The 243,793-nt window shown below is 31.8% G+C and overlaps 7 protein-coding genes, 5 long non-coding RNA genes and 1 other non-coding gene across 14 annotated transcripts; 8 read left to right on the top strand and 5 right to left on the bottom strand.

The window, feature by feature from the left end:
- The first annotated feature begins 41,237 nt into the window (after positions 1–41,237).
- Positions 41,238–42,264, top strand: LOC139907350 (uncharacterized). Its single transcript, XR_011783896.1, has 3 exons — positions 41,238–41,375; positions 41,428–41,567; positions 41,631–42,264. It is a non-coding gene; the product is annotated as an uncharacterized lncRNA (long non-coding RNA).
- An 8,353-nt stretch (positions 42,265–50,617) lies between these two features.
- LOC121130549 (uncharacterized) lies at positions 50,618–51,852 on the bottom strand. Its single transcript, XR_011783900.1, has 3 exons — positions 51,649–51,852; positions 51,426–51,535; positions 50,618–51,375 (listed from the first exon to the last, which is right to left on the bottom strand). It is a non-coding gene; the product is annotated as an uncharacterized protein (transcript).
- A 248-nt stretch (positions 51,853–52,100) lies between these two features.
- LOC139907340 (uncharacterized) lies at positions 52,101–53,702 on the bottom strand. Its single transcript, XR_011783884.1, has 2 exons — positions 53,570–53,702; positions 52,101–53,504 (listed from the first exon to the last, which is right to left on the bottom strand). It is a non-coding gene; the product is annotated as an uncharacterized lncRNA (long non-coding RNA).
- Positions 53,703–61,059: 7,357 nt separating this feature from the next.
- Positions 61,060–68,011, top strand: LOC121130121 (dnaJ homolog subfamily C member 2). Its single transcript, XM_040725836.2, has 7 exons — positions 61,060–61,236; positions 61,288–61,853; positions 62,673–62,952; positions 63,016–63,316; positions 63,378–63,563; positions 66,621–66,823; positions 67,205–68,011. Exons 1-7 carry the CDS (start codon positions 61,183–61,185, stop codon positions 67,478–67,480), a joined length of 1,866 nt encoding a protein of 621 aa, XP_040581770.1. The 5' UTR covers positions 61,060–61,182; the 3' UTR covers positions 67,481–68,011.
- Positions 68,012–135,184: 67,173 nt separating this feature from the next.
- On the top strand, positions 135,185–216,246 carry LOC121130056 (uncharacterized). Its single transcript, XM_040725752.2, has 27 exons — positions 135,185–135,455; positions 140,365–140,538; positions 153,985–154,124; positions 156,291–156,434; positions 164,068–164,189; positions 170,242–170,270; positions 180,830–180,870; positions 184,166–184,244; positions 184,308–184,450; positions 186,797–187,007; positions 199,330–199,545; positions 199,615–199,758; positions 201,117–201,266; positions 201,322–201,474; positions 201,537–201,653; positions 201,713–201,864; positions 201,920–202,316; positions 203,111–203,323; positions 203,391–203,547; positions 208,674–208,911; positions 210,731–210,857; positions 211,666–211,799; positions 212,662–212,751; positions 212,837–213,123; positions 213,185–213,285; positions 214,064–214,184; positions 215,658–216,246. Exons 1-27 carry the CDS (start codon positions 135,237–135,239, stop codon positions 215,810–215,812), a joined length of 4,254 nt encoding a protein of 1,417 aa, XP_040581686.2. The 5' UTR covers positions 135,185–135,236; the 3' UTR covers positions 215,813–216,246.
- On the top strand, positions 190,673–194,561 carry LOC121130057 (angiogenic factor with G patch and FHA domains 1). Its single transcript, XM_071893760.1, has 3 exons — positions 190,673–191,050; positions 192,974–193,212; positions 193,344–194,561. Exons 1-3 carry the CDS (start codon positions 190,728–190,730, stop codon positions 194,294–194,296), a joined length of 1,515 nt encoding a protein of 504 aa, XP_071749861.1. The 5' UTR covers positions 190,673–190,727; the 3' UTR covers positions 194,297–194,561.
- Positions 206,655–207,741, bottom strand: LOC121130058 (uncharacterized). Its single transcript, XM_040725754.2, has 4 exons — positions 207,600–207,741; positions 207,293–207,538; positions 206,961–207,233; positions 206,655–206,901 (listed from the first exon to the last, which is right to left on the bottom strand). Exons 1-4 carry the CDS (start codon positions 207,606–207,608, stop codon positions 206,683–206,685), a joined length of 747 nt encoding a protein of 248 aa, XP_040581688.1. The 5' UTR covers positions 207,609–207,741; the 3' UTR covers positions 206,655–206,682.
- LOC139907370 (uncharacterized) lies at positions 210,264–219,164 on the bottom strand. Its single transcript, XR_011783924.1, has 2 exons — positions 219,032–219,164; positions 210,264–210,477 (listed from the first exon to the last, which is right to left on the bottom strand). It is a non-coding gene; the product is annotated as an uncharacterized lncRNA (long non-coding RNA).
- On the top strand, positions 219,066–222,437 carry LOC121130444 (uncharacterized). Its single transcript, XR_011783925.1, has 2 exons — positions 219,066–219,434; positions 219,520–222,437. It is a non-coding gene; the product is annotated as an uncharacterized lncRNA (long non-coding RNA).
- A 2,726-nt stretch (positions 222,438–225,163) lies between these two features.
- Positions 225,164–225,845, top strand: LOC121130195 (uncharacterized). Its single transcript, XR_005868620.2, has 2 exons — positions 225,164–225,480; positions 225,543–225,845. It is a non-coding gene; the product is annotated as an uncharacterized lncRNA (long non-coding RNA).
- A 4,322-nt stretch (positions 225,846–230,167) lies between these two features.
- On the top strand, positions 230,168–233,810 carry Gem2 (Gemin 2). The gene is made up of 2 exons (XM_040725778.2): positions 230,168–230,404; positions 230,481–233,810. Exons 1-2 carry the CDS (start codon positions 230,236–230,238, stop codon positions 231,071–231,073), a joined length of 762 nt encoding a protein of 253 aa, XP_040581712.1. The 5' UTR covers positions 230,168–230,235; the 3' UTR covers positions 231,074–233,810.
- Positions 233,811–234,413: 603 nt separating this feature from the next.
- LOC121130074 (pleckstrin homology domain-containing family A member 8) lies at positions 234,414–236,753 on the top strand. 2 transcript variants are annotated; one of them, XM_040725777.2, is made up of 7 exons: positions 234,414–234,633; positions 234,709–234,878; positions 234,949–235,167; positions 235,238–235,360; positions 235,422–235,686; positions 235,757–236,079; positions 236,263–236,753. In XM_040725777.2, the coding sequence occupies exons 1-7, from the start codon at positions 234,591–234,593 to the stop codon at positions 236,488–236,490; spliced, it is 1,371 nt and encodes a 456-aa protein (XP_040581711.1). In that variant the 5' UTR covers positions 234,414–234,590; the 3' UTR covers positions 236,491–236,753. The 2 variants fall into 2 exon arrangements, with proteins under 2 accessions (XP_040581711.1, XP_040581710.1); XM_040725776.2 differs by having other exon boundaries at positions 234,451–234,633; positions 235,422–235,698.
- Positions 236,655–238,016, bottom strand: LOC121130244 (transmembrane protein 53). The gene is made up of 2 exons (XM_071893789.1): positions 237,527–238,016; positions 236,655–237,289 (listed from the first exon to the last, which is right to left on the bottom strand). The coding sequence occupies exons 1-2, from the start codon at positions 237,908–237,910 to the stop codon at positions 236,777–236,779; spliced, it is 897 nt and encodes a 298-aa protein (XP_071749890.1). The 5' UTR covers positions 237,911–238,016; the 3' UTR covers positions 236,655–236,776.
- Between the last annotated feature and the right edge of the window lie 5,777 nt (positions 238,017–243,793).

Raw genomic sequence — 243,793 nt, forward strand, 5'->3', positions numbered from 1 at the left:
TAGAATTAGGGATGGAAATCGAAGTAACCCTAGCAAATGTCCTTATTTTTATCCTTTTCTCCTTCCTCTCTTGTCATAGCAGATAGTATAGCCGCTGATGTAATTAAACGTAATGAGCAGTATTCTTTCTCTCCTCTAAAACATTCTTCAAATTGTTAGGGTCACCATTTTGATTTTCAGTTTGTTTGTTTTTTACAAGTTTGTTCCTCACTGGATTTTCACGTTTCAACATTACATTTGATAAAACAGGGAAAAAGCAAATTATTGAGCTCATCTTATTCTCTGTAAATTATTGAATACCTTTTGCGCAAATTTTTTGTCTAACATACTAAAAAAAAAACACACATTATTAATATTAAGTTCAATTTTTTTAATCGTAGATTTATTTATTTGGGACAATAAAATACCATTTTTTCAAACTAAAATGGCCTGAGACGCCTCAAACTAACTTAATATATATATATTTTTTTAGTTTCAGATAAAAATAGTGCTATTCACGAATGTCAGGGTAGCCCTAATCCCTATTTTCCCCTGGCTCCTATATATATAGGTTTGAGATTTTCTCCAATGGTACTCGTTTTTTTGTTTTTTTTCAAGAGTTATAATTATACGAGAGGTTTTGTGAGGACTTTTATCTAAGAAAGTCATCTGCTAATAACTCACGGGCTACTTTTATTCAATAGTTGAGTCCTCAGCTCTAATAATTACCTCAATACGACCCAAAATCCCTTGCAGGGATTGACTATATAGTAGTCTGACTTGAGCTTCGTCCACTCCTTTTTGATGGATGTCACACCCTCTCCAACCCTAGATAGAGTAGTACAAGGGGTTTGCGTCTGGAAAAAAAGACGTGTTGATGTTCCAAAAGTTTGGAGAGTTGTCATTCAGGAAGTCCCGGGGCTTAACGGCACGATGATATAGAGCTCCGTCCGAGTGAAAACAAATTTTTGCTGAACTTTTCTTTACATTAAAGTAGCAGTTTCTTATCCAGAAGTTCAAAATAGGCCTCTCCTTCCTCTACACACAAATGGGAGGGCAGACTTCCCCTATGCTGCCCACAACGCCCAAGACCATGGTGGCGATTAAAAAGTTCCTGGCACGATAAACAGTGGCAGTGCTACGCCCAAGCTTCTTGGTTATCGTCATGGGGGACATGGCGAATGAGATAAGCTTTAAAACTTCACTCTATTTGATTTGTTCTCTATTTAACTCAGTCGAAACTTTATATAAGAAATCTTATATCACAAAACCTATCTTTCACCGAGTTTGAAGACAATCAACGAATAAATTTTTCAATTTATTCAAATTTGAATTAAATTTACTACTAGATAAGATCAACCTTGTATGTCATGTATAAGTTATATATATATAATATTATACATATTATTACTATGTGCTAGACAAATGTTTATCAACAGGTGAGCCATGACTCAAAAGTTGTATAGGTAGCCGTCAAGAGCTTACCAAATATATATGTAGATATAATATTCTATTATACCACTGTATTGAATATTTGAAGGAGTCAAATTAATAAAAGATTTGTACGGATATTATTGTAAAAAAATAGCTCATCGCTCAGATATATTATATCAAATGATTGTATTACAACTAATTTGGATTCTTGAAGGGTCTAAGTATTTGGATTTTGTTTTTAAGCTCTTGATAAAAAATTTATGATGTCATTTTCACATCCAAAATTATATATATGCAGGTTAACACCTCTATTTAAAAACCACTGAGATTTTTTTTTTTAAATGGATTTTTTTTTAAACAAATTAATCGATTATAATAAAATCTAGTGATGGGAAGATTTTAAAAAAAAAAAAAAAAAACCAACGTCGATTATATTCATGAGCAGCTTGCTTTTTGGATTATTTTTTCGCGAAATAATATCGAAATATTAAAAAAATTCAAATATAAAGAGTAAAAACTTTATACTGTCAATAGTTTTAAAAAAAAAAAAAAGCCCTTTATAAGTTTTCAACATATCAGATCAGTCTTGCATAAACTAAAACTTTCGGTCCTTGATGAAGTCATGCAGTATGCTTTCTTTTCTTTTTTTAATCAGTTATAGTACTAATATTCTGAAGGACCGGTCCCAAGAACTAATGGGACCCGCCCTAAGACTGACACAACATTACATAAAAGTCCAAAAACTATAAAAAGATTAATCCCTAATGACAGTACTCAAATATATTTATTTTTTTATCAATTCTATCACTCACAGGCCGAAAGGCCAACAGTCTTAAGGACCGCAGGTGGCGTCTTCAAGTTTATATTTTGGGAGGGCTATTTTTTATTTTTTTTATTTTATAAATAAAAAAATTACCCCTTTTTAAAAAAAAAAATAATTCTTTCACAACTGTAATTTATCATAAATATTCCTTCATTTGGGGGCTACAGACCCTCGGAACCCTCTGAACTAATCCCAAGGACTATAGCATCAGTCATAAAACTGGACTGTTACGAATAAATATGTACTGATAAAACACTAAAGATCTTTGTGGTAAAAGGGGGCTTAGTCATGCAGGAGGTAGGAGCCCTAGAACCATCTACGACCTACGATCATCTCTTCTTCTACATAGCTTATATAATTTTTGGCCTGCGTACAACTACTAATCTTTTTTTCCTCTTCCTTTTCTAATTTATTGACACATTTCGATTCAAATCGACTCAAGTAGACGGAGTACTAATGTTTTTTTTTTAAGCTTTCATATAGGCATACAGATATTCTTGTTAAAAAAAACTAAAGAAGTTTGCAATAAAGGAATACAAAAAATCCTTTGTAAATGAACCTAATGTTGTTGAAATTTTCTTTCATACCCACAGACACAGGTACATTTAGACTACCACTCTTTTCTCCTCCCTCGATCTGTCGAAATCTAATTGATGAATGAAGACTTTTTTTTTTTTTTATGATGAGTAGAGTAATGTATCATACTTAGTACATAGTACACCATAGATATATCAAATTGAAAATCGCGAAAAGGGAAAAGCTTTGAAATTATAATGATATGATATATATATATACATATCTGTATTATGAATGTGGGGTCTATGTATATACAGTACTACTTTGAGATACGAGTTTTTCCTCAACATATGAGTTTTTTGAGTAATAGAGAACTGAATGAGGAGGTAAAACTTGCAGTAGGATGACTAAACTCAAATGGGCACTCGGTAGAGTGCAAAAACTCAGCCTAAAATCAAATGGGATTATCCCTCTTAATTTGTTCCAAAGTTGTGTTTTTTTACGTTTACTATTATCTTGACCTGGGGCTTGACTTCTCACAATTTAATGTCCTCTTACTTTGGGATATATTAACTTCACTTCAAGATAGTTCAAAACTGATCAGTAACTTTTCCCATAATCCTAGTGACTAAAAAACAAACTAACGGACAAACAGGTACAAAAAACTAAACCTTTGCTGAACTTCGTTGGCGGAGGGAATTAGGAAAAACGTGATTTTTATGGAATAAAGAAAAGATAACCCAAAACTAATTTGCATTATGTTTAGATACAATATTTATCTATATTTATTATTCAATAGATCCTCCTTAGCAAACAATAACAGTATATACAAACAGGCGAACCGTTTGACAGCACTTGACGGTAAAGGTCGTGTCTATGGCGCACCACGCAGTCATGATAACAGCTTTGAGCGATTCCAAATTTTGATGAGAGTTGTGAAAGACATTCTTCTACAAGACCCACATAACTACGATATCCAGAGGGCTTAGATATGGGATGGAGGAGGGCATGGGTACAGGCAAGAAGTCATCCATGTTGATACTGCAAAATTTTTGGTTCTTCTTGGCTCTATGTGATTGTAATAGGCTCGTAGGTAGTCCGGATGGAGAAGACAACAGTCTATGCAGACTGATCCGGAGGAGATTGCATATGCGATCCCTTTTGGGTTGTTGATTCGGCGTTATTACACTTAGAGACATGGTGGAATAAGAATAAAATAAACCCGCAACAAAGTTGAAGGAAGGTTATATTTTTGCCTTTGTTTCAAAATCTTTCCTTGTCACCAGGATTACATTAAAAGTTACAGATCAATTTGATCAAACTTGGTACGAAGATTATATGTATATGGTCACAATAAGAGATCATTAAATTTTGAGATTATGATCATGGTCAGAGTAATACAAATCATTATTTAAAAATGCATAATCGACCATAACTTTAGAACATATTTAGGTAGAGAGCTCCAATTGGGGTGGCCATTATGTAGGTTTAATAAAGACGCTAGTTTATTTTTATTTCAGCTGTCGTTTGGTTCAATAATAAAACCTTGCAATTAATACTGTAGGTTTTTGGGTCCCCATACTAGTTGGATCCTGGACAAAAATTTGTAATGTGATATATTGCTTTGACTTGGGAGCTCCGACCCTGAAGGAATTAAACTCGTATGTCAAGGCATTACTGTACTTATGGAATATACTGTGTTTTATGAAAAGAGAATGAATGAAAAATGAAATAATAAATATGGGTGGGGGGGGGAGGGATTATGACGGATCTGCTCATGTCATTCCACACTCACTTTTACCCCCTCTTTAAAATAAAAAAAAACTTCTTTTTTTTTCCCTTAAAAGAAATGATATATTACCTTTAATTCATTATTACTCCTCAGAAGAAACAGAAAAAGAAATGAAATGCAATGCCTTTGACATTCCGTATCAGCTCTGTCCAAAATTTTGCAATAATAAGCTTTTCTACTGCACTATATTTGTGTTATTTGAAGAGCGTTAAAAAAGCACTATCATCAAAATTTAAGGTACCTCATATTATGGCTGTATTTGATAGCTATGCAGTAAATATTTTTCGTCTTGCCAAAATAATAATTTGGGGAAATTTTCAAGAAAATTTTTCAGTTTGTCTGTAAGCAAATATATAATTCGATCTAATTATATCCCTTACAAAAAATGTTACATCTAAAATTGTTCAAAAAAGTAAAGTTATATGTCGAATTTGTCATTCAGAAAAACAAAATTTTGTTAAAAAGCCCAACACAAAAAAATACCCCTCCCAAGCACCCTTGATGATGACGTCATCATTATATAATTAGGCGTTCAGCCCACAAAATACCAAGTGGTTCATTCAAATCCAAACTCTTTGAATTTTAAACTTCAACAAGACATATTTTATTAATTAACTATAGAATTTCAACAAAATTAATACTATAAATAGATGTGTATCTGAGCTCTCTTTATCATTAATGTAGCAGCCCTTAGCGACAATGATGGCTTGGTACCCAGTATGGATGTAGTCATATGTCGTGGTGTTCTAGTACTTGTTGAAGGTGGCTTTTAGGGCTTCGGTGCTTTCACAGCCCTGTATGAAACCACGATATCTCTTGCATGGTCCCTCATGAACTTGAGGGGATTTGCTTGGTCTGTTTTCTTTAACTCCTTCGGATCCAGTTTGTCCATACCGACAGAGCCCTTCTTCCTCGCAATTTTTTTGTTTTGTTACTAATTATTTATGCTTTAATATATGGGATAATACCTATTCATGTACCAACTACAAAAAATATATACCACTCGTCCAATGACATATATTTTACAACTATAAGTATATCCAAATGTGCCCCATTTTAATAAAGAAATTGATACCCTGTTTTGCATGCCGGGAAAACTGCCCTAGTGAAAATAGCCATGGAGGAAAATTGCTTAAAAAGAAAGGATTAATATTGTTTATGACAAATATCTAAGCATATTTGTTTGTTCCATCCCTCAAGGGAGTACCTTCAAGTTTGACTATAACAAGGCTGACTATAAAATACAAGAATCAACGGTTGATGAATGATAAGTTAGTCATATTGACGTTTCTTTACTACTTTTTTTTCTTCTCATAGCTATGTAAATAAGCTGATTGAAAAAGGACGGTGAAGTTCGAACGGATTTTATAAAAAGACGGCGAATATGTCATGCAGTAAAATTTCTTCAGGTCAAAAATAACTGACGCCCAAAATGTAGACGGCAAAATTACCGACGGTGATAATATTACCTAGAACAAATCCTGACAATTAAAAGAATTTTTAAGAGGATAGCAGCTTAGCTGTTCTTATGTTTCATTAAATCAGCTGCTAGCAGTTGTGAGATAAGGAAATAAACATAAATTATGGAAATAGATTTCAAATTTTGCGAAAAAAATCAAAAATAGCCGAATTTTTTTTCAAAAATTTTAAAAGTTAACATTCAAATATTAAATTTTTTGTAGAAACATCTCAAAAATCTATTACTACTCACAGAAAATTAAATTATTGTTAAAAAAAATTAAAAATCCAATTTTTTGTAGAAAAATTTCAAAAAATCATAGCTATTCACAAAAAATTAAATTTTTTGGAAAAAAAAATCAAAAATCCATATCTATTCACAAAAAAATGTTAAATAATAATTTTTCGGGGAAAAATTTCAAAGTGTTTACAAAAAATTAACATTCCGATGTTTCATTTTTTGAAGAAAAATTTCAGAAACCCATAGCTATTCACTAAAAATTAAAAAGTTTTGTAAACAAATTTTAAATCAAATTTTTTGGGGAAAAAAATTTGGAAAATCAAATTAAATTTCAAATGTTAATTTTTTTTTTCACAACATTTAAATATTAAATGTTTAGTAAAAAACTAAATTTCCTCTAGCCCACCCCCTGCCCCTGGATGTATTGCTCCTAAAATTTTGAAACCCATCCGGTCCTGTTCTACATCTTAAGGACATATTCAACTTGACCATAAAAGTCCATCCATACAACAATCTTTGTTATATGACGTATCTAGCAATGATATACGGAGTAAATACTCTAATGTCGATCCTCAACTCTACTCCGAGTCCAAAAATGACTTACACTCATAACTGCCCAACAAATCCCTTGTAATTACTCTTCGTTTTTTACGACCTAATGATTAGTTTATGCTTATTTTTCTCACTTGAAGAAGAAAATAACATTAATAAGAGCTTTAAAAAATAAAAAAAAACACCTATTCATGTACCAACTACAAAAAATATAGCACTCGTCCAATGACATATATTTTGCAGCTAAAAGTATATCCAAACGTGACTCCTTTTAACAAAGAAATTGATACCCTATTTTGCATGCTGGTGAAAATAGCCATGGAGGAAAATTGCTTAAAAAGAAAGGATTAACATTGTTTATGACAAATATCTAAGCATATTTGTTTGTTCCATCCCTCAAGGGAGTACCTTCAACTTTGAGTAATGTTATTACAATAGAGGAGGTGGAGGAATAAATAGCTTAGGGCCTCTTAAAATATTGTGAATACCTTACTGCCATTGGATTGGCACGGGGGTTGTGTGGGCTTGCTCAAAACCGACGCAAATTCATGCAAATCATCAAAGGAATCCCTCTAATACAAAAGAATAAAAAAATAGTTCCAATCCTTTGTGTTGAGGGGTTTATTCGGGGCATCCCCTGGCTCCGTACAAAAACCTACCAATTCATCCAATATTCATCCAGTATTTCAGCATATCTTAAGAGGCCCTAAGTTATTTATTCCCCTCTCCCCTCCTTACCAATCCCCTGGATCCATTTCTTAGAAGATTGGATTGAATTTAAAAAATTGCCAGGAAATTGTATTGCAATAATATTACTCAAACTTGAAGGTGCACCCTTGGGAAATAGAGCAAACAAGTATGTTTAGTTATTTGTAGTTTGAACAAAATATGGGCAATTTTGCTCCATTGCATTTTTCTCCAGGGGCAATCTTCCACGGAGAGTTTTCTAAGTACCCCTATTTTGATATGCCTATTTAAAGCAGGGAGTAAACAATAGAAAATGATTAGCTACACCACAGCCTTGATATGATTGTATTCAACTGAAATACATAAACAAAGGAAAATAACGAACTTTTATGCGCCCTTACCTCTCACACCTGGTAGACTCTACATCCCAAAACGAAAACAATACAATATATATATACATAGAAACTTATGTATATATGAGATACAAACATAAAATATTATAATAATAATAATTTAAAGATCCTTTGACGATTTTTTTTGTCTATTATATATTTTTTAAGAGCAACCTGTTTGTAGTCTGCGTCAACATATGCTCCTTTTTCCAAAAGGCAATAAAACAAACTATTTGAATGACAAAAGTTTGGTTTTTGTTTCATGATGACAGTACATATTTAAAGTTTTATTTTACAGAGTTTTAAAAATCATAACAGATATAATCTTTTCTCATTGGGGATTAAACCCAACTTGAATATTTTAATACCTTGTGATTTTTTTTTTTCATTTCTTCAACAAAAAGATATAGTATGTAATTAACAACATATTTTGATCAATAATAATTGTGGGGGATTAATTGTTAGATAATTAGATATTTTTGACTCTGCAAAGGTACAAATATATAATACGTAACACAAAGTAAGTTATAATTGTCCCACTTGAAATTGAGTGCCTAACGTCTAAGTATTGTTTAGTTGTGGGCATTTTTGCATTCTTTTGTCTAATAAAAAGTTGATAAAGACAATATGGCTTAGAAACAATGGATTGTCGAACTAAAAAATCACAAAGAAAAATAAAAAGGTAATTGTTTAAATTAATTCCTTTGTTTCAAAAAAGTTTTAGCGGGAAAAATGAAATTTTTACTCGTGTTAAACAATTCATCTGTTTTTTTTTTGTTTTTTTTCCTATTTCTACAGGTGAGTTTTATGTTGTAGTTATATTACCCCTTATTTAATAGTTTTATTTCATAATAAGAAAAAAATCAACTCCTCTCCATGACGTTACCCAACATCTGCTGGACCCTTCATAATCAGATCCGAAAAGAATATTTAATGTATACACTACCTATACATTAGGGTAAGACTGATACCCATCAAATTGATACAGTTTGAGGGATAAAAAATGATTTTTTTATATAACATTGTGTGTGCACCTAATCAACAAATCCCCAATATTTTTGAAAAATTGACCAAAAACTATAAAAATGGCATGTTTGGTTTTTTTTTTAAATCTGTCTAATGGGTCATGTGCATTGTTTGCTTATATTAATTTGTTAACAAAACGATCGATAGTGAACCCAAGGTGTTGCTTGAATAATAATGCTGTTTATTAAGTCAATTAAAAAGTTCTGAGCTTTTTTCGCAAGATGTTTTTAGTAAAATATATCTCAGGATTAGTAAATTGCATCAAAAAAAGCTTGACACCTGCTTAAAGTTTAAGCTTAGACTTTAAAAAATTGCAGTTTTGTGTTTGCTAAAGCCAGTTGTGTATTATGCAACGTTCCAAAATGTGAGTCAAAATAAATATATATAATTCGATACATTTTTCAGTATCATAACGACCAAGATGAAAAAGCGGTGCAGGCGGCCAAAAAAAATTGTCGTGTTTATGGACCCAAAGGGTATCAAATGCAATAGCAAAGTGTTTGTTCCAACAATTTCGTTCTGGTAATATGGAAATCAAAAATGACAATACAATAATGGAAATCGTCGAGTTGGACCGGCATGTGATCACTATTTCCTTCCCTAGGAACTGAAGTTTAGCCAGATAACCGTTTTGAACCATCTAAACCGGATAATGCTCACTATGTGAATAATATTGTCAAAATAAAGCGAAAAACGCTCAGAATTTTTTACTTCACCTATTAATATATCGTTGAACCAGAGTGGAAATGGTTTGACTTTTGGAATAGAATAAAAAAACACACACACTTATACCAAACAAACAAAAATTCTTTAAAATACCAAGTCTCAACACTAATATTTATATATCTTCAAAACTAATAGAGAGGAGGAAGCATGGGAAGAGCTGTATAAAATATGTCTTAGATTTCTCGATCCTTTTTTTCTGGTTGGTAATCTGGGAATGTTTTTTATTTTTTGTTTTGTTTTTTCTCCAATGCCGTTGTCATTATTATTTAATTTTTGAAGACAAAATATCTACATATAACGTAATAACTACATAGTGTTCTGAAATTTAAAAGACGGAACGTAACACTGAGGGTTTGCTCCTTGGGAGTTATGAATGATAGTTCGTGTTGGACTCGGAGTAAAATTAATTCCAGCTTATGTGTTAGGATTTGTGTCTTTCGAATGAGTGATAAAAATAGTTTCTAACCGTAGAGTTTTTATCTAAATTATATATCGTAGAAGAAATACTAATGGCCGCATTAAAAAACCTAAGAAAGTCGTTTTATAGTTTTTTAATCACTTTTTGTCAAAATTTCCTTGGCTTTGTGCTCAAGGTAAGCATTAATATATTTTAATGGAATGGCGCAAATGTGTTTATTCGGTCACTACGACAGTGTCAAAAAAAGTTAAGTTTGTTGGGACAAAGTAGGGGATCACATTCACACTATGTAATACAGCTTATCCCCGTGAATCAAACCTTGGAAAGGTTTCATTGAAATGCTAAATAATGATTTTCCCCATCATTTCAATTGGTAGAGAAATCAAAACAAACAATTCTTGTGAAACAAATTTTGATATCGTCATATGAAATTGTGTGTTCGTGCTACTTGACGCGAGAATGAGTTATGATTAGATCTTCTGCATCGTCCCCTACTCCAAGAGTCGCATTACTAGGATTAAAAAGCAGAAGAGCGAAAAAACGAGAGCCTTGAGAGGAAGCCTGAAAACAATGGTGGAAACGGAAAAAGAACAGTACTTTTGAGTTTCCAAAAAGCTTCAAGATCGGTATGAACGTGTATCTGGAGTCCATGAAGGCAGGTGGTTTCCCCTGGTTGTAGAACAACTATCCCAAGGGAAATTATATTTTCCAACAAGACTTACTCTTGGTCATAACGATAAAAAATCTAAAGTAGTGTGAACACAACTTGACGAATTTCTAGACCTGACGAATGTGGTTTCCGTCTTCACAAGACTGCAGCTCTTTTAACTATGGGATCTGGGGGCTATCATGAAGCCGTCCTGCCCACTTACCATGTGGATGCTCAAATGGCTTCCATGGAGAAGGAGCGGGCTGAATACCTAGAAGGAGACATGCAATGCCGTCAGATCATTTGATTGAGGCCATGGTAGATGCCAAGCGTAGCCACTTTGAGGTTTAATTGTTTATATATAAAAGGGTCTTATTAAAACTTGTAATTTTTGAAAATCTTGAGGAGTCTAAGCTTGGGAAAAATTAATCACGATTCGAAAAGAAAAACTATATAAATATAAAGGGCTCAAAGATGACATCAGCGTCATCTTTGGATGTCTCTGGAACCAAATATCGTCGTCAAATCTATTTATTTATTATTTCCTGTATAATAAACAGACAAAAAATACCCTGATTCAGTCTAATTTAGAAACAACGCCGCAAGAACTATACTCCGAGACTCAGGAGATTCAGTTCTTCACAGAGGAGGAACGGAGATGCGTCATAGTTATGTTTCTCATTAATATTCAATGACACATGAGGAACCGTTACATCTGTATAACACTGGGCTGACGATATGTTACATCCAGGAAACCAGGGAGAAACTACAGGATTCGAAGAACCGCCAGAGGTCAATTTCGAGTTTGATGAGATCACAGGAGAACTCAGAGATGTGGAGTTCATCGAGAAGGTACGCACTGCTCCCCAAAGAGGTCCTTAGTCTCAATTGGAAAGGAACTTCAGTGATAAGACGTTTATGGCATGTGTTAACAAGGATCTCAAATGTGAGTCTTACAACATACAAGATGCCTCCCTCCCGCCAACAGCCCCGATCTTAATCCAAGGGATCTCGTCATCAGGACCTTCTTCCGCTTCAAAGGCCATGATCGACGCTAAGGGCTATTATAACGAGTAAGCCTCAAGACACATGAATTGGTTTTAAAATTGAAATAAATGTATTAGAAATTAGGGCTGTTATCTTGTTTTTTCGTAAATACATACGACTGATGGCTCAGTTTTCATCTTCGAGTCCTATATATTCATACCCATACCGTATATAAAAAATAAACTCTGTTGTAAATGTCAAATTATAGAGATACGTTCTCTCTGCCCCCCCCCTCCATTTAAACCATCGCAGCGACCAAAATATGAGGAAGAGATAATTTCATTACTAATTTTTTAATTGAAAAATACGTACAGACATTTAACTTACTATCAGCCTCGTTCCATAACAATAACCATAATTGTAAAAATATGTAGAATGTATTGTACATATAAGATTATGTTGAGTTTTTTTTTTTTTTAAGAAATAATTATTTGTCCTGTATACATCTGTGTTTTGCCAAGATATTTAATTAGAAGAAAAAATATAATTTTCAACTCGTTTGAAACTGTTTTTTTTTTCTTCTTATAATTTTCATTAGAGGGTTGAACATTTACTGTCTGGTACTAGTTTTGCGAATAATAATCAATGATTATGTATTCAATATACAGTGATAACTCGGGATACTCACAGTCTTGATAATTAGGGGAGAGGACGCCGCTGAAAAGTAGTAGGACCCAGGATAATTTTCAAAAATAATGTGGTTTAAAAAAAATTAAATTGTATCCTTAAAAAGATAGAAAATTAGTTCTTTACAAATAAAAAAGGATTCATATTTTCATTTAAAGAAAATCATTTATTTAAAGAAAATCATTTATTTTACTCATTTATTTATAAAAAAAGGATCTGAATTTTAATTTCCAAGAACTCATTTATTTACTTAATAAAAAAAGGATCTGAATTTTAATTTCTAAGAACTCATTTATTAACAAAATAAAAAAGGATCTGAATTTTCATTTCTAATAAATCAGTTCTTTTTTTCATTTTTAATAAATCAGTTCTTTACTAAGTAAAAAATTATCCGAATTTAAAAAATATCTTTTTAAAAATCCTACCTGATTTGACTAAACTGCATATCTTTTAAAAATTGTAATTTGCATTTGTGAATGAACCTGCACATATTTCTATGAGTAAGCTCCTTATAATATCCTCACTGGTTACTTGACCATATTTATAGAGCTTTTAGATTAGAGGTATTGTGACTTAACTTGGACAAACGAGCATGCAAGCACTGATTTGCAACAGAATTGGAACTAAAATATAGTGTAGACTATTTGTATTTGGTTGGGTCTTTTATCTACAGGGCCTTGACTTGGATTGGAAACATGATAGCTCAGACTGGATTTGGACTCAAAACAAGGGCTTGGGCATTATTGGGACTCGGAACATGTGCATATGAATACGGCTTGGCGGATTTGTGGTCGAATATCGACGAAAACAAAGGTCAGAAATCATTCTTATCTAAATCTCAATACATGATTAAGGAGAATGCTATTGGCCTCAAATCTGCCTATTCCCTCTTTTAAATTGTCGCCAGTACCTTTGATAATGAATGTGATTGCAGGAAGCAAACAATCATCAATTATATGAAACGTAATCGTAAATACTTTGAAGAGAAATTTATGACGTCAAAAAAAACATATATAAACAGCTTCGTTCACTTAGTCCTCAAATATAAGAGCCAGAACCGACATAGTCAAACAGATACCAGATCCGAGACGGAAATATATTGCGTATTGGTCTCAGTTCCTGTGCTTTTGTTCCTATACAGAATATAAAATATTTATATAAATGTATTATAAAAAATAAATTAGCTCTATTAAAAGCTTTTATACAAAACTCTGAGATTTTTTTTTTTTTTACAATTGCAGTGCTTTCCAATGCGTTTTTAGATCGCCAGGGGGATGAAGTTGTATATGAGCCTTAAATAGCTAAAGGCTTCTTATTGATGTGGAAAAGGGGTGTTATGCACCAGAAGGTGTAAATAAAAGAGGGAAGGGTTGGAGTAGATTATTGATACAGGTACGCTATGTTTTCAGGGTCCTATAATATGATATCTATAATATATCTTAAGCCAGGATTTCCTAAACTTTACTATATCAAGACCCTTCTACAATTATACATTTTTAGGAGAAGTCCTCTTCTTACGATCTATGTATATGTATAGACTTAAAGGAATCCTCAATTATCCAAGTTTCTGCCCCCCCCCCACCTAGCTTCTCCTCACAGCCCCACTTTGAAAACCATTGTCTAAGCAACCTTAGTTTTCAAGGCCTATCCTGGAACTTAGGAGAGTAATCCCTCTGCGTATAAATTGCTGCAACTCTGTTTATATCCAATATCATTTCCTGGGCTCGAATTATCTAGCAACGTCAGTAGACAAGGATACCCAACAACATCCTCCAAGTCAAGCACCTTGTAAAGAACAACCCCCCGATTGAGCGTTTGAGAGGTCTCAACTGAGCTTTCCCTTCCCTCCACAGTTTTTAGAATCCTAACTGATGATCTCCGCATCAAGACCTCCTCAGTGTCGTGTTTTCTCATTCTCTATCTCAGGCTAATAAAGATGAGGGAGTGATGAGGGAGTTCTTAAACCAAAGAAAGGTGGAAATCATCAAACAGAGCCCCTACAACCCGGATCTCAATCTCTGTGACCGATTTATCTTCTGTAAGATGAAGCACCTGCTCTGGAATGACGGTTTTGATAGCCATAAAGACCTCACACGCGGTGTTCAGTGAGTGATGAACTTAGTGAACAAAGAGGAGCTCTCCAAGCAGCTGTGGAAGTTGGAGAACCATTGCCACGACATTATCCAAGATGGAGGAAACTATGTGACATGATTCTTTCATTTTTTTTTTTTTTAATTTTGATTGTAATGTCTTGTCTTACTGGGGCAGTTTCAATCATTTCGTAACAACCAATTTTTATATATATTTGATGTTCCGGGTATGATCCCATGGGTTCGGGAATTAATAGAATACATCTCTAATATATAAATATGTATAATTTTCCTTGCAGGTTAAGGAATAAACTCGGCTATATTACACTCATATTCCATTCTTATTTACATAATTGAGATGAATTATATATTAATATTAAGATGGAGATCACGTACTTTAATTTCTTATTATCTTTTTTAGGGGGGGGGGAGAGATATTTTTCCATCATCCTTACAACAGCGATGAAAATTATAATTACATGTACCCACTATGTTTGTGGGCACATGTAGAAGCATATGTAATTACACTTGTACACATATAAATTATTATTTAGAGGTTATGATGAGGAATTAATTCCTCACGATTCGTCATCTTCTCTCCAAATGAATTGTATATGATAAGAGGTAATATTATGTAAAATGACTGCGTAAGAAACACATCAAACATATCTTGGAGAGTAGGAAAAATACCTACGTCTGGCTTTCATCAAATTTAAGAATAAGTTTTTGAAGAATTAGGATAGGAGTAAATTATTATCGTAGTTTGTTACGAGCGGAAAAACGCCAAAACTTACGGACCGATTTGGGTAAAACTTTGTATAAAGATTTACCAATGTGTGAACAATAAAAGCTTATCAAATTGTGAGTGGTGAGGGGCACTCTTAAAAACGTGCAATTGACCATAACTTTGGAAAAAATTGAGATACTTAACTTACAACTAGAATGTGATCTCAAAATCTAATTTAGCTATGTATGGTTTTTTTATCTATTGTATTACTTTGATTTGATCTCTCAAAATTTAATTGCTTCTTAGTGTGATCATATGTCATCTTTGCACCATTTTTGATCAAAAGTAATCAGTAACTTTTGTCATAATCCTGGTGGTGACTAAGAAAAAACCAGAGGCAAAAACATAATCATCGTTATCAGGGGTAATTAGTGTCATTTTGTAGTTGAAATAAAGGGTGCTCGGACATACAGTGGAATGACCGTGAAGCGGACAATTTTTATGAGAACATTTTGAAACAAAAATGGAATAACGGAAATGCAAAAACAAAGTAAAAAAAAAAATTTGAGGTCATGAATTTTCGTGATGCTAATTGAAATGTTTGATTTTTTTTTAAAACTACCTTTAAAAATTAGAAAAGGAAAAATAGTTGTTGCGTGTCCTCTCTTTCTGTTTTTTTTTTTCCCTTATTCGTGTTATAAACTTCTTCCTCCGAAGTAAGCATTACTGCTTATAAATAGAAAGTAATTTAAGTGTAATAACAGTATTTACCAGCGTACTAATGCTATTTTATATGTAGAAGGTTATCTTCTCCTCCCCTCCCCCAAAAAAAAAATATATATAACAGACAGCTGATATTAATAGGAGTCTTAATTCAGGAGTACCATATCTCTCGCTCCAGAGTTCAGCTTCATGTGGTTGTTGTTGTTGTTTCTTGTTTTTTTCATACAAAGAAATCAACTCTAGTTAAAGGTATGGACTTCCATGACTCTCTTTTTTTGGAATTACTAATTTTCTTTTCCTTAGCAACTAACTTCCTTTCCAATGGCATTCAATTATATTCAAACCCATATTGAGCCTTTGTGTGTGCTTATAAAAAAACGAGGAGTAACCCATAGGATTTGTTGGGAAGATATCCTTGTAAGTCCTTGTTGGACTCAGAGCGTAATTAGGATTTGACATGGGAGTAATTCTTGCTAATGTTCTTCCTTATTTCCTTCTTGCCTACGTCAGAGTTGATTGTAGCTGATCTGAAAAAAACTTCATGATAGCTAAGCCTCTCTCCTTGCCTACTTGTCTTTGAAGTCAATTTAGTTATGCCTCATTCTCAAGGAACCCCCGGGATGCAAACCTACGCATATTCACTTCAAGGCAATATATTTTTTTAATCTTTTTTTCCAATTGTTAAGGACTGATATGATATGATCTTAAAAAATTTGTTGGAAAAATAATGAAATTATTCACAATCTAAGTCTCATTATATAATGAGTTTGAACCCATTGACAAAACAGATAAATATTATTAGTAGAAAAAGATAATTATGCAAACAATACAATGATTCGAATACAAAAAGTGATAATCACTTATTAATTAGTTATCATTTGACATGACGGATTGTTCATTTAAGAAAAGACTCATGGATTGATGAACAAATATAAGCTCATATTTCCATCATTAAAAAATTCAAAGGGAACATCGGCCTCAACCAAAAATAACATCCTTTATTTCTGCATAAATAAATAAATTTGGTTTATACGTTGTCGGAATAAAATGGCTTTAAGGGGAAATGTCTTAAGGTACCTTTGCGCAGCGCCCTGCGTATTAAGATATAAAATCTCAATCCTAACGGATTTTAGTACTTGAGAGCTCTGACATAATTTGTATACATGCGTTTGCTTCAAAAGCTTTTCTAAGCTCGACAAATCCACTCTAGGTAGTATATACGAATAGAGATATCAAACCAACAAATGTTGTCGAATAAAAAAAAAACTATAAATAAGCACTTGTGTAGATATAGTATCCCAAAATCCATATGTTTCTGAGGTGATAATAGATATACGTGATAGGTTAGTCCCTTGTACATGCCATGTCTATGATTTATGGTCATAAGGGTCTAACTAAAAGAAGAGATCTCCCCTCATCTCAAAAATGAAGGAAAAGGAACACACGGTGAATAGTGGATACTCAATTTATAAGTGAAATAATGTATCTCTTCCCCTAATACTCTAAATTAATGTTCGAGGGAATTAAATACATAAAGGATAAACACGGATAAAGAGGACTTTCAAGGCCTACAGCAAAATGTAATTTCCCCAATTTTGATCATAATCAAAAGTCAAGACAGTGAATAATGTCCAGTTATTTTACTAATAGGGATTATATCCAGCATTGTCTGGTGTTATTAGCCCTGGACAAACATTAGAGTGGCACAAGATATTTAAGTTAAATTTTTTCTTTGATATGACGTGATAACCCTTGGCTTACATTGGTCTAAAAGCCTGCCGGCTATCCTTCATTTTTACTAACAGTATTTTTACAGATTTATACAGTAATCCATAAAATGCGTAGAAGTAAAATAAACGTGGTGGAAATCCTAAGAATTTCAAAAATGTTTGAGAGAAGAGCTGATATAATGAAATGACGTTTCATTATATCAGTTGCAAGCAACCCTGAGAATTACTCCGATGATGATCCTCAATACTACCCCGACTCCAACCATCAACAATCATCCAAGTCATTTAAGCTGGAGGGGATGAAGCACCCCTCCCCCCCCAGCTTACCCAAATTAAGGAATTTTTGCTAGAAAATTTTATACTTGAAATTTCTTTCCAAAAAAATTAAATTTTCTATCAAACAGCTGTGGATTTTTGAATTTATTTTCCAAAAAAATTAAATTTTTTCAGAATAGCAATGGATTTTGAAACCTTTTTTCACAAATAAATTAATTTTTGTGAAGAGCTGTGGAGATTTGAAATTGTTTTCACAAAAAATTTAATGTTTTTGGGAAAAAATTGAAAAACATGATTGCAAGGTCAAATTATGAAATCATTAAGCTTCACACAAATATAGCCAACGCTGCTTCTAATGAATTTTGCTTTTTTTCATGCGTGTTGTGATTGTATTTTTAATAGGATATTTATTTACTAATTTGTCAGATGGTTTTTTTTTTAATTATTATTATTATGTATTCTAGGTGAGGTAGTTGTTGTCGTTGTTGGGTTTTTTCTTTCTTTTTTTCGCCTCCATTCTTTCGTTTTCTTTTTTAAGATTGTTTTGTTTCAAAAGAAAAAAAAAATTTACTATAGTTAAAAACAATGTCAATTGGTGAATGTTTGCATACTTAATCTTCAGACTCAACACATCAATATTTTAATATAGTCTGGATATAACTTATAAATATTATGATTTTAGTGGCAATGATGCTTATTACTATGAATGCATATTTATGATAACATTTTGAAAAATAAAAGTTTTTATGAAGATTAAAAAAAAAAAAAAAAAACTATGGATTTTTGAATTTATTTTCCAATTTATATTTAATTTTTTGACAATAGCTATGGATTTTTGAAATTTCTATCAAAAAAGAAATAATTTTTTTATGAACAGCGGTGGAGATTTGAAATTTTTGTGCATCAGCGGGATTTTTTTTTTAAATTTACAAAAAATTAAATATTTGATTTTTTTATTTACAAAAGCTTTAATAAGATTTTTTTATCAAAAAATTAAATTTTCTGATTTTTTTTCAAAAAATTCCAAAAAAACAAACATCCCTCCCCCCCCCAAAAAAAAAAAATCTATATAATTTTGTGACCGCCCATGTACACTAATAACCCATGGGCAAGCCCTTATTCTCCGTCTTTCATGGGGGCACACTATGTCATCAAGAATAAAATAATAATGTAACCTGAGCTAAAAGTATGGAAAAAAAAAGGAAAAATAGTTTTTGCGGGTTTTCTTTTTCTTCATTGTTCATTATTTGTCCAATCGTTCTTGCGATAACATCCCCATTTCATATAGAATCTATAGTTCCTTTAATTCCTTCTTTTTTTTAAATTCCCAAAATAGTTATTTATCCATACTTTTTGCTCACCCTTAATTATTATTTTATTATTGATGACAATTTTCAATTTCAAATCTCCTCAGATGTTCACAAAAAATCAATTTTTTGTGAAAGAAATTTCCAAAATCCATAGCTATTGTCAAAAAATTAAATAGGAATATATAGAAAGACAGACAAACCTTGCTTTAACAAATTCCATCATCCTGTTTTTGCCTCTATTTATTAGTCACCAGGATTACAGCAAACTTTACTGATAGATTTTGCTCAAACTTGTTATGAAATTTGTTTACATATGGTACCAGTAAGAGGCCATAAAATTTTGAGAGTTCAAGGTCAAAGGGCAAGGTAATACAAAACGTAAAAAATACATAATCCACCTTTACTTTGGTACAAATTGAGAAACATAGCTTTAGAATTGTTTTAGTCCATTTTAGTTGTACCAGTTGTACATCAAATATTAAGTTTATGGTCTATATAGAAAATAATAAAATTTTTGAAAATAATTTAAGAAATTAAAAATTAAAAATTTTTATTAAAATTTCAAATAACAAAGAACGAACTAGTTTGGGGATAAAACCATTAATTCAGATTATATATGTGAAATCTTTTTTTCAAAAACCCATAAATATTCCAGAAAATTAATAGTTTCTTCCATAAAGTTTGAAAAATTAAATTTGTAGGAAAAAAAATTTAAAAATTAAATTTTAATTAGTACTTTTTTTTTAAATTATTAATTTTTTTGCCAAAAAATTAAATATCCAATATTAAGTTTGTGATGTAAAAAATTAAAAATCCAAAACTATATACAGAAAATTAAACATTTTTGAAAATAATTTTAAAAATTATAAGATTAATCAAATTATTCTGAATTAAATGTTCAAATACTAATTTTTTTCGGGAAAAAAATCCAAAATCCACACCTTTTAACAAAAAAATTTATAAATAAAATTTCAAATATAAAATGGTTACACCTATTTGACCATGAAAAAAGTTCATCTTGCCTCACAAAAAAAAAATCTAGTAAGAAGTGAACATTCCTTAAGTTGGGGGCTACAGCCCCTCCAGCTCACCCCTTAGGGACGTTCCGGATTGTGTATCATACAAAAAACTCGCAGAACGAAGATTTACTGTTTAAATATGCAACGAATGGTTCATTGAGACAAGGAATACAATATTATTTAGTTTTTTTTTGGTATTATATGTGTGAAAATTAATTCATTTTCAAAATTCATGAAAGTTGCTCTCCAAAATAAACAACTCGAAGAATCCTATTTTTGTTTTTTATCATTCCAAAGGAGTAAAATAATAAGAAGAAGAGAGATTAAAAAAAAAAAAGAGACCCTCTTTTTCTTCATCTTAAACGTTGAGACGAAATATCCTCCTTGTTCAAAATGTCCCTTCTGAATTTTTATATGATGTGCTCACCAAAGAGATGAAGAGAAGAACCTTTCTTAAATATAAATTAAAAGCTCTGTTAAACAAAGACGAGGAAGGAGAAGTAATTATAAATCGTAATTTAAAAAAGTTTTTTTTTTTTTTAAAAAAAAAAACATTTTCCACCCCCTCTTATTTGAAATGAATAGAGAAATGAATCCCCCTAAAAAGGATCTCATTTAAACTCCCACTCAAATACATATGTACATTAGGGTGAGCCTAATATTCCGCCTCATTTATAAATGATACACAGAGAAGTCCCTTAGTGGAAATGATGCGCCCCAGGTGGTGGAAGGCCTGGCACGCACTGCATATCTAGTCATATGTCATGGTGTCTCAATACTGACTGGTCTTGAAGGCCTCGGTTTTAGGAATAAGGACACTACAGGCCTTTCTTCGACATGTTCCGAAAAGGTGTCGTCCAATCAGGTTAGCATGAGGGCTCTAAAGGTGTCAAAAAAGAGTTTTCCAATGGAGGAGATGGGTTTCTTTCATTACTTGTCTCAAAAGTGACCTCTCCACCTTCAGAAGGCTCTTTCCATCCACTTTTATGATAGTTCTCTGGGCAGTCTAGAATGAAACTCCTAATGGACTTGAGAGGATGCGTTTGGACTGTTTTCTTTAACTCCTCCGGACCCAGTAAGCCTTTTTGATAGATCCCTTCTAAGATTGGACTTACTGACGACGTATATGGTGGTCCTGGAGAGACAACGGATATGGTGGTCACGGAGACGCCCAACTACGTTGGAATGCACGAATAGAAATGTGTCCATCACATTCAAATGTCATTTTGTTTTGTAACTAATTATTCATAGTTTGGGTAAGTATGTCGAGTAATTTAAATCGGTAGTATTTTGGGAATGTTAACAAAAAGAAACGAAAAAGTGATATGGTAACCCTGACAATTTGTAGAATGTTTTGGTAGAGAGCAGCTTTGCTGTTATGAGGTTTTATTAGATCAGCTACGATCACCTGTGACAAAGGGTAGAAGGAAAATAATAAAAATGCTACCGATTAACATCACTATTCATAAACATATATGGCCAGATATTTTATTAATATTGTTATAGGGTGTTAGGGGGTCTTTAACTCTTTTTTTTCTAACTTTGATTTTGGAGGTGTATGTATTTGATGCTAATCAGTAGCAAGAAACCGAAAATCAACATGGTAGCAAGGACAATTTGAAAAATCTTTTGGAGAAAAGCAACTTAGCTCTTATGACATTTTATTACATAAGCAACAATCAGCTGTAACAAGTGGGAGAAGGAAATAAAGAAGAACCTTTTCAAGAGGGACTCACATGTCAATCCTCAATTCTACAAGGACTTTCAATTTTAACTCTGCAACAAATAATCAAAGTTACGCTGCGTCTTTTATGTGCACACACAAATCTTCAAACCCCTTTGTATGGTATCCCAAGGTTTTTTTCTTTGGAGTATGTTTGGATGTTTATAATTAGAGATGCTAATGGATAGGATTTTTGGGCATGTTATAAAAAAAGAAAACGAAAATCAACATGGTAATCCTGATAATTTGAAGAATGCATTGAAAGGGAACAGTGTATCTTTTGATGACGTTTATTAGATCAGCCAAAAGTAGCTGTCACGAGAGTCAGTAGGAAAAGGAAGTGAAAAACTTGGTAAAACATCCGTGTGTACTCATAAAGACAGAGAGTAATCTTGAGGATTTGTGGTGGAGTTATAATTGTAAGTCATTGTTGAACTTAAAGTAGAATTGGGGACGGATATTGGAGTCCTTCTTGCCCATATCCTTGTTTATTTCCTTCCCCCACCCCTCCTCTTTGCATCAGCTGCTTGTAGCTAATATAATGAAACGTCATGACAAGTAAGCCTGCTTCAAAATATTCTACAAATTATCAGGGTTAACATGGCAAAAATGCTCACGATTATAATCACGAGTGATGTCCAAATAATTCATAAAAATAGAGCTGAATATGCAAATAAAAATTAATCAAAGCAGAATGCCTTCCCGTAAAGTTATATGTTTGTCATGAAAAGAAAAATGGATGCACTGATTATGTATAGTCAAAAAATGGATTGTAAGCACCTAAATTGCTTTGGGAGGAAGATGGATAGGAAGGTAAGAGACCGAACTCACTGGCTTTGTACATTGTAAACTAATTAATAGTCTCTCTTCTTTTTTACTTCATACAAGTACACAGTATTTTATGATAAGATTTAAAAAAATTCCTATTCAAACTATCTATTCGAAAATTTCAAGTCACAGATATAGACTCTCACATTAATGTCTTAAATATATATATATATATATATACTTTTTACAAAAATTGATTGGATGTGTGCTCAAACTAAAAATTAAATCCAATCACACTACACACTACCAAAAAAGGCTAAGCCTTATTCCTCAAAACATAGGAATTTGCTAGGACTCTCCTTACCCTAATGTACATAGTAAATTTAGTTAGAGTAATTATAATTATAATACTCAAATCAAATGCTTTAATTATACCCTCATCTGTAACCGTATTCAAATGATATTTGTATGTAAGAATTTGCTAGGATCAGCCTCACCCTAATGTACATTGTAAATTTTAGTTAGAGTAATGATAATTATAATACTCAAATCAAATGCTTTAATTGTACCCACATCTGTAACCATATTCAAATAATATTTGCATATAAAAACAGTTCATTGACGGATTTTAAATGAAATAAAAAAATTGAGAGTTCATTAAGGAAATAAAGGAACTAGTCAAGGGATGGGATGATGAGGCTCAGGGTACTTGTAAGAGACAAAAGAAGTAGAGCATTGACAGCTGTCAAAATTGGTCCATACCGTTTCTGGACTATGAAATGCAAAAAAAGTGTATTAAGTAAGATATATATTAAAAATAGAATGTGCACTAGGTAATGGACAAACTTCCGCTTTTGGTCATTTTCCTAAATTGGATTCGCCCCGATATGTAGATGTGGGCAGAAGATTTACAGAAGCTTTGCTTTACCTGTAAATTATTTACGCAGAAAAATAATTCTTCTATTTCGGGAGGGAAAAATAATACTTGAAGTGAAAATGAGTAGTGGGCCGTATTTACGCATTAAGCTGACTGCAATGTGGCCCGTATGCCACAGGATGGACATCCCTACTCTAGACTTCGTTTCACACTCCTCCTTATTTCTCTTGGGCGTCTGGGATTCCTCTTATCGTCAAGACAAAACACCAACATAGAATTACAACAATTACATTTATAATTCTACAACAAATCAAAATTGAAAAATTATTTTTTTTTTTTTAAATATTTTAAAAATTTAATTTCAATTTCAAAAATTTTATTTCATACTTCAAATTTTTTCAAAAAATTTGAAATATGATTGATTTATTTTTATTTTTTTATAAGCCCACAGCTATTCACAAAAGATTTAATTTCAAATGCTGAATTTTTTGCAAAAAGTTTCAAATATTAAATTTTCTTGTGAAGAATCCCTAATTTTGGGAGTCTTACAGCCCCTCCATCTCACCTCCTGCGGACACCCCTGCTCATTGTTACTTTTTGTGTTTCCCCCACTAGTGATTACTATATACATATATGTATTCTCTTCAAGAATAAAACAATTATGATAAGAGCTTTGAAAAATAAAACACCCATGCAGATAGAAACTACAAAAAGCCGGTACCTTTTTCACATATAAATATATTGTGTGACTGATCCCCACTTCTCGTCTCGTACATTCATTCGGATATCCTTCAAGATATTGTAGGAGATACTCCGTCGTTGATAATCTTGTATTGTATTTCATCTATGACACCCATCCACTTTGTAATAGGTTTTTCGAGGAGAAATCCGGATAAAATAGTTATTTTCTTCAACACAAACTAAGCTTGAAGTCAAATGAATTACAAATTAGATAAAACATTATACACTTTGGTTATACGAATATAAAATATATGTACGCTCATTTTGAACTGAATAAAAATAACAACCGTATCTAATTTAGAAATATCTCATAACCATAATCTTAAGCATGATTATTATTTTTCAACGTAAAATTTGAAATTTCTCATAAGATACTTTCAAAAGGAAAGCGGAAAAATCTCATATATGATACTGTATCTACGAAAAGTTTTGGCATGGTTTTAGATAACTACGGGCAAGTGAATATGCATGAATTGTTAACACGTTGTTATACATGTATATTATATATTGCAGCCTATCCTTCAAAAAGGTAAAAAATCAGTTGGTAGATGGTTTTAATTATTCAGATTTTATTCGTACAGTAGTATGAAAAGGTTGGCATCATAGAAAATGCTAATTATAGTTGAACCCATCAACCTTCAGAATATTGATAAGGGGCAAAGAAGCAGAAAAATAAAGAGTTTGCCACAAAACATAATAATATTTTATGTTTGTGATATAATGACGTGATAAAAAATATTTTTTAATTAAAGAGACGTAGAATTATCTACTTTAAATTAGAAAGAGTCATTGGTTACGTTCTCACATATCGAAGTAAATAAACAATTATTATTTTATATTATAGATAATAAAAACACTTCAAATATGTTTCTAACATATCATTCATAGATGGGGCTCTATCATTAAAGGCCTACAAAGGATCTCAATTCTATCTTGTTGGATGGGATCAGACAAAATTCCTATTAAAAAACTTGATTCAAGACTCTAATTTTCTTATCCTATCCCGTATTTTTTCTACTATGGAACTAAAAAACCATATACATATATGTATATGGGGGAAAAAGCATCCATCTCAAGGCTAGATGTGATCTTTAATTCATCGTGTTTTAAAAGAAAAGTGTGAGTATTTTAGCTCATCCCTAAACTTTGATAAATATATTATTAAACTGAATCTATTTTTTGGAGCATGATATACTCATAGACTTGAAATTTTGATGTTAGAACATTCTAAGGACTTTTCCCACTTCTGTGGAATTCTATCTAGCTTTCGACTCAAGGAGTACCATTAGTTTTCATGTAGCATAAATTATTTAGACTCATAATATTTGCATATCTACCAGGGTCCTATGGTTTTGACTTAAATATTATCCTGTAATACCTGAAGAAATGATCTAATGTAATCCGAATTTATCCTCTCTTCCAGGATTATAAGAGATAATAATTTTCTGATTTTATCTCTGATAAATATTGTAATAATAACGGAGTTATCATAAATCAAAGTGTTTCGCCCACAGATTTGAAATCATTCCTATTGAATTTACAAAAATTATAATTTAAAATTTGTAGTTTTTCAATATATGTATGTATATATCCCCATTGTATACTTTCTCAATTATAAGTTAGCTTTCCGAGTTCAATTCATAATTAATTTTTGTCTTTCATTGATTATTACACTAGCGAGTAGATATGCATACTTTTTTTCTCCACTCCTTAATCTGAGTACTTTCGAGAACCACCAATATATTTTTATTTTCTTTATGTATTCAATATAGGAACAAAAGCACAAGAACCGAGACGGATTAGCAATATATTGCAGTCTCTGTTCGACTTTGTAGGGTTCAACTACTAGTGGTTCAAGAACCGGAACCACCAGATCAATAAGGGCACAACCTTGCACATTATAAAGTTCCAATGCACAAAGTTATATTACACTCTACATCATAATAAATGGGTAATATTAATAGATAAAAATAAAATGACAGCATCAATCTTTGGGGAGTTGTTAATAAGAGGATCAATGACGGATTTTAGGCCATTCTTTCTGGTTCCTTTTGAGTGGAGAGGTTGTCAGATACAATAAAAGTTATGACGATGCCAGAGCAAAAGTAAACAAACAAGTATGAGTTGCTGATGCTTAGAGGAGAAGATTGTTCATTGAAAATAGGCGGGAATTATTTTTTTTAAAAATAATAGTAATTTTAACACTTTAATGAATAAATTATTCCATTAACATGTAAAAAAAAAAACGAAGCCTTGGTTATTTACTCACGTTGCATGTCATTTTTAGACCTTATCTTTTAATTAATCAAACAAACAATGAGAGGAGTCTAGAAGGAATGCGAGTCCTTCCTATTAGGATCATCATAGCATCATAACTAGAGGTGTATAAAATATGTCCTAGAATGTGAGAGCCATTTTTTTAGTTGCAATCTAAAATGGATTCTTTATTTCTAAAACTCTTTGAATTATTATATAATTTTTGAGAAGGGAACCTCTGAGCAGAGAGTATTGGCTAGTTTTTTGTGCTCATGAAAGACGGCGAGTAAACATGAGCCTTTGTTTGGGTGTGATAAGCATATGTCCTTGTTATACTTGGAGTAGAATTGAGGATTGATAATTCCAGTATATATATCCTTAGCCGGAGTGAGATTTGGTATTAATTCCTTCCTTTCCCGGCTGCTTAGAGTTGATCTCATAAAAAATCATGATGGATAAGCTGCTCTACATACTCCCAAACAACTTTCAAATTGTCAGGATTACCATAAGTGTTGGTGTGGGTCCTTGTATAAAACTGAAGAATCCAGTCCTGTTCTTAGTTCAGCCTTCAATATCAAGCTTAAAACAAATAAAGTTCGATCCAAGATGATGTGACCCAAACTTATTTCTTATATTTTTTAATCATTTTTAATACTCCGAGTCCAAATGGTCAATCCTTTCACGTACATTTCAAAGGACCCTCGTAGATAATGAACCCTGACTCACACAACCTATCTTTCACGGAGTTCAAAGACAATGGACAAATAAATTTCCGATTAATTAAAATTGAAATTCAGTCCCTAGATAAGATTATCCCTGTTCTAAATATAAACAACAGCGAACCAAAAGAAAACAAAAATAGGAAGTTCATTACTTAATGTTAATTTAGTTTATGTGTATTTCATTTTTTTCTTTCTATTTTTGAAGACTCATTCCTATAACATCTTTACATTTTTTTTATCCCTCATAATTTCTTATCCTATGCATTTATAATTACTATTTCCTGTATATCTTATCCATCTGTGTGTGTGTGTTTTCTTTTTTACTTCCTCATTTCAGAAAATGAAGAAATATATATATATTATGTACAAACAACAAATTAGAACTTTCTTTACTTTTTTTTTTTTTTTTTTTTTTTGTAATTAGAAAAGGATGGAAGAACTACGAAGGAAATGAAAAAAGAAAGAATTCAAGTGTAGTGTATAGAGTCATGTATAATTTATGAACAAGAACTACGCATATTATTCCACGTGGTTTCCTAAGTGAATGTACCGAGTGGTCCATTAAAATCTGAATACTTTGAATTTTAAACTTCAAAAAAATATAATTTATCAATTAACAATAGACTTTTAAACAAAATTAATGCTATAAAATAGATGTGTGTCTAAGCTCTCTTCATCATTAATGTAATAATCCCTTAGCCTCAGTTAGAATATCCAGGTGGCCTACGTCCTCTATCATAGAGAGAGCCAATGCGGGCTGACATTGCTAGGTTTTGTAGGATCTTGGAGAGGATTCAGCTAGGGGGGTTAGTTATGTTTGTATGAAGATTGAGTACGTTACGTTTAGTTTAGCTAGCTCAAGGGTTTGAATGACCTAGTGTGTCTATAAATAAAGCCAGAAGTTTCTATAAAAATGTATTATAGGGAGAACTATAATGAATAAAAGAGCCTCTTTGTTTGGATGTCGAACACTGCAGGCCTTCCCTTCGATATGCATCCAAAAGATGTAGTTAATGGGGTTGGCATCATGACTGTAGGGTAGCCAAAAGAGTTTAAAGAATCCTTCAAAAGTGTCTTGCAACGGAGGAAATGGATTTCTTTCATCGCTGGTATCAATCGAGTTCCAGTTTGGTAGAAGGGAGTCCACATTGACCAGGTCTAGAAATTCGCTAAGTTGATGCCAATGATAAATATTTATTTGTTCATCAATATTTAAGCTGTCCCTTCCAAAGTAATCTCCTTCAGATATAATAGACTTGTGCCAACGCTTATTCCAATCCTTGGAGCACTTCTCCTAAGCACTTTTCGTCACATTATTTATCTCTTCAATCGTTGCAAATCTCCGTCCTTTCATAGGTTTCTTCAATTTTGAGAACAAGAAAAAGTCACATGGGGTCAAATACTTTGAATATGTTGGCTGAGGCATGATTGTAGTCTTGTTTTTGGCCCAAAAATGCAACGATTCTATTCGTACAAATTAATCAGTTTCGGAGCAAACTTCATGACACTCGTCTTATTCCCAAAACGTTAGAAAAAAAACTATGGAACGAGCCAACGGATATGTCAACATCCTCATCAACTTACTTCAAGTTTTCATCATTTGTTGACGTGTTTGGGCGTCCAGAGCGAGGCTCGTTATTGGCATCTTTGCAGCCATTTTGGAAGAGTGTGTAACATATGTAAACATTTTTTTTATTTTACTCTACTCAGAACAGTTTTACCGTATGGTAGGTTCAACATTTCAAGTGTTTTGAAGCACTCAATTTCATTTTGTCTCCCAAAATCGTATTTACTGAAAATACCTCAAATATATCTATTTACATGATGTAGTTTCAAAGGGAGATAGAGGGGGAGGGGGGTGCAATCTGAAATTACACTTTAAAAAAGAAATAGGAAGTGAGGGACCTTTCAAGGATCAACCCCCTTTCATTATTTTGTTGTTCTTGTCGTGTTTCTTCCTTTCTTAAATCCATTATCTGTAGGTATCTCGGTTACCTACCTTCCATTTATTTAAAAAGTCATTATGTTAAAAAGAAGGAAAGAAAAAAAGAAGGATCTGAAGACTCCCAATTAAAGTGAATATTATATGATCATGTGTCTCTCATGTTATTATTCTGAGAGATGTATTTGACCTAAATTGATCCACCTTAACCTGAAAGAGAATCCATCCCTTCTCCTCCTCCAATCATGTAACATTAATGAAGAAGAATTGATGGACAAGTACTCTATAAATATTTTAGTACTTACTTTTCTTGGGCTTTTCTTTTTTTCCTTTTTTTTTTATATATGTACTGATTAGTGTTGAGACTCGGTCCAAGACCGAAATTTGCGTTCGGCTCGGTCTTTTTTTTTGTTTTGTTTTTTTTTTTAAATGTCCCTTTTTAACACAAAAATTATTTAATTTGTTGTCTGCTTCGAATTGATACGTAAAGGCTATTTCATAGTTTATTCTTTTGAATCAATAAATTAAGTAGTAAGCCCTTCTTAGAGAGGGGTTTCTTATAAGAGGACGAGGAGAAGGCGGGAGCGAGACAAAGGGTTAGTGATGAAAATCTCGTGTATAATAGACATGTTAAAAAAAGAAACTGAAAATTAACATGGTAGCCCTCATAATTTGAAGAATGTTTTGGAGGAGAGAAAGAATAAGGATTTTGACGTTTGATTAGATCAGCTAAACCCAGCTGATACAAGTGAGGAAGGAGAAAAGGATATAAACAGGGATATTTTCTAGAATTACACCGATTGGGGATTGCCCATTTCTACTCTGAGTCCAAAAAGGACTTATAATTATAACTCTGCAACCTATCCTCAGGGTCTTTTATGAACACAAGGGAATGTTTAATCAAGTTTTGAATTTAAATTAATCTATTTAGGAAAGGATGTTCACTACCCGGGAATTAAATCATAATGATAACTGCTAAGGAATAGAAAATTCATTCTTCAAACGGGCCCACCTAAAAAGTTCACAGGATTTACAAAAACAAAATAAGTTAAAAGGATCTAAAGAAGAGTGTCATTTTTCATCATTTTTGAGCTTAAAATGGAAATATATCGAGTTCAGAATAGCATCAATAAAAATACTTTTTAATACTAAGAAACTTTTGTTACATAAGTTTTATTGTTCTAACTTTTAATTTGAGGATTGTTTTAAGGGGGATAAATGACTCTGAACGATAATACTATAATTCCAGATATTTCAGAATTCAGATGACTGAGAGAAAAACTGAGATTATTTTTGGATTTTGCACGCATAGATAAATTCGATTATTGTCTCCAATTCATTTGTACAAAATCCCCCCTCCCCCCTCAAATGGTTCCCTTCTGTTATATATATACCAAGTATTTCCTAGATAAGTAAGAAGCCCTGGAAGACATTAGTGAATGATCCCACAATGAAACAAATATTCCCATTTCTACTAATGGTTGCATTTAAACAACCAGGAAATATCAAAGGTAAATTCTTTAATTCCAAAGTTTCGGAACCTTCAAGTAATAGACCTACCAGGTCAAATGTGGGGCTTAAAATGTGCTTAAAGGACAATTACAATTGCTGCTTATTTCTGGATATGAAGAAAGAAGATTTTTTGGCTTGAATTCATTTGTACAAAATGAGTGTTCCCTGTGTAATCTATATTATTTTTTTTATTTTTTTTTGCTTATATACAAACGGCCACATAATATTAAATACAATTGCACCATGCCACACTCCCCAGCAGAAACACACCCCCATTCAAATCTTATACAAATTTGTGTTTCAACATACATACATATTATGATATTAGTAGGTAAAACATTTGATGATGATTGACATATACAAAAAAGGGGTATTTTTAATTACATAATAGTCTAACTTCAAGTGAAATAATTCTTATTGACAAAACAATTGCCTTTGTGATAAAGACATTTCCTTCGAGTAGGGGAGGAATTATTATTTAATTTTTATGAATCGATATAATTAGAGGAATCCCCTAATGAAGGAAATGGCGAGAGAGTGTGTGCAAGGAATTATTATATTTAGGAATGGACATAATTATATGGCAGATGTTTTAAAGCCAGGAAAATGAATCTCCATTTCCTGGTTTTAAACCTATATATTTGTACATACATACAGTGGCGACGACAGGGGGGTACCCTCCAGCCCAAATTAAGGAATTTTAATTTAATTTTCGAAATTTATTTTAATTTTCTGTGAATTTTGTATTAATTTTTGAAATTTTTCTCCAAAAAATTTTATATATTCAATTTTTTTTCCAAAAAATGTAATCCTTTGTGAACAGCTATGCATTTTTGAAATTCATTCTGAAAAACTGTGGATTTGTAAAAAAAAATTCCAAAAAATTTAATTTTTTGAGAAAAGCTACAGATTTTGAAATTTTTGTGAAATTTTTTTGATTCTTTGAGCATAGCTGTTTGTCTAATTTTTTAAACAAATTCAATTTGTCAAATTTTTTTGAAAAAAAAACTCCAAAAAAATAAGCCCCGCCAAATGGACTCCCTGACATACTAATTGTGACGGAAAATTTTGCCTCGAACATTTTTCCCATTGGTAATTTTCCCTCGTGGAGATTTTGCATCATGATATATTCGCCGCCTTTTTTATATAATCGGTTAGTACCATCGTTGTGCCCAGTTCAGGTTCAGTGATTCTAGCTACATCTATCAATTTGCATGAAATTTGCATGAATATGATACATTAGTTATTATTTTAATGTTGAAACATATCAAACATAATACACACAAAAAATTGGATAAATAGAGGAACACATTTTTAATTTAGATGTGCTTTTCATATCGATCTTCATTCATTAAAGACAGAAATACTTCCATGTTCTCTAAGAATTAGGAAAAAAGAAGGGATTCGAGATACTTTATCCTCAACAGGAGATACTCAAATTCCAATATCTACGGGAATTTTTAGTAAAAGAAAACCAAACCAACCTAACCCTCAAAAAAGTAGAGTCGACTCATTTTTCGGGTGGGGAATCTTATCAATCCATATATAGCAATTGAATAGATTCAAGAATTGAAACTATGAAGGGATCCATTCACAGAGAGCTTGGAATTTAAACATTTCAAGTATAGGATTATTTATAACGGTGTCGTTATAAAATATTGAAATCGTAAATATAAGATAATTTCGTTGTATGTTTGCATGTACAGTCCCATAAAATATAGGATCACTCAAGAAATAAAAAACCGAACAAAAGTCTTAAAGATGCATATTTTTTTTAATAGGTTTTTTTTAATATATAAAATATGGAATAAATTTCTATGATATTCCTTATCACTAAGAATGATGAATCACTAAGAATGATGAATAACTTATTAAAGCCTAAACAAAAATACATTTTTTAACTTTTTTAGTGAAAATCAAAACTATGACGAGCATATAGGTATAGAGTAGCCATTCATTCGATATAATGACCGTTGGCATCAATAATGGCCTCAATACGGCCTCTGAACTGGATGCAGGATCTTCTGACCATCTCATTGTCCATGTTGCCGAATACCTTCTTGATGGAGTCCATCAGGCTGGTCTTGGTGCTATGGGGATGTCTGTTGGTATGTCTCTCGACATAGCCCCAGACAAAATAGTCCAAAGGATTAAGGTCGAGAGAGTTAGGAGGCCACAAATCCTTGGTTACAACGTCATAATAGTTCTCAGTCAACCACTGCATGGAGATTTTGGACACATGGCAGGGTGCTGAGTCCTGTCGCCACACCCATTGTTTTATCATGGTAGCCCAGATCCCTCGCCATGGCCTTCATGGACCTGGTAGGGTCATCATCAACTATCTTCTTCACCTTGTCGACAAAGTCGGTGCCCCTGACCTTTCTGTCGGCGCCCTCCTCCTTGGGTGCCCTCTTTATGGTGGGATCAGCATCCCAGGTGTTCTCTAGCTTCTTACGGATACGCTGAACAGTCCTGTAAATTCACTCCTAAGGTTGAAGAAATCGTTGAATTGGAGATTTCACCTCCATTATTAACCAATGCATTGACTACGGCGGACCTCGAAAGCTCCTCGTTCCACTTATAGCTCTTTATCTCCTCATATGAGGATGGCATGATGCTAACTGAACTACGTATCGTCAGCTGACGAGAATAGCTTTCCTATTTGGTAACCGGTTTTTTATTTGATAATGTCGTCTAAAGTTATCAAGGTTTAAAGTAGGTGACAATCTGATCCCCGCTCCCTGTATACAAAAACAGAATAGACCTATGCAATACTCGTGTTAGACTTGCAGTAATTTATAAAGCTACAGTAAGTCCTTTAGTTGCAGAAAAGGCGATTATGGAGGACAAGGGTTGGCTTGGTAAACTTTTGTTTAAAAACTACATCAAAGTAATAAAAAGATCAAAATCTCATCTGGGATGGGGGGGGCTATACCCCATTTATCAATTATCTTCAACGAATATACAGTAAAATTTTTGTAGACATGTTGGGAATCCCTTTCAGGAACGGAGAAGGACAATTCCTGAAACCAGAATATATAAAAGACTTATGATGGGAACCAATCTTACCAACGATGTAACCACGGCACTGGCTCAACTGTGGGATGTGGTTCAACGAGTTATCAGGACTAATGATCCTGTCTTTAATGACGACTCAACAGTAGATATTGTTCAGAAAAATCCGATTATGAAGTTTTTCTTTAGGAAATTAAAGGATCCATCTATTTTGAAGGAACATACTATCAGCAAGGGAATTTTAGATAGGCACGATATTACCTCCTCGAGTCTATTCAATGACGCCAAATTAAAGTTTCCTCTATAGAGGACATTAGGTCTCTATTTTATGCCATACCTTTGGCATTTGAAAATGGCATTGCCTAATTTTGTAGGTGAGACTGATTTTACTATGTGATCACATAGGAGACGATTGAGGCTCCCTGAAAACTGGCAGAGCAGAATTAAGTCATCTTTGAGAGGAATTAATGACGTAAAAAAAGTTCACAGTCCAATTATAGATTTCCGCTAATTGTATTTTTTTCTCGAGCCCATGTAAGGACTGTGGTAAAATATTCAATGACACAGTCAATGCGTTTGTAGATTTCCCGTCTTTAACTATTCTAAAGCAATTTGTCAAATTAAATGAAAAAGGTTTGATGGGTAAAGACGAAAAGTTTGAGAAAGCGATTGTGGACATTCACGAAGGACAAAAGGAGCTTCATCCGAAACCAAAGCAATTGACTGTGCTCTGCTAAACTCAAAAGCTCTTATTGCGAAAAGGACGATTGTTGTGGAAGAAGTGAGATGCATAATTTTGGCCGTCTCTGGTAGATACATATATGGCCTTATTGCTGAAAATTCCAAACATAAGAACGGATAAATGATATATATAGCATTAGGAGTGATCAAGTTTATTCCATCTATGGCCTCCAACAAGGGAAGAGTTTTTAACAGAATAATCAAGAATTTTAGGAAAAGCTAATCATAGTTTCCTTTTTTGATCGTTTTAATTTTATGTATTCCATTTAATTTGGAGATTTTATTTCATTTTAATGAATTGGATCTCCAGTTATAGATAGTAGATGAGGTTCAACTCCGAGCACTAAATTAAAATTATAATGTTTTTTTAATATATATTTGTACGTAATTGCCCTGACATTTATTATTGTTATATTTATATAATCGTTTTTGTTTATATATACATACTAATATGAAGGAACCGAATTAAAAAATATCCCTCAAGGCAATTATTGTTTATTACAAACGTAGTTACATATTCAAATGTCATTGTATCATCGAAAGAAATACACATAAAAATTCGCTGAAAGAGCTTATAAGTCACTTATTATAGTTATCATAACTCTGCTTGATACATTAGAAGTATGGATTCACAGTCCTGGATAAACAACTTTCAAAATTCGAGTCCTTTAGGTAACATAATAATGCAGCCTGTTTAGTTCTCTTTGGACAAGAAATGAGGTGTAAGGAGAGACGTAGATCATCGTTCTATTGCAATTTCAGATTGTTCCAACTCTACTACTGAGCTTTACAGTTTTCCTGGATCCTCCAAAGACTCGACCTTTGATTACCTCACGAATCCTCTCAGTGGGTTGTCCCCCCATAGACAACTACCTCTTCTTCTAACACATCCTGGATCATAACAAAGTGGAAATCACTGTTTTTGCCTAGTATTATGCTAATGTTTGTCCGTCAATCCAAGAGTATTGTAGAATATAAATAATCCATCATGTTTAAGTATATTATAATTGATAACCGAGAATTAAGTGATTAGCATTTCTTTCATAAGCTGTTGTGTTTGTTTATTTTTTTCTATCGTAATATATATTATATTGGTGATAGTTATTATTATATCAGTTTAAAAGAATCTTACCATTTTTTTCTCAGACTTTGTTTCCCCGTACCATTTTTTTCCTGACATCCCCAAAAATATATCATAAGCATACACTTGGTTGTTTTATACGTCTACATGCTAATTTCAGATGGATCTATTTGACCGTTTTAGATTCCATGTGTGATAACATATAATACAAATTTATTTTTGACTTAATGTATAACAATAAAAATTTACAAATTTATTTTTGACTTAATATATAATAATAAAAATTTACAAATTTATTTTTGACTTAATGTATAACAATAAAAAATTTCAAGTCCTCCATAAAGAGACTAGCTACGCCACTGATGTCCAAAATACTACCAATTATCAATTATAGTATAGCAAGATTAATCAGCAACGATTTTCAGTTCTCACTGATGCGGAGTAGGAAATGTTTTTTTCTATAATAAAACGTAATTACAGCATAACTCTCTCCGCCTAAACATTCCTCAAAATATCAGGCTTATCATTTTGATTTTCGGTTTATTTTTTTATTTTTTAAACCGGCGTTTAGTATTATTTTTTGTGTATCACTGCCTATACACCACCCCTACACCCTCATAGTTAGGGTTGCCAACCGTCCATTGAAAAATTAAATCGTCCCGAATTTAGAAAAAAAACCAAAAACACCCGAACGGTATTGATCTGAAACTGGAACCAATGTGATACCGTGAGTTTTAAAAAATGGCCAGTATATGCCACTGACCATTGAATTTGAGGCACAAATATGTGTACAACTTTTATCAGGATGGATGTTCTGCTTTCTTGTATATTAATATATAGCGTTTTATTTAAGGAAGACAAGGCATCTGTTTAAAAAAAAAAGATTCTTATTTTATTAAGTTCATTTTGTTTATTATCAAAGAGAATTGCTGGACAATCATTTGTTTTCCATGTGTTCATGTCACTCAAAAATATGTAGCCAATTGCATTTCAGGATTAAATAGTTAAAAAATTACCTTGAAAAACATTTTTAAAACTTCCCGAACCTATCCTTGAGGTGTCCTTTATTTATTTTTTATTTTTCACTACTCATTGGCCTTCCAGATAAGTATATAATAAATAACTGAAGACCAAAGGTTAATAGAAATAAAAGGTTAGACTATCACTAGATTTTTTGATTTTGATGTATCGTACCGACTGCTGGACAAGACAGGCAGATTGCTTTAGTGAATATTTCTTTGGCAATATAATTATTTTTTCGTGCAACTTAATATTTTAACTTTCAGCACCGTCTCCTTTATTTAATTTACTATTTGAGACATTAGTAGTTTTAATATAATCGCATAATTAATTGTTTAATTTACCAGATCCATTCTAAAGGTAAATGTTGTATTGTTAATATATGTTTTATTTTTAAATAATAAACAGATACAAATTTAAAAGTTATATTATGATAGTTTAATATCAAAATTATTGAAACTTTATCATGGATTCATCAATTATCTTTGTTATACATATATTATCAAAATATCCTAAATTTAGAAAGATTTTCTTCTCTTATTTTTTTACTTTCTAAAAAATTGATTTACGTCAACATTAGTCATTGGTGAGATCATTAGGATTTTTGTTAGAAGAAGTCATTTCATCATGAACACCATTGTTTATATGTCCAACTTTTTGCAGAAATAGAAGATTAGAATATTACAATTTGTTGCCAAAGTTTTATTTCTACTCTGTTTCAAGATTCAAGCCTCCATTTAGGGCATAATTTACCCTTCTTCTAATTGGCTGTTGTCAGCATGTGTCTGCCTCACCAAATCCTATAATGTAAGCATAACCCAGATTGCATCATATACATAGTTTTACTTACAAAAAGAAAGCCGAATGAAAGTAGTTTTTTGCAAGCGGGATTTCTCCCCATAAACATCATCAAAGAACCACGAACGCTGTTGCATAATCTAAATAGAATTCGAATTTTATACATATTTATTTCATATCAGTTTAAAAATGGAACAATTTTTGCATAAAAAAACAACCGCTCAAAGTGAGCAATTTTTTGAGGGATTGAGCAAACACTCACAAATCTTAGGTCTACTAATGACATTATTTTAATGCGGATCAATCTTTCTTTTGCAAGTATAATGTAAAATAAAAATAATGAATGAGACTTCAGATGAGTTTTGAAAAACTAGAGTCTAGACTAGAGTACTGCCCGTTCATGACGTCATATTATTTAAAAAAATCTTAAGCTATTATTATTACTCTAAAAGATCCATAAGGTTTTAACATCCGCACTAGGTAATTTTCTCTTAAATTATTTTAACTCAGCACATTTTACCTTAAAACATTTCGCCTTGGGACAATTTTGCACCAAGGATTTTGTCAATATTGAAATTTGTTGTTCCCTTGGAGTTTCTTAAATCAAAATAGGCAATATTTATAACATTTAAATAACTTAAATGTTATTTTTCTCTTGGAAATATGATAGCTTCATACCTCCAAAATGTCCATGTATACACTAACAAAATCTTACTATGTAAAGAATTGTAATTAGATATTTAGAATAAAATAGGTAATAAAATTAGTATAATAAGAAATACAAAAATTAATAAACACGGCAACAATTCGAATAGAAATATTGCTAATCACTTATCCGTTAGTACTTAGCATTAGACATGATGGAATATACATACTAGAAAAGACTCATGAATTGAGGAACAATGCATATATGAGGTAATATTTAAATTCCAAGATTAACAACGTATAAAATTTTTTTTTTTTTTAATTTATTAAGGGAAAATAGTTTAAGGAAAAATTACCGGAAACCGAGAACCCGTCCAGGGTGCGGAAGGGAAATTTGTCAGCTCAGTAAAACAATTTTTTTGTGTCATCTTTTTTAACCAGGAATAACTCATTTACAAGTCTTCTAAATTCGCAAGAAACATACATTTAAAATGCTATATTCCAATGTTTATCAAATTTTGGTAAAGTAATATTTCTAATTATTCATCAAATGTAGAATAATTGAATGATTTTCCTTATCAGGGGCGTCCGAAGGATTATATTTTGGGTCTTTAATATTAAAAAAATATATATCATTAGGAAAAGTGATAAATTTAGTGCATTCCATAAGACGAATAAGGAAAGATAATTACACTCCTCCATCGTCAGATGTAGGTGTGGATTTGAAACACCAGCCAAACTTAGAGTTACAAACTTAGGAGAATCAATTTTACTGTTTGATTCTGGATCAATGGATGAAAATATAATAATTATTTATTGAACTAAAAAGAGTGTAGAAATAATGAGCAGATACCCTCATTGATTTGTAAATTTAACTTTTAAAATTAGTCCTATTATATTTATCAATTATTAACGATAAACATAATTGTCATAAATACAGTAATTCCATGTATATATGCACTTCTTTCAAACAAAAGTCGTGAGACATACAGTAGATTTTAGGATGGATTAATGGGGAACACATATGGAGTTACATTTAATCCCATCAGTGTATTAGCTGATTTTGAAGTAAACACTATATCTACAACTAAGGATGATTTACCTTTGACTAAAGTTGTTGGATGTTTTTTTCCTTTGGGTCAGTCGTTCTGGGGGCAAGTTCAAGAGTCAGGGCTACGACAAATTTATGTCGAAAACGAGGATAAACTAACTAAAATAAAGAGTTTTATTGCGTTACCTTTCCTACCTCCTGATATAATTATAAATACTTTTGAGATCCTGACAAAGACATTTCCTGAGGATCTCAGAGTCATTGCCGATTATTTTGAAGATAATTAAATCGGTTGATATATGGGAAGAACAAGAATAGAGCCAAGATATTGACCAGGTTTATGGAATATGAATAAAAGAACGGAAGAAGGTTTACCTTGAACAAATAACTCCTTAAAGTCTTTGCATATGGCTTTCCAGTCTTCCATGCTGAGCCAGAACCCTTCTCTTTGGAAGCTTCTCTATACCATCATAAAGAAAATTGGCTTATAAGAAGTTGTCTTACAACAAATTATTTGTTAGGATCAGTTCCTTTGACCCCCCACTAAAAAAAATATATTTATAAAGATAAATGATAAACTAAATGATTTAATTCAAAATATAAATAATATACTTATTCTTGATTTTTTATATAAATATTAATAAATATTTAATTTTAAAATTGATTTTGTTCCAACTTATTTTGATATATAATACCACAAAAACAAAGAAACCAAACCCTAGTTGATATAAAATTCAACAGGAATGTGTCAAACTGAAGCAACTATGTTGGTAAGTGTGAGTATCATCGGGCCCAGCACTTCTACTGTACAACCTGTGGGCTGGGGTGTATTTTGGGATGCTAGAAAGTTACCCTGATGTTCAGGGAAGCGGCAGCGGATAAATTCAACTTACTTCAAGGTCCAGAGGTTCATCGTTACAACATGTAGGGCAAAGTGAATTATAGCATGTTGGAAGGGTTCCTTGGTGCTTAGAAACGCGACAGCTGTGGATTTTAAACTTCCTCAGGGCCCAGCGCTTCAACTGTGCAACCTGTGGCCGGGCTGTATTTTGGGATGTTAAAAGGGTACCTTGATGCTTAGAGAAGTGGTGCCGAATAAATTCAAATTACCTCAGGGCCCAGCAGTTCACCTATACAACTTGTGGGTTAGGGTGTATTATAGATTGGAAGAGTTACTTGGTGTTTTGAAACGCGGCTGCGGTGGAGTTTAAACTGCCTCGGGGCCCATCACTTCAACTGTACAACCTGTGGGCTGCGTTTATTTTGGGATATTAGAGGGTACCTTGATGTTCGGGGAAGTGGGACCAGATAGACTTGACTTACCTCGGGGTCCATCAGTTCTTCCACACAACCTATAGGCCAGGGTGTATTATAGATTAGAAGGGGTCCATCCAGGCACGTTTCTTCATCATGTAATAGTTTTATCGTCCGAATAAAATAGAAATTGCAACGAAATTGTTCACGATGATATTGTCTTACAACGAAATTACTCAAAATGATATTGCTTCACGATGATATTACCCGTGACGTTTTTGTCTCACAATAATAATTAAGGGTGATAATTTTGGTAAGAATAGAAAAGCGTGCGAGGAGAAGAGAAGAAATACTTATGGCATCATTGATTAAATAATATACATCTTCTTCTATCAATCAAGAACGTTACCATTCCCGCCTTTATTATTCAATATTAAAATAATATTAGATGCTGAAAGTCGATAGAGAACTAAATAAAATTCCTAAAATAACGTATCCTTCTGTCTGGATTTCTGGAAATGGAGGCCCAGAAATTTGGAAAATACTTACCGGATGAGAAACAGATGGCTTGTCGGATTTATCGATATAAATGTGCCTTTAGTCCCCTGTTTAGAATAACACGCCACTCATTATCCTCATCTCATATCAAGAGCATGGATATTCATCTAAAAAATCAAGTTTATGATGAATACATATAGTCAAACTTTAACTCTGATCTCACAAAGATGCAGATTGTATGTAATATAACCTTATCCATGGCTAATCATCTATGTTCAAAATATTTATGGAAAAATACTCGGGTAAACCTATCCCTTCCCGAGGAACCATTATGAAATTAATGGAGGATGTTGGTACTGATGTCATTTATAGAAATACATATAAAAATGTTTTGAGTCATCCACACCAAATGACGGTCAAGTTACCAGTAAAAAGTATAAAATATTTACTAATTTCGAAATGGAGCTCTGAATTTTGTACTATCTAACAGTAAGTATTCAATTTTTTTTAAATCTAACCATAAAATAGAATTCTATTTTAGATAAACATATCAAGAATTATGATACACAACTCATTGAATAGCAAAAACAACTGCTTAAATGGTCACAACAACGGGGGTAATAGCTTTGGATGGTTCACAACTAGTTTGTCTGAGACTAGTTTCTTCACTTAAAGACTTGGGTATGATCATTAGGTTTTCCAATATTACATAGTCAATAAATATTACTTTTTTTATCACATAAGGCTTAGCTATGGTTGATAGGCTCCAAGAAATGGTGTTCAGAAAACTCATAAAAGGCAAAAACAACTGCTTAAATGGTCACAACAACGAGGGTAGTTACATTGGGTGTAGCATTAAAATTAGCAATTGTGTATATCCTTCATGATAATAGTATGTTGTTATATAAGCATAAATAACGGGGAAAATATCTTTTTGATGCTCTAAATAAGGAGTAATATCGCCAGACATTACTACATAATTAGCTTTTGCTCTAAATCTTTAAGATGGATTTATTTGTAACATGTTTTTATTAGTATATTTATTGTCTAATTTTATGATTTTGACATTTACTTTATTATTAATAATTAGTTAGATTTCATGGGTAGAGATATATCTATCCTGTGCACAATTGTATATAGCAACTTCCACATGAAGAAGAGGGGTGATTATCTTTTTGATTAAACTCCACGTCTCGCTTGTGTTTTGCAACCTAAAGTTATGACATATTTAACTGGATTCCGATGTCAGAACAAGAAAATATTATTTGGATCAATCTATTATTTCAATATTCTGTATTTATAATTTATTGTTATTAGTTATATGATTCCAATTGCTTAATTTTGTATATTTAACATAAATGTATGATGGTATATTTTTTAGTATGTAGATTATATTTCATTAAAACATTCTCTTTTAAACTTAAAACTTCAAATATATTTCTAAATACTCTACTTTGTCGTTTCATTAGCTATTATTCTGAGAATAAGGTTAATAATGAATTACAATTTCATGGAGTGTGACGTTTTCAAATCTACTGTAACGGATAAAAAACGTCGAAGTCAATTATACGTAGTATATCTTCATTAAACATTTTGTTAATAAATACTTTCGTTATACCCTCAAAAATCATAATAAAGCAGGCAGATGAGAATCACATCAGTATTTTAAACAATGATACCATATGTCTTCCCCCCTTCTCCTTGCACGCGTTTTTCTCTACAATATTATTAACTTTACACAACGATATTACCCAAACTTTTTTGTCCGCAACCTTTTAACACAATCATTTTACAGTGAACCAAAAATATTATCTAATCTGGTTAAGAATATTCTGTAACTAATCATGGACTACTTAACAACTGGATATACACAAGTCACTCAACCTCATTATTAGAACTCTTAAAATAAATTATATAAATAATTCATATATTAAATAACAATTGTAGAAGAGAAGAATTAATTCTTGTTTAAAAGTAATTAATTATGAATGTGGAGATAGGGACTTATCCGATCGTCCATTGAAAACCCTCATTTGTGATTGAAGTAATCAATCATGATTTGCGGATCGTCTGATGGGAGATTTTATCGGGAATTTTAATTTTATGGTTGTGAAACTTTTAAGAGTCCTTCTCAAGCTATGATCAAATATGATTCAATTCTGTCGAAGAAATAGCGATTTTTTTTATACAAGATTTCCTTTTATTCCTTTCAGATCTAACTTTTAATTGCAGATTGCCTTTATTAGTGAGAATCTCTTATTTAACCCCGTTGGAGCAATATATTTTTTGAAGGAATATCCATAATATAGTTATGAGAGGGTCAGATCCTTCGTAGTTCATCATATTTTCCTTGTATTGTAGAAGAACCTCTCTTGATGAACCTGTTTTCATCTATAGATGACTTCACAAAAAATTAATTCTTGTCTCACCTCTTGTGTTTGGATTTGATCTCCCTTTTTAATTCAGGAAAAGTGTTGAAAATCGTTATTACCACCACTATTCAAACTCAAGACACGGCACATAATGATCTTGGTATACTTCCGGATATTTATGTATTACATTATATTTTGATATGAATGCTAAGAATCTTCTATTGGTATAAATCATGATTACATTTATCTGTAGATGCAGAGTAATTCACCTATAAAGTAACAAATAAACTTAGTTGCTTGTTCAGTTTCTATAATTATTATTTTTATTTGAAAATCCTATCATGTATTGCTCGGAAATAAAGCATATTTTTTTTATAAGAAATTGATTGAGCTAGATCGGAGAGGGCTTGATTAGAGCTGTTTATTCTAATAATTGCATCAGGTTCGGTAACGTCTTCATTCTTAGTCATCAAAACAACGAGTAAATTTAAAATTTTGCTAGATGTATTTATTCACTTTGCAACACCCAATGACTTATTTTATTGATTAAAATCTTATTTGCAGGATTCCACATTCGATATTTTAAATATCTTTGAATAATTAGACTAAATCCAATAACCGGACAACCTAAAATGAATTAAAACTAATTATTAATCATTAACTAAATAAAAATATAGTTATTAAATCAAAATAATAATGAACTATCTTCTCAAAGAGAGAGTTAACATTTCATTAATTTCGTGTGTTGTGTAAAATACCTTCATTTGATTTTGTTATGTACAGAAATTAAACTTCATCTTCCATTCAATCTATTTTTATTTTTGTAGGTACACAATTGATATCTAATTTTTACGCGTCTCCACATTATACAGGTCCTTTGTTTAATTATCATTTTTGTTTTTAAGCATAACGATGGTTAGCACTTTTTCTTAAGATGTGTTCTTTAAGCTCTTTATTTTTTCCTTAAGTTTCCATTTCAAAATCTTCATGTTTAAAATGAAGAGAAACACATCTAGTGTGGCAACTAGGAATCACACAATTTGAATGCATATTTCACGTATAGGAAGAATAATCTATTTCTATGAAAAAATAGTATTTATCTATAAGTAATTGAAGATAAAAGAATAAGTTAATATAACTCATTGAATCAAAACCGAAATACTTTTAATAGAGAGGTTGCGTGATTTTAAACGCGAATAGTTTAACCAGATGTTTAGTAATCCATTCTCTAATAAGAATCCTTATTATTATCTTAAATTGCAGGGCACAACCAGCAAGGGCCTGCGGACGGAGGCATTATCTAGGCAGATTTTCACTTTTTCTATTTTGAGCCCATTATAACATTGAATGTTGCATAGCTTGGCTTTCTCAAAGGCCACTATTTACATTGATTTTTATGCAACGTGTACAATTAGGCTGCCCCGTCTACTCAGAATTTTTAGAGTTTAAGGAATTTTTGCTTTTTACTTGAAAATTTAAAATATAAATTTTTTTTTTTTGCATTGTATTAATTTTTTTTGGCAACAGCCGTGATCTTTTAAAACTATTTCCAAAAAATTAAATTTTTTCAAAAAAAATAAGGATTTTTGAAATTTATTTCCAAAAAAATTTATATTTGAAATTTTTTTCACAACAAATTAATTTTTTGTGAATAACTGCGGATCTTTGAAATTTTTTAGAAAAAATTTAATTTTTTCTGAATGGCTAAAGATTTTTGATTTTTTTTCCAAAAAATTTAATATTTGCAATTTAATTTCTGAAATTAATTTCCAAAAATTTAATTTTTCCCAAACAGCTTCATGTTTTTGAAATATTTTTCCCAAAAATTACACTTTTTATAAAAGCTCTGGATTTTTGAATTTTTTTGGATAAAAAAATAATTTTGTCTGAATAACTGCGTATAATTGAAATTTTTTTACGAATTTTTAATATTTTAAGGGTAATCATGATTTTACTAATCCTCATCCCCCCCCAAAAAAAAAAAAAAAAAATGTATATATATAAAATAAAATATATTAAAATTCGATACCATTATAAGATGTGAAGCTTCATAGAGTGGCTTTCTCACAGGCAACCCTATGTAGTAGTTCGTTGATTTTTGTGCAACGTGTAATATTAGGCTGCTCCGTCAACTTGGAATTTTTTTAGTTTAAAGAATTTTTGCTTTTTCCTTAAAAATTTAATATTTGAAAGTTTTTTTCAAAAAATTTAAAATTTGTGTTAACAGTTTTGGATCTTTGAAATTTTTTAAGAAAGAAAAACTATGGATTTTTGAAATATTTTTTCCAAAAAATTAATTTTTTGTAAATAAATGAGAATATTTGATATTTTTTGCAAAAAAATTAATATCCGAAATTTTTTCCTAAAAATGTACTACTTGAAATGTTTTTCCAAAAATTGAATATTTGTAATTTTTTGTGAATAGTTTTGGATTTTTGAATTCTTTTGTAAACAGTCGTGGATTTTTAAATATTTTATTTTTTGAGTGGATTCATGATTTTATCAAGCCCCTCCCACAACAAAAAAAAAATATATATATATTACATTTCGAGCCCAATATAAGACGTGAAGCTTCATAGAGTGGCTTTCTCTCAGGCGACCCTATGTACTAGTTCGTTTATTTTCGTGCAACGTGTACTATTAGGCTGCTCCATCTACTCTGAAATTTTTCGAGTTTAAGGAATTTTTGCTTTATTATTAAAAATTTAATAATTGAAATTTTTTTCGAAAAATTAATTTTTTGTAAAGAACTGTTGTTCTTTGTAATTTATTAAGAAAGAAAAGCTATGGATTTTTGAAAATAATTATGAGAGAAGAACTATGGGTTTTTGAAATTTTTTTCCAAAAAATTTAATATTTGAAATGTTTATTTTATTATTTGTAAATAACTATAGATTTTTGATTTTTGATTTTTTTTTTTCAAAAAATTTAATATTTGCAATTTAATTTTTGATATTTATTTCCAAAAAATAAAAAATAAACTGTATATTTTTGAAATTAAATTTGTCTGAGAAATAAATAAAGTTAATTTTTTTGGCAAAAAATTTAAGTTTTTCTAAATAACTGTGTATTTTGAAAAAAAAGTTCCAAAACAATTCAATTTTTTTAAAAACTCAGCATTCGAAATTTTTTTATTATATATTTGAGTTTAAAAAAAAATTGTAATTTTGTATGAATAACTGCGTATATTTGAAATTTTGTTCCAAAAAAAAATTAATATTTTAAACTTTGTACCAAAAAATTTAACATTTAAAATTTTTTAAGAATAGCTATGGATTTTCGAAGTTTTTTGAGTATAACAATGAGTTTTTCAATTTTTTTTTCAAACAAATTCCAAATATTAAGCCTCCCCCCACCCCCTCAAAAAAAAAAATATATATATTATATTTCCAACCTATTATAACATCTGAAGCTTCATAGATTGGCTTTCTCAAAGCCAATCTATGTAGTAATACGTTGATTTTTGTACAACGTGTCCACTCAGAATTTTGAGAGTTTGAGAAATTTTTGCTTTTTACTAGAAAATTTAATATTTGAAATTTGAAGACTGCAGAGTGGCTGACAGCCTTCTCCATAGCAAAGTCAAACATGAGCATCTAGGGATTGGCTTGAATAGCATCGTTTACCTCATTTGAGTCCTTTTTTCGCCCAACAACTCTTGGGCTTTGTGGTGGCCATATAGTTGTCATTATGAAGGCACTTTTGGACTCGAAGTACAGTAGCTCACGATGCTCTAGTAGCGTTGATGAAATCCGCGATGGGGACTCCGGTGTACAGTAGTGAAGCTACCTCAATCCTCTTCCGCTCATCAGACATGGTCGTTGACTTGATTAAAAAAAAGTTTTACGTTTAAAACTTAAAGTTTAGTAATTTCATGGTCTTTATTTTTTGTTTTATATTAAGCAGAAGGGTTCATAATTAATTTCTTAATTTCCTGGATAATGCGAGACAAACCTACTTATAATCATTTAGAAAATAGTTTTGAGCTGTTTTCATAATTTGATCCAGATGTACGACCTAAAGATGACCTTGCAGGGTATTTTGTATAGGTAAGTTTTATAGCATATGAAAACGTTTATGCCTTCATGTATTATGTACAGGATGGAAACTAAAAAAAATAAAAAGTTCATACAGTTCTAAATTCTGATTTTAGAAACTCTGATACTTCATAGTATCTATGAAATACTGAGCTAAGAATGACATCAGAGAGGGACACAAAAATGAAGTCCTTCATGGAATTCGGAATCTAAATTCGAACATCTCTTGAGATGGATGATCAAGTTAGAAGTATCTTCCTTCAATTGCCTCAATCTTTCTTTTATGATACATGACGTCATGATATTGGCATGGATATCAGGAAAAAATATGATTATAATGTTGACTATTTCTTGGTAGACTCCCATAAGAAATGAGATCGCTAAAGATGGTTTAAAATCCTTGGATTTTCATATTTTTTTAATATATCTTTATTGAAATTATACTTTAGATATTTTTCTAATAATAAGCTGTGACATTCTTACTCACTATGTATTATGAATAAGTTAAAAGGTTCTAAAGAAGAGTGTTGTTTTTCATCATTTTTCAGCCTAAAAATGGAAATATATCGAGTTTCTGAACGAGATACAGAATCAATAAAATACTTTTTAATCACAAAATACACTTTTACATATGTTTTATTAATTTTACTTTTAATTTGGGGATTGTTTTTAAGTGTCAAAATGACTCTGATCGATAATAGTCCCGAATTACTATAATCTCCGATATTTCCTTGAATTCATTTGTACAAAATGAGTGTTCCCCTTTGGTTATTACAAATATATTTTTAGTAGCACTGATGCAAACCCAAATTTGACTTAGCTAAGGAGAAGGCTGTCAGCCCCTCTGCAGTATCCAAAGCCATCAAGAATGAGGGTAGAACCTCTCTATGAGCTCGAGAACGGCCTCTCCACACAGAAGCTCACCTGAAAAAATATTTTACAAAGCACCAAATCAATTATGAACTCTTCTGCTTAATATAAAACAAAAAATAATGCCCGTATAAATTTTAACCTTGTAAATAACAAAGTGATGGGGAAAAAATCGATCTGGCACCGGGTCTCAACAATAATTATAACTAAGTAAGAATAACGAATGAGGAATCGATCCCACAGAACAAATTTTCTCTTTATTGAATTTTAAAAAGCCTTCGAGATTTCTTCAAAGAAGAGGGTGAGAGCCAATAATTAGATTGAAGAAGTAAAGTTCATAATATCCTGAGTGTTGTGTAATTTCTTCATAACATCCATTCTCTCTTATAGAATCTTATTGAAGTCTTTTTTGATGCAGAAGCGTAGATCAAATGAAAAATAATAAAAAACAAAAGCATACGCAGAGTCCTTTGTTTTCATTTCTTAATAATTTATTAGATCCTTCTATATATATGTATATATTTGTTTGGTTGTTATTTTAGCTCATGTTTTTTTTAGAAGCAATACTCAAGAGACTTCCTCAAAATACAAACAGAGGAATCTGGATATTATTTAGTCATAATTAATGCTTCCTACTTCTCTTCATAGAGATTTATTCTTCTTTGTGTTCTCATAATATCACATCGTTACTTTTATTAACTCTCCCAACCTCCCCTCCCCCAAAAGAGAAAAATGCCCCTAAATCATTTGATAATAGCAGGGGTATCCGCAAGTGGTCAGCTGGAGGAGCTGTAGTCCCTTCAAATAAAGTCTAACGGTCTAAAATTCATAGCTATATAATTTATGAATCATTATCAGAAATAACCATAATCTTTCAAATATAAATATTAATTAAAACTGTATTACAGTATAACATCACTAAAAGTAGACCAGAATATATTCGGTCATCAATTTTATTATAATGTATAAAATCATTATTCCAGATATTTCCAAAGTTACAAATAAAATTTATTCTGACTTTAGTCAATAAATTAAAATTTTAATAACTAAAGCAATATAGCATGAAATATACACTACACATCTCCCATTGGGGAGAGATAATACAAATACTGAACCATCAAATTCTCCATTAGGCTGCATTGTTATCTCCATTACTAAATTTAAATATTCAATGAAAAGATAACACTAATAATGTCAATTAATTGAACTCAGAGAGCTAAGTTTATGTTTCACTTGTAATTTAATTTAAGATTGATAATACATGAAATGATATAATTTAAAAAAAGTTAAATTCAATAGTCCTAGTTACAAATGTTAGGTCATATCCCTTTGATAGATTATAGCTTATAGGAATTCCATTATTCTTAGAAATTTCTTTAAAGGTAAAAATAATATATCATAAGCCAAAGGTTCAGACAACTATATACATGAGATCTTTGTAATTTGGAGTACGGATTATTTTTTGTCAAAAACATAGGATCCTGGAAGAAACGTTAATAACTAATCCTCAGAAGCAAAAGCCAGTAGCCATAAGAAACATATCTAAACAACTTGGAAACAAATTTTGAACAAAATAACAGATACTCTCTGTGCAAGGCACAGCCATATTATATTAATTTAAAAAAAAAATGGCTTGCTACAAATTTAATTGACGAATTAGAACAATTTGGGTGAAATTCGGGATTTTTTGCAGTTCAATTCAACTCAGATCTAACAAGACTTGTTGATAATCTCCCATTATGTTCAGCTGTATCAATTATTATAGCTACGTTACTTTTTAGCAGGATATTTAGATAATAATTCACTCTAATTTGCACACTCTACGAAGGGATATTAAAATATTTATATAGTATAAATTGTAGAGCATTATGCAAGGAATAGTAAACTAACATCATCTCAATTTTAAGGAGAGTAATCGTATGTTGTTTTCTTATAATTGCCTCACATATATTCTCCATTTTTTTTAATAATCCGGATCACCTGATATACATTTCCGGAAAATAAAACGGCCTGGAATCTTTACATATGTTCAATCAGTTTTTAAAGTGAATTAGCTCTTTTAAAAAAACATTAACTTATTCAATCATAGTCCCTACATTCAAGGGAGTAAGTATATTTTATATAAAGTAGGTAAGTTAATAGGAGTCCACAATTTTAAAGATTAGAAGCGAAGTATCAACTTTATTTTATAAAAATGTATCCTTTGATTTCAGAGATGCCAATATGTTAAATACTTATTCCATAGGAACCGAGTTATTTGAATTTTTCAACAGATTCTTCTTCACTGTTTATTGAGTTATAAGTAATCATTCATATTTTTATTGAATTTTCTATTCTGTATTTGTGGATAAAAGATAATTTTATTATTCTGTTGCTCCAATTTGGACAGGGGTTCTAAGTATACAGTATGCCCCATTATCTATGATCGCTAGTAACAAAAAAGACTGAAATTTATATATATATCTATTTTTTTATATTTTCATATTAGAATCATGTATGTATAAAAATCTTTGATCATCTTGGAAAAGTTGGAACTTCTTTCTCTACTTATCAAAAGTCTTTACATGCATCTGCAAGTTTCCAATTTATGTAAAAGAACTAGAGCAGTTGCTATATTAGAATTGTTTATATCCTCTCATGAACACCTTCAATATGTCTCTTCAAGCTTCCTGATTGTGTAAAAGAATTAGAGCAGTAAATGCATTGGAATTTTTTTATCTTCTCATGAACACCTTCAATATGCCTAATCAAGCTTGCAGAGCGTGTAAAAGAACTAAAGCACTGACTGCATTGGTATTTTTTTATCATTTCATGAACACTTTCAAAATGCCTTTTCAAGTCTCCAGATTGTGTAAAAGAACTTGAGCAGTAACTACATGTGTATTTTTTTATCTTCTCATGAACACCTTCAATATGCCTCTTCAAGTGTCCATGGTTTGTAAAAGAACTTGAGCAGTTACTACATTGAAATTTTTTTATCTCCTCATGAATACCTTTAATATGAGTCTTCAAGTGTTTAGGTTTTGTAAGAGAACTAGTGGAGTAAGTAAATTGAAAGTCTTTTATCTTCTTATCAACACCTTCAATATGTCTCTTCAAGTTTGCAGATTGTCTGGATGAAGTATGGACATCTCTATTGTTAGTTAAACGAGAACTCCTTCTTTGGCCATCGCTACTCGGATTCCTTGTTTTCCTATCTTTATTCTTGACCTATTTAGAGATTTACGACTAAAGGACATATAAAATTTTACATCATTTACTTGATTTCGTGATTTTAAGCCTAGCTCGGTCATATTTTGATTGTTTTCCATCTGAAAGGGTTTGAAATTGGATAGACTTCGCTCTGGCCTCTTTGTTTCTTTTGAATATACTATGGAGCAATAGAAGTTAATATAAACTGGAGTATATTTTTGTCTGTGATTAGTGTCAATGGAAAAACTATATTTAATTGACAAATATAAATTATATCATTAATTATTATACCCAGGTAGGTTACAAAACATCAAAAATAACTGAATCAGGGACTTTAAATAGGTTCTTGAGATGTATATTGACTGTAGAATTTTGCTGAAATCCAAATGATTGTTATGTGTTGGATAAGTACTGAGTTATTCCTTATTATTGACTGCACTTTTTCTTAGACAAAAATTGAAATTTTGTATCCTATTTGCGTCAATAAATGACGTCACTATCTATTATGTATTTTATATTTATAAATATATTTACTATACTTGGGATATTATAATGAAGGGAGATGAAGCATGGAGATTGAAATAACACAACCTCGTTTTTGCTGAGGAGGGAATCCTTTAATAAATAAATATTTGATATTTGGCATGATTTGGAGACAAGGCAAGGAACAAAGTGAAGTATCCTGATATACTTGGAGATTATGTTCGTAAAACAAGCATAGGACTTCAATAAAACAACAATTATAATGTAGAAAACAATTTATTATCATTACAAAAACAAATGAAAACCAATAATAATACATTCAAGACTCCAGTTTAAATAATAATATGCATATGATTTTTATTTAAACCCCTCACAGAAAAAAAATTGGTCAAGTAAAAATAATATTTCACCATGAATACAGAAATGAAATGCACATTTACTTACATCAATATTATCAAATACTTTTATAATATAAAATACAATCATTTTTGGACAATTAATTCAAGATAGATTTGGCAGTTTATTCACTTTTCTATTTGCTCCAGGGGAATTATGTCTCTTGCGTTTCCTACTTTCTTGATTATTAACAAAAGAACCATGGCTTTTAAATTTCAAATAAGACGTTTCTAAGCTATTAATTCAATTAATCTAAAAATCATCGTATAATTTTACTACGCCCGTAGCACTTAAAACAAGGTCCATTGTATCTATTAGTCTTCCTCTGTCCTTATTGATGGTAAAGAGAGCAAAATTCGCAAATGTTAACTTATTGGTATAAGAGATATTAGAAGAAATCAATTTCTCAATTGTCGTAATCATCTCTTTTGGTTCCACATTATAGTCTTTCTCCCTTTCAAATAAGCTGTAACGTTAAAAATCGAACCAACAATCTTAACTTTATTTGGCCTCACAATATACAGAAGCTTTAACACTGGAAGCTTCTTATGATATAGATAACGATAAAAAGTAAGCTTTTGCACTTAAAAAAATCTAAATTGGATGTATGACAAATTGTTGAGTTGATTAGAGGAGTGAAACGCGTCTATTAGTTCATCCCATAATTCCAATGATTTACTGTGTCTGACTTCAGAAGATGCCCAATTCGTATTTCCCTTTTAGCAAGATTAAGGAGTATGTTTTGTGTACAAATATTGATGGAACTACATATATATATTTTAGTTTGCTTCTTTTTATTAGTCTATGACATGTAAAACGAAGGGATTTGTTATCCAATAGCTTGTCTTTTAAGTCCTTATTCAAAAATATAATGAGTCTACACTTGAATGATAGTAGTTGTCTAATCCTTTCTACAGATATATTTAACCCATAGCTTCTAAATATTTCAGAGTGTCGTTTCGACTCCTTCAGCTTACGATACATCAATAATCCGAGTAGGGAAAACGTCATTATACTGCAAGTCCACTGCAAATATCAAGTATTGTCCTAGTCCTTGAATATTCTCAACGAATCCTCAGATTTAATTCAAGCTCATTCCAAGTCCATAAGTCTAATATGGGGTCACTAGTGTGAACGCTTTTCCTGAGTTTGCAATGTACTAGCTTTGAAGTCCAAGTCAAGTCTCGAGTCTTTGATTGTGAGTCGTCTCCAATATATGGACTCAAGTCCACGTTCCCACCTCCGGCGGCAATAATTGACCATTGCATCTTAAATTATACATTATTAGTATAATAAAAATTAATAAATCCTAAATGTATAATTGAAAACTCACCTTCTCTTTGGAGGGATATTCAAATAAGGAAAAATCAATGAACAAATTAATTTCTTATTTCCCCACAGCAATTTAAGAGTATGGGGCGTACTCTTTATTAGATCCCAGTCTATACTCGGCAACATTTGTTTATGTTTATTTTACTATTTATATTCCAACGCAACCTTTCATTAAATTAAAATATTATAATTCAAATTATAAATGAATAAGTATATATTTATATTTAACATAAATATAAAATACAGTGGGTAATAACAATTTCAAGTAGTTACATTTAATTTTTTTATATTTTCATGCACATCTTCAATATGCCTCTTCAATTTTTCAGATTTTGTAGATGAAGTAAGATCATCTCCATATTTAGTCAAGCGAGAACTCTTTCTTCTTTCACCAATAAACGGATCTTTATTTCTTCGTTTCCTATTTTTATTATTGACCTATGTAGAGACTTAAGAATAAAGGACATATAATGTTTTTAATCATTTACTTGAATTCATGATTTAAAGCCTAGCTCGATTAACTTTTAGTTGTTTCTACGAATATTTTCTTCTCGAAATTGTTCGTAACTGCTCAGACTTTCTTCTTGCCTCATTTTATCTTTTGAATTTAGTAGTTAGCAACTAAAGTTAGATAGAAAAGACAAAGGGATTGACACTCTGACATACTAGAGTAGGAGTATATTAAATTTTTTAGCCTGCGGGGTACAATGAACAGTTCCATTAACATCCAGATTAACAATAGTTCAAATGTACAACCTCATTAGGGGGTTAAATCATGAAAAACTAGATAGATGAATGAGCGGAAATTTTATAATTCAACGAAACCTCAAAACTCACCTTTTTCTATTTATAATCAACTCTTTAGTTGTCATGAATAATGACTAATGCATTGAATAATAAAATAAATAAATAGTTGTATTTAAATTTTTAAACATATATAAATCATACCAACCACAATTAAAATATACACGATGATATTACCACAGTCATTTTGTCTTACAACTTTTTTACTGCAATCATTTTACCGGAGACCATCTAATTTAATTTCCTTAATACCATGATAAAAAATTGAGTTTTACTAGGATATTTATACGATGAATTTAGGGATCTATTATATTGAATGAGTATGCACATGATGTTATAATAAATGTCTGAGAAGGTCTTTATGGATAACTCCTTAAATGCGGGGAAATAGAGTCATGCATATCCAAAATAAATAAGTTAATTATATCTAATTTTTATATATGTGTTTCAAAATTACAAAGTCAAATAAAATCATCCCAAATCTTTTCAAGTAATATAAACGGCATATTCGTAATTGAAAGTTTCAAAATACTGACTTCGATGCATATCATAAATATCTCGTATTTTATGAGATATACTAAACCTTCATAGGTTTCATCAGTTTAAAATATTAGTTTAATATACACATTTTTTAAATTTTAAATGTATATTAAACTAATATTTTAAACTGATGAATATCCCCTTCAAAAATTAACTTCAACTTGAAATCGTGTTTGTACAAGATTATGTAGTAACTCTCATTCAAATAATATTAAATCCTCCATTGACCTTTGAATAATAATTTCATTAATTCATAACGACAGTTATGTAGTTATATGTTAGTTGCGGAACAGAAAGGGATAGAAAACTTCATACAGACTGTATTGATTAATCATATCCCCAATTCCTCAGTTTACTAAGATCAAAATAATGCAATTTTTAGTAATTACATTTAATTGAGGCGGGATTGAATAATGATTAATATGATTCCCCATTAATTTTGCATTAATAATGTAATTAATTACATTTGGTGTCGAAATAGAAAAAATCGCAAACATTAGTCCGACTATATCGATTTTGTTCCCATCGATTTCCTATATCCCCAGTCATGAGATTAAATGGATCGAAATAATATAATTTTTAGTAATTGAATACATCTAATTCCCATGGAGTAATAATTACAGATGATGAGTTATTAGCTCACGGAGTAGGATTGGAACACAGAAAATATGTTTAAATATCTATGATTTAGAGTTTCAAATTTTAAAATACCTGGAGACTTGGAGCCGGGATCTCCAATATTATAAATCCAACCTCAAAAACTATTCAAATCATACTCTAGAAATTAAAATTAAATGTTCAGTCCTTAAAATAATAAATCAGCATAAATAATTTGATTAAAAACACACACATCTAATATTCAATTATTCTTAATTTATAGATTGTAATAATATTTTGTGATCTTGGCCCTGAATCCAAAAATTTGAATTTTGCAACTCCGAATCCATTTTACTAATTGTGCAAATATACTGACTTTATGAATTAATCACATTAGTATTGAAAAATCAATCGAAGAATAACATTTCATAATAATTAGTTATTTGTACTAACACGAAAAAAAGTTAGTATTTTATTTTTGAAGGACAAATTCATGAGTTTAAATAATTAATTCAATAATTTAGAGTACAAAAATAATATTTCAGCCTAAATACATAAATGAAATGCACATTTACTTTCTACAAAATATAAATACAATTATAATATTAAATGAAGAGTTTTTGGATTTGGACCAATATAATGAATTCAAGATACATTTAACAGTATTTATTCTATACGTCTTCACTCTTTTAATTGCTCCAGGATCAATATATCTCTTGCGTTGTCTATTTTCTTGCGCATTAACACAGGGACTTTTATCTATGAAATTAGTCGTTTTCTAAGCTATTTAATTAAATCAATTTAGAAATCATCGTATAATTTTACTACGCACGTAGCACTTAAAACAAGGTCCATTGTATCTATTAGTCTTCCTTTGTCCTTATTGATGGTAAAGAGAGCAAAATTCGCAAATGTTAACTTATTGGTATAAGAGATATTAGAAGAAATCAATTTCTCAATTGTCGTAATCATCTCTTTTGGTTCCACATTATAGTCTTTCTCCCTTTCAAATAAGCTGTAACGTTATAAATAGCATCAACAATCTTAACTTTATTTGGGCTCACAATATACAGAAGCTTTAATACTGGAAGCTTCTTATGATATAGATAACGATAAAAAGTAAGCTTTTGCTCTAAAAAAAATCTCAATTGGATATTTGACAAATTATTGATTGATTGGAGGAGTGAAACGCGCTTATTAGTTCATTCCATAATTCCAATGATTTACTGTGTCTGACTTCAGAAGATGCCCAATTCGTATGTCCCCTTTAGCAAGCTTAAGGAGTTTGTTTTGGGTACAAATATTGATGGAACTACAGATATGTTTTTTAGTTTGCTTCTTTTTATTAGTCTATGATATGTAAAACGAAGGGATTTGTTATCCAATAGCTTGTCGTTAAAGTCCTTATTCAAAAATATAATGAGGCTACACTTGAATGATAGTAGTTGTCAAATCCTTTCTGTAAAAAAATATCTTCAAGTCAAGCAAATGTGTTTTTTAGTAATAAGGAAAAGAAAGGCCCCAAAAATGGACAGAAAAAGACATTCAAGGATCATTCATTCAAGATCATCAATTATTGAATGTCTTCTTCCATCCATTTTTTGGGTATTGTCTTAACCTAATTACTAAGAAGCACATTTGCTTGACTTGAAGATATCTTTTTACACAAATTTAATTTCAAAGTTTTAAATACTTAGCTCTTTGATGTATCCATGGCCAATTTTATCTTTTCAAAGAAAATCATTCTTTTTTTAAGCCTACTAATTGTCAAAAGCATTTTTTCTTTCTTTTCATTTCTCCAATTATTATATCCATCAATATCTGTTGGAAGTGATATAGCTTTATATAATTTTTCTTCCTTTAAAACATGCAAATAGTGTTGCATAGTAATAGTATCCGTTTCCTCTTCACCATGTTCATTATTGTGTTCGATATCATTAACAAGATAATGAAGCATCTTTTTGATATTTCGTGCTGCAAGATTAGAAAAATATTTATCTCATCTAAATACAGTAAAAAAATTCAATCCATCGAAAAAAGTGAAATACTTTTTAATTTTTATACAAGGTTTTATATTTTACTGTGACTTATATTGATGTCAGTCAATGTAAAAATGTAATTAATGTATATAAGAATTTTGTTGAATACCTTAAATCATATATTAAAGTATAAATAAAACTCCAATCATTGATTTCTCATGACTTTTCATTTCTTTCGTGCATTGTTCCAGAAAAACCCACCTTCTTTTCTAAACACCTTGATACCGTCTATAACGTGTTTACGACTGATATTTGACTTCTATTACCCTTTTAATAGGCACGCCATAAACTATGATTGGTTTTGTATTTTGTTTACATTTTCAATACTATTTGATTGTGTTCCAGAAGCTGTTTTAAAATTTCGGATCCACCGTTTGAGGGTTGTTACACTAGGAACCGGAAGTAGACCACTGGATTGGATGTAACGGTAGGCTTTTGAGGAAAGAGACTTTAGTTTAAGTCCCTTAACAATATCCTCCTCATTCCATTTTCCAAACGTCTTCCCATTCATAATGAGTTTGCATTGAGATTTAGTAAACCTCTTAGTTTTTTCAAGTTCTCCTTTCATCGCTTCCTTAAAATTAGATTTGGATTTTAATGATCTATTTTCCGATTGGAGGATTTTCACTTTTTCGTGTAGATGTGCATTTTGTTTCCTTAGTGAGTCGAGTTCTTGAATGAGTGGATCTTTTCTGGTATTAGTAGCCCTAGTAACTTTTATAACGAGGGATCCACATGCTTGAGTAGATGCATTAACCTTTTCTACCATAGGTTTTTGAGTTAATTTTACAATGGTTTGGGATGATTTGTCTAATGTATCCAAATATATTTGATTAGAATCTTCTTCAAAATGGTGCACAATCTTAATTCTTTTCTTTTTCCTTGGAGCTTGCTCAAATCCTTCTCCGGGTATGAGACCTCTGGAAGGGATAGCATCTTCTTTCAATTTTCTTTTTAAAGGTAGTCCCAGCAATTCACCTTTTAAATCTCTTTTATAATCATTTTCCTCAAAATGATTCTCACAAATTCGAGGGTATTTTCCTAAGGGGTCCTTTCGATGACAAGCACATTCCCACTTTTTCCTCCTTGAGGGATCCTTTGGAAAATGATGATAAATTATGTTATTAGGAGAATCACAAATGGCAACAGCACAACTGACAGCTTCATTGCGCGGATACATTATACTTTTTCCGAATGGCGAATATCGTATCGTAATACTAATAATATGTTTATTGTAAAATGTAAATAAAGAATACTATCCTACTCCAAGGACACCAAACTTCTCTCTCTTGGCCCATAAAGTAGTCCGAGTTCTTAATTTTGGCCTTTTGTGAATTTGCGTTTGGTACCTTTTCTATTATCTATGAAGTCAAAATCCGACTGTCTTGAACACAAATCGGTGCGATACATCAAATTAAAAATTCTAGTAGGCTCGATTACATGATTATTAATTATCTAACCCAGGGATTATCAACCTGCTTTGAGTGATGACTGATGATGTACCACTTCTAGAATATTTTTTCAACCATTTACCCCAAAACACTATACTTTGTAACTGAATATAAATTAATTTTTTTAATGAGAAACTTTTGCTTCACTAAGGAAGATCCTTAGTTCAGTCTTCTTGGTAGGTTCGCAACTTCTGTAATCAGGCTCTTCCCGAGGCACATCATGTACATTTAAGAATCCAAGACATGTATTTACTGCTACTGTTAAATTTAAAATAATCATAAATTTAATAACTCTTTATATAAAATATCTTGTATTTATGTACAATTGTCAAATGAATTAATACACTTCGATCATAAAATTCATAAATTTCGTTGAGTTCCCATTTATAAATAATAAATATGCCAACTAAAGTTGTACACAATCTAATTATTTCCTTTAATTTTTTATATTACTTTCATATAAATTGTACAATTTCATTTATCATGTAACTATTATAATTGTTCACATAACATAAGATTGATTAATCTCTTATTGATTTAAAAAAATGGAGAGCTGTTTTGTTTATAATAGAAATATTCAGAAGTTGATGATTGAATCCCATTCATATTTAATTTATCCATTGGGTTCTAAAGTTCAAATAGTTTTTATAAGATTATTCAATAATGTTGTTTAAGTATTCATGTATAAATAAGTATTAATACTATGGAATTGACGCTAATCCGTCTCTGTTAAGTATTATATTTAATAAGCAATTATAAACTATAATAATAATTGACAAACGACCTACAAAGGAGAAAATAAGTATTTGATAGCTTGTCAATTTTGTTAGTTTGCCCACTGACAAAGAAAAAAAACATTTTGGGAGTGTTTCTCTGGGAAGGGGAGACGAAAACTTAACCACATCGAAGGAGGATGGACCATCCTCGGGGAAATCTTGGGCAACAACCTCCTTACATTAGGTCAGGGGACTGAAAATGGATATTCTAGCACGGTAATAACCCAACACTTACGCCCATAGGAACAAAGGAATGACTAAAAAAGAAGCATATTAAGGTCAGGGAGTGGTCTGTCCAGTCTTCGGACCTCAATCTCATCGAAAATCTTTAGAAGTGGGCAAAATTACAAAACCAGCAAGAGATCAAATATTTACTATTAATTTATATTAGGGTTGTCAATTCTCTAAAAAATAATTAAGGGACAACTGATTGGTAGGTTCGAGACGGGGGATTTTTTTCTCAAAATACAGTGATTACGACTCTAACAGAAACCTGTCTTGCTTACATAAAACTGTATACGTTAATATAAAACAAAAGATAGGAAGTAGAACATCCATCCTGAAATAGTGCATCTATAGAACATCTGTTGAAAAATTGTAAGCATACTCATGCTTCAAATTGATTTTCCAATGGCATTTAACTGCCCATCTTTTTAAAAATCATAGTATCACAGAACAAACTGTGTTCCATTTCAGCTCAATATGGGACGGGTGTTTTTTTTCTAAAAACCGGACGACTCCGTTTTTCAAGGGAGGTTGGAAACCCTCATTTATATTCAATCATAGACTTTTAATAACGGAGTTTTTCTTAGCTGTTATGAGTCAAAATGATTCTCATTGAAAGTAATATTCTATTTATTTTAAACTTTTTCTGCCAAAATTTTATGAACTAACAATAAATTATGAATTATTATCACACAAATAAAATAGTCAATACTACTTCTTGAATATTAGGGAGTGTAAATTATGCAGCTTAGGAAAAAGTTGAATCCAAGAACCCCATACCCCTACAAAAAAAAATGTTATTCTGCGGATCTATTTCCGTATTTTAAAACTTTTATTACGAAAAGTCATAAATACATAATATCCATGTAATTTTAATAGATCCAAATTAGTTGGGTATTAGAATGACATGGCATTTCAAAACGAAGGAATAACAACTTGCATAAAAAGTATGTACATATGTTATGTAGTGAAAAATTACAATGGGGGGTTTCTCCTTTTCATGGCTGTTCTTGAAGCAGCAGACAAATAGAAATACGGAGGGCGGGACGAAAAAATAACTTCTTTGTGAGTCACTCAACCTCTTCCTATTAATCTTTGTTTATTTTATTTGAATAATATTTTAGCCGTTGTCGTAGCAGGTCCTCGTGGTTCTTAGATTTATCCATCAAAAGAGCTAACACCATGGTTTCCGCGGATGTTAGAACACTTCCAGCGAGTTTTTTAACGACAATTGAGGTAATAAAGTCATTCATATTTAGCCGACTGTTAACCACGTTGTCTCTTTAGGTCGAACCCGTTGGCCGTTGGTTTTTATCGCAATGGGATCGTATTCACTCTACGCGAGGACTCTCAAAAGATTTTCACGAATCCTCATCTGAGTCAGAGTCCGAAGAAGAAGAAACGGAGATTGAGTTTGAGGACGACATCGAGTATCTTCGAAGTCTGGATCCAAAGGAATGCAAAGATCAAGATCACTACAAGGTCCTGGGCTTAGCCTCCCTCCGATACAAATCCACTGATGATCAAATTAAAAGGGCATATCGAGCCAAAGTCCTACGACATCATCCGGACAAACGCCGTGCCGCAGGAGAAGAAATACGGGAAAATGACGATTACTTTACTTGTATTACCAAAGCCTTTGACATTCTGGGTCTTCCCAATAAGCGAAGAGCCTTTGATTCCGTTGATCCAGAGTTTGATGATACGGTTCCGGATTGGAATCCCAAAAGGAATAAGCCTGAAGACTTTTTCAAGGTGTTTACTTCGGCTTTTGAATTAAATTCTCGGTGGTCAACATCCAAAAAGATACCTCCGATTGGGGATGATGACTGTTCACGGGAAAAGGTGGATAAGTAAGTATGGTTTATGGTCCTGTAATGGACAGGGATGAGGGCCAAGTACATTGGTACTTAGTATTCATGAAATACGTGTACTGTAATTTGAGGGCCAAATAGTAAACCTAATACTTGTACTTCCCTTACATTAAAAATGTACTTGGCTCCATCCCTGGTAATGAATACATTTACTATATTTAGGGAGAGTAAATTGTCGAAATGCTCTTGAGTATAGGAGCAGTATTTCATGTTTAACAGACTTGTTAGGAAAATATTTCAGATTGACCATAAAAATTCAAAGCTATATCTAGTATTTTTTAGTCTTCAGAGACTGAAAGAAATAATAATTGTATAGAAAATATTGATTCCATACATAAATTAAAATCATCCTTAAATAATAGATCTCTAATAGTAATTAATAATAAAAAAAACTAATAATAGTTAATTCAACAAAGGATTTTTCTTATATATTCTCCCCTCCCACCTAGATTTTATTATGTCAATTTGTCTCATTTATGTAAAATTAGGTCCCTCTCCACCTTTGAGAAGCTGATATTTGAGTGATACCCAATCTTTTCATATCTTTTAATATTTTGTAGCATATAAAATACATATGCTTTAGCAAATTAGTTATTCATATAATCTTCGTGGAGCCTTAGATGATGCACCGCTGGCACCAAAGGCTTCCATCATCCACGATTGGGAACCATTTGTCTTTATATTGCATAAATCTTTATCGGAGGCTTTCAACTATTGGAAATACATTATACATGTTAATTTAAATCCCAAACATTATTTTCCGGATATTGATTTGTTAATTTTAAAATCCCTTTGCAGATTTTACAAGTTCTGGTATGAGTTTGACTCATGGCGGGAATTTTCCTACTTGGACGAGGAGGACAAAGAAAGAGGATCTGATAGAGAAGAACGTCGTTGGATCGAAAAAAACAATAAAGTCCAACGGGCTGAAAAGAAGAAAGAAGAAATGAAACGTATTCGTAAATTGGTAGACAATGCATATAATAATGATCCTAGACTCCTAAGATTTCGTGAGCAAGACAAGGCGGAGAAATTAGCTAAGAAAAAGGCGAAGCATGATGCTATTAAAGCTCGAAAGGTTTGATAAACTCTATAGTTGTTACTAGTTAACATGGAGCTCTATAATCACACTGAATTTTAGGATGAAGAAGAACGTATAAGACGGGAGCATGAGGAAAAAGAGCGGGTCGAACAGGAACGGATTGAAGCAGAGGCAAAGGCCAAAGCGGATGCAGCTAAAAAAGAAAAAGAGACTCTTAAAAAAGCTTTAAAGAAAGAGAGAAAAACACTTCGTAATTTCTGCAAGGAAAATAAGTTTTATGCTGGGGAGGATGAAAATTTAAGACTTTATCATATGGAGGAATTGGAAAAATTATGTGAAATGCTGTCTCTGAATGAAATTGAAGGTCTTAACGTTGCATTAGAGTCAGAGGGAACGGATAGTAAGTATTTGGGGATGTCTGACCCCCCTTGTGGAACATTAAATAATAATATCATTTTTAGGTTTAGGTAAAGTATTTAGGAATAAAGTTCTTAAAATGAACAATAAATTAGAGAAAGAAACAATCGAAATGGTTGAAAATGCTTCGTCAAAGAATACGAGTGGGGAGTATTCAACAGGAACTGGTCCAGAATGGTCCTCTGATGAATTAGCTTTAATAATCAAGGCCGTTAACTTATTTCCAGCGGGTATGACTATTTATTAATTCTTATGTTTATAAAATCATTATTAAAAGTGGGGAAATTGATTTTTTCCCCCCAAAAAATAAATAAATGTATATATACGGGAGGACCCCAGTAATGGCGTTTTTGAGAACGAGAAAAATTCGCGTTCTACGTGAACTTTTTTACTACGAAAATCCGTAAAAGAGGAGAAACTATTTTTCAAAATCAACTTTTTACTTTTTATTCTTAGTATGTCAAGGACAATTAAAACATATTAAATTTTTTGAGATAATCTATGCAGAGAAGATATTGTAAAATGTATAATATTGATCCGTTATTTACATGATTTTTAATCTGGTCATGTCAATACTGTAAAATTTAAATATTTAATACTTACCCAATTCAGGAGCTTTTTTAACTGCAAGTTTGTATAAAAACATGATTAAACTAGTATAATTTGAAATTAGGAATTTGTCCTTCAATAATAAAGTGTCATAAGGTTTATTTAAAATTATGCAGTAAGTTTCATTCAAATAATATGAAATATTATATCCTTAATTGATCTCTGAATAATAATGTAATTAATTCAAAATGATGATTTATATGTTAGTTGCCGAACATAAATGGATAGAAAACTTCATACAGACTGTATTGATTAATCATATCCCCAATTCCTCAGTTTACAAAGCTCAAAATAATGCAATTTTAAGTAATTTCATTTAATTGAGCTTGGAGTTATTAAAGCCTCATGTATTTACACACAAGGTTAGATGGATTTGGAATTAGAATAAGTTTTATTCAAATAATATTAAATATTCACCCATTTATTTTGCATTAATAATGTAATTAATTCATTTGGGTGAACAAGATTCTTATATTTTGTGCCAATTGGAAACATCCTGTATCAATTTTCCATATCCCCATTCCTGATATTAAAAGGATCAAAATTATGTGATTTTTAGTAACGAGGTACATCTAATTCCCATTAAGTAATAATTATGGCTGCTTGAGTAAGCCAGGAGTTGGCCGAGTGACAAGTTTTACTCACGGAGTCGATTTAGAAAACAGATAATACATCTATTTATCTATGATTAGGAGTAAAAAATTATTTATAATAGCTGCAGATTCCAAGCTAGGATCTCTAAATATTATAAATCCAACATCAAAAAACTATTTGAATCATACTCTAGAAATTAAATTTAAATTATCAGTCCTTAAAATAATAAATCAACATAAACAGTTTCAATAAAACTACACATATCTAAAAACAAACTAATCTTAATTTAAGGTTTGAAAAATTATTTTGTGATTTTAGCTCTGAATCCAACCATTAACATTATACGACTCCAAATCCATTGGACCCATTTTGCAACTGCATTCGTCTCTACCGACTTTATGAATTAATCACATTAGTATACAAAGATCAATCGCAGAATAATATTTCATATTACTTAATTATTTGAATGAAACTTAAGTTGATACTTAATATTTGATTGAAGTATTCATCAGTATAAATAATTAGTTATATAATATTTTGAAGATTTACGTTATAATGCCCTTTAATATAAATCCACTTTGATTTTGAATTGTATACATTTAGTCAATCCATCATTTTCGCTCAAAAACAATTTTTTAGGATTTCAAATATTATCCCAAAATGGAAGATTTGCCTAAAATACCACGTGATTTTAATATTAAATTTCAATTACGACAAATATTTTTCCCATATAATTGTACAAAGTTAATATGAGTTCACCAAATATAATGTTTTTCACCACAACAGGTTGCGTGATTGGAGCTTTTGCTCCTCCTGTGAGTATTAGAACTCATTGACTTGTTTTTTGATCAAAATAAATATCATTTGAAAGTTAAAGTTCAGAACTTTAAAACCAATATACTAAATATCCTCGAAAATTGGCTTTAAAGATCTTTGCGGGATTTGCTGAAGCATGGTGCATTAAAGATTTAGTTTTTTTTCTATTTTGATGGGAAATACTAATGGATAAGACGGGTGCTGTAACACACTATAAGGTTCAAATGCCCACAGTTTTATTATCTATAAATGAATAATTTTAATAGATCAAAATGACATAATATCTTCAATGTATAGTTGCTAATTAAAATGACTAGTGATGCCATAGAATGCCTTATGACGAATTAATTTTAACTTGTACATCTTTTTCACAACTTATATATAGAAAGGTGTATAAAATATGTCTTAGAAATGGGGAGCAGTTTCTGTATTCGAAGTAGAATTGAGGATCACTATCGGAGTAATTCCTGCTTATGTCATTTTCTAGATACAGAGTGAGATTTGCATTTAATCCCTTCATCACATAGATGATAACAGCTAAGTTTTTGGAGCGTTAAGCCGTTCTCCTTCCAAATATTCTTCAAATTGTTAGAATGAACCACGTTGATTTTCGGTCTATTTTATGATTACATACCGGTAGGACATATATAAAACATATTAATCAATTCATATAGTCGAACTGCAACGTGGAGTTCTTGCAATATATTAATATATATATTTATATATATATTATTATGAATTGATTTAAAAATAATCAAAAATTAAGAGCATGTTAAGCTTAATTCAGATTTACATTTTATTAAAATATGATGATTAATATCAAATTAAGCAACTCTAATTACTTTAATTTTATTGAGGTCACATCTCCATATGAACCATATTATTGTTCAGATAGCAGATTTTAAATTCTGATATTCCTTTCCGTACTTTTAGAAAATAAATACATTACTAAGAGGTGTGGATATTATCTTTTATATAAGATAACTTTTCCTAGATTTTTTATACAGTATACTCTGTATGTTTGCTTTTAAAAATTCTAATAGTCAATATATATATATATATAACTTAATGCAACATTTAACAAATTTTTAAATGTCATAGCGTATTTTTATCTCAGAAATTGATACAAACCTTCAAAAATGTATGGAATGAATATCATAATCAAATGTGCCTATATTTATTTGTTGAGTATTTTTGACTTTTGAAAAATTGTTTAAAATTTTTGTGTTGAATATTGACTATGGCTAACTTTTAATACTTTTGTATAGGTACGAATCAAAGGTGGGAAGTCATAGCAAGTTATATCAACCAGCATACCCAAACACCTGAAATAGAAAGGAAAGCTAAAGAGACTTTAGTCAAGGCAAAGGAATTGCAACAAGGAAACTTTCATATGAGTACTTTGAAGGAAGAAGTGAACAAAAAGGCCTACGAGAATCTTGAGAAGCAAAAGAAACAAAGGGATGTCAAAGTAAGTAACTTTATTGACCCCCATAATCATTAATGTCCCTAAGATACGGTGGAGTTATTTCCATGCATATATATATGTTTTAAGACTCTCAGTTCTAGGAACTAATATATTAGTATTGTTCGTAGAAATGATGGAATTTGCATTTAAATAATCTTGGAATTAGGGTTTTGTCAGTTCTTATTTATTCGGTCCAGTCCGAAGGACCAGTCCTTCGGACTGTCTGTACTAGACCTGATTTAAAAAAGAAGAAATAAAGCTGAGGGACGATATTAAGGACCAAATTTTATTAGTTTTAGTACTGATGCAGGACTGAAGTGGATGGGACTATTTTTTGTATGATTTATTAACTTAATAACTGATTTTATGTTCATTTGACTCAAGGTTGATGATTACGAAGCATCCACTCGAATGGACTCTGCTGCCGAAGTTCAAGGAATCAACGTAAATCCTTGGTCACAGGAGGAACAAGCTCTTTTTGAACAAGCCCTCAAAACACATCCCTCATCCCTTGGATCAGTTCGTTGGGAAAGAATATCGGAAACTTTGCCAAGTAGGAGTAAAAAGGATTGCATGAGACGCTATAAAGAATTAGCCGAAATCGTCAGAGCTAAAAAAGCTGCTCAAGCTGCTGCTGCTGCCGGCAAAAAGGCTAGATGAGAGATCCGTCAATATGGAAATCACCACACCACGCTTAAACAAAATAATTAACGTCTCAAAGAACTTGTTATTATAATTTAAAGTGTGTTTTAATGATCAAATGTCATTAAGCGACATACATTTAGACGATATGTTAATATTGACTCCATGTTTGAAACTACGGGAGGATTGAAGAATATATTGGGATAATATCTTATAAATCTCTCGTGTTGATATGATTTTTTATTGGACATGTTTGTTTTTCATATTGTTCTATTCCATATTAGACCAATTATAATTATTACTTAATTAATAATATAAACTGATACTCTAAATTACTAAATTATCATAATTGATTTTCAATTGAAGACTTTTATCCTATCTCAATATTTAATGTAATGCAAGTTCGTCCATCGATCATTTATAACCAATCATATTATTCTATTGTTCCTTTACTTTGAATTTATTCCTCCTGTGTCATAATTATGTAATTTTTTGAGTCCGTGCCTACCCTGGAAAGGTAATGTCGAATAATTACAACATTCAAAACTATATTGCTCTATGAATTACTGATAACAACAACTCACTCAAATATACATAATAAAGGTGTTCTCTCATTCATATCTGAAATCCTTGGACGTTTAGTTTTGTTGAAGCTTGAGGCGATCAAAGGTTGGGGTTAAATATATAGAACTGCTCAGATTTGCAGGGTAAGATACATTTCACTGTTTTAAATTTTAGGTTAAGTAAAAAGCTCTGAGCATTTTTCGCTAGTTGTCTTTAGTGAGCTGTATCTCACGATTCATGCATTACATTACTATAAGTATGCTTAAAAGTTAAATGTACTCTTTAAAAAAAGTGGATTCACAGTTTTGTGGAGCCAGTTGTGTATTATAGGGCGTTACAAAATTGATGTAAAAAAAGCAAACATTCGATTCACTCTTTAGTATAACAACGACCACCAAGATAACAAGGCGGAGCAGGCTGCCCAAATAAAGTGCTGTAAATGCACAGACCTAGCACATAATCAAATACTATAGCAAAGCGGTGCTTCCAATCATTCCGTTCTGCTAATATGGACGTTGAAAATGTCCACAAAGTAATAATGAAAATTGTCGAGTTGGATCGGCATGTGAGCACTTATTCCATTGCCCAGGAACTGAAATTAGCCAAAAAACTTTTTGGAACCATCTAAATTGGATAGTCCGTACTACATGGACGTCTGGAGGAGGAGGAATGTAGTAATTTTTGATTCTTACTAGAAAATGTAATATTTGAAATTTAATTACATTCTCAATTTTTTTTCCAAAAACCAAGCCCCTCAAAATACGTACGCCCTTTTATTTTTGAAATAAAAGTGAAAAACGCTCAGAACTTTTTACTCAACATATTATGTGCATACTCGTTTGCATTTTATTAATTTCTGAATCGCATTAATTTCCGAGGAAATAGTGATGTCTTTTTCCCAACTCTACATTTCTATATCCATATATAGACATTGGATTTGAAATCTTTTGAGGGAATAGTCAAGGATAAATAGAGGCCAGTTTGTTTTTCAACAAATTTCGATTTTGGCTGATTCGGAAAACTGGGATTTGGTAAGGAAATGCCCTTATGCAAAATTTCATTTTCCTACGTTGTCATCCTAATGTAGCATATATCTACCTAACAAAGTTTGAAAGGAGACAAAAGTTATTTACTTTGTCAATAAAGATAGAAATATAACATTAATCCTTATTTTAAGTTAATTAATAATGATAGACCAGGGGCTGTAGACCCCCTCAATTAATTAATATTTGATTTCTTTCAAATACATATATTAAATTTATCTTTTAGAGAATAGCTATCGGAGTTAGAAATTTTTTCCCAAAAATTTTTTATTCCAAAAAATTTAATTTTTATAGAATAGTTATCGATTTTTGAAAATTTTCCTCAGAAAATCTAATATTTTAAATTTTTTCCTAAATAAATTAATTTTTAGGAATAGCTGTGGATTTTTGGATGTTATTAGAAAAATAATCCAAAAATCTCATCTAAAAAAAATATGTGCGCCATCAGCGGATAATCAAATTTTTCTAACTTTGGCCACTTCTTAGGCCCAATAAGACTATACGAGGAAAAACAACTTTGAAAATACTTTATAGGTTTATGCCTATCAAAACTATTCTAAGCAAAATAACTAAATATTTCCTCTTAGTATTTATATTCACTATTATTTTTATATTTACTCGTAATCGAAATTCGAAAAAAGTATATAATCAAACCACTCCAGCAATGACGGCTTATCACTTGCACTGTGAAACATCAACATTCCCAATTAATTTCTTATATATACACTTTTGTTCATTTATATATTTATATAATGCATTAGGTATAATAAGGTATTTGCAATTTCGACCTTTATTTGCATTATTTCCGCCATTTTTAGGTAAAAAATAATCAGTTATTAGAGTAAAGGAAGGATTGAGTTCGAGTAAATTGACCATACACAAGTTAGTGGAGCCCTCAGTGCTCATTAAGGAGCACGGTGGCATCTGAATGAGGACTTATGTGCATAACACAAAGTCTTTGCTATGCAACTTTAGCGCTAAAGCCAACAGGAAGTGTGTCCTAGAACAGAGAGATAGATAGAGTACGAGGCACAAAAAGAATGTAGATTTGAACAACTAGGAGACACAGCTAGGCCAAAGGTGCTCCTCGTTATCCCCTCCAACGATGGCAGGGATGGCGTCTTCAATACTCACCTAGTGAATGCCTTCGTCTCTGCTTACATCCCTCTTGTCAAGATCAACCAAAGGAAGTTCAAAAACTAATTGGAGAAGTACTCCAAGAAGACAATGCCTTGCTGTACTAGATCATAATTCAATGGAACAAGGACCTGATTGATTGATAAATTTGAATCATATATGTATTTGTTTTGTACCAAAATACATCCTATTTTACCAGATTTATTTGTATTTTGGATTTTTCTGCATTTTTATTCAAATTTGTGGGATGAGTTAAAATACCCAAGGATTTGAGCACTAATTTAAAATCTTTATTTGATTTAATAGACTTATATATTGACCCCTTTCAAATAAAATCCATCAATTTCTCATTCTTTTATAATGACAATCAATTTAGGCTACTTTGAGTACAATTTGGGGCACAACCAAAGAGTTAATAAGAATTATTGATGACAGAAATGAAGGATCATCTTTTGTCAACGAATATAAATGTAATCCCCACTCAACTTTGAATCGTCCACATATATAAAATTAAATAAATAATGAGTGTGACTTTATGTGAACTTTTGCAACAAGTGTGTGCCCCTGAAGCCCAGCACATCATATTAAAATAAAAAGAGGGAGATACTCATACATATGTATCTACATTTTTAAAGCAAAGTCTATCAACACTTGATAACTCCGACCAATGCAGGCTACTCTCTCTACTACACTCATATTCACAAGCTCTGACTTTACTGGATTTGTTTGCCATGTCGGATAACACATCAGTTTTTATCGTTCTCACAAAACATACATGCACGACCCTGCAGTATTTCATTAAAAGGATTACATTTTTATTTCTTATATCAAAAATGCGACCATGATATACATCAGAGATCACTATATATATTGCATCCTTTATATACACTACATGCTACATGCGCAGACCACCAATATTTCATTAGTACAAATACATTTTTTATTTCTTAGATCAAAAATATGTACGTGAGATACATCAGGGAGCACTAGTTACATTGCAACCTGCATAAATACTTGATGCGACATTTAAAACGAGGGTGAGATCTACATTGTTATGTCTGAGATCAAAAATGTCTTTGTTTGGTTCAAAGATTCATAGCTACATTCTCCTGGTATTAGGCCTGTGATACTAATACGAAAGCATTCCGACAAATCCCAATGATGTTTAAAAAAAAAAATTAAATAAATAATGAATACCATCGAAATTTCAATAATATAATGGGTTCGAACAAATTTGTATACAAGTATTACCCTTTTGCTCTCTCAATAATCCCCTCGGATCAGGATGATCATATCAGGTTATAGATAATCAAATCAAATTACAGTAAAATGATATAAAAAAGCTCAAAGTTTTTATACCTTATTACTTTTATAAAATAAAGCGATTTTTCATCCAGTGTAGTTTTACCCGCGGTAAACTTTCTTCATGCCAAATTTTCACAATAAAAGTAATCCCAGGTCAAACTTTCCCAAGGCAAGTTTCCAAAACGTGACCTTTCGTAGATACCTTCAAATGATGTTAAAATATTTGACAATTTCATTATTTTCCCCCTTGGATATTATCAAAATAGTGAATTTTAATGTGGTGTGAGCAAAATAATTAAAAAGTTGATACTTCCAGATAACGCGTCATACTTGGCCTTGTTCATATAATTGAAAGAAATAAAAACTACGGCGAATGGTATTTACATAGGCAGTAATTTCTAATGCTGCTTAACAGCAAAAATGTCACAAAATCGAAATAGTAGAATTTAAAGCCCTGATTCCAAATATGGTCATAGTTTTTCTAAATCATCCTGAGGGCCTTCAGAAAAAAGCTATAAAGTTTTTTTTAAATTTTTGGCTATTTTTAAGGTTGAAAGCTTTTTTACCCCCTTGTTGTTGAAGATATGGATAAATAATATTAATATATTTCAAAGCTTTGTACTGATCAATTCCAAAGCTATTTTTAAAATGTATTTAGTATCTTTAAACTTGAGTTATCTTTTTTTAAAGTTGAAAAAAGGTTGTGCCTTTTTCTCAGAATCTCATAGCTCCAAAAAGAATAAATCCAGAAACTGTAAAAATATTTCATTTGATAGCTGAAAGTCTGAACTACAAGTTAACAAAGCCTTCATAAAAACTCTCTATATCTTTGTAATATTTCAAGGAGACAGCTCATTTTTGAATTTATCTTGTAAGATCAATTTAATTAACTATTAAAGGGTCATATAGGAAGAAAAGAAGAGAAAGAAAGTCTAGGAAAAAACATTTTGTCGCATAAGTTCAAATAATTAAAGAATAATTAAAAAAAATTTGTCTCATTTTTAATAGTAATACTTATTTAAGGGATTACTATTAACTTCTCTTGTAGGTTGAATAGTTGAGTTTCTCATTTATGTCTGGTTTTTTTTTTTCAAAACAATAGTTAAAGAATATTACCTAGATAAGAAAACTTGATGTAGTGCTCCTAAAATACAGCAAATACGGCCGGAGAGGAAGAGACCGGAGAAAGAGTTTTCACTAATGACTACTTCATTGGGGGTACAATCATACACTATCTAAATATATTTCTAAGGGGCTAAAAGGTAAAATAGAATAATAAAGATTAATACAAGTAAAATTATAGGTAAAAGGTACATTTATGATTCAAAAGATTCCCTACGTCAACTTTATAAAAATAAGAGTGGTACATATCAGTTCATAGGGTATTATTGACAGGACATAGAGAAAATTTTACCTAAATTTAAGTATTCAAAGGTTCATGTGTTCTCCAAAAATATTAATTTTTACTTTAAATTGTCATTTGGATCGAAATAAACAATGATTCTGTGCATTTCATCGTAAAGGATATTAATGATATATCTATTTTCTGTATCATAAAGTTATTCAAACTATGTTTCTTCGCTAAAAACTTATTTTTAGAGGTTCCACATTTTGAAAAATCTGCTAAATAGACAAGATACTCAAATCAGTTTTTGAGTTCTTACGCTCAGAAATCATATTATTAAGAAGAATATCAATATGAATTTGTATGTTTCTGGAACTATGCAAATATTCTTTCGATCGTAATGAAACGTTGCAGAGCATGGCTTATTATACCTAGGAACAACTCTTAAAAACCAACAGTTATTAACAAATTAAATATATAATAAAATTTATTACAATTCAACTATATAGTAATGATTAATTAATTAGTATTTTTACTTTCTTGATGAATATATTATATTTATGATTCAGTATTCTAGGGCCCTAGTATGACGCGCCATCTCTTGGATTATTTTGAATCACGTTGTTTACATCTCAAATCCTATCGGAACAAAAAAAAAGGACCACATTTTGGGTTGAATCTAGATTTTAAAGACAAGATGAACAAGCTATGGTTTTTTAAATGATGGATTCCTAACCTTGCACGCCCACACCCACGATGGAGTAAAAAAAAGTAAATTAATGAAGAGAACCCCAAAGAATGTGTTTATAAAGGTGAATTTTCGCCTTATAATGATTCGTTTTATATCGACAAATAATAGCTAATTAGTTTTGAAGTACTTTGTAGAATAACAATTCATTCATTCATAAAGTTTATGTTTACAACAAATAAGAAGCAAATGAAAATAAGCTCTCTATTTCTGAAATAAACAGTCATAAATTAATTCTAGCGTTTGTGTCCATATATCCTCGTGAAGGAAAGCAAAATTACGTAGACCTATAAAAGCCGGATGTATTTAAACCAAACATCAGTAGTGCAGAGTTGGTCTTCGAATCAGTTGCAGAATTACTAATTCATCATCAACATGTCGAAAAAGCTTTACTTTGCGTTCTTCATTGGTCTTCTTCTCTCCATGACTATGGGTGAGTACTCTACTTTAGAGAGCCACAAACAGATGGGTCCAATGGAGAGACTGAGGAGTCTCTTGAAATTGGAGGACAGAATAATGAATAAAGGAAGTGAAATGGTGCTCTGTGGACATAACTTGTTCCATACTTGGAGGGTGGCATGCTCATCAATCCGTTCAAAAAGGTCTGTAGACGGCTTTTCAGGAAAGATTATGATTGCTATAAATGGTTTCCGAAGCGGCATGAAAAAAAGGGCAGGGCTCACGGATCAATGTTGTTCCCAGCCTTGCTCTTTGAAGACCCTTCTTAGCTTTTGCTAAGGAACTAACTCCCACTGATATACACAAATGAATACTATTAGAAAATTAAATGTTAATCTTAAGGCCTCATCAAAATATCATACTTTAGTTCTCTTTCAACAATGTATTGTACTGTATAAAAGTGTTTATAATTTCTTTGATGTTATTTAATAAATGTATTACACTTATTTATTCAAATGAATAGATTAAATAATTCAAGCTATATGTATTACTTCCTCATCAGAAAATACCAGGTCTTCACCAAAATTAAAGTACTAAATGTTTTTTTGTTTTGAGCATAAAAAATGTCCTACACTTATTTATCAAAATGCATGCAAATAAAGAGTGTGAACAGAATGCCTCATGCAGTTTTTTTTATTTACTCACGACTCAATATTTACTTGTCAGCTGTTGATTTCTTATATTATTCTTACTGATGTAAAATGAGATTTTTCGTTTGGACATCATTAACTCAAAGTACTGCGAGTTGAAAAAAAAAAGAAGAACAAAATTAGCAATATGTGTTCTTACAATTTTGGTATTCCGATAATCGCGAATTATTTCTTAGTCAACTAATTAGCTGAGATTATTAGTGGAATAACAAATTGTTCAAATGATTGATGGCAATTGGTGACAATTTTTTTTGAAAACGGGGTTTTGAAAGAAATGAATTAAAATCCTTTTTTTATTAGGAAATAAAATGTAGGCCCTTTGTATGTATAACATAAATTAGAATTTTATTTCAATCATGATGTAATTTTTGGACAACAATATATATATATATATATACTAGCAAGGAAAGAGACGGAAATCACATTAAAAATGGTCAAATTAATTGAGAAAATTACAAAATTATTCAGAAAATACATTTATATACTAACAATTATAATATGAATGTTTCGTTGTTGTGAAAAAAAATCCTTATATTTCTATATCAATTCGGTTAAGTAAGGTAATCCACAAAGTATCATCATAAATCAACGTAATCTTAGTAGTATTAATATGAATTAAAAAAATAATAATATTATATTATAAACTTCAAATAACAAAGCAACATATCTACATCAAAAAATTGTCTAGATGAGAAGCTCATTTTTTATTTACTTCAAAAAATTTCCAAATCGAAATTTCCGAAGAAAATTGGTAAAAAACTTTTGTACTAATTTTTCAAAAAAAGTTGTTAATATATCATTTATTGGAATTGTAAAGAGGAACAACAACCTATCCATGTTTTATCTTACTTGCAAAAAAAAAAAGAAGTTTTTTATACAAATATTGCAAAAATTATCTAATAAAATATTCTGAAAATTGAAAATTGTATAATTAGATTTTAAAAATTTATGTTCAAAATGTATTGTTTTGTGGCATTTCTTAAAAAGAAATAAATCAAAATTGATGTTTGATGAAAAAATGAGAAAAAATAGAGAAAAAAAAATTGAAAAATTGTTCAGTAAATAACAGATATTTTAGTTATAAACCAATTTTTATGAGTCAAATTTATATGCAAACGAATTTTCAAGTAAATTTCGACAAACTTGACTTTATTTACGAATCCAATACATCATTTGAAGTTCATTTTTTTGCACCTGAAAAAAAAAATTGAAAAATCAATTATTTTTGAAAAAAATTTCAAAAATTAAATTTCAAATATTAAATTTTTGGAAATTTTTTTCAAAAATTCATAGTTATTCACTGAAATTTACATTTTTGTAATTTTTACAAAAAATCTATAGCTATTACTAGAAAATTACATTTTTTGGAAAAAAAAAGGACTCCCTACTCAGGATAGAAGTGTGTGGATCAGGACTTGATCAGATACATATGAGCTTCAACACATTGAATCCAAACGATTGATTTATTTTCATTATCTATTGAATAACAATCAACAATCATTGATTGATTCACTACCTGGCCTCTATTCTTTAAACACTTTCTCTTTTCAATTTAATTATTGGACGGTTGAAATCTTGTTCTAATAGCGGTTCGAGCCAACTGTTGAAGCATCCTTATAATGTAATAAATCAATTATTCATAAATCAATACAACTTGTGGCAATTGAATAAACATTTTATTTCTGAATAATGGTGTAATATAAACGGGATTCATAGTTACATAGTATTGTAACTAGGCTGCAAAGTATGTGAATAAAATGCTCGACTCCAACTCCCGTTTCTCGAATATCACCAACTTCAAACTACTTTTCTAATAAGATACATTTTTTATCTTATATAAGTACTATTGAGTCTAGAGCCTGTAAATATAGATCTAATTTATAGTTTTATGTAGTTACTTGTTATATGCGAGGTTGTGCCCAGTTCAGGTTAAGTGGTTCTATCGGCCTGGGTCTCAGTACAGGCTCAATTTGGTAACAGGCACTTAAAAGAAGAGGCTTCACTTGAAAATTTTGGCCTAGGACATCATATTATAATATATAAATTATTGCTTAAGACAATGGTTTTCAAAATGTGGGCCGTGATGGGAGGCTATGGAGGTGGGGGTTGCCGGAAGATGAAGAATTGGATTGCTTTCAGTCTACACATAATAGTACATATGTTTCGTATAAAGGGGTCTCAGCTAATAATGTATAAGTCGATTGGTATAGTAAAGTTTTGGGAAATCCTGGCTCGGTAAATGTTATAGGGGCCCAACAATCTTACTAGAGGACCTGGATCCATAATCTACCTCACCTCTGCCCTATCTTAAATATACCGTGTCGTGCCTAAGACCACACTTTTCCAGATCCATGAGAAGTCCTTAGCTATTTGGAACTCAATTAAAACTGTATCCTCCTGACGACGGTAAAAAATCATTTGAAAACGCTTCAATTGCACAGAAAAAACCAAAAAAAAAAACTTCAAAAAATTAACATTGTGATTAAGACTAATTTATTTTTAATAATGTATATTGTATTTCCTTTATGTATGTATTCTATATAGGAACAAAAAAACACAAGAACCTAGACCGATAGGCAACATATCGCGGTTCGGCTTTGTCCATTCGGTTCTAGCGGTTCAAGAGCACATTTGAAATTTGCAAAGCAAACTTATAGATTAGTTTACTTTTCATAAATTAATAGTACTCAATCCCTATAATTTATAACCATTTAGAAAAAAAATAAAAACTTTACGAACGCTCAATGTCAGCCTTAGATTATAAATAAGATTTAATTACATAAATTAAAATAATTTTTTTAGCCAAAGTCAGTACAAAAATTCCAACCCCGACTCTGCAGCCCTGAGTGCAGCATGAAAATTCATCTAATGAATTTATTATTTTTGTGGCAAAAGTATCAAGGAACCAAAAATATCATTTAACGTATTTCATCTCCACCTCATTAAGAATATTAATCGGCAACAATGACAAAACTATTTAGTTGACAAAAATAAAATAATATGGCGTCACATTTGTTTAATTTTTTTCCCACATTAATAATCGGCTTCCAAGTAGAAAAATGATACTCAACTCTGAGGGTGTAATGAAAAGTTAACGAATCTACATATCCCATTTAGTTTCCACTGAAATGATAATATATTTACTTGCAGTCACAGAGTTAAAATAATATAAAGTAGCACCTTTACATACGAGTTTAATTCGTTAAATAAGTCAAAGCAATTAATCCTAAAATAAATAACTTAAAACATAAGCTTAAAGTGGTTGTCGCGATCCATCATATAAGACCAGCTCATATCTTTTACAAATATGTACGCTGTGGCACTCTATCATTGATTCTACCCTTTTTCATAACTAGTGTTCATTGCTGCAGACTAAAGATTTAAATTTTTTTCTTTGCATCTTCACTATGCCGAATTGGAAATAGAAATCCCTTTGTCATCTTTATTTATTTTCTTTTTTTTTTAAAAAGGATGCGAGCTTGCAAACCATTGTATAATTTTTTTTGCTTCTAGACTCCTAATTCTCTCCTAAAGGCGCTGATGATGCCATGAATCACTCTATATCTAAATATGCAACCTCCTTGAATTAACCTTTATCATTGAGCCAATTAGAGGAATTCTGTGAAAAATTGCGTACGTCATGAAGAAAAAGGATAAAAGGACGTCATCTAAGTTATTAAAGTATCTCAAATATATGTATTTAAAAATCTAAGCATTGCAGCTAAAAGTTTTATCGTACCCAAAGAAATATTCAATGCTCAACTGACACATTTTTCTAGTTCTGGCATAGATTGTAATTCGGTATGAGGAGTAGCCCTATCAATCCTTAAGACTGGGGATCATGTGATTTTAGTGACGTCATTAAAGATCAAGGTATATCAGTTTTTATGACTGATCCGCATGACTGAACTTGACCTAACTGCCACTGAATTAGATGGGACTGCAATTGATTACAATTAACTTATTAACAATTGATAAACTATCTTACTATAAAGCTCATGTAAAAAGGTTTTCCAATATGAAGTGTTATTTTGATTAGTTAATTTTTTTTTTGTGATAAAGGATTGCATGTTTATTTTAATGTAAATGTATGCTATTAATCATGGAAAACAATACAAAGACCTAGATGGAATTATCTACGGGAATTTTTAATAAATAACTTTGTAACTTTTTGAAAAATCTTGATCATTTGTGGATGATGGTTAAATTATTCTACCAAAATAGGATTTTCTTTGATTGACTATTATGCTGTTTGGGTTAATCGAAGTCTCGAATTATAGGAAAAAAGAAACTGTTACAATTATTCTGAATTAGAGATACAAAAATGCTTCAACTCTAAAATATTCGTTTTGTTTTTTCCTCGAAATTGATTTGATGAAGTGAAAAAACGTTTTATAAGGCTTATTAAGTAAAAAGGATTTTAAGAAAAAATAAGGACTTATTAGTTATTAGTAGGGATGTTCAAATAGTCCATAAAAAGGGAGCTGAATATGCAAATAAATATTTTAATAAAAAACTTAAAAATGCAGATAAATCTGGGAAAATATAAATAATTAAAATTTCTCAATCAACCATTATACCCTCTTTGCTTATTTTCTCAATTCTCCATTGTCTTGGTCATGATGGTGCAGCTAGGCCTAGTTTTTTTTTTTTTTTGTAGATACAACTTTAACTTGATACAGAAGAATTATAATAAATTAACAATTATAGAGCAAGAATAAAAAATTTCTAATTAGTTTAAAAAAAATAAATAATGATTTAATGGATTTTAAACTTCAGGTGTGATTTATTTTAACTTTCTCATATACAATGTGTACTTGTAAATATAATACTTTTATTGATTGATTGTTTTTGGGAAATGTCCTCAGGAAATGTTTTATGAGGATCTCAAGGATATTGATAATTCTATCAAGTGGTAGGAAAGCCCATGAGAGATGACTCATTATTTTAGTTTATATATCCTCATTTTGAGTATATTGAATTAAAAAAGTAAAAAAAGTATAAATGAAAAAAAAAGTGTAAATCCACCATTGGTCTTGCACTTTTCATTTACGTTCGCTGAATGGGTGGAAAAAATTACAGAGTGTACGGGTCCATAGGAAAAAAGTGCTGGATGTCTTGGCCACAAAATATCCTCACTTTTGGAGTCCGTATTTTGCCCTGCAAAAACAAAGTATCACTCGTTATTCGAGACCCTAAAGAAGTCCATTAACCGTAAAATGTCAAAGCTGAATTCTCACTGAGTCGCCTTGGCAAAGCTGTGCGGCTGAAATTATATAGAGAGGCAAATTTCATTATGAAATATTGAATGTGATTAAATTTAGCTTCTAAATAATATGACATTTATAAGCCTTTAAAGATTTTCTCAATTTATTTGATTTGATTCCTTAAATATGGCGGAATAGAGTTTTGAAAATGAAAAATAAATACTTAAATAGGTTAATTATGTCTCATTTGTAATGTATTCGATTTCAACATTGAAGTATCCCAAATCTTATAGATATAAATTGTGATTAATCAGAATCGGAGAATTGGGAGTTTTTTAAGGAATCAAATCAGGATTGTTTGATTTGCAATTCCAATTCTTATTTATTACTGGTATTTAACTATTTATTACTTTTCTAAGATATGAAAAAATAACTCCTTTCCAAAATAAGGAACCTTTGCTTTTTACTTGAAAATTTAATAATTTTTCAAGTTTTTATTTTTGGAAAAATTTACTTTTTGAATTTTTTTTCCAAATAATTTAACTTTCTGTTAACAAATATTTTTTTTTTCCAAAATATTAATATTTCATTTATTTTTTAAATTTTGTATTAAAAATTTCATAATTATAAAGCAAGTATAATTTTTGAATTTTTTCCCAAATAATTTAATTTTATTTGGATAAATAATATTTAATATATTTCAAATATTTGATTTCTATTTTAAATTTGATATAATGAATTTAATCTTTTTTGAAAATAGCTGAGGATTTATGTAAATTTTTTCCAACAAGTATAATTTTTGAATTTTTTTTCCAAATTATTTAATTTTCTGTGAATAAATATTTATTTTTGAATTTTTTTCCAAATAATTTAATTTTCTGTTAATAAATATTTATTTTTGGAATTTTTTTTTCAAAAAAATTAAAATTTCATTAGAAATTTGATCTTTTTTTGAAAATAGTTGAAAATTTCTGGATTTTTTTCCAAAAAATGTATTATTTGAAATTTTTTCCAAAAAATGTATTATTTGAAATTTGTTTCCAAAAAATGTATTAATTTTTGAATTTTTTTTTCCGAAATAATTTAATATATAAATATTTATTTTTGAATTTTTTTCCAAAAAATTATATTTGATTTCTATTTTAAATTTTATATTATAAATTTAATCTTTTTTGAAAATAGCTCAGGATTTATGTAAACTTTTTTTCCAAAAAGTATAATTTTTGATTTTTTCCCCCAAAAAAAATCATTTAATTTTATGTGAATAAATATTTTTTTTGAATTTTTTTCCAAAAAAATGAATACTTAATTTTTATTTGAAATTTAATCTTTTTTTTAAAATAGCTCTGTATTTGTGGAATTTTTATCCAAAAATTTGTTATTTGAATTTTTTTTCAAAAAGTATAATTTTTGAAATTTTTTTCAAAATAATTTAGTTTTCTGTGAATAAATATTTATTTTTCAATTTTTTTTCCAAAAATTTTGAAAAATTTTATATTTGAAATTTAATCTTTTTTCGGAAATAGCCCAGGATTTATGGGATTTTTTTTCAAAACATTTATTATTTGAAATTTGTTTCTAAAAAGTTTTATTCTTTTAAATTTTTTTCCAAATAATTTTAATTTTCTGCGAATAAATATTTATTTTTGAATTTTTTTTCCAAAATTATCAATTTTTGATTTAAAAAAAAATTTTATATTAGAAATTTAATCATTTTTTTAAGTGTCTGAGGATTTGTGGAATTTTTTTCTAAAATATATTTAAATATTACAAATACATTTTTAGCAAAGTTTTGTTGCTTTTAGTTCTGTTAGTTTCCGCGACACAAATAGCCTCCACACCCTTCACGTAGGAGTTGTTGATCTTAAACGCAAAAAAATCTATATATACTTACGTATTCTGTCACTTGTCGATTTTTCTACTTTTTCCGGATTATTTATGCTCTGAACGTTGATCGATTGACTATAAATTAATTCTTTTTAACCAGTGAACAACTATGGCACAATGAAAATTCCCTAATATATTGGAATAATTTGTTAATCTCAAACTGATTTTGGTTCCTTTTGTCTTTTAAAATCTTTAGATGAAGGGTTGCATCATAATGTCGTGTGGAGTTTATATGATATTAAATCAGATAATTTATTCATAGTTTTTTATAGTTAAAAACTGATAAAATAAATTTGGGTTTTTAAATTTTAGTGAGTGTTTTTACATAACAAAAAAAAAGGGAATAGAATAATACAATTTTTGAGGCATATGTGGATACGTAGTTATACATATAAAAATCGATCTGTCTATGCTGTTAGTATTTGGTTACATTCTCCCATATCGAAGTAAATAAACAATTATTATTTTATATTATAGATAATAAAAACACTTCAAATATGTTTCCAAAATATCGTTCATAGATGGAGCTCTATCATTAAAGGCCTACAAAGGATCTCAATTCTATCTTGTTGGATGGGATCAGACAAAATTCATATTAAAAAACTTGATTCAAGACTCTAATTTTCTTATCCTATCCCGTATTTTTTCCACTATGGAACTAAAAAACCATATATATGTAAGCGGGGGAAAAAGCATCCATCTCAAGGCTAGATGTGATCTTTAATTCATCGTGTTTTAAAAGAAAAGTGTGAGTATTTTAGCTCATCCCTAAACTTTGTTAAAATATATTATTAAACTGAATCTATTTTTTGGAGCATGATATACTCATGCTTAAAATTAAAGAAATGGAAAAAGCATTCTAGACTTGATTTTACTTCTGTCTAAAACTCTGTTAATAGGTCGTCATATGAACTGTTTGATATACAATTGATAGACACTAACAGGGTCTCATGTATTAAACACTTAGAGAGTAAGTTCCATTTCTGTCCATAAATTCAAATGCCTCTGTGACAACATTTTCTTGAGATATAAACTTTGACTTTTCTCACTCCTAATTTTTTCAGTCATAATTATCGTTTAAAATACTATTGAGCTTTGCAAAGATGCTAGCGTAGACCATTCATAGAAAACTAGTCCTTATAAAGTACAAATAACATAATTTTAATATGCCTTTTGATTTAAAACATAATTTTAAAAGAAGATCATTGATAGCAAGAAGAAGAAGAACGTGACCCTGGCTGGTAAAAAATAAATAAATGGAGTGATCAGATCCGTTAAAGGGAACATTACAAACTTTATTGTACATCTCAAACTATTATTCTCAGCTATCGATTTATTCTACCACCAATTACGCCTCTTATTATTGATATGAATTTTCATTGGTTGAACTATAAGTGGGTCTTAATGACTGTCAACAATTATTGGGAAAATATTACGTATTATTGGCTTACTATTATTACAAACTGATTATTAGTGACATTTTTTCTACCTTTTTTTTTTTTGTAGGAAAGTTAGAGAGATACAATTTAAATAACATGTTGTATACAGAATTATGTTATAGGCTTTTTAGACATAGAAAGGGAGGGGGGCTGGGGATTGTTGATACGAAAATTCGGTATATAAATCAGTCTGTAGAAGTAATTTTCAGGCGTGAATTTATTTTTGCAATGTGAAAAAGTAAATACAACAGTTTGCTCCTATTTTATACAATAGTTGACGGTGTAGTTTAGCTATAACATCATTTTTGTGTTCTCAATCCCCCCCCCCCCACAACATTGATTGGGCAAGTTGAGATATTAGACATTTGCGATGAATAATTATAGAAAATAACATTGATTATTGGGCAAAATGAAACAAAATTTGATTTAACAGAATCTATAAATATATTATTTGATTAGTGAACGACAGTCACATTTCCTGCTATTTGACTAATTAATCTAACTTTATATAACTTTAGGATATACAAGGTAAATCAAGTAGATCCGGACTAGATTTAACTGCATCCTGATCAATAATAGAAGAAAGTAGAGGTTTGATATTTTATTTACAAGTTCTGATAATACAAAAGAAAGAAATCATTGAATGTGTATGTGAGTTGGAAAATATTACCATTCGGGATAACTTTCTACAACTCCATTGCCTTAATAATAACTCATTCTTGAAAGATCTCTCTTCCCCCTGCGTAGATTATCGAACTTGCATATTCCTCTGGTACCATGGTCTCTAAAATTTGAGTTTAGAATGATTGAAACGTAGTAAAGCTTTGGACCTTTCTCCTTCGTGAGATATAATAATGTTGGTGTCTTTGAGGGGTATTAATGATGGGGAAACGTTTACATCACAGTTTCAGATATCTACTTGCATTTTACAACTCTTACTACCGTGCAAAGACTAGTAACCTAGTACTAGTATCATTTGCAAAGGCTCTTTTTCTGTTTGGTATTCCTACTCACCAGTCACATCGTTCAGAAGAGGGGAAACCCCATCAGTGCTGTTTTTGGAAATTGCAATTATTTCATAGCTCAACGTGTTACGTGGGTAAAATGAATGATGAGATGGATCTGAGAGGTATTTTAATTTATGATACTGCTAGATATGCAGCTTTTCTTTAAAGATTCAACAGCTACAAGGTACTTTCTGGAACTACAGTTTTTACAGAATTTACCCTCCTTAAGACCCATCCTCAATATGTACCAAAGAAGCCCTTAAGAACATCACCGACTGACAAGTTGGGATTTAAAAAAAAATATTTTGTCTCACTATAAGGGTTTTTAATAATCATTTTATATTTTATAATTGTTAGGTACTCCGTTCTCTGATTTCTGTGTTTTTTACATTTGTTAGATCTGTAAGATTTTAGAGGTCTAAAGAGAAAATTACTTTTAAACTATAATGTTTATTTTTGTTTAATTCTAAACACAAATTTTCTTTGATCCCTTTTACAAATGTGTTCCTATTTTAATTTGTTAAGTGTGTGTTGCATGTGTGAATAAATAGAGATCTAGTTGAAGAAAAATAAATAACCGAGTTAAATGCTTTCCTTATTATTCTGGATTCTGTGGTTAAAAATGATCAGGATTTACCCCTGAAATACCCAGTAGAACGATTACAAAAATGAACATGGGGCAATACTCGACATGGGAGGCTTTGTGTACATACCTGGAGAGAAGAGCAATAAACTACCCTGTAAAGAAAAGCATAAGCGTTATAAAAAATTACTTGCAATCATCATCAGAAAAATGGATAAAGTATAGAATACTATCAGGTACTCTGTAAGTAAGATCAAAGTTTTTTTGGATATTTTATAGAGATAAAAGAATATGTGGCTTTTGTTGAAGCCAGGACGAGACAACCGATCCTTTTCGAATGGAACATGAGACTCTCCTTCCAAGTTATAATTCCATTGGCAAACTTTTAGAAGAACATTTTGATTTTTATAACATGAAGAAGGATGATTTTTTTGCCTTTTACTCCGGAAAAAAGAAGGAGGAGATTATTCATGGAATTATTACAAAGGCTCAACATATCTTCTACGGAAAACGTGCTTCCTCGGACTATGATATCTCTGGTGTTTTATCCTTCTTGAAACTTCAGCTTCGTGTTTTTAAAAACGGATAGTCCTTTTATAAACAAAGTCTACATTTCAGTGGGTTTTTTCTTCAAATGTTTGTCTTTATCCTTGCGTGATATATTGATTTTTGTTTTCATCGATGTCTTTGATTAAATTTTAGTGGTGTTAATTTTCGTTTTTTTATAGTCATACTATTAAATTGAATTATAGATACACCTTCTTGGCCAAGAAAAAAAAAATCCACATTGCTTAGAGTATTGAGTCAGTAGTTATTATTGTCAAGTATCATATCTTATAAATATAAGATTTCTTGTATTTGTTAAGCTGTAGAACCTTCATATAAGCTCCATAAAACCCCTAAAAATATCCATTGAGCATCTTTTTTCTCAAGTGCAATTCTATACTATATGACTAATCATAGAGTTCCCCTTGATTATATGAATAATTCAATACGTATGTGTATACAACGAAAGGAATAACGTTGAGATATACGTTCATTCTGACGTAAATACTTATATTGAAGGAGCGATGCAGCGGTATATATTGAAAGGATCTTATACACATATTGTAATCCTACTCAAAAAAGAAAAACAAAGGTACAGCTTTTCAACTAAAATTACCTTTCTTTTTACCATCCTCCCCGATGTTTTGTTCCGTTTCTCTTACAGTTTGGGACTTTGATGGAAAAGTATGGAAAATTACCTCCTTCTATAACCCGTGGTAGAATTGAACTCATACTTAAGAAAGGAGACGACACTTAGTTTGGTCATTGGAGTCTATAACAGTTTTGAACAAAACATATAGAATCCTAGTAGAAGTAATAATATCCAAACAAATTGAGCCTATCCTCAACCAACAGATAGGTAACCATCAAAAAAGATTTCTAAGAAATAGGGAAATAACTGACATACCTAGAAGTATTAAAGCATGTGTTGATTCTTTGAAGGAGAATAAAAACTCCTGGTTAATCATTGCGGTGGATTTCCACAAGGCATTTAATTCTATTAAACACAGTCATTTACTTTGGGATGTTAAAAAGCTATTCCGCAAGCGTTTTTTCAATCCTATAAGAGCCTTGCTGTATAATGGATCATCTACAATCCTGATCGATTGTTGTGTAGGCGAGCCTATTCTTCTCAAAAGGAGATGGATGCAAGGATGCCAGGTAGCACTTTTGTTATTTATTGCCGCAATGGAAGAATTTTGTAGATCTCTTCTAAAGAGATATAGGGTTTTTGGAATTTACTTAGACAATTTTAAACATTTACTTGACATCTAGGCAAATGATGTCACATTATTTGTCGAAGCCAACACAGAACCGCAGCTAGTTGAAAGAATTGAAGTATTCTAAAGTCTTTTGAAAAATATTCCCACAGGTCCGGCTTGATAATTAATAAAAGTAAACTGCTGTTCTCCCAGCAGGGATTTGGAAGCCACACTCTTTGACTACACTTTTAGATTGTAATGTCAAAAATAAGTTTGAAATTGTAGGCATAGAATGCTAAAGCCACTGTGAAACATACAGAAATTGGACAGCACTGTGTAATTTGCTATGTATAAAAAGTAATAGAATGAAGGAAATACAATCTCCTGACTAGAGTTGAATTGTATGGTGTAAAGCACATTCTCTGCCTCTTTTAGCTGAGATGGTAATTAATGAAGAAAATTCGTGGCTGAACACCTATTTTTATTCAAGGTACCTCCCTTCTCTCAAAAGGGCAAAAATTTATAGGATGTGGGCTAACTCAACTATCTTCTATTATCCCCAAGATATACCAGAAGAATTTTATTGACATAATGAGAAATCCCCCCTTGGAATCGAGAGTTACTGTATCAGGTACTCCTCTATACATACTTCTGATGATGGGTACTATTTTATCAAAAGGATCAGTAGAGAAAATCTCATTTTTAATGGGGCCTGCTCATCTTGTTATATAAAATGGAACGCCAGCGTATGAGCCGAACACTACCATAGATATAATTCATCAAAACGTAGCAAATAAACATTTTTTCAACAATTCAGAGGATTCGAACTGCCTAGAAGGTATGGGTTTTTTTTTCTAATCTATTTTAACTCTTCATGACCTTCCAAAATACCCGGATTCGATATTTGTGAATGGTAAATTTTGTTTTCCACTTTTTAGGTATGCTAAGAACCCCACTCCTCCAACACCGTGGCATTCGAAAATGTTATATTCGAGAGATTTTAAGAGTAATGTTATTGTTATAATTCTATAAATTTTTAGATCTTCCGAAATGGTTGGAATAAAAAATAGAGAGGTCCTTACTTCAGAATTTTCCTTTACTAAGGATTTTATAATAACCTGGGTAATACCTTCTCCTTCCTTCCCCCTTCAAGGGTTTCACTGTTAGCAGAGTCTTTCTTTGAAAGCTCCTCAGTGACGCCAGTAGAGTACACACACAGACATCCTTGGCTTTGAAAAAAAAAAAAGTACTGTATTTATAACGAACAAAAATTTGCTGCACAGTTCCAAATCTCGACTGGCCTTATTTTTATAATACTCCATGTAAAGACTGTGGAAAAACTTTTAATTCCTCCATTCACGCTTTCGTAGATTGTCCAAGTATTCGAATTCTAAAAGTATTTATTTCCTTAAATGTAAAGGGGCTAGATGACCAAAAATCAAAATTCACAAAAGCACTGGTTTTGTTTTGGGCTTTCAAAACGAAAGGGATCTGGAGGAAAGACGAAGGTGTTGGAATTAATTTTATTAAACTCCAAAGATTTATTGCCAGCAAAATTACAAATTATGGACCCTTAGCTGCCGAAGAGATAAGAGCTGCTATCATCTCAGCTATGGCAAGGCATGCTGCCTCCCGTTTGAGGGTTCTTGAGACCTCTGGATCTGCATGGAAATATAGAGGCAATGTTATTATGTATTACCCCTCGATGTCTGCAAAATATTTAGACTCATTAAAGTGGATTGTAAGATCTTACAAAGCTTTTAAAAATAAATAGTCTCTTACTATGGAGACTGTTTGTACTTTTAATGGGCTAAACTGGATGATATTGCACAAAACCTCACAAATACATGCTGCAAATAATGAGTCGTTTTCATAAATCGTTCGACATACTTGAACTAAGGAAAAATTGAATTTAATTGCAATCATAAGAGGTTGTCAAATTCAAATACACCTATACGAGCGAAAAAATAAGCGGGGGCGCGATCATTGCTGTAAAAAACGAGTGAGAGCAGGACCACGCTCATGAAATTAGAAAATTGAGCGGAATACGCTCAGGGTTTCTTGAGCGGTCTATTGCTCTCCTGAAAAAAGGTAAAACTCTATTCAGATTAATTTGTGAAAACGAGCAAATTTAATTTGAATACAAGTTTTCTAATGCCGACATATTTTGGGAGTATTTTTTGGAGAGAAAAAAATTAATGATACACCATTGGTGTGTTTTAAGAATAATTTTTTTTTGATATATTTTTGAACTTTTTTTATTTTGATGTTTAAGATCAAAGGGTGTATGTCGAGACGAACTGCATTAGTGTCTATCATTCAAACAGCGACGTCTGCAAAGCCACAGTCAACCAGCAGTGGGACGCAGAAGACTACAGCCGCAGCAGTTGCCTAGCCTTCCATCTCCGTCTATAAGCCATCTTTACCGCGAAGTGTGGCTACGTTAAGAGAGATCAGATACACATCTATTGATAGTATTAACATTCTTAAATTCAATTGTTAATTAATATATTATATCTTGTTGAAGTTTAAAATGAAAAGTGTTGAGATTTCTAATGAAGCACTCGGTACTGTAGCAGTCAATTACGTGGCATATTGGTTTCGTGGATTCTGTTCAATTAATGTTTGATGTCAAGAACACACTCTGGTTGGGCAATTATCGAAAATAAATGTTGATAAAATAATGGAAATTTTCGAGTTTGAATGTCAGTTAAGCACTGAATTGATTGCCAACATTTGCCAAATTTTTATGGGAACTATCAAGGAACGGTTGTCAGGTGATAGGAAAATTTCATAGTTCCACAATGTTATTTCTAGGTGACACATCTTGTTGCAAGTTTGAAAAAAGGCAAACCTGCTTTCCTTAGTCAATAAAGATTAAAATAAAGTATTATTTTTTATTTTGAATATATTTCTTATTAATCATTATTTTTATTGGTTATTTCTATGACATAAAATAATTAATTCGCAGTCAATTTTAAGTTATCTGGAGAATTGATCTTGTTTTTACGCAGGGTCGTTTATAGAATTAAAAAAAAGTATAAGAAAAAGTGGTTTTCATTGGGGCTGTGGAGTTCGCACATAAAATATTCGACTCTGACTCCAACAATATTTTGCAATAATATATATTTTAGAGCCTATATAAGTACTATTGAGTATAGAGACTATCAATATAGAATTAATTTATAGCTATTGGTAGTTATTAGTTATATTTAGTAAATAATTGTCGTAGATATGAAGGAAATATTTGGTATATGTATAATATAAGATATTTAACAGGATGAACAACATAAAATATAATAATTTTGTAGCCAGAATCGGAGTCTCCTGCTCTACCCAAAAAAGGTACCAACTTCAACTCCGTCCATCTGATTTTAAAAATACTCGGGACAGCTGATACGAAATAATAGGATCATATTACATATCAATGATCAATAGACTTAGAATTTTGGAGCGATTTTTTTTGGACAAAAAGGAGTCAAAATAGAGTCCTAAAATTTTGGAAAAATTAGCACTCAAAATATTAAAATTGAGCCATTTGTATTTAAGGAAAAATACAGTTTTATAAGGATAGTTTAAAATAATAAGTGCTGTTATATATATATTCCTAATTTAATGATCCATTTGGCGCAAAAGCACTTATCGTTTATTGGAAGGTTCAAGAGGGATTATTCAACAATCGATTTTTCACCAAGTTTCTCCTTCCTCTAATTGGCTGTTGTTGGAATCAAGTTTACTCAAATATCCAATCATTAATTATGATCCTAATTTCATCATATGCATACATATTTTTACTTCCAAAAAGAAAGCAAAAATGAAGGAGGTTCTTTCCAGTTGGATTTTCCCTCGAAAAATATCCTTTAAAGCTGTTTTGTATACTAACTAGAACCAAAATATTATCTATTTATTTCATATCAGATTAGAAAATGAGCAATTTTCACACAAAAAACCACAAAATGAGCAGTTTGGCCCAAAAAGGTCAAAGTGGACATTTTTTTAGGGATGGAGGGATCACTCACAAATCCTAAGTCTAGTCATCAATCCGAGACTTGAAGTTGCTCAAAGTTGGTTAATCAAAGAATGTTATATACTATTTCTTTATTGTATAATGCAGTGGTTCTCAAATAGGGGTACGCACACCCCTTGGGGTACTTGAGATTTTGAAATAATATTTTATAAGTGATACATAAACTCAGAGGCGTCCGCAGGGGGTGGAATAGCCCCTCCAAATTAAGGGATTTTTGATTTTTGCTAGAAAATTTAATATCTAAATTTTTTTTTTTTTCAAAAATTTAATATTTGAAATTTAGTTTAATTTTCTGTGAATAGCTATAGATTTTCAATTTTTTTTTCTTCAAATACTTTGGTTAAATAGATATTTTACAAGTGGTACAACACTAAAAAAAGGTTCAGAATCCCTGGTAATACGTAACCCTTATTGTGAACATAAACAAAAGAGGCGCTAAAATTAGTTGGAAGTTGAATAATTCTTCTCAACTATTAAATGACTATTATAAAATTGTTGAGAATTGCTCCCAGTTTAACGATAATTAATTCGACGAATTAATGTTCAGAAGACTGATTAGGGAAAAATCCTCAAAACAAATCGATAGTTGACAACAAAACACCATCTTTTTTTTTTTTTTGTTAGAGAAGTAAGCCCGTGTTACATAATAATAACTAGAGTTCGTTTGTCCGGATTTTCCTTGGACCTTAAGAAATTTAAATTAATTAAGAATTCGTCTCCTTAATATTAAATAAAGATCGTCAATTTTTAAGAATGATTCTTGCAGCATGTTGGTGTTGTTATGTATCATTGTACCTTTTTTATACGGAGATAGAGTAGATTTACTCGTATTTGCTCGGCGTTGCCCCGGACATGAAGAAATTAAAATAATTTCTGAAATCTTTTGCTTTTTTTTTAATGGAGATCATAAGGTTTTAGAGAAGAAAAAAATCGTTCGCTCATTTTTCATATTATTGTCTAAAATCCTTTGTTCTATTCTTTCTTCATCACTAAATATCCTCATCTCCTTTAAAAAAGTTTACAAAGATAACATTTTGTTTTATATGAAATAGTCAAATAGTTTGTCAAAAATTAGTTTTTTCGAAAAATGCTATTGATTTTGCCCATCATGGCTTTGAAGACAAAAAATTGTTAGGAGAACCGGTTCTGTATCCTTAATATGCTACATATAAATTTTCACCAAAATCCATTGATTGGTCTTGCTGTAATTCCTGAACAAAAACACCCACAAAGACATCTATATTTATATACCTACCTATATAGATTTTCATAGTTGAGAAGAATTGGCTAATTCCCAAATGATTTCGGGTATTTTTCTGTTTCATTCTTGGAGGAAAGGTTCTGAGATAAATTAATGATAAATGCGTCTTAAATGACTTTTCCTTGCTTAACCAACTTTGATCATTATTTGTTTGAAGGATTGTTAATTTATGTCATAAAATTATATCATGGATATTCTTGTTTGACAAAAGAGTATGCATGGTGCAGGAGAATGGTTGCATTTATCTCTCAAGAGATTGAAATGAAAGGTAGGATATATTATGTGGTCCTTAAATTTCATTGCTCTTGAATAAATTATTGCATCATGTCTCCATATTGTTGAATTCATTCCTTTCATTTATTTAATCATGAAACACCCTGAGCGACTCAAGTTTCATATTTGCATTAATGTGATACCCGGGTGGTCCATTGAAATCTGAACACTTAACAAATTCAATAAGTAATGAAGGTTGAGAGATTTAAATTAATTCCTATTTCCATATATTAAAGCATAAACAATTAGTTACAAAACAAAAGAAGCCTGAACCTCTCGACACTTGAACATGATCTCCGAATTACCATTCGAGGACTCCAAGTAGCTGGGCGTCTCCAGGACCACCGTCAACACCGTCATAAAGTCCAAAACGTTGGAGAGGAAGAAGGGCTCTATCAAAAAGGATAAACAGGATCCAGATTAGTTAAAGAAAACATCCCAAGCCAATCCCTTCGATGCAGAAGATCTCAGAGTTTCATAGCAGACTGTCTATCAAAAAATGAGTTTTGACGAGCCTTGTGAGGGTGGATAGACCACTTTTGAGACCAGCTATGAAAGAAACACATCTCCTTCGTTGCGAGACTCTTTTGAATGAGGATTTTGAGTTCTTTTGAACTCTTCTTTGGCACTTTTGGCTCCCTATATCACTGATGTTAACCCACTTGATTTCAGCTTTTGAGTGCATGTCGAGAGGAAGGACTGAAGGGTCTGTCATTCAAACACCGAGGCCCTCAAAGCCACTGTCAGCCAGTTTTGGAACGCCATGACAGAGGACTACATCTGCAGCAGGAGCCAGGCCTTCCGCTGTTGCCTAGAAGCAATAATCTTAATATTGGCTACATTAATGATAAAATGAGCTTTGTACGTACATATATATTTATTGTATTAATTTTGCTGAAATTATATCATGAATTAATAAATTATATGTTGTTGAAGTTTAAAATTCAAGTGTTCAGATTTAAATGGTATATTAAAAGGCCTAGAAGATTATAATGTAGTTTAACAGATGAGTTTTAGTGGAGGAAAACAAATTTCAAGTCTTTTGTTGAAATAAAATCTTTTAAAGATATTATTTAATATTTTTTTGTTTTGTTTTGCTCACATCTTTAGAAAGCCCTAAGTTGAAGAGCTTCCTACCCCCTAGTGTGGGAGGATGAACCCCCACTACTGTAGTTAAGGGCACGGGCATGGTCTTGGTCTCGATTTCCAGACCAAATTAACATCAAGGGAGAAGCAAAAAAATAAAAAATAAAAAATGTTAAATCATACTTTACATTTAAAAACTAGAATGGGCACTCGGTTGACCACAAAACCTCCGCTTCAAATCAAATTGAGTTATGTATCTCAATTTGTAGCAAAGTTATGGTCGTTATGTATTTTTTACGTTATGTTTTTGGTTGACCTTATTTAAGACAATAATTAATGACCTCTTACTGTAACTATATGTAATCTTTGTACCAAGTTGGATCTCAATCGAAGAGTAACTTTTGGCGTAATCCTGATGACTAACAAACAAACAGAGGCAAAAACGAAAACTCTGTTGAACTTTGCTACAGAGTTAAATATGGATGGTGAATTTAGATGAGTTATTGCGGGTACTCTGACAATAATTTATGTAATCAGATCAGCTTATATCAGCTGGGACAAAAGTGGAGGGGGTGAAGGATATTGACAAGAATTATTCCGATGACGATTCCCAATTCTACACTCGTTCAGGAGTTAAAATAATTAAAAACATTATTTTTAAATGGTCTTGACATTTCAAACATTAGATATTCTAAAGCAGGGCTACCACTTACTACATACATATATCATGCATGTACACACAACTTATTTCAAATAACTTTGTAGATTATAATATTACAAACTTCAACAATTATTTCTTTCAATATAAAGCGTTTCTTGTTTTGGGGTGAGATAAATTAAATTTATTTTCAAATTAAGTAATTTTTGTATTTATCAGAAAATTTAATTTTTGAAATCAAATTTTTTTTTTCAATTTTTTTATCGAAAAATCTAGTTTTTCGACTTTTGTTCCAAGAAATTTAAGTCTCTGTGAATAACTATGGATTTTTGCCTTTTTTCTAGGCCCATTACTAGTATGTATGGACCTTCTACTGCAAGGCTACTCAACTGACAACTTGCGGTGAGAATCAGAGCTTCTGAGTGTTATAGTTGTACCCCAGGTCACAGGAAACATAAAAATTGTTTAATAACACAAAGGCCTTGATGGCAGTCTTACGATGCACAGTTTTTTAGTCACCTTTGCATACATTTGAACGTGTCTAAATGAACTCTTTCTTATACATGGAATTCTAGCTGCCATTAGAAAATCCCCATTTTTCTGAGGTTAAGAGAAATCCTTGGACTCAATACACCCCACAAATGATAATCATAGTGTTTTAGGTTGGAGCTGTTTGAGGGGCCCAAAAATGGTGGATATTTAACTAGAGCAATATCAAAGTCCTCTTAGATTTGTGGGCAGGACCTGAGTCCTACAGGAATTTGTATTAACTCCCTCAAACAATCTGATTCTTCAATGGGATCAAGGTGTTGTTATGAACGTTACAGTAGACCTCAGAGCTTACTTTCTCTCCTGAGTTAAAAATGTAATGGGGACATGACATATTGATTACTGCTGATCACATCCAGGCCAGGAGTGTCTACAGGATAATATAAATAAATATATATACACATATTTTTTTTTGGAAAATTAAATTTTTTTGGAAAACATTTTCAAATTTTAAATTTTTTGGAATTTTAAAAATTCACTGCTGTTCACAAAATATTTCAAATATTAAACTTTTTGAAAAAAATTTAACAGAAAATAATTTAACAGCTATTCACAGAAAACTATATATTTTTGGAAAATAATTTCAAATATAAATTTTTCTACAAGTACTAAGCAAAAATTCCTTAATTTGTGGAGGGTGTTGCAACACCTCCAGCTCATTCCCTATGGACAACCCTGCAGGCGCTTAATATAGGCCAGAATGTTTGTTCTCATGATTGGCTAGTCATTAGAGATGTCAGCTAAGATCCACCGATCATTCCTCCCGTTGTTAGTTGTATCCAATGTAAAGAGATATACATAACTGAAAAACGCTGGATAAATCCTCCTGTGTATTTCTAAAATGACAAGTGTACCGATGCATATTTAATATTTTATTTTTGAAATTTTTTGTGACCAGCTGTGAATTTTTAAATTTTTTTTCTTCAAAACATTTAATTTTGGACGTTTATTTGCAAGAAATTGATTTCTGAATTTTTTTCCCAAAACATATAATATTGGAAGTTTATTTACAAATAATTAATTTTTAAACTTTTTTCCAAAAAAATTTAATAGCTAAAATTTTAATTTTTTAACTTTTTTCCAAAAATTAAATTTTCTGAGAATAATTCTTCAAAAATTTAATGTTTAAAATTTAATTTTGGAATTTTTTTTACAATTTATTTTTTTTACAACAGCATAGGATTTTTGAATTTGTTTTTTCCAAAAAATTTACGTTTTTTCGATTTTTTTTTTATTTTTGTATGAATAATTGTTGATTTTTAATTTTTTTCAAAAAATTTAATATTTGAAATTTTTTTACAAATTTTTATTTTATTTTCAGTGAGAGTCTATGGATTATTGAATTTAAAAAAAATTATATATAATCATGTGGACGCCCCTTTAGACATTAGAGGTTAAATATGTTAGTGTCACATTTAATCATAAAAAAGTTGGCTATGGATTTGTGTTGATTTGATTATATCACATTATATTTGATTTATCAACATAAAAATAATCTTTAAAAAATATCAAGAAAATTACAATTTTTTTTTTTACTTCCTATATACATACTTGCAAATACATTATTTCATAGAGATTTTTGAGTAAATTATATACATATTAGTCATATTTTTTGTCCCAATATGGCACATTTCAACCATAAAATCTGCCTGTTTTTTATTTTATTTTATTTGAAATTGACGATAATACGTGGGAGAGTACAAAATTAATCCGTACAAACAATTTTGAGAAAAATCATTTAAGCTTGCTTTTGTGTTAGTGGGCCACGTATATCAGATAAGATATGTATTACGAATATTGCATAATCGATTTTGGATCAAAAATCTACATATTTGGTGCATCAACATAAAATCATTTGGGGAAAAAGTGTGTTTTTATGAACTATGTTTCTTAGGCGTTGGTGTTATAAAGGTGGGAATGCAGGGTGTCCACAGGGCGAAGGCTGGAGGGCATGTAGCCCCTCCCCCAATCAAGGAAATTTTGATTCTTACTAGAAAATTTAATAAAAATTTTCAATTTTTTTTCCAAAAAATTGTATTGTCTTAAAAAACTTTGGTTTTTTCAAATTTTTCTAGGAAATGATTGAAATTTATTTTCAAAAAATTTTATATTTGTAACTTTTTTTGTCATTATCCCTGGATTTTTGAAATAATTTTTTTAGTATATTTTTCGAAAAATTTTAATTTTTTGAGAAATTTTTTTTCCAAAAAAGTAATTGATTGTTAATAGCTATGTATTTTTGAAATTTTATTCCGAAAAAATTAATATTTTGTTAATGGTTAAAGTTTTTCAATAATAATTAATTAATTTTTAATAATTCATATCCAAAGAATAAAAATTTTATTTTCAGGGAAATTGTAACTTTTCAATTTTTTTGCGAAAAATTCCAAAAAACCATAGCCATTAAGAAACAATTACTTTTTTTGGAAAAAAATTTCAAAAATACATAGCTTTTCTCAAAAAATTAAAATTAAATATATATATATGATCCTGCGCCCCCCTCCCTGGAATTTATACTAATAAAGTTTTGTGGACAGTATTGTGCTTGACCAGATCAGTTGTGAATTATTGTGTGTCGAGCACGATTCTTCTTAAAGGAAGAAATTATCCATATTTTACATTTTTACAAATAAAAAGGGGAAAAACGTGTCGTAAGTAACCAGAAATTATTTTGTTGTATACAGGGATTTTTTTTTTTCGTTCGTGTTACACAACAGTCGTTTGAGAGATTGTTTTGCCCAATCAACTCTACCCTCAACAACTCGACCGTTTGAAACTGGCAATCGAACAAAAGCGGCCAGTATTGATGAATAGGAGACAATACCACATCATCAAGACAGAGATAGGGCGCACGAATCTCTAATGTCACGCGCCAGAAGCTCTGGGATGGGAAGTTCTTATGCATCCAGCACACAGTCCAGACCCAGCAGAAAGTGACTACCATCTGTTCCAGTCTATGGCCAACGCATAAGTGGGTACAAATTTGGACTCAATGGATGCCTTTGAATATATGTTGTCGAGTTTTTTGGCAATAGGTATAAGGGCTTCTAAAACAGGGTTACAGGGGTTTTGTGGAGTCCGAGTCGGCAAATTTGTACCGACTCCGACGACAAAAACTATTATAATTTATGTTAACAAAGCTTATTTATTAATCTAAGCCTTATATTGAATATTTGTAAAGTTATTTTCATTTATTTGTTTATAAATTATAGGTATTAAGTACTATTAATTTATGAAACTTATTTCGTCAACTAGTTTATAAGTTTACTTTACAAACTTCAAACGTGCTCTACAGGGTGCGTGGTCAAAATCTGTCGCTTCAAAAAACAACAACTACAAGCTTATTTTATAATATTTATTGATAAAAAAAACCCGAATATCTTTATTAGGATATAAAGCAGCTATCTATTCAATGTGGCCACCGTCTGCGGCCAAACCCGCTCAATGCGGCTACGAAACCTAGAACAGGCATTGTGGATCCGCGCTGCTTCTATCTCACTGAATTTCTCCTTGATGCAGGTGATGAGAGACTGCTTGGTGTTATGGGAGGAGCGGTTGGTCATTTTCTCCACGTAGGATCAAAAAAAATAGTCCAACGGGTTCAAATCCGGTGATGAGGGAGGCCAAGAGGAGAAGGGTACGAACGCAAAAGAAGACAAAAATCAGAGAAGAACCAGAGCATGTTCGGCGACTTTGGGTTCTTCAAGATGTTCAGCAGCCTACAGCTTTTGAGCAGCCGCAATCCTTGAGTCTTTTCAGTCAGAAGTTGGACTGTCTGCCACCTGTAGGACTTGCACCTGAAGTCCTCCTTCACACAAGCCCTCATGATCAACTCGGCCACGGCCATGGCTTTCAGGGAACGCTGGGAGTCCTCGTCGATTATGTCCCTGACCTTATTAATGAAGGTGACTTCCCAGACAATCCTGGCTTGTCAACAACGTCCATCGGGTCCGATGACTCCTCCAGCTGCTTACTGAGACTTCTGACCGTTCTAACTGCCATAGACAGAAGGCCAGAGATGTCATCATTGCTTAATTTCATGTGATCACTAAACATAATCTGAATAGCAGCGCATCTACGATCTCTCTCATTGAACATAATGCCTTTTCTTGGGCACTTAAAATGATGCTATCGCTACAAGTGGTAAACAATAACTGAAGCCTATGACCCGGGAAAAATTTTAACATTAAAAACAGACGGATCAGATATTAACTGAGGGAGTAATGTCGTCTTTAAAATGCGACAGATTTTGTCCACGTCCCCTGTATAGTCCATGCAATCACCTTTCCCAAACACTTCTAAAGTTTAAATAATTATATTGGTTAGATCCTAGAGACTAGCCATACTAGTTCATTAATTAGTCTCATTAATAGTTAATGTCATCAGAGTAAAGGGTAACGTTGTTCTGAGAGGTTGAGTGTATTATTGTTCCTCGGTTGCGAGTGCATAAATTATATTCAGAAACTTATGAATGTATTAGCAAAAGATAGATTTTTATCCATTCTTGTTCATTTAGTAAAATATCTTACATTCAAATACTTATTTCTTATTATATATAGCTATTAACTACCGTTAGCTATAAATTAAATCTATATTCAAAGTATATAGACTCAATAGTACTTGTATTGGCTATAAAACATATTATTCATCAATAATAATGTGTGTTGGAGTCGAAGTCGGTCATTACACGTTCTGACTCCGAAGCCCTGTTATCCTTCATTGAAAGAACTTTTTGGTCAACCTCTTATGATGAAATAGATGAAAGTTGTACATTTTTAGTAAACAGTAAGGATCCATTTATTCGTGGATCCCATTTTGATACATAAATACACTCAAGGAGTTTATCATTTACCTTTATCTTAATTATATAATCAATATCTAATTCTTTTCATATGTGGATGTATGTTTACTACTTAAGTACGATTTATGGCATTGACAAAGGATTAAGGAAAATAACATATTGAAAGCAATTGATGATAATAACTCGAATGTTATAACGTTATGTAATCCAGTAGTCATTCATAGAAAAATCATTCTACTCTTGATTTTGTGTTAAGGGGCCATATTTGTTCATAATAGATAAAAACTTAGTCAGGGATGAGGGATTTGTTCAGCCCTTTCTCTCATGAATAAAAATATGTAGGTGAAATATAGAACTTTCTATTACTTTTGGGGAATTTTTTGAGCATAAGCAAAATACTCAAAAAAATAAATAAATAATCTTATTATTATTTTTTTTTAATTAACACAATATTGGAATGCAAATATAACACTATTAATATACAAAGTTTTAGTTCAAAATGTATTAATTACTAATTAAGAATCCTACCAACAATTTCATTTAATAAAACACAATTTTTTATATTATCCTACTAATAAATAGCTTACATACAATTTCACAGACATAATTATATAAAGGTTATTGAAACTGAAGGGATTGACAGACTCGTGAAACAGGTTTAACTCCGTTATTACCGATGCTAAAATGCATGAATATTTATATCTAAACACATCTGATAATTCATGCAGGTCATCTTTTTTTTTAATAATAGAGACTATTTTCTGAAGTGGAGCTCCTGAGCAACGTTGTGAGAGAAAGGGTTCATTGTATATACAGGCTTGACCCTCAATACTTAAAAAAAAAACACTTCTACAAGAGCTTTTATAACTCATTTAATTTTTTTAGATATCACAGCAAAAAAAAATTAAAAATTGTGTAAATTATAGATGAATATTCACCAAAGTTAGTTTAATTTAATATATATATATTTGTTTTTTGGTTAAACTTTATTTAACAGAGAAAAGAGAGTAAATAGATGCAAGACAATTCCTCAGTTTCTTGAAGTCTGGTACTCCTCCCAACATTATTTTTAGGGCTCCTAATTTTTTTTTCTATTGAAACTATATTCAACCTCTCAAAATGATGGGACTTTGCTCACAAAAATAAATTTGATTCGCCCACAATGATACTTAGTCTGATATATTCAATATAATACAAACTAAGCCTAATTTCCTTAGCTTTTCTAAAAGCAACTTTTAGCATTTATCAAGTCCGAATTTGAATCTAATGGATATTATAATCTCTTCCATTCTGGAGGTGACGGTTTGGAAGGAGTCTGAACCTATATTGGATGTACTGAAAGCTTCTCTAATTATGGATTGGACCAACGTCCAAATGAAGTTTCTCTTTCATACTGTGATGTCTTACATACTGGACTCAAGGCTGTAATTTCTAATAAAGGCGGCCATTTAATTTTAATTTTTTTTTTGTCATCTATCATTATGATACTTTTTAGTATTTATACAAAATTTTTGCTATTCATTTATAGAAATAAAACACTTATATGCAATTATTCTTTTTCCATTATTTAAGCTCTACGCTCATGCAACATCTTTTGAAAGAATAGGAGAGAAAAGTCTTTTCTAATGCAAAGACCTTTACTGTTGACCCTGTCTTCAACAGGCAGAATGATCGAGTAGTGACATTTGGGGATGTAAAAGGAGCGGGGATCCAATTGTCGCCAAAATATTTTTCTACAAAAAACAACACAAAATATACATTTTTTAACTTGGATATATTGAAAATATAAACTATGACGAGCATATAGGTATAAAGTAGCCATTTATTCGATATAATCACCGTTGGCATCAATAACGGCCTCAATACGGCCTCTGAACCGGCCCCAGGCTCTTCTGCCCATCTCATTGTCCATGTTGCCGAATACCTCCTTGATGGAGTCCATCAGGCTGGCCTTGGGGATGTGGCTATGTTTCTCGACATAGCCCCAGACAAAATAGTCCATAGGATTAAGGTCTGTAAAGTTAGGAGGCCACAACTCCTTGGGTACAACGTCATAACAGTTCTCGGTTAACCCCTGCATGGAGATTTTGGACACATGGGAGGGTGCTGAGTCCTGTCGCCACACCCATTGTTTTATCAAGGCCTGATCTCCAGCCTTCATGGACCTGGTAGGGTCATCCTCAACTATCTTCTTCACCTTGTCGACAAAGTCGGTGCCCCTGACCTTTCTGTCGGCCCCCTCCTCCTTGGGTGCCCTCTTTATGGTGGCATCAACATCCCAGGTGTTCTCTAGCTTCTTACGGATACGCTGAACAGTCCGTTAAATTCACTCCTAAGGTTGAAGCAATCGTTGAATTGGAGATTTCACCTCCATTATTAACCAATGCCATGACTACGGCGGACCTCGAAAGCTCCTCGTTCCACTAATAGCTCTTTATCTCCTCATATGATGACGGCATGATGTTAACTGAACTACGTATCGTCAGCTGACGAGAATAGCTTTCCTATTTGGTAACCGTTTTTTCATTTGATAATGTCGTCTTCAAGTTATCAAGATTTAAATTTGGCAACAATTTGATCCCCGCACCCTGTAGGAGAGGAGAACCTATATGTCTCTAAACATCAAAGACCCTACTTCAGTGATGGTGTTAGTCCTCTTTGGATCCAAAAGGAAGGCCACGAACACCGTGTGGTTCCCTTTAGGATAAAGGATGATGAGTACGTCAAAAGGTGTCCCATGGATCAAATCCCTCGTTGGCAATTCTTAACAAGGTGCAGTAACTGCCCACACTGTAAAGAAAACTCAAGAGTGGCCCCAGGACATAATGACTTATGACCTCAGCAAAGCCCAGACCCCTCAAACCCCTAGACTATTCATACTAGACATACGTGGAGTCTACGTGTTGCAGGAAACACCGCACCCGCACTCTGAATACCTCTGTAAAAAAGGTATGGCTATCCAGAGGGTATGCAACAGTTTCCACCACTTCCTGGAGCTTATTTTCAATTCGGTGGGCGGATATATTTACTAAAACATGTTCTTTGGGTTTCAATTAACAGTTAAAAACTTGTTTCTTAATTCACCCAGGATCCTGCCATGGAATTGATTCCTTTGTGTGGTTAAATGGGTAAATAATAAGGGTTGGATTCAAATCAGGTTACAACAAATATAGGCGAGTATTCTTCTTTTAGAGGGGGATGTTAACATCCCAGAACTTACTAAAATATGAACAAAGAATAAAAAAAGAGCACGGGCTATAACCGGTTTTCCTTTTCTACTCTCTAAACTTTGTTTTTTCATTACAAACATGTTACCTCCAGTCATTACTCATGATAAACGTTTCTTCATGCAAATAACAACATCCCTTTTTCCTCTATCATTGAGAGATCCTTCATCATATCTACCTTACAGTGTTCTAAATTCATTTGTTTATATTAAGTAATAAATGAACTCTCTCCCCCGATTGGTTGTTGGTTTGTCGCATGATGATTAGAACTAAGTATACATCATATCTTATACATTTGTCGTGGTGGCGGGGAAATACATAAATTATTACTTTACATATATATGATACAATATTATGCTTCTCTTGGGGTATGATGATACTGCGATGTATGTATTTGAGAGTATATAGGTGCGTATCAACATAAAAACAATCTATAACAAAAATCAAGAAACAAAATGAAAATCCCAATTTATTTTTTACTTTATATATTTTCGTGGTTTTGCGGATGAATTAAGAATAATATTTATAGCATGTTAATCATGACGTCCAGATGAGTACATCTTATTTTTTGGGAGGAGGCATGGTTTTTTTGATTTAAAGCCAAAAAATCCAAAGAATAATACTGCTTGAATAAAAAGTTCAAAAAACCAAAGCTATACATAAAAATTTGAAAAATTAAATTGTAGATCAAGTTGAAAAGTTATTCAGAGAAAATTGATTTTCTTGGAAATCAATTCGAATTGACAATTTTTTGAGAAATATTATGATTATTCATAAAAAGTTCTAATATTATATTTTTGAGATAGAAAATTTCAAAATTAAAGTTTTTGGAAAAAAATTTCAAATTTTATATTTTTAGGAAAAGTTTTTCACAAATCAATTGTAATTCACAGAGAATTAAATTTTTTGGAAAAGTTTTTCAAAAATCAATAGTAACTGACAGAAAATTAAATTTTTTGGGAATATTTTTCAAAAAACCATAGATATTCACAGATAATTAATTTTTTGAAAAAGTTTTTCAAAAAACCATAGCTATTCACAGAAAATTATTTTTTTTGGAAAAAAATTTTGAACAAGAATTCTATGGAATTTTTTTTTCAAAAATCAATAGTAACTAACAGAAAATTAAATTTTTGGGAAATATTCTTCAAAAAACCATAGATATTCAGAGAAGATTAACTTTTTTAAAAGTTTTTCAAAAAACTATAGTTATTCATAGAAAAATTTTTTTTTTGGAAAAAGTTTTTAAAAAAACCATAGTTATTGACAGAAAGTTAAATTTTTGGGAAAAAAACTTCAAATTATAAAAAATTTCCCGAAAAAATCCAAATAAAAAAATTTCTTCGATAAAAATTTAAAAAAATTTCATTATTGAATTATGTCCTCTCCTACATAAGGCCTTTTTTATAATAAAATAAAAAAAAATACATATGGTATTTTGTTCTAGCGAGTTAAGATGGAAAGATTATCAAAATCTCAGCAAGTATTAATGTTTTTTGTTTTTTTTACAAAGTATAGAGCGTTTTTATTAGAGGCTGAATGTTAAGATTTCTTCTATATATAGCGGACAAATTCCAATTAAATCTTCATGTGTAACTTCATCAAATGTCTTTATGAATAAAAAAGGCTAAACACTTGAATACTACTTTATGACAATGATAAAGAGTGGTATTTGAATAGAATCAATATATTTGTATCGATTAGGGAACAAACCAAGTAGGATAATCTAATTATTTCCAATGAATTAGTTAATTTTTATCTACAATCTGGAAACATAATTTTATAACAATGTAAAAAAACATATTTTAAATACATTTTAGGCTCATATATTTAATAAAACTAGGAACATAAAATGATAAAATTTGTATAAACAGTCTGATATAAGTTATTTTATGTGTTGATCTCCCATTTTCACATACTATTTTCCTTACTATTAAAAAAAAATTATTTTTGTAGCAATAAAAAATGTCAATGTCGATGGGATTCATTAATAAATTTAAATAATAACATTTTGCTATCAGTGGTGTCCACAGGATTATATTTTTTGGGTAAGATGGGGGGAGGCTTGATTTTGTTATTTTATTTTTTTTCTTAAATCCACAGTTGTTTACAAAAAAAAACCATTTTTTTGGAAAAAAATTAAAATAATAAATTTTGTGGTAAAAGCAAAAATTCCTTATTTGAGGGAGGGGGAGCTCTTTTGTTCCATAACTTAGAAAAGAAATAAATCAATAAATCAAATAAATATATGATAATGAATATATCCAAAATTTACAACTATTCACCAAAAATTAATTTTTTTGCAAAAAAAAAAAATCCAAAATCCATAGCTGTTACAAAGAATTAAACATTTTGGAATTTTGTTTTTAAATTCCAGAGTTGTTCAGAAAAAATATGCATTTTTTGGAAAAATATTAAAATAATAAATTTTTTTAGTAAGACGCAAAAATTTCTTGTTTCGGTAAAGGGAAAGCTTTTTTTTTATAACTTTGAAAATAAATGAAAATTTAATTTCAAAATCCACAACTATTCACAAAAAATTATTTTTTTTGCAAAAAAAAATCCAAAATCCGCAACGGTTGCAAAAAAAAAATCTAAAATCCGCAACTGTTGCAAAAAGAAACCCAAAACTCACAGGAATGAAACATTTTTGAATTTTTTTTCTTAAACCATCAGTTTTCATAAAAAATAACAATTTTTTTGGGAAAAATTTCAAATAATAAATTTTCTAGTAAGAACGTAAGGAACGTAAACTTTCTTGATGGGGAGAGAACTATTTTTTCATAACAAATAATAAATAGTTAAATACCAGTAATAATTTAGAATCGGAATAGCAAATTAAGCATTATTTTCCCAAGCCGGTACTGAATCCAGAAAAAAACCCCATTTTCCGAATTCGATTAATCGTTCCATCCCTAGTTTATACTCCCAAGTGGTCCACATCAACAATGCTGACATAAGATGAAAACTTTTAATTTAAAAAATAATAATAGTATAATATAATCACGCAACTTCTGTCATAAATTAATTTAAATTTATAATCAATATTAAACTGTTTTTGCAAAGGATTTCTCTAAAAAAAAATTATTTAAAAAATAATCACCAAAAATCCCGTGGCTATTAAAAGCTTATCAAAAAATGCCCTAAATTTTGATCCTTATTATTTACAGATTCAATTTAGTAATGATTAATTAATATTCATGGACGGTACAAAAAAAACATACCTTTATTTATAAAAAAAAAAAAACCAACGATTTGAATATTAAGTAGGAATATTGGATTACCAAAAATGATATTAAAAAAATCATGGAGAATCATGTATTAATTTTGCAATGAGGTATACCTATTTGCAATGTGCATACACCAATTTTTAGACAAGAATCTCTTGTATCTTAGGCCATTTTGTCGCTAGACTGCCCTGTTTTTCAGTTTATATTTTTCTTCCACTGCAGAAAAACAATGGATCATACGATAAAGCGTTGGAAATATGTTTACTATAAACGCTTTTCCGACATTATTGCGTTTCGCCAGTTTAGTCCTGAGTTGTCGAGTATGAAAAGGAAAAAAATCATTATTATATTTTACATTTTTACTAACTGAAAGGGAAAAACGCGTGGAGAGTGACCAAGAAAAATTACAATGTATAAGGGACCGAAACTTTTTCGGTTCGTGTTGTATCACAGTAGTTTGAGCGATCCTCCCCCCCCCAATCAAATTCTGCCCTCTAATGTGAACAACTTGATGTTTGAGCTATCGATCGAACAGTATCGGCCATCATTGTTGAATAGGAGACATCATAAAGACAACACTAGGCCGCACACATCTACGATGACGCTCCAGAAGCTTCGGGAGCTCGAATGGGAAGTTCTTATGGATCCACCCTATAGTGCGTACCTGGCCACCAAGTGACTATCATCTGTTCCTTTCTATGGCAACACGCTTGAAGGTACAAATTTGACCACAATAGAGACCTGTGAAAGTTGGTTGTCTGAGTTTTTTTGTCAATAGTGACAAGGGCTTCAACGAAAAGGGGATACTTGGCTTAAATTGGATGATTGTAACACCCCTTATAAAACATTCATATAAAGCGAAACATACAAAATTACCCCTCTTCCCTAAACTATTATAAGGCTATGAATAAAAATATATATTTGTTATATATCTTAGTGATTCGTTTATCAGTTAATAACAACCCATGCTTGAGTGATTAAAGGCGCCAAGATGCGTTCATTGATTAGCGGTTTCTCTGTTTCATCAGCTATAATCATAGATAAAAATAGTCATTTAATTAGCATTGAGTATTTTCCTAGTGTAAATTTAAATCAAAAAAATAATGATCAAATGTTGATCTAATTGAAAATTGTTGTTAAAATGAATGTTTCTACTTGTAAATAATTAGAAAAGTAGAAAGTAATTTTATTGCAATTTCTTGGGGAATTTTGTTTAATATAAGAAACACTTGATCTTATTTATATATTTATAAACAACACATGGAAAAAATAATTACTTTTCAAGTAGCAAATATAATTTCTACTTGTTTTTTTGACTTTATATGAAATTTTCTTCGACTTGTATAATGTAAAAAACCATTTTATAAAGGGTGATTTTTTGGATTTTTTATTTAATTTATGAAGTTAGCAACCTGATGAGTGAATTTTCTTTTCCTAAGTTGCTATCATTAAAGGACACAAGGAAAAAAGCTCACATCATAAAATCTACTACAACAACAAAAATATAAGGGGAAAAAATAATGTCTAAATCTATACCGACTCATGATTCAAGATTTAAAATTTTTGTAAATTAAAAGTTAATACTTTGTTTTACTATCTTTATTAAATAATTCAATTTTTCTAAATAAATATAAAGTTAAAAAAGACCTGAATTTACTTATTAAATATTAAGGGAATTTGACAGTATAAAATTAAATAATACTTTTAGGACATAATACACTTAAATAATTAATTAAAATTAAATGTAGGTAATAATCAAGACATGGGTTGCATAATTTCATGCGTACTTCCACTTTTTTTGTTTAAGTTCAACGGGAGCTTTCGTTGTTTTCAATTGGAACGTTTGATGGCATTGATCTACAACTTCCTTCGATTGATGTCTTTTGGAAAATTTATCATTTTCTTGGGAAATCAGCTAGGATAACTTTTTAGTCGCAGTTATGATTAAAATACCCTGCACTACATCTTACCATTATGAAAAATATATATTGCAAATTAATAAGGTTTGCCTAATTATCATAAATAGTTATATGAAGCTTATAAAATAGTACATAAATTGCCTACAATAACTTTTAAAATAGACCTGATTGGAGCTGACAATTTTAAGCCAATCACCAAAGAGAAGAAAAAAATATGTACTTCTTCTACTAATGGTCCACTAAATCGGGTTGATTTTCAACTTTTTTCGAATTTCGATTACGGATAGGGTGGAAAAGTTGCCTTGGGATATCAAAATAAGGTGTACGAATTTTATTGCTCTACGATTTCATCGTCAGGTCGTACATTTTGTTCAATGTTTTTGAAGAAATGATAGTTTTTCCTTATTCAGGCTATATTTTATAACAAAACATATATCAGATTTTTTCAATATATAAATGTTAGATGTTAGACCAGTCTACATATAGTATTTTCTAAACTTTTCCATGAAATGATACAAAGGGAAATTCATATCAATTTTTTGATGACTCGTGTATAACGCGCACCTATTTTAGTGCATTTCAAATAATAATTTAAATATATATATCTATATATATATATTAAAAGTTAATTTCATTACACTCACTCGTGAAATTAGAATAGAAGGATAGCAAAATATATAATTGTGGTAAATATCTATTTAATGACGTGCACCTAATTTGTAATTTATTTCAAATAAATATGAGTTCTTATCACATCATATCTTCAATGCCCTAAAGCAAAAACCCATTATTCTCTTGTCATTTCCTATCCACACAAATATTTTTTAAATTGTCTGAGTAACTATTTTTATTAAATTAAAAATACTCAAAATACTAGCGATTAGTATCAATATTAATCACAGTAATATTAATTACGTTATCGATCGGCTAAAATGAGTCATTATGGATGACTCACGATTAAAAAAACCCGATAAATATTATAACAAACCATTTATAGTCATCAATGGTTTTACGTCATTCAGCCAGGCTCTCATGTTTTTAAAGTAGTTTAGTTAAAACATACAGATATCTATTGAGATATTTTTTTTATAAGTAGATACTTATGGCTGGTTTTGAGGCTTTAATGACAGAGGCCCTTTCGAAAAATTGTAAGTCTAAATTATCTATTTTTACTTTACATACACACTATCATGATTAATGATAGAAGGGTTATAAAATTTGTTATGGAAAGCGGGAGAGGCTTTTTCTAGGTATTCCCAATATGAAGTAGGTAGCAAATGGTTACTGGCGTTGCTTGGGCCAAGGAGGGAGCGGGAAATCATATTCACAATGGTCAATATGTACTCTTAATGTTATAAGACCTAAAGTGTGGACAATCATTATATTATGGAACCGGGATATAATATATAACATTTTTTTATGAAATAAAAAAAAAAATGTTATAAACTTAAAATAACAGACAAATATATATACATGGAAAAATGATCTATATGAGAAGTTCCCCTTTTATTTTTTGTTAAAAAAATTGTAAATTGAAATTCCCAAAAACAACTGGAAAAAAACTTTTTTTGGACCGATGTTGAAAAAAAAAAAGTAGTTAATACCATTTATTGGCATTTTTATGAGAAACACAAAACTAGGAAAAAAAAATTCGTACTCTCAAAAAAAGTTATGGAGACTAAGGTTGTTGAAAAAATGAGTCTCGATAACTAGTTGATTTTTACAAATATTGCAAAAATTAGGAAGTAAAATGTTCTGTAAATTGAAAATACTAATGATTTTAATTTTGGATATTTCTTCTTAAAAATTGACAATTGACACTTAATTAAAAAAATTGAAAAATTATTCAGAAAATGTCTGATATTATTTCATTTAATCATCAACTTTTATAAGTCAAATTTATATGCAAACAAATTTCCAAAGGAATTTCTACAAACTTTATTTCATCTACGCATCCAATATTAAATTCAAAATCATTTTTCTTTTGCACCTAAAAAAAAAGAAAAAAAGAAATAACGAAACTGAAATTTTCACACATTTATTTTTTACCGATAATTTTATTTAATTTTGAATAAATTAAGAGGATCCCTTTATTCAGTCACTTTTGGATTTATATCTCAACCCCCCTATCTAGTCTCCCTGAGCTCCAAAAAACAACTGTGGCGTTTTGGGTATGGAATAAGCCCCCTAATATGACCCCCTCCAAAAATGTGCCTATTTGGGGGGGGGGAGGATTAGTTCAAAATTTTATAAGAATAAGGAAAAATTCCTCAATTTTGGGGGTCTATAGCCACTCCAGCACACCCCTGCAGACGTCCCTCAATTCCCGCCTATATTTCCATGCCATATACGGAGTGGGGTTTGTATTTATTTTATAAAACTTCTCACATCTGCTTGAAGCTGTTTCTAATAAAATGTCATAACATAGAAGGTGCTTTCCTCCGAAAGATTCTCCAAACTGTCAAGATTACGACGTTCATTTTCGGTTTCTTTAAATTTTTCTTACGGCCTTGATATGTTTTATGCTTCACTGTGTATGGAACGCAGAGTGTGTCATTTTCATCATCATACTTTTCTATTCCGTGTAGATCTCTTATTGTAGCATTTTTTTTTTTAATTAACCAATTAAATGCTACCAATTAGCATCACAGATTAATTGTCACATGATTTGTTGAGGTTTGAGTTATTCTACTTTCACGGTGAAAGGGATAAAAGTATTATTATGTTTCTACCTTGGTTAAATTGTTGCTCTGTTTGTTTCTAAGCAGAATTATGAACAAAGTTTATGATTGATTTTGATTTAACGCTATGAGAAAGTACATTTTTACAGTACAGATCCATGTTAGTCCTTTATGAAATAGTTTTTTTTTTTAAATGTTAAATTTTAACGAATAAATTTTTTTTTAAAGATTTTAAGAATTTTCCCATAAATTGATTATTTTTCTTTCCATTATTTAATGGCAGAAAATGGCAGAACGTACAAAAGAAGCCTATCCTTTTTATCCGTCAAAAACAAAGTAAATGTTATGAACATCTGTACGTCTAACATATTAGAATATATTGATCCGATAAAATTGATCCGTCAAAAAAAAGCAAGCTAGAATCCCTTTTTTTCTCGAAATGGAGTATGGATTTGATTTGTTTATTAGTTTAGTCTGATTAGCCCATTGGAGGGGTTAAAAGCTGCACTTAAAGTAGCCAAAATTGAATGCCACAATAAAAAATGATAAATTTATAAATTATTGTTTAAAAGAGGCTTGTTGGAGACAATACATATAAGTATCTTAAATACAAGAAAGGTTTTAAACTATAGCTAAAAGTTTTAGGTATATAGGGATGTCCAGGTATATAGGGATTTTTTTTTTTCGGTGGGGGATTCTGAAATTTTCTTTGAAGAAAACATTGTTTAAAAGAGGCTTATTGGAGACAATACATATAAGTATTTAAATACAAGAAAAAACTATTATAGGTATTATAATGTCAAGCGAAATTTTTTCTTTTAAGAAAATTTCATGGTTAAATTCCTTAAAAAAATTTATCAAAACCATAGGTATTGTCAAAAAGTAAAATTTTTTGAAAAATTAAATTTTAATTTCTTGGAAAAAAAATTAAATTTTAATTTTTGGGAGAAAAAATTTAAAACTTTACATGGTTTTCGCTGAAAATTAAATTTTAGAAAAAAATGAAAAATTATATTTAATTTTTCTATTTTTTTTTTTTTTTTCATATATAAAACATTCTTATAAAAAGAAAAAATTCCTTAATTGGGTGGAAGGGGCTACAGCCCTTCGGCCTACTTCCTTCAGACGCCCCTGGTGTCTTATCTAATCCAACAAATTTGAATAGAATATCCTTAATTCAGTGTTTCTCAAATGGGGGTATGCGTATCCCTTAGGGGTACTAGGAGTCAATCTAGGGGGTTAATTGAGATTTTCAAGGAATATTTTACAAGAGTTTCTGCATTTTTGGGGGGCTGGAGGTGTAGCCCACCAAATTAAGGAAATTTAATTTAATTTTTTGAGAATAGCTATGGATTTTTCATGTTTTTTTGCAAATAGTTGAATTTTTTTCTTACAAAAATTTTTATTTTTGATTTACCTTGGTTAAATAAATATTTTACAAGTGGTACATCACTAAAAAATAGGTTGAGAATCCCTGCTCTAATTGATTCAAATATTTCTATGAAATATTGGGCATATATGAACTAAAAAATATATTGGGACTTTCTCCTTTCTTTAATTTTTATTCAAGATTGTTTTTATGTTGACACATCTTATATGTAATACTAATAATAATATCACTCCTGTGTCTTATACTTGTATTCTTTTAAACTTACAGAGCAACTATGATTGAATTGGTCGTTATTCTTGTACTTAAAATCGGTATTATTTGTCCTTCAAAAACGTTCCAAACTTTAAAGTGCCCTTAACTTGAGGCATCATTGTATTTATATTATAATAAAGGACATCAATTTACCATTACAGTTAGTTTAGCAAATTTGGTTGTCTTAATTTAGGCCAACTTTAAACTTCTTGACCCATGAAAATGGTTCATTAAAAAAATATTATCTACTGAAGCCATTAATGTTATCTCTGTATTCAAAGTTTAAAGGATGATTGGACAAGCCATATAATGAATTCCACTAAAAAAAGGAACTCACTGCCCAAATTCAAGTGGCTGCGGGTTGCATTAAATGTAATAATTATTGTAAAGACTGTGGTAAGTTGTTCAATTCAATACGACGTAAGAAATGGTGTCGTGGTGCAAAGCTTCCTAAGGTGTCATCAAACTCAGGAGGAACGTAAAAACTATAGTCACGTCAACTTGAATCTTGAAGCTAAGTGAACGCAGAAAGACTCTTTTATTTTATTTTTCATACATACTACGTTTGTACGTAGTGTGATCTACTCTGCCAATAATTTCGAGTGCAACTGAAGTTGATGTTATGTACATACAAGTGTCACACATCGTTGATCATTTTTTTCAAATTTGAATCATTCATCAGATATCAAGAAACTTTTAAGATACTAATCACCAGTTTGTGCCAAGGAACCCTTTTAATATTCTATAACACGTGTTGTGGAAGTGAACTGATGGGCCCGAGGCAAGTTCAATTTCTTCGCCACTTCTTCCTTGAACATCAAGGAACCCTTTTTTATTTCCCAAAATACACCCAGCTCTCAGGTTGTACAGTTAAAGTACTGTACCTCAAGAGAGTTTAAACTGCACCCTGCTGCATTTCTAAGCACCAAGGAACCCTTCTAATATGCTATAATCCACCCCAGCCCACGGTTTGTATAAATACACTGCTGGCACGAGTCAAGTTAAATTTCTCCGCGGCCCCTTCTCTGAGCATCAAGGAGCCCTTTTAATGTCCTAAAATACACCCTAGCACTCAGGTTGTACATGTACAATGCCATTTAAAGGCCACCATGGCCCCAAAGGAACCAGAACCGTTTCTGGAGCCATAAGCATCTACATAAAAAATTTCAGGAAAATCCATCAATTGTAATTAGTTTGGCCGTGATTGAAGGACATTTTGTACATTTAATATATAAATAACTTATTTATCAAAAATATATGAGCTTTGACAGATTTCATATGATTTTCCAATCATTTATTTTAATTTTATAAAATGTTCATACAGGGCAAATAAATGAATAAAACGATTTAATATTTTTAATCTAATCCTTATTTGACGCATCCTTTACAGGATCAATATAAATTAATCATTTAGCATCTGTCGATAACTCCTGTTTATTTACTTTAGAATTATTTTTTCTTAGGTGAGATATCATGGGGTCACTTCTTATGAAAAGATGGTTAATCTAATTTGTAAGAGTGTTAATCTTTATGTTTTCTTCAGTAAATAAGTCTGGTATTTCTAGTTTATTTATTGAATGCTTCTCCACCTTCTTCAGAATATAGCCACATAGAAAAGCATGATACGGAATTACATCTGGCCCACAAATCAAGACTTTATGTACTGAGGGAACTTCAATTATATCCACATTAATAGGAGTATTTGCAGATATCACTTAAAGAAAACTGTCGGGTCTTTCAATAAACTTAAGGTTAACTAAAGTAACTTCAGAAATTTTTGTGGGGATTTTGAAAGGTTTTTAATTTCCATAATTATTTTATAATCATACATTCTGAAAAAGTGGCTTATATATATCTTTTTTAATGACCTATAATTACACACTTGGATTAAGCATGTTAACAAAAAATCCTAATTTTGTATTTTTATAATAATAAATATGATTTAATTTTTGCTCAAAATGCAAAAAAATACAACGTAAATTTATTAATAGTACAAAAATTATCTTGCACTTGAAAGTATTGCCATTTAGTATGGGTTGATACAATTTATCAACTTAACAAATAAAAGACTATAGTTAACCTTAGATATATTCAAATATTCCTCAAATCCACCACAAAGACTCGCAAGTCCAAATATATCAGGGACAAGAATTTGAAAACAGAACATTAATGACGAAGTCTATTGCTTTGCTGACAGTGAGGTATCTCGGAACTTTAAGATACGTTAAATCTATTATTATACTTTAACTCTAAATCTATTGAAACTCTATGAAAATTGAATAAACTAATTTTTTTAGAATCAATGATAAGCAATTTATTAAAGAATGAGAAAATCGCTGATTAGTTAGTTTCAAAAATATTTATATAGCAGAACTAATTCCTCCGATTGGGATTTTGTATGGTGGCGCCCTCTACATTTTTAACATATCTACTTGGATAGAATATAAAGAAGGTCTACCTAAAGCTTTAAAACAAGTAGCAAAATGTACTTTTCTGATCCACCTGAGACATAATTGCGTTATTATTTCTACCTTCTAGAAGATAACAACTCTAGCTATCGCAGTAAACTAGAATATATTCGTTTTTTACTAATAAAAAAATAGCTAGAGTTGAGTCACAAGTGTAGAAAAAATAATAAATAACTATTAACTATAGTTGGATTATTTTATGGGTAAATTACATAAGAGGATATGATGAATGTATGGAAGTCTTCCGAGAATGCCCTGCTTCGATAGCACTGCAAATTGTCCTTGAAGGAAGGAGATTAGCTTTTTTGACCATTTCAAGAGTAAGTTTAGAGAGTAACTCTCACCTCTTCTAGTACTGTATGGCATTGCTGCCCAGTGTCGGATGATACGTACTGGATCATACCCATCTCCATGTTTTGGAGGAGTTCAATTCTAAAATTTCCTCGAAAAATTCTTTATATGTAGCCTGTAAGAGGATTTTTGTGTACACACCACTTGTTAAACTCCATGGAAAACCTAAGTACCGAAAACGAAGATCCTGAAGATATAATATGAGCTAGTGGATCACTTCAAGGAAACACGCAGGTCAAACGTTTCTTATCTAAGGAGATACAAAGGAATTGGGGTCTTTTAGTCATATTTTGAACTGTTTTGAAATCATTATCTCATCATTACTTACTTTATTTATTTAAAAATATTATACGGTCACAAAATGTATCGCGAGCTCCTAGTAAAAGGGCGCATTTAAGGCCTATTTTAGCCTATATGGTAAACTTCGTGTACACCAAGGTTAATAGAAATACAAAGTTATAGCATAACGTGTGTAAAACTGATATTTGACTTCCACCGCGCTTTTAATATTGATGTCATCGTAGATGAGTGTTTGGGTTTTTTTGTCAAAATCTGTCTGTCTTGCACAGCAGGCGGTACAATACATCAGATTGAAAATTCTAGGAAGGCCGATTACATGATGATCTAACCTTGTATTTATATTAACCTTGAAGTTTACCACTAATGGGAAAAATCGGTATCGAAAAAGAATATCCCGAATATATATTGACAGAGAACGGGAGTGAGGTCAAAACTCACTCATCCGATATGAAGGAATGGTGGCCTTAATAATGTAAATGATGATTTGAACTGCAATGAAACTATCCCCTGCAATGTCTATACTAAAGCAGTGACTTCAACTCTCCTGATTTCATCTTCGTAGGTATACAAATGTATTCTTCACAGATGTTACAGCAAATTTGCGAATAATTTTAGCAAAATTTATGCTTTTAGGAATATGGATGTGTAATTTTATTTCCTTGCTTCAACATCTCGTCTGAAAATTAGATGCCAAATCTGGAAGTTGAAGCATCAGTATGAATTTCTAAACATGTGTTACGGGCAATGTAGAAAATCGAGGACTTTGCAAAATGCCTGTTAGAGCAAGCAATCTGCAAAATGCCTGGGCAATGTATAAAATTTACAATAGAGTAGTCATTTTACTTTTATTTACATTGTCAGGTAAAATAATTTTGGAAAATTGGAATTTTAAACAATTCACCTTTCTAAATTTGTCTGCCTTCGTCACTTGAAGACAAAAACCACTGAGGAGGTTGCTCATCATTTACTTCGCTAGTGACTAGGGAGTTTTTGATATAATAGTTATAGGAACTGATTACGATGTGGCCAGACTGCAAACTTGTGCATGGAAATATCCGTCACTCACAATCTCAGGGATCCGTTGAGAGAGCTAATCGAGATATCCAGGACATTTTTATGATTTTATGATTTTTATGATGCTTTCACACATATATTGGGCGAAATCCATACGAAACAATGTATAACCACCAAATACAGGTCGGACTTGAGGGATTGCATTGATCAAAGGAGTGTAATATAACCACAGAAGAATAGCTGTATGAGATATGTGGAAATGAAGACAAGCAAAGGTCAAAAGTGAGGGCATAGAGAGAATACCAGATATTCATAATAAATATGTATTCTGTCAGCAGCTTGTAACTGGACAACAAAAGTGTTTCATTTGCGACGATAAATGACACCTTTCAGCACCATGCAGCGTTGCCATTGGGGGATATGACGATGACAAAAAAGGAGCTAATAACGAGCAAAAAGAGCGAGGGAACCGAATGATGCAACTCTCCTCACGGCGGTTAAATGAGGTAGAGGTAGGACAGTGTGTCAAAAGCCCAGTTCCAAGGATGGGCCGTGTAACAAAGATCCCCGCAACATCTTGGCAGTTGTGATGAATGCAACAGAGCAGAATATTATAAATAAGGCACCAAAAATGGCGTCTTAAAACAACTCTATATAAGAAACCAATTTGAGCCATGCAAGGAATCATTCCTAAGTATTCATGAAGTTCCCAAAGATATTGAAGTCACATTGCAACAGACCACATCAATTCTGTCGGATGGAAATGGACAAGGATTTAAGTGGTGCAATTGTACAAATTCCACAAGGTGCTAAACAAATATTTGAATTTGCAAAAACAAAATGGCAACCTCTGTTGTAGCAAGTGCAATAATAGCAATTCATGTTGCAAAAAATAGCTTACTCTGTCTGTTATTGTTTAATGTTTCTGATACATGAAAAAATATTTAAATAAAAAAAAATCCATCTTCAGAAAGATGATTTCAAAAAATAAAATACATATTAGATGTTTAAGATTATTTGGAAATAGGTTTTTTTTTGTTTTTGAAGTAATGAAGAGAATAGTTATATATAAATAAAATATACAAATGTGTAGTTGAAATATTATTTGATAGACTTGTTGCTTTAGTAATCCTGTGATATACCCACATTTTATCACGTTCATTCAAATTGCTCACCTGCTTGGCATATATTATATTATTGAAAAACAACTGAGCCTTTCGGTTCTGGAGAAGCCACAAGAGGGTCATTAATACATTTTCTAGTTAAAAAGGAAAAATTTCTTTATTTAGTGGATTTTTTTTTTCATAAATTAGAAAAGTAATGCATAAGAATTCGAATCGTAAATTAAACATTTTTCCACCGATTCCAATTCCAGAAAAAAACACACGAGGTCTGATTTCGATTAATTGTACCATCATTAATTTTTAATAATTAAATATAGACGGATTTTTATTAGATGTATAAAAAAAAAAAAAAAAAAAAAAAAAACAATATCAATATTCAGAGCTTTGACCGTTTTTTCTGTTGAAACAAGCACTATACAAACTCAAGATAAGTTTTTACACCCTGGACCCTTTATTTTTATTATAGATTTGAAATTAACTCCAACTAAATCTAAATACTCAATCTGGACTGAAGGAAATATTCAAAGACTCTAACTAAACTATAAACTAGGTATGCGAGGATTTAAAAAAAAATCACGATGACGATTTCAATTCTTTGATATTTTAAATATTACTTACAAATACATCTTTTGCTATCAATTGCGTTCACAGGATTATATTTTATAAAAAAATTTAAAAATTATAAATTAAATTTCTAAGAAATTTAATTTTTTGAACTCCCCTGCTAGTAAAAAAGATATTTTTAAATCCCACAGCTATTAACAAAAATTCGTGCGTACAACGTGCGAACTCAAGATATGTCTTCACACCATGGACCTTTTATTTTAATTATGTACATGAAATGAACTCAAATTAAATCTGGACTTGAAGGAAATATATAAAAACTGAACTATAAACTAGACGATTTAAAAAAAAAAATCCTGATGACAATGTTATTCTAGTATAAGTTCCAGATCCCGAGTTTGATATTTTAAATTATAGTTGGAAATATTTTATTTTTTATGGGGGCTTGTTACAAGTGAAAAAAATTTGAAAGATTTAATTTCAAATATAAAATTTTTTGACAAACATTTCAAATATACAATTTGATGTTTAATCTTTTTCTTTTTAATCCACAGCTATTCACAATATATTTCAAAAACCCATAGTTATTCTTAAAAAATTATTTTTTTATTATAAACAGAATCAGTCAAGAGTGTGGGCGAAAGCATTTATGAGTTTGTTCTTAGCCAAATTACTATTCGTAGTAAGAGAATTGAATGTAGATAAAAAAATCCATTGTGGTAATCCAACGTGATAGTAAAAAGATGTCCAATCTAATCCTCCTTATGTCCTCCAAATAGTCATTTATGGAAGAGGAATTTCCAAATTATTTTGTGTTACTAAGCTTCTACCTGGTATATGTTTTGCCACTGCAATTTTTGAAGCCGTTCCAGATTGGGGAGTAGTAAACAATATTAATGCCATGTGTTTTGATACAACTAGCTCAAACTGTTGCGTCTTGACGAGGGAGAGACACAATCTTATTTATAATAGGAGAGATCCAGGATGACCGGGAGAGATGAGAGGAAGAATGACGTGGAGGAATGAAACTACACACTGTTTATATGATCATGTGTATTCTAACTATACTCTGATATATTTACAAAAGACGACACTATTTATAATACGTAAAACTCAGTACTTATAATACATAGACGAATATACAAGAAGATAAAAACCAGAAAGGACATATTAAATACATAACACAAACACAGGTAGAAAAGCTGACACTTGTGTTTTATTAGAGAAAATGTTTGATAAAAACTTATAACCGTTTCCATGTAGGCATCACATTACGGAATTTATAATTAGCTCAGTTTTGTATGCATGCATGGGACATACCACTTTTCCTGAGGTTCTACTATTCAAAAGATTTTAAAAAATAAGGCAAACAAGAAACAAAACTAATTACGAGTCAAGAACTGTACATAGTTCAATAGTATGTCACACTCAAGATATACATACTGTTTTCATGATAATGATTTAAAAAAAAAAAAAAGGCAATTTTTATAAACTTTAAGGCCAGAGAGCTACCTCTAAATATTTTTAAATTTCGCTGAAACTTTGCCAATTGATTTTTTTTTATTAATAGGAACGGATTTTCACGCGGCAGCCTGGAAATTTCAACAAAGTTAAAAATAAGGAACACCTTAATGCCCAAAATGCACAAGATTTTCATGACTATCAATATGACCAAACCCTCATATTTCTTCATTTTTTTAAACAAAGGAATCTTCTTGGATTATGTCCCTGTTATGTATTTAATATTTCCTTACATGTTTTTATCTTCTTGTATATTCGTCTATGTATTATAAGTACTGTGTTTTACGTATTATAAATAGTCTCGTCTTTTGTAAATATATTAGAGTATAGTTAGAATACACATGATCTTATAAACTGTGTAGCATTATTCCTCCACGTGAATTTTCTCCTCGTGTCTCTCGGTCATCCTGGATCTCTCCACCTTATAAAGAAGTTTGACTCTCGTTCGTCAAGACGCAACATTGGCGACGAGGATGGGATCAGGATCACGTGACCTCCCTGCTGTGGGATCGTCGGCGAAGCTAGCCCTGTTGGAGTTGGGTAGCCCTTTTTCGTCGATGGGGAGAACGCTCGTTCGTCTGCAGAAGGCGGAGCAATATGGACCTGTGCCTCAGTTTGGGCCTCGTGGAGGAAGGAAGAGAACCTTGGTCATTTTCAAGAAGTGAAGTGTGTGTCCGGGTCAGGGACCACATAATTAAAAATGGGTTTATTCCTACGCAATTTTGGTTCTCTACTGTTCCTACTCTCCCGTTCACATCATTGGTTAATGGATGTGGAACGGTCTCTCTTCTGGATCATCCCGAGTTGGATGAGGGTACATCGAGCAAGATGTCTCCCAGGGACGAGCAGGGTGCTCGGGTCCTTAAAACCTCAACAAGGGTGAATGTTATTTCTCCCAGGGACGAGCAGGGTGCTCGGATCCTTAAAACCTCAACAAGGGTGAATGTTATTTCTCCCAGGGACGAGCAAGGTGCTCGGGTCCTTAAAACCTTTATTATTTCCGGTCGTGCTGAGAGCACGGCACGTCTATGGAGATAAAGTTTTGCAGTACAAGGAAGGGTCCGCGCCTGGACATGGATCGGATCTTAGGCTGCTGTTTGGAGAGGAACCTGTGTAAGCACCGCCATGGATTTGGTGCTTGGGGGGGTGATGTTATGTATTTAATATTTCCTTACATGTTTTTATCTTCTTGTATATTCGTCTATGTATTATAAGTACTCTGTTTTACGTATTATAAATAGTCTCGTCTTTTGTAAATATATTAGAGTATAGTTAGAATACACATGAACATATAAACTGTGTAGCTTTATTCCTCCACGTCATTTCTTCTCCTCATTTCTCTCAGTCATCCTGGATCTCTCCTATTATAAATAAGCTTGTGTCTCTCCCTCGTCAAGACGCAACAGTCCCCCACATACTTGGGAAGAATCAGCAAATTTAAAAACAAGTAGACCATGCTTCAAACATTCATTAAAAAAACAAACAAACAAAACAAAACTAGATGAAGTAGAAAGGAAAGCACTTGTTTGTTAGTTGCGTGGTGTTGAAATATTCTGAAGATGAATTTGACTTAATTGAAATTGGACCTAATAATTCAATTGCCAATAGTAATCATGTTATTTTTGTTTTGTTCATTATTTTTGAGAAGCTATTTCATAGAAACGTGAACAATCAAATATATCTCACATTTAGTTACTTACATTTTGCTACAAAACAAACTTTCTTACAATGGAAGAATTATCAGACTTGGAAAAAATATGACTCCTGAGTGTGTAAAAATAAAAAAACCAAAGACATTTGACCATTTGAAGAATGGCTTGGGAGAAAAGCAGCTTAGCTGTTAACACATTGTATTAGATAAGCTACAAGCTGTCAATCCACAACTATACTGGGAGTCCAACAAGGGCTTACACTTATTTAAAATTCAAATGACTTTGTCGGTGTTAGAAAAATGGCTAACGAAAAAAAAGAAAATTGAAAAAGTGGCAAAAATTATTTTAAACTAATATAACACCTTTCACCCATAAATTCCTACATAGTACTAAAATAATTTATGTATGGGTCTGATGTACGTTCCGCATAGAAAAACAAGTATTAACCCACATTTATTTTAAAAACGGAAACGACTTTAGACATAAAATAAATGTAGTTTAAAATTATTTTACGTTACGTACGTAAGGTGTTGTTTAATTCAGAAACGATTCCTGGTCTCTGGAGAACAAGTTTCATTTTTGACGAATAAGTTGATTTGTTTCATAAAATGAGATGGATTCCCCGTTTCTCAAAGTTTTGGTAAGGTAATGGTTGTTGATTCAAAAGTCCAGCAAAAAAACGAATTATTGTACTATGAGAACTTATATTAAATACAAATAAAAAAGGTAATTAGGAAGAGGATTAGCAAGTTAGTCGTAGTATGTATCTTTATGGTTGAAAAAAGACTATGGGGGGTTAACAATTGCAATGACTATAAATAAATCACAGGGTTAAACATTTGAATAAATTCCTTTATATTTACAAAAAATAGTATTTTCATATGGGCATTTGTCATATGTTGCATTTTCGCGAGTGTCGAAACGGGGTGCTGGTTTGATTATATTTATATCCAATGGACAGAAACTATAAAAAATGTTGTATACAAGGAGGTTTAACAATAGAAATTTAATTATATATAATTATAGTTGATAGTAAATCGTTTTAGTTAGAAATTTTAACATTAATACGCTAAATATTAATAAAATCTTTTTAATTTTTCATTGGCTATCTTTAAGATAGCGTGTATATATTAAGATTTGAAAAAAAAAAACCCACGACCGTGGTGCTACTCACACTAAATAATCTAATCGGTAATCAATCAATTTTGATTTAAAATTGCGATAAAGTACACTCTAGACTACAGATTAACAAAATTTACTTCCCATTTGCAACAATTATTATTTTGTCTCGAATAAACTGGATCATTGTTTTATCTTTTAAGACAAAGTACATTTTAATCTAACTATTCCTTATTTCTCAATTTGCTACCCCCGTGAATTATCAATACTGGGAGGACATACATGCCTTTCTTGTTCCCCAGACCGACTGTCTCTTTCTTAGAGTCATCATACTCCTATGACTATGGTTGCGAGACATGTGCAGATATAACAGTGCGCTGATCACATTTTTATTATTGGACGGCTCTTATTGGAGTTAGCGGATGCCCCCAGTGAATTTTTTGCCAGGTATGTAGACTGAAACAGAAGAACAGTCCAAAAACGATTATTATAAATGGTTGTCTTAGGCATTAGCTAGAGTAAAAAGCAAAAATTCATTAATTGGAGGGAGGGTCTGCCCCTCTATAACAACCCCTGTGGACTCCCTTGCAAAGACTAATATATAATAAATCAATTTTCAATGTAGTCCTCTGCAACTATTTGTATAGGTGCTAAATACGTTTAATTGTGCTGAGACTCGGTACAGTACCGAATTCTTTTTTTCAGTTCGGTCTTAAGGGATTTTTTCTTGACGGATTTGGACCGGGGTTTCGGTCCAAATCGGAGTCTCAGACAGTGGACCAGATTTTTTATGGGTCTCAATTTATGGACCGATTTTTTGGGCTCATATATTATGAGAGACCATCTTTTTTTCTAGACCAACTGGGATTCTTTTTTTTTTCAAGAAAATCTCAAAAGTATACGAACCAGTCTAGAACAAATACTGCATACATATAAGAGATCGAAACCCAACACTAACTTTTTACCTTAAACTATTTTGTTTCAGGACATTTTGCTCTAAACCTTTTTTGCCTCCAGGACATTTTGCTCTAAACCTTTTTTGCCTCCAGGACATTTTGCCTTCATATATAAATAAATGAGATTTATACAACGTTTTTTGTTATTTTTCGATCAAATAAATGTTCCCTTGGAATGTTTTAATCAAAATATTTAATGTGTATTACTGTAAAACCCATTAAAAGTTTGTTTTCTGTTAGTTGATGGTATCACCCACCCAAAATTTCAATGCACACACCAACAAAAATCTTACTATATAGTGAATTCAAACCAGACACCAAATAATTTCGAATAGAGGAAGTGCTGTTATTACTTATCATTAGGCATGATGTATTTTTCATATTGGAAACGACTCTTGGATTGACGAAAGAGCATAATTTGAGGCCAGAGCATAATCCTATAATTATTCCAACAAAAAACATATATTTAATGTGTTTTAAAGTAATACACTGTACGTATCTTGAAAATTACATATTCAAAAGCAACATCAATTTTAATCAAAAATGAACAATATCAACTTCATTTACATATATTAGGGCAAAATGGCTTTAAATCAAATTGTTCTGGGACAAAAAAAAGTTTAAGGCACAAGTACCAAGCACTATTTTAAATCAACAAATTTAATTTTTTCAATTTATTAAGGGATGTGATGTCAAATATAAAGTTCAAAAACAAATTGGGACTTGTTCCTTTCATATGATTTTTGTTCAAATTTATTTTAATGTTGACAACCCACAACATATCTTTTTTGACTTTATAAACAAAAACTAATTCAGAGAAAATTAAATTTTCCAGAAAATATTTGAAAAATGAAATTTCAAATATTAAATTAAAAAAAAAAATCATTTATATAATCTTTTGGAAAAAAATTTCTAAAATCCACAGCTATTTACTACAAATTAAACTTTTTATAAAAAAAAATCAAAAATCTATAGCGATTCAAAAAAATTTCAAGGCTTCAATTTCAAATATTAATTTTTCTGGGAAAAAATGTAAAAAATCTATAAATATTCACCCAAAATTAAATTTTGAGTAATTTTTTAAAGAATTTATAGTTATTAAGAGAAAATTGAAGTTTTTTGAAAAAAAAAAAATTCAAAAATTAAATTTCAAATATTAAATATTTTGGAAAAAAAACGCGACACTTACAATATGTTTCTACTTCTAATATGTAGGACTAATCGTTTGCTTAGAGTTGATTGATCTATGGGAGTAGAATTGTCTTTTTAGTTGCTTTTGTATCATTCAAAGCTTATTTTTTTCATTCGTGCCTTTGTACATACAAAAATGAAAATAATATCAATTATATCAATCATAATGACAAAAAACAGTAGTTGGTCATAGATTCCCCGTTCATGTGTGTCTGTGTCTTATTTACATGCATCTTCATAAATATTCTCAATTACAAACAGACATATTTGATAGATAGGCATACTCCTATTATTAAGGAGGCTTCCATTTCAATTTTTAGAGAAGAGTTTCTTCGAGGGATTGAACTGTGAGGACAACTCAGAAAATGAAGCAAAAATGTGATCTGATTCATCTAGAATAATATCTTATTTTAAATTTTAATAAATTGGAAATTCGGTGAAAGATAAGTTTTCTGAATGTAGATTCCTTTTGTAAAGTTTCGACGTAATAAAAACAAAACAAATAAGAACGAGTCAAACGGAGCAACAAAGGAGTAAAACATTAAAGCTTCTCCCACGTCAGCTGGTTCCCCATGGCCGAATCTAAGGAGCTTCAGTGCAACCATACATACTTTATTGTCCCAGGGATTTATTCACCATGGTCTTAGGGGTGTTGTGGTCAGTACAGGTGAAGTCTACACTATCATTTTTGTTGAGCCACCCCGGCTCAATACGGTAGATCCTTACAATTAACTTGGGCAGAAGATCAGTTCGGGGACACATTTGCTTGTCTTCACTCAAGACATAGCTCCGTGTCATCACAGCACTAAGATCCAGGCCTTCCTAAGAGACAGATTTACAGACTTTTGATACCTCAGCATGTGTCCCCCCACCTCTTCAGAAGCGAACCCCGTAGGCTACTCTATCTAAGTGCGTCTAATGTGGCTTACTTCTCACACCAGCCTCTAGAGGATTCCATCAAGAAGGAGTGGACCAAGTGGCTCGAGTCTGACTCCAAAGAAAAGGACCGCGAGGGATTTAGGCTTCGTATTGAGGTAATTAATAGAGATTCAATTATATTATCGGATGGTCCATTGATATTTAAACACTTACTAAGTCAATAATTAATGAAGGTTGAATGATTGAAATTAATTCATAATTCCATATATTAAAGCATATACAATTGGTTACAAAACCAAAATGTCGGATAATTGGGATGTAATATAAGCAAAATGTATAACATTTTGAGCAAAAAACCAATGTTGAACATTTAATAACAGGAAAAACATAGTTGTATGTAGAAAAAAATGATCTAATTTGGGTTTTGTTTTATAAAGTAATCCAAAAATATGCTCCTAATAAATGAGGGTAACCCATTTTTTGTATCAATAAAGTGATCCACTATTAAAAAGTTTGACTTGTGAGGGGTTCAAGTTAATTAAACTCTAATTTTCAAATTATGAGTAGTTTCTATAGATTTTCTATGAAAAGTCATGTAGTTAATGAAAGTACTTTATTCAAAATTATAAAGCCAGAAGTTTGATAATTATTTTTGTCCATTAAAAAAATATAGTATATAGGTTTTAAGTAGAATATTTTCATTAATTCATGGATTTCGAACAACAAGAGGGATTTGCATTTTAATTTGATTTCTCTTTATTGTTTGGGCTTAATTATTTTGCAAAATGATGCAAAAATTGTTACCAGGAGTTCTTTTATAGTTTGATATCGTACTTTGTGGGATGTTATTTTTGAAGAGTGATTGTTTTTTAGGATTTTGAATTTCCAGATTGAAATCATTTAAGGTTAGCCCTTTGAGTGAAATAAAAATTTGCAGAGTACTGCTTATTTCTTTCCTCTTTTAATTTAAATTTAAAGAAATAATAATTTTACATATTTATATCTTAAATACTTGGGTTTTTAAGAAAAGGCAAAGTTCTTGTGCATCAATGTTGTGCATATTTCAATGAATGAACTTTCTTTTCTTAAAAGGTAGTTCCTATTCTGTCATTAATACCGTTTTTCTATGCATTTTGTGCCTGTATATGTTGTGTACAAGTTACAATGATTATACAAATTTTAACATGTATAAGAAAATTGTACAAGTTGCAATTTTTTTGACAGAAAATGCATTATTTAATTTACAGATTGACCATTCTTATTTTCTAATTTAAAAAAAAAAGAAAAAAGAATCTAATTTTAGTCATTAAAATACGTTTTTCCGTCTTACATGCTCACTTTTTTGTTTTGTAATGAAAAATGATCCTAAAGATATATGATTTCACCATCAGAGGAGTTGAATGTCATTTCTCTTTTGGGAATTTCCAATTTCTTATGCATGAAAAACAAGGAGCAGAACTTCATATTAAACCTTTTTTGAGAGGTGATACCTTTGCTGAATCATTTGTGCCTCATTAGGGTGTTCTCACGTTACGGACAAGAAAAAAAAAAGTTCTATAAAAATGAAAACGGTTTTTATCAACATTAAGAGGAATAGTCAACTTTTGAATGTTAAAATGGGACCAGAAATAAATAAAAAGGCATATAGTGGAACGACGTAGCTGAATGAAAAACACACTCGGACAAAATTACTCTGTTGAACACAATGTGCTAAGGCTTGCATCTCAGTTGTTCCGATGTCGATCCTCAATTCTACTCTGAGTCCACCCAGGACTTCCTAAGTGTTACTTTACATATTTTATGAGCACACAAATGTTCAATCAGATTTGGAATGTATTAGAAAAGTAAGCTCACTACTCTGTGTATATTAAAACAGTTTGTGGGAACAGAAGAATGCCAGTCAAAAATTCCAAAGATCTTAAAAGATGTACCTTATATTCCAAAAATATCCATTTTAATGGTTGCGTGCCTAAGAAACCGGTTAGGAAGTACTCCCTTTAGAATAAGGATAGAAGTCATGGAGGGTTGAGCCTATTAAATATACATGAGGTGTTTGAAAAGTGCGGGCAAAGTCCAACTGATGGTCCTACTGGAGTGGATCGAGGTTATGTTTAAATAGCAGCATCTCTTGGGAGACCACACAACAACTTTCAGCCAGATCCGTCTTGCCTTTCTGAATTGAGGAAGTGGATTGATTTTCAAAAAATGGTCGAAAAAGAATTTAGTGGGTTGATGAAACATTACTTTATGAAAGGCGAAACCCCCTCAGGAGACTAAAAAGAAGCTTGATAAACATTACAGGGGCTCTGCACCTTTGATTAGAACAGCTTACAAGTAGTTTTAAAACTTTTGGAGTGGGCACAAATGATGCCCTGCTAAGGATACTACTCCATAAATCATTCATAAAAACCATGATACGCTGATACATGATAAAGGAATGAAGATGCGTGAGATTGCTAGTACTGGGGATCACGGATGAATGGACACATACTATTTTGTATCTACAGGATGGGTGCTCAGACTTGACCAAAAACGATATCCTGCAGATTCAGTAGAATCTGCAGGACATTAAGCGTCCTTTTGTCACTCTGTATGAAACATGGATACATCACTACACTCCTGAAAGCAAATAATAATCTAAATAATGGGGGAATCTGTGTCAAAAATGGCAAAGATCGTTCCTTGATTTAAACAAATCCAAAACAGAAAGAGATATACTGATATGGTTGAAAATTCGTGTGCTTTCTTCCAAAAGATGCTAATAATTTGGCATAACCTCAATACGTGCCAGTAGAGCCATCTTTCGGACATTTCAAACGACCCTCGTAATTAATTAATCTAGTGTGTAACGTACATATATCAATTGTTGAAAAATGATCTTTTAGCTGTTATTTTTGAGCACTTCAAACGCCTCTCCTCTTTGTTTGGCAAAAACAATTAGAGTATGAATAAAATTTTTGAAGATGAAGAAAAATAATGGTAATAAACATAGAAAAGGGCCTCCTCAATGAGTCTCATTAAATAGAGAAAGGATTGCTTCGACTTATACCTATATTTATAAGAAAGGTTATTCCTCAAAAATATATCTTTAGGGTAAACGTGGGTACTTAGGCTAGCGATTTTTTTTTGTTAAATAGGTTATTCTAACCTGGAGCAGTTAGAAAAAAATCAGCTGACGAATTCGTTATTGCAAATATTAGGAAAAGGCACGGAATCACCCTTAAAATCTGCGCCAGGAGCAACAACAGAACCAAAAGGTGTCTTTCTCCCCCAAGGATGTGCCCGCGTCATGCAGAGAAAGTTCCCAGCGAACATCGTGGCATTTGGGGAGGAATTTTTTTGAAAAAAAATCCGAAAATTTCAAAATTATAATCCAAATATATAATTTGACATTTAATTTTTTTTTAAATACAAAACTATTTACATGAATTAAATTGTTTGGAAAAAAAAATTCAAAAACCCATAGTTATTCTCTAAAAACTAAATTTTTTGTAAAAAAAAAATCCAGAACTGTTTACGAAATAAAAAATAAACAATTAATTTTTTCCAAAATACACAGCTATTTAAAAAAAATTAAATTTTTTGGAACATGCACTTACAAAAAATAAAAATGTTCTCCAAAAAATACATATTTTAGAAAAAATTTAATAAATAAAATTTTGTCAAAAAAGATTCAAATATTCAATTTTTTGAAGAAAAATGCATAGTTTTTTACAGAAAATTAAATTATTTAAAAAAATTTCAAAAATTAAAAATCCAAAACTGCTCCCAAATAAAGAAATTTTATTTTTAAACCACAGCTATTTACAAAAAATTAATTTATTTTGAGAAAATTTCCAAATTCCACAAGTTTTCACAAAAAAAAATAAAAAATTTTATAAAAAAAATACATTTTTTGCAAAAAATTAAATAAATAAATTTTTTAAGCAATTAAATGTCAATAATGAAATTTTTTGAAAAAAAGATTCAAAAATTAAATGTCTAGATGAAAAAATTTCAAAATAAATAGCTTTTCACTGAAATTTAAATTATTCGAAAAAAAAATTAGTTTATTAGAAAAAAAAATATTAAATTTTTCTAGTAAAAACAAAATTCGTTATTCATTTATTTTTGGGTGGGAAGGGGGGATTTTACCTTAAAAGAAAATGGACTGATTCTATTAAAAAGACCTTATGGTGTCCATTATTATTTTCTTTTTATCAAACAAATATTCTTAAAATATGGTTTCCCGGCATAAAGCTGAAAAACAAAAGAGAGGAAGGAAGAAACACAGAGCATACAAAATGTCGAACACTAAGTACGTAAAATTGAACTAATTTCCTGGAAAAGAGGAACCTAACCTTGATATCCCCCCCATGGAAGCTATGGTAAAAAAAAACCATGACAATTTTTGACACAATTATAGCCCTGCCTATCTAAAACATGTTCCCAAAGTTTCATATTCATAAGAGTTGGGCAATTTTTCTTATTCTTGATCAAGTATATTTTTCTTTAAATCAAATTTGAGGTTATAAGAAGTTTAAATATTGTACTTTAGACTACATTTTTGAATCTTCACACATCAACATAGCTCAATACAAAATTTCAAGAGGTAAGCTCTTTTGTATACAAAAATATGCAAGAATCAGTAGCGTCTGTTGATATGAAATTAAAGGAACACTGAAGATTTTAGTCTAATAAACCACTGGGGCGTGTATCCATATCTCATGAACGACTCAGGTTTATGTACTGAAATTAGGAACATTTAATCTACTAAATGAATTTGAGCTTGTATGCCAAAAATCATTCAAATCTAATTAAGGTCGGGTGACATTTATTTTGTTCCATTTGACTTGGAAATACCGGGCCACGTTTTGCCTTTCCAAATATACTCCTAGTTTACTAAACTATAGCTAAAATAGGGATTTTCTCACTACATATTTATTACCTTTGTCTTTTTTTTAATATGAGTCATCCAAAGGCAGAGAGACAATTAAAGATATAACCCTTGTTATAGGTTGTGCCAAAATGATTGAGACAGGTTTGTTTGGAGGGAAATGAGAAGAGTTGGCTACAAATTTCTACCAGCATATTTATTCTGGAAAAACATTCCATAGTTATTCAGAGACTAAATACCTAATGCATACATACCACATTTGCACGTGTTTTTCTATTCGTCCCCGAACATGGAGACTCACAATTTTCGCTCGTACTATTTGCTACGCCAGAAACTGGGCAAAACAGTGTCTGAGATCCACATCGACCTCACTATCGTTTACCCTGATGCCTCTCCTAGTCATGCAACTATCCTTCAGTGGGTTGGTAAGATCCAAGATGGCACCTTTAAGCTCGAGAAAGGTGTCTTATCAGGACACCCCTGGGAGGCAAGGACAACAAACAATATCGTCCCGACAAGTACCTGGTAAAGAACAAACTCCGATTTAGCGTTTGAGAGGTCTCAGCTGAGCGTTCCATACCACCCACAGTCGTTTTCAGAATATTGACTAATGAGACCTTCTCAGCGTCTGGATACCTCATTCTCTCTCTCTGTCCAACAAGGATGAGCGAGTGATGGGGCAGTTCTTAAATCAGAGAAATTGGAATCGATCAAAACAGAGTACCTAGAGCCCAGATCTCAAACTCTGTGACCGATTTCTCTTCTGTAAGCATCTGCTCCGGTATTACGGTTTTGATAGCCATGAAGATTTCACACGCAACGTGTGAAATCTTCATGGCTATCAAAACCGAAATGTATATATATTTGCAATGTGGGACCTCTGCAGGCTAGGGATCTGTTTATAATGAGTGAGACTAGATAGTTTAAACTTATATTATACTTTTACTAAAATGGGAATCGAACTACAGGGAAACATTGCTCTAACCTCAAGTTTTTTAACCGGTTTGAACTCCCTAGTTCCAAAAAAATAAATGAGCCTTTATAATCTATCAATGATGCCAAATCACTGACAAATTATAAAAAAGTTAATTAAATTCATTATATAAAGTATGTTTTAAAAAAAAATCTATTTTTACACTATTAGTAAACACTAGTATTAAATGAGGCTCCAGGTTCTCTTAAGACTAAGGCTGTTTTCAAGAGAACAAGTTACTTTTTTTTTTAATATAAAGTATTTTAACAATAAAGCAAATCAATATAATTAAATATTATACGGATTGAACATAAATTAAGCTAGGTATAAAATATTAGAAAACAAAGGAGAGAAGTGGGTCCTTGATTAAAGTAACTCTGTAGATATCAAAGGGCCTATCGATCCGTTTTCCCATCTTTTTCTCTATCAGAAGATTGGGTTTAGTCTTTGTTTACAAACGTTGACATGTCCTTCCATCATTTGTGAAGCCACGCATTGACTCTACTCTTCACGATACAATACTATCGAGCCATCCAGAATAGGTTTATTATTAATTTTTCCCCCCGTAAATAACTCATTGGATCCCCTTAATAATAGATTTGATTTTAAAGGTGTCTTTGAAGAGAGGTGAAAATTATACAAGCCAATCTGTAGGCTAAAGATTAACTATATACAGGGGTGTTCGGGGGCTTATAGTTGTTTTTTATCCAAAAATTGTTATTATTTTTTTTTTTCTAATTTCAAAAATCTATAGTTATTTATATAAAATGTTTCAAATATTGAATTTTTTCGATTTTTTTTTTAAATCCACAGTTTTTCACCAAACTAAAAATGTATTATAAATAAAAATCAAAAATCCGTAGTTATTTACAAAAAATTATTTTTTTGGAAATCAGTTTCAAAAACCCAGAGCGATTTGTAAAAAAAAAAACTTATGATGAAATTTCAAATATTTTGGAAAAAAAATTCAAAAAAGCTATTCACAAAAAAAATTTAATTTAAAAAAATAAATATATACAGGGTGCGTGGACAAAATCTGCCGCTTCAAAAAACAACAACTTCAAGCTTATTTTATAATATTTATTGATAAAATAAAAACGAATATCTTTATTAGGATAGAGAGCAGCTATATATTCAATGTAGCCACCGTCTGCGGCCAAACCCCGTTCAATGGGGCTACGAAACCGAGAACAGGCATTTTGGCTCTATGCTGTTCCTATCTAACTGGATTTCTCCTTGAGGCAGGTAATGAGAGACTGCTTGGTGTTATGGGAGGAGCGGTTGGTCATCTTCTCAACGCAGGACAAGACAGAGTAGTCCAACGGGTTCAAATCCGGTGATGAGGGAGGCCAAGAGGAGAAGGACACGAACGCAAAAGCATTGCTTTTCAGCCATTCTTGCGTCCGCATAGCTTTGTGGGCCGGAGCCTATTCCTGCTGCCACATCCACGTCCTGTTTCGAAGATGTAGGGTGGCATGACATGACCCTCACTTGACACGTCCCCAAGGACCATGACAGTGGCCGGAAACTTGGTGTTCATGACCCTGGGTACGTCTCGGACAGTCCTGGTGCTCTTCTCCTCCTTATTCTTCCTGTCAACAATGTCCCTCGGGTCCGATGACTCCTCCAGCTGCTTCCTGAGACTTCTGACCCTTCTAACTGGCATTGACAGAAGGCCAGAGATGCCAGCATTGCTTAGTTTCATGTGATCACTAAGCATAATCTGAATAGCAGCGCACCTACGATCTCTCTCATTGAACATAATGACTTTTCTTGTGCACTTAAAATGATGCTATTGCTACAATTTGGTATTAAATAACTGAAGCCTATGATCCAGGAAAAATTTTAACACCAAAAACAGACAGATCAGACATCAGCTGGCGGAGTAATGTCGTCTTTAAAATGCAGCAGATTTTGTCCACGACGCACCCTGTATATGTCTATTTCAAATAAACTGATCCCAACATATAGAAAACAAATTATCAATTTAAAAGATCAAAATTTATTATAATTAACGTGATATCACAAATTGTTATTAAAGGTATGACAAATATTATCATTGATATCCAGACATGGAGATCGAGAGAAAAAATAAGGTATCAATATTCGAATTATAAAATTATAGAAGTTATTAAAACTTTGGAATTCATCATTTCTATTTAATGTTTTTTCCTATCTAGGACACTTAAATATTTTATTTGTATCTATGAGTATCTTTTCATTTATATTCATTTATTTTTAAGTCTATGGAGAGGTTACGTGGTATAAATTAAATTATCTTGCGTACTTTTACATACTACAATTAATTATTGTTACCAATTTTTACCCCTACTTTTGTTTAAAATTTTTCATCCTAACCCACCAAAAAAAAATCTTATAAGAATCAAAAGTTACTTGATTTGTGGTGGAGTCTGCAGCCCCTCCCGCCTCATCCTGCAGATAACCCTTTTGTACTGTTTTAGGACAAGGGATTATAGCGTTTTTATCAGTGTTAATATCTTGGGACAACTGTAAAATATATAAAAGAGGTCTCCAACAACTTTGTTTTGCAGAAGTGACATTCTCTATTATCCTTTGCTTGGATTTGAGACGTGCTTCGCTAATCTCTGTCTGAGCCATTTGCCTTATAGATTACAGAATTGATGTATACCAATCCGGGTTTAATCCATTTTAACTTGGTTTGGAAGGTCTCAATAAAGTTTTTTTTATTTTCAGATTACTTAGGCGATGAAGAAAGGAATGAATGAACTTTTCCCCTCCGGGTTATTTCTATAAGGAGCCCCTTGTATTCAGCATCAGTTTGAAGCTTCTCAGTTCTGTTGCTATATTTAGGAGTTGAAAAAGTTTCTATGTTGATTAACTTTAATTACAAAACTGTCAATGAAATTTTTTAATGTGTACAGAGTGAGGACTAAAACATTATACTCCTGTTCCAGGCCGTCTAGCCTGAGGCTTAAAAATCTGACAATTTTGTACTTGGCACCATTCCAAAGAGCTTACAAAAAGCTACCAATTTGATGTGTTTTTGTTTTTGTGAACTCAACAATGCCCGAGCAACAAACCAAACGGCAGAGAGTGTGCGATCTCCTACGTGTACAAGTTTGATCTCAGGAAAGAAGATATTCACAGTGGACGCTGTTATGTACAGTAGAAATGATGGCTTCTTGGCTGAATCAAGAGCTCAAGTAGAGAAAACATTTAGGACCAAACTAGGACAAGGCACAACTATGTATTTAATCAAGACTTCCATCCGGCACACAAGTACAAGAAGGTTCAGAATTTCTGCAGAGAGAACATGGCTGTTTTCTGACTAGTAGACTTCTATTCATCATTATCACTCGACGTGAACCCCCTGGACTCTTTGGTGTGTCTTAGAAGCCAAGAAGACGAACAATACTTCTAACTTTAATGTGAAGGCCCTGAAGGCCTTGATCACGGAGGAGCGCAACAACTTATCCTCGGACTTAATGAAGGACAGCTTAGCTTCTCTTCGTCCCCGTATTGAAGCCATAATTCATAATGGAGGTGGAGAAATTTAATAGAAAGTCTAGAAAAAATTGTTGAACTCCGAACTTTTGCTTCAAAAGTTTGCCATAAAAATGATACAAAATATTTAGAAGTAAAAACGGCTATTGATTTTTTTTTAAATTCATGAGTCATCCCCTTAAGCTTTAAGCATACTTTAAACTTCTTTTATTACGCCATGTATTAATCGTGAGATATTGTTCACAAAAGACATCCAGTGAAAAACTCTCCGAACGGTTTACTTAATACAATACAAAGACATTTTGTATCCTAAAATAACTTTTTAGAATACCTTAGGGGCCCCCATGCACTTTCTCAGATACCACCCAGGTTGGGAACCACTGTTCTAGATTGTTTAAATGCGAAAGTACCACATATATTCTATTAACATCTGTCTAATATACATGCGTCAATATCCTTCAAGACACACACAAAAGCAAAAAAAAAAGAAAAATATTCGCATTCCTCAGACGAAGCGCTAATTTGAGCGCTTCGTCTTAGACATTAAACATAAAGCAACTTGATTTTAAAACCTTAAAACACAGCGTCGCTTTTTGCAGTTTCTAAATAAGTGCATTTACCGCCATGTTTGGTTTTTTTTTTCTTCTCTCGCACTGTTGCCTTTCTCTTTGTCTATCGGGGAAAAAGCGCGCTATTTCCCCTCTTACATTTTCCTCGTCTTTTATTTTCCCAAGATTATTTCCCATTTATTTTCAAATCCACAACTCATTCGCTCTAGCCCTTCGCAAGAGGTAGGTCAGACTGGAAAATCAAACTTCTTTTCCATGTTGGCTATTCTACTCTGTTTATTCATATCAACAAAGATTGGAGAAGCTTTCACTTGTAGAAATGGATCTTTTATTAGAGTGGATGCCTTGAGGCATCCATTTGGAATATTAAGCACTCCAAGATTTGACAAAGGATTGCTACCTCTTCCCCTAGAATGTGGCTGGGTATTTGACAACTCTGCCCTTCAAAAGCGAATGGATATTTATTTTACACAGGTAATTACATTATTTAGTATAAATTTACAATTTAAAAGGCACTCAAAGAAAATATGAATAGTTTAAGAACCTTTTCGCTCTAATTTTGCCCAAAAAGCTTTAAATACGGTATTTTCTTCTCTAAAGCACAATTAAACGTACTCAATCTATTGAGTAAAACACAAATTTTAGACAAAAAACATGGATTTTTGATTTGTTCAAAAATATAGTCTCATTTTAAGACCTTTTCAACTCTAATTCCGACAAAAAACAAGCTTCAAATGTAGTATTTTCTTCTCTCAAATACCTTTAAACGTGCTCAATGTAATGATTGAAACACATATTTCAAACAATAAACATATATTTTTGATTTTTTTCAAAATATATGCTCATTTTAAGATCTTTTAAACTCTAATTCTGGCAAAAAAGCTTTAAATGGTCTATTTTCTTATCTTAAATAATGTTAAGTTAGTGATTGAAACACAAAATTGAGACGAAAAATATGTATTTTTGATTTGTTCAAAAATAAATGCTCATTTTAAGACCTTTATAACTCTAATTCTGCTATAAAGAAAAGAACTTACAATGTGGTATTTTTTTCGCCCAAATACGGGTAAGTGTGCTCAATTTGATGATTCAAACACAAATTTGAGACAAAAAACATGTATTTTGTATTTGTTCAAAAATAGAGTCTCATTTTAAGACCTTTTAAACTCTAATTCCGACAAAAACAAGCTTCAAATGTGGTATTTTCTTGTCTCAAATACCTTTAAACGTGCTCAATGTAATGATTGAAACACAAAATTGAGACGAAAAACATGTAATTTTGGTTTGTTCAAAAATAAATGCTCATTTTAAGACCTTTTCAACTCTAATTCTGCTATAAAGAAATGAACTTACAATGTGGTATTTTTTCGCCCAAATACGGGTTAAGTGTGCTCAATTTGATGATTCAAACACAAATTTGAGACAAAAAATATGGATTTTTTATTTGTTTAAAAATATAGTCGCATTTTAAGACCCTTTAAACTCTAATTCTGTCAGCAAAAAGAAGCTTTAAATGCGTTTTTTGTTGTATCAAATACCCTTTAACGTGTTCAATTTAATAATTGAAACACAAATTTCATATCAAAAGCATGTATTTTTGATTTTATTCAAAATATATGCTCATTTTAAGAACTTTTAAATTCTAATTCGTCCAAAAAGCTTTAAATGTTCTATTTTCTTGGCTCAAATATCGTAAGTGTTCTCAATTTAATGATTGAAACACAAAATTGAGACTAAAAACATGTATTTTGAATTTTTCAAAATATAGTCTCATTTTAGGACCTTTTAAACTCTAATTCTGCCAAAAAAAAAGCTTTAAATTTAACACAAATTTCATACCAAAAACATGTATTTTGAGTATTTCAAAATATATACTCATTTTAAGACCTTATAAACTCTAATTCGGCCAAAAAAGCTTAAAATGTGGTATTTTTTAACTCAAATACCGTTAACTGTCTCAATTTACTGATTGAAACACAAATTTCATACCCAAAATCTGTATTTTGAATATTTCAAAATTTATACTCCTTTTAAGACCTTTTAAAGTCTAATTCGGCCAAAAAAGCTTAAAATGTGGTATTTTTTAACTCAAATACCGTTAAGTGTCTCAATTTAATGATTGAGACACAAATTTGATACTTAAAACATGTATTCGATTTTTTTGAAAGAAACATGTACATTTAAGAGATTTTAAACTCTAATTCTGCAAAAAAAAAAAAAAAATCATCAAATGCTGTATTTTCTTATCTAAAATACTTATTTAACGTGCTCAAGGTCCAATATTGAATTATTAAAGTACGAACCTTCAACGAAAAGCATGTATTTTGAAAAATTTAAACTCATTTGAAGCCTTTTTTTACTTTAATTCTGCCAAAAAAAGCTTTAAATTCCGTATCTTATTGTCTCAAATACTTTTAAACTTGCTCAAAGTGCAATATTGAATGAATAAAAAACGAAGTTTGAACTAAAATATATATTTTTGCGGAAAAATTATGTTTGTTTTAAGCCTAAAGAAATCTAATTTGGAAAGGATATATTTTATTTGTATGAAGTCCCATGAATCGGTATATGCTCATTAAACTGCTTTTAACTGGTTTTCCTTTGGAGATTCCTTAAAATAAGAGCAATAATCTAGTTTTTTTTTTCGTAAATCCTCGGATTAATTCACCATGGGTGTTATTCACGCATTAGGAAAGGGTATTCGATTCTCATTGAGTCCAGAATATACCATCATGTCCGTTACTACCAGATCAAGGGAGTTTTCCCACCTATGTAGGGATACGAATCCGCCATTGCAATAACCCTCGTTTATTAAAAAATAAAATATTTATTTGGTTTGAGGACATACAGTCCATAATTTTCCATCATTTGACTTAATAGTAATTAAAAATACCCACTGCTTTAGAGAGTAGATATATAGAGCCCTGTTAAGGCTTATTTGTATATATAAGTCATATTCTTAAAAGTCCCAAATTATTTATATTTCGATAAGATGGGCTTCTTTTATAGGCTTTGTTGGTTTCTTCATATTTGGTTAGAGCAGGTTCTACACTATTTTTAAATATGTATATCTTTCAACAAGTGCAAGAAAGTAACTTTTTTAATCCATTACAGGCAATAATTATTTAGGACAGTTAGAAACAATTCGGGAACATATTTCATTTATTTATTAATGAAATAAGATAATTATTTTTATAGAAAAAATCTCTAAAGATCCCGGAGAACCCGTATAAGATCCGGTTAATTAATTAACCTATTGCCAGTATCTCAACCATTAAGAAGAATGAAGATATATATGATTTGGAGATATATTTTTTAGCAAATTATTGGATTCAAATTTGAAAAATTATTAACTGTATAGACCAATTAAATAATCGAGGGCACCCCCCTTCCCTTCATTTAATTATCCCTCCATAGGTAGCTGTTATTGCATCTAAGATATCAACTCTCCCTTATATGCGTTTGTTATATTTAGAAACGTTATCAGGAAATGGGAGTTTTATATAACTCTTTTTAACTCTATTCTACCCTTTTGCCTAAGAAAAATGAGTCTATATGAAGCTATCTCTAAAATTTCGTCGACAGTGAGAAATCTACATTCTGGTTGTTTTTTTTTAAATTAATAAAAAAATAAAAAATAGTCGAAAATGCGATTATCATCAATCACAATAATCAATAAGGTTGTCACGATATTTATTTTCCTACAGCACACTAGCCCGCTAGAGCATGACTAGTAAAAAACCAACTGGGCAAGTTCGGAGTGGCCTGTATGTAGCCCGTATGGCTACGTAATGCTCTAAGTTAAATATCGCATCTATATTGGTGCGCAAGATATCTATGCTGCTACTTTGGCGTACTTTATTGGACAAACGCGATCACTTAGGTAGCTGAGTTTTATATGTAAGATAGCTTGTTCCAACTTGCACCAGTTAGAAAAAAATGGAATCAATTGATGAATTGGTTGTTCTAAATATTTGGAAAAGGCACAGAGCCCTCATTGGTATCCGGAGCGAAACATAACAATTGTTCAAACTCTGGTACTTATTGAGACGTTTTTTCGCCAGGTTATGAGGGAATTTGAGGCCTATATAGGTGAAAATGAGACAACCTCAATGCAGGCTGAGGTCAAAGGTAGATGTGACTGTCAACAAAGGGCACGTTTTGCCTTACCTTGTGTTCCCCCAAGACTTGAGGATCAACACAAATGCTTACTTAGACGTGTTAGATAACAAATTGAAGCTTTTGATCGACGTAGTTGCAAACGAAAGGCACTACATGTAGTAGAAGGTCTCAGTTCCTTGACCCACCAAAAAAAAAAGAAGTCTTAAATGGTTTCAAGACCATTTTAGTGTTGGTCTCCAAATGGTTTCAAGACCATTTTTAATGGAATTCCAGGATTTTACCTTTCAACAGAATGTTGGTCTCATCAAACTATCAGAATATGGTTTTATTTTTTAATTTAATATTCGGTTTGAATCCGATGGATTTTTAAAAGGCAATTTTGAGTTCAGGTAATAAGTATTACCTTCTGTCAATTTAGAAGATGAAATACGCCATCGGTGGAAAATTCTTTTATTGTGACGAGAGATGCCACTCTAAATTCCCTCTTAAAAATTCCCAAAAAATAATAATAGTTTACAGAATATCTATACAAATTGACATTTACCTGGAATCAGTTATATTTTTTATTTTTCTTCATCTTAAATAACATATGCTGAGAAGTGTATAGGATCTATTTTTGTATGAACTGTAAGCCAATATTTGTATCTTTGATGAACATGTTCAAATTTTGATAATCAGTTCGGACATGATTTCCCGTTCTTTTTTATATATTATTTAACCGTAGTTAAAATCATACCAATAGAGAACGAATTGAAAAAAAATAAACGATAAGTAAATTCTTTCGGAATTTTCATAAAATAAAGGGGGTAGGTTGCGTTGAATACATACTATAATAATATTCCGAAGGAAAAATAATTAACTTTTCCTGATTTTCTAAGTAATAATATAGACTAATATAAAAAAGCAATTTTGATTTAAGGGCTTAAAACATGTTTATATATGCTTCATATTCAAAATAAGTGATTAAATGACGAATACAAACGATTTAATTCGTTTCTCCGGAATATTAATCTAATATATATTCACGCAACCTTACCAGCATATTTTATAAAACTTCATAATAAATATTAAAAACTAAATTAAGCTGAAATACCAATAATAATTGTGGGGTTCACCCTGCGGGCATTCCAAGGCCTTTATCTTGTCGTATTGTCTATAATCCTTTCTCCACTTTGTGAAAAATCCTTATAGTTTGATTTTGTATTGAACCGCAACATATATGAGTTATTCAACATTTATAATTATTGTTTTTTTTTTGCAGTATTATTTAAGTGGAAACTACCTCAGAATTTACACAAATACGGGTTTAAATGCATCGTCCAATTGGTTCACTCGGTCCTCATTGAGTGTCACGTCTACAGCTTCAATCATTTATATACACCTCAAATTGAAGACTGATAATTTAAATGAATTGCACATTCGATCTCCTGATGGGGTGAGTATTACAAATTGCACGTTTATTCTTTATGTCAATTTTAAGACTTCGAAATTGAAAGTCATGTGTGTGTTGCCATTGTGTGGACATTACTGATGAACGTTGTGGGTTTTTTTAGAAGCCTTAGGTTCCAGATCTTTTAAATTCAACAATAAGCTTACTCCCAACATTTGATATTATTTGACCACTTCCTTTTCCAAAGTTATTTCAAGAATCCACAGCTATTGAGTAATTAAATTATTTGGAAAAAAATTAAAAAGGTCACAGCTGTTCACAAGAAAAATAGATTTTTTTGAAATTTTTTTTTTTTTTTTAAATTAATTTTTTTGGAAATGTTGATATATTTTTTTAGGTTGGCAGGGGGGGGGGGCTACAGACCCACTCCCTGGGGACGCAAACATTTTCCATGTCATTTGGGAATATTTGTAATTGAAAGTCATACGTTTTATGCTATTAAGGGGGACATTTGTGATTCAGAGGTTTTTAATTTTTTTAAATACTCAAGTCACAGATCTGGTGAATTCTGTAACCTGGCCTCTAACATTTTATCTTAATTTCATAATACTTTTTGAAAATAATTCAAAAATCCACAGCAATATTACAAAAAATTAAATATTTTGGAAAAAAATTTCAAAAGTCAACAACTGTTCCCAACCAATTTCAAATATTAAATTTTTTCGAAATTAATTTCAAAAATCCACAGCTATTCACAAAAAAATTAGATAACTATCCATAAAAAATTTCAAAAGTCCACAGCTGAAACAAAAATCGAAGTATTAAATTTAAATTTATATAATTTCAATTCAAAAATTTGAAAAGCAATTTAAAAATCTATAGTTATATAAGAAAAATTAAATTTTTTAGACAAAAATTTCAAAAGTCCTCATGCATTCAAAAATTAAATTACAAATATTAAATTTTTTGGAAAAAAATGCAAAAATCCATAGCTATTCTCAGAAAATAAAATGTAGGATCAAACATCCAAATTAATAAATATCTGATATATCAAAAGTCTAAAAATAATCCTCGAACCTTTTTAGATAATATTATATTTTTTCATATCTTTTCATCTCCAAAACATTTGTCACATTTTAAACTTGCTTACTCATCATTTTAAGAATAAATTAATTTACTTTGCCACGCTTTGATTAAATGCAAAATAAAATAACAAATGCTTGAATCTTAATTTAGTGGTTTCTGCCTAGAGATAAAACGGGAGTTGGGTCAGTATCCGAAATACTCAAGTACTGTATAGGTAAACTTGTATTATCCAAGAGATCCGCGTGATTTTTCAGATTTTTAAAAGCTGATAGTTTTACTTAAGCCTATTTATTGAAAAAAAAATATACATTAGTTCGATAGAGATCCGAGTGATTTTTCAGATTTTTAAAAGCTGATAGTCTTACTTAAGCCTAGTTATTGAAAAAATATATTAGTTCGATGTTTGGTGAAGTATCGGACAAAATAAAAATACACATCTTTGCCCGCTACTCCACTAAAGATTGATCTATGGACTCAACGACAAACGAATCCATCAATTGGGAAGATTCCATAGAGCAATGAAGCATCACTCTACTTTCCTTGTGTTTTTAATATTGATTGGTTGGAGTCAAAGGAATCCCTTATAACTCTGGTAACTCCTATCAACTACTATTAATGAATAATAAGGATTTTATTTTTGAAAAAATTAGCTAAATACACACTAATTTTAGGACTTTTCCCTGTTTCTTTTAACAAAATAAGTTGGGATATATTAATAAGTTAACGACGAGTACAATGTCATTATAAAAATAACTAATAAATATGTTTTAAAAGTAATGATATTGAGTTATAATTTGTTTGGAATGAGTACAATGTAACTTTCGAGACAGTTATCCATTTTTTTAATTTCTTTTTTGGGAGGATTAAAGCCTATACAAGAATAAATATTTGCAACATAGTTTTGTAAATTGATTATTTTCTCTTTCAAAAAATGAGGGCCAAGACAACCTTGGGTTCAGGGGCTATGGTCCAAATTCTTTTATATTGAGTCTCAAGTCTTTGAGCACACGTACGGGTCCTTTTTGTTGAGCTCATTTCAGGTCCATAATTATTTATTTGAAGGCTTTGTTTAAAATCCATTCATGAATCAGTACTGTTTAGGATATTTTTTATTTTTTTGTGTCAATATGTTTATTGTAAATTCTTAGAAAGTGGAGACCATGCCTTGTTTTGTAGCCACTTTGAGGCAACATATGAGTCTAAAGTAATCAGTACGGGTTGTGCACATGAAAGACACAGATTAAACCTGAGGATTTAGTGTGGAGTTATATGTCCTTGTTGGACTAAGAGTATCATTGGGGATCTACATTTGACAGATACGGTGTGGGATTTGTATTTATTTTCTTAACTTTCATAGCTCTTTGCTGCTAATCTTATAAAAAGGTCATGAAAGCTTAACTAACAATCATTTTTGTATATATTAGATCAGAAGGTTTGGTAAGTCCTTAGTCTACAATCTTTGAAAAGTGCATCCCTTATTTGAGAAGCCGTGTGCAAAGTCTCTATTCTTCTCAACACCAGACTCTCAAGCACATCCAAATAGTTTTTTTGTTATTTTTTTAAAATTTTATCCCATAAATAACTTTTTGGATCCCCGTAATAATAGATTACTTTTTAAAGGGGTCTTTAAAGAGAGGTAAAGTTGGCATTTGCCAATCTGAAGGCTCCATAGTGACCTTATAGTGTTTTAAGACAAGAGTTTTTATCACGGATCCTATCTTAGGATACTAGATATAACTTATTATATGATATTGTTATTCAAAAAAATTTGAAATTTAACTATGTAATTTTGATACTTTTTCTCCAAAAAAGTTAATGTATGAATATTTAAAGAAAAAAAAAAGTTATATTATAAATTAAATTTTTGAAATTTTTTCTCCAAAAAATAATTTTTTTTGAAAACAACTTGGATTTTTGACTCTTTTTTGTAAAAAAATTGTAGATTTGAAATTTTTTCCCAAAACAAAGCCCCCCCTAAAAAAATTTATCTATAATCCTGTGGACCCCAATGATAGCAAAATGGTATTTTTCAACTATTATTTAAAATATTAAATAGTTAGAATTTGCATTGGGTTTTTTTAATCGTCCCATCACTAGGCCATACCAAATCCTTCTTCAAATACGGTTAGCATATAATTTTTCAATTTTTTTAACATACCGGCTAGTCATATGATTTACAATTCTAGTGAAATTGCAAAAAAAAATATAATTCATTTTAAATGTCGTAAACGTATTAAAGATAAAACTATTTGGAGTACCTACATAAAAAATAGACTTTTATTTAATTGGAATATGAAAAATTATTATTATTTTTTTTTTTTGTGTAGGAGCCTTATTTTTTCAGAAATACATTAATGAATTAGGACTTTTAGATCTTTACAAACTAGAGTTGCGTGGACTTGAGTAAAGCTGATCAATTAGAAAATAAATCTACTCCTCATTCATGGATTTACCAGAGGTAGTTCCAGCCATTGCTTGGAGTTTTTAGGCGTCAAAGAACAGACAAAAAGACAAAGTATGATTTAAAAATACAAGGGTTGTTTAAAAAGTGCGTGCAAAGTCCAAGAGATTACACATCTGGCATATATGGAGGTTATGTTTAGTTAATAGTTAATCTCTTGGTTTACCCGGAAATCCTTGGCCGAAAAGGAAGTGGGAAATGACATTGAGAATGGATAGTGTTAATTCTTCATAATGTTTAGAGCAGGGGTTGGGTAACTTTTGGTAGTAGGTATTACCCCCAAAAAGAACTTATAGTAAAATTAATTTACCCCAAACTAGTACAGGGGCGTCCACAGGCTAATAATTTTTTTGATGGAAGGCAGGGGTTGGTGTAATAAAATATACCAATTAAAGTATGATAATTTTTTTAAGGGGAAAGGGCTTGATTTTAAAAATATCCTTCGCTATTTACAAAAAAATTATTTGTTGGAAAATGATATCAAAAATTAAAAAATCCATAGTTATTTTTAATTTCAAAAATAAATGGGTATTAAAAAAAATTATATATTATTGGAAAAAAATTTCAAATATTAAACTATTGGGAATAAAATCTAAAAATTTAATTTCAATTATTAAACTTTTGGGGAAAAAAGTTAGAAAATTATAGTTAGTCCCAAAAAATTTCAAAAATCCTTAGCTATTAAAAAAAAAAAAAATACAAATATTAAATTTTTGCTTTAATTTATAATTTGCCGGATTGACGAAGAAAAATTATTGTAAAAAGAATGTTTCCTTATTTCTTGAGGGGGTTTGGTGTTAAAAAAATCCATAGCTATTCAAATAAAATTAAATTTGTAAGAAAAAAAAATTTCAAATTTAATTTTTCTTTTTTTTAAATTCAAAAACCCATAGCTTTTCACATAAAATTATATTTTTTGGAAAAAAAATTCCAAATTATTTTTTACTTTTAAATTTCAAAAATTTATAGTATATAAAAAAAATTCAAAAATTATATTTGATATATTGAACTTTTCGAAAATAAAGTTCAAAAATTAAATTTTTGGAAAAAATTTCAAAATTGTTATAACGTTTTAATTTTAAAAATCTATAGTTATGCAAAAAAAAAATTAATTTCTTGGGAAAAAAGTTTTTAATTTCTTGGGAAAAAAAGTTTGAAAAATTAAATTTTTTGGAAAAAAATTTCAATATTGTTATTTATTTTAAATTTCAAAAATCTATAGTTATGGAAAAAAATAATAAAAAAAAAATTTTTATTAAACTTTTGAGAAAAAAAGTACAAAAATCTATAGCTATTTGTAAAAATTTCAAATATTAAATTTTTTGCTTTGCTGCATAATTTGCCCGAATAACAAAGACTAATTACATTAAAAAGCAAAAATTCCTTTGGAGGGGGCAGGGGCTACAACCCTTCCCCCACCCCTCACTTCTGATTTGAGTCCACTTATCACTACTTATTTCTTCTCAAACACATTAAAGAAATAAAATTTTTAAATTCAAACAAATTAAACTAAGGTATTCTTGTGTGTGTTGCATATGTAATTAGAGATTCATTCCAAAGATCTTCGTGATTGTTGTTGTTGTTGCTTTTTGCTCAATTCATTCAAGATAAATGAGAAACTGTATATTATACATATATATAAATATATTATTGTTCAATAATAAATAAAAGATAAACAAAACGAGTGTCTGGAAAGAAAACAGAAAAAAAAAATATATATATAGGCAGAGACTCGTAGTACATCAAGAAGTTTATATTTTAATCTTTGTGTGAGCTCAATTATGTTTACTTCCTTCAAAAGATAAGAAGAATAGTAACGGATATTAAGAGAAAGAGTTGTTGGGCCTTGGCATTATTTTCCCTCCTTTTTTTGTAGTAGTTATTTGATTCTATGCACGGAGTGTAAAAGAGAAAAAAATTATAGAATTATAAAAATGATCCTTACTAAGTTGACCTGATTTTTGTCTTCAAACATAGATAAAAGGATATTCCTTTCTTCTAACAAAATTTGTCAAATCAAAGATCCCTGAAGAATAGTTTAAAAGAATCAGCAGACATATACATCCATGCGAGGTGTGTAAGACCAACTAAAAAGATGGTATGTCAAAGAAGAATGGAAGACGAGGAAAGTATGGACAGTGATGCGGGTCGCTAACATTTTGAGAGTGTTACAAAAAGAAACGGAAAATCAACATGGTAAACTTAACAATTGAAATAATTTTTGGGCTTATGACGTTACATTAAATCAGCTACACGCAGCTGCGACAAGAGGGATAGGGAGAAGGAAATAAATAAGGACATGGTGAAGAATTACTCCGATGTGGATTCATCACTTATTTTTCTTTCATGTACTAGTGATTACTTGCTACTTAGATGTTCTCTCTAAGAATCAATCAAAAATCAAAATGTTAGCCCTAACAATTGAAGAAGTTATTGGAGTAATGTTCATTACATTTTATGCAATCAGCTACAAGCAGTTGTGACAAGGGAGAAGGGAATTATTCTGAAGTCAATCCTCAACTCTGAGTCGAAGTAGGGACTTACAATTATCCCTCTGCAATACATGAATGGAGTAGAAAAGGAAGTCAACTCCTCAGAAATTAAATAATAACAGTTTAGAAAAAGAAAAAAGCAATTGGTTTCCAAAACAAATAAAAAATGGCCAAAAAAAGAACCAATTAGCATAACTGGTCGTGATATACATCCTGGTTCGAGCAGGAATCTTAAGTTGTATCCCAATGTTTTCAATAACGTAGTCAATGCGTCTCCACTGAAGAGTTTGTCGGCCCAAGCAAGCCATACATCAACATTCAGAGGAAACCCCGTAGACTTATCCACACAAATATCGATGCACTGAAGGCTACTCTTAGAGTAATGGGCCTTTATATCCCAGGACTAAATCAAAGCTGTGAGCAAGAGATCGGAGATTGTCCGTGCATCCAATATGGACTTTATTGAGTAAATAATATTCCTGTTGGTCCTGACTTGAACATATATTTATTTATATAAAAATGATCAATTCCATGTTGTGTGTAAATTTTTTTGTTACACCCAGTAACTTCTTATTTATGTATTTTACAGTATGTGAGTGTTATCAACACTCCATAATATCATCACCTATGGTAAAACTAACAATAAATCGTTTGCAAAAGAGGTATCTACGCTCCGTACAATGGAAATATGTATATGGGTAACTGACAACAGTTATATCATATAATTAATTGATAACACTTACGATGTGAAAGTCTCTTTTCAAATGATTAAAGTGATTCTAAATTAATTAAAAAACGATTCCTTTTATCAGATTTATATAGCTATAGACATAGTTAAAAATAATTGGATCTGCCAGTAAGGATCGTGGTCACTCTGACAATTTGAAGCATTTTTGCGAGAAGAACAGAAGTTTTCTGAAATTAGCTAAGGAGTATGACTGCAGATTAGTTGGGAAGTTATAAGTGAGAGTCTTCATTGGCCTCGGAGTGTAATTGAGGATCAATTCCTACATATATCATTGCTAGATACAAAACTGTGTTTGTGCTTATATCCTTCATATCATAACTGCTTCCAGCTAATTTAATGAAACGTAATGATAACTATGTTGCTATTCTCCCAAATATTCTTCAAATTGTCAGGGAAACCAAATCACACACTAAATAATATAAAAACATAACAAGCAATCCCTCGATAAAACGATCATACCCCCGGACAATTGTTTTTAAAGTAGTTATATACCTAGTTCAATTTGACAATTTATATTCGACAATATCAATAACATGGTCACAGGAATTCCTGCTCATTATTGGTATTTTCAATGACAAAGCACAATATCTTACTGCAGAGGAGAAAAATATTTATCTTAGATTTTATCAAAGAATTGGTCCTCCACATACCAATTTATTACCAATAAGGGAGTTGGCACTCAAAAGACCAAAATATATTCCCAATTTTCTACCCTTTTTCTTATTTGCCTTGTAGGCAATCCTAACCAAATTGATGCCCTTCAGGTATAAATGTTTTTCACCTCCATATTTAGAGAAAGAAATTCAATTAAAACAGATATAAAAGGCACTCTACAAACGCATGCAAAGTAGTATTAAAAAAAATTTCAACAGTCTTTACAAGGATCGTAATAAGCAATACAGTTAGCAGAAATCTAGACTTGAGTCGTAATTTTTTTTTGATTCGACAGCTTCATACAAAGAATTCCCGATCGTGTTAGCCCAAGACTCTGATGGTTTCAACTTCCTGATGGAATTCTGACATATTTTGTACGATATATCGCCATATAAAGACGAAATCCTCATCTTGAAGTGTCAGGGCCCTGTATGTAAATGACGTCTTGCAGATTTTGTAGAGGGAACCCGATATTTTCCAATATTTAACAGGGAGTTTTGTGCAGTTCAAGTCGTGAACAGTAATTATGGAATCAGTTGTTTATTCCATTTCCAAGTCCCTAGGATTTTCTATACTCTTGAAAAATATCTTTTGCATGTGGGTTTTGTCTCACAATATCTACTGTTGACGTAGAATCAAAGACAGGAACCCCTTCCCATATATCTCAGAGCTAAGCATAATCCAAGTATATATACAGTCGATCTCCATTCAAGATCGGGTTTATTGGAGATATCGATTAAAATTTATAAATATATTTTGAGTAAAAATCTGCTTAAGAGTACCGATCCACCCACAAGATATTTTCTAAGTCTTTTAAGACCCAGAATATAAGACTTGTGAAAGAGACGCAAAATCAATTTTCTCTCCTCTTTGATTGCCAAATCTGCCAATAATAATGGTAGAGCTGATTCCTTTTGTACAGGACTAAAGGAATTATAAATGTATTGTAAAAGTCAACACGCGTCTGGAGATTCAAACTTTGACGAAAAGAGATTGTTTTATGAGAGTGGCTTTTTCTATTTGGCAATCGGAACAGCTAACAGTTAATCTAATACAATGTCGTGACAGCCCAGCTGCACTTTTTCCCAACCATTCTTCAAATATGGGCAGGCTTACCAGAGAAAATGTCTTACATTTCTTTTATTTTTACATACTCAGAGATAATAATTTTTCCAAGTCTCATAATTCTTCAATTGAAAGAAAGTTTGTCTGTAGAGAGATGCAGGTGATTAAATGGGTAATATATGTATATTTGAGTGTTGACCTTTCTATGAAGTACCTACTCATAAAATAATTAACAAAACAGCAATAATAAGATTATTATAGGGAATTGAATAAAAGGTCCAGTTTCAATGTAGTCGAATCCATCATGATGTGACTGTTAGACAGGGTTTGACTGTATTTTATTCAGTCTCCTTCGATATTGTTTTCATATATTTGAGTAGTTAGACATTTTAAAACGTCACTTCCTAATGAGAGCAAAATGATAAATTGTTGGTTTTTACAATATCTACGTTTTATATATTTATATGGATGAATTTTAATAAGCACTTATTTTTATTAATAATTTCTCTTAATGACTCTTTCTTAATTTTATTTCATTATCGTAATAATAATTATTATTAATAAAACGGAATTTATTCAGGGATAAACCATTAATTTATATGTCAAGACGTTTCTGTATGTTTTTTTGGTGGCTCTTCATTCATTTGATGTTTGTTTGAGTGCTTATTTTTTTAGCAAAAACAGTCAAACAAAATACTTGTATACACTTCATGCTAGAAACATGGAAAAAATATGTTAGAGTGTTGAATAGAGAGAGGGAAAGGGGCTTAATAGGGGACGGGGATCCGGTAAGATGATTTGAAAACGGGTGTCCCGTTCCCCGAGACTTTAAATGAGGGCAAAATGTGTATAATCCGGGGTACAAAATGTGAAATCCATTTTGTGTAGGAAAGAATTAATGCCACACTCATGAGTTTCATGTAGACTTTGAGGACGGTCAAAGGTATAAACTAAGTGGGGAGACAAACACCACGTGATCAATATTTGTACAAAGTAGCTTTCGTAGTGATACTTTTTTGCCCGATAGGGGGAGTTGAGTATACTTGAATATTACTTTATAATCTGAGATTCAATTAAATATTAAATACCGGTATGTCCTCTCATGAGGTTTCATTCAGTTACCTGCGAGAAGCTACATATGAGATAACTGGAATACACACAAACCCTACTCAGTATCTAGAGAAAAAAAGTACTCTCTAACTCATCAGTCATAACGAGTGATAAAAACCCAGTGTATTTTTTTAACTCACCCATATTTTTTTATTTTTTGGGGGGGGAATTATAATCTGAGGGATAAAATTTTCTTTTCTTCAGCTGTTGTCATTATTATTTAATTCCTGAGCATTGAACTTCCTTTTTTATCACATTCAAATATATTCAAAACCTGGTTGAGCCTTTGTGTGTGTCCATGAAAGACAGACAGTATCCTTGAGGGTTTATTGCAGATTTATGAGTGTATGTCCTTGTTGGCCTCTGAGTAGAATTGAGATCAACATCGAAGTAATTCTTGCATTTGTTCTTCCTTCTTTCCCCTCCCTCGTCACAGCTGATTATGGGTCATTTAACTGATGTCAATTTCTATCATTTTGGGGATCTTAAAAAAATCTAAAAATCAACGTGGTAACCATGCCATCTAGCGGTTGCATTTTGAACTACCACTTTTTTGACGTCTGACAACAGTAGTAACATTCTCATTGTGCCTAATATTTTTTAAAAGGTCTCCGGTTTACGAAACGCTCGAAGAAAATTGGGAAATACTGAAGACTAACTTCCAACATGGAGAGTCTTTTAACGAAACTGCAAGAAATAAAGCGCCTTCCAGGCAGTTTGTGGATACATTTGTGAAGTGTGTGCGCAAAACTGGTTCGTTAATGGATAAAACAAGGCGTTCCCGTGTTCGTCTAGTGCGCTCAGTCTAAAACATTGCTGCTGTTGCCGAAAGCGAAAAAACGAGAAAAAGAGCAAGGAGCTGCCGTTACGGTCAATGGTGAGCGCTATCGGGCCATATTGGAAGATTTTTTGTTTCCCCAAATGGAAAAGGAAGACATCGACGACATTTGGTTCCAACAGGATGGCGCTACGTACCACACAGCCAACGTTAAAGTGGATCTTTGACAATAGCAGTCAAAACGTGGAAGATTTTTTGTTTCCCCAAATGGAAAAGGAAGACATCGACGACCTTTGGTTCCAACAGGATATACCACGTACCACACAGCCAACGTTAGAGTGGATCTTTTGTGCACTGTCTTCGACAATAGCAGTCAAAACGTTTCATTAGACCTTCTACAATCAGTTGTGGGAGGAGGAGAGGAGAAGGAATTAAACATGTATATTGGCAATAATGACTCCAATACCATTTCTCCATTCTACTCCGAGTCCAACAAAGGACTTAAAACTCCTCAGTGTTACTCCCCGTCATTCATGAGCAAACACGTGTGTAGTTAACCTTTATAGTTTATACGTATAATATGTTCACTCCTCAAGAATGAAGGAATAATGAGAACAGCTATAGAATATGGAAAGCAAATATTCAGGAAGCAGGAACAATGACATGATGCATCACTGAGTCAACTGGAATCCTTATGAGAACCATCTAAAAGATATTTATCCTGGTGACTCCGGGGTCTCATAAGGTGATTAAAACGAATGAAAAAGGAGAAAGAGGACGTCATGAAAATAATTCCCAATAATTTTTTGCTCCCCAAACCTTGAAATATTCTACAGAAAGAGCCAACATGCAGGCTCAGTTCAAGCCCCCCCGCCCCCCTAAAAAAAGTTAATGACGCCACTGGCGATAACTATGTAAAAGTGGGGCCCCTATGGCTCCGACGCCAACTGCGGACATCACTTCGACAGACAAAGAAATAAACACAAAATGGAGGAATCTATTTTTTATCTGATTAGAAATCCGCAACTAATTAGTAAGTTGTTCAAATAAATTTTACAAAGAGGAAATTTATACTTTTTCAATAGTGGAAAGGACCACATATTTTTACATGGCTGTATCTACACGCAGGGGATATTCATGAAGGAACATGTAAGTAGGTATATGTATATACCTATAAGTCCGAACTTCATATTAAGTTTTTGAAATAATGAGTATTGGGAGGGTATAGGTATTAAATTATTATTCTTCACTCACGGAATGAGAGTTATTCAAGCTTCGTCTCATATTGAACATATATATATATTTATTTTTTTTCAGCTTTCTTTAATCAACAAAAAAGCAAGAATATATAAACATAGTCAAAATATAAAACAAGAATATAGAAGGGGGAAAAAGGACTATAATTTGTAAAATTATTTAGCGCAGGATATCAATTATGCAAATTTATAATTTTAACTCTTACATTAACTATGCTCAAAAGCTAGCTCAGGTGAGGGGTAAAAAGAATATGAAAAGAACTCAATTTGTACTTCATAAATTAAAGAAGCAAAAACAAACAAATTATTAATTATCAATGGTGGTGTTTTTCTTCTCAAAAGATGTACACTTGCAATTTATACAGGGTGCGTCTTCTATTTATCAACTCATACGATTGATTTTTTTAAATGGATTTTATCCTAAACGAATCGTAAAATTTTGATAAAAACAAATGCTAAATGAAAGCTAAATAATAAAAAAATCTTATTAAATAAAGTCACCCTTGGTGTTAATAACAGCCTCCGCTCAACCTCGGAAATGCGAGCAGGTTTTGATAACTTTTGGCAGATTCCGGAATTTTTTCAAGCTTTGTGATGCTATAAAATCTGTTGTTGTGTCACTCAACTCTAATGTGTCGTCCACTCAAAGAAGCCCATTGGGGTTGAGGTCCAGCGAGCTTTGAGGCTAAACACTGTGTCCAAAAAGTAAAAAAAAAAAAAAAATCGTACTGCCTGGTCATTGTTTTCTTAGGCTTTGCAACATAGTCCTGTGCATCACGGATCGCAATAAGGCAACTCTGCCTTTTCCACGATTGTGGAATGAATACTTTGTTGAGCGATGTCATTTTTTTTAATTGACGCCAATCACTTCTGGCTAGCCTCCAAAACAACAAACAAGCAACACCTGTGTATGCAGAGCTGTGGCTAATGCTAAAAAATCGTTGCTAAACAATGGTTGCATTCATTTTTGGAGTAATTAAGTCAAGAATTTAGTCAAATCGATTGAAATATTAAATTGATCCACTACAGGGCAGTTTTGGAATAATTTGTAATTCGTCAAAGTTGTTACATATATTTGTAATATTGTTTCCATAAAAGTGATGGGTCGATTCCAAAACCACATTTGCCGATGTCAATTCTACATCTGATTCCAACATTTTTTATAACAGTACCACGGAAGGTCTTTAAAAAATAATTTACGGTTTATCATATTTCTACTTACCTAAAACAGTCACTGGTTCGAGTGGAAACCAGTGCACTTGCGTACTTTTAGGAAGTCGACCGATGTTCCAAGACTACAACAATCGATATCCAAGTAATTCCAACCTACATTATTGATAAAATCGGAGTGGGGTATGTTTGTTTATTTCCGTCATCTCATAGCTGTTTACAACTAATTTAATGACACCTCATAACAGTTAAGCTGATCTTCGTCCAAACATGCTTCAAATTCTCAGGATTACCACGTTTCTTTTCGATTTCTTTTCTTAACATACTAGCGTTTCATATTATTTGAATCTCTGATAAAAGCACTATTAGTGAGTCTAACGGGTAAACATATAATGTACAATGTTAGCGTCTCATATATGAGACAATATTATTAACATAGCAATGGTTGTACCAATAGTAAGACTTTAAAACACGTTTCTGTACGTTCAGTTTGAGTTCCATTTATTTCTTCTGAGTTGTCAAACATACTTTTATAATAAATTACTTTATTAGGATATTTTATAGAATTATAAGACTAAAGGCATTAATTCACAAGATTTGAAAACCCTGATATATCAATATCATGTATAATTTTGCGTGTATCTAATTTATGCCTTCTTTTTTTTTAACAGATTGCATCTACTGCCAATGGATTCAACATCACCTACGAATTTTCATTCCCATTTACTGGAATCCGAAAGTCATCTTGTTCCTTCCTAGACTGCAACCTGAATGGAGAATGTTTTGTACACTTTGATGACTCCACTATACGGTAAGTAACATAGATCCTACAAACTGAATTATTAACACGTGGTTCACGCACAAATTGCGGGCTGACTGCAAAGTTTGACCCGCAATTTCATTTCATACGGACTACAAAAAAAATTAATAACAAAAGTATTTATAAAAAAAAGCATTATCGCTTTGATTTTATGCTTTTATGGCTAAAATGGCATGCACATAATGCACTCAGGAGGGAGTGAAACAATTGCCACAATTTTTCTAAGTTATATCCACATTTTTTGATCCCAACCCTTCAGAGCAACCAATATTATCTCCACACAAAATAATTCAATTGTAAACTTAATCCAACGACCAATTTTAGTGTTCCTTGTTTGGGTCCTTTATTTATATGTATTATGGCCCCCCTTTTTTTGGAATTGTCCATCTGGCCAAAGATGTAGAGAGCCTCGAGGATTTGTTGCTGAGATATAATTTTAAGTTCTTGTTGGACTCAGAAAAGAATGTTAATTTTGGGTGTATGATTTTTTTTTAACCATGCCAAAAATACACACGATTTTCATCACTACCTAAAAAACTCAATAAGAATGAATGACAACTCTTCAAACAAAGCTTTCCTTCTATCATCCTTGCTTCTCTAAATGTCTCACACTGGTATTTTGTATGATGACGGGATATTCAAAAATTGCTTACCAATTTTAAATTAAAGTCCATGTTTTCATTAGTGTGGTACAGTGGTGGATCTCTTCCCCTGCATTTTGACCAACAACCAAAAACTGTTGAGAACCTTTGTTCTGTTATATGTACGTAAAATTATGTAGATATAATTCGAAAAAACTGTAGTCTTCTTCAATCATATACTAATGTATTCAGGTTTTTGTTTGTTGAACATGATGTATGTGAATCTTTATTTGCAAAACATGTCTAAATGAAATGCAAATTTAGTCCTTAATTAAGAAGAAGGGGGATTTCTTATGGTAATCATAGTAAGAGATGTGGACTTTAGTCCACATCATAGTAGACCAGCACATAGCAATAAAAAAAGCTTACTTTTTCAAACATCTTTTAAATTCCACATAGATTTTATTTCCTTTGGAAAAGCAAATAGTCCTTACAAATGTAATCTGTCTTCAATATAACAAAATAGACAATGCAATTCCCCTTTTTAAAATAAAGAGTTTAATTATATGGAAAATATACGTGCATGGAAAATTGCTCTGGAGAAAAATTAAAAGTTTGGAATATTTACGTTTATTTTTTACAAAATCCCAATACCGCACCCCATCACATGTTTTCTACAATGGAAGGACTCCAAAGCATGTCACCGACCAACGCCACCCCTCCAAAAAGCATGTAGGCCCTCTCCAATTACTTCAAAATGAACCCTAGCCGACGTGTCGCTTTAGACAGCGGAGGGGTCATTGTGAATGTTCAAAACGTCGCCACATCACAAAGCATTTAGTCCCCTTCTAAACCTTTAAAATAAATCCCGTTCCATGGGTTGATTAAGGCTACGACTAAGACACCAAACAGATTGAAAACCCCTGCCAATACTTTTAAGGCCACTCCAAATGCTTCAAAATGGGCCCATTATTTTTAACATGTATTTTTTACTTTGTCTTAATCAACCCAAGCGTACGAGTCTTATTTCAAATTATTTGGAGGGGATCTAAATGCTTTGTAAAGTGTTGGTGGTTATTGATAAACTGCTTTGTGGCCCTGTCGTAGACTTAATCAATCCATGGCTGAGGGTTTATTTCCAAGCTTCTGGTCGGGGTGTATTACCTTTGTGAAGATGTTTTTTAAACTGTCACTCTACTTTTTAGACTAACATTGACGACAAGGGCAATATTCTTAAAATTGTGATGGGTGTGAATTTAAAAAAAAACTATAGTCGTATGTCAATATTTGTTCTTTTTTTATGTTAATTATTTATCTATTTTTAACCATTCAAAGGTATCAACAAGCTAGAAGAACCATAGTGTCTCTATTTTTGTAAAAAATACAACGTTGGAACACCAAAAAATATTGTGCTCGTCCAATTTGATATTTTTTACGGCTATAGTGATATACGTCTCCCAAAGCTCATATATTTTAATCACATTTTCTCAGGCCGTGTTTTGACTCTCACTGTAACATGGACAATATTCCAATCCATAGGCATAAAAATAACTTTATAATTGTTTAATTTATATAGGGATTTTTATTGCGCATGTGAGCGGTCAAAGAGTCTCTCATCTCGACGATTTTATGGAAGGAACTGTGCCTATAATGATGATTCAAATGAGAGTGAATGCTCAGCATTAAGTAAAAGTCCCTGTGCTCATGGTGGGACTTGTAGGTAAGATATTACTAAGATTATGTGAGCTTTAAATCCACTTTATGTGGATTCATGTTCTTTGAAAGTTATCCCTCTCAATTCTATATACTTATGTAAATTAGGGTAAAACTAACTTTTTAATTCTCAAAATGATACAGAGATGAGACCCGGAACTTGTAATTGTATTTGATTACGATTTGATCACTGGCCTTTTTAAAGGAAGTTTCATTATGCAAGCAAACGACAGATCAAATAACAATATTTGATTGTATCCCACTTTGTCCCTAAGTGCAAACATGTAGGATAAACAACCAAAAACCAACGTGTGTGTGATCGCTGGTTCCAGGTCAGGAAAGACCGCAGAAACCTTTGGCATCTTCATTTGGACTCCCTACAACTTCAAAAAGTCAACTCTAGTCTCATATGACCAAAACTTCTACTGCAACAATATGACTGACTTCTGACCTGCCTCCATGTGGCCCTTCTACAGCCCTGACCTCAAGCGCCTGGACTTTGCATTTTGGGGTCCCTTGGAGACGAATGTCTGACACATCTCTCCTCCAAATTATTATTCGCTCCGACCTACCAATAAGACAGTGATGTACGCCATGAACATGGCTTTCATCCTCAAGAGCTGTCATACTGTTTCCCGGCGTGTGGAGGCTGTTATAGATGGGGAAGGAGGACGTAGTGAATACAAAATATAGCTAAATATAGTATTTACATATATCACAAATTGGGTTTGAGTTGTATCTTTTGGATTCCATAAAAACCATGGTTACTGCATGTTTTGGGTTTTGGACATCTGGGCAAGAAAGACAGATTTTAGCAAAACACACAGCCAATCATTGTCTATGACATCACTTTTGCTAGAATTTCAAATATTAAAAATGGAAGTCAAACATCAGTCCTACGTTACAACAGTCTAAGCTTAGACATTAAGGTAATCTGGCTTGCTAGAATTTTCAATTTGATGTATCGTACAGAGTAATGGGCAAGACATGCAGATTTTGACAAAACACACAACAAATCATAGTATATGACGTCACTAACGCTAGACTCCTGGGCAAGAAGCACAGACTTTGACAAAACACGCAACACTCAAACACTCTGAATATTAAAAGGCATGGTAAACATCAGTCGTACATGCATTATGGTGTAACCTTTTATTTTGATTAACCTTGCTCCAGCCTAATATACAAACCATAATTTGTGCTTGTAAATTAACAAAGGGATTCAATCAATTCTTTGGTAAACTCTTATTTGAAAACTTTGTTGCGGTGAGATTGTTTTTTTTTTTCCTAAGGCTTTTTTAATGCATAACACCACCGATTATAAAGTATTGGCGACAGAACAAAAAAATCTGCCTTTGACCTGGATTTTGTGTCTGTGGTTGAAACGAAGACAAATAATCTACAACCTTTTCTTCATTTATCTCCTTTTTTTTTTACTGTTAATTCATTTATGACAGATGAAATTAATTAATATTCAAATTTGGCAAAAGGAACTCCTGTTTTGAAGAAAATATTATTTTTCTTTTATGAAAAATGAACCTTGGTTGGTTACTTAGAAAAAATACATAATGGAGAAAGACAGACATGATAGAAGAGTTTTTATCTGCAGTTAGGCATGATTGGGTAACAATAGATCTGAAATCTTAATTTTGCATCATCAACGCTAAGTATATAATGTATATAACAGGTACAAGAAAAAGAGATTCATTATTTTTAATGGATTTTTAAAAAAAATCAAACTATTTTTATCTCCTTGTAAATCAAAACAGTTGACGGTCGGGCTCAAGGATTTACATTGTTTTATCTTCATTTTCGACAATAGACTTTCCAGAGTGTGGTGTATTTTTGACATCAAAATTATATACTCAGAATCGACAAAACTAAAATACCATGTGATTGGCTGTAACAGTATCATGACGTTAAAAATCTGGACGTCTGGGTTGCAAAACAATAAAGCATGGCATATTTTCCCTTTACTAGTGTCCAACTTTGACGACTGCTGTAGCAATACTCAACCAAACAATTACAAAACTGTCTCAAAAGTTTTTTTTAAAGTACAAAACCTTATCTTTCAAATGACATCCACCTTCAACCGTCAACTTATACAATGCAAGATAATATATTACTAAAGCCATCTAATGGATTTCCCAAAATTAACTAAGCAATTCTCAAATCTTTTGCTCATACATATTGCTAGCTGCCCCGAGGATGGAAGCCCGCAAGGAGTCAACAATGTAGAGTACACGTTTATTGGACTCTCTCGCCATATTCAATATACATGTTCGATTTATATACAACCGCCAGCAATATTTCATTCATACATCAGGGAGCACAATATATTTCACACTGTATATATGTTCGATGCTATATGTACAAGCCTGCAATATTCAATTAATACACCAGGAGCATATACTCGTATACGGGGGGCACCCAGTGAATGTGATTTTAAAAATTTAAAAAAAAAAAAATTATTTATTCAGAAGCTGACTGACCATTAGAGTGTCCTCATCAAAAACAGAGATTGAGCCAAGGGATTTGTTGAAGATTTATAATCATTAGTCCTTGTAGGACTCAGAGTTGAGATCATGCACGACAGTTTTGCCATCATGACAAGGGCCTGAGTCCTGAATCCAAATGACCTTGTATCTGGGGTGGTATGTAGATTCCATCCATGGCATTACAACAACCTTAAGAATATCCAAGCAGACTGTGGAGGTCAACTTCATGCCATCATGACATTTGACAAAACACTGGTGATCAATCCAAACACCATTATCTTGGACGGGAACTTGGTCTTCATAACAGAAGGAGTATCATATCTAACCTCTGCTAACCACGGGTCATTCTTTGGGGTTGTAGGCAGCGTCCAATTTGAAGTTTGGCTCATCACTGAAAAGTTTTATGATTCTATTTACAAATTTGGTTTCTTGGTTGTTTTGCAACTTGATGTCCCTTATCTTTCCGGTAATAAGGCGATGCCTTCCACTGATATAGGACTTCAAGCCAATCCCTGATCCTTTTGAGAATGAACAACCATTGAGATGAATGAATTTCCTTTGATAGATCTCTTGAGCCCAGCCAACGAAGTGATCATTCCGCGTTTTGATTTTCTGTGAACCACATGAGACCATTGGTCGCTTGACTACGTTCTCTTAGCAGATTTTGTGACCTTTATGATTGCCTTAGCCTCGTTTCCTTTGTTAAAAACAATTCCACAATTACTTTACATATGTCCTATTGATGTTTCATGGTGAAAACTGAAGGGATTATGTTTAAAAACAAAAGTTGCTGTCCAGGGACAATACTTTCATGTGAAGTTTGAGCGTAGCATGATAAAAAAAGCAATTAGAAATATGTCCGGATACTACTCCTCAACCCCCCCATTATCATCACACCGAATAACCACCATCTACAGAGTAATAGTCCTTGAAAGGAAAAGCAACTACAACGCTGCACTCAACCCTCTCCCACCTCCTCTAGAGAAGAGTATATTTATTTACAACAATTCTATGATGAATTTAATTAACAATTTTTGTTTGTACATTTCTCCATTAACCTTTCATGAAACAACGGAATAATAACTACTCTTTTTGTTGCTTAAATCATGAGATCTTTAAAGAAATTGAAACAATATATACTATAAACATAATTATTTGTTTCTCTCCCCCCCCCATTTTTCATTCTTCTTTCAGATGAAGAAGAAGAAGAGAATAGATGGATAGGTATATACTTATTACAGAGCCTCCATTATTACTTATTTTTGTCCTACACCCTACTAAAGATAGGACGGAACTTCATTTCCTCGGATTCTAGGCGGTTTGGATCTTATGACGTAACTAATAGGCTCGGGGAAAAGTAATTTAGTACTTTTTGCTTTATTTCATTGCTTGATAAGAAGTGTAAAAAATCCTCCGATTTAAGACAGATATACCCCATTCTATACAATAAACTTGTTGCCAACGAGAATCCAACGTCATAATTCCCTTTTTGTAGAGCCCCTTGTCCCTATTGGAAGTTCTGGCGCGTCATCAAAGATGTGTGTGACCTCGCGTTGTCTTTCTGTTTCTTATTCACCAATACTGTCGTCTTTTGTTAGATCACCAGCTTCAAACGGTCGAGTTATTCATGGAAAAGGTCCACTCATAGTAGATTACTCCCAGCCCATCCCACCCAACGCACATCATCATCTTCCTAGCAGTCAATCCTAGCTTGACCACGATCTCCCGGAGATTCTGACACGTCATGAAAAGATGTGTGCGGTGATTTTTCTGTTTTGATCTTAAGTAGTCTTTTTTAATAAATTTGGAACCAATATTTGTAGACCGAATTAGTGTAGTCTAATAATTATTATATTAGAGTTTAGGACCGGTCCAGAGCTTTCAGACCGAATCCCAACACTAATTCTTAGAAGTAAGTGTCGACAGACAGACACATGTTTGTTTATTAATGTGATTCAAAAATATACTCCAATACCTTGGGATTGAATTCAATTCTTAAATAATACAAAAAGATACGTTTCAAAAGTAGTTTCTGTAATGTGATGTACCATATTACTTAGGAGAATTTTGAGGTCGACCTTTAATAAAACAATATATGTAGGTCGGATATAATTGTCCTTGGAGCAATTAAGAAAAGTAACTTTACATGTATACTTTTTTTATAGAGAAATAATGGGATAATGAGAATTTAATTAGCGAAAAAAGGTATTAAATAAATAATTATAATTGCCAGTATTCTTTGTGAGGCCGTATTTTTTTCCTTCTTCTTTGGCAGTTGAAACGTTTATGTGCATACATATAGCAATCATTCAAGACTTAAAAGAAGTAAGATCCTACAACAGTATTTGGTAAGACTCCGATAGACACACAAAATATATGTGTATACTTGTAAATTCTGAGCATTTTTTCGGATCCAATATTTTTTGTAGTCGTCAATCTAACCGTGTTTTTTCATCTTTTGTAATGCCCTTATCATTCTTTAGGAGATCATCTCCAAGTCTAGAGTAAGTGTACTTATAGAAGACGTAGAGTAAAACAGAGGATTTGTTGTGTCGTTTTAACTAGTGATGCCTATCGGCTGTAGTTTTTAGCTCACCCGGTTGTTTGTAGTTAGTAATCTGAAGAAGGATTTTTATTTTCCTATGCTTCTATCATTAGTAGTTAACTTACTTTCCTGCTGCATTCGTTTATATTCATAACCGGATTGAACACTCTCGTGTGCGCTCATAAAAGACGGATAGTAAACCTATGGATTCGTTGCGAAGTTATAATTATAAGTCTTAGTTGGAGCCAGAATAGGTTTGAGGATCGACATCGAAGTCATTCTTGCCAATGTCCTTGTTTATTTCCTTCTCCCCCCTAACAGCTGACTGAAGCTGGGCTCCTTCAAAACATTCCCCAAATGCTCAGGGTTACCATGTTGATTTCTTTTTCTTTTTTAACATTCATATTTTATATAGGATTTCCATCGCCAACTATAAGGCTATTTTGTCCTATATCTCAATTACTTACACACGGATTTGACTATATTCATTGGCTTGCTTATAAAAATGAATAGCTATCATTGATATATACAAAATCCTATTAAACATTGGCGTGTTCTCATAAAATACGGAGAGGATTTGTGGAAGAGTTATTATTGACAGCCCTTGTTCGAATTTGAGAATTGAGGAACGACATTGGAGTAATTCTTACCAACGTGTTTGTTTGTGTCCTTCTTCCCCTCCTCCCTGGTTACAGCTAATGTAATGCAACGTCATGCAAACTAAGCTGCTCTCCTCGAGAACAATCTTCAAAATCTTAGGCTTACCCTGTTTCTTTTTTTCACTGTTGAGAATCAGAATTGAGGATCGAAAACTGAGTAATTCCATCTAACTATGGATAAATTACCTTTAATTTTCTATTATATACAACTCGGAGTCTTTAGATCAGGGGTAGGCAACCTTCCAGACATGGACTGCCAACTTCAAATTTTCTAATCAATGAGTGAGCCACTGTTAAAAATAATACTAAAACACACACACACTACGTGAATATGTTCTAATTCGTGCGTGGCATTGAATCTACCTCAGCGTGCAAGCAGTTGCACGCGTGCTATAGGTTGACAACCCCTGCTTTAGATCCTTAATCGAGTAACTCCTTGCAGATAATTAAATAAATAAAACCATTGCCGAATACTAAAGATTTTTGCTATTATATATATTTTTCTGAAATAGTGAAAGTGCTTGGAGTTTACTGCTCTATCAATGTATGTACATTGTTTTGCCTTTTAATTGGGACATTGCATGATTTGTATACTTATTTAGAGAGAATGAGAGAAAGAAAAAAGTAAACACTCATACTATAACTAGAAATTAACAAATTACCATGATTAATATTTTTATAATTGAATCGTTTTGTATGTCTGTCATTCATAGAGCAATGAACACTAGTATTTGCTAAACAATGTATAATTTTTGAGACATGTTTCAATTCATTGTTCATTAAAACCAGTCCTGATTTTAGACGCAGGAGATCAAACAGATTTATGGAATTATTGTTTGTGTGGACTGTTGCTATGGTAAAAAAAATAAAAAATGTGGCAATTTGAAGGATTTTTAAAAAAAAATTCAAAATTCAATGGATATTCACAAAAAAATTAATTTTTTGGAAAGAAATTTCAAATATTAAAATTTTTGGGGAAAAAAAAATTGAAAAAATCTATTCACAGGAAATATTTTTTTTTTTTTAAGTTTCAAATATGAAAATTTAAAAAATTGACAGTTTTTTACAAAAAATTCTATAAATCCAAACAAAAGTAATTTTTCTAAAAAAAAAGCTCAAAATCCACAGTTGTTCAGAACAAAATTAATTTTTCGGAAATTTTTTTTAAAAATTCACAGCTATTTACAAAAAATTAAATTCTAAAAATCTATAGCTCTTCACAAAAAATTAAATTCCATCAATACATAATTATTCAAAATAAATCAAATTTTTCTAAAAAAAAATTCAAAAATACTCACAAAAATTAAATTTTTTGGAAACTAAAATTATATTTCAAACATTATATAATTTATAACTTTTGAGCCATGTTGCAATTCATTGTTCCCTAAAACTAGTCTTGATTTTAGACGCGGGAGATCAAAAAGATTATTTTTTTAAATGCCAGAGCTACACATCAAAAATTAATTTTGTTGGAAAAAAAATTCAAAAATGATATTTTTGTAGGAAAAATGTAAAAGTTCCATAATTTGGGGGGGGAAATACAACCGATTCCCCTTGCGCACGCCTCTGCTGTTATAATGTCGTATTAGATTATCTGCAAGCAGGCATGTTTTCGTGGTTAACATTAGAGATGTGAAAATTGTCGAAATCCTTGTCAGTGTCAATTTAAAAAATTCAATGTTTGTAACCAACAGGGAATTACTACTTTTTATTAATTATAATTAGCAAGTAAGATTATAGTGAGCTTTGCGAGCGGATATATCGTCTCTTTGAAGGTTGCAATTTTTTTGATCTTGTTTTGAACGTAGTTTTTACACTATTGGGAATTTCAACCATTCTAACATCCTTAGTTACCCTAGTTAATGTTTAATATATTTACACGCTCATAATTCCTCTTTTTCAACCACAAATATCTATATACTTTTTCTTCATTCACAGATATTTCACCTCATTTTACATCATTTGTGACTGCCGAGGGAATTGGACTGGACCTCGATGTACCTATTCCGCAAGTGATCCTTATCTATCTACCTCATTAAGTAATAGCTTTCTCTGCCTAAGTAAGTGGGGTTTCTTTTTATTTCATTCTCAGTGTAATGTGAAAAGTGTCATTTATCATAAATATATATCATTTATATCTAAAACTTTAACAAATCAATATTTTTTTTTTGAAAAAAGATAAAAGTTTTTAACAGATTATCATTTTATATATTTTTCATCCTTTAAAATATCCATAAAAATTTGTTCTACCTCTTTCTATGTCTACTGTACATTTATATACAGGGTTCTTTAAAATCAAACTAAAGACAAGGAAATGTGCATATTAGATAATGGGGGCCTTCTTTCGAAATCACATACACATTGACCAATTGAGTTAACCCAATTCTGAACAAAAATATAAAAAATAAGACAGTCCAATTTATTTTGGTCGCCTACGACAGCTGTGTATGCAAAGATAGAACGTTGTTTGCTATTTACGTGACGAGCTATGACTGCTTGTCGTAAGTTGAATAAAAAATGATATAACAACAACGAATTTATTCACAATCCTGGTAAAAGCACAATGTCCTTTTTGCGATCCTTACCGGACGAGACAATGTTGAGATTGAAAACTTCTTAAACCTGGACGGGCCCTTTGTCTTGAGATTCAGGAAGGAACTGGAAAAGTATGAAAGTGATGATGAATCACTGGAAAAGTGTGTTGATCACTAAATGAGATCCGACTACCAGAGGAATCAGGATTTCATTTCAAATTTGCAAATCCGCAATATAAATCATGCAAGATGCGAAGAGCTCAACTTCTTACAGAAGATACAAAGAAACATTTTTTGCTTGTTTTTACTTTGTTGAACCCAGTGTTTGACCTCCAACAGGCTCACCGGACCTCAACCCCATTGAATATTAGCGTGAGACACAGGTGTGCGATACACCAACAAATCCTATTGCAACATAAAATCCGATATGGTGTGCAGGATCCGGAAGGAATTCCGGAGTCTGTTAAAAAATACTACAATCAAGACTTCTACCGTCTTGATGCTCATTCTCCCTTGTTTTGTGAGAAAATTGCTCTTTTTCTAGGCTGGTATCAAAAAAATAGAGAAAATTTGGATTTTAGTTAGATTAGATAACAGCTTTTAATGGTTCTTTAATTACATTTTTCCAAGGAAAATTTACTTGCAAAAACCCACCTTTAATAACGTCTATTTTTGGAGATAAAACTATGAATATGATTAATTCAGGGTTGATTACATGGTCGGCTGTAGAATACTCCCCCTTGAATCTTGCAACAAAAGGATAAATTATTTCGCATCAAATCTTGAATATCTCACCAAATTTAAATTTGCTTCAACCAACAATTTTGACGACTTTAGATATGTTAAAAACTACCCATACTAATTGAAAGCAATCATTGAGGAAAGAAAATCTTTCTTAAATGTTCATTTGACGATATCCTTTCCCCAATTTATGTTTAAATTATGATAAACATTAGACAAAATGTATTGTTTTTCATTTATTCTTTAAAAATTGGAAGTTTTTTGAAATATAAATTTATCAATTTTGATATTTTGTGTCCTCATTTTTTGTAACGTTAGTCTTCATTTTTTTTTTTTTGCTCATTTTAGCCAAAAAATCGCTTAAAAATCCCAAGTCAACTTACACTGTTACTTTTCTGTACGTTTTGCCCATCCCTAATACTAATTTGATTCCATAAGTATCTAGTGTTGTTGTTTTTGTGCACCTTTTGTCAACAAAATTAATAAGTAATTTCATGCAAATGATAGATAATGTCAAAGATATGGGTCACTTATTCTTATGCACCCTATGCATGTATTATTAATATAATATACTTTAGATCCCTAATTTATGACCCTGAGAGAGTATCACACGAATTAAAGCATTGTCTGGTCATTCCCTCACTCATATTCATTACTTTCTTACTTACTCAAAAAACAGAAGAAGAAGAAGAAAATAATATGAAGAAAATATTCTTTGGAAGATTTATTGTGGTTCTTGTATTTTTACTAGATTAAAAGGATACCTTTCCTCTTTCTTTCTCTTACTCATAAACCCTCTGTCCCCCGTATGTCCTACTTCATTTCTATTGTTATAATTATGCGTAGAGTTGTAAATCTCTAGCATTTTTTAGCGTGAGTGCCGTTTGCAACATGAACAGTGATTCATGTTTAATTTTCTAAAGCTCTTAAGTCTAGTATAAAGACGCAACACAAAACTATTAATCCTTGGAATTCACAGCGATGCTAAACTGCCCAACGGCAGATAGGGTGAATCGAAGGAAGATACTTTCAACTATTGATGAAAATCCTGTGTAGAATGGGCTTCTTAAAAAAATATCAACATGATAACTCTGACAATTTGAAGTATCTTTTGGAAGAGAGAAAGATCAACGCTCATGACGTTCCATTAGATCAGCTACAATCAGTTGTCCTTAGGAAGGAAGGGATGTAGACAAGGGTCTTTGCGAGAATTACTACGATGTCGATCCCCAATTCTACTCTGACTCCCACATGGATTTATAATTATAACTGTTCAACAAATCCTCAGGGTTACAAAGTGTCTTTTAAGAGCACACATGCATGTTCAATCAGGTTTTGAATATAATTGAAAGGATGTTCACTACTCAGGAATTAAATAATAATGACAACTGCTAAGGAAAAGAAAATTCTTTCTCTAAACTATCAATTAAAATTAACGAGCCAGCTAAAAAAACAACCCGGGTGTTAATAATCAAAGGTGAAAATCCAGTGTTAAAAAAAACGAAACATAAAATCAACATGGTAACCCTGACAATTTGAAGAAGAGAGAAAGAATCATCCTCAAGACGTTTCATTAGATCAGCTACAATCAGGAGTGATAAGGGAGGAAGAAGAGAAGGACAATGGCCTCTGATGGAGATCTTCAATTCATCTATGAGTTCAACAATGACTTATAATTATAACTCTCCTACAAATACTCAAGATTACTGTTCGTCTTTTATGAGCACAGCTACTAGTTATTACTGTATACTTAGAATTGATCCTCAATCCTACTTTGACCCTAAAAATGACTTACCATTACAATTCTGCAACAAATCCGGGAGGTTAATGTTTAATCTGGTTACGAAGATATATCAATGATTAGTGGATATAAATCGCGTATACTTTTTATTGGCAAAATCACTTGCATCAGCGCACTCATACGACTGTTTCATAACAGCTGGCCGTCCAAAATGGCTGAAACTTTGGTGAGTATCTGTTATGTTAGATAAATGAGAATAGGTTTTATTTAAGACTGCTGCCATCTTCAAGTATGAGGTCGGAAACTTTTTAGTTATGTTGTTTGTTTTATAGAATTTATGAATAAATATTCGGTTCTTGGTTTTTTGTTTCTTTAAAAAGGCGTTATAGGGTTCAACGTTTAAAAAAACAACAACTAAAACGAAATATGTGGAATCTTTTCTGATTTTTTTTTTTTACTTACTTAAAAGAAGGAGAAACACATAGAAAGGCTGGAAATGTAAAGTGTATTCTTTTCAAATTATCTTTCTCATCAGTCATTGTCTACATCAGACAAAAACTATATATAATATATATTTAAGGCATATACGAAGAGAAGAAGCTTGATTCTATTGTGCACAAATAAGAAAGTATACATAGGAATGGGCCTACTGGTACTTAAGTACAACCATACATACAACCATTGCAAATCAGTTGAATTATATATTAATTCAATCTAGTTTGAAAATGAGAGAGAAGTTTCTGGGAAGGATCAAAATTTACGCACTCCCTACTTTAAAAGTCTAATTATGTTAGTTATTCAGACATCCATATGCACAGGGAGTGCATATGGATGTCTGTGCCTCGAAAAGGATATTTTTCAAACACGATTTCCTCTCCAACCAGTTATCAGAGTAAAAAAATAAAACAAGATTCTAAAACTAGATGGATTCTGATTTATTTGATTCAGTATAATCATCTCCCACCTCAATTACAGTCTTTATACGAGACCGAAACCACGAGCAGGCCTTCCCCACTTGGCCCCATGCAAAATCCTGTCATTCCTTCTCGATCCGACTGATAAGTTCGTCTTTGGTGTGGCAGGAAGTTTGGTTTGTTTGTTGTTCGCGGCCCACACACAAAAAAAAAATAAATAATAGTCTGACGATTTCAAATCCTGCTGCCACATATAAGGCCTCACTTCGGCAAACATGTCGATCCAAGGGATCACAAGGCAAGAGTTTGTAAGTTCCAATGATCTTAAGATAAGGATGACTTATAGAACTTGCTTTTTTGGTTGTTGTTTTTTTGTTTGCAGCACTGAAATTGAATCCCCAAAGCAATCTTTGAGTATAACTTATAGCGTGTACTGTTTAAGTAGGAAACCCCACGGCTCCCAGCAATTATAGTGTATTGCAAGTATAGCAATTCACTCTTGTAGGTCCTTAAGAAGAATATATACGCTGAGTATTTTTATGAGTCCCCCAAATGTTATTAAAACAAAAAACGACTACAGCCTTGAGTTAATACAAGCTTCTATGGCCTCAATATTGGAGAAGGCAAAGTCCAACGTCTGGGGAATATGGTGGCCACATTTTATTATCCAAAAAGCCACCTTCTTACGGAGAAAGAACTGGCTCACTTTGTTGTTATTTGCGTGTGCTCCATCCTGTTGGAGAAACCCTATTGTTGTTGAGGAAGCTGGACTTGCACCTCAACTGGATGATGTGGTCGGTGAGTCTGTGAGCCTCTACCCAACCCGGTACAAAATCAAAGGCATTTCAGGCATTTTTTTATGGATCGACCACCTCCAGGCTTCCTTTCCGTCCATTCTTCGCCCGTTTTACATGGTCTAGGGGTCCAAACTGTTATGGTTTTGACAATGTTCGTTTTTGTGCATCCTGCACAGGCAACTTTTACGCAATTCATATACTCCATAGCTGTGAAATAGCAAAACAAAACAAAAATCAAAAACTTAGACTCTTAGCTATCACCTCTCGTCGGAAGCTTTAAAATCAGTCAACCTAACCTTGAGATATTAGCAGTTAAAGTTATTGAAAAATAGTTTTTGGTACACCCCGTACTCATCAAACTAATTTATCATGAAGGCCCTAATGAACTGTTGGCAGCCCTGCTGCTGTAGATTGTTCATTTATTTATATAGTTATATATATATGTATATAAATTGCAAAGGAATAACAAACATTGCCAAAAATTGAGAACAATGAACAGCCTTTTCTATATTTTCTTTTTTTAGTACCCTCCTGTTTTTCTTTACGAAAATGACGTTACCTTCTTCCATGATTGTAATTATGAAGGAATCAATCATCTACAAAAATAGAAGGGCAACCCTACATACGAATATACATATATAGAGCCACCTACTCCACTTTCTCTCTATTAATGTTGTTGTGTTGGTCTTTATTTATTTGGTCCAGCCTTAGGACCGGACTTTAGACGCAAAGATGAAAATAATACAATAATGAAAGAGGTTTTGTTGTTGAACTTCAGAAAGAGAGTGGTCACAAAAGTTTCCGACCTCAACGTATTTTCTCTTATATATGTTTTTTTATTATCAATGATGCTAATAGAAGGCATTTTGGCCATGTTAAAAAAAAAACAAAACCTGAAAGTCAACGTTTTATTGACAACATAACACATGGACCAAAAAGTTCAGGGTTCACAGATAGATGGCGCTTTTTATATTTAACTCACCTCATTTAGAGTTAGTATCAACCTTCAAGAGACAGCTGTCAAAAATACAGTAAACACAATTTTGGATTTTAAGCTACTTTTCTAGGTAGACAATGCCTTTCAAATGTTTTGGGGACACCCCTCCATAAAGGGTGGTAAAATTAAAATAAGTGAATTATAATAGTTTAAAAAAAGGCAATTTTGAACGAAAAGATAAATACGTATTTTCTTTGTTAAGCCCAATTGTTATTGTAGACTTTTATTAGCCTTGAATTAAATATTCTTCTGTTTTAAAGATATATAAAGTTTTAACCAAGGAAGTAATGAAGAGTTAATATATATAGATTCATTTATTGTTAGTAATTAATTTCATTTATGCCTTGTAATTATTCAGTTACTAAATTTCGGTGTTTTTTTCCCTTAGCTACACCGCCTCAACACTCAAAGAATCAGGTAAGGATTTTTTTAAATAGATATCTTGTATTATTTTATTAATAACTATCAATGGTAATCTGACTTGTTCCGGTTTTCCAAAGTTCAGCTTGTTAATTCAACTTTGTTGCCCATTTGGAGAACATTAGACGCCCCAAATCAAAAATTGACAGAAGCAAAAGTTGCTTGCAATCTTCCCAGCTATATTTTTTATCTACAAAACAGATGACTTTTTAATCTCTCACAGCCTCTTTGGGGTTATTCAGATATACAAAGAGGGGTTTATAACTATACCTACCTTCATTTTTAGGTGAAAAAACGAATATATAGGTATTACTATTTTAGGAGTTTATTGGAAACAAATTAGTAAATCTTATTTGAATTGGTTGCCGAGGACACAGTGTAATAATTACTTGTTAAATTATAGACAGATCAGTGCACAACTTTAATAGTTTATACAGAAGAATGAAACAGTGATACATACAGGGTAGTCCAGAATTAGTGTACGATTAATTTTAACGTCACTCGGATTTTGTTGCAACGTATTTTTATTAGAAAAAAAAAACTCAAATTAAGTGAAGGAATGGTGTAAAAACCATTTGGAGAACTTTTGGCCTTCTTTCTCACCTGATCTTACCCCCTCCCTTTGATTTGCAATGAAGGATATGGTGCAGGGGAGGTCAATAGAGTTTCCACACTTAGCAAACACTAACTGATGGGAGTCGTGGAGGCTGCGTGGGCAAGTATTTATGGGGCGTTGTGTGTTTTTTAAGAGCATCTACAGGACTGAGCAGCAAAACGTGTACCCTCGAGCCTCCTGGTCTTCATAACCTCTGTCAAAATGTGGCGTGGGATCGTTGCATATGAAGAAGATCCCAAGTCACCCTTCACGGCCCTCTTGATAGTCCTAGCAACAACGTAGAAGTCTTCACCGAGGTGAGTCATCTATTTGGTGGTCCTATATCTTTTTCGCCAAGATGAGAAGAAACTACGGACCCCTCTTTGAATTATGACCTCCACTTCCTGTTTTCCTAGAGATATTCTCAATCATTCTTTTTGATGGCCACCTTGAAAACAACCAGGATTCTGGAGCACATCACAATGTGCATAATCCTGGACATCTCAACTTCATCATCTAGGAGATCTGAGATGTGCTGCCTTTTTGTTCATTTATGATGACGAAATGCTTATAATAGTTTGTTATTGCATATAGAATGTCAAAAATTATCACTAAACCTTCCTGTATTAATGATAAAATTAACATTAATTCACAGTCCTCTTTTAACTACCCATCCAGTAATTTAGGAGCACTCTGTACGTACAAGGGTTTTATTTATATATTGTAGAGCTTACATACCTAATAATGCCAAATACATAAAATATTTTCACTTGGAAATGACAATTAATGTATATTATATATTTATTGATATTGATGGTTTTTAATTATACATATGAACCTTTTGGAACAAGGAGCTAAAAAATAATTAATGTAAATTAGAATGAGCACTTTCATCATCTTTATTATTTTCGGAGAGTGAAATAGAGACGTTTTTTATTACATTATAGGTTTTGAGTAAACATTCGATAATAACCTTCCATTAAGATCAGAAATATTAATTATAAAATCAATGAACGAACAACCTTTAATCAAAAAGTATTTACTGAAAATCTAAAATCCATTAAGAAAATGCATTTTTATTTATTTTAAACGCTTTTAGAAAAAAGGTCAGATTTACAATGTGCGTTAGGATATTGTACCACGCCAAATAGAACTCCATAGAGTAATTATTATTTGCTATTATGTTATTAAAAATAAATTACCAAGTAGCTAAAGTGCTTAATAAGCTGAAGATTCCAATTAAGAGACAAATGTAAACATGTTTTAACCTAAGCTTAGTCCCAACAATACGAAGACCTGCGTTTCAAATAAACACAAAAAGATGCTTTTACAAATTGTCCTTTTTTTTAATGCATTGTGCCGGCTTGAGGGAAAAGGAGGGAGAGGAAAAGATTTTAAACATTTTACCGTCTTCAGGTTGATTTGTGTGTACCTGGAGCGTGTAGAACTGTATAAACACAAATCAAGAGCAAGTTTCTAATCAGCAACAGTTTTATTGGAAAATCCCCGGAAGAAAAGTGATGCTCCTTTCAATGTGGAAAACTGGAAACACAAAGAAACATTTTTATGGATTGTGTGTAAGCATGGATTTTATAAGCTATGGAACAAAGATTTTAGGGAATCTGCAGTAAAAGTCGTGAACTTTTCTTCTCGAACCTGTCAAAGGAGGTAGAAGCGTGGCCTCACATGAAATATTTTGAGCCAAATTAAAAGGTTTATTACGGTTATTAAAAATGATGGCCGAATAAAGCTCACAGATCTACTGAAGAGTCATCTTGTGTTTTGCCTACTGTGAATTAATTTTTAATTTTCTAGTAACACTTGGCGTGTAAAAAGTTCAAAAGAAGAAGATCATCCCAACGAAGAAATGCAAACACATCTATAAATTTAGCCGCTCTTATACATATTTTGATTGATTTTCTTTGTTTAAAGTGCAGTTACAATGGGATGAAATATCTATTAAAACAAACCTGCCGAGATTTTGATATATCTTTGAGCTTTTCCTCAGTGAATGCTTAAGAATACTGTAAATAACCCAAGGGCATTAAATTTTCTTATTGATATTGAGATTTTCAATTCTCCTTCGATTCTCTTCTGAATAGTGAGTTTGAAACTATTGGTTGCTTTTTGATCCGATCTCATAGATCCCTACCCAATAATCAAAGTTGATTTTTTGATAGTAATAGAATACTAATGTATATTGTAGACAATGCATAATATTTTGCAGTAAAAATGAATAAGGAAAGAAATTATGTTTAATACAAGATGGCAACAGGAGTTTTTGATTATTGTTTTTATTCCTTCAAATGCACAGGACAAGAAAAAAAAAAAAAAAACAGAGAGGGTGGGCCAACAACAAGAGGATTATTCTAAAACTATATATTAGGGAGAGGCTAATCTCCCTACTTGGTTCCCAAAAGCTTAACTTTTTTTAATGTAGTGTGTATACACGTGATCATTCGTCTGTGAGATCACTGAAGAATCCCATTACCATTTTCAATATATTTTCGAAATTAACAGCAAATATAAACATGAGATAATAAAACAAACATAAAGATATATCAATTTTAAAAGAAATACAATATTCAAAATGCAATATTCTGCGCAATAGCTCGTGAATAACTAAAATTTTCATGATTCTCATAATCGATTGAAATAGTCACAATATGTTGGTTACAATCCCGATATCGTCGTATTCTTTGAACAGGCGGAGGATGATCCACAAGTTGTTGAATGATCACTATGACCATCAAGTTTTGTTCATCCTTTAAAAGTTTGAAGAAACTTCCAGAGAACTGAATGGCATAAATCAACTAAATGCGAGGAAAACAGACGATGTCATCCTTCCAATTACAAGTATGTTAACCGCATAGAGATAATTAAACAGCTTCCAGATCATCCTCCGTCTGTTTAAAGGAGACGACGATATTGTGATTGTAACCAATGGAAATTTTCGGGATAGCATATTTTTATACAACTACAACGAAGAGTACTTGCCTATACAGAGTCAAAAATCGAGAATTTGTTGGTCATCAGACTCACCCTACTTTATATTTTTATGTCGATCCCCTTCCACATCCCCCACTCTTTAAAAAAACATGCATCGTCCTGCCGCTGTGTGTATTTCACATCATTAAATCAATAAAAAGCAGTGTTAGATAGGATTCCTTTTTCTGTGTGCACAGATTTTTGGAAGATTTTTTCCCCTTTTATTTATTTTTCTGCAACCCCCTCTTTGCTTTTATTTTTCTTCTTCTTTTCCCCTTATCAAAAAGGGAAAAGAAAAAAAAGGAATAAAAAAGAAAAAGAAAGCCCTCCTTGTTGTCTCAAACTTCTCCACCTGTAACATAACCACCATTTTAATGCATTCTTCAGGACTTTTGACAAAAATAAATCCATGTGCTAGAATTTTTTGCCTTTTTAATCAGCTTTCTCACACATCCACTCAATGTTATTATATATTCATAAGCTTCGTATAAACATAAACGCTTTAGAGGCTATAATTATTATTATTCCTAAAGGAAGGGGAATTAGGGAGGGGGGGGGATAGAAGGAAGAATTTTCACACCATAAACTAATCCTGGATTTAGTTAGAAAAACAATCTCAAAATCTCCTGAATTTTTTATTAAATAAAAAACAAATATTGTACATAATATAATATTGAAGTAAATACATTTTTGCACTCCATTTAACGAATAAAATGTAAAATTGTTCAATTCTATATTTTATTAATTTTGTCGTATACGTGGAGTTGTAAAAAATATGATCTGGCTTGCATCTTTTTTTTCTTTTTTTTTTGTAGAGGGAATTTAAGCAGTGTTTTTTATTTATTTTTGGAGAGTATCTGGCACTGTTCGGAGTTATTAGGCGTAGATGAAAAGACAATATTTTTTTGAATAATATAGAAAATAACTCCCTAAGAAATCCTCAGTGTTACTCATACATTTTCATTTGGATTTATATAAGATTAAGTCCTTGTTAGCCTCGGAATAGAATTTAGAATGAAGTAATTCCTGCCAATATCATGGTTAGATACGAAGTGTGATTTCTGATTATTTCTTCAATTTCATTCAAGTAGAGTATAAATAGATGAAATTCTACAGATCATATTCAATTTCTGATCATAATGGTCAAGAAGAAGGTCATTAAGGAGCGTCTTTTGTATAATCACAATAAAGCAAATGGATACATGTTCATTTCGAACCAATATGGTGTCCCAGAGCATAATATACAAGAGTAAGAGGTCAAACAATGTGAAAAACCTCATCTGAGGTGGAAAGAAGCATAAAGTGTCCACCAAACCTATAAGAAAACTATACTGAGAGGTCAACAACAGCCCTCAGACCAAGCCTAAGGACCTATTTGAAACGCTTAATCAAGCAAGTACGAAATGTTTATATAGGGTGGGGATTTAGGTTAGACCTCAATATCTTGGCAACCGTGAGATCTATGTTTTTGAAAGTGTGCCTATCAGATACAACTCACTAAAATGTATGACAACAATACAAAATCCATGGGATGTTCTCCGAATACGAACGCTGTGTGTTCATTATTGTGTGGCTCCGTGATTGTAACATACCCAAGGGGATTATTGAGTTTACGAACCAGCAAAAAGCAACTGTCTACGATGAAGGCTTTCAAAGAGTCTGATCCTTCAGGAATACCTGCAAGGAAGACTCATGATCGATTCGTTTTCGTCCTCCAGACTTCTTGCAGTCCATGCAGGAGATGGCCCTAGCTCACCAGATATGAATCTCTTATACTACTATGTGGGGCCTCTTGGAGAGAGATTCCAATAAACGTGCACATAATCCTGTTTACTCCTTGTGAGCTTCCATTTTCGATGCAGTGGTCAATATGGCAAAAGTGTTCCTCATCAAAGCCTGTCCTTAGTTTAGGGGATGGTTGGAGACTGTGGTTGAAGCTGGAGGTGGTTGTTTTGGGGGATTTACTCGTGTATGGATCCCCTCAAATAAGAGCAAAAGATTTGTGAATTGCTAAATTAATTTTGGGAAATAAATTGTAATATACATTATCCTTAAATTTTCTGGAATTAAAATCCTCACCCCTTCAATTTTTTTTTCAGTTGTTCTCTAGCTATGCAGTTAAAATAGCTAGAATTTTCTTCTTTTCCTTCTTTTTTTTCTCATAATGATTTCATATAAATGTGTCAAAAATGATTACTGCAAATGATCAAACATTAATCATTAACAAGGTTGAGTTCATTCTATATGCTAATCAGGCATCTCCTTGATTAATTTTAACTCCCAAGGTATGTATATGAAAGTATATTTATGGTGAAACAAAGTATCCTCAAATAACTCATACAAACATTGCAAAAACTTGTGATACTTGGGAATGTTAAATTATAAAAAAAAACAAAAAAAAAACACGAATAAATCCAATTTTCATATTTTGTAGAACGATAATCGAATAATCAGTCAAGTCATATAATTTTACAAAGTAGATAAACTTTACCCTAAAGTCAACTAATTCTGATGATGCTTAAGACATTAATCCTTCCAGTTATCTTTGTACCGAAGAAAATTGTTCCAAACAATAAGATCGGCTACCCTTTTGTAATTCTTCCCCTTGATCCATCTCATACTGTTCAAGCAGAACGTAAGAGAATTAAAATCTATCGTCAAGATAATATTCAATGCCATTTTGTTAAAAAAATTAAACCGACAGTGAACGTGATCACCCAAAACATTTGAAGAATGTTTTGAAGGAAAGCAGGTTACCTGTCATGACGTTTCATTGAATAAGCCGCAAGCAGTCATGAGATTAAGGAAATAAACACATACTTCAAATAGGTCGTTTGAAAAGATGGCCCCGATCTTGGGCCTTGTGGGCCTTCTTCACATATCTTCCGACATGTCAGCCACTCCTTCTCCACGGCATACTTTAGGGCTTCCATATTCATATAGGAGGGAGCACAGACCTTTTTTTTTATGGCATCCCAGATCCCATAGTCAAGAGTGTGAAGAGGATCCGCAGAGGTTGGGCTGGAGGGGATGTAGCTTCCCCACCCTCAAAAAAATTACAGAATTTTTGTTTTTATTAGAAAATTTAATTTTTTTGTAACCAGCAGTGGATTTTTGAAATTTTTTTTTCAAAAAATTTAATATTTGAATTTTTTTATAAGAAGCTGTGGATTTTGAATTTCTTTCCAAAAAAAAATCCGAAAACCAAGCCTCCCCCAATATAATCCTGGAAACCACCCTGCCTCATTGTCCGGAAATTCGCCAAGTTGTCCTTATACCCCTTTTGGGGGTTTTGTGGCCTTTGACCTTGGAAAGGAATCTTGCTAAACAAACATAATTTCATTTGGAGAAGCTTCCCTTCAACCAGGGAAAAACCACTGTCTCCATGACCTTCAACTACATAGTTCCACCTTCATAAAGCATTGACAGCCGATTCTTTTGTCCTATATCGCAGTTGTCATTGACCTGACGAAGAAATTTGATTACCAAAAAGTATTCACAATTCGCTGGGGCACTCTGTAAATGTATATTATGTATTAAAACACCATCTACCGAATACTTTTGAAACCGTCATTCAAAATAAACAATAAATAAATTTGTTATTTAAGGATTTTTTTTTTTTACGTATATTGTATCTATAAGGTAATATTCTTATTGAAGCCATTAATGGGAACAAGATTGAATACATTTTTTCCCCTGTTAGACATGCAATAATGGCATCTATTACTCTCTTTTCCTTACTCAAAAACTATGTGTTGTGAATATATGTGTTCCAAACAGATAATGAGTAAACATCTTCTTTCATTTTGGATGTAAGAAACAAAATGATAATAAATTGATTTAATTCATCATATTTCTTCCTTTCATTTCATTACTACTTGTTAGATTATTATTGCATGGGAACAAACAACAACAACATACCTTCTTAAAAAGAAATATAAAGAGTTGTAGAAAATATGAAGAAAGAAAAACCGAAAATCAACATTCTAACCATTTGAACAACATTTTGGAAGAGACCAGAATGACGGTTCATAGGATAAGCTACAATTAGCTATAAAATGAATGAAATAAGCACATATCCCACTTCGTATCAAGCAACAATAAAGGCAGCTCATTTTTGTATCCTTAATTTTACTTTCGGTCCAACAAGGACTTACTTGTACCGAGCCAACAGTTATTATTTACTCATCTCTGTCATACAAATTTTGAGAGGTTAGAAGTCATTAGAAGTGGATGGCTAAGAAAAACATTGTCCTAGTCGCTACCAGGAGCACGCAGTACAAGTAGAGGGTTGAGATGACAGCACTTCTCCGCGCGTAATTGTCCTAGAAAGCCATCTGAGAGCAGATTTGGACCTCGAGGAAGACAGTTTACAATGACAGTTTACATTTGATGTCAATAACTGTACCTTGCAAAGAGAAGCAGGTCTTGATGTCATACTCCTTTGGCAGATTCCAAAATTTCTCCTAGAAACCTTGGACATCAGCTGTGTTTTTGGGATAACAGGAGGATCTGTTGGTGTGTTGCTGAACTGCATATTACACAAAGGAGTTAATTGGATTGAGGTCCAGTGAACTTGGAGGCCAAAAAATGGGTCCTACAATGTAAAAAAAAAAAAAAAAACTGACAAGTAGGTCAACATTCGTCTTTTATATCCAAAGTTGAGCACTTGTATGATTTGTATCGCAAACCATCTGCCACACACTTCCTCATCAGCTTTTTAGAAAAGTGGAGAACCCTGGCAATAGTCCTGATAGATTTTTATTGCTCATCACCTATGCTTCTTTTTTTTTCAAATTTGCAATGAAGTCCTAGCCCATCTTGTGATCAGCACGCTTTGCTGTTGATTCATCATCACCTCGAGACTCTCAAGACAAAAGACCTTTCGAGGCTTAAGAATTTTGAACATTGTGTCCTTCGGTGTTAATCACAAGGACACTCTTCCTTTTCCACGATTGTGGAATAAAAACTTCGTTGATCGATGCCATTTTTTGTTAACTGACGCCAAACACTTCCAGCTCACCGCCAAAATAATAGACAACGTCCTACCTATGCATGCGCAGCTGTCGCAGGTGCTCAATGTCTGTTGTTAAATAATTCCCGCATACTGAACATACAAAGATACTTTTCTTGATTAATATAAATTTTAAAACAAAAACATTTTAATCACATTAGGAACCTAATTAATTATGAATGGATATCCCAATGTTAGCTCATGTACTCCGTTATGTAGGTGAATTAGCTTTCCTCTTCAATTAAATTAGCAATTATTACTTTTATTATATATAAATACATACATTTCTATGCCTATTAAAAAAATAACTCGTTAAAGCTCATAAGAAAATATAAAATTGAAATGGGCCTTTAAAAATCATAGTAATGTACCATCATTTTATAAGGAATGTGCATTAAAACATTTTTTATAAATGATGATTTGCTTTTATGGTTGAACCCTACTCCAGGTTATTATAACCATAATTTTAAATTTAAATAATTAATTAAACTCATAATATATTCATTATTGTAATTAAATTAGAAAGTGTTACTTTGAATTCATTAAAAGTCTATTAAATGCATTCAGTCCCTATATTTTACAATTGTGCTTTGAATAAAATCTATCGTACAAATATACATAACTATCAGAGGGTGTTCACGTTGGAAGGTTGAGTAAAAGGGAATGAAAACAAAGAATGAAGGTAGAAGAAAGGATATAGAGAAGGGACGTAGAAAGATACAAATATGGAAGAGACAGAGAGAAGGAAAAGGAGGTTTTATTTTGGTTAAAACATCCTCTCTATGACCTCGGAGGCCAAAAAAATACCATGGGAACATGCTTAGATATTTTATACATCTACTTTCTAAATTTCAGACTGATTTGCTGGACAATTTGTATTCCATGTGTGATAATACCAAAAACAGACTGATAAATATATATAAGATATTTATCTTATGGGGCTTCAGAAAATATTAGGGGGCCAAAGCCCCCCCCAAAAAAAAAAAAAGGGGTAGCAAATTTACTGGACGTCACTCAACTTTGTTAATTATTTTTTGAATCAGTTGTGCTACTGACAGTCCTTAGGAACGCCCGTCTGAAATATTTTTTAGTTAAATGTTAACCCTGAGAAGTTTTTGTATCTTGGAAAAAAATGACATTTATAAAAAAGCAATAATACCCTTTCAAAATTGTCAAAAAAAGTAAAATTCCTTATGACATCACTATTATATAATCCCTCCTCCCCCACTTGCTAATACATTCCAGCCCTCTGTGATAACAATTTTGTAACAATCTATTGTTATGTTCATCCCTACTTAGGACTCATGACTGCAGTCCCGCCCAGTTTAGTCTCGGTCCGGTCCAGTTCAGTCCTGATTATTATAAAGTCCAATCCTTAATAACATCACCAGGGGCGTTACTAGCTTTCATTAATTTGGGGTGGGGTGCGGCTTATCTCAAGAATGATCAACAGCGTGATATAATTACTTACATAAATTAATTTATATTATATACAAATACAAGCAGAGGGCGCTCTTATTGCAAGACTGAACACAAAGAATGAAGGTAGAACAAAAGAGGGGAGAGAAGGAGGTAGATATAGAAAGAGAAAATAAAAAGAAGGGTTTATTTTGGTCAAAAAATAGCCTCTTAACGACTTTGGAGGCACAAAAATAAATATCATAGGAATATTGAGACACTCAAACTCTCAAAATAAATGAGCGGTGCTCTTTTTCTCCTCAATCTCCAAGCCTGTTAAAACGAAAACAGAGGACTTGGATTGTTTAAACCTTATTAAATTGCAACTTTGGAATCGATTCCCCCTCGAACATAAAAGATTTATACTTGATTGTGAAGTCACAAGGCTACAGACTCAGTCATCAACATCCTTTATTTCAAAATTACTTTGAGTTAATAAGTTATATCTAAAATCAATATTTATATAGCATGTTCTTAACTGTTCATCTTTTCTTTTTTTAGACTGATTTGAAGACCCACCAAACACCCACAAGAGTATGCCAGTGAGTATAAATAATACAAAAATTTATAAGATAAAATAAAAATATCAAACAGTATTCATATCTTAACAAAGTATGGGTTCCACTCGTTGTGACAAATCAACTCATGTGAATCTAGGAATAATTAGAGTTGCCATATTTGTAATATAAAAAAAGAGGGCGATGAGAAAGCGGGAGTGAGATATAAGGCACACCTGAATTAAGTCCTTTGCCAATATCAGCTGCCTGTTATATGTTATGGAAATTATTTTTTATTTTAGGGGGGAAGAGGATTTAGAAATCCTTCTAAAAAGAGGAAAACTTTCAACATTTAAAATAGCATTATTGAAGGGAGAATATTGAAATTATATTTTTATTTATTATGCTGTTTTAAACCAGTTTACAACAAAGATAAGCATATTGCATACTGCAGAGGAAAAAGTTAACACCACAGCCACCCATTAAGGAATTTACAAAAAAAAAAAAGAGCTCAAGCAATAATCTTTTTCCCTGTTCTAAACATAGTTTTTTCATTACAAACATGTCAACTTTATGAATTATATATTCCCTGTTTTACCAGGATAATTGATTTTCAGCTAGATGTGGCTAATTTTTGATTGTATAGCTTGTAAAATATCGTTTATTCGATAGCTAGAAAGCATTACTGCATCTTCTAATATTTTAGCCAATTTTTAGTTATGTTAAAAATATAAATATAAAATCATAGGTTCGATTTTGGACGTGTAAATTGATCACATTCTTATTAAAAGTTTCCATATAATAGCTAACCCAAGGTCGGATCGACTCAAGGTAACAGTATATAAGGTGTATCGATAAGAAAACTTGGAACACAATCTGGGTGACGTTATCCGAAAGTTTTTTTCATGACGTCACAACGGAGCCAAGCTCTGTGTTACTGACTAGTGTTAGTATTAACTCATATTATTCCAAGAATTATGTCTTCTTCTAGAGGTGCTTGGAGTATTTTTTCTCTGGCAACCTTTACAAATCCATCAGATGTCTACTACTTTTGTATATTTACTTGAAAATATATGTTCTGACCTTTTTTTCATTATTCTTTTTTAATACTTATAGTACCGTAATCGTCGTAGGGTAAAAATTTACATTAATAATATTGTGTGATGAGAAAATAAAAACGTATATTATGTATTAATACAATTTCTTTTATCGAATTTCCTCCTAAAAATGCTCCTCTGTGACGTCACCAAAATAACCACTAAACAAAAGCAATTAGATGTCTTATCTACATACCTTATGTATACTCACCTTGACTCTAGCCATGAAACCCACACACAACATTTCCTTCCATTTTTTTGACAAACTTAGGGTTTTTTTAAGAGTAGATTTGTTATTAAATGAAAGAGAAAATTGAATTAAGAGGATGGTCTAATGCAAGATTACTAGAAATACAAGGCCATCATGTAATCAGGCTTGCTAAAATGTTCAATCTGATGTATTACACCGACTGCTGGGCAAGGCGTGCAGATTTTGACAAAACACGCAACCATTCATAGTTCACGACGTCACTATTGCTAGAATTTTAAATTTAAGGTATTGTACCGATTACTGGGTTAGAAAAACAGATTTTGACGAAATACGCAACCACTCATCCACTATGACGTCAATATTAAAAGTGTGGTGGAAGTTAAACATCAGTCGTACACGGGTTATGGTAAAACCTTCTATTTCTATTAACCTTGGTCTAAGAAATGTCTTGAGTTTCTTTTTTGGTTGATCTATATATTTTAATATAATCCAAGTTAGGCCTGGTTTGAGTTTATTTTATTTCACCCTCTATTGTCGAAATGGATAAATAATTTAGAAAATAAACGTTTGAAAAAAGTGTCTGCAGAGAGGGAGAATTAGGAGAGGGCAGGAGCAAAGGAGGTGCTGTACAACCAACGTACATCAATCCCCCCACACACAATTAACAAATTTTGTATCATTCATAATCATATATTCAAATTTGATCTCTTAACAAAAAAAAATTTGAGCCCCCCCCTCCTAAAAAAGAAAATCTTGCAGACGCTCTTAGCAGTATTTTTATTCTTTTGAAGAAAACATCACAGGTTATTTCTCACTAATATAATTTTTTCTCAGGCAGCCTCAATTGTCTCACTTAAACTTTGGAAAATCATATATTAAGGAGCCCTCAAAAAATTAAATCCCTCAAGATATAAGCCATAAAAAATATACCCGATTTTGCTTAAACCTACTTGTCAACAACTTGACAATTCTCCCCAAAATTGCCTTTTTATTTGACCAACTCAAATTTGAAAAAGTCCTGAATATTAGGAAACATTCACAAACCACGTGGTCACTTAGGATTGATGCCTAAGTCCACCTCTATATTTGCTGGGAAGGGGAAGTGGAGCCAAATTATAGCAACCAAGAGTCATTTCCCCGCCTCTTCCTCCGCCACTTTTGCGAAATTTGTATCTTTATCATCATTTAAATTATCGTCTAGTCTAAACAAAGAAGTTATTTCATTTCTTTGTCTTTGCCATTTTTAATGATTTTCAGTACATTTTACTTTGATTATATTCAATTGTCATTGTTGATCATTAGTGTCATGTGGTATTCAATGCAATAGTCAAGTTTTTCTCTATTCAAAAAGCCATTTTAGGAAGTTTTATGAAGATTTATTGGAAATTGGACTGTTTTATATAGTACAAATGTATACTTTGAGCCACCAAGATGACGTATCCTTCTACTTTGATGCAATTTATGACGTTAATGAAAATTCCTTGTGGGGTTAATATATATACACATTGGGATTAATGAGTTCCCAATTCGACTTTTAAAGAAGCTTATTTAATTCAATATCACTTCCACATTATATTATTACAGTATTTAATACCCTTACCAAATATTATGTCCAGATCCTAGTGTACATTTATGTACAAATACGGGACGAGGTTAATTATTAATATGGATTTAAAGAAGGATTTGTTGGAAAATAGGGATCCCCTCATTTTATTAGAGTATAAATCCAGAATATTGTGACTCAGTCCCCGCCAATGTTAGATTAATACTGCAAATTCCATATTTTTTATGTAGTATGTATATAAATCTTGGATTTTTAGAATAATAAAGTCTTATCCCAACGTGTGGAGTTCTTCAGACTTTAATAATCCCATCCTATAAATATATGTATTTATATGGAATTACAATCCAGTTAAGATATTGTATATTTCACGTGTAAAATAACAAAATATTTTCATATTTAGTTGATGTAAAATTTATTCGAAATGTGGTTCGCATCGTTTTTGTTATGTTGGACTCTTTTACATTTCAGCATTGTCAAGTCTAGTATGGACCACTTCAAGAATAGTTCAACACTTCAAAACACACTTGGAAATCCTCCCAATATCCAGGTTGCCCTACGTTAATACATTTATTTTTACTATCTTTTAATCATTATTTATTCAATCAAATAGCGCCTTGTTCTTACATCCTCAAATAAATATATCAAGACTGGGGATGAATTCTCATTAAGTTGTTTTGTCAAAGGATCCATGAAGCCTGTTTTTGAATGGGTGAAAGACGATATGAGAATCAATCCAGACGTTGTCTTTGATAGGTAATGAAATGAATGTGAAAATGTGCCTTTTTGTTTTCATAAATGTTTTCTTCATTTGAACGATCATAACAAGGAGTAAACTTTTGATTTATACAAAGGATTTTTACTCTTCATATTATATTCAAGGTGATGCTTTGAAATGTTCCCCTTAAGATATCCCCACATTTTAACCTTTTATAAAAGTCACGCTGAGTAAAAAATGATATTATTTGATAGCTGAAGCTTTAAGCTTTTGATGAAGGTGCAGTATTGAATCTCGAGATGAAGAAGTGAGAACGCCATTGCTTGCAAATGAGTCATTAATTTACTCAAGGCTCCTTTGATCAATCAAATTATGGTTGTTGCTAGCAATATTGATGCTATGAAACAGGGCTGACAATGCTTTAGGACCCCCCCTCCCCCCAGATCTTGTGTTTTAGTTCATAAAATGTATATAATCTTGAGTTTTTTTTCGTATATAATAAGCTAACAAAGAACAATGACTGTTATTTTATTTACTTAATTGATTCATGCGTATATACTAGTGATTACAGTCTCGAGCTTTATATTACATAATCGTTTGAAACCGTTTTTAAAGTGGTTGTTTTAATCTATTTCGTTGCAAGCGGAATTTTCTATATGTTTTCAGACTGTAGACCAAACCTATTTTACAGTCGTGTTGCAAAAGGTAAATAACTTTATACTACATTTGAGTCGGAGCATTTTAGGATACATTCTATGTATGTGATGAAATCACCGGAGTACGAATAAATGTTGTGTTTCTTTGTTAAAGATCAAATCCTGCAGTCAGGCGAACTGTCAGAAATTGATTCGAATAATCAAAGAAACCATAAAAATATTAATGAAGTTTATCATGGAGGAAATACATCATTGGATTAATAATCCATTTGACGAAATTACTGATAGAAAATTTGAACATGATTACTTAAAGTTCCCAATGGAGCTATGTAATCAAATATGAAATAGATCTAATTTGGATAAAAATGGGATAATTGCAAAACTAAGGTTACCAAAATCCTAAATTATTCCAAAACCCCAGCATTTCAGCAACATATATTATTTCATTAGACGTCCAGATCCCTTTACTTGCACCGAGACATACAGAAAATATCCGGAATTTTCTTGAATATATATTAATATTCTTGCAGCCTTGGGGTTTTAGGAAAAAAAAAAATATTGGTGTTTAAATGGCAACGTACGGGATTTGTTTGAAAAGTTCACTGGAAGCACTGCTCACCAGACTTACATTGAGTATAAGTGGGTTTTAATTGATCAGGAAGACATTCACTTATTTAAGCTTCTGTTTCAGGCTAGAAAAATGCTTCTTCGTCTTCGCTGAAGGCGAGGAAATATAATTGATCTTCCTAAATTTTTATGTAGATAGTGTGTACAAGTTACAACTTGTATAAGCAAACTGTACAAGTTGTCAATTCGTCGGAGGAGACATTATTTAATTACAACGTTGACCATTTTAATTATTAACTATCGATTGCTACTATCAATTCATATTAATTTATTAAAATGACGGATTTATTGTGTATTTACAAGTAATATAACTGTGTGGATTTGAACTTTACTTAGACTTGAGACTCAACATGATCTCACAATCAAATACTCGTGACTCAATTTAGATTAAATTAATGTTATTTATTCGGTTCAGTCAAATCTTAGGACATGTCTAGGCTATTAGCCCTTAGGATCGGTCCTTATGGCTGGAAATATTAGAACTGATTAAAAAAAAGAATGAATATAGTTTAGTGACGTCATAAAGGAGTGAACTTTATAAGTTTTTAGGACGGATATGGTGGACGAAACTGGACGGGACGGTAGTCTTCAGTCTTAAATATGACTCAGGACGCAAATGAACTCGAAAGTCTAGTTTATACTTAACCTGAAAAAAAAACTTGACACCCCGTAGTCTATTTTTTTTTTTTTAATTATGGACTTGAAATGAGCTCAAAAGAAATCTGAGGACTCGGATGAAAACATTCAAGTTTTTAGACATGACTTGGACTTCCAGTATAAGGAATTTTCCCCACCTCTATTAAATGCCCTAACTAAATTGTTTTTTTTCTTAATGAATGGAAAGGGGGAAAATTCAAAGCATCACCCTGTATACTATAACAACGTTTTCAAATATTGCTTTTTTGTGATTTTTATATATAATTTTATAAATACTCCTTTATAAATCTGCTGTCAACTTTTTTTTTTAGTTTCTCAATATTAGTTTTTATGTAACAAATGAATGTTTAAATACATTTGTTAGAAAAAATGTATGATCATATATATTCACGAACAAACTAGATAACTAAATATTATTTTATTTTTTGATGATTTCCTCTATAGGTTTTTAAAATCTGAAGTTAAAACTGTAGGAGGAAGCTTTGTTGGAATCCTTACTATTGGACAAGCGGAGTCTGTTGACAGTGGCATATATATTTGTAAAGTAAGGGAGGATACTTTGTCTAATTCTTTAGAGTCCAGGATCTCTGTCAGTGTTCGAATATTTTCAACGCCCGACATTCATGTCTATCCTCCACAAATCACTTTTATTAAGGTTAGAAATTACGTTTTTTTAACTATTTATATTTCGTTTTAAAATGGAGACTCGGGCACTCACTTAGTTCAAGATTTTATATTATTATTTTTCCTTTAAGTACGGGGTGCCCAACCTCCAGGTCCTGAGCCACTAGGTTCTCAAGAACGTTTGAATTTGCATTTTTTTTTTAATACCAGCTGAATGATATTACATTTTTAAAATGTATATCTCTGTAAAGTAACTAAAAGACTAATAAATGCATGTCTGCCTAATTCATGCAATGAGATTTGCATTTCAGGGCCGTTGACTCCTTGTTTGACATTGGAATATAGAAAAGGGGATATTATTTGACTTTTCTAATTATTACATATAATGTAAACGGTGTCTGTTAAAAAGGTTACGGACAAAACTCTTGTGGCAATATCGTTGCGTGATAAAATAGTAAGCATTTACTAAGTCTACTGAATTAATGTCATATTCTATTAAAAGCGTAGCTATGCATTTGTAATTCCGTTCTACTCTAGCTATGTATGTACACTATTAGTGATGTAAATCGTCTGTATTTTTTAGCCTACCCCCTTTGTTGGAATTGATAATCTGAAGAATGAATTTTCTTTTCCACAGGCGTTGTCATTATTATTTAATTTCTGAGTTGTTAACCTCCTTTTCTACTACATTCAATTATTTTCAAGACCTGATTGAACATTTGTATGTGCTCATAAAAACGGAGAGTAATCTGGAGGATTTGTTGCTAAGTTATTATTGTAAGCCCTTGTTGGACTTTGAATAGAATTGAGGGTCGACATCGGAGTAATTCTTGCCAATGTTCTTCTTTATTTCCTTATCCACCTCCTCCTTTGTCACAGCTGTTCTAATTAAACATCACGAAAGCTAAGCTGCTCTCCTTCAAAGCATTATTCAAATTGTTAGGAGTTGCCATTTTGATTTTCTGCTTCTTTTTTTTACATGTCCAAAATACAGACGATTTTCATCATTATACATTAGTATTGATGAAAATAGGCATGTTAAAAAAAATGAAAATCAACATGGTAACCTTGAAAATTTGAAGAAAGTTTTGTATGAGAGAAAAAATAAATGCTCATGACGTTTCATTAGATCAGCTACAATCAACTGTGCTTAGAAAGGAAGGAGAAAAGAATATAAATAAAGACATTTGCTAGAATTACTCCAATGTCGATGTTCAATTCTACTCTGAGTCCAACAAGGATTTATAATGATAACTTTTCAACAAATCCTTAGGGTAACGTAGTATCTTTTTTGAGCACACACGCATGTTCAATCAGGTTTTGAATATAATTGAATCTATTTAGGAAAGGATATTCACTACTCCGGAATTAAATAATAATGCCAACTGCTAATGAAAAGGAAATTCCTCCTTTATATTACCAATTACAAATTAAGGAGTGAAAAAAACATAATAAATTTACATCATTCATTATCTTTATGAGACAAAATTGTAGTAGGTAATAGCATTGCAAAGCAAAATCATTATGGGCAGTATGATTGTGAGTAAATTCATTGTTATCGTGTGCGTTTCTTGAACATTAGAAGGGGTCTTTCATGGAATGTTTCTTTACCATTCAATAGTTTTATCGTGTGAAGATAATATAAATTGGAAACGAAATTGCAAACGATGATATTGTCTTGCAATGAAATTACTCACAGTCATACTGCTTTTTTACAACAATTTTGTCACACATTGATAATGTGGACTACGATTTCACCATGGATCAGTATTACTCAAACAATTTTATACGTAACCTTTTTAGCACAAATGTTTTAAGTTGAACCAATATAACCAGTCCTGGAGTTGTGGGTGGATCGGTGTGGGGAGACATCCCTCCTAGAATGAAAATGTAGGGATGGCCCTCTTAAACTCGCATCCCTACCCTTTTGTGTAGTGATGTGCTACTTCATTACTTAGAACTTGTCAAAACTTGAGCACATTCTAACATGTAAATCTTAATGATGACTTTTCCGCAATCTGTACTCATAATCTCAGTTCGTTTTAAAAATAATCTTTGTTTGATTTTTTTAAGACTAGCTGGAGTTCTCAACATTGCTTCGAATTACTTTGCCATCTAAAAACTTTTATTTTTCTATAGACTATCATTAATATACATTGATATTAATAAGCATCAGTGCTACTTAAAACATATTTGTTATGAACACACTTTATAAACTGTTAAATTACGCTTATGACCACAATTCAATATAGTTAAACTCATTTTTAGATTAATCTGTGGAACATAAATTACAAAAACAGTTTTGTGTGGTCATCAGTATCTTATAGTCTTTATTGTATACTAGTATTAATGTTATTATATGATCTTTTTTATATATACATATACAATATATTCAATTATAAAGTCCTCCAGAGAGCTACACAAATTTTTAAATGACAAGTTTCAATCATTTACAATAAAAAACATGATTTTTTTGACTGACGAGTTTTTAGGGGAGTATCAAGTCTTCAAGCGAGTAACAAGTGAAGAATCCAAATTCCTAGAATAATTTTTTTAGAAACTCGAAAATACTTATGGAGTAAAATTCAGCTCGCGGTACATCACTACTCGAGTGTAATGTAATTATGAATATCAACACTGCTCCACAGCATGCGTACTTAACAATAAAATGACAGTATAATCCGTATTTTTTTGCTTTATACCTAATAAACCACAGCTCATCGCTCCATTCATTATTAATAACTATCCTTGGCATGGCGGAATTTCTTCTGAAATGTTATCTTTCCGAAAAATTATTTATATATTGCGTTAAAATTGCACTTTAATCAACTGTATTTTCAAAAAAATCCCGGGAAAGACTCCCCCGAACCCTTAATAATCAGAATCGATCTCTGAACATCCCCGTGTTTGCTTTTACAGCTCGACCCCTGAATCTAAATATCAACAGTGGTGTTGCTAGACCCTTTGGGAGGTGGGGCTCTCAAAACCCCCTAAAACATTTATATCATATATATGTATATTAAAAAAATAAACTGATTAATATAAGAAGTTAAAAAAATTGTATTTCATTTGGAGATACTTTTCATACTTCTCTTCGAAGTTAAGTAAAATAAACGTTTTCAGAGATTGTGTCAAAAATAATTATAAATAAATTTTGAAAGGTATTTTAATATCAAAATTAATCGTACAAAATATAGAAAAATGAAACAAGAAAAAGAGAGCTGATAACTACCGACAAAAACTAAGAATTTTAACTTAGCGTTGAGAAAAATAGTTATTTTTATAGGGGTTCTTCTAAATATACTTAATTCTAAGTTCTTCTTCGCTTATTTTATTTTTCCTATGTTTTAATAATAAACTACGTTTCAAAATTCATGTTTGTATTATTTTTGTTTGTGAAAACGTGAATTGTTACATAAATTAAAAGAGCCCTTCAACTGATGCACAATTTTGTTTTTGTATTATTTTCGTAATCTATGTATAATTACACAAATTTTGATACCTCTTGAGGTGATTGTGGTTTAAAAATACATGTCAAGTGCTTGAAAATATATATTTTGAGAAAGGAAATTCGTAAACACTTGAGAATGGAAGCTTAATTTGGATTTCCCGCTTATTGGAAGGACAGTCTTTGCGCATGCCCGATTTTATTTTTCTCCTTCTCTTTGTCATCAGCTGCCTTTCCTCCCTTCCTCTCTCAACTTCTCTTCATTTGTAAATATTACTTAGTAAATAAATAACTCGCGAAGAGATGACTGACTCTGTGGATTTGAATGGATCCCAGGATCATATCTCTCGACTACAAGTTGAAAATGAGGATTTGAAAAAGAAGATTGCAGGACTTGAAGTTGAACTCTCGAATTCAGTGAAATATGCGGAAAAGATCCGATCAGAGGCCTCCGAGTTGAGTCGTCGTCTGGGTGTATATAAGAAAAGGGAGATTCTCGCTGAAACTGTGGGAACACAGACGAAAGAAATGCCGCTCAAGAAGGAAAAAGAGGAGGTTTGGAAGCCCTCTGGGACTTCGTTAGCGGATGAGGTCCGAGAGGCGGCTGAACAAGTGACGTTGAGTCAAGGAACGTTTTGTTTTGTTATTCGCACTTTAATACAAACGGAACTATTTATTTATTAGATTATCACGCAACCTCGCTTTCGGTTTTTACAAGTACGTCATATTTTCTCTTTCTATCTCAAAATGGAAGAACGTCGCCTTGGGGAAATGGACGTTTAAAATTCAATCTTCGCAACCTTTTGCTAATAAGCAATTAATCTACATATTGGATCCAGGAAAATTACTCTTCTTTTATTTAACATAAATGAATTGACTTTAACAAACATATTCTTGATCATTTCTAAATCATTTAACTCTAATTTGATTTGAATATGGATATCTTGATATTATAATGCTATTTGAGTAATACTTGTATAGAGGGCTTTCATTTGACGTAACCATTTTAATATCCTTCATTTTGGGATATCTTTTAAAAACAAAATTATTATTATTAAGTAAGATTGTTAACAATTAGATTTCAAAATAGGACCCATAAATAGAAGGACTTTAATCATACATTCTATAAAAAAAATTTAACTAAAAACCTCTTATTTTATTATAAGATAGGTTAATACACCGTTATATAATCTTATTTTCATATTCTAGAGACAAATTAATGTGTTCATTTTATGTAGTAAAAATATATACTTTGAGCCACCAAGATGGCGTCTCCTTCAATTATAATCCTACATATGACGTCAAGGAAAACCCTTTATACAAATTTGTTCGAAGTCATTATTTAAATGAGATTTCGATAACATTAATTATTTATTTATATTTTTTTTAATATCATCGGGATCTGGGGGGATTATTTCTTATTAGTATCGCAGGTATAATATCAAGACTAGTATCTCCGTAATATATGTAGACAAATATTCAAATCAAGTACTAAAATGTATAACTTAAGGATGCATGTTGGGCCCTTTTAATAAGAAATCTTTTTTTTTATGACATTGACGAGAGGAGTGTTACAAACTGATTATTACGTTATAAGTAACATTTGGCAAATTTTATTTAAATAAGTGAGGAAGTAGAATGTTGACTGATTCTATGAGATGCCTCAGGACGGTCTCTTAGGTCTATGCATTTTCACTAATTTGTATATAAAGTATTCCTCTAATATACCTATACTAAATAATCCCTTCAAATCAGTGTTATCATATCAGGATATAGATATTCTAATCAAGTTACTATAAATATTTAGAAATACTCAATAGTATATTTTTTAAAACCTTATTATTTATAACAAATATAATAATGCAAATTTTCCTCCTGGTGAGTCTTACCCATAGAAAACTTTCCTGACAACCTATATACTATTGTCTATTGGGGAGTCGAGAAACGGATTTGCACGCTTAGATTCCTTTACAAAGTATTCCTTCAAGTAATTATATTGCTATGGTTCCATGATGGATACAAGAAAGAGTTGTAATATATAATGCGATGAGTACAAGCTAATGAGAAGCAATCTACTCAAGGCATCCTCAGTTCAATGATCGAATCCGAGCCCCTCCCCCCTTGGATACTATGTATCTTTTCCACATAACCTGCTTTTAAGATCCTCCTAGGTGCTAATTGTTTGAACAGCCTCTTTTCCTACATGAAATAATTCGCTGAACGAAGTTACTTCCCTATCATTAAAAGGTTGCGATCATTCAATGTCAACTTTCCGTTTACGTTGTCTCCAATTTCGAGATAGAAAGATAAAATATGATATTTTAGTCAAAATTTTAAAACATATCTAAAATTATTTGTGGAATTTTGAATTAATTTGATATCTGTAAAATATTGAATGGTGTGCAAATGATATTTTTAAACTTTTTTTTTTTTTTGTCTAATAATGAGGAAATATCCTTGAGGCAAAATTACTAGAAATCAATTTTTACGTATTACTTTGGGGAAAAAAAAGAAGCTTGTATTAAAGTGCCAATGATGTTTCGTGCCTTAGGTATGGTCTATGAAGAACGTTCAGGACTTTATTATGATTATAAATCCGGTTACTATTATGACGCCAAAATTGGCATGTGGTATGACGGTTCTTCTGGAAAATACTTTCATTATGATCCAGACTCCGGAGTACATAAAGAAATGGGTAATATAAAACCCGAAGAAAAGAAAAAAACAGAAACCAAACGAGAGAAACGACGTCGAAAACGAGACAAAATAGAAAAGAAGCGTTTAAAAAGTAAATTTTCATTTCAGGCTAACTTTTCTTCTCAAAAGAAAGTTAAATTATTTTCAACGATATTCGCTTCAAATTATAAATACGTAAGTGATGATTTGAGACATAAATGTGAAACGCTATCTTGTTTTAAGGAATGGTGGATACAGATGACAATGAAGGTACTGAGGGTGCCGAGGATGGAGAATGTTCTTCGAGTACTTCAAGTCCCTCTGATACCTCCGAAGATGAGCAAGGACCTCCTCCCGCTGATAAAATTCCTTGTGTAAGACTTATGGTATATGAATCCGAAGATTCAAAAATTGGTTCTCTGTTTCTTGTTACACTACCGGGGGGATCCATTGGGAGAGAGGGAGCAGAGCATGACGTTCTCCTTCCCGATCCGGGATGTTCGAAGTTCCAAGCTAAAATAACATATGATGAAAAAAAAGGGCAATATTTCCTCAAGGACATGGGATCTCGAAATGGCACTTGGCTCAACAATAAAAGAATGAGTGTCTCTAAAAGTGAGAGTGAGCCGCATGAGATTCTTCATAGAAGTAAGATTCAAATAGGAAAGACCATACTTTTTGCTCATATTCACCCACATTTGGAAACATGTGGGGGTTGCGAACCCGGGTTGCTCTTAAAAAGCGATGAAACGGAAAAGTTTTCTAGCGCAGCCGAAAAGGAAGCTGGACGAAAGAAGAAAATGAATGAGCTAAAGAAAAAGTATGGACTAAAAGGAAGCGATATGGAAACGAATGAAAGTAATGTATCTGGTGGAGCCTACGTTGACCGAGCAGAAGAAAGGCGTAAAAAAGTAGGATCGGATAATCCGTACGAAAAAACAGAGGTGGCCTCATTGGAAAAGTCCCTTGATAGCCGAAACAAGGGATTTAACATGATGTCTAAAATGGGATGGAAAGAAGGAGAAGGGTTAGGAAAGGATTCGGCTGGAAGATCTGAGCCAGTACCCATTGAGGAAAGAAAGGTAAGAGCTGGTCTAGGCTCAGATGCTCAAGTTCCAACTCTAGATATGAAGGCTCAAGCAAAAAAATCAGAAGTCTGGAAAAAAACTCAGGAACGCTATAATAAATTATCCTAGTCCTCTCTGAATCAATCAATCAAAAATAGCCAATTGTTTTGGAAACATTTTTAAACTTGTGTATGTGTGTGTAATTCAAGTAGAATCTGGATCAAGGAATAGCTAATTTGCTCGTTTATATTTTTGTATCTCCTGTACGTTGTTATATTTCATTCTATATACCTACATCGATCTTATATGGATTAGGTAGAGAGCCTCTGTCAAATATTGATGTTAGTTGTCTTGTAGAATAGTTTCAACCTAAATATAATCTATTAATACCAAATCACTTAAGTTTAAATTCATACGTCTTCCTATTCAAGTGAGTCAAATAAAACGGGATTTGCTGTTTATTTATTTTATCCATTCATTTCGAATGGAGAAACGAACTATTTATCATATTACTTTACAACCTGAAAAAAGTTCAGATAATGAACTTTTTGTCATTTAATTCCTATTTATCTATAGTTATTTTTCTCGAATTACATGGTAAATACATAAATACTCAATTTAGTTTCAATTTTAACCGGCGGTCGAGCTGTAAAATGTAAGAGTGTTTTTTGGGGGTTCATGGGTTTCTCCCTCAAGATTTTTTTTTATTTTGAAAACGAAGTTGGTTTCAGTGCAATATAATAAATATTACCTGTGATGAATCTATATATTAATAATAATGATTTTGACCATTTTTATCGTAGTGGAATCTCCATCTCGCCCTACTTCGAGCACTGATTTGAAAACTTTGTAAGTAGTAATAAAACCCATTTTACTTTCAAAATGGTAGCCAATGAGAGATTTGGGCAGTTTGATATATTCACCGGAATCAATTACTTTGATCTATTTGGTATATAAATCATTTACACTGACGTAATAAATTCCATCATCATTGAAGACGTAATCTTGAGGGCTAATAGTTGATCTTGTTCATGCATAAAATGTAGAAATTTCCTATAAATCTTGATGAAACTTCATCATTCATTATGGTCGTTTTGATATTATAATAAGATATTAAAGAAACAACTATACAGATTAATTATAAGCATTTATTTCATCATATTATAAAATAATTTAATGTCCATGTAATCACATTTTTTGGTTGCTAACTGTACAGTGTGCAATCTGTATTTTGTACAAAATCCCAACTTACGTATTAGTTTAGGGCAATACCTCCCTAGCACATCAGTATACAATTTATTTTGTTCTCAGCTTTCGATTTTTTTGCTTCTTTTGCCGAGTCAGTGTTCTGAACGTTGTTGATTGGTTGAATTAGATCCTTTTAAGCCTTGAACAATTCCCAACTTTTAGCGGATAATAATTCTTTACATTAAAATAATTGGCTAAATGATTTTGAGGCCTTTTTCTAGTTCTTTTTTTGAGGAGAGTATAATAATATTTAATAATTGCAGTTCCCGGCATTGCCTGGAATAATTAGGCGTAATAACTCAAATACATTCTATAAGTTTGCCTGTACGTCATACTTCTCTTTCTACAACTCCTATGATTGTCAAATCCTTCGTGAAAACTTATTCAAGCAATTGTTATTGATTGATTCCCCTACTCCAATAATATATTCCAAAGTGACTATATATATGTATAAGTTGTGTCGATAAGAGATGTCTTTGCTTTTGATGACGTAACAGAGGAACCTATTTAAGAGGAAATTCGATAAAACAAATTGTATTAATACATAATAATATAGTCGGACAATACTATTAGAGGTAACTTTTACCCCCCTTGATATATTCTTCATTTTGCAGAGCGTCGCTTCATTTGACTCTTTGAACTTATTTCCTTATTATTAAAAGGTTGATAAAATTGAATTTCAACTATCCGCCATCACTGTCTCCAATTTTGAGATAGAAAGAGAAAGTATTATCTCATACAATGTACCCGATAAGTGATAACTCCCCGAGAAATCCCCAGTTTTAATCTCCGTATTTGATGATCAAATTAGCACATTATAAATTCATATAATAATACTTTAATCAATTCATATAATATGTTCTCTCATCAAGAATAAGGATACTAGTTGGAAAAAAAAACAAATTAATATGTTGGGATGACTGATGAGTACTTTAGTCTTAAGTCTTAATATGAAATTTAATTTATGATATAAATATAAGAGCCCAATAATACTAAAACTACCAGAAACAGTGCACTTATTATATAATTAGCACTCGCCTGCACTGTTTCATTCATACGACTTCATTATTATTTCTTATTTAAAGAATTATGTTGATGATTAATGATGTAAATCCCTTATGTGTTTTTAGCAGGCCCGTTAATTTGTAATTGGTACTATAAAAAAGGAATTTTCTTTTCTTCAGCAGTTTTCATTATTATTTCATTCTTGAGTAGGGAACATCTTTTCCTAAATTGATTCCATTATAGTCAAAACATGCGTGTGTGCTCTTTAAAGATACTTTGTAACCCTGAGGATTTGTTGCAGAATTATAACTGCAAGTCCTTCTTGCACTCTGAGTAGAATTGAGAATCGACATTGGAGTAATTCTAACAAATTTTCTTGTTTATTTCCTTATCACCCCCTCCTTTGTTACAGCTGATCTAATTAAACATCATGAAAGCTAAGCTGCTCTCCTGCAAAGCATTCTTTCAATTGTCAGGGGTACCATGTTGATTTTCGGGTTTTTTTTACTTGCCCAAAAATACAAACGACTTTCATCATTCTTTATGATATACATCATGAAGCACGATATACAGTCTACTTTTTTTGGTTCCATCACTCATGGAATCCAAAATGGTCTAACCGATCAGTCTGAAATGTAGCAGATTAATGTATAAAATAACCCATTAACCGCAGTATGTCCTTAAAATTAGAAAATCCTTTTCAGAATCAGTAGATCCTTATTTTGGTTCTGCAGCTACTTAAATCTAACACAATTACTAAATTTTAGCTAATTTGGTTAACGTTTATCCCTTGCATAATTGTAATTTATAAGCACGATCTTTTTTTGTTGTGCGTTATTTTAAAAAACATGTATTTAAATAAGATTATTACTATGAACCAAAAAAGATTACCGGATTCATAATTATTTGTTTTATGTCTCTAATTTCCTTGACTATAAAGAGTAATTAGCCTAGACCGTTAATTAAATTAAATAAAAATCCATCTGCTCTGAAAAAATATAGTTGAAGAATTGCGTTAGGGGATGACTCTTTTTGTGAGTGGACAGCAAGAAAAACTAAATTGCTTTGTACGCTTTTTTATTTTTTGGTTACATGTGGCTTACAGCTCCACTTCCTTCATTTGAATGATCCCATACTAGTCAATAACTTGATCATTTATAGGAAAATCCATAAAACTTGTGCAGATTCAGCAAATCAAGGGACTATTGGCATATTTGTGGTACCTAACTGAAGGGCGCGTACCAATAGTATTATTTACTAATCCAGTTGAAAACTACATCTAAACAAAGGTGCTATCAAAATTACTCACTTAGAATAAAGAATCTGCAGCAAAAGGCAGGATGTGGAAAAACGACGTTCTCACAGATTCCAAAATATACTATAAGTTATCTGAATTTATTACAGTTTGTTGGGAAAGATTCCTGGTCTTTCTTCTTCTTTTTTTTTTTTTTGACATCATGAGGCTAGACAAAAGCTTCTTGGAGAAATCAATCTTGAAAAATGTTAATCAGATCCTGGCTTTTGCATAAGTAAAGATAAAGTCAATTGTCTGTGTTTATGGATGAAGCGGAAAGAGAAAGAAGATAGAGCAAGCCTTTTTGGGCCAAGCTAGAAAAGAGGAAAACCTTACAGAACATCCTTTAGGTCCTTGAGAACAATAGATCTTCCCTTTCAAATCAAGGAAACAGAAAGCAAGAAAAATGATGTAGTTGGTATTTAAAAATTGACGAATTATTATTCGTCAATTTAACCAAAAAATAACCAAAAAGGGAAAACTATTGGTTTTATTTTCTTCTTTTCTGAACTGAAGATGAATTATGTCTTCTTTATTTTTATAAACGGTCTAGTAGCAATCACTTATTGCTTTCTGCAATCAAGAAAAGTAGAGGGGACAAAAAAAATTATAGGCCAAGATCATTTGTAATTGATCATAGAAATATTTTAGTTCTATAAATATTTTGAAAACAACGCATAACCAAAAGTTTTACTTGATTCACGTTTAGAAATTGCAATTGTGCAAGAGATAAACGTTAACCAAATTTACTACAGTTTTGTATTCTTATTACTTAGCTGAATTACCAAAACTAGGATCTGCTGATTCTGGTAATGTTGGGACAACTGCACAGGGGCAACTGTAAGTACATATTTTGTGGGGGGCTTAGTTTTTGGAATTTTTTTCAAAAACATTTCACAAATCCATAGCTAATCAACAATAAATAAATTTATTGGAAAATAGTTTCAAAAAACCAGACACTCATAGAAAATTAAATTTTTTGGGGGGAAAAAGTTGAAAAATTAATTTTTGGAGGGAATTTTTCTTCAAAAGATTTCACAGTTATACAGAAAATTTTTTATTTTTGGGGGAAAAAATTTATTTTTTCAAAAATTAATAGCTGTTCACAAAAAAAAATAGGGTTTTTTTAAGAAAAAAATTCAAATTTTCAATTTTTTGCTCTACTGCAAAAATTCATTAATTTGGGAGGGGCTACAGCCCCACTGGACGCCTCTGTTGTATCACGCTAATGTTCCTAAGATATGTTTTGGCCCTCTGAGGTCATTAAAGATCTGTTTTTGACCAAACTTTCTTTTCTTGTTCTCTTTCTATAACTCTATCCTTCTCTTTGTTTCTTTTCTCCTACCTTCATTCTTTGTTTCTATTCCCCTTTATTTCTGCCCTACAACGCGGAAATCCTCTGCTGGTATATATATATAAAATAAAATTACTTATATAAATAATTAGTTAACAGTGTTGATAATTTTTATTTGTACCCCCTCCCCTAAATGTTTACGCTAGTAATGTCCCTCTCCAGTGTATGTTTCATAGTGATTTCCGTCAAATGTTGACCCTTCTATGACTAATAAAATGAACGTTTAAAATAATCAAATGATGTTTTATTTTTTCTCCTCAGAGCATATCAAGTAATGAAGTCTTTCGGAGCACTGAGAGTTTTTATTGTAAAATCCGTGGCAATTCTCGGAAGATTTTACCAATAGATTTGGACAGCTACCATTTTGAATGGTATGACGAGGATAATACTCCAATAACGAAAGACTCCTATTCTGGTATTGAATTTATTGAAAAATCCTTTGTTGGAGGTTTAGTGTTGAAAATCCGAAGGCCTAAGGTAATGCTGGATTTTTATTCAACTTTGTAATTATACGGAGTGTAATTCACTTTATGTATCTTCTCTTAGGCTATGAGTACGTATAAATGTAAAGTTACGGATGTTCGAACGGGTTTATTTTCAATTAAAAGCGTAGATGTGAGTACTGCACTACAAGAAGATGTATGTGAACCCATGGAGTCAGGATCCCTAAGTTGGCCACGAATTTTAAGAGTAATTTTGTATTAAATAATTCAAGTAAAGACAATGCAAAGTAGGATAATATATTTATCTAAATCATATGATCTAGCATTTTCTTAAACTTATAATTATAATATTTGTGGTCTGTCAACACAAAAGCAAGATAAATTATTTTGATTATATAAGGATTTTTTGTCAGATAATTATCGTTAATTTCTATCAATTGATTATTCCTTAAGAGATCTCGCAAAAGTATCCAAAATTCATTTTCATATTAAAGAATTACAAATTGATAGATATATATATAATATAGAAAATGTAATATTTGTTTTTTTTCAAACAATTTTATATTTTGTAAATAGCTGTGGATTTTTGAAAAATATTTTCCAAAAACAATTCTAAAAATTAAGCACCCCCAAAAAAATATATATATAAATAATCCTCCGGACGCCCCTAGGTCAAATTAAGTCTCACAAATCAAATGAAGGTTCCAAACTATTGGGAACACTGTTGAGTGTGTCTTTACTTATACGGAAAATTTGATTAGAATTCCTATAATTGATACAAATATGTGAACCAATGCGCAGGGTGTTGAGATTAAATCTGCTTATTTTTCAAAAATGGTTACTGAGGGAGCATTTTTGAGTGGATTTGTTTGAAAATCGGATTGAATTTTACATATGAACGTTAAAAATATCTCATTTGATGTATTTGCCTCCAGCATCAATCAGGGCCTTGATCCAGGCCCGGAAAGAGAAGCAGGCGTTGACGAGGTAGTTCTTTGGTATGTTGGTCATTGTCTCCTGGATGTAGGCAATCAGAGATTCATATGGGATGATACTTTTGATTTGTCTTTGATTCAACGTAGACTCAGACAAAATAATACATTGGATTAAGATCCGGACAGCTAGGATCCATAGTTCCATGCTGATGAAGTCATAGCAGTGTTTGTTCAGCCAGTTCAGCTACCTGTCTGAGACATGAGGAGGTGTCGAGTCTTCTTGTATATTCGGAATTGTGATGCCACTCAGATTGAAGACCTCCCGATTTGAAATTTCTTTGGTGACGTGGACAAGAATCATCGTCACAGAGTGCAACCCCGTTCCTCCTTAGTGAATTCAATCTTCTTTATATCTGGAGGAGCTGTCGCTATGATCCCCAAGATTTAACAAAAGTTTGTTGATACAACATCGTTTCTTCCGGTGAAAAAATAGACGCTACCAGACATCATAAAAAAAACCGCCGATTTGATCTTAACGCCCTGTACATTGAACCTTTTTCCTTTTCTTTATTATTTTTTTCCCTGATTGTTTTTATGTTGACACCCCTTATTTATCTTTTTAATCAAATATGTTTATTCATGTCTTTAAATGTTTGTTCATGCTATAAAGGGTCAAAAGGCTTTAGTTCCATGTTTTAATGGAGAGGGATACATATCATTACAATGCAATCCAACATTACTCGGGAATCCACCCAGTTGGGACATGGGTCCGGATTATTCAGAATGTATTCGTAATAGCCTGATTAAAGTATCCACCGAGGTATGTACAAAATGAATCCTTGAATCCTTCTCACAATTTTTTTTTTTTGTCATAGTTGTCCAACTTTCTGAATGGTTACGTGTCCAGAAAAACAGATAAATATCTTCCCTTCCGACAAATTATGGACCTTCCTACCATTGTGGGTAGCAATCCTTTACGAAACAAGGAATGGGAATTTGTTTTGAAGTTCATTAAAAGAGTTATTCAAGTAAGTAATCATTAAGATTTTATGGACATATATTTAATTATTCACTTTGCCCTAATACAAAGTACATTTGTCTGAAAACATCGATATTGGAATTGGAACGGAATCACTTTCTAAAGAACTTTTACTCCAAATGTATTTCTTGGCTTTTCGCTTCCATGTCTGTGTCACAATCTGAGAAGGTAATTTTTATTGATTTTGTAAGTTTTTCTCTTTTATCTATAAATAATGACATCACTAGGCCAGAAGAGTAGTCCAGCTTTGGAGACTTATTTTAGAATCATCAGTGACATTTGCAAAAAAGATACCATTAAATGAGCATGTAGTTTTAAGTGGAGATAACTCATTGATGGTCAAAGTCGGAGGGTTAAAACGAATGGAAAAAAGTTTAAGGTACTGTAAATATGTATTTCTTTGTTTCGTCATAAATAGCGCCCTGATTTTTCAGATTTTCGAATCACGATGGTAATGTGAACGTTGATGTGAGTGTATTAGACAGAAACGAAGATCCTCTTGTTGTAATTGCTTTTTCCAACGAACTTGATGAAATTGTAAATAATTCCTTTGAAAATAGCATGAACAACTCAATCATCCTTGCTTGGCGCTCTCCCATTGTGACAATATACTCTGAGAACAATGAAGCGAATATTAAAACTAAAATATTTCTCCGTGGATCAAAAAATCGAAAATGGAAGCCCAGTTGTAGTCGTTTAATTGATGATCCATCCTTTCTCTGGCAAATAAATGTTCCTTACTGTATTCTTGAAGTGAAAGAGAGTTTTGCGGTTTGTACATGTTCGAAGCCTGGATCCTACGCTATTTTGGAAGTAGAGAGCATGAAGTTGGTAAGATGAAATTTTGATTATATCCCTATTTCGGTAAAAATATACATGCACATAATTATCATCTATTATTTGTGAATTTCAATAAGGCCGTGCTTCTTACTTTTCTTGTGAAAACAATGGAGTTTCATTTATTTTTATGTATTCTGCGTCTCTCCAGGGATGGGTTCTCTGGTTGTATAAAAAATATTATTACTAAAGACATCAGGGAATTCACTTGGAGAATGTAGAATTCATGTACAATCTGCTCTGTCGGGGTGACTCATTTGTGATTTTCAGCCATGGCTTATTTTACATCAGGGGCGTCCGCAGGGGATCGACTGAAGGTGCTGAAGCACCCCCAAATTTAATTGTTGTTTTTTTTTACTAGAAAATTTTACTAAAAATTAAATGTAAAATCCACAGTATTTCACAAAAATAATTTCATATCTCAAATTAAAGAATTAATTTTTCAAATACAAATTTTTTTGGAGAAAAATTCAACACAGCTTTTGCTTTTTTTTTTAGTTTATCAGATCCATAGATTCAAAAGAATTTTTTTTTTTTTTTAACTTTTAATAATAACGTCTTTCTTGTCGTATTCTTTACTACATGAAAATGTCGGCGGTAAAAAAAGTTCTCTCAAATAAGTAATTGCTAAAATGAATGTTGGCAATTTGATACTTGCTGAAATGAACGTTGCTTAAATAAACGGAGCCGCATTTATTTATTTATTAAGGCTAAATATCCTTCAGGCTAAACAGCTGTAAGACGAAATTACCAGATACCATGTAACCGTACGCTTAACTTATTTGTAGGTACAACAACTCAGTGGGAACAGTCATGACGATAACTTAGTGGTCTCACTTTGTTGTATTGAGAGTCTCACTCTGAGCATTCTTACGACATTTGGTCTCTCATGGCAATTATATTATAAACGCTATGATCTGCGGTGGAAGCAGCTTGAAGTATCTATTTGTATATCACTCATGATGATTGATCTTCTCATTCTTTTGAATAGAACAGATACCGTAAGTTTCTATGGTTTTTCATTTTAATGACTGTACTGGTTAATTACTCTTTTTTATTATTATATAGATCAAACACCTTCTATATTGGCTGTCCCTAGGCTTAGAATGGCTTGTTCTGGAAGCAATTGTGAGTCAAATAACTATTGTATATCTTTTAAAAATGGAGCTGAAAAGGAGTTCTTTGTATTCAGTTTCCAAACTTGGGATTCAAACGATATTAAAAGGTTAGTCTTTTGATTTTAAATAGGATTATGGGGGGTCTTTTGGGGACTAAAACACATTTAATTCACTTTAAAGGTATATTTTCTGTATTCTATTGAAACAAAAGTGTCTTAATATTTGATTTTTTATATAATTATTGAATATGGCCGCTATCAGCTTCCAATACGTCCTCCAGACGGCGCCGGAAGCCCTGTCATACCTTTATGAGGTAATTATTGAGCCCAGGGCTGGTCGACAGAGGCCTTAAATTCCTCAATATTTGGATGGTATTCTTGATGTACCACCATACAGAGTAATCAAGAGGATTGAGATCTGGGATATGTGGTGCCCATAAGCAGTGTATGCTTCAGGGTATTGAGGAGGGTTACCGGGGATTTTTCAGTTTTCTCTGTGAAGAGAGATTACTCACGAACTCGTAAAGAGGCCCACTCTCATTCTCAATGGCCTTGGGCACTGCAGAGTGGTTGGCAGCCTTGTCCTTGGCAAAGTCAGATATGGATCTCATTTGAGGCCTCTTATTTTTTTTTTTTGGCCTACCCCACTCGGGCTTTGTAGTCATAAACAGTAGCCTCTGATGATCTAGTAGCCTTGATGACATCAATGAAAGGGAGTCTGGAGCGTATTAGTGAAGCTACCTCAGTCTTCTTCCACTCATCAGCCATGGTCGTTAACATGATTAAAAAAATATATCAGAAATAAATGTTGACAGTATTTATCTATGTGGAACTGTTATAATTTTTTTCTCTACAATCACCCAACTCATGGTTATAAGTAGTTACATTTGAGTCTCAATTCATTTGAACGGACCGGGTTCGTAATGGAAATCTACAGAAGGGTAACAACTCTTATACAAATTTCTTTTCATAGGTGTAATTATTAGAAGTATATGATCAATATTTAAACTTGGGAGGATGATTTAATATCTTCTAGATTAAAAAAGCAAAGCTTGTCTGCATGTATGAAAAACAGTCACGGGGAGCACTGTTTTTAGTGCTCTCTGATGTATAACATAAACATATTTTGATCTAAGAGATAACAATGTATTCGTATTTATGAACTATTACAGGCGTGTATATATACAATCAAACGTGTACGAGGACTCAAAATTATAAAATTTTCAAACCCATTTTCACTTCTACCTTTTGTTATTTTTGCCATTTTTATGGCAAACTTTTGAAGAAAAAGTTGGTAATTCAAAAAAATTCCACACTTTCTATTCAATATGACCCTTCCTTTCTGAATGATGGTTTCAATACGGGGACGAACAGGAGCACACCTTGCCTTGTTGAAGTCGACGAACAAGCTGTTCCACTCCTCCGTAATCACGGCCTTCAGGGCATCTAAATTCGGATGAGAAATCTTGTCTGTCTTACCTTCCAAGATACACCAAAGAGTGAAGTCCAAGGGGCTTCACATCGTATGAGAATGAAGGTAAGAAGTTTGTCAGCCAAAAAGCAGCCATGTTCTCCCTCCAGTAATGGTGTACCTTCTTGGACGTGTGTGCTGGGGCACTGTCTTGGCTAACCCCATAGCTGTCCGTGGGGAACGTACTCTTCAACCATGGCAAGATATGGTATCTGAGGACCTTATAGTAGACGTCTGTGTTGACTTTCTTGTCATCCTTGAAGAAGTACGGAAGCATCTTGCTGCCGTCGGACGTCACGACGCCGTGGACTATGAACTGTATGTTTGGTCCTGAAGGTTCCCTTGACCTGAGCTCTTGATTCAGCTAAGAAGTCATCATTTCTCCCGTTCAGAACAGCGTCCACAATGAAGATCTTCTTGTCGGAGATCGAATTGTGTAGGAAGGAGACCGCACGACCTCTGCCGTTTTGCTTGTTGCTCGGACCTTTTTGATTCGGCATAAAAAACATCAAATTGTAGCTTTTTGTCAGCTCTTTCGAATGGCACCAAGAAAAAAATGTTAGACTTTTAGAACTGAGGCTAGATGTTCTCGAAGAGGATTCTAATTTTAGAGTTATCATCCTGTACAATCAAACTTGTATATCAGGACACTCTTTATGAGATTGCATTCTCAGCTAAAAGAGGCAGAGAATGTCCCTTATATAAAACCAGGGGAACTATTTCAGCACCATACAGTTCAACTCTTGTCAGGAGATTGTATTTCCTCAATTCCCTTACTTTTATATAAACGAAATTACACATTGTCCAATTTGTGTAAGTTTCATCGTGTTTTACATTTATTTATTATGAAGCAACCTACATTTGAGACATGGCACGCGTACCATGTCTCAAAGGTTGCCTACCCCTAATATACGCTTTGAGTAGTTACATGTGAGTGGGCTCATGATAAACAAAGAGTAACAATGATTATTTCTAGACAATTTATCTTCTACATTATTCAAGTTGGTTGATAATAAAGGTGTGTTGCTCACGACTCTAACTCAAAATGTAAGATTTGCTACTTTTGAACTGGGGATAAGCAATTTGTATGAAGATACTAATTTAAAATGTCCAGATTTATAATAAAACATCTAGGACATCATTTTATAGATAGGTCAATTTCACATCTATGAACCAATTCAAATAAGTAAATATTTTTGTTTATGTTTATTATCTGAGTTTTTGTTTAATTAGATAAATGTTTCCCTTTGTTAAATTCTTCATTTCCATCCTGCTCTCCAATTTTATATTCAAAGCTTGGATTCAAATCCTTGTACACGTTTTTGCATAAAATTTGATAATTTCTAGGGTATATTTGAGTCCAAACTTGAGAGTTAGAGCTTGGGTTAGTCTCTTCAACATTGTAGGATTTTGTCATAGTCTTCGAAACTAAGTTTTTGTGACATCCTCTCTATCATAATAAAAACGTTTCTGTTTTAAGCATAGGAGGCTTTTGACTTGAGCTGGAGTTTGAGTCAGTTTAAAAATATATATATAGAGCAGATCAGTTTTTTTTGTGTAACTAATTGGTTATGCTTTAATATATCACAATACGAATTAATTTCAATTTCTCAACCTTCATTAATTATTGAATTAGTAGGTGGTCAAATTTCAATGAACCACGGATACAGTCGATGACGTCCCTTGAATTGTGATTTGATTTTTTTTTTATCGGATGAAAATAACAAAAAATAATCAACCCCAGTTTTAATAAATAAAATTTTATTAATTATTTAATTCATAAAGTCGCCAATACAATAATTACATGAGCCTTCACCCATGACTCTTTGAACACAAATATGAGTGATTTTTCCTCGTGCCTTTTCGCAAGCGGCAGCTGCAGACATGATAGCTGGTGCACATACAGTGCATCGCGTCTCTTTGCATCTCTCCTCATGAAGGGGGTACCATGTGGCAATACATAAATAATTCCATATGTTGGATGGAAGGACCTATAACATTAATGAGGAAAAGTAGATTATGGTATATTATGAAGAAATAGTCTCCTTACATCAGAAACAACGCTTCCTGCACCCTCAAGGATGGCTTGTAGTAAGTCAATGACGCTTCCTGTGGATTCAGTCAACACATTTGCTATTCCTTGAGTTAAAACCGCACTAGAGTTGACAACATTGGATAAGGTGTCTTCTTCGACCTCTACGTCAAAAGCTGGATGATCATGATTATGTTGGTTACCATGATTATTTGGCCTACCAAAGTTATGTGGATTGCCGACGATAAGAACATCCTGTCGACGAAGTTCTTTTATTTTTTCTTCCACTTCCTATAAAATGAATTAGTATATATAAATAATAATAAAAAAGGTTTTTCTCTTAATTTTACCCGCTTTTGACGAGAGTTTCTGGCTAGATGATTTGAGGTTCTCATGGACTTGAAAGCCACAAATTCTTGTAGTAATCCTGGGGTCTTGTAGTTCATAAATCTAGAAAATTCTACGAGGAATTCCAGATCTGTTTTGAGATCTCCAGAGAGTGTGGATGCCATAAAGGGTGATGCTCGTAGAATATTACATTGATCAGGTCGTGGGCTTGCAAGAGACATGCCAATGGAGAGTAGGGCTACCAATAGCTAGGAATAAAAATATATATAATTAAATTTGTCTATTTGTTTATAGTGTTTTACAACTTACAATCTTCATGTTGAATGTGTGAGCGATTAATACTGAATGTGTTGCTCTAAGGATTGCGTTCCCTTTTTATACGTTTTCGTGAAGGAGTAGACAGGTCATGAACTCTCTAATTTTTAATGTATATGATCTATAAATATATATTTTTAGTCTACCTGCGCAGTTACACAATATATTTTTAGTTGGATAATTGGGGTTTCCTAGTATATTTTTCTAATGATGGTTAGAATACGTATTCCTTTGGGAAGGGAGACAAAAATATATTTATTTATAGCCTTATTTTGGTTCTAATATTAGAAAACTATTCTTAAACTTTAAATAGAATCGAGGTGGGGATGAATTATACACGTCAACAATTTTTTTGACTTGGACCTAGAACGTATGTTTCGGATTGTTTTGATCTCGAAAAACATGAAAATAACCTCGCTAGCAAAAAATGCCTACTGTATTTTGTTGTATCACTTGATACCTCATGGCTATTTCATAATTTATTCTTTTAAATTAAATAAACAAAGTAACGAGTTTATATTTTACTTATGTTCCGTTTTCAAAAGACCAGGAATACAATTTCTTGTTGATCCCTACTCGAATATATATGGATATACTAACGTTGGGTTCGTTATTCTGTAAATACTGGGCCGCTCTCATATAAAAATTCGGTCTAGATTGATCTAAAGGAAAAGTTCGGTCTAGTTCGGCCCAGAAAAGTCGTTCTTGACCGATTTTACAGATAAATTGTTTATACATAACATGACATAATATGTTTTTTTCAAGTAGAATGACATTATATGAAGTTAAATAGAACAGAAATAGCTCGGATTAGTTTAGATCCCGCCGTCTTTAATATGTATACATATTTTTTTTCTTGAACTTATCGTCCGAGACCGAATCAAAGTCGATCTACAATGTGAGACCGGGAAAAAATCGGTGCTGGACCGAGTCTCAACAGATACAAATGTATAGCTAAGCTTTTAATAAATATTAAAAAGCAACACACTATGAAGTATAGAATACAATACTGTGTAGGATGTTAATATTAATAGCACTAATGATATCACATTTTTTCTTTAATTCCAGGACTTTCCATACTCTTACCATTCCTCTATGCTGTCGGAGTGTACGGATGGTGGGATGATTATGAAATCATGAAATCAGTGGAGGAGTCAAAATCATTACTTGTGAAGACATCATCTCATTCAACCTTATACTTACTCTCCACAATTATTCTATCCATAGTTTACATACTCCTAAGCATCAATGTTGTAAGTTTAGTAAAGAAATGTGACGTACTCAAGGCTAAACCAATTGAATTAAGGTAATTAAAATGTTTGTTTAAGAGTCATTCCAAGTAAAATCGACTATTGTAAGTGTCGGATCAGTCTAAAAAGACTGCAATCCTATGAGTCCGGTCCAAATAAAATTCGTCAGTCACAGGAATGGTCTTTATCGGTCTTTTACGGTAATTGAGATAGTGAAGTTCACATACTACGTCAATGGAGGTGTGTGCCTAGAACGTTTAATGCTCAAGTAATATCCTTTCTAGCTATTATTCATTATTTTCTTCAATCCCAGCTTCGAGTAAAGAAAATAAAAAGATAGCTAGCACTGAAGGATCTGCAAATCAAGCATTAGCATCATTGAGTGGATAAAAAGATCCCACCGATAAAAAAAAAGACTGATTAGGAAATATGTTCTACGACTGATTCAACACTAGTATACATATCATACCCTTGTCAGCTGTTGTTTCTGATTCCATTTTCTATCAGTTTTCTGAACGTGAATTGGTTGAATTATTATTAATAGGTTTTATTTGGGTCAAAAACATACCCTTTAATCTCGGAGAACCAATAAATTGAGGGGGGCTTATGAACTTTTTTAAGGAGCTCATCCCCTGCCAAAAAACGGCGCCATTGGACGCCACTTAATTTTATTTCTTTTTTTTCTATCAGTTCTAGTACTGGGAGTCCTTAGGGCCGACAGTGTTAAAGATAGGTCCAAGGACTGGTCCTAAGCCTGGATTAGAATGAATAAATAAGGACTGATACTGTAAAAATCATTTCTTTTGAACCTGTACTACAATTGTTCAACCAGTGGTATCGCTAGTCCTTTGGGGGGCCCTTAAAGTTTATAAAGCCTCACCCCCAAAAAAAGGGCTTATTTATAGGTCTGTTTTTAGTGTTGTCACCCATGGAATCCTTATTGGTCGAATAGATCAGTCTGAAATTTAGTTTGTAGACGTATAAACTAACCAAGCATTTTCCTGGGATATTTATTTGGACTACGGATATCATTATGAACCTGTTTTTGACCCAAATAAGGCCTCATTTACCATCTTTCTGTCTCTTCCCTCCTGATTTTCCTTTTGTATCTTTCTACTTTCGTCTCTTTTCTTCCACATTCATTCTTTGTTTCTATTCCCTCTATTCCAGCCTACAAAACGGGCACCGTCTATTAGTATATATATTTACATATATGTATAATAAATCTATGTATATAAGATATTAATTAAAATGATGAAGACTAGCAACGCTGCTGATCATATGTATACACTACAGTCATAGCTGGTCTAAGAGCCTACTGTTTTACGCGTTTCACTGCACTATGTGACCATATCTAGTTTTCAAATTTGGAATTGCTACAAAAAAGAAAACTTGGCTGAATAGATCATCTGCACAAAACAGTACCAGTTTTCTTTTTCTGACCGCTTAATACAGGTTTGACAGAATATATAAAATATTTAGATAGGGCCCGACCAATAATTATATATAGGTAGTTAGTGAACTATCAGTTGGAAATCTAGGCGTAAGTTTAATGTAGCCTATGGCGAGAGGTATATAAAGTATGTCCTGGAAAGCGGGATCAGCTTTTTCTGGTTGGCAATCTGAAAAATAATACACCTTATTATAATGGTTTTATTAATTTTAGGGACTAAGTCCCACGCTCCTAAAATCATCAAATAAATTATTTCTGAAATTTAAAAACTTGTCAAAAAGGAATTCTACATGATTATATTATTAATTTCATCAGATATGAGTTGTTGAGGTGAACACTTTATGGCGATTTTATGTGGAATGACCCTCTAAGTTTAACTAGAGGATAACAAAATATATATGTACATCATTTCTTTCTTTCAGATTGTCATTGCTTAAAAAATCCGGGATTTTAACTGTCAATTTGATGTTATTTGTTTTATGTTCCATCTTTTTCCTGCAAGATGGAGAGTCTACCAGTATATTATTTGCCCTACCATGTGGATCTCTTGTGAGTTGTAAAAGATACAACCAGGGCCGGTTTTAGCGTGGTTGGGGTCAAATATACTCATGTGGAGCCTGCTTCTGACGGTTCTTTTTTAAATTTTGATTTTTTTTAAATCAAAAATTGTAAATTCTCTAATGGTCTTTTTTTAATAATATTTCATTCAATGGTGGTATTTTCTAATAATTTTTAATAATTAATACTTATCATATTTTTTATAAAAAATATTATATGTATTAAAGAAAGACGTAAATCCTTTTTTTTTGAATAATTCATTGAATTCCGTTTTTTAAAACACAATTTCCATCAACCTTTTAAAGTGACCCTTTTTGGCTCTAAGACACTTTTTCGATTGCCAATATGACGAACGGACACTTTGCCGAACAAAAAAAATAATAAATATATTTTATAGTCAGAGACGACCTCGAGATTAAAAGATTGTCGATTAGGACTTGACCAAATAAATAGGAACTCAAACACATTCGATTTATAACTTAGAAAAATAATAGAGAAGAATCAGAATCGCAAATTATACATTATTATTTTTCCGATTCTGATTCCAGAATTACATTTCGATTAATCGTCCCATAACTAATATTTACTACTATGTTTTTCGGCAAAGTGTCCGTTCGGAGTAGAGGTTATTCAGCAAAGCTTGCATTTAAGGATAACTTCTTTGTAGAAAATTCTAGAAATTTTTCTTCCTGTATATGTTACACAAGTTTTATAGCAAGTGCTCCCTAAAACCGTCCCTGGATACAACAAGCCTATTAATTAAGCACAAAAAATTAAAACAAATATGTTTATCTTTTAGGGCGTGGCATTACTACTTTGCTACGCTTTGGGTCGAGATGGCGAATCAAAGGAGAACCGGCGTTCATTTTTTCCAATGGTCTCTTGTCATACCCCTTCGCCTTTGTCATCTCTACGAGGAAAAGGTCGAAAAAAGTATGTTCTTTGAATAATAATGTCTGCCGTCCATACAAAAACAATCTCCAACAAAATTAAGAATATGTGAAATGTAAAACTTATTTATAATACATAGAGATGAGGAATATTATAGATCAATATTCAATGTATAATTTAAAAAAAAAAATCTGTTGAAATATGGATCTCCAAGGATTTTTGTTCCATTATGTTGTGATCCCATTTTTTATGGAAGTGTACCCAGCAAATAGTCCACATTATCATCGTATTTTTTCCAATTTCAATGCCAATTTCAAAACGTCATGCCTCTTATAAGGAAGATCGAGGCAATCGAAGGAAGATACTTCTAACTTGATCATCAAACTCAAGAGATGTTCGAATTCCACGAGGTCGACGGGAGGGATTAGAATGAACTCCTTCATTGGGAATGAGATATGAGATATTCCTCATCACTATGTATTATGAATAAGTTATAAAAGTCAAATTAGAGAGTCGTTTTCTATCATTTTTCAGCATAAAAATGGAAATATATCGAGAATCAATACAAACACTTTTAAATAAGTGTGATGAACCCTACTTTTAATTTCGGGATTGTTTTTTAAGAGTAAAAATGACTCTGAATGATAATAGTCCCGGGTTACTATAATCTCGGATATTTTAGACTTAAGATGACTGAGATAAAAACGCAGAATATTTTGGATTCAGAGCTCATAGATAAATTCCTTTTTTTGGCTTAAATTAATTTGTACAAAATGAGTATTCTCCTGTGTAATCCTCTACTCATTCTTGGATAAAATATTATTAGCATGTTTTTGTATTGATGGGCTCTCAAATCAATTCTTATTAACTTTTGGATTTCTTTACACTCCATGAATATTTTTAGAAGAGCATTTACCGTTGAGGAAGGGGGACCTCTCTTGTCTGCTATTGACATGAACAAAGAATATGACTCAAAGGGAACCCCAAGAGACAGGTATATGCAAAGAAATTATATATATATTATTTTGAGATTTCAATTTTTCTAAAAAATAATAAATATCTTTTCTTTGTAAATATAGTAAGGATTTCTCAAGGGATACAATTGATAACGTTCTATCCCAGCGTTCTAATATGGGATTTAAACTTCAAGAGATCCCTTGTCGACTGAGAGATATTGATCGAAAGGGTTTATCGCTCATGGATGCTTCCTCCCCTAAACACTGTATTCCAAGCAAGTTAGGTTATAATAGCCAACCATTGTCTTTGTCTCAAATACTTCGACAAGCAGATAAAGAAAAGTATTCAAACATAAATGTGTCCATCCACAAACCTAATCGAAAGCATTCATTTTCTATTAATTGCAATGGTAAAAATTTTTTGTTAACTCACTTTTTCTAAATTTATCATGTGCTGTTTTTTCACTTAAGGGGGACGGATATCTTGTTCGGAGTATGTGGAAGCGGATTTATTCAACAGTTATATGAGCATGAAGTCTTTTTTTCCAACAGCGAATCTGAATATCTCCAAAGTAATCATTAAATTAATAATTATAGGGGGTCTAATGTGGGGGTAGGCATGCCTCTGCGTGCCATAGGTTGCCGATCCCTGGTTTAATGCATGTATTTTTGCGTTTGGAGGCTTGTCTCAAGAAATTGGGTGAAATTTCCATATGAGCATTATATGTCTGAGCTATTAATTTTTACTTTGGCTGCCTTAATATGTAGTTAAGAAATGATTTAGAAAATTTGAATTAAAGAAGAAAAGTCCAGTACCCTTTTTGACTGTATGTGGGGGGAAAATGATACATAGAAACCAGTAAATCAAAGGTGTCACTGAAGTAGGCTGAGAAAGGATAACAATTTTTGAAGCTTACCAAACATTCATTTCATTTTACTTATATTACCATGATCACTCTTTCGAAAAAGTGATTTTTTTGGTAGCATAATTTAGATAGGAAAAAAATCCATGTAGCTCCTGATACTTAATGATCAAATGTATTGAATTAGTCTATAAGCAGGTTTCTAACTAAATTGTTTTTCTTAGAGTTTTAAGTACTTTAAATTGTTCATTTTTTCAGTTCATATTTTTAAAGCAAATATTACCCACAAGAAACATACAATCAATAATATAATTTTGATAAAATCTATACAGTTTTATAGCCCATAGTATGGGCTACATTTAAATACCTAAAAGAAAAATTTATAATATTTGAAACTATAGAGTTATGAATAGTATACAAAAATATAGGCATTTGACTCCATCCGGCCCTAAATAATTACCTATTTAATTCGCGGTTTTTTTTATAGACAAAGGATTGTACATTGTCCTCATCTACCTCATGTGTCATGGATAATAGAGGATCCTCTTTTACTGATAGCTTCGAAACTCAATCTCCAGAGAATGAAGATTCTTTTCATTCTAACATAGGTCGGTTTTTACTACTTATCTCGCTTCCTCGTGAGGAGAACTATACTATTTGAAATATGCTTTAGGAAAAAAAATTCAAAAATCCATAGCTATACATGAAAAATTAAATTTTTTAGAAAAAAATTTCAAATATTAAATTTTTGGAAAAAATATTTAAAAATCCATAGCTATTAACCTTGGACCACAGTATATTCCAAAAAAATTATTCTAGGTTGATTTTTGTGCATAGACTGGCCACAGATGCTAAATTATCTGAAAATATCAAATATAATAAATTTTCAAGTTTTGTTGAACAATAATCGTTTATAACATATTTTCAAGTAACTTTAATTTGGAAATATATTTATTTTTATTTTTTGTAGATGAACTTTTCTTTTTTTTAGAAAAAGGCCATTACTAATTTTTTACCCTGATTTTTTTAATTTGATTATTTCACATATTATATTCCATATCAATAGAGCGAATATATAATAAATTTAGAAAAACCCCTATTCAAAAACTTTATGTAATGACGTTACATGTCTTTTAATGTATCTCGCGAAATTTAGTAATAAATAATCAATTTAAATTTTTACTTTTTACTAGAAAATATAATATTTTAATTTGTTTTTCAAAAATTTTAATATATTAAATTCATTTAGTTTTTCTAATTTATATGACTAGCAAGGATTGTTTAATTTTTTTTTGCCAAAAAAGTAATTTTCTTTGAATGGCTATGGATTTTTTAAATTTTTTCTCAAAAAATTTAATTTTTTCTGAATAGGATTTTTGAATTTTTTTTATTTTTTTTTTTGTAAGAAAAAACTAAACCACTAAAAAAAATAATTATACTGTGGATACCCCTGAGCGTCCATAAATTATTTTTTAAGTAGGCTTATATAGTGATTAATTCGTTTATATTCAAAAATAAAATGAAAATTACTCTTAATTAATTCTTTTTAAATAAAACATTTATCATTTTCCAAATATTAGTTCTCGTCACGATAAAATTTACTATAATTCATGATTAAAATAATAATTTTTGTCCCTGGATAGAGGTGATGTGTTGATTCCAGGTAATTTTGCCTCTTACAAATTTGACTGCAGTAGATTTTAGCCGCCATTTTTATGTTTTTATATTATGGGCTCGAACTATACCGTTGTATTAGTACTGGGAAAATATATTGAATAAATATTTATTTATTCATGCATTTTATACCATTTAGAACAAAGGTAGACAGGAATTATTCTTTTAGAGGGAGATGTGAACACACGAGGACTTATTTAATAATAAACAAAGAGAAGGGTCAAACGCATTATTTCTTTATACAGATATCTCTGAAAAAATTTCTCAAATATTAAATTTGTGAGAAAAAATTTCAAATATTAAATTTTCTAGTAAAAAGCAAAAATTCTTTGGGGAGGGGGACTACAGTCCACCCTCTGCTGATACCCCTGTCCAGTTAACCGTTTATAATGTATTACTGATTGCAGGTGTATTTCGAAAGCTATCCCTCCATGAAGGGTCTCCCTTCGATAGATTCACCAGAAAGCAAATTAGATCATCTCAAAGGAGAAGATGTAGCTTACCCTATGATTTCAATAGATGCTCATATCATCATCGACAGAATGACCCAAAGAGAACGTAGTTTCGGTTTTTATGTATCCTTTCATTTCGCCCAATAATTACATTCTATAATGACTCCATTTGGTTGTAAATCCATGTTAGCAGATATCATAGAATGATATCAATATCCTTGTTTTACAAATATTATTGTCGATGTGTGTATGTCTATATAGTTATATTAATTGTATATTTGTTAGGCCATTGTTTTGAATAATTGATAATAACGGCATTGTAAGTGCAATTAATGAACCCTTATCAATTTATAATTTTGTAGCTGTTATAAATATTTTATTGTTAAAGAGCACCTCTCATACAAAAACACTTTTAAATACCTAATATATATTTTTTTGTCATTTTATCTGAATGTTTTGATGGATATTTTATATCATTTTGTAGATATTTTTCTATATGTATTCAGTGTCATGAATGTGTTAATTATATTTGATCACTCACGAACTTGCTCAGCCTCCACCTTGTTATGGTGGAAGTCGTCGTTAATGTGGCATAATCCTTTTTTTACTTACATATCAGCTTATTGCGGGTTTTGGGGACAAGAAAAATCTCCGTTATATGAGTACAGGGGCGTCCGCAGGATTATAAATCCCCCCGAAAGGCTTGGTTTTTGGATACATATATATATTTTTTAAATTCTAAAATCAATAGCTATTCACAATAAAATTCAATTATTAAAGTTTTTGGAAAAAAAATTCAAAAATTAACTTTCAACATTACATTTTTGTAAAAAAAATTTCAAATATTAATTTTTTGACCCTATTTTCTCTTAATTTTTTTTTATTCTCACGAAAATAATTTCTTGGAAAAGCAAAAACTCCCTAATTGGGAGGGTGCTCCAGCCCACCTCCTGCGGAAACTCCTGGAGTACAGGGACTTTTTTAGTACTAAAATCCGTAAAATGGGAGAATTCATTTGAAAAGTCCACTCTTTGCTTTTTTTCCTTTTTTTTTTAATATATGGTTATGGGGAATCAAAATATTTTAGTAGTCTTAAAGTATTATTATAATTATTTAAATTATGGCAGATAGGATTCTTGTAAAATAATTGTCAAATTTAATCTTGCATATTAATCATTTCAATATTATAATATTGAAATAACTAGGTATCAAAGCAATACTTATTTATAAATCTTATTAATTACAAGTTTATGTGTTAATTAATAAGAAATGTTGCATGTCAAATTATCTTAACAAATACATATATACAGCACACTTTTCAACAACCCCCTTAGCACAAATTATACAGATATTACACGAATATATAGGGATACTATAAAAAAACACTTCAACAACTAGAAAAATTCTACCTCAATATTTAGTGTTGATAATTTTATATCATAATATTAAAAAACGCGATACAATGTTACACATTGGATATACCGCAGACCACGGAGAGTAGGGATAATTCCAAACACCGTGTTATGATAACTCCATGGTGTTTGAAATAACATCGTTTAGCGGAACCTCCTCCATTCGTTTGAAAAAAGATGTATATATATATAGCAACAAGCTACTATCTGATATCTAATATTGTGCCAGTCCAGTTCAGTCTTAGAACTAGTCCTATCAGTTCTCAAGACCGTCGGTCTTGTGGACTGTCAGGTCAAGAACTGATGAAAATAAGAATAAATAATCTTGACTGGCGTCATCAAGGACCAAAACTTGTAAGTTTTTTTGACGGAACTGTAGGATTCAGTCCTTTTGTGAAATTAATTTGATGCTGGAGATGTATAACGGTAAATTAAATTAAATTAATTGTAATAATAGGATAATCATGTATAAATATCGTAAATCTATTCTTTATAAATATAATTAATTAATTAGGTTTCTAAAAGATACCTATACTCAAGGTAAGATGAAATTATTATTGCTATTAAATGTCTTTTTGTGAAATGCACTTGAAGATTTATCATTGTAAATTAATTCTAATTATATGATAATCATGTATAAATATCGTAAATCTATTTTTGATAAATATAATTAATTAATTAGGTTTCTACAAGATACCTATACCCTAGGGAAGCTGATATTATTATTATTCACTCAATTAATGTTTTACCCGTCCGTGTATCTGAACTAAATCAATGTTAATCTACTATTTATAACTATTAATTTGTCAATTTAACTAATTAGGTTTCTACATAGATACCTATACTAAAGGAAAGCTGATATTATTATTGTTTTTAAATGTATTTTTGTGCAATGAATTTGATGTTGAAGATGTATCATTATAAATTAATTGTATCATTATAAATTAATTGTATTAATATGATAATTATGTATATATATTGTTAATCTACTGTTTGTCACTATTGGTTTATCCATGTAATTAACTAATTAGGTTTCAACAAGATACCTGTATCCTGTATGAAGCTAATATTATTATTATTAAATGTCTTTGTGTGAAAGGAATTTGATTTTGGAGATGTATCATTGTAAATAAAATGAAATTAATTGTATTAATATGATAATTACGTATATGTATATATCGTAGATCGTGAAAGTCAGGGGTACGGAACCTTAAAATCTCTAACACACATAATATATCCTCTTAATTTAATTTAAAATAAATGATCAGAACGAGAAGGGCTGACCTGAACTATTGAAGGGCCCTATTCGCAACGGATATCATGGTTCCAAATACCAATTTGTTTAGGGATTGGAATAAAAACTGAGACCCAGGATGGTTTTAGCATGAGCGGGAATGTGTTTCAGTGTTGTTATCTGTCTCCCCTTTTTGAACATTTGAATTTTAGGGCCCATTTTTAAAGAAAACGAAAATTCAATTCACCTTTTTATCAATAGAAACGCTCTTATTTTTCTCTAATGACCTTTTTATTTCAAATTTTTTCTTAAATAACCTATTTAGAAAATGAAATAAGGGACTTTTTTACGGTGCCTAATAGGAATATACCATAGCATTAGTCAAGGAATGCTAGAGTACATGGAAGGTGTTTAGTTTTGGCAATCGTACATACTAAAGGCTAATAATTCCTTTAGTCTTGTTTATTTTTTATTTTGAAGGAGGAATGTGTTTTGTTATAAGTTCCTTATTTGTGTTAATTAATTGAATTAGTTACAACAGAAAGTGGGTAAGTGTTAATTCTATCGTTCCAATAATTAATTAGAGTTAATGAGGCTACCCATTTTCCTCCTCATATTGAAGCTATGTCTGATTAACTATCAGAGTACTTCCAACCTCCCAATAATCATTACTCAATACTTACAGATAATATGTTAGCCTGATGCTGCCTTGGCTGTAGAAGTGGCTACTGTGAGTTAAAAAGTAGTCAAGGTGGACCCAACTCTTGCATCCCCAAGCCTAAGGTTTCTTTCCACTCATTTCCTAAGAATGAAGACCTCAGAAAAAATGGATAAGGGCCATACGTGGGAAGGTTTTGTCCCTACTAAGCATTCTCGGGTTTGTAGTCGTCATTTCCATGAGTCTTGCTATCAGTTGGAGAGGAATAACGAGAATGTTACTCGATTAAACAACAATACATCTAAAGGAATGAGACTAGCTAAATTAAATCCAAATGCGGTGCCTGCGATATTTCCTGGTGTTCCAGCTTACTTATCGGATTTACCTCCTCGTCCGAGATACGCAGCAGTGACTACTGAAAAAAATAGGTAATTTTAAGACATTTAATAGTGTTTGGTTTTTTAATATTTTCCTTGTTTTTATATTGAAATTATTTTATTGTTTAAATCTTAGAGTTGAGCAAGAAAACCAGCGCCTGCAGCAAAAAATTACTTCATTCATGGAAAAAGATCAAACCTGTGATGATATAAGAAAAAATATTGACAGATTATGCATTCCTCAAAAAATCCATGACGTTTATGAGGAGGATTTCGCTATATTTTTTTCATTTTCTACTCTTTCGGGTATTCCTCAAATGAGTTACGGATTGAAAATTCTTAGAGATTTGTCATTTGATATATCTTGAAATGGTTTTTCAGTTTCTAAAAAGGACATTGCTCATATCTGTGAGTCAAACACCATTGAAAAAAATTCACAGATAAATAACGTCATCGCATTTTTAAAGTATAAAAGAGATGATCCTTCATCTGACATATTGAGGGCAAATAATTTGTCAAAGTCTTATTTAGAAAACAAAGAGTCAGACTCAAACGAGAATCTCCAATTATTTGTCGAGCAGGTCGGCTTACATTTAAACAGTACGAAAAGAAGAAGATACTCTCCTAAACTTCTAGGAATGTCTACTTTATGGCAAAATACAAGCCCGGTTCTGTATCATCAAATTCAAGAATCTGGACTGATTTCTTTACCCACTGTAAAACACATTGAAAAGTTAATGAGTGTATTTTCTGTTAATGACCATAGAATTCTTCTCCTACATATATTCTTTCTGCAATCATTATCAGTGAAAGATAAATTTATATCGATCATAATCGACGAAGTTTATTCGAGTGAAATAGTTGAATTTGTTGGAGAAAGTTTTTATGGATATGAAAAAAATGTATTATGCTTCATGATTTTAAAATGTTGTTGGGCGATACAATGACATGGTTTGTATGGTTCCAATTACCAAAATCAATAGTTCCACTATCAAGGACCATTACCTCAAAGTTCTTGACGCAGTAACTGATGTTGGTTTTGTGACGGTTGCAACTATATTTGACGCCCATTCTGCGAACAGGAAGTTTTATAGGGAAGACTTATGTCGTGGAACTAACTGTTCATATATATTAAATCCATTTGCCAAAACAGAACAAAAAATTTATCTTCTTTTTGATCCAGTGCATATTTTTAAAAACTTCTATAATAACTTCTGAAACAAAAGTAAATTCATATGTCCATCATTTACAGAAGAAAACACAATTCTTTATGGCGATTTCAGGCACATAAAGGAAATATGTGAAGCCAAACTTGGACTTGCTCTCAAATTTGCCCATAAGCTAAATCAAAAAGTTATTTCTCCTCAGCCAATAGAAAGATCTTACGTTGATTTGTGTGTAAGACTCTTTCATAAATCGACAATAAATGCTCTTGATCAGTATGCTTCCCAAAATCCATTAAATGAGTGCTACAAAACTACAGCTGAGGTGATGAGAATATTAAAAAGATTTTGGAACTGCGTAAATGTCTACTTTACTTCCACTCATGTCTCTAAAAGAGATTTTTTTAAACATCGTTTTCCTGGTTGAGAAAGTGGCAAGATATGACCAAAAAGGAAGGCTTTGAAGGACTCACGCCAGTAACTTTTACGACTGCATACCAAACAGCAATTGGTTTAAGTGAGCTATGCAAATATTTACTGGATATTAAACTTTCTTTTACAAAAATTAACTCTGATCCAATAGAGAAAAGGTTCGGATGGTATCGGCAACTCGGAGGAAGAAATTATTACATAAATACAAAGCAAATTCTACGAAGCGGAGAAAAAGATACGTTTGTCTTTAATTTTGAATACCGAACTAAAGTCCTTAGGCAATCTCAAGGACATTTTTTGAGGTGAAGATGAGAAATGATCAAGATTTCAAGACGTAAACAAAATTTTATCTTTAATCCTTTCCGATTGCTTCTTGGATCTTCAATTACCTTCGGGAATTAAGTGGATATTCTACTCATTCCCTGATTAAATCACTAAAAAGAGACTATTTTGCAACGTTTTTATTCGCATCGGGAGAAATTAATCTCCAGGTATGTACTGATGGAGCAAATGTGGAAGAAACTGAGAAGTTTTTTAAGAGCATAAATAGAGGTGGTCTTAAAAAAACCAAGCGATGTTATGTTACTTTTATGTAGCCACATATATTCATTATTAAGTTTTTGTTTTTAATGCCAAAGAAATAATCCGTTCTTTACCGTCAATGATCAATCCAAACATGGTATTTATCAGAGCTGATAAAGTAATGTTTTTTTCTTCCCAATATATGACCTGGCTTAATGAAGTATGTTGCTGGCAAAATCACTCCATCGGATCTTATTATGTAAATGTGTGTTTAATATTTTTTAATTTGTTTGGAAATTTTTTTGTTTCTGATTGTAACAGCAAAATTTATAGGACTAAAAGAAGGAGTAACCATTTCAAATCAAGTTCCTCAAAAAAGATTAAAAAAATCAATTCTAAATGGTTAATACATTCAATTTGTTTCATAATTTTTTTATATCAAGAAATCACTCAATGTATAAGATTATATTGTATTTTTAATATTTTATTTAGAATATATGTATACACCTATAGGCTATAAAATATAAATGAATAGTTTTTTTAAATTTTGGGCTATTCTTTAAATATCCTATTTATTTATGTAGCCCAACGTTTGAAAGAAAAAAGCGCGCTCAGAAAGAAATGCACCTTCCATGTAACTCTAGTATTCGTTGCATTATTCCGCTCAAGAAATCCATAGCGCGCTCCCGCTCAGTTAATAATTTTGTGAGCGTGTTCTCGCTCAATTTAAAATGAGTTGTGCTCATTTTTTGGTCGTATAGGAGTATTTGAATTTGACAATTTTTTATTATTGTAATTGATTTTTTGAAATTTATATATATGTAGGTATTATTTATTCCATAAAATGAAGAGTTATAAGGTAAAATAATAATACAAACATAAATATCTTAAATTATATTTAAAATTTTAAATAAACCATAAAATGATTAATTAATTATTTTAAATATTTGATTCATTGAAAAAAGTTCTTCAAAGTTTTCATCTTATAAACTCTGAGATATGTCCTTAAATGATTGACCACCTTTAGAAAATATTCTCTCAATGGTAGCTGAGGTATGGATTACTTAATATGTTGAGTAATCTATGACTGAGGACAGCAGTGTAGCCCATTTGTCTTCATTAATTTTTTGGGTATCAATTCTTTCGATTCAACGGTTTCGGTCACGGTTCAGCTTTGTCAGTCTGTTTGTCATACTGGCTCAGTTTGGTAAAATGCAGTTTAAAAAGGGACGTCGATAGAAAATTCGGGCCCAGGAAATGATATTAGATACAAAGAGAGCCGCAGATACCTTATAGGCAGAGTTCGTAGTGCCCCAAGTTCCAACAGGGGCACCATAAATTAAGGTTGCTTAAGACAATGTTTTTCTAATTGAGGACAGTAAGGAGAAGAGGCCAGGAAGGGGCAGGCAGATGGGGAATTGAAGATTACTTTCAGTCATCACGAACGTCGTACAAATATTTCGTATAAGAGAAGCCTCAACTAAAAATGAATTAGAGTAGGGGGCCTTGGCATAGTAAAGTTTGGAAAAACCTGGCTTAAGAAATATTATATTTATCATATTATAGGACCTTGATAAGTGGGAACAACCCCCCCCCCGTCCAACTACCCCACATCCTTTAACCCCCGACCAACTACCCCATTGGCCCTTTATCTCCTCATCCTTTTCTATTTTTATTATTGAAAAGTACAGTTAGTAAATGATAGAGGGCCAAAGTAATAAATGAATTTTAAGGTTGTTTGGAGCGGTTGTTGAGCAATAAAACTTTCAATTGAAATAGATACTTTATCTTGATTGCTTGACCATAGGCATGATATATAAGATACAATGAATATTTGTAATAATGCCTAATCTAATTTCCCTAATGTCATGACAAAAAGTTGGTCAAACATTGAGTTTTAGTAAGTTAGTTAGGGATTCATGATTATATTGAACGAGCATACACATAATGTTATAATAAATGTCTGAGAAGGATTTTCGGATAACTCCTTAAATACGGTGAAATAGAGTCATGCATATCCAAAATAAATAGGTTAGTTATATCTAATTTTTAATATATGTGTTTCAACATCACAAAAATCAAATAGAATCATACAAAATCTTCTCTAGTAATATCAACGCATATTTGTAATCGGAAAGATTCAAAATACTGACTTAGAGGCATATAATTATTATCTCGTATTTGATGAGATATATTAATTAATAATAATACGTATCACTAATATTTACGTGATTAAGTTAAATCAAGGACTCCTTCGTTAAATTTAGAATTACATTTGTATGTCTGTTAAAAGGTTGAATGTTTGGTCGTATAGTTACTATTCATTGTAATAGGGAATGAAATTCTGGGGATAGATGATTCTGGGAGTAGATGGCCTAGGGTAATGAAAGGCTTGGGGGTAAAAGGAGATAATTGATACGGGGTTAAATGAAGGGGGGGTAAGAACCCTACAACCTTGATAAGCTTAGTAACGGACCTGGATTTTTTCATTTTATTTTTTGGAGGAAAGGTTGCGTCATACAATAAAAGTACCGACGTGTTTCATTTAGATAAAATTATAAAGATAGAATATTAAAAGGTTATACATATAGCGAAAAATACAAAAACCGAGACCAATACGCAATATATTGAGGTCTTGTTTCTACTTTTTCGGTTCCGGTTCTAGGAATTCAAGAACCGGAACTGCTAAATAGAAAGAATATTGCAATTATTAAATAGATAGAAATCACACATCATATGCAAATCAAATAATAATAAGTGCTAATCGTAGTGGTTCCCAAACAGTGTGTCTTGAGGCAAGGTCAAGTGTGCCGTACGATTTGGGCAAACATTCATAATTTGCAATAGCTTATAATAATCCAAATAATTTTAATAATTCTTATTTGCCTTTTGGTTCTTGAGCACAAACAGTTTGGGAATCACTGTCTTAAGGGACATATACTTACGAGGTTCCGTGTACTATCATCCAGTTAAGCCTGATCATTAGTTTGGGATTGAATACAGGGCTATCAATTTTTTGAACTTAAGCTTAAGATCTTCTGTCAATGTACCACATAAAAATAAAATTGCATCAGAATCGGGATTTTCTGTGAAATCGTTCGATTACTATTATATACGGACTTTTTCTTTTGGACTGATCTAGACTGAATTTTCCTATGAGACGGATCTATATAGATCTTGAATTGATTATATGTTTATAAATCTAAAAATTATTGCATTTGATATTATAATGATATCTGTGATATTTTAGATAGTAATTCTTTATGTTATTTTTGTATTCGGGGTGAAACATTATTTTTATTTTGCTAAGATATTTTCTGTTAAGGGACATTTAAAAAAATCCTTTTCATATTTGTTTTTAAACTGGAGTCTTTGTGATTATAGATCTATAGTTTTTTGTGGATTTAAATAATGTTAATAAATTATTTCCTACATTATAAATGTTGTTTTATTGAAGACATATTCTTTTCCTAAGAACATAATCTCCATGTATTTAAATTAACTTCATCTTGTTCTTTGGTCTGTCTCCAAATCATGGCAATTATCAAATATATTTGACAATTTGTATTTATTAAAGGTTTACCAACAGCACAAAAGAGGTTGTGTGATTTCAATTCTCGTGCTTCCTCCCCCTTTCTTTTATAGCGGACTATATATAAATATACGTATGTTGTGTACAAATTGCGATTTTATATAAATTGCAACTTGTAATGTATCATTCCGGATTCATTCGTGACTTGAATAATAGTCTCTAATTCTTAGATAAGTTGTCGATCTACAAACTAGGATATAAACAAAAAACATGAGAAGAGAAATATGTAGATGATCCATGTTTTTGTGAACTGAGTGGAAAGATCCTTGAATATTGTCATACTCATTGTGCGTTAGAAAGAATTGGAAATAAAATAATCCATATCGATAGAACCTCTGATATATATCAGGTCCAGCACTTGGACGGATCTGACAAAGTGAAGTCGTTTGTAAGTCGTTAGATAGATTCAATGCAGTTAACTAATATTAATAAAAAGCTCTTCTTTTTCAGTCCCGGATTTCAAGGACCAATTATATTATAATGAATCATCCTAGACTTGATTCTACAATAAATCTTCCTCAATTGAGTGCTACGAGAACTCATTAACCTGGCGCGTTGTGGACTCTTCTTGGACTTGAGTTTATAATAACTTATCCTGGACTCTACACTACGATAACTCTCCCTAAATAATCTGCTACGAGAACTTATCGTTGACCTAGTGCAATGAGGACTCATTTTAGACTTGATTTTATTTAATGCCTGAAGCATAAGGATCATGTTCAAAAATACTTTAATAAATATTTGTTGAGATTTGGAATGAAGTTATTTGATTGAATATTGCCCGTAAAAGAGAAAATATCAACATGAAATTCTCGTTTTTTATAAGTAAAAATATTTGTGCATGATTTGCAAGAATCTATTTTACATAATGAGCGACTTACATATCCGTAACAAAAATAAATGATAGCTACTGTTTTTGAGTTATTAAGACATTGCGAGAAGTTTATATTTGTTCATTGGGAAGCAATGTTTAAGGAAATTGTTCCTATGTTCGCGTCCATTTTGTTAACATCAAAGGAAAAAATATTTTTTTAAAGCTTTTAAAGGAATATTTATTTTAATAACATTCTTCATTCCTATGCGCTTTTCTGCATCTAAATACTGCCTAACGCTCAAATCTATGTTGATGCCGCATCTTCTTTTATAAAAGCCAAATCGAGCTTCAATGGGATCATAATTTATCTGTCCTAAAAGAATATGGTTGATTCGACCTCATCTAGTAATTCTTGAGATAGCGTAGATAGTCCAGTTGATGTTGTTTAGCTGTTAAAAACGTATCTTTGTGAGACTTGTTGCTTTGTCTCCGAGTCTTTCCCATTCATCAAGCTAACATGAGAAATCTTTTAAAAAGTGAAGCTAGGAGCAGTCCCTAGTAATTGTTTTTTTCCCCCATTCATTTATCTTGTAAATCGTGGGGATCGTGTATTTACAATAATCCACCACGTCCAAAATATTTCCAATATGTCCACTGTGACAAGCCAATATATTTACCATTTCTTTCTCCATAATGTATAAGTACAGCGATTGTTGAATCATGAAACAAACTATCCGTAAGCTTCACATTCATTTTTTCTATTGACCGTGGTTTCAATACCCTCTCAGTTAGTTTTTGTGCAATTTTAAGGGGGTTTCCTACTTCAGGATTGTAAAGATCTACAATATGTGAAACTTTTCCTTCCATTAATTTTCCTCTAAAGTTGGAGCACACCAAATAAATTCGGGTCAAGAACTTGTAAAAAAGTGTTAAGTAGATCCGGGCCACTCTAGATCTGTATAAAACTCATCAAGCCATGTCGTGTTTATTTTTTCAGGCCATAAGAAGAAAATACGAAATATCGAGGAGATATTCTATTATTTTATAATGTGAAGAGGACGAAAATGTATTATACAATATTTCAAGCATATCATATTTAATTTGAGTTAAACAACGTTCAATATATTTTTAATTAATGATATTACTATTGGAAGTGTATCGATGGTCTAACGCCATAACATGATGCATTTTTTATTATTTGATACTTTAAGTTTTTAATTTCCATTTAATTTAAAATTATCAATCAACTTTTTTTGCACTTCATTAACTTTTAAAGCTTCATCTAGGTTTTCTTTTTCCACTAAATTCATTTAATGAGTTTGTCTCTTAGCTTTGTTATAACTTATAAGTCAATAAGTGACGGTGTTTATTCGGTTTACACTTCTTTTTAATATCCAATTCTTTAAATATATTAAAGTTGTCTAAAGTGTCCGTTTGGGTGCCAACAGATTTATTAGATATTTTTTTATTTGTCAGATCATGACTGGATTTGTTGAGACCAGGTGATCTACAACATCAGACTCCGAAAATCTAATAATTGGTTTTCTACACCATTTTTAAAAATTTCCGTTACTGAAGCATTGTATTTTTTGTGTATACAAAGAATTTTTAATATACTATTATAATAGTCAAAATTAGAAGGGAAGTCATTATATTTTAATCGACAAAGTTCTTTTAATTCCTTTTGACATTGGCATTCTTTTTTTATATTTAGACGATATGTAATTAAAAAGAAAATTACCATAAAAAAGATCTTCTTTTTTATAGTGAAAGTTGGAGTATTTATCCTTAAGAAATTTTAATTTCACACATTCATCCTTTTTACGTGGGATAATATGAGCCATTTGAGTGAATTTGGAAATACTTATGTCTTAATTTTCATGCTGTATAGTTTATGGAAACCTATCAAATCATTTAGAAAACATAACACTTACCAAATTTTAAATTATATTAATATTTTAAGTAGAAGTCCGTAGAACTAGATTAAATATTAATTCAATATTTGTTCTGAATAAGTTTTATTTTGTATATATCTATACAACTTCAGATTTGCTCTGTGTAGGATGTAATTGCCTCAATACAAATTTATATTCCAATCAAAATGTGTTCAAGATTTCATAAACCTACTAAATACTTATTGAAGATATCCTAATGCTCTCGCGCCGATCAAATTCCCATAGTTCAACAATTACGTCACTATATCTTTATGTAGTATGTAGCAAGTACTTATTTTTAACCATATCCCTCTATTCTCAAAAACACTCAATCTAGGTATGTTACAAAAAATTTCAAATTCAATTTTTTTAAGCCTGTTTTTATTTCAATATAAAAAATTTGATGATTTGGTGTAGATACACATTATGCCACGTGACTTAAAAATAAAGAAAATGTAATGATGTGTTGAAGAAGAAAATAAATTGTACATATTACCTAAAAACCTGCCACTTTTTTTTCCCTTTAAATATTAATAAACCCAAGAATGAGGTTGTGCAGTAGATTCAGTGGCACCCCAGATATTTATAGGACTCATTGACAAAACCCACTTCGTATCTAGCAATGACTTAGAGAGGAATTTATCCAATGTCATTCCTCAATTATTTTCCGAATCCAACAAGGACTTATAACACTTAACTCCACAACAGATACTCGATGTTACATCTCGTCTTTGACGCACTTATTGATTACTTTATACTTCGATGTAATCTATTCCAAAATAGAATAATAATTATAACAGGTTTTGAAATGATTAAATAACTACAAAAAGCCGTTATTCTTTTCCTATCATATTATGTTCATATATATGTCTCAATATCAGGACTTGGGGTTTTCCCTCCAGATCATGGGGATTACATTATCATCTTGGGTTATTGTGCTTGAGTTTAGAAAATGTATAGAATCTTGGGTTTTTCGTATATATTAAGCTAATAGAGAACAATTACAATGTTATTTTACTATAAAATATATTTTTTTGACTTATTTGATTCAAACGTATATAGTGGGGAGTATCCAGTTTTGCACTTTATATTTTATAACCTTTTGAACACATTTAAACTTTCAATGAAACGTTTTCAACGTTATAACGCTATACGTTTCCGACTGTTATTACTCTGCCTACTCTTATATTGTTCGTCATTAATCTGGTTCACCACACGTTTGGCAATAAATTATTCCCAATAACTAATCCCTATCCATATGACTTCGTGTATGCAGTTTTTCAATACAGAATGGTTGGCTAGATAACTGAATTATTAGATTGGCTGCAGCAAGATAAAAACGATGCGGATTCTAGTTTTTCTAAGAATTGTGATGTTACACTAAAAAACACAAACTAATCCATGGTTATGAAAGATAAAGATTCTGTAAAACACAAGAAATGTTTTGATCTGTGTAAATCAAGCTCAATTTATAATCAGGGCTTGATAGATACGTGGCTAGTAAAAATACCAGTCGGGCTACTGCAGTGTGGTTTGTATCTAGCCAGTTTAGCTACTTAATACCGTTCCTTTAACACCATATATACTCCGGGAATTTTGGGTTCTAGTCATGAGTATTATTAGCCTGTGTCACCTTCCTCAACCGTCGAATAAACATTGAAAACAAATATTAAGGGTGATTTTTAAGTAAAAAATATATTTTTGAAAGAGAAATTTCGCAATATTTCACTACGATAGAAGTTTGGGAATTGTTTTTTCTGAGAGCTGAAAACATTATAAATTCCAGTATCTATTCAAATCTATTTAACATAGTCCGTAAATTGCTATGTGTCCTTGTTTTTGATTGGTGAAAAAGATTGAATCCAATCTAATTAAATATATCTGTACATTGCCTTCTACATTGGTAGTTTATATTTTGCGGCATGGTAAATTTTTCATAGTGCTAGCAAAAAGAAAATTGACTAGCCTGTTGGCCAGAGTCTAATTTTAATGACCGTCGAACCCTGTATATAAACCAGAAAAAAATCAACTGAAAGGAATTAAATTGCAGATAGTAGTCTTTGCTGCATATATTGTTGATCGCAATATTCAATTTGCTAGTATTTATAGTAGCATTTTGTAAAGAAGCATTTCTTGATAGTAAAATAACTCATTATATTAATATTCTTGTAGCTCCTGGGTTTTTTAATGTGGTTTTATATAGCCACGTCTGAGGTTTTCTTAAAAAGTTAATTATCAATATAATAAATAAAATGGAGAAGTTGCGTGTTTTTAAGAATAGAGGGATACGTGGAAAATAAGGACTTGCTACATAAATATATGACGTTCATAGGCGCGAGAGAGGGAATTACATACAAGGAAGAATATATTTAGAGACTGTGAGGTTATAAAAGCGATGTTGAACGAACGAGAGGATGAAAATCTTTTAGCCAAAGCCTTGTACTACCAACCTGACCAAGAGGAAGAAGATCAAGAAGCGGATTTTTCAAAGCCCCCAACTTCCGCCGATGAGTATCTTCGTCGCGTACATCAAGAAGCCAAGAAACTACAGGACGTGGTCGTTGGTGAGGAGGCTCCTTTGTCCTCTTTGAATCATAATTAAACTCATCCCCTTATTATTATTATTTTTTTAATATTTAGCTGAAATAGATCCCAAAAAACTGACTCAGGGTCAAAAATACAACTACGAAACCCGTAAAAAGATCCAAACCTCTTCCGGACTCCTTCCTTCCAAAGAGTGGCAGGATACTCAAATTGCTAATTTCTCACAACTCCGCATAAGTATCCGTCTCCCGTCTCAGACAGAAAAGTTTCAAAAGAAAAAAACAGAAAAGGAATGGGCCATCTTTTGTTTTGGGTCCCTCTATTGGAATAAACTAGTCTGTATGGATGAAGATCGCGGTGGTGAATTAGTCAAGGAGAACATACAAGGAACTCAACCTCTACTCAGTGTATTAGCATCTTTTAGACAAACACATGTTGTTGACTTGTTAGAGTTGATGGTTTCATGGACTGAGGAGTTGAATATCCTTGGCTCTGAACAAGGATCCTGGTTCTTTTCTCTTTTAACCTTACTCGAAAAACCCCTTCACCCGGACGTTATTAGTTCACTCCGCTCATTAGCACTCTTTTGCTCACAGAAAAGAGAAAAAGAAGTTGAATTTATACCGGATTTAAATTTATTCATTTGTCTCGTTGCCAAATACTTTGGTCAGGCGGATCTCTCAGATTAAAAATAATCAACATGCTGAAAGAAACTTTGTTTGGGCCTTATCGGCCTTATTGTGCGGCTCTAGCCTCTGCACCGTCTCAAAAAATATTTTTGAAACTTCAAAACTTGATTGATAATGAAGAGAATGATGAAGTGATTCAAATTCTACAGGACTATATACTCTTTCCCCACCAAGTGTATTTGCGTGCCCCTAGTCTTTCGGAAAATTACACAATATTGACATTGAATGCCATTGAAAACATTTTGAAGAGGATCAACATTGACTCCACTTTTTTATTTAAAGACTTATTAAGCATCATTATGAAGTTAAAGCTTCAGTCTGATGATATAAAAATTGTTTTGTCCTCTTGTTTAAAAGAACTTTTTCGTTCATCCATGAAGAACAAAATAATACCATTTACAGAAGATAATCATCGATACGAACTGAGCCATGTTATTTTCACGCTTTTGACGTTTACTGAGGAGACAAATGAGAGTCATTTGATTGCATCAGGACTTGGAGCTATTGACATGATAATTAGTGTTTATTCAAGTACAAAATTTATTGAGCCTATGCTGCCTGGGATTCTATCTCGATTAATGAAGGTGCTCAAAAATGAATGTATCAAATCTCACGCTATGGCTCAATGTATGGATTTATGGAACAGGACCTTTTCGGAATATTTTTTACAGGATTTCAGAGTCGATGATATTAAGAGCCTCAACCATATTTCCACTCATTTAAAAGAAATCCTTCCTTATACTTACTATGAAAACGTGCTTGTTCGAGAAAGTGCTTATATGACCTTCAAAAACATCAAATCCCTCGACTATTTTGTAGAAGATGCAGTGGAATTTGCGGCCGCCATTTCTTCAAGGAATCCAGTTCAAGAAATAAGGGATTGGATTAATTCAAGTAACGAGTCCAGGATACAAACATATGTTTTCGCCCAAATTCATTCTATGACGGAAGTCTTCAAGAATTGTGAACTATACAGACTCCACGGGTTTCTTTACGTGCTACAACTACTTGATAAATCATTAGCATCCCCTTTTTTCAAGTCGGAGTCCTATCTAAAGCCCTTTCTTCGTACCTTAATCCGTCTTGGTCGTATTGAGCTCAATACTAAAGTATCTTATATCTATGTCAAATCTGAAGCTATGAATTTTGGGTACGTTCTATCCGATGTTGATGAGATTTTTGAAATGGATGACAAATCCTGTCTAAAAGAAAAAGAATATGTTTATCTTAAATATGATCAAATTGAAGTATACAATAAGATATGCAATCAACTTTCATACTTCGAGGCAATAGATGAGATTACGGGATGTTTACTGGAGTTGCTGTCAAGTGACACGGAAGAACAAGTTAAAAGAGACTGTCTGAGTTTAATTCCTAAAATACTAAATCCCAATCTAAATAGTTTTATTCTTGAAGAGTTGGCAGATTATTTTCTACAGAACAAGGTGTTCCCTGAAGAGATATGTGAATGTCTAATCGTTTTAATAACAGTTGCGCCCCTGAGTATTCGTACTGACTACATGTCCGATGTTCTCAGCTATGTTCTGACTCGAACTTTGGACAGAAATTTGATCAAATTTGCTCTGAATAAATTTTCTAAAATTGAAGGATGCGATTGCATATTGCAATTTCTTGAAAGTAACTCACGTCCACTCTGCCAAACACTATTTATTCATTTAAGGAAGTTGCAAACGGAGGACGTACCATTGGTTCTTTTGAGTATAGTATTTAAGCTAAAAAATGATGCGAGTAATTTGAGAGATGTTTTCTCACTCTTACTTAGCCAATTGGATATTTCATGGCTGTCTCCCGATAAAAGCTTCACCACCAAGATTTTGCAGATCATAAAAGCATCCGTTGATTCAGTCAATAATTGCAACGACGAAATTATTGTTCCGAATCAACTCGAGCTCAAAAAGTCAAGTAATTTTGAAATTGGGGGTCTTACGAAATTAGTAGCCGCTCTCATGAAGGAGGATGAAGATCTTGCAAAACTACGAGAAGTGGAGGTGGATTACTCTTCTCCTAATACACCCTTTAGTGAGCCCGGTGAAGATGAGGATGAAATGGGGGATGAAGAGGAGGAAGGAGTGCAGATAAGTCCAGAGCAATCCTATTTACGTAAATGTATTGTACATACTCGACACTTTGTTTCCATGGTCCGTTGCCCACGATGGCAAATACTGTCCATGGAAATTATATTGTCATGCATCAAGACCTCAAACCTACCAGATGATGAGCTTCTACCCCTAGTTCACCAAATTTGGCAACCCTTAAAACTCTTATTTGAGTCCGATAATATTTTTGTGGTGGATCGTGCCTTTTCTCTCCTTAACATTTTGGCTCAAACTTCTAAGGACTTTATCAGACGACGCTCTGAGCAGGATGTTTTTCCTCATATCATAATGTATTTATCTCGATTAAAGTCTCTGAAAGCCTCAAAGGAAGGATCTTCTCTTATTATAACGAAGCAGGCAACAATATTATTGGACAAGATGATGAAGGGGCTATGGAACTTTACTGCTCTATTGGATCTTGATGAGAAAAGTGTTGGTAAATTAGTACGTCACATTGATGACATTGGCATAGGAGAAGAGGGGTTCTTTAAGCCATTACGTGATATCGATGAAGATGTTCTCTACTATTATCGCTTGTTAAAAGGAAACGCTTAAAATTTAATGATATATTATTGTAAATATATATTTGTTTTTCGTTATTAAATATATTTGTGATCTCCATATATCTATATCTATTACACTACCTCCGCCAACAAAGTCGAATGGAGTTTATAGTTTTGACTCTACTATTTACTGTTTGTCTCTAGATTGACGGCAAAAGTTGCAGATTGATTTTGATTACTTGGTACGAAGGTTATATATAATAGTCACAGTAAGATACCATTAAATTTTGAGAGGTGAAGGTAGCACAGAACGTTATAAACACATAATCGACCATAACTTTGAAGTATATGGATCTACAAACCTCAAATTTGTGTCATTAAGTAGGTTTAATAAAGATGCTTCACATAGCAAAATATCCAAGGTAAAAGTTGAAAAAAAAGTGAAAAACATAGGGAAGAAAGGACCATAGGCGACGGTTTGCGTTCACCCGATTGCCCATTCTACTGCACATTTAATTCCCTTTTTTTGGAATTATGTATCTGATAATAAGTCCCAAAGTGTAGAATATTATCCCCATGTCGTATCAACTAATAGTTTTTGTATACATATTAATTATTATCCCCACTTGAAAGTGATAAATCGACAATCGCTGTTATATTTACAAGAGAGGCAATCGGGCACTCTCCCTTTTTTGTTTCTTACCAAATAAAATTCTTAATATTCTGCTCTCTCCTCTCCTGACTGAGAGTCATATAATATTCAATTGTGGCTTTTCTCCCTTTTTAACAATACGGAGAACATAGATGAAAAGAAATCGTAGAAAAAGTTATTTTTCAAAGAGACCACAATAATCTAATCATTAAATATTAGGAAATGAGGATTCGAGAACTATTGGGATGTTGAGAGGAAGTCTGTGGAAATGGACGAATTATTGGAATGGTATGTAGAGTCTCTAATATAATTGCTGTGAAGCATCATACGCATATTTTGATCTTAAATCCCATGTTTCAATAGGTTGGCAACTACGATGGTTCATTTTGGACAATGGGGGAACATTATCCTATTTTAAATCCCAAGAAGAGGAAAATGAAGGATGCAAGGGATCATTAAATGTGTCCTCTTGTGAAATTAGAGTTCATCCAACAGATTTACTCAGACTGGATATTTCCATATCTGGAGAGCAAGTAAGAGAAAGGGGGTCAGAAAAACTTATCTTAAAATTAAATCGTAACTTATTCTCTCACCCCTACCTAGTATATATATTTACGAGCCAATTCGGAAAAGGAAAGACAAGAATGGCTTGTTGGATTGGGATCAGTAAAAGCTTGTGTCCAAAAATCAGACTCTACTCGTCGATGTAGTGAAGACATCATGACAAAACGATCTGAATTAAAGCTGTATTGCGACTTATTAATGCAACAAGTGCATACAATAAAATCAGCAATCAATACTGACAAAAGTGTCGATGTTGAGGTAATTATTAATAATAGAGTAGAGCGACCATCTCTTAAGAGTCAATGCTGATATTTAATTAATTATTTAGAAACTCACTACAGGAAGTAGTCTTCTCGTAGAAACTTGTGATACATTTATTCGAACACTGGATAAAACTATGGCCTTATCCGATTCGTCTTGCAATATCATCACTGGGATATCTAGTCATAAAGTGAGACCATATTCTATATAAGATTTTTATGTATTCTAAAATCAATGTTATTTTGTTTAAGGATTGTAACATGATCAATTTAAGTCCTCATCGGCGGATTCATCCTCAAAAAAACTCAGTTTCTGGTATTAATGGTGATATTTCCCATCTCGATTATTCGAAAAGAGGAGGAGATAGAAAAAATAGCGATGAATCTCACCGAGCAAAACTAGAGACAATTCTATTAAACTTAAAAAATCCATTTCAAGAAGTTGACATCAGTCCTACTCATGAAATACCCACTAAAATGTTTCTCAAATCGTCAGAATCTGCCATTGTTATATGTGGTCTGAAGGACTGTAATTTGATTTCGATATGTATACTTATATATCTTTTTTTTTATTCCCTTGTTCCTAGATTTTTTAAATAAGAGTGCATTTAAGCCTTTGAAAGAGGATATGATAAATCACATACAATGTCTTCGATCCAACTATAGGATCAATCCAACAAGTCACCAATATATACAATCAATGATCAATGAAGAAATAAAGATACATGGATCTTGGCAAAATTCACCTTCTAGTCAGTCCCTCTATTGGCTTGCTCGTGGATTAATATTCATTCATAACTTTCTTCGTCACATGATGGAGAGTGATGATACTGTTGAAGACTCCTTAACGATTGCCTACGAAACTGCTCTGAAAAATTATAAGGGAGGACGAATGGAAACTGTTTATAAGGTTTGTAGCAGATTTGAGTTGCAATCAGGGCCGGTTTTATTGTGAGTGAGTCTAAAATTCAGAAAAACGTGGGACCCTCTCAAGAGCGGGACCGAAGGAACTTCTCCCCCCTCCTAAAAGCGTCTTGGTTACAATTCGTGATTATTTAATTTATTATTAATATCACCCTTCATTTTTGTATAGGATAGTCTAAAGAACTGTCCAAGTCGAGAAGAATTCCTTGTCTTACTGGGTCTTCCAGAGGAGACTTCTAATACGGAATCAAGGAAGAAAATATTTCAACCAAAACTTTTCCTCAGCTTAGCCAAATATTTATACTCTATGGAGAAATGCTTAATGATTTTAATTCAATTTTGTGATATTCATCTCCAAAAAGTAATTAATGCTCCAAACTCTACGAATACTTCTTGAAATTTTTGACAATTATATTATATGGATTCCCTGAAGTAATTAATGTTAAAAGAGTGATATTTTATTGTGGATTTTTTGTAGGTATGCTCTATATTTTTGTTTTTATATTTTTATAGGAACTATTTTTGATTTTTTTTTTTGTTCGTGGTTTGTTAATTTATATAATAATTAGTATTATAATTATCAAAGTAGTTGCATATTTAATTTATTATAAAGATATCAAATCAATTTTGCTTAAATAAATATCTATACTTAAATGTTAATTATTAGCATTCATTAATCAGAGTCAGGAGGTTTGATTATTGCTCTCAGAAGTGCAAGTATAAACAAAGCTCATGATCGTGGCCACATAACTCTCCTTGTTCATTTCATAGTGATTAATGTGTGAACCGCTATCATAGCAGATTTTTGTCACGTTGCATCCCATATTCGTTTTAGTATGAATGACACATTCTATATCCTTAAAAAACACGATTTTGTCATCTTTGGAGTACATAAATAAGTAAGGAACACCCACATTTTCTTCATTTCTCATCATCCAATCAAAGTATGAGGTTTGTCGTTTTGCCCCTCCAAGGATTGACATAATTTTGGCTTTTATGATGCAGAGAAGTGAGTATAAAAGGAGATATAGGGACATCATATACAAAAATAAGCCTTGGTAGTAAGGATCTGACTTTAATATGAGTTGAGTGAATTTAATGAAGGAACCGATACGAGGCCGCCCAGGATTACTATCGAATATTCGACCTTTTAAACGGGATTTTTTTGAGGGGATCCTGTGGAAAAATGAAGGAACTTAATATTTAATATAAAAGCTACATGCAAGAATCTGTTATTTAAGACGACACAAACTTCCCAATGATTTATGATTGTTTAAAAGAAGGAATTGTTTAAGTTTGTAGTCCTAAGATGTTGTGTTATAATTACTAAATGTATAGTTTGTACACAATTTTTGATGTAATGTGAATCCAAAAAAAAATTCTTTGTAATTAGCATATTATGTGTTTCATTATTATTATTTAGCGGTACGTACTTTGTTTATAGCTTCGATAATGAGCTGATATAAGGAGCCTCCAAGTTTTGAAAATGAATGAATAATGATTGGATTATTCTCTAATGCCATTTCTCCCATCAAATCAAGTAATTTCACTGCTATCGGACGGAGTTCTGATGAATCTAAAAAGTTATATTTGAGTGGTGGACAGTAGGATATCGTAATACATCCTCCATGACTGTAATGCATCCCATAGTCACAAAGAGCTTCAAGAGTGCATCCTCCCCATCCTAGAAGGAACACAATTGGCTCAGAGCCAGGTGCATATCGAATATCGGATTTTCCAATTGTCGAATTATTGGGGGATGGGAAAGTGATGTGATATTCTAACTCATCTTGATCCTCCTCGTGAAAATCTTCCATTGAGTAACGATTTAATTGTTAATTTCGTACTTGAAGTAGATTTGTGTCTTGTTTTTTTCAAATTCAATAACTCATGAAAAGGAACTTTTATATACATGGTCGAAGAAAGTTGTCATGTATACCTGATAAAGGACAGTCCAAGGAAGAGTGGAAAGCTGAATTGATTATATCGAATATATAATTATTTATTTATATGCGTGATTATCAATTAATTATATAATTAAATTGAATAAAAGTGAACACTTTATGGTCATAGAATAATTTGTGACATGAACGGTTTAAATAAGTATAAAAGTCATTTTCAATCAATCAGTGTTTGAAGCTCTGATAGGACATAATATCATGATTAATAACATATCTATAGTTTCAACTAACCAGAGATTTTTACGAGTCGTTTTTCATGAGTGCAAGTCAAGTCTGAAGTCCTGCTGTGAACGAGCCGCTAGTTCTTATCAATTAATCATCAATACTTAGCTATCCACCCCGTTACTTGATTTATGTACATATAAATATCCAAGGGTGCAAGGTACTTTTGCCTTAAACTATTTTTTGCCAGAGAACATCTTCCCTTAGGACATTTCACCTTTAAGCCATGTTGCCTCAATGATATTTTGCATTAAAATATAAATAAATAATGATACAATTATCTTTCAAAAATTTCATTAAGTACACATTATCGAAATTTCATTATGTAGCGAATTCGAACGAGAGATAAAATTGTTAATTTAAATAGTTTAATTAGAAAAATAAAAATAAACAAACAGGACAATGATTCGAACGTAAAAAGTGGGAATAACTACTCCGTTATTGATTATCCTTAGACATGATGAATTATTCATGTTAGAAAAGACTCATGTATTGACAACAAGCATAATATTTGGAAAAATCATCCTTCAAACCGAAAGCAACCCTTTCATGGGTTTTATAGTAATACGCATTGTATATTTTGAGGAAAAATTTCAAAGGTTATGTCCATTTCAACCTGTAGTAAACAATAAAGACGTATAAACTTTATTTATTCATATTTAAGGTGAAATGTCCTAAGGCTAAGTGGTTTAAGGAAAATGTACTGAGCCAAGATAGTTTAAGGCAAATGTAACGGGCACCATATCCAAGAAAGGGTACTCCAAATTCTAAGAGGGGCCAGGGTCGTGAGTCATGACTAGGATTTTTCTTTATTTGTTGACTAGCTTTAATAATTTATATTTCTTAAGACCTTTTATTTATTTAAAAGCCCAAAATTTGCAATTATCATATTTTTTGAGGCTGATATTCATTAAGATTCAATCATATAAAAATATAAATTGAGTTTAAATAATTGTAATGATTTAAAATAAAGGATGTTCATCTTTAAGTCTTGAGTTTTATATTATTCCAGTCTGAATCTTTTCACTCTACGTATAAGTTGAGTTTAAATCCACAGTTAAATGAGACTTATGTGTGACTCTTATTTCTTTTTTGAAAACTACGAATAATGTCCAGAGTAGAAGCCAAGTCGTGCGTCGTAGAAGCTTTCCACAAAATTCTTTGTGAGGTAGCCCAGAAAGGATGGACCTTTTGATAGCCACATTACTCTCGGGATTGAGGCTCTTTCCAATTTTCCAAGATGTTTCTTCAGTCTCCCTTGGAACAGAATGCAAAGACAACTTGTCAAACATATTTGATCTTCTTGCCCTGCCGTAAAAATGGGAAAATGTAATAATAGAGTCCCTCACTTACTGTCAGGGAGGATAGACAATTTACGGCTTAGTTCCAAATTTCAACGGGTTGTATTTAATTCAACTCTCCCTCTAAGGACTGGGAAAAGAATTTTAACTAAGTCATCCTAGCATTTGCAAGATGCCCAGCGTTATCTAGTCTTATATATTTTTTCGATTTGAATATTGATCTCTTTTATTTGAGTGACTACCTTCCCTAGTACTCGTTTGCCTACATTCTTTTTGGAAGGCCAAAAGGCCAGAAACTAGGGCTGTCTGCTTTGCTCTAGTTAGCCCTAAAGCATAGATAGCTAGCTGCCTCAATTCTGGGTATCCAATAAGCTTGTCTCTCTGAGAAAAATTTTCATTGCATCTGCAGCAAGATACGCAGCCTTTTCCTTAAGGATCCCCCTTACGAGGATAGGGAATGGAATTACGTAGGGAATGGAATTACGTTGCAGACATTGTTCGATTTTTCCCACAATGGTCATATAAGTTCTACTCAACCCTTAAACTTTTAGTAAGAAGATACTTGAAGATGAGGACAAGAACATCGAAGACATAGTTGTTGTTTGTTTGTCTGTTTTAATTGTATCATTTTCATATGTTGTAGTGGTAGACATTAGTAAATTTTTATCTAGTATGTAAAAAACATAAATTGACAATATTGAAGGGTTGAGCTTTGATCTATGGCGTTAATTTTAAACTATAACGTTTATTTATGATTAATTTTATCGCAATCCCTCTAGATGTATTTTAATCCTTATATTGTTGTATTAAATTTTAATAAAAGTCCAATAAATAAATTATAAAAAAACTTAACACCAGTAAGTAACACTGAACTTGGCTCTGTTGTAACGTCATCAAAAAAGTTATCAGCTAACGTCAACCAGACTACGTTGCGAGTTTCTTATCGACACAACTTATATTTATATATAGTCACCTTGGTGGAAATGGGCGCTTGTTAAAAAATTATACTTTTAATTCATTTTTGAACACCTGAGAGAGGATTTTTTTAATCCTCAACAGCGTTCATTCAGTCAATCATTTATTTTTTACTATTTTATTGTCCAACTAAATTACCAGAGCTAATAAGAAGTAGCAAAAAAAAATACCAGGTGAATATTTTTGGTTGATATGTTCAATTATAACAAGAATACTTTTTATTCTAATAGATGGCGCTGAGAGTGTTATAAACACTCTATAACTATCAACGCAACCTCCCTAAATTCACCCTTTTAATTGAATTCGGAAAGTAAATTCTGATAAGGGAAGACAAAATTGCATGCGTCATGAATAAAATTTGGAGAAATGAGCGGAAAAGTGTATACGGGTCCACTCCAAATTCTGTTTTTTATGACTTGTGAGAAGACTTGAATTAAACTAAATTCCCTTGTTACTTGACAATGACTCTTACTTGACCTGACTTAAGTCTTACAAGGATAAATACTTTACATTCTGTTATAAAATTCCGATAAAGCAACGTGACTTGTCCAAGAAAATAGTACTCTTGGAACTTGAAGTTTAAGACTTGATACTTCTTATAACTTGTTCCCATTCCTGATATGCAAAAAATCAATTTAAAAAGGAATGTATTTGTGTTGAATTGTAAATATAATCAAAGAGGATTAAAATAAATTAATTTTTAAAACTTATATACGGCTTACCTACTATAATATAATATTAATGTACGTGTTTGTCTGTCTGTTTGTCCACGGATTAGCGAGTTTGTCTTAGTATTTTTAGTATGTGTATAATAAAATAATTCGTAATAAAATATATAAAAAGGGCACATCCAGTACCAATAGGTTATGATGATATTGTATATGGGTTAAAGATTTCAACTGAGTAATAATTAAGGATTATGTATATAAGTAGAGGCATCCACAGGTTTATATTTTGGGACGGGGCTTGGATTTTTGAATTAAAAAAAAAAAAATCCAAAAATTAAAATTTTTAGAAAAAAAATTTAAAAAATTAAATTACAATTATTAAATTTAAAAAAAAATAATTTCAAGTATTAATTTCTTTGGAAAATTTTTTCACAAATCTACAGCTATGAACAAAAATTTGAATTTTTTAAGAAATACATTTTTCTGATGTTCCCAGCTTTTCACGAAAAATTAATTTTTTTGGAAAATAATTTTAAATATTAATAGCTGTTCAAAAAAATTCTTTTTTGATATTAATTTTTTGGTGATAAATTTCAAAAATGCTTAGCTCTTCTGAGTAAATTAAATTTTTTGGAAAAAAAAATCGAAAATTAAATTCTAAATATCAATTTAACTGTAGATAAATTTCCAAAACCTTTAGCTATTCACAGCAAATTAATTTTTTCGGAAAAAAAAATCAATTATCCATAGCTATTCTTTAAAAGTTAAAATTTTTGGAAAAAAAATTCAAAAATCCAGAACAGTTCAGAAAAAGATTGAAATAAAAAAAAAATTTCAAAAATTAAATTTTTCGTATGAAAATTTCAAAAAACCATAGCTATTCACAGACAATTATATTTGTTAGAAAAAAAATGGAAAAATTTAATTAAATTTCAAATATAAAAAGTATAAGTTCTTTTTTTTCAAATATTACATTTTCTAGGAAGAATAAAAATTCCTTAATTTGTGGGCTGGGGCCCTCTAGCCATCCCCTACAGTTGATCTACAAAAAAGAAGACATTTGCTCTTTTATAATATGTGAGACCGAAAAAATTTGGTCCATAACCTGACACCGAATCTAAGACCGTGGAACGGACCGAAAAATCGGACCAAATCGCTTCCATTCAAAAAGAGTCAGAAAAAATGTAATTAGCCTGAATTGTTTTTAAATAATTGAATATAAATACGACCAAATAAAGTTAATAACGCTTCCTTTACGCATCATAAAAAAATATTCAAATTTTTTTCAAATATATTTACAATAATGTCCATTAATTTTGGACATTCAACCCATAGTACAATATATCACAATCAAATGAAAATCTGCATTAGGATGTAACCATAACATATACATACTTTGTCGAAATGAATAAAGTTAAATTGATAGAGGTTCAAAAATATATTTTTGCCATGACTCCCTGAAAATAAATTTGTATTTACCTAAGCCGTCATCATTATCATTTTATTCTTGAAGAGAGAATATCTAAATATGAAGGCCCAATTTCTGAAAGACAAAAGTAAGCCTGAAGATTTGTTGTAGAATTATAAGTATAAGTCCTTGATAGATTCAGAGTAGAATTGAGGACCGATATAGGAGTCATTCCGGTATATATCATTGCTAAATACTGAGAGGGATTGGTGATATTTTCCTTTATATCATAGGTATTCATATAAATTAATTTTTTGTCAAAAAAAATTGAAAAACTAAATTAAACTCAAAATTCAAATATAAAATTTTGTAGTCAAAAGTAGAAATTCTTTAATTTAGGCCGGGAGAGGGGGGTACATACTCTGCAACCACCCCTTGCGGACTGGATCAAAACTAAATGCATGGGGCTCTTTTCTATCTTTAATTAGTTCAAAATATTTAACATACCAGCGTCTCATAAAGTTGGAATCTCTGTAAATTAAACTACATAATAGATATATATGTCCTTTATATATAGAAAACTAATTTTTTTAACCTTAACTATTAAATGTTTGGTGATCCATTATAAAATTTGGAAATTCGAGTCCTTTTTTGTTGTGGGACGATTAATTGGAATTGCAGAATCGTTTTTTTTTTTTTTCTGGAATGAGGATCAGCATCGGAAAAATAATGCTTAATTTGTGATTCCCATTCTTATACATATAATTCTGTAATTCTGTTTTTAAAATGGTCGACGAATTAATTTATTTGACATGAAAGATGAGAGTCTTAGACACATGTATATTCAACATGGCCGCCCATGTTCTCAACTACCAACTCCAGCATGGACCGGAACTTGCTGCATGACTTGGCGATGAAGCTCTGGTCAAGGTTGGTTCAGACATTCTTGAGGGCAGACTTCAGCTGGTCCTTGGACTTGTATTGGACTCCTGACAGCATCCCCTTTAAACGCCCAAACACAAGGGGCGAACAATCAGGCGAGTAAAGCCTTTTCCTTAAGCTTGTTGAGAAGAATCTTCGACCTTGCGAGGCGTTTTTCCTTGTCTACAGGCTTGAGGGCTTGACGAGGGGTTCTCTTGTAATCCTTAAGGCCAATATCTTCGAG

This window comes from Lepeophtheirus salmonis, chromosome Z (genome assembly GCF_016086655.4).
Source record: "Lepeophtheirus salmonis chromosome Z, UVic_Lsal_1.4, whole genome shotgun sequence".
NCBI lineage: Eukaryota > Metazoa > Arthropoda > Copepoda > Siphonostomatoida > Caligidae > Lepeophtheirus > Lepeophtheirus salmonis.

Bases quoted from the DNA above. Each gene is read 5' to 3' on its own strand.
- LOC121130121 (XM_040725836.2), top strand. From the start codon at position 61,183: ATGGTTTCCGCGGATGTTAGAACACTTCCAGCGAGTTTTTTAACGACA. The intron at 61,237-61,287 runs GTAATAAAGTCA...TTGTCTCTTTAG, and splicing joins GTTTTTTAACGACAATTGAG to GTCGAACCCGTTGGCCGTTG. The intron at 62,953-63,015 runs GTTTGATAAACT...ACTGAATTTTAG, and splicing joins ATGCTATTAAAGCTCGAAAG to GATGAAGAAGAACGTATAAG.
- LOC121130057 (XM_071893760.1), top strand. From the start codon at position 190,728: ATGACTGACTCTGTGGATTTGAATGGATCCCAGGATCATATCTCTCGA. The intron at 191,051-192,973 runs AGGAACGTTTTG...GTTTCGTGCCTT, and splicing joins GAACAAGTGACGTTGAGTCA to AGGTATGGTCTATGAAGAAC. The intron at 193,213-193,343 runs GTAAATTTTCAT...TCTTGTTTTAAG, and splicing joins AGAAAAGAAGCGTTTAAAAA to GAATGGTGGATACAGATGAC.
- LOC121130058 (XM_040725754.2), bottom strand. The intron at 207,234-207,292 runs GTAAAATTAAGA...TTCATTTTATAG, and splicing joins GAAACTCTCGTCAAAAGCGG to GAAGTGGAAGAAAAAATAAA. The intron at 206,902-206,960 runs GTAAGGAGACTA...TTAATGTTATAG, and splicing joins CAGGAAGCGTTGTTTCTGAT to GTCCTTCCATCCAACATATG.
- Gem2 (XM_040725778.2), top strand. From the start codon at position 230,236: ATGTTGAACGAACGAGAGGATGAAAATCTTTTAGCCAAAGCCTTGTAC. The intron at 230,405-230,480 runs GTGAGGAGGCTC...TTTAATATTTAG, and splicing joins ACTACAGGACGTGGTCGTTG to CTGAAATAGATCCCAAAAAA.
- LOC121130056 (XM_040725752.2), top strand. From the start codon at position 135,237: ATGTTGGCTATTCTACTCTGTTTATTCATATCAACAAAGATTGGAGAA. The intron at 201,865-201,919 runs GTACTGTAAATA...CTGATTTTTCAG, and splicing joins CGAATGGAAAAAAGTTTAAG to ATTTTCGAATCACGATGGTA. The intron at 202,317-203,110 runs GTAAGATGAAAT...ACTTATTTGTAG, and splicing joins AAGTAGAGAGCATGAAGTTG to GTACAACAACTCAGTGGGAA.
- LOC121130074 (XM_040725776.2), top strand. From the start codon at position 234,591: ATGTTGAGAGGAAGTCTGTGGAAATGGACGAATTATTGGAATG. The intron at 235,699-235,756 runs GTAATTTGATTT...CCTTGTTCCTAG, and splicing joins TATATGTGGTCTGAAGGACT to ATTTTTTAAATAAGAGTGCA. The intron at 236,080-236,262 runs GTTTGTAGCAGA...ATTTTTGTATAG, and splicing joins GAATGGAAACTGTTTATAAG to GATAGTCTAAAGAACTGTCC.
- LOC121130244 (XM_071893789.1), bottom strand. From the start codon at position 237,910: ATGGAAGATTTTCACGAGGAGGATCAAGATGAGTTAGAATATCACATC. The intron at 237,290-237,526 runs GTACGTACCGCT...ATTAAATATTAA, and splicing joins TTATCGAAGCTATAAACAAA to GTTCCTTCATTTTTCCACAG.